At 44.7% G+C, this 254,329-nt stretch overlaps 4 protein-coding genes across 6 annotated transcripts; 2 read left to right on the top strand and 2 right to left on the bottom strand.

Moving 5' to 3' along the window:
- Window positions 1-109,504: 109,504 nt before the first annotated feature.
- LOC124482527 (teneurin-2-like) lies at window positions 109,505-228,445 on the top strand. Its single transcript, XM_047042882.1, is given in 35 exon segments — window positions 109,505-109,796; window positions 163,005-163,265; window positions 180,835-180,897; window positions 180,900-181,059; window positions 190,793-191,031; window positions 197,881-198,003; window positions 201,093-201,298; window positions 201,618-201,813; window positions 203,394-203,495; window positions 203,611-203,805; window positions 205,246-205,446; window positions 205,529-205,714; window positions 210,303-210,449; window positions 210,786-210,996; window positions 211,137-211,256; window positions 211,933-212,194; window positions 212,925-213,192; window positions 213,712-213,852; window positions 216,175-216,427; window positions 217,396-217,416; window positions 217,566-217,807; window positions 218,214-218,368; window positions 218,678-218,953; window positions 219,190-219,591; window positions 219,744-219,940; window positions 220,618-220,793; window positions 221,792-222,027; window positions 222,218-222,514; window positions 222,896-223,143; window positions 223,448-223,586; window positions 223,781-224,065; window positions 224,935-225,504; window positions 225,632-226,010; window positions 226,327-226,454; window positions 226,606-228,445. Coding segments are annotated over 35 exon segments (8,118 nt in total). The 3' UTR covers window positions 227,347-228,445.
- A 1,321-nt stretch (window positions 228,446-229,766) lies between these two features.
- Window positions 229,767-231,462, top strand: LOC124482526 (teneurin-2-like). The gene is made up of 4 exons (XM_047042881.1): window positions 229,767-230,130; window positions 230,447-230,574; window positions 230,722-231,279; window positions 231,394-231,462. The coding sequence occupies exons 1-4, from the start codon at window positions 229,767-229,769 to the stop codon at window positions 231,460-231,462; spliced, it is 1,119 nt and encodes a 372-aa protein (XP_046898837.1).
- A 3,396-nt stretch (window positions 231,463-234,858) lies between these two features.
- On the bottom strand, window positions 234,859-237,609 carry LOC124482703 (cysteine-rich and transmembrane domain-containing protein 1-like). Of its 2 annotated transcripts, none has more exons than XM_047043171.1 (3): window positions 237,161-237,609; window positions 235,892-236,219; window positions 234,859-235,507 (listed from the first exon to the last, which is right to left on the bottom strand). In XM_047043171.1, exons 2-3 carry the CDS (start codon window positions 236,217-236,219, stop codon window positions 235,392-235,394), a joined length of 444 nt encoding a protein of 147 aa, XP_046899127.1. In that variant the 5' UTR covers window positions 237,161-237,609; the 3' UTR covers window positions 234,859-235,391. The 2 variants fall into 2 exon arrangements, with proteins under 2 accessions (XP_046899127.1, XP_046899128.1); XM_047043172.1 differs by lacking the exon at window positions 237,161-237,609 and adding an exon at window positions 236,617-236,793.
- A 338-nt stretch (window positions 237,610-237,947) lies between these two features.
- mat2b (methionine adenosyltransferase II, beta) lies at window positions 237,948-247,678 on the bottom strand. 2 transcript variants are annotated; one of them, XM_047043258.1, is made up of 7 exons: window positions 247,531-247,678; window positions 245,873-246,067; window positions 245,556-245,670; window positions 244,961-245,116; window positions 239,517-239,710; window positions 239,220-239,333; window positions 237,948-239,088 (listed from the first exon to the last, which is right to left on the bottom strand). In XM_047043258.1, the coding sequence occupies exons 1-7, from the start codon at window positions 247,558-247,560 to the stop codon at window positions 238,912-238,914; spliced, it is 981 nt and encodes a 326-aa protein (XP_046899214.1). In that variant the 5' UTR covers window positions 247,561-247,678; the 3' UTR covers window positions 237,948-238,911. The 2 variants fall into 2 exon arrangements, with proteins under 2 accessions (XP_046899214.1, XP_046899213.1); XM_047043257.1 differs by lacking the exon at window positions 247,531-247,678 and adding an exon at window positions 247,109-247,302.
- Between the last annotated feature and the right edge of the window lie 6,651 nt (window positions 247,679-254,329).

Below are 254,329 nucleotides of genomic sequence, written 5' to 3'. Positions count from 1 at the left end.
TCGCGTAGGGCAGTGTGGGAAGGCGAGCGGGGCAGCGAAAGTTGGATTTTTCACAACTTTATGTAAATGAGGAGCGTGAAAACGCCAGCGATGGCCAATCGGGTTGGTTTCTTGTTTCTTGTAACGTTGGTCATGGTAAACATTTCTAGGTTTGACAATTTCAAGATGGAAGAGCAACTTATCGTGTGTGTCTTCATACCCAGTATTGTATGATACGTCTATGTTCGATTACAGAGTATAAAAGGCTGCAGTGTGAACGCACCGTAAGAACGCCCTACCTTCCCCCGTTCCCGGGTTGGGCGGTCACTGGGGTTCAGGTTGATTAGCGCTCCTGCCTACAATTAATGGCGTCATATGATCCGTGCCTTCAAATACGATTCTCTCCCTGTGTACTTCGTTCATGCTGTCAAGTGCGCAACCCTCCACCTCCCCGTTGCCATCCGGTTCCTTTCTCCATCTTCGGCTCGATTGTTCGTCGGCTGCCGCCACCGCCACCAGTGTCTGGACTCCGCGGGGATTCATCTTTGGGCGTTGGGCAGGCTCCCGTTGATTTATATAATTCCCCGCGGGGTCCAAGTTCCAAACACTGTTGTACATTTATTATTCTGTAATAAATATCGTTCACTTATCTCAGGTCTCTCTTGATTGTAATATGTTTGGTAATAAAAAGTTAAACTGGCAAAAACTATCGTTTTTTTTCGGGTGGGGGCCATCAGAAAGGAATTATGCTTATGGGACCAAAATGGCTAGCAGCGGCACTGGGTAGAAACGCAGAGTTTGGCATGGAAAAACTGCTAGCGAGCAGGTTCAAGGATTAAGTTATGTTAAGGAATGTGTAGCTGGGTAGTGGAGAATAATACAAGGTTAAATATCGGACCAGGTTACTTGTAGTTTAATGTAAGTAATGATGCAATCACAAGACACACAATGAAAACAACACACCAGGATGTTCGTAGTCTAACACAATGAATCAGATGATGCAACAGCAGTCTCACAGAAACAGTCTCAGAATAGAACAAACGAAGGCCCTTCGTTGAGAAAGTGGTCATGACAGAGATCAGAGAGAGTTCTGCCCATACCAAGTTCTGCCTCCCTGTCCTCGGGAGATGGATCTTGTACCCCCCAGAGAGGGAGTGCCTTTGATGGGTGATAGTCCAATTAAATGTCCAGGTTGTTGGGGTGGCACAAGGTGGGCAGTCCGAGGATCTGATGATTTTCGGACAGGGAGGGGGGCGAAGAAGACCCACAGGTCTACTCAGGGAGGGGGGCAGACAAGACCCACAGGTCTGAGGTAATCCAAGGGAGGGGGGGGGGCTCCAGGGAAGGGAGTAGATCGCCCCAAGGTCCTGATGGCGTACAGGGAGATGGGAGCTGCGCCTCCAAGGAAGGGGGGGGGGGTCTTGTCTCCAGGAGAAGGGGTGAGGCAGACCAGGCCAGGCCAGGGTCGATGATGTATGGGGAAAGGTGGAGCAGAGTCACCAAGGGAATGCAGGTGGGGCAGAGTCGATGATGCATGGAGGAAGGATGGGGGAAGGTGGGGTAGGGTCTCCAAAGGGAAGGGGGCCTCAGAACAGAATATATCCAAAGGTGGTCAGACCAGCCGTCCTTAAACAGAGAAGAGTTACAGTCCCAGCATCACCTTATCTCCCAAGTTGACACTTTTACTCCCAAGAGCTGGGCATCTCAAGCTTTCCTCCTGTCTGACCTTGGCATGTTTGCACACACCAGAGTTACACAGATTCGTCTCAGCCTGGCCTCACTTGCACAGAAGGCATCCTGTTGCATGATCTCATTAGTTCTTTATTAATTCAATTGATTATAATTGGATACATGTTTTAGTATTAAGCATTACGGTAACACTTTAGAATAATGGTCCGTTGTTAATGGGTAGCTATGCAGGAAGTAATAGGTAGTTCTACATTAACACTGAATTTAATACTATTAACTAATATGGAACCAAGATTAACTAAGCAGTAAGTAATAGCGAATTTAGTTCAAAGGTAGTTCCTTGGTAGGTATTTGTTTATTACTAAATAAATATATCCTCATTGAGAACTACTTGTGAACTATGACCAATTAAGAAAGAATAACCAATGAATTACTAATCACAAAAGTAAGGTCTAAATAGTGAACAATAGTGTTTTTTTTACTCTTAACATGGTCGTAACATTTCAGAAGCTTGTGCCCTGAAATGAATTCTTTGTGGAAACCAGTTTATGAATATTAACGTTGTAACACGCCCCTGTATGATTATGGGACACGTCCACCCCAATATTTGATCATACTGTATGATTATGGGACACGTCCTCCCCAACAGTTGATCATACTGTATGATTATGCGGGCAATTTCGATGTGTCTGCTATTAGGTCTTTCTGCAGCTCAGAAAATATCAAATCACGGCCGGTCCATTTTCCAAATCCAGTCGACTTGGCTTACCAAAACCTATTTGTCCTGAATCCAGGACATGTTTTCCCTAAAGCTATACTGGTGCAACCTCAATGAGTTAGGAGCGCAAAATCATTTGGCAGTGGCACATTTTTATGGATGGTAAATATCCAGGATTTGGCCAACATACGATAACAACCACTAGGTGAATTTCACTAGAATTTCGAATTGTATAATTAGTGCAAATTTCGAATGGTAGAATTAATGCGAATTTCGATTGCAATACTATACAGTTTGTATGAGGGACTTTTTACAAGCTAGCCGACAGCTAGCCTGGCTTTACAGCTAGCAACAACTGTAGCTAGCATTTTGGGCCATGTTCCTGTTCTCTGATTTGGGCTATCTAGCAAGTTATTTTACAGTCCTGCCATTTGTTCTTTCTTCCTTCATCATTTTTATTCCTTTGGAAGTGCGTTGCTGTTGTATTTCGCAGTAGTGGCCAATGCTAGAATCGTGAGTAGTGAATAGGCCTATACCTTGATTTGGGTTAGGGTTAGCCATGTACTTACTTATTAATTATTTAGCCATTATGTTTGACTCAGTTTATCATCACAGTTTGTTGAATGTGTTGAATGTTTCATTCCAAAATACAGAATGTTTTGTTTAAATGCTAGGTTTCATCATTGTGCCAAACAAAGAATGTTTTATTCAGACATATAAAAATAAAATGCTTTTTTCTTGCATGCCCATGTGCATTTTTGCATTATCTAGGATTTTCTTATACGATTTCATGGAAATCTTCCAGTGCCTATAGTTAAAAAAATATATTATCCAATCACTGCAGTTGTTTTATGTTGTAAATCTTGTGAGGTGACATGTTCGGGAGGGGTTAACATGTTTTTCACTTTGAAATAATGGTCCAGATTACAGTTACTGCGGGATGACAAGGTAACTCTTGAGTAATTAGTGAAGAGTTAACATGTTTGTCACTTTAAAATAATGGTCCACATCACAAGTAGTTACTGCAGGATTACAAGGTAACACTTGAGTAACTAGTGAGGAGTTAACATGTTTGTCACTTTAAAATAATGGTCCACATCACAAGTAGTTCCTGCAGGATGACAATGTAACACTTGAGTACTTATTGAGGAGTTAACATGTTTTTCACTTTAAAATAATGGTCCACATCACAAGTAGTTCCTGCAGGATAACAAGGTAACTCTTGAGTAACTAGTGAGGAGTTAACATGTTTTTCACTTTAAAATAATGGTCCACATCACAAGTAGTTCCTGCAGGATGACAAGGTAACGCTCGAGTAATTAATGAGGAGTTATACTGGTTTTCACAAGTAATAGGCCTATAATAAGTCTAATTTTATATTTGACACATACGGTACAGGCATACATTTCTGTGAGGCACTAGTGATATTCGAACAAACATTGTAATCTGGAAGATTTGGTTTTGCGCTTATTGCAACATAAATGCAGGATGCAAATTGTTTTTTACAAGAGAACATCAATGTTTATATTCATATCCTAAAGAGAAGTCCTCCTCAGGCGGCTACTGTAACATAAAGGTAGGTCTTTGGAGTCTGAGACATTGAACTGACGCTCAAGAACTCATAGTAAACTAATCCAATCATTTGAGTGTCAGCATCACTTCCTAATTATTAAAAATGTTAAACAAATTATTATTTGTATTATACCTTTTTTAAGTTTGAAATAAACAGAGAACATACATCCATTCTTTGGTAAGAGTAGTCAAAATCTCAACCTGTAGTTAACATATTAGGGGGAATGTAATATTTATAAACTGGTTTCCACAAAGAACCCATTTGAGGCACAAGCTTCTGAAAAGTTATGACCATGTTAATAGTGAAACAACCAAATTGTTCACTTTTTAGACATGTTACTTTGTGATTAGTAAATAATTGGTTATTCTTTCTTAATTGGTGATAGTTCACAAGTAGTTCTCAAGAGGATACATGTATTTAGTAATAACCAAATACCTACCAAGGAACTACCTTTGTTGTAAATTAGCTATTACTTACTGCTTAGTTAATCTTGGTTCCATATTAGTTAATAGTATTAAATTCGGTGTTAATGTAGAACTACCTATTACTTCCTGCATAGCTACTTGTTAACAGCGGACCATTATTCTAAAGTGTTACCAGCATTACATGACATATGGATATACATACATATACAAGGTAGTGATTGGTATAACAGCATTAATTAGCAGTATGTTATCATTCCTTCACAGTTACCATGGAAACTTACCAAAAGGTTTTGTTACCTCTCTTTCTGAAACAGAATCCTTGGAGTATGCCCCTTTTCAGGGTTAAACAACTCAAGTTTTAACTAAACTCGCTACCTGGAATACCCCCCTGACCTAAAATGTTTGTTTATTTCTTGTATGTTGTTCTATATTTCTATTAACAAGTTGTGAGCACTCTCCCTCTTACTTGCTCTCTTTCTGTTTCTCAGGTCCTTACTGGAAAACAGCGGAAAGGTTTGGGAATCATAAAGTCATGCAAAGTCTGTTTGTAACCCTTCACCTCAGGGAAAGCTGTGGTCTATATACAGTATCTCCCTCCAGCGGTACCTGTAGGAGCCAGGAATGATTTCATTGTATTATTGTATATTATTGTGTGATCGCGGTGTGATTGAGTCACGTGGATATGGGCGGTGACACTCTCAATTAGTGTTAAGCTCCTGTAACGGTGTGGAAACTGTTCACTCCTAAGGTATGTAGCAGGCCACCCGCGTCAACGAAGAGCTAGCTTTTCGTTGGCGTTGTTGGTAGTGGTCGCGCTTGGCAAGTCAGAGGTCGAGCGTTCCAACCTAGCGAGTGGCGAACGATACCTTGAATGATGGAGCGTGGCCACGTCTGTTACATACCATCACACTCCTGTACACCTATGCACTTGCGAGCTTGTATGGAGGAAGAGGGGGTGAATGGGCTGCCTTAGGCTACTTTTTGTTGACCGCATACATTTTAATCACAACATTTTTTCAAATCGGTGTAATTACTTTTGACTACAATTTGTGAACGTTCTACTTCAATACTTTTATTAATAAAGTTACCACAATGCATTTTTTGGATCTCGAATCTTTTCTTTTTTGAGACTGTGTCGCACAACGAAGCAAGCCCCAACCTCAGCCTCTCAGTGACTTTTAGGGTGTCCTAATGTAGTCGGCACATTTTGATAACAAAAAATGAACATTTACAAGGAACATCACCAAAAGGCGCACGGCATCAACGATCAATTTGAAGATTATGAAAGTAAGCAATTGATCGGAGGTGAATCACAAAAGTAAGAGCTGTTTAGTAACGGAAGGAATGCGGCTTGCATATTCACTGCTGTTCATTTATTGGGGATGATTGCCCGACTCCTTCCTGATCTACCTCCATGCTGTTAGATTGAAAATTTCCGCTGTGCCCAGAGGCGGCTGGTGAAAATGATTCTAGGTGGGGCTGTGAAATATTCAGTCAATTCGGTAACCATCCTAATACAATTGAACACAAACTGCATGATATGAGTTCTCTGTGAAATTGTAATTTTGTTATTAATGCACACAGCTATAGGCAAATGTCCACATTTGTGGACTATAAATATCATTACACTCAGTTCAGAAATATTGAAAACCACGGACTTCTGGGCACTTGAGCCACTCTCCCTGGTATTATTAGGAAACACAACACAAATATTACTGTAAAACTAAATATCAATGGCATGGCTAGCTTGATTGTATTCTCCATGTGTGCCTTTGTGCACTTGTTTTGTTTTTTCTCAGATAAAAGTTTAATGTCCTTAGCTAACTCCTGTAACAGTCCATGCTGTATCTGTTCCGAATGTTATAAAAACCATGCACGGGAAGCAAAAAAAGGCATTGACATGACTGCATCCAGCTAGCCAGGCCTTTCTGTTGTAGCTTACCAAGCGTGGGAGAAACCTCTGTGTATGATTTTTTCGCTCGCCTGTCGTGTAATTTTGAGGTCAGGTTGGGCAAACTCTTTTATTTTTATTTTCTCCACTAAAGTTCTCTTCTCAAAAGGATTTTGGACAGGATATCTGACAGAATTTGAGAAATGAGAACGAATTAAGTCCGGTCCAGAGTCATTTATTTTCAATAACGTTAAGTAGGCCTTACAGTCGCAAAATCACTTCTATACTGTAACTCTGCTTTTGGCATGCTTTTTGAAAACGCTGATTTGCTAAATATGTCTTTATTGTTGGCAACGGTCAGCAATTTACCTATTGCAAGTAGGTTGGTAGGCGTTTCGATGGGCGCTTTTTCTAGCGCCCCAGGCGTCCAGCATGAAGTCAATTTATCCCAAAACAGATTTTTTATATATATATACACAACACTTTATTGTGTATTTTTAACATAGTCGTGCTTAAAATGAGTAGTTATTGTTTAGAAAATATATTACATGAAAAACTAAAATCTAAAACACTTTTCACCAGGGAGGGCGGTGCCCTAGCGCTTTCTATTGACCAGCCGCCACTGGCTGTGCCTCATGGAAGTTGTTCCCGCTCGCTGTAATTACTTTTGAGTATAATTTGTGAAGGTTCAGATACTTCAATACTTTTCATTAATAAAGTAACATCAACGCATTTAGGGGATCTAGAATCTTTTCTTTTTTGATAGCGGGTCGGACTACGAAGCAAGCCCAACCTCAGCCTCTCAGCGACTTTTAGGTTGTCTCAATGTACTCCCCACAGTACCATTAAACAGCAGTAGATGGCATACTCACCTCACTCGGCAACAGCATAGCAGCAACATTTTCTCTTCATTTTCTCAACATGAGTTCATAGCTCACTACATCCTTTCTTCCTTCCCTATCTTCATAACCAGTGCTTGTATGCCTGCGTGCATGTAAATGTGTGTGATCAGTCTGAAGTTTAGAACCCTGCTGTGAGAGCTAAATGTCCTGGTGACACTATGGATCCAGGCTGAATCCTTACAGAACAGGAAAGCTGCTGTGGTCTTAGCTCACTCTAGAGCACAGATGAGTACAAAATGAGATTTTAGTGAAATGGACGTTGAACTGTCCCGATGCAGATGGCAACAATTACATAAATTCTTCATTAAAATTGAACATAATTTGTAATTTAATAGTGAAAACACAATTGTTTCAATTTAATTATACATTTTTTATTTTTCAGTTAAGAGGATTAGCAGTTATGTTTAAATAGTTTTTTTCTTTTAAATGAACATGTAGAAAACTCCTTGGCGTTAATTTTTTAAGGCCAGACCATTCTTCTAATATAATTTCAGATTTTTTAAATAACATAGGATAGGTAAACTATCTATGATGGTAGTCTGCATATGATAATCTGCATTTATCATCTTGGTGCGACCAGTGTGACCTCACCTTACAGTGTCACTTCCTGCTCCAGCCTCACACTTGTTGTAATCATCACTGTCTGTTTATCAATCTGAAGAACACTAACAACGTACTTGTGTTCTTGAGAAGAATGTTCTTGACGAGAATGGTTTAGGTTGCGAGGATGGAGAATGCAATAACCTGTGGGAAATCAGATCTTGCTGACCAAGTCACCAACTCATGCATCCTGGATAAAAAGGGCACATCCGGGCATTTTAAGCATTCTCGGTCAATTATGTTGTTAGGGATGAACAGTACTTGACTATGAAAGATGACGTCAAACAAGTTCACAAGAACACAATAACAAGAACATTTTACAGGTTATAGGTTTTATAGGTTTTACAAGAATAGGTTTTATGTGCAGGTAGTAGATAGTGTATTATTTATTGTTATCTGTATATGTAGGAAGTTTTAGTATTAGGGTTAGTATAGTCGATTATTTATTGCTATCTGTATATTTAGGAAGTTTCACTTATTCAAGCTCAGCATAGATGTAAATATGTTCTGTGTACTTATATGTTATGCCAGGTGCCTGCGTTGTAACCCTAACCCGTTGTCTTAAGAATTTCAGTGCCCAGTCTGACCTTGTGTTGTTCTGTGTACCTGACAAATAAAAGACTTTGACTTGAACTTGAATTGATAAATGACCACTGATTAGTGCTCATACAACTTCCTGTTACATGTGGGTCATCCCCAGGATTCTTTTAAAAAGAGCATAGACAATATTTGGGAAACCAGGATCTTCTAGGACCTGAGATGTTGATAATGAAATATAAAAAATGTATCCTAACCACCCGATAATGACAGTCCTTTGTTAGTAAAACATTATCCACCCAGGCAGACAGAGAGACAGGTTAGAGCCTGCTAATGACTCTCCTGTGAAGACAGATGGTTTCAGCCTGTGATCTGGTGATCTTACAACTAATTATCTCTCTCTGTCTCTCTCTTTCATGCTCTCTTTCTTTCTCTTTCTGTCTCTCTCGCGGTTCTTGTTTCTCTCTCTGTCTGTTTCTCTCTCTGCCTTTTTTGCCTGACATCTGACATCTTTGTCCTTCTTTCTCTGCCATTGCAGGCAGGGCTCCAGACTGCGACCAAATGGTCGCATTTTGCGACCAGTTTTTGAGACAGTGCGAACAACATATTTAAAAAAACATATATTTTTAGGGGTGCTGAGATTAAATTTAGGGGTGCTTAAGCACTCCTAGGGTCTAAAATTGCCACTGAATTGTACCCTTTCTAGTTACATTAATAAATGCATTGCAGGTCAATATAAGGTGTGCCCCTACATTTTCTGCTTGCGCTCCTAAAACTTTCAGTCAGGGGCTACCGTGCTCCTAGTAAAAAAGGTTAGTCTGGAGGCCTCAGTTACACAGAGAGCTGGTCTTGACTCTGATTGGCTGTATTGCCACCCTCCTCCTCAAAGCCTAACTGGTGGTAATGAGTCAGCCTGGCCACCTATTAGAGGCAGCGGATCCGTCCCTGTCGGAAGGAAAGAGTGGACAGGAGGAAAAGAGAGGAGCAGAGTAGGGCAAAAAGGAGGTGAGGACAGTGGAGGTGAAGAGAGGAGGGTAGAGAGGAGAAGAGGAGGGCAGTGAGGAGGGCCTGGTATGGCAGCTTGAAAAGCCACTATATCTGAGGACAATGCACATCACCACCCTGTTCTACAAACAGCATAATCACAGATAATAGGGAACAACAAGCTACACTCATCAATTATAGTAATGTCTATGTCTATCTCTTCGTCTCTGTCCCTCCCACTCTCCCTTTATGTCTCTTTCCATTCCCCCTCTCTCTTTCTCTCCATCTCTCTGTCCCTCTCTCTTTCCCCCTCCCCTCTCTCTTCTCTTGTCCATACGTCTCTCTTTATTTAGCCGGTCTCTCTTAGGCCTTTTAAGAGACTGGGCACAGTGACACACAGCAGTAAATTAAATTAATGTTAGCCTTTTTCTCAATCATTTATCATTGCTATAAAATGATTAGAGCGGTTGTAAGTACATCGTTAAAAGCGCACAGTATAATAGAGCCATTAAAAAGTCATTAAGTCCAGCCTAGCATGAAGGACTGACAGGAGAGAGATGGAAAAAGGGGGGGTAAAAAAGGAAAATGTCAACTATTACCGCAGAGGTTGAAAGGATGTCCAAGAGCACGTTCACGATGAAAACAAAATAAATAAGGTAGGTCATATTTACCCTCTGGTCAGTCATATTTAGTCATTCACACTGCTGACCTAGTATAGAGTGATGTGTGGTTGGGATCAGTTTGATGGCTTAAAGAGCTTAAGACTGGAACCAAAACCACTTTATATATTTTTTAAACGATACGTTTACAAATTGTCAACTGCAATTGTCAGCCTCCACCTGTCCATTAGATGGTGCTAGAGTGTAGAGTGGATTGTGAAGCTAGAGACTGGTGACCAGTAGCCTGGCTGCCAGCCCAACTTAGCCCCGCCCACAAACAAATTGGGTCGGGAAGTTGGGTCTGGAGTAGCTCAGTTGCGGAATAGCTATACCCGAACACGAGCTGTTCAGACCAATGAAATTGTCAGGGTGGGCTTTATACGATGATGGACAGATGATCAACAGTAACGACACCAAAAAGCGCTTGGGTTGAATTTGTTTTCAACAAACAACATATTACGTTGCTCTGATTGGTTGTAGGTCTATCCAACAAAGAGGCATTTGTTTTACGAGTTCGGTTGAAACACGCCCCTTACTCACAGCCCAACAGAGAGTTATCAGACTCATATTCTGACTAGAATTATGAGTATGACAACGTCAGGCTAGGTGACCAACAAATATGTGCCAGAATAAAATGGAAATCAAAGCATGAACAGCTTGCTAACTGGCTTTACACTTTTGCGAACCGGACAGACCTGCCCACACTGGGAGTATTTTGTCGTTTAGTTAGGATCGGTGATTTACTGCAAACTTCGAAGCAGTGCGCCGGCTGTTTCAACGTGCATGTTCAGAAATTCACAAATGTTAGTCAATTAATAGTAGGATTCACATTACATATAAAGTATGACCAATGTAAAAATGTGGTGGTTAACAGTTGAAACATTTTATAATCGGTATATGGAAGTTGAAAGGAAAGTGCGGGTAGTAGATTTGGCGGGATAGCCCTAGCAGTGTAGCCTGGTCCTAACCAAACTCTCGTACATTTTATTTGTACAGAGAGTCTGGCCTCACTCCATTGACAAGCGTTGACTTCCTTGTAGGCGGGTACTCTGTTGAAGTTTAAAACTATTGGATCTGCCCAGAGCCACTCTGATCTGCCATAACCAATCGCTAGCGTTCGCCTTAGCCAATTCCTTCACCACTACTGTAACAGAGCTAGCTGCCGTAGCTGGAAAATTAAACTGTTCCCGAACCCTGTGGGGAGGAGGGCCACAACATCATGGCCACCAACAAAACTCAGCAAAACTTGTTCTTGCTCCGGCTTTAGTTTATTCGGCAGTGTTGCCACAACGGACCAAATGGCTTCGCTCGCATCTTTTTCCGCCGCCATTACGGAACTACAACACAAACTAGCGCACAACATCAATGTCATCGTTCTCAGCCACTTCCTCCGTTCGCTTATGCGCAGGTAGAAAATCAACCTGCAAAATCGAACTTACGTACCGAATGGCCAGACCTAGTACAGAAGCCAAATCCAAATTGAGCGGAAGTACGTAGGAGGGCAGAGCCAGGCTACTAGCAGTGGGCGTCCTTGCTAGATTTAGTCTTAACGAGAGTCTAAGGCTACTTGCAACTGTACTTTTGTCTTTTGTGTTTGATGCCTTTTCCAATAGCAGTTATAATGCTATTGTATTTCTGAATAGATTAATTGTCATTTAAAATGTGTGTGTGTGTGTATATATGCGTAGGTGTCCCTATTTGCTACATTGTTGTACAATAGGACTATGCGTAAAGAATCATTTAAATTTATGTAATGGTATTTGTGGCTAGAATAAAATGAAAATCAAAGCATGCACAGCTTGCTGACTGTCTTTACACTTTTACTCTCTATTCTATTATCTTTTCTTCCACCACAGTTTTATAGATCTATGGATTGGCTCAGGTACCACTAGACCTGAGGCCGGTAACATAAGATATTGATAATTTGTATAAACAGCTTCACAGTCCTGATTCCAATTATTAAAAGCTTCACACACGAGTGTGTCTCTTGTTTATTAGGGCAATATTCGATTAACATGATTAGTATTGACTAGTTACGTAGCACATCATAGCTAACACAACATTCAGCCATCAAAACAGTCTTAACAGTCAGCCAGACTAGCGCGCTAGTGGACATAACATTCTTGAACCCTGGACTAATCTTATAGTACAGTAGCAATCAGTCAAACACATTATTTAGCCATCAGACAAGCCTTTAACAGTCGCTAGCTAGCTAACTTAACTGTCAGGTTGTCAGCTAGGGTGAGATTTAGTCGGCTAGCTCATCGGTCATTCAGTAAACTAGCTAGCATAACAAACAGCCAGTCAGTCATCAGGCTATTTAGCTAGCATAGCAGTCAGTCAGTCATCAAGATATCTAGCTAACAGTCAGAGAATCAGACAGTTAGTCAGCTCTAAGAGTCAGGCAGCCAAACAAACAGACAAGCCATCCCCTGAAGGCGATTGTCCAGGTCCTACATAATTGACTGCTTTTCCTAATGGGAAAACTTGCTTAAGCCAACAAAAAAAGAATCATTATGTGATTGTATCTTAAGTTCCTAAGTTCGTTAATAAACAATTAGGAGAGCAGTGGAGTGGGTAATTTGATGAAGAGGTGATAAACACTTTCACTGGTTAGTCCCTCTCTTCTCAGAGCCCGTGTGTTTGGAGAGAGAGCGGCTTTAAACAGACGAAGACTCTGGGGATTTTTTCGCATCAATCATAGCCTAAGCCTCACACACGCACACACACACTCCGTATGGCTAAACTGGTTAATTGGTAGACCATTGTTTTCAGTGTTGAGTGTGGTAGGAGCTATTTATATACGATTTGGCTGCAGTTGTAGTACATTTGTCTGTGTATGAGGCCAAACAGTATCATAGTATTTACATGTATTCATTTAGCAGATGCTTTTATCCGAAGCGACTTCCAACAGAGAGCTTTACAAAAGTGCATAGGTCAATGATCATAAACAAAAACATTGCGGGTAGCCAAAACATGAAGCGTACACTGAAAAGCAAATAAGTGTCAATGGGAAGAAACATAAGAGCATGTAGTTAAACAAATTACAAATTAAACAACATGAACCTCAAAAGTGCAAGAGTGTAGACCTGTAGTTCAGTCAATCAGCGCTGGCTCAGCTTCTCGAGCGCCGGCTGAGCTTCTCGAGCGCCGGCTCAGCTTCTCGAGCGCCGGCTCAGCTTCTCGAGCGCCGGCTCAGCTTCTCGAGCGCCGGCTCAGCTTCTCGAGTGCCGGCTCAGCTTCTCGAGCGCCGGCTCAGCTTCTCAGCCTAAAGTAGATAGTCACTGAGAGTTATCCAATGCAAGCCTCTTGTGTACTAGCTGCAAGCATCGTCCAACACACAGTCACGGTCTCTGTTCTCAAGCGCTCATGAGTTCTGTGCTTCCATGACGTCCAGCGCGGACGTGGACACCAGAAGCAGCCGCCCTGATCCGGAAGGAATACGACGTATACAGCTCCGGGGACAGGCCATAGCACTCGCGCAGAACTCAGTGGCGTTGCGTGAGCCACGATCTGGTCGTGACCTTGCCGGCTGCGTTACTGGTAAACAGGGCTCATCAGGTGTCGTCTGGGGGCAGTACAGCAGATACCGGCCCAAGAAGGAGAGGGGACAAAAGGTAGTTAGTTTGGACCATCACTGTGGGGGTGCCTTTACACATCACATCAGTTTGAAGTAGGCCCTACTCCGCATGAAATCGGACATGCATGGTGAGGTCGCAAGATGGATGGAAAGTAGTGTATCTACAGGGGCATGTAGACGTATTCACCGTACTGCAGAAACCCGTGAGAAACACTATCGAGCAGGATGTCGACTTAGCACGAAGCACCCCTGTCTCAAAGCGGACACTACAGTAGTTTGTGCAGTAAAAGGGGGGTGTCAGATAGACGTTTGTCTGCTTTCAGCCCGCTGCTCCGTGCACCGCTCATGACAAGATGGATAGACGAGCTCCCCAGAAGGCTGCATGATGAAGGATCTGCACGCCGAACGTACAACTGGACACCTGCCACTAATGCTTTGATGGACACAGCTTGCGGGACTCGAAACGGTGCACCCTGCAAAGGGCACAGCACAGACATGTTTACAGGCAGAGGGCTCATAGAGAACGCACCACGGTATGTATAAGAATACTGAAGCCAGGCAGGAGTTGACGGTATTCACTTGCCCTTTGACGAGGGCACAGATCGGGGAAGCATCCCTGCAGGCTACCTGAAGCTCAACGCTCCAATTTGAAAATGTTCCTCTTATGATGTCACAAGACAACATGCGTGCAAAGGACCAAAGATAGACCAGATGGGCTGCATTATTAGGGGACCGCTAAAGCCGGTAAAAGCATCCAAAACAGCATGTCATGGGACCTTGAGTATTGATGTCTCTTAATGTAAGAGACATGACACATGAAATATCAGGAGAATTAGCATCATAGATTCATTCCTTCACAGGACACATCCCTGCTAGAGATGTTCATGAATTATCATTGATCAATTTGCTGTTCAGGATTGATCCGGTTAAGTGTAAGCTATTAACCGACAACGTTTGCTGTCTCCATTGTTAGGCTACTTCAAACGTCACTAGGACGATGTGCTTCCACTGTATTCATCATACTGCTGCTTCGGAATTGAATGAAACGCCATCAAATGCGAGCGAGTGTATCACGATTAGATTGGATCTGGTCCACGATTCTAATAACCAATTTCAATGGCGCGAATACAGCAAGCACTTCTGTTCGGCTCGGTTAAGCAGTGACAAACAGGGCAGCTTTTAGTAACAGTAACACTACTACTGGCTAAAGTAGGCTACCTAGCAAACTCTGCTGCTTCTTCAAATGTGGGTTTGTGCAGCAATGCATCTCATAACGCTCCTATTATTGTTGACTGCTAGTAGACTGAGAAGGCATGCACACTGCATTTGTCCTTGCTACAATTAACCAACATGTGCAACAAGTCCCTCAATAAGTGTCATTGTGTTCCTGGAGGAAATAAACTAACATCTGATCCAACAAATCTTTCATAAGTACCGTTGTACTCCCGGAACAAGTGCGTCTTTAACCTTTTCTTGAAGGTGGGGAGACAGTCAGTCTCCCCACCTTCAGTCATATCTGATGGAGGTGGGGAGGTGATTCCACTATTGGGGGCCCAGACAGGAGAAGACCTTGGCTTGGGAGCGGCCACTCTTGAGAGGTGGGACCACCAGACGGTGAGGAGCAAGTTGCAATGCTGGGTGGAATGCTCGGACAGGTATCTCCTGGTCTTCCAGATGTTGTATAGGGTGAATGTACACGAACGGGAGACTGCAGCAATGTGGGCCGTGAGGGAGACCTTGTCATCCATGGTAACCCTGAGGTTCCTGGCAGAGGATGAAGGGGTCAACGTCGTGGATCCCAAGGTGATTGAGAGATTATGGGAGATGGAGGGTTTGGCCAGGATGATGAGAAGTTATGTATTGTTTTTGCGAGGTTCAGCTGGAGGTAATGCTTGGCTTATTAATAGGTTGTCCAACGGCTTGATCACAGTGCTTTATATCCATTAGCCCAGCTGGTGGCTGGAACCCAGCACATGCTGCTGGCTGACTGGGCTTTGGGACACGCAGGGCTGCTCCGTGATGTTAGCATGTTGAAGTGAGAGCACACGCCTGTCATCTGTGATCCTGCATATCTGTCTGTCTGATTAACTGGCTTGCCAGACCTGGATATGTGCTCCATAAATGTGTGGGTGTGTCTGTGTGTAGGTGTGTGTGGTTGCATGTGAGTGTCTGCATGTGTCTGTATCGCTCTGTGTGTGTGTGTGTGTGTGTGTGAGCATCTGTATAAGTGTGTGCCTGTGTGTGTGGGGTACACCAGGAGCCTCTGTGACAGCTCTCTCTGTCTCCCAGTCCACATGGCCTAGTTAGTGTGAGAGACTGACTGGTGTCCAGCAGGAATATTAATCTGACCTGTACACCGAAGGCTGGACTTCTCTGTCCTGTCCACCCCCCATTTATTTCTCACTCACTGTTCTTCCTCTCTTTACCTCTCTCACACTCTCTCTCCCCCCTCTCTCTACCTCTCTCCAACTTTCTTCCTATCTCTCTATTTCTCTCTCCCCCCCTTTTCTTTCTCTCTCCCATTATCTCTTTCCCTTTTTCCTTTGCCTCACTTCCTGTCTCTCTCCCTCACCATCACTCTTTCTCTCCCTGACTTTTTCTCTCACTTTTTGCTCTATCTCCCTCTCCTCTCCCCACTTCTTCCTACTCTCCACTCCTCTTCCTTTCTCCCCCTCTCCTCTCCCCTTCTCCCCTCTGATTCTCTCTCACCTCACCTCCTCTTCTCTTTCCCTCCTCTCCTCTTCACTCATCTCTTGCAGAAACAGTTTGAGTAGTGAAGGCTAGCAGAGAGCACATGGTACACACACACACACATCCACTTCGTAGACGGGACATCCCAGAAGTCTGCCTGTCATTCTTGGGGTCCTCAGCATGACCAGCCAAGCACACAGAGGGAGCCAACTCCCCTGCCTGTCTAAAAAGCCTTTATACATCACTCTGTCACTCAGAACTCTCTCCCCCCCCCCCTCTTCTCGATCTGTCTTTCATTGGGTTTTCGGTCTATGACAGACTGTCCTGTGTGACCAGGTCTTCCTCTAGGTGGCAACACAGCACCAAGGGCCTTTGTTGGTTTTAGAGGTCATAGAGCCATTAGAATGTAAGATCAGTCAGACAGGATAGACCTGGATCAAAAGCAGCTATGTGGTCCAGTAGAGTAGCAACACCAGGTACTCCCCTCTGGATGAAGGTGAGAGGAGTGGAGAGGGGGGGAGAGAGGAGGGTAGGGTAGGAAAGAGGAGAGGAGGGACTGTAGAGGGGAGAATGGGAGTAGAGAAATTCAGACACATACACTTGCAGTAGGGTCTAGGTCTGTTAGTTTAACACTCACTGCTGTATAATTTAGACCTCCTGGGTTTAGACCTCCTGGTAAATGGTCCCAGTAAAGCAAACACTTCCTCTATCTTTCTCTCTCTCATACTCCTCTCTCTCTCACACACACATACTCCCTCTCTCTCTCACACACACATTCTCACACACACATACTCCCCCTGATTGGACTCCCGGTACACATATAGTCTTTGTCCTTGCCTCTGCCTGAGTCTCATTGTGCACACATGCTGCATGTGTGTGTGTGTATGGACCAGGTCTGGTGTGAATGGTTAAATGACCCACACAGCATAGTCTCAGTCCCAGCTCCACACAAGCACTATACACACATGACACATCTAACCTGCCCCAGTCTAACCTGCCCCAGTCAAATTCAGGGGTGTGTTCAGGGAGGAGCCTGGGGTGGCATGTGATCCTGAGGGCAGAGCTAGCCAGTCAGAGGATCATGAGAGCAGTGCTAGCCAGACACGGGATCATGAGAGCAGTGCCTGCCAGTCAGAGGATCATGAGAGCATTACTAGCCAGTCAGAGGATCATGAGAGCAGTGCTAGCCAGACACGGGATCATGAGAGCAGTGCCTGCCAGTCAGAGGATCATGAGAGCAGTGCTAGCCAATCAGAGGATCCTGTGAGCAGTGCTAGCCAGTCAGGGGATCATGAGAGCAGTGCTAGTCAGTCAGAGGATCATGACAGCAGTGCTAGCCAGTCAGGGGATATGGACAGCAGTGCTAGCCAGTCAGGGGATCATGAGAGTAGTGCTAGCCAGTCAGGGGCTCAATATAGCAGTGCTAGCCAGTCAGGGGCTCATTATAGCAGTGCTAGCCAGTCAGGGGATCATGAGAGCCATCTTGACACTGGAAGGGATGTACAGCAGGAGCCTCCAGCTGTTTCTGTAAACATGGAAATGTCAGATCCTAAAAGTTCCAGATTTCTCTTTAGTCGGTACTTTACCTTGTTAATATTAATGACATTATGGTTAATTGCTATAATTGACATGACATTGAAACAAAAGTTAAAACAAGGCAATTATAATGTAAAAGTGCAATACCTATTTAGTTTTAATCATACTGGTTGGGTAACATATCACTTAGCATACTTAGACTAAGGCGGATTTTATTATCATTCTGACGACAACCTTTTGAATATGTTTTGTTTTTTGTTGTATGTAGCCTACTATTAGAAATACAATTTATTAAAATAAAGTATGGTATATTACATTTGTATTGTGCAACTCTGTTGTGTTGTTATTGGTAGGTCTATATCTTTTAACAGATAATAAATAATAATAAACTAGAATGAAGACATTGTTATGTTTGTAATTAGAGTAGATATGGGTAATGGAGACAACTAATAATTTAATGCTATATGTGTGCATTCTTTATGCCACCCCTGCATAAGTCAGTGACCAGACCTGCACAAGTCAGTGACCAGTGACCAGACTTGGGCCACCCAGGTCAAACATGTCTGGACACGCTACTGGTCTAACTCTATCCCAGTTTAACCTACCCCAGTCTAACCTACCCCAGTCTAACTCTGCCCCAGTCTAACTCTGCCCCAGTCCAACCTGCTGCAGTCTAACCCTACCCCAGTCTAATCTGCCCCAGCCCAATCTGCCCCAGCCCCAAATCCAACACCCCACACCCAACAGCACCTCTCATTACAGCTGCTGTCTGCTGTACTCCATCACCAACACTCTGGTGGACATGATAAACCTGCTGGGTTTGGGGTGGCACAGAAACCTTAACCCTACCCCAGTCTAACCTACCCCAGCCTAACCTGCCCCAGCCCAACCTGCCCCAGTCTAACCTAACCCAGTCCAATCTGCCCCTGTTTAACCTGCCCAAGTCTAACCTGTGCCTGCGTCTTCACATGCGTGTGTATATGTGTGTGTGTGTAAGTGGAATCTATGAGGGGCCGTGAGGGACATTATTCAGAATACCCTCTCACACACACAACTGAAATGCTCTCACACACATTACTGAAATGCTCTCACACACACTACTGAAAAACTGTACGCTCACACACACTACTGAAAAACTGTACGCTCACACACACTACTGAAAAGCTCTCACACACACTACTGAAATGCTCTCACACACACTACTGAAAAACTATACGCTCACACACACTACTGAAATGCTCTCACACACACTACTGAAATGGTCTCACACACACTACTGAAAAACTGTACGCTCACACACACTACTGAAATGCTCTCACACACACTACTGAAATGCTCTCACACACACTACTGAAAAACTATACGCTCACACACACTACTGAAATGCTCTCACACACACTACTGAAATGCTCTCACACAGACTACTTAAAAACGATACGCTCACACACACTACTGAAATGCTCTCACACATGATCCAACAGGCATTTTGACGGCAACCACAAGCTGATTAGATGGCGGATGGTCTTTCATGGCTATGTTGATGGCTTCAGCTGGACCATTATATACTTACGTTGCTTATCTAACAACAGAGCCTCAAGTGTCTTGTCATTATTTTTGGGAGTAGTAGAGAACTTTGGTTTGTCCTTATGGGTCAGATGTGATCAGGGTATGGAAAATATACGTAATGCCCATTTTATGTTGGAAAGAAGAGGACTTAACGGTCGTAGTGGCGATTTCTTTAAGACGGCAAGGGAAGCTCAGCTTCCCCTAACATTTCCAAAAATTCATGATCAAATATTTACTATTGTGTTAACATATTAAATTCTTTACAACACGTTCAAAAACAAGTTCGTTCAGAATCAGCTACATATTTTAGCAGGTCGACTGACTGATTTCCTTCTCATACGTTCCCGTAGCGCCACAGTGCATTTCCCCGTTGAAGCTCAGCTTCCATGGACTTCAATGGGGCTGCTTTGAGCAGTTTTTTGCAGTGCTTCGAAACTATACGGTCATTGGATAAATGCTGCGATTATGTCCCGCCCTGGACGCTCAGCGTCTCTGGGGGTGAATGGAGGAGTGGGCTGGCCTAGACGCTGGGCTTCCACGAGGAAGATTGGAGGGTCTGTCAAAAGACAACTCCTTTTTATTGACAGCGATTTTGTACTATAAAAAGGCGAGCTCAGTCCCTCTGCGGATTTTGCAAGTGTAGTCGAAAGACAAACTGCTGCAAGCTATTTCTTGGTATTTGCTTGGCGAAATTACTAGCCAGTTATTATCATACATTTCATACAATTATACACCACATTCCTTGTTTCAGTTTAACCTAATTCCCACATTTCCTCCTTCGAGTTTAATATTGTTTCGTTAGATCGTTCGTTCATTCATTCGTACAGTAGGCTATGCTAGTATCGTAGGGGTGAACTAGCCAGTGAACTAGCCAAATAAATTGAAACATTGTATGATGTAGGCCAAAATGAGCTTCCCCTCCATGAAAGACCATTTCGCTTTCGTGCCGTTCGCAAGCTGTTTAGAGCTGCCGGCGGTGAAGATAGGCTGGTGGGGTGACTGATAGCTAAGGCGGGGAAATAGGAGCATTGGCTGCTTCTCAGTAAGAGGTTTCTCGCTGACGTTACTCGCGGGGACCTACGAGCGCTGGATCGGTGGCTGTTGTCTCTCCCCTTACCGGCCAGTGCCCAAGCCCAGACCCCGGGGGAGGGTCTTGCCATTCGGGCGAGTTAAGTTTTTAACCTTACCTCGGTGTGGGTGCGTGTGTGTGTGTGTTTTTACCGAACGGCAGAACCAGTTTGTGATCCGGGGTGGGACGGTGAACGAGGGACGGTGGCTTCGGGTGTAGCCTGGGGGGCGTCTCGTGTGCCTAGTGCAGTGCTGTGAGGGTGTGCGGTGCCCTACGGGGGTGGTTGTGTGGAACCTTATTTGTTGCAGTGGTTTGCAGTGTTGTGTGACCTGCCCGAGTTCAACGGGGCCTTGGGGGTAGTCGCTTAGTTGGGTGGCATATTGAAGCTTGCTGGGGCCTTTAGTAGTCTCACCTTATCCGGCAAAACTGGTAGTAGACGCATGAATTTAAATACTGATGTAACCCATAATAAAGACTGAACCTTTCCAAGTCCGTGGTGCAGCTGCAGCTTTGTTTTGTATGCATTCTCCTTCCTGAAATAATCTGGCTTCATTCTATTACACTATTATGGATCAGAAGGCTGCTGTTTTCGACGTGTCTAAGTAACCCATCCTTCGCGCAGGCTAACTGCATTAAAATTGAATGCCTTTGAACCTATACATTAGTACGAAAAGCCATGTGAAATACTTAGGAACCTGCTACACAAAATACATTTCCTTTGGTGCTGTCCAGTGTATAGAGGGTTTTCACCGACGTCACGTTCTGGGCGGTAACCCGGATAAGCGGCCATTGTGGAGGCACTCGGTGTAAAAAAACTGAACGGAGTGCAATGGAGTATTGTGCTCTTTGGATACTTTAAGTGAATGTAGCCATGTCTAAACAACCGAAAAGCTCATCAAAACGCGTCCAAGATGCAAAGGCATAGAGGGAAGGATTTGAACCACAAGAAAAGGCACAATATTTTGAGAAATTACGATTTATTGGCGGTGCAGATCCCTACGAGTTAGCTCCCTCTTCTTGGATCCGTGACGACCCGGTGATTCTTCCTTCAGTTGCATATCCCGATATAGTCAACAATATGGTTTTCTCGCCGAGCCCATACACAGCGGAAGACCTTAAATCCTACAAAGGTTTGGAGGCCTATAACCAGATGGTGTGTGGATGGGTGAGGGAGACGCAGTAACAAGTTATCAACTACCGTTGTGTTGTGAAAGCCAAAGTAAGTAATGCAATAACGTCTTTAACCGACCTGACCTTAACTGTATGATATCATTGCGATACTCAAGGTGTAGCCAAGTGACTCTCAAACGTGTTTTTTCCCTCGTAGATCTTAGTTGAGCATTGCCAACCACAAGTACCTCCTTTCCTTTGATAATCTCTGGCATTCCTCTCCCTGGTTTTTAATAACTTTTGGATGTCGATAATATTCCAAATGTTTTTCTCGATCTGTCCTATTGGTACAACCTGAAACACGGCAATAATTAACCATTTTCCTTGACGACGTTCGGTATATACTTCAGTGCCTGTGCTTTGTTGTGATGCGGAGTGCCTCCAATATGGCGACTTCCGGTCTGATGACGCGTCGTGAAAACCCTCTATACACACATAGAGCTGCTGCAACAATCCGGCTGCTGCCGAACAGTTGAGGCATTAGACAGATTGTCTCCGCTGAGGCCAATTTGTTGATCAGTAACGCCGTTGCTTGGGCTAAATTGCTTGAGGGCTCAACAGCACATGGTTGAGGTGACATCCTTGTCCACCTTCCGTTTGATCTGAAACACTTTCCGTTTCCACTGAAACACCTTCCGTTTCAACTGAAATTGTCATGTGTATGAGAGCTTTTCATATGTGTGAGAGCTTTTTATTTTTGTGTATGAGAGCTTTTCAGTAGTGTGTGTGAGAGCTTTTCATATATATGTGAGAGCTTTTCATTTTTGTGTATGAGAGCTTTTCAGTAGTGTGTGTGAGAGCTTTTCAGTATTGTGTGTGAAAGCATTTCAGTAGTGTGTGTGTTAGCATTTCAGTTGTGTGTTAGAGGTTATTCTGAATAATGTCCCTCACGGCCCCTCATAGGAATCTGCACCTGTGTGTAGCTGTGTGTGGTCACCTTAGTAATTTAGCAGACGCTCGTGTCCAGAGCGACTTACAGTAAGTACAGGGACAATCCCCCCAAAGCAAGTAGGGTGAAGTGCCTTGCCCAAGGACACAACGTCATTTGGCACAACCTTTTAGCCCGATTCCCAAACCACTCAGCCATCTGATCCCCACATGTGTAAGAGAGTGTGTTCTGCAAGCTCACGGACTAGCCGGCAGGACATTTTCTCTTATTTTCTCATGTTCTGGCTGAGATCCAAGGTTGTTTAAATTAGAGATATCTCCTCACCAGACTAGGTTCTCCTACACACTCTCACAGACACACACACACAGGAGCACACACAAACACGACACATATACACACACCTACACCGTCGCACACACACACACGCGCAAAACCTAAGCGCATACACAAACACACACACACACAGTTGCATAAAAACACACTTGAGCACACGTAATTAAAGATCCCATGCTGTACACATGAACAGTTGTAAACACCCCACACACACACATACACACACACACACACACAGGCACACTTAATTAAAGATCCCATGCTGTTGTATCTGTGGAGCATCTCCACTTCTGGGGTAGACAGAGAACTTAGCCAACGTAGGACCTGGACACCATGTTACACTAACCAGGGGGATTGAACCCTGGTCCCGTCTAGGCCTTAGCATCTACCACCAGTCCAAGAGGGCTGACTCCCAGCCATCTGGCATGGTTCCTCAGCTTATGCACTCAAATATCAGTTATAATATTAACACTGCAGTTAGCTGCATGGGGGGAGGAGGCCTGTGTTGGTGTAAGGAGAGAGGAGGGGTATGTGTGTGTGTGGAGAAGAGGGGCGTGTGTGGAGACTAAGAGTAAGTGTGTGTGTGTGTATGCGTATGTGTTCGTCCCTGGCTCTGCCTGACTGTCCACCACCAAAGGAATGCATGGGTGTAATTGATACTGTGCTTTAGAAGTAGATTTCACTCAGAGTGTAAGTGTAAGAGTGTATGTGTGTGTGTGTGTGTGTCAAGTTTGCATCAGACTGAGGTGTAATTAGCGCACATCCTGTTCTCCCATCTGCCACTTCCTGTGTCCCTGTTCACATCCTTCTCTCCCTCTTCTCTATTTTCCATCTCTTCCTCTTTCTTATTTTCCCGTTTCCCCGTCTCCCTCCCTTTCTCTCTCCTCCCTCTTACTCCCCCTCTCTCTCTTCCCCTCTTTCACTCCAACTTCTGTTCGGTTCAGTCAAGGAAAAACTGTGTTGGCAGACAACAGACTAAGTGACAAATCATACCTTCTTAAACCAGGAAGCTGGACCAAGGGGCTTGTTCCGGGGTTGGGTGGCTGTCAAACGTCATTCTGCAGATGCATAGATTTATTATATTAATTAAGATGAATAATATTATTGTATTAATATTCATGCTGTCATAAATGTGTGGTCTTAGTTTTTTGACCCTCTCTGATCATCTCCTACGTAATGGAGGAACACACACCTTCACACTGGGGTGTGTAAGAGTGTGTGTCCTGCTGAGTTCGGGCCTGAAGTACGCACACACTCACACACACACTCGCACATTCCAACACACACACATACACTGACACACACATGCTGACACACTCAGTGTGTGTGCCCTGCTCTGTCACAGCCTAAGGACCATGTAGTGTGTGTGAGGTAGAGCCTGCTGTCGCTTCTCTACGTGCTGCTCTCTCTGCTAATGAAGTGTCTGAACCCTGGTGGTCTTCTCTTCTCCTCTGTTCCTCGTCTCTCCCCTATTCCGACCATCTTCCTACCTCTCCTCTCCCCCTCCTTTTTATTCTCCTTCCTTCCTTTCTCCTTCCTCTCTCCTCCCCTGGTGGATCTCTCTCTTCTCCCCACTTCTCTCTTCCCTTTTCCTCCTCTCCTCTTCCCTTCTTCCCTCTGCAATCCTCCTTTTCTTCTCTCCCTCCTCTCCTCACTTATCTTCTCTCCTTTCAATTTTACTCCTTTCTGCTCCTCTCTTCTTCCTCCCTCATCTCCTTCATCTCTCCTCCCTTCTCACAATCTCTTCTCTGCCTCCTTCCTGCCTCTCTCCTTTCACCTCTTCCCTCTATACCTCCTGGGTAGTGTGAACTGTCTCAAGTCTGGATATCAGATTCAGTGATAGTTGCTGTGGTTACTTTCCAAACAGATGGTCAATCAACCTCCAAACTCTCACTCCAGAACAACATGTGTGTGTGTGTGTGTGCGCTCGTGCTTCTGTGTGGGTGTGTGACAACTCACAAGTCACAAATGCCACCTCAACAGGACTATCAGTGCCTACAGACTAAACCAAACAGATTACATTTATACACACATACTGTTCTGGAGAGTTACTTATCTCCAGAGTTCAGATTCCGCATTTAAGTTATGTCAGAGGCAGCAGGCATCAACATCTGAGTCATGATATTGAAGAGGAGGATGAAAAAAGACAGGAAAGGAGATGAAGAAAGAGAGGAGGATGGAGAGAGTGGGGAGAAGAGGATGGAGAGAAAGGGGAGGATAGAGTGGAGTGGATGATGAAAGAGAGGAGCAGATAGAGGGGAGGAAAAGGCACCTCCAGGCAGAGCATCCACAGCATCCTGCAACTGTCCCTGTCGTCTCCCCCAGCCCCCGCCCCCAAGTTGCCACAGATCCAGCCAGTTTGGTAAGGCCTCCTCCACTCCAGAGACCACCCTGAGGGGGCCGGCTGAGAGGACTGACTCCAGCTGTAATCTTGGGTTGTGAACAATCTGTTCCTCCCACTCCCCTGGCCTCACCTCTCTGCCCCACCAGCAGCCAGGCACTGTGCCAGCACCAAAATCTCAGGACAGCAGCATAAAGTCAGGGGAGGAGGAGAGGAAAAAACGGAAGGAGGGAGGCAGGGAAAGAGAGGGACTGAAGCCAAGCACTATCCCTCTCATCTACAATCTGTTTTCTCTTTATCACTCTTCTTGTCCCAAGTCCTGATGCTCTCCTCCCGATTCGGTCTCTTCTCTTCCACCTCTCTCTCATCTCTCCTCTCTCTCCTCCCTTTTCTGTTTCTTCACTTCCTCCTCTCTCCTCTCTCCTCTCGCCTCTCTGTCTCTCCTCTCTTCCAACTCTCTCTCCTCTCCTCCCTTTTCTGTCTCTTCTCTCCCTCCTTCCTCTTCTCTCTTCCCTCCATCTTTTCTGCTCCTTTATCCTCTCCCCACTATTTTTTTCTTCTCTCCCTCCTCTGTCTCTCCTCCCTCCTTCTTCTATATATACTGTGGTATGTTGTATGTGCATTGTGTGTAAGTACCATATTTCTTTGATTAAACGCCGCCCTCAAATAAATGCTGCCCTCAAATAAACGCTGCATCAAAAATGAACATTGTGTAATAAACGCCGCCCCAGAAATGTGGTAGTAGCAGCTTGTCATTTTAATGAACATTCTCTTGTGTTGCACTAGGGGCCCACTGCTAGTTAAATACATTTCAAATATCACATCAACATACCTTACTTAGCAAATAACTCTAGCTAGCTAGAGACTAGCTGTTAGTCGGCATTAGAAGGGAAGCTTACGAAAACATTTGTGTGTGTACTGTGTCTCCTCTTCTCTTCTACCCCTTTTCTCTCCTCTCTCCTCCTCACCTCTCCCTCTTCTCTGCTTTTCTCATTTCCCTCCTCTTCTCCACTCCTCTCCTTCCTTATCTTCTCCTCTCCTCCCATCTATTCTACTTTCCTTTCTTCTTCTCTCCAGTCTCCTCACTTTCATTTAAGTAGTTCTTCAGAACTCATGTCTGTGCGTGGAGACTGTTGATTTGAAACGCTGCAGTTCAAACTGAATGAGAGTCTTCAAATGGAATCAATTAAAGCAAACTACATAGTTAAATCAACAGCATGATATATCCAAGACATTAACACAACATTGCAAGTATGAAGGAGGCTCAATCCCCCTCTCCTCTTTCCTCCTTCCACCCTTGTCCTCCCTCTCCTTCCTCTCCTCTTCTTACTCACTCTGTCCTCTCCCTTCATCTTTCCCTCTGATAATAAGTAGAGCTCTTTGAGCTACCTGAATCAACAGACACACAGACCTCTTTCACAGCTGTGTGTGTACTGTGTGTGTGTATACTGCATGTGTGTTGCAGCTCCATGTACATGTTTCCTGTGTGAGAAATAGGTTGAGCCGTGGCGATACCGCAGTAGCAGCCTGCTCCTCTGATTGTCGGATGGCTGCTTTGTAATCCCCTCTGCCTTTAGTCATGAAAGGAACGGCGGACTCCCTCTGATGACTCTTAGAGAGGACGCGTCTGCCGACTCCACACACTCCTTATTGGAGGGGCCGGGTCAAACAAACAAGACTTGTTTATTTGTTTCCTAGTTCTAAAGGTCCATTTCACGATGGGACCACACAATTCGGAACTTCCTTTGATTCTCTGTACCTCACCTGTTTGTCTGTTACTCTCTCTAACCTGTCTACCTGCCTGTCACTCTCTCTAACCTGTCTACCTGCTTGTCACTCTCTCTAACCTGTCTGCCTGACTGTTCTTGTTTTGGCTACCCGCAATGCTTTGGGGCTATGTTGTTGTTATTATCAGTGACCTATGCACTTTGTAAAGCTCTCTCTTGGAAGTCGCTTTGGGTAAAAGCGTCTGCTAAATTAATAAATGTAAATGTCAATATCATTGCGATGCTCAAGGTGTAGCCAAGTGACTGAATCGTGTTTTTTCCTTCGTAGATAGTGGTTGAGCATTGCCAACCACAAGCGCCTCCTTTCCTTTGATAATCTCTGGCATTCCTCTCCCTGGTTTTTAATAACTTGGAAGTCGATAATATTTCAAATGTTCTTCTTGATCTGTCCTATTGGTACAACCTCAAACACGGCAATAATTAACCATTTTCCTTGACGACGTTCGGTATATACTTCAGTGCCTGTGCTTTCTTGTGATGCGGAGTGCCTCCAATATGGCGACTTCCGGTCTGATGACGCGTCGTGAAAACCCTCTATGTTACGGGTGAGCGAGTTGACGGTAACAAGAAGGTCGCCATGAGCGGACATTCAAATCCGTTGGCCGGCAACGCAGACAAGACATCTAGCCTTTATATACATCTATGTGCTTGCCTAACTGGGGCCCGATCTCCATACATCGCTAGCTAACGGTGCGTTCACACTGCAGCATTTTTTAACGCTTTGCACCACCGGCCTTCCCACAGTGCACCTTGCTCAGGGGCATGTTAGAAAAGTTAATACAGAGTTGTAGTTCTCTAAGGTCACTGTTGTTTGTGTAAAACGGTGTCATGGACAAGTGTGCACACTTGGGTTCATGTACTTACAATATCGATCACTAGATGTTGCATGATCTTGTCAACAAGGCTATAGTACAGAACTTCATACATTTTTCCATTAACATTCGCTAGGTTATGGCCACTACACATTTACTGTATGGCTAGCGAGTGACTGCCAACCAGCATTTCAATGTTGAATGTCAATCGTGTGCCGGGTGAACTAGACTAGCTAGACTACTGTAGTATGCAGCTAGCACAGACGAAAGTTAGAGCTACGTAGGTAGCTAATGTGATGAGACTGAATTTAACACACCAGGGACACCGACAACCTCGGCAACCCTGCGCCAGGTATATATTTTTTGTTAACGTCTCTTTAATTGTACAGAGGCGTATAAAACAAGACTGGGTGAGTTTGTTAGTTTGTTGGATGTTAGTTTCCTCCAGGATCACAAAGACTCTTATTGAGTGACTTGTTGCTATTGTAGGTTAGTTATAACGAATTTAAGTCTTGTACTCGCTGTGAAATATTTTACCGTTGATTGTTCTTCTACAGATACAGTCCTGCACTTTTTGTGGTTCATGTTGTTTTAATTTGTAACTTGTATAACTGCATGTTCTTATGGGTCTTCCCTTTGGGCACTTGCTTCATGTTTTGGCTGCTTGCAATGTTCGGGACTACCTCGTTGTTGTGATCAGTGACCTCTGCTCTTTTGTAAAGCTCTCTCTTGGAAGTTGCTTTGGATAAAAGCGTCTGCTAAATGCATGAATGTAAATGTTAATGAGTAGACACATACGATAGCTAAGTTTCTCCTACATCTTGAAACCTAAAAATGTTTACCATTACCAGATTTTTTTAAATAGACAAGGCCTTTTTGTTGTGTCTAATGTTTTGTTTCAGACAAGAAAGAGTTCTACAAACCAAACCAGGGGGTGACAAAGTCATGCAGGAATATGACTAAATGTCCTTAATTGTCATACTTTTGATGTGTTTTCCAAGAGCATTTCAATGCCATTGTGAGTGTTAATGATTACTTTGCCTGGAGACTGAAGACTACTCAGAGGAAAACCGCTGAAGACTGGGATAAGCAGTCTCAACCACTTAAAGGTCATTTTAAACAGCCGTTGCTGTGAGTAAAAAAAATATTGATGAAGTGAAGCACATTCTTTTCAAAGAGGGTGGGCCTACATCCAAGGGAGAGCCCGTGTCTAGCAATGAGCCTCTGAGTGAAGATCAGTGTCAAGAAAACATTGCTGTCATGAAGTATACTTCAGATGAATCTGGAAAACATGAAGACCACTTTATTTACGGCCAGAAGATGATTCATGATTCCTTGATATACCAGGCCTGGTGAGTGAGTGTAGCTTATAATTTGCTTAACTTTGAAAGTTTTCTCAAATGAAAGGAGCTAATATTGACATGTTTGTTCCATGTGATTTGCAGATAGAGCAAGACTTGAACCTTTCATAATTTTACACTACACTCTTAGTATTTTGTGTAAGTGTGCATACTTCAATTCAACTTTATTTCGCCATGTACACAATACTAGGAATTTGATTTGGTATTCTCCATGCAGGTTATAACATCACAAATAGAACAACAAGACAAAACAGAAAATCAATACAAGGACAGATAGTACCAGTAACAATAAAAAAAATAAGAGTGGAGGTAGTGCAACAATAGTAATGTAAAATAAAGTTAAATGAACTGCCAAGAAGTTTAAACTAAATTAAACGTATTTAAAATATGCATAAATATCAGTAAAGTACACCCATGGACATTTTCAAAATGTTTGGATGTTTGATATTAGTTTAAACAATACGTTTGGAGGCAGCACAGTAAAACAAAAAATTGGAAAAAAACTGCCCCAGATGCAACCGAAGCAAGCACACCTCCCAATTTCCCCAGAAATTGTACCCTCTTTCAAATTTTACGTTCTTGACACATCGTAAAAACAAGTCCTAGTTGGGAATGTAATGTTTTACAGAAAGTATTCTCAAAATGCTGATGAAACCAATGTTGAAACCAATGTGGAAAGAAACCACTTTGAGCACTGAATTGAGAGTCTTGCTGTTGTGCAGTGTCCTTGGAGAAACATAAATTGTTCAAAGTATTCGACCCTCAGATTCCTGCCAACGAGCGGCCTGACAACTTCTTCATCATGTTCTTAAAAGCAAAGGTATCTTTAAGGTATTTTTCTGAGATGGTGGAAGCTGCCCTGATCATTCCAACAACAGGAAGATTGTTTAAGTCCGAGGTTTCGTCTTTGTTCTCCGATAAAAGGTTGATTAGAACAGTGCCCTGCATTGCAGTTATATGCCGCTGAATGTGTTCATCCAGGGGAAACATGGCTTTCAATGATTAGATCACAGACCTTTAGCCTGGAAAGGTATATGTTTTTTTCTTTACAAAGAGTACCCACGCACATACACTCAAAGTTACAAACATACAGATACACACATACTCAAGCACACATTGATACACCCAATATACACGCACAGCCCTTAAAACATGCAATCACACACACACTATTATCACAATGAAACTTGGTAGCTAGCAAGGACAGCAACATATTGTCTGTCAATCTCTGTTACATACTAGCAGTGTACTGCTCTCCATAATGGCTTGTATTCCTGTTGAATTCTGTCACTTTCAGAAACCAAGCTGTACTCAACCTGAACTCAAGCAGAACTAGTTTTTCAGATTCTTGGAGAACCAGACAGTAAGTTATTGTTGGAAGAAAATTGTATTAATATTGGCTTTCCTCCATTGTTACTTTTACTCCAACATTGAACCTAGAGATGTTCATTTGTGCTTGGCAGTCCTTGGCAAGACATGCATGCTTTGCGTTTCTAGGAGCCAGCTACAGGAAGCTTCTTTGTGATGTTAGACAAAGAGGGTCTGGTGGAGACCTTATCAAAGGTTCTCCCCATTCAAGCCCACATCCCTCCATCTCTACTGTCTTGGCGACGAGCTCATCAAGGTCTCAAAACACACCTCTTCAAGCTCCACCTGGCCACTGAAAGCAGCACTTAGCAGAACATTGCTTCTGTATTTCGTGCAATTTTTTTTTCTGCATGTTGTATTTGAGATCCTGTTATTCCACTGTCTCGTAACAGTTGGAACAAATTAGCTTTCACTTTAAATATGATGTTTTTGGATGTACTGAACTATGTAATACCGTAGTGAAGATTATTCCACAATTGTTGAGATATTGTTATTGTTGTACCGTGCTTGCATGGTAGCTGAGAGGTGGTTGCTTTACACTGTGCCTGGTAAATACAGACCATTCCTTGACTGACCACAATAATACCCCTAGAAGTATCAGTATCAGCACATCTAATCCTTGATTTTCTGCTGGACATTCTTCATGCACAATGTACAGTATGTAGGATAAGAGGGTAACATTTCTGGGGAATTGTAGGGTGTGCTTGCTTGCGTTGGTTGCAGGTCGGTCCGCCCCTTAAGTTTTTCTGTTCTAGTGACATTTTTCAAGCATTGAGCTTACTCATACTGCATAAGTCATTGTCATTAACCCCCTTTGAAACAAGCTACTGTAACAACGTTGTCACCGGCAGATGATGATCGGTATTTCAGATGGAATCGCAATTCAAACAGTACCATCTGCTAACTAAAAAATGTGCCCCCCAAAACGTAAATAAACTTTACATCTATTTAGGGATAAAATGGCAAATTCAAAAGAAGTTTGCTACGAGCAAGCTTGTTGCGGTGGCTAGCCAAACTTCACTGAGTGAGAGGATTGTTTGAAAGCGCCGGAAACGAGAACGTTTCTTTTGACATAAACTTTAGGCTGTGGCACTGAAGCCAGCGATGCACCACACAAGCTTGAGTTTAAATACTTTCTTTAAAGTGACATTGCTTACTATACACAAGTCTTGATTTGCTTAAATGTACATGTATGATGCTAGTACACCATGTCACGATACGATACTCGCTGTGCAACAGCACATTTATGCACGTTGTATCCATGCGTCGTTGCTAACGTGTGCTGACGTGTCACTTTGGCACTGGGTACACTTTGTTGACACAAGGCACTTTTTGCCACAAAAACTTGTTCAGCCTAAACCATGCATTGGAACGTAAATAAAAATACAAGCAACTCAATCTCTACCAAAATGAAACTTTTGACACCGATGATGTCCATGTAGTCCAAATATTGACAGATCCTTAGGGGGGCAAAAATAATAATAACTAGAAAAGGCTGTTCCTGCGAAACAGCAGTGAGAATGCTGAAAACCTGAATGGGGATAGCTACCCATGCTAAAAATGCTGAAAATAGTGAAAATGTAGTAGAAAGTTATAAGCTGAACCTTCAAAGTGCCCGAAAGGTATTTTTGAAAGGGGCTGGAGCTGGACGAAGGCATACAACTACAGAAAAATGCAAAAAGATAAATAATTCCGAAGAATTTGAAAATGTAGTAGAAAGTCATTTGCTCAGGTTTAAAAAGGCCTGAAATGTTTGTTAGAAAGGACCTGCAGCGAGATGAAGGCAGAAAAGTACAGAAAAGAGAAGAAAATGCTAAACAAAAAGTGAAAAACATCTAAAAGAGGAGAAACAATCATAAAAATTCAAACATTTAGCAGAAAATTATTTGCATGAGTTTCAAAAGGACTGAAATGTATGTTAGAAAGGACCTGCAGCAAGATGAAGGCAAAAAAGTACAGAAAAAGAGTAAAAATGCAAAACTACTTGCAGTTGGAAGGTACTGCTGTGAAAGGTATTTTTGAAAGGACCTGGAGCAAGGTAAAGGCAGAAAACAGAAGAAAAGAAAAAGAAAAATGCAAAACAAAAAGGGGAAAAAGTCAGAAAGATGAGCTGCAGGAAAATGTGAAAATTGAGCAGAAAACCAGTTGCTGAAGTCTGGGTTGAACGAATTTGAAGGTAAAAGGTAGCCTGACGTTAGCCTGGTCCTAACCAGACCGTCGTACATTTCATTTGTACAGAGGGTCTGGGATCTCTTGATTGACAAACGTTAACTTCCTTGAAGGCGGGTCCTCTGTTGAAGTTTAAAACTATTGGATCCGCCCAGAGCCACTCTGATTTGCCATAACCAATCGCAAGCGTTCGCCTTAGCCAATTCCTTCACCACTACTGTAACGGAGCTAGCTGCCGTAGCTGGAAAATCAAACTTTTCCCGAACCCCGCATTTCTAAATATCCACCTGTTTCTCCAGCAACCAATGAGTGCTGAACTACTTCCGCTTTCCGTTTTTGTGTTTCCTGTTCAGCGGCTATCCTCTACTAGCATACCAAGATCTTGGCTGTGTCTACTACCGCGCACTTTACATAGTACACTGCAATACAGTGCACTGCAAAACAGTGCACTTACATATTCAGTGCACTCCGTCGCTGAGAAGTGCTGTTTCAAATGAAACACTTACGCTAAACACTTGGTGGAAGTGACGGACGCAAATCTGCTCGCGACACCCGCAAAACTTGCCAAAATGAACGCGCTTCTCCACTCAAGTGGAAAAAGCTGCCGAAAGGGCTCCTCCTTTTCCGCTACGTAGCCAAGATGGCACCCGTTTAGGGCGAGTAGTGTCCATCGTTGTACACTGTTTTTTTGGACCGTTTGCAGTGCGCCATCCGGATACTTTCAGTGCAGTGAATTCTGCAGGTTTTGTGAGTGAAGCGCCCTAAGCACTGAAAGTCAGTGCTCTAAGTGCACAAGTGCTTGGTAGTAGACACAACTATTGACAGAAAAGGCAACATTACATTGATTACAATAAGTTGTGTTTAATTAAATGTTGTTAACATGAGCTCAGGTTCAACTTGTGCCGTTGTTGGTTGCCATAACAATTCAAGAAAATTGAAGATTTGGGCGAAAACATTGCTTCAAACATTAACAACTTGGAAGAAATTGTCCATGTCCATCGCCCTATGCTTTGCACTCCATGCCAAGGAATGAGGAACGCAAAACAGCGTGGCTTGCAGCTTTGAAACTGAAACACCCTCCAAAGAAAGTGTATGTTTGCTCTTTCCATTTCTTAAAAAAAAAAGCCAACTGAACTGTATCCTGATCCGTAGCTTTATCTGGGCTATGCAATAAGGCAATAATGGCATCATTATCAATATTGCTATTATCAATGTTAATAGTAGGTGGATAAATAAAGACGTAAGCATGAGCATATTAATTTACAAGTGTAAAAGTACATTTTGTGCTGTGCATATGTAATATTATATTTTTACTAGTGCTGTCAGTTTAACGCGTTATTAACGGCGTTAACGCAAACCCAAATTAACGGCGTACATTTTTTTATCGCGCGATTAACGCTCTTTTTGACCTTGCAAACTTTGTAGTTTTTTTTACATTCTGTTGAACAACCACTGACGTTAGAAAAACTACAATACCACACCGGATCTAGCTAGACCGGAAACAAAACAACAGGCACGTCACACACACTTGTTTGGGCTTGCGAGCCGGCTAACAGTCGTAGCAGAGCCCGTTTACGGATATTAGACATTCTCTGGTAGGAGGCTAACGTTATGTTTTGAGTTGATTGCCAGCGCCAGACGCCGAAATGGATGCCAATAAGATTCTGAATGGAAAGTTTACTTTTAAAAGGTTGCCAAATGGTTCCATTGACAAGACCAAAGTGATCAGTGTGTTCTGTCGTTGTGAACTGAGCCGGAGGGAATGAGCTATCATCGCAGCACGTCATGGAGTCGAAAATAGAATTTTGATGGCACACAGCTGATGCGAATTCTCCGCCTGCTCGTCAAAGCCAGGCGATTGCAATGTTGTTTTCAATAAAAAAAAAACATTTGCACGAAGCAATCCGAACCACTTTTCCATGTCGATAAGAGCATTACAATTTGAAAAAAGAATGAATGAAAAAGAAATCAAGGGACATTTAAAATAGATACAAATGTGCGATTAATTGAGATTAATCGCGAGTTAACTATGACATTAATGCGATTAATCGCGATTAAATATTTTAATCGTTTGACAGCTCTAATTTTTACCCGCTGCTGCATGGCTACATGACTTTGCACATGTTATCATGCGTGCCTGCACACCCAGTCCTGTTCAGACACTTAATTTAAGATGACATTAAAATAATAATCCATAGTGCAGGGTTTCTGATGTTGTCGTTGTCCCTGGGGAGTTTATTATTATCGGTTATTATTCACCATAGGCTTGAATAATAACCGAAGGCGTGAAGCTAGAGAGAGGATGCAATGGAAGATTTCCTACGTAAGATATATACTACTTCAAATTGAAAACGGAGAAGATATTTAGAGTAGAGACAAGTTACTTAACATCTGTGTTCAATATGGTCAATTTAAAGTAAAAGCTTTCCAGTTACAAAGCGTTTGTTCGTAGGATTAACGCCAGCTGCTGCAAACTCTTACCCCAGTCGAGCCTCGATTTTTGTAGATTTCTGTAAAACTTGCTAAAATAAAAACGAGCTAGCTAGATTATGTACACTTTAAGATCAATGTACAAACCTTGTTTGTGTCGATTGTGGAAAAAAAGTCGAACCGTTTTTAGTTATGGAGAGCCATCGCGCTAGCTCGATTATGAGAAATGTATCTAGAATCCACACCTCAAACAAGTTAACCTAGACGCAAAACTGTACGTCCAATCCCCAAAAAAAAGGATATTTTCCGAGACCCAAGACTCGGCCGAACCCATTGATATCCTTTATGTGTCTGTGCGGCCAGAAATACAACTCTTTTGGCAGTTTCCAAAACGTTACCCAATTCTGCTTTCATGGTGCGTATCTGTTTGGTTGCCACGGTGATGGCGCAGCTGTGATCGCTAACGAGCTGGGCAGAGAGAATAACAAATTTAGCTGGAATCCACACCTCAAACAGGTTAACCTAGACGCAAAACTATATGTCCAATCCCAAAAAATGAGGATATTTTCCGAGACCCAAGACTCTGCCGAAACCAGAGATGTCCTTTATATGTCTGTGCGGTCAGAAATACGACTCTACCGGCAGTTTAAAAACACGTCTACTTTCGAAATTCTCTGACGAATTTTACCCACCTCTCCATTAAAGTTAGTGAGAGAATTTGAAAGGCTGCTCTCGCTTCAAGGCTCAAAGCTGAAAATCTGTAAATGTGAGCTCTTTAGTAGTTAAATTGGCTGAAAGAGGACAAGTTTTCCTACATTTTAAGGTCAAACTTGTTTCTGTAAGTTAAACTATATGAACGTCAGAGGAATTTGTTTGACAATTTAGTTGAATATCAGAAAAAGAGCAGGCTGCTCAATCATAAAAATCAAGGAGCTACATTTTTCATGTATTTCAAACTGTCACGATTCTTGAAAATTGGCTGAATATTTGAAAAAGCTGAATAATTTAGGAATAGCTGAATGTCTTGTGAACATTTTAAAGTTTGAATGGTGTCTCTAGCTGAAAGTATGCTGAAGCAGTTAAGTTTGAAAGAGGAGGAAGCTTTTTAATGATTTGAAAGGATTTACCATTACTTTTAATGGGACAATAATTTGCACAAAAACCTTAATTCTTTAAAAAGTATAAAAGTGAGAAATACCAGAAGTCATAGCCATCATCTCCTGAAGGAGCTGAACGTTTTGATACAAAAATTTTAGGAATCGGTGAAAGTATGCAGGACTAGTTAAAGTCCAAAAACCGGCGGAAGAACTAAGAAGCTGGAACTAGAACATGCATTTCCTGCTGAAAATGCGTTGGAATGCTGAAATCTGAAATATTTTTTTTTAAATGGCTAAAAATATAGAAATAAGAAAATACCCGCAAGCTGAAATTAATTTTAAAAATGTATGATTCACACAAAAGAGGGAGTGTGGAAGCTGAACTGCATCATCTAACAAAGCTAAGTGCTTGAATACAATGCGCGAGAATACATTTGAACGTTGTGAAGCAATCGAAGAAATAGTTGAATTTCAAGAGGCAGTGTGGAAGATGAACTGCATCAACAAAGCTAAGAGCTTAAATAGCCTACAATGCGGAAGAAGCTAAAAGCTGAACTGTTAAACAGAAGAAGTAGGCTAGTTAGTCGTAACAAGAATATTATAGTTTTAACAGCTGAAATTATAGTTGGGATAGTAATATCAGTAGCAGATGTAGCCTATCATTGAGTGCATTTACTCAGCTTTCTTAGTAGGATTCAATGTGTTGATTGAATGAAACATACAGTAGTAGGGCCGATACAGGAAGACACGGCGACACTGTTGCAGAAGGATGATGGTGCAAGTTTTGTCCGTGGAGCATACAACGATTAATAAAAAGAATCATGTAGACGTGTTTGAGTAATCATACAACTAATTACACATGTGAACAGAGTAATCGTATTATTGGCATAAACCAACATTGCTATCAGGTTTCTAATGGTCAAGTGAACGCACTCAGTGGCGTAGTAGAACAAAACAGTTCCATTAGCATAGTAGTTGGTAAAAGAGATATTTGCAGCATCTGCAGAATTAGTAGTTGTAGTAGTGGCATAAGATATAGCAGTATCAATAGTGGTAGTAATTGTGTTGTGGTGCTCTTATTCTTTGAATGAGACGAGTTGACTGAATAGCTTGTCTTGTGTCTCCACTAATCAGCTAATACCAATCACCTGTGTAAGAGACTGGCGCGTGTTTGTGTGGTTGCCACGGTGATGGTGCAGCTATGATTGCTAACGTTCTAAGGGGAGAGAATACCAGAAATTTAGCTAGAATCCACACCTCAAACAAGTTAACCTAGACGCAAAACTATACGTCCAATCCAAAAAACAAAGATATTTTCCGAGACCCAAGACTCTGCCAAAACCAGAGGTGTCCTTTGTCTGTGCGTTCAGAAATACGACTCTAACGGCAGTTTATAAATCTTGTTATTTTTTGTTTTCTGTGACGAATTTGTCACCAGATTTAAATTGGACTCTATGGGGCGAGAGGTGGACTTTGTCTTGCTTTTGTGGGGCTCTGAACAAATGTGTAAGTCTTTTAGATTCCACAGACAACTGTCCACAACCAGCACAAAATTAGCTATCTTTTGATCCAAAAACGAAGCATGAAGAGCGAAAATTGTGGCAATGGTGGCAAACTAGAAATATGTTTTCAACGACATCCGAAGCTCCCCTCCGCTCTAAGCGATTCAGTCTGAACTCAGGGCTTTCTCGTAAACACCCATGTAAATCTCAGGAACGGTTTGAAAAAGTCACGAAACATAATCAGTGATATAAAAAAAAAGTTGAATAGATATCAAAGAGCTGAATTATGTAAAAATAGTTTAGTGTTTTGTCAACGTTTTAAAGTTTAAATGGTGGCTCTAGCTGAAAGATTGAGGAAGAAGGAGGATTTGGAAGTTGAAGAAGTTTTAAGAAGTTTGAAAGGATTTGAAAGAAAACTCCATTGGAAACCCATGTTAAAAATATTATGAATATTGATTTATATTAATTCTTAACAGCATTCTCACAATAAGATATATGTGAGAGAACAAAGGTTGTGCTCTCGCCAAAGGCTTGAGCATACCCAATTAAGTGCTTTAGTGAACTTTCCCCAAATCTCTGCAGTATAAAAAATTTAAGTGGTACCAATACCGGGTTAAGTATTGTTCCGGGTGGGGCGATAATTGAGGTTGCACACATTCAGACTTCCCTCATGTGGAAGTTTAGATGGGTAACCAGTTTTTTTTTTCATCCTCTGTAAACAAATTAAATTTATATTGCATATTTTGTTTTCAAATATACGTTTTCAATGACATGTATTTTTTCTCTGACCAGAGTGCCAATTCTGAAAGTGAACTGATCACAGAGTTGTTGCAAGTTGCTGGAGTAAAGAAGTCTAGGACCATGGCATACCATCTGATGGGAAACAGGAACGTTGAGCGGTTCAACAGAACCTTGGGCAGTATGATCAGAACCCTCCCTCCAAGAGCAAAAAAGAAATGGCCGCAGATGTTACAGACTCTGGCGTTTGCATACAATTGCACTGCACATGAGTCAACGGGGTATGCTTCTATTTAATGTATGGAAGAGTACCACATCTACCTGTTGACGTTATGTTCCAGGGTGCTGACAGAGACTTTGACCTTGCAGACTATGATCAGTATGTTGTTAGGATGAGGCAAGATCTCAAGGAGGCTATGGCTACTGCACAATCCAATGCTCTCACTAGCCAAGAACGTCAAGCTGAACTGTACAGCAGGAAGATGAAAGGCAACGTCATTGTGGAAGGTGACCGGGTGTTGTTGGCAAACAAAGGGGAGCGTGGACACAGAAAAACTAGCAAATGGGTGGGTGTCGACCCCCTATGTCGTAGTCTCTGCTGACCCCAGTTGCCATACTTTTCGTGTCAGGAACACTTCCAATGGACCGGACCGTTTTGGTTCTTCCCACTTTCGACTGACAATGAGGTTGATTAATCATTTATAAGTGAAATTGACAGGACAGTCTGGACTGCCAGTTAGGTGGCAGAGGCCTCTGCCTCCATTGAGCTGTTGGACAGTTCTGATACACAGGGAATTGACTTGGGGGTGCAGTTGAACCCAGGAGAAGCTGGTGAGCAAAGCAATCTCCTATCAGAACTCAGTGTGCCTGCCAGTCATAGTGCCGATCAGAGATCTCAAATCTCCATGCAGTTTTCCACTGACAGTAGTTTCCCTGGTAGTAGGATGAGTGTTGTCAACCCAGGGTGGGGAGAATAGTTAGACCAGTGAATCGGCTGATTCAGAACATGACATTGCAACACAACACAAACTGTTCAGTTCATAGTTTAGTTAGAGCACTGATGTCATGAATACCTACACTGACACACTACCCAGAGAGTGGGTGATCATAATTTATCTATATTTTATTTTATTTTTTTCTTCCATGCCAAGTCAGGTATCAGTAGTCATTCTGAGATGTAATGGGTAGTGTGCAAGGCACACCTGTAAAAGGGCAGCTATAGGGGGTCTGCGCAACTCTCTCTGGTCGCTTTCCCTTTGAGTTGGGTGACATATATGTTGCAGTATACTTTGAAGTGTACTTTGTCCAGTGGTAATGACGCAGGTCTTTTAGGCCGAATTCCAATTCTGTGTCCTACCCCTAACCCTTAGATTACCCCAGCCATTGTCCCTTGAAAGGGGGGTAAGGGCTAGGGGTGAAAACATATCCCTATGAAATTAGACACTTCAAGGCTCGTCAGAGAAATGTGGGACTGTTGTGCAAATCAGCAATGTAACGTTAGCGTAGCAAACTAGCAATTTTTTTTGTTTCAATTAAGAACATGGTTGCAAATATATATGTACAGGACTGTGTAGAGCACAAAACAAGATTATCATAATTTTTTAATCAATTATTTAAGCCGAAAATATTACATTTATGGGAATCTCTGGATGATCTGGAACTCCAATACTAGGATCCACCATGGCACCCGGCAAAAAAAGACTTGTCATACTTCACCATACTTCAGATAGAAGTGTTAATCCGTGTTTGTGGTGAATCTGAGCACACATTCCGCCAAAAAGCAACACGGCTATAGCAGCGTAGAGACAATTGGTGTGGGAGACAATTGCTGGCCGACTCAATGCATACATTTAAAGTTCAACCCCCCTATTTTGACGATCTGAAACGGAAGTATCAAAACGCAAAGCGCAAGTAACTTTGTGAGCGGGACTCCGCCACTGTTGCTTTTATACCGGCGGGATAGATGACTGCACCTGGCGTAAATCTAAAATGGGTTGGTCTGATGGAGTTACATTACTAGTTCAAGTTCAAGTCTTTTATTTGTCAGGTGCACAGAGCAACACAAGGTTAGACTGGGCACTGAAATTCTTAAGACAAGACAACGCAAGCACCTGGCATAACATAACATATAAGTACACAGAACAAATTTACATCTATGCTGAGCTTAGATAAGTGAACTTCCTAAATATACAGATAGCAATAAATAAACGACTATACTAACCCCAACACTAAAACTTCCTAAATTACAGATAACAATTAATAGTACGCTATACTAACCCTAATACACACACACAAAAAAAAAAACCTGTTACAACCCTATAACCTAATCTAACCTAAATGGAGTACAGTGCAGTAGTGCAGATTTGCAGATCAGTGACTATGTCAATGACCAAACAGGAGCCTGGTGGCGAGGTACAGTAGTGCAATGTTACTGAAAGAGCAACCAGTAGCTGAAAGTGACAGTGTATAAGTGACTAGTGTGCAGTAAAAATGTCCATATCATTGTCCAATGAGAAGCCTGATGACACTTGGGTAGAAACTGTTGTCCAGTCTGCGTGTGCGCGACCGGATGCTGCGGTAACGCCTGCCAGAAGGCAACGGGGTAAAGAGACTGAAGGATGGGTGGGAACAGTATCTTAGAATCCTGCTGGCTTTCCTTAGGCAACGTGTGTGGTAGGTGTCCTGTAGGGCTGGGAGCTTCCTGCCGATGATGAACTCAGCAGAACGGACCACACTTCGTAGGGCCTTGCGGTCCCGGTCTGTGCAGCTCCCATACCACACTGTGATACAACCAGTCAGAATGCTTTCTATAGTGCGTCTGTAAAAGTTAGTAAGGATGACTGAGTCCATACCAAACTTCTTCAGTCTCCTCAGGAAGAAGAGGCGCTTCTTCCTGGGTGTGGCTTGGGTGTGGTTTGGGCGTAGCGTGCAATAAACCAATCTGTCATCTCACATTCCCTTTAAGAGCCGCGCTTGTTCCATGGCGGATTTGCCAGGCGCACGCCAGGAGCGGTTCACAGCCAAGGAGACCGACGTTCTTGTCAGGGCCGTAAAAGATAGAGAAATTACATTGTATGAGAAAGGCAGAGCAGTTTCCTCATTGCACTAAATTGCCCGCTCATGCTGCTCATTCAAACTCTTATTTTTATATATTTTTTATTTTTTTAATTGTTATATTTTAAATTGTTTAGTTCTTAGAATTTGTTTAACTATTGTACTTTTTTACTTAATTTAAGACCGGTAGACCCTATATGGTTATTATTTGCACCTTCCTGCCACAGTAAATTCCATGTTTGTGTAACATAGGCTACATGGCGAATAAACCAAATTCTGATCTTGATGGAGATGGGAGAAGAAATCCACCCAAATTAGCTTCGGTTAAACAGGCGTGGGAGGAATTGCCACAATTGTTACAAATCAAGTAATCATCATCAATTCACATACATAGAGATTTCTCTGGCCTCGCCAGAGCGCACGGACCAAGCTTGCGCCCTTAAAATAGCATCTGAATAATACACCATTGACTTTAGGCCACGTTTTTCCTGGTCAATAGCGGAATTGTTTTTCGGAAGCTGCAAAATAGCACCAGGGAACGTTTGCGCCAGAACACGCCTCCTTTTTCGCTGAACCGCCCACGGGAGCGCAAAGTCATTTCGACTTGCGTCTGTGGAGGCAAAAGTTGGCTTTGCGTTGAGTGCAAACTAGGAATGACACTTGCGTCGTTGACTAAGTCAATTGCGCTGGGTGCAAGATAGGGCCCCAAGTCTTTTATTGTCAGATGCACAGAACAACACAGGGTCAGACTGGGCACTGAAATTCTTACGACAAGACAACGCAAAGCAACCTGGCATAACAAATAAGTACACAGAACATAGATCACATCTATGATAAGCTAAAATATAGTACACCTAATATACAAATAATATACAATATTATATACAGTATACTAAACCTCTAAAGTCACATAATAACCTATACTAACCTAATAAACCTATACTAACTTAAGACAAATGGGAGTCAGATGGCTGAGCGGTGAGGGAGTCGGGCTAGTAATCAGAAGGTTGCCGGCTCAATTCCCCGCCGTGCCATATGATGTGTCCTTCACCCTACTTGCCTCGGGGGGAATGTCCCTGTACTTACTGTAAGTCGCTCTGGATAAGACAGGGTATGGTCAGGTCATTCCACTCCTGCGGTCGAAATTGAAGAAATAAATCCCAAAACCTAAAACTGGCAACATGGAATGTAAGAACTCTCCTGGACTCCTATGGCAGGACCGAAAGACCTCACAGAAGAACAGCACCGATTGCGGATGAGCTGAAGCATTACAACATCGATATCCCTGCGCTTAGCAAAACCAAGCTCCTTGATGAAGGGTCGCTAATAGAGGAAGGGTCCGGTTACACCTTATTCTGGAAAGGCTACGGTGTGGGACTAGCCATCAGGAACACACTGCTACCAAGACTCACTGGAACACCTGTTGGCATCAGTGAAAGACTAATGACCCTCCATATCCCCCTGGCGAAGAACCGCTTTGCTACACTTCTTAGCGCCAACCCTGCCATCCGACACTGAGGTTAAAGACTCATTCTATCAGTCACTGGATGAGGTTCTCCACCGGATCCCCAAGACCAACAAGATCCTCTTCAATGCTCGTGTGGGGCAGTGACAGGATATGGAAAGGAGAGTTTGGCAGGCATGGTATTGGTTAGGCCAACTCAAATGACATGAGATTACTTACTCTCTGCTCTGAGCACAACCTGACCATAACCAACACCATCTTCCAGAAAAAAGACCAAATATAAAACTTAATGGATGCACCCACGCTCTAAACATTGGCACCTGATTGACCATGTCATCGTGAGACGTTGCGACATCAAAGACGTTCACATGTGCCGGGCCGGGCCATGCCATGGCCGCATGAGAGGTGCAGAATGCTGGACAGACCACCGGATGATCATGGCCAAAGTCCACATGAGCGTACGCCCCCCCCCCCCCCCACGCGGAAACATGGGTCCAGTGGGAGACGCTTAGACTGCGCCAGTCTAGAAGATACCAGCACAAGAAATCAGAATCAGAAGGGATTTTATTCGCCATGAATGTTTGCTCAAACAAGGAATTTACTTTGGCAGGGAGGTGCATACATTAAACATATAGGAATATTGAAACTTAAGTATGTGTACTAACTATACAAAAGGAGCAAAGTCTAGCTAATACTAAGGGGGGTCTAGCTAATACTAAGGGGAATAAAAAATATATATATATATATAAGTAGCCATAATTTACAATCTAACCAAAAAATACAGATGTGCAAGAGAACGATACAAAAGTGCAAATTGCAATGTGCAGGGTGTCATTGTGCAGATTGTGATTTAAAGTCAGTGTGAGTCCTTGGCCTTGTTTAAGTGGCCAACAGCGGATGGGAAGAAACTGTTCTTGTGGCGTGAGGTTTTGGTCTTGATGGACCACAGCCTTCTGCCAGAGGGGAGTAACTGGAACATGGAGTGTCCAGGGTGGAAGTGGTCGGCCACAATGTTCCTCGCTCGCCTTAGGGACCTCGAGGTGTGCAGATCCTCTAGGGAAGGCAGATTGCAGCCGATCCCATTCTCAGCAGTGCGGATGATACGCTGTCAGTTCTCTGCTAACGACTCTGCTTCTGTCTGGAGAGGGCTCAGGCAGATCACCAACTACAAGCCCAGAGTCCCCCCACTCCTCCCACCCCCCACTGTTTAATGTATGCACCTCCCTGCCAAAGTAAATTCCTTGTTTGTGCATTCTGATTCAGTTTCTCAGAGTACAGTCATTTAGCCTGTCTCACCGCCTTGCTAAACCTGTTCTTCGACTCCTTGAATCTGTCTCTATCCTCACTCCTAAAAGCTTCCTCCTTCTCTGACCTCAACCTTCTCAGCTCTGCTCAGAACCAGGGCTTGTCGTTGTTGAACCTCACCCTGGTGCGTGTTGGTATACAGCAGTCCTCACAGAAGCTAATGTATGATGTCACAGCCTCAGTGAGTTCATCCAGACTATTGGTAGCAGTCGTGAACATATCCCAGTCAGTACAGTCCAAGCATGCCCGCAGATCTTCCATAGCCTCACTGGTCCACTGTTTTTATGTCCTCACAACAGGTTTACAGAGTTTTAATTTCTGCCTGTATGCAGGAATCAGATGGACCATGGTATGGTCAGAGTGGCCCAGTGCTGCACGAGGGACGGCGTGGGAGGCTCTACTGACTGTAGTGTAGCAGTGATCCAGAGTGTTCCCTTCTCTGGTTGGGCATTTGATGAATTGTCTGTATTTAGGGAGTTCGTGGGAGATTACCTTTGTTAAAGTTGCCGAGTACAATAACAAGGGAATCCGGGTTTGCTCGCTCTACACTCAGAATGATTCGAGATCCGGAGAACAATGTTGCAGAATCACTGTCACATCTACACACCAGCCACTGTTGATGTAGAAACAAATACCACCGCCTTTGGTTTTGCCAGAGAGTCAGTGTCCCGATCAGCTCTCATGAGTTGAAAGCCTGCCAGATGTAAGGTGGTGTCCCGGATCAAATCACACAGCCATGTCTCAAACAAAACTTCACAAAACTGAAGATGAAAGAAAGTCTCTGTTTTTCACCATCAGTAGCTGAAGTTCGTCCATTTTATTGCACAGTGAACGTACGTTGGAGAGGAAAAAACTTGGAAGCACTGTTCGGATTCCACGTCTGCGTAGCCGAACTAGCGCTCCCACTCGCTTTCCCCTTCTACGGCGTTTCACTGCATGAGCAAAGCCTAGCACGGCACTGGCTAGAATTCCCACTAAATCTGCCGCTGGAAGCAGAAAAGTGGGAAATAAGTCCACAGGAGTTGTGGTCCTTGTTAGAGAACCCCGGAAATCTTGGCAGAACACTGAATTAACAGACAAAACGAGACAAAACAGAGCGCACCTAGCAACCACGGCAGCCCTCACCGGCGCCATCTTTCTTCTGGTGAGTTTTAGTTTTGATGCTCCCTGGCTGAAAAAACTTTAAAAGTTAAAGCTCTTTTTACTGGAGAAAATGCCATAGACCAGCAGTGGACCACTATGAGCTTAGCTCTTCATGAAGCAGCAGCCAGCTCAATCGGCTATAAGACCAAGAGCTACCAGGACTAATTTGACAATAACTCAGACACCATCCGTCCGAGCACCGCCAGAAAGCAATGGCAGAGAGCGAGACTCTGAGTTTTTTCTGAGTATTATTTCTATGGGCCACGGATGTAGCGGTACTAGCATCTCACTGCTCCGGCGTTACATTTGTGAATCACGAAATACATTTGTGAATCGTGTTACGTTTGTTTGTTTAAATTGTGTTACGTTTGTTTGAATTGTGTTATGTTTGTTTGATTGAATTATGAAGCTAATCTAACTCCATAACAAACCCCTACCCTGCCCTGTTTTTGGGAAGGCTGATCACACCTCCATTCTTCTCCTCCCCACATATAGACAAAAGCTAAAACAGGTCAGATCAGTTGCAACGTACGTTCACCTATGGAGTGACGAGAGTGTGGTGACCCCAAGACTGCTTCGATACCACTGACTGGCTGATGTTTAGAGGGGCAGCAGATAGGGACAGTAATGAATACACGGACACTGTTTCTAGCTACATTCAACACTGCATCGATGACGTTGTCCCCAAGAAGGCTTTCCGGTCTTTCCACAATCAGAAGCCCTGGGTTGATGACGTGGTCCGGGCTGTTATGTCCGCGGCCTGATCCGGGCCAGGTTTTCTGTTTTTCACAGGTGTTGGCTTCAGGCTCCAGGTTTCCTGCCACATACTCCATCCCTCCTGTGAAATTGACACACCTGCAACTCATCCCGTCATCAGCACCACAGTATTTCAACCCCGGTTTTCCAGTCACTCATCGCCAGTTCAACGCTTCTCCTACGTTGTTAGTACCGGCTCATATGCTTTGTATAAATAACTTACTACACTCCTAATATTTGTGTTTTCTTTCTGACCGTGCCACATCCTCCTCTTCATCTGCCTGCCTGCCACACCTGCCTGCCCCACCGGATCTCCTTCGTTCTCCTTGACCTTTTTTCAACAAACCAGTCAACCGTGCCTTCTGTGGAGTTGTGCATTTGGGTCCACCAGCCAGTTCTTTCTAAAGCCACACTGTGATTCTGGGAGCACTCTGTGATGTTGTTGAGTAGCCTCTGCAGCAACACCTTGGCCAGGAGTGATATATCCCTGTGGTTGCCACATAGGGTCTTGTCACATTTGTTCTTGTAAATTGTGACAATTTTGGCATCTCTCCATTGCTGTAGGATGTTTTCATCAGCCCATACTTGATGATACTTGACTCAATGATGTGTTGATGTTGCGCTTTTGTACAGAGGTAACTACCCTGTTTAGCAGTTCTGCAGGGATATTGTCAATGCCCGGAGACTTGTTGTTCTTCAGGGAGCGGACGGCTGACAGAACCTCCAGGAAGGTCGGGGGCTGGTTAAGGTTGTCAATCGGTGGAGGTTCAGGCAGTTGATCCAGGATGGTGTGATCTGCTTCAAAGTCCTGATTAAGCAGGGTATTAAAATGTTCAGCCCACCTCTCCAGTACACTGCTTTGATCTTTTAGGACTCTGAGCCCATCTGCTGTTTTCAAGGGTGTAATGCAGTGGTTTGTTGGGCCATAGATAGATTTGACTGCATTGTAAAAGTTATGCATATCATTTCAATCAGCGAAAGAATGGATTTCCTGTGCCTTCTCTGTCCACCACTTGCTTTTCATTGTCCGCAGGATCTTTTGCACTTCACGTCTCGCTCTCTGCCATTGCTTTCTGGCGGTGCTCGGACGGATGGTGTCTGAGTTATTGTCAAATCAGTCCTGGTAGCTCTTGGTCTTATAGCCGATTGAGCTGGCTGCTGCTTCATGAAGAGCTAAGCTCATAGTGGTCCACTGCTGGTCTATGGCATTTTCTCCAGTAAAAAGAGCTTTAACTTTTAAAGTTTTTTCAGCCAGGGAGCATCAAAACTAAAACTCACCAGAAGAAAGATGGCGCCGGTGAGGGCTGCCGTGGTTGCTAGGTGCGCTCTGTTTTGTCTCGTTTTGTCTGTTAATTCAGTGTTCTGCCAAGATTTCCGGGGTTCTCTAACAAGGACCACAACTCCTGTGGACTTATTTCCCACTTTTCTGCTTCCAGCGGCAGATTTAGTGGGAATTCTAGCCAGTGCCGTGCTAGGCTTTGCTCATGCAGTGAAACGCCGTAGAAGGGGAAAGCGAGCGGGAGCGCTAGTTCGGCTACGCAGACGTGGAATCCGAACAGTGCTTCCAAGTTTTTTCCTCTCCAACGTACGTTCACTGTGCAATAAAATGGACGAACTTCAGCTACTGATGGTAAATCAGTAGCTGTAAATATAAATTATATATATAATAATAAATTAAATACTCAGATAAAGACTAGAGTTAAAAGAAAAATTATAAACGCTTTATATGATGCTCAGGACTGTTTTTGTAATCTTTAGTTTAAGCATGATTTAAATTTCTAGATTTTACATATAGTTTGGAAAAAGTTGTAGATATTTACATTTCAGAAGACGATTTCAATGTAATCTTAAAATGTTTACATTTTCTACAATACCAGCAAGAACAAAGCACTGGAAGAATGTTTTTATTTTTTTATTATTAATATAATTAACGTTTTGCAAAGTTAAGGCAGTTCAGTGTCAATTTCTTGCCTAGGTAACACAAGAAACTACAGTGAAGTAAAATGAATACATAAACAAATTACATTTTGTGTCAAAAGAAAATACCGTCTTTGCAATGCGAAGACAAATGGTGTTTATTATTTTACAGGCAACAAAATGTAACACTTGATTTAAAGTAGAATTGAACAAAGTACAAGAAACTATGTAAAGAAAACAGAGCAAGTAGGCTCCTTCAGTTTGTATCATTGCTCTAGTGTAGTCTAAATGTAGTTTTCCTGCCAGGGAACCTGGCCTGCAGGGCTAACAAAGTAGCTCTTCAATTTGTCTCTAATTTGTTTGGCAGCCATGGAGCTGTTACAAGGTCTTCCTGGTTGTAGTGGGAGCATGGCTCCCAGACCATCCTTTCTCCAGGTACCCTCTACGAGTCTGTGGTCTGGATCTTCTGTATTAGCTAGGGCTGGGAGTGTGTAGGTGTCAGTGCGAACTTCACACAAATAGTTGTGGAGACACACAAGATTAGTCTATCTTCTGCACCTTGTCTAGGTTGAGCATAATTGTGCTGCGGAACACTCTCCACCTGTTGGCAAGTATACCAAACCCATTTTCCACCACTCTGCGTCCTTGAGAAAGTCTGTAGTTAAACACTCTCTGCTCATGAACTGGCAAAAGGGGAAAGGCTTCATGAGTCCAGTGCGCAAAGGATATGCATCATCTCTAAGCAACATAAAGGCGACTTCTATATTAGAGCCTGGCAGATGTTTCGCTTCAGGGTTATTAAGGAGACCTCTGTCAAGAGCTTGCTTGAAGTCTGACTCTGAGAAAACTCCAGCATCTGATGCTCTGCCCTGTGCTCCTACACTGACATACCGAAACTGGTACTTGGCATCAACAACTGCCATCATCAGCACAGAGAATCGTCCTTTGGAATTGTGGAAGGTGCTTCCACTATGTGCTGGTGGCTGAATGTTTAAATGTTTCCCATCAATTGCGCCAATGCAGTGGGGACCCTGCTACTTTCTATAGAAGTCTTCTGCAATTTCCAGCCATTCCTCTTCTGTACTGGGAGTCTGAAATAGTTACATAACAATGAAGACATTATATCAAACACTTCCCAGATTCCAGCCAAATGCATCACCAAAAGTAATGAATGGGAGACAAAGTAAATATTATTTACATAGAATGGTCCGTTGTTAACAAGTAGCTATGCAGGAAGTAATATGTAGTTCTACATTAACACCGAATTTAATACTTTTAACTAATATGGAATCAAGATTAACTAAGCAGTAAGTAATAGCTTATTCACAACAAAGGTAGTTCCTTGGTAGGTATTTGGTTATTACTAAATAAATGTATCCTCTTAAGAACTACTTGTGAACTATGACCAATTAAGAAAGAATAACCAATTAATTACTAATCACAAAAGTAACATGTCTAAAAAGTAAACAATTTGGTTGTTTTACTCATAACATGGTCATAACTTTTCAGAAGCTTGTGCCTCAAATGGGTTATTTGTGGAAACCAGTTTATGAATATTATATCCCCCCAAATACATTAACTACAGGTTGAGATGTTTCCTACTCTTACCAAAGGATGGATGAATGTTCTCTGTTTATTTCAAACTTAAACATGGTATAATACAAATATCATAATTTGTTTAACATTTTTTATTATTAGGAAGTGATGCTGACGCTCATGTTTGGATTAGTTTACTATTATGAGCTCTTGAGTGTCAGTTCAATGTCTAAGACTCCAAATACCTACCTTTATGTTACAGTACCGCCTGAGGAGGACTTCTCTTTAGTATGTGAATATAAACATAGATGTTCTCTTTTCAAAAACAATTTGCATCCTGCATTTATGTTGCGATAAGCGCAAAACCACATCTTCCAGATTACAATGTTTGTTAGAATATCGCTAGTGCCTCACAGAAATGTATGCCTGTACCGCAGCGATTCCTAAAATGGTGGGCCGCGAAGGTACTGCATGTGGGCGCGAGAGGTCATTACAATAAATAAATAAAATGTAATTTTCAATTTTGAAAAGTTGGAAATTAATATAAAAATATTTATGATTTAAATTACGTGTTATTCTTTTATCTGACCTATTTTTGATCCGTGACGTGTCTTGTATCTCGTCAATGGCGGGAAATCTTGGTTGACACAATAAGCTACCTCAAAATTGGTGTGGAAAATTGTACAATGGAGCGGTGGGAAAAGGAAAGCTGATGAATCAAACGCAACAAGCGAGTCCTCAGATAATGAATCCCTGAAAACAAAAAAAAAGGTTCGTAGAAAGTACTCAACGGAGTACCTATCACTGGGATTTACCAGTTTAGGACCAGAAAACAATCCCTTTCCCGTCTGTGTGCTTTGCTTGGAGGTGCTAGCAAACGAGGCACTGAAACCATGCAAGCTGCGCCGCCATCTAGAAACCAAACATGGCCAATATTCATCCCAAAATTTTGAAAACAAGCTAAAATAGTATATGAGCCGTAAGAAAACCACTGAATCCACATGTGTCACTGGGAGTGACTGAAGATGTGTTGAAGCAGCTAGCAAGCAGAATACGAGCAAGCCGTTTTTATGCTCTCCAGATTGATGAATCGACAGACATTTCAAGCTTGGCAAATTTGCTTGCGTTTGTCAGATATGAACATGATGGAAAAATACATGAAGATGTTCTGTTTTGCAAACATTTACCCTCACATACTACAGCGGAAACCATTTTTGAAACTCTGAATGGATTCATGGTTTCCAATGAAATAGACTGGTGCCATGGTGGGGAGGCTCACTGAAGTTGTGAAAAGGGTTAAAGACGCGGCTCCACTAGTTACAGCTGTCCACTGCAGTATCCACAGAGAGGCACTGGCAACAAAGACGGATTTAAAAGCGGTTTTGGATGAAGCAGTGAGAACAGTACATTTAATCAAAAGTCGTCCACTGCAATCACGCCTGTTTGCCATATTAGAGATGGGAAGCGCCCACCGGCAGCTTCTCCTGCACACCGGCTTTCACGTGGTAAGGTGCTCACCCGACTTTTTGAACTGCATGACAAAGTCAGGAAATTTTTTGTGAACTTCCGGTTTGAACTGTCAGACCAATTCAGTGACTTCAAGTGGCTTTGTAAGTTGGCGTATTTGGCCGACATTTTCGGGTACTTAAATGGACTCAATCTATCCCTCCAAGGAAAAGCAGTGACCATGTTTCATGTCCACAGTAAGATAGAAGCCACAATAAAGAAGATCGAGGTGTGGGACAGAAGAGTAGTTCAGAACAGCTATGAGTCCTTTGACAATCTTTGTGAATTCCTCAATAAAGAGGAGAGGCAGATCCCGACCTCCGTGGCAGGTGCCATCAGAGAGCACCTGCAAACTCTGAAGAGGCAGCTCCGGGAATACTTCCCTGTGCTCAGCGAGCAACACATCTGGATACAGAATCCATTTGCCCCCCATAATGAGGATGCCATCGCAGGTCTCAGTTCCAGGGAGCAGGACAGCCTTGTGGAGTTATCTTGTGATACTGCTTTGAAACTGATCTTCACACAGAAGCACTTGGCACATTTCTGGATGCATGTTTACTCGGAATATATGGATCTGTCTAACAAGGCATTGATATTTCTGATCCCTTTTGCTACCACTAATCTGTGTGAAAATGGATTTTCAGCACTTGTGGCTTTAAAGACAAAGTACAGGAACAAACTCGATGTTGAGCCTGATCTCCGCCTAAAGCTGACGTCCATTCAGCCAGACATCAAGGCTTTGACAGCTGCTATGCAGCAACATCACCCTTCTTATTAGGTAAGTTGTAGGTGACGCAATTCCCTATTGGCACTTAATTTCTTACGTTTGTTTCTTTACAAATTGTTATGTGGATGGATTATTAATTTGCACTGCATTGCTGTAGGCCCACGTTCACATTGAATTGTTCAATTTATATTAGGTGTTACGAACCTAAACGTAATTGTGTGTTCTGTGTTTGTTTTGCATCTCCTGTGTGTGTGTGTGTAGGTGTGTCACTCTCGTCTCCCTGAACCTCCGTCTCCATGGAAAATAATTGGATGCCCTGCCTCCCACACACCATTGGATCAAGCCCGCGCTCCACGTCCTTTTTAGCCGTTGCCGACACTCAACCCGGCAGACCATTGCTCTCGCTTTGTCTCGTGTTACTTGTGTGTACGGTTGTGTGTTTGACCATTTTGCTATTCCGGCCTTGATTTTTGCCCTTTTGCATCTGTTTGCTGTGTATATAGTTGTACATTAAACCTATTTGTAACACTTGTATAAATTGTGCAGGGAAGTAGGGAGTTTGACGACATCTTCTTTCTTTTTGTCTTCTGTTTTTGTTAGATAGGGAGTTAGGGAAGAACGGTGTATATTGATTTTTTTTTTAATTTGCTTAGGTTAGTTAGTTTCCTTTTAAAAGTAAGAGGTGTTTTTATTTTTTTTATGTTGGCCTTGTCGGCTCCTGAAGCTGTTCTCCCAGCCCCAAATAAATACTAAAAAAAAAAACGCCAAGTTGGATAGTGGTCTCGCTCTTTCCTGTTGCGTCTAAGACCAGGTCCTAACATTAGGGTTGCAAACTTCTGTATTTTACTTAAAACGATTTATAAGATACAAAACGTACATCTTTTTCTCAGTTTAAGTGTTATTTGAACAATTCTAGCGGCACATTAGTTATGTGAAACATTAATTGATGAACCACAAACAATTTAAACGAACAGATTAATAAAACAATAAGGCTCTCGCTCGAAACGGCTGCTCTTCTCCGCCTGTCGTTATTCAACAAAAGGCGCCGCCAAACAAAACAATGCCAAATGGGGCGCCCTCTTGTAGTATTAAAGTAAATATATATGAGCTCCGGAGAAAATGGTATACAAAACATACATTGTCGGTTAATACATTTTTTATCGGTTACATTCTTAAGGTCATTTAATCATCCCTAGTTTATGTTTTGATCAGAGTTGTGATTAAAGGTTTGGGTGGGCCGCAGAAGATTTTCAGATTTCAAATTGGGCCGTGGCATTCTTGAGTTTGGGAGCCGCTGCTGTAATTTATGTGTCAAACATAAAATCAGACTTATTATAGGCCTATTACTTGTGAAAACCAGTATAACTCCTCACTAATTACTCAAGCGTTACCTTGTCATCCTGCAGGAACTACTTGTGATGTGGACCATTATTTTAAAGTGAAAAACATTAACTCCTCACTAATTACTCAAGCGTTACCTTGGTATCCTGCAGGAACTACTTGTGATGTTGAACATTATTTTAAAGTTAAAAACATGTTAACTCCTCACTAATTACTCAAGCGTTACCTTCTAATCCTGCAGGAACTACTTGTGATGTGGACCCTTATTTTAAAGTGACAAACATGTTAACTCTTCACTAATTACTCAGGAGTTACCTTGTCATCCCGCAGTAACTGTAATCTGGACCATTATTTCAAAGTGAAAAACATGTTAACACCTCACTAACATGTCACCTCACAAGATCTACAACATAAAACAACTGCGGTGATTGGATTAAAAAAAAAAAATTATGTGCACTGGAAGATTTTCATGAAATCGTAAAAGAAAATCCTACATAATGCAAAAATGCACATGGGCATGCAAGAATAAAGCATTTTGTAAAATATGTCTTAATTAAACATTCTTTGTTTTGCACAATGATGATAGTGGCAAGTACATTATGAAATGATTTAAATTTTGAGGTAAACTACCCCATTAAATATTATTAATATTATGAAATGTTTTGTTGTACTGTACCTTTGGACATTAAATAAGCTTACCTTCAGACATTCATTGGCAAGAATGTGGTGCAGGGCTTTACATGTTTCACTCACAATCTTAGAAATTGTGGCCTTCCAACCCTGAACTGGTAACTTAAGGATGCAAATGATTCTCCTAAAGGCAAAAAAGGAACAATGGTTAATTAAGTAAAATTAAACATGATTGACACAACAGCCTTCAATATGAACAACAACCTATTGCTAAAAATCTGAGTGTTACTGCCAATCTCTCCTTGGCAGTAATGGCCAATCTCCATTTGGTGTCATGTCGGGTTATTAGTGGGGTCACTTTATTGAGAATAAATTCCAACTCCTCGGCATTCATTCGAAGCAGTTCCTTGAAACCCGCTCTGTCAAAATGAAGTCAAAGGAGTTATAGACAAGTATTCTAATTATATGTATACTCTGTTCACTGATAGGCTGTTACGCTCCGGCTACAGTATCAACAGTTGTATGTAATTCCAACATATTTTCAAACATTCTCTGACATCAATTATTCATGAACTGTAAGAAACTCAGAATATAAAAACAATTATTTAAAACAAATGTAATAAGGCAATTTCAAAGAGAATAAGATCTCTTTTCCAAGAGAGACTTGAGAATAACAAATATTTAAAAAAAACATAGCTGTGTGATTTTCTGACGATTGCCCACCTCCAGCTCACATTGTCACATGTACAGACCACGTTCCCGGCATCTCGACGACTTCACCCAAATCCTTTTCTTTTTTTCCGTGATTTTTCTGTTAAAATCATTCCAAACACCATCGCAATTTCCTCCAGAATATCGTCCGCCATGCTTATTCTGAAGTCTCGAGAGATTTCGCAAGATTTCTTGTGTTAACAGTCGGGATACTGGTTGGAAATCTGTTTGTGTGTGGTGTGCTGTCTTTGTCAAATCATGGCGCACCACACACTTTAGTAGCAAAACAGCTAAATCTAGGATTTTTTGTCCTCATGTTTGTGGTCTATCACAGTTTGAAAATCTTACAAGATTAAAACAAATCGTTTTGTGTTACCCCAGCATAAGTTGCTTCTGGTAGTTCTCTCCCCATGTACTTTTATTTACAGGGTTTGGTGGAATTGTCAGTTACACTGACACATTCTGATCCTGTTGAACCGCGCATACATGCTGTACACTGTGAGATGTTAATTTAATGGCAGGGTCTGCATTCTGCATGAGGAACTGGGGAATTTAATATAATGTATTCCCAGTTACCTGTAAAGGAGTTGTACAAACTGCATCTCAAGAAGCAAGTGCCAAAAACTGACCAAGAGATGGTGTACTTAGGGCAGAAGAATAAAGGCTGATCTTCTCAACTTGATGGCTCTCACCACTCATTGTGTAACTTACTGTAGCATTGCTAGTCATATGTTGATAAGTATGGGTCAAGATTGTGGTGTGATTGGTTGTTCTTGGATTTTATGAGGAATTGTGAAGCATTGTTCTGTGGATTCTTGATCTCCTGAGACCTTCTCCTCAGCTCTGGCTTGTCCTACTCCTTCCACACCTCTTGCTTTCTATCTCTGGTTTACAATAATCATGGAAGAGTAGGTAAAAGTTAACCTTCATTTTGTAACATGTTTGCCTTGATTTTGTTCATTTGGAATATTAATACATTTTTATTTTATTTAACAATACTTCAATTATTGCTCTGATTTAACCCATAGAGTCAAATAACTGTAATTGGTTCATGTTAATACACTGTTCCGTTTACTATCTTCCTTCAAACCATGGGGGAATTAGTTTTGGTTGTTTGGACAATATTATCCCCTACAATCTTGAAATTGATTTGCTGGGACACCAGTAACAGGAGGGTACATGGTCACAGGTGAATAATGTTAATTGTAGGAACAGTAGCATATATAAATACTCATTGTTGGATTTTGTATTTGTAGCCAATGACAAAAAACAAATAAAATGTAAATGATTTGTCTTTATTTCAGTGCCAAAAAGCATTTGGTCGGTTCTTAGTGCACGTCCACGGTGTGTAACATTAGCAATGTAAGGGCTGAGAATGTTGCTAAATTAAACTAGGGAGTGTCACGGGAAACGGTAATATTAACTTAGGTATTCATCAGGGAATTAAAGCACATCGAATCAGTCTTAAAATCTTCTCCCGGCGTATAACTAAGCAAATAAAATGTTGTTCGAGATCGATCGGCTGAATCAGGAAAGGACTAGCCTGGTCCTACCAGACTCTCGTACATTTCATTTGTACAGAAAGGCTGGGCACTCCCCATTGACAAGCGTTAACTTCCTTGAAGGCGGGTACTCTGTTGAAGTTTAAAACTATTGGTTCTGCTCAGAGCCACTCTGGATCTGCCATAACCAATTGCTAACGTTCGCCTTAGCCAACTACTTCACCACTAACAGAGTGAGCTGGAAAATCAAACCCGTTTCCCGAACCCTGTGGGGAGGAGGGCCACAACATCATGGCCACCAACAAAACTCAGCAAAGATTGTTCTTGGTCCGGCTTTAACTTCTGGATATTCGGCAGCGTTGCCACAACGTACCGAATGGATTCGCTCGCATCTTTCTCCGCCGCCATTACTGAACTACGACTCAAACTAACGCACACCTCAATGTCATCGTTCTCAGCCACTTTCTCTGTTTGCTGATTGGACAAGTAAAAATTGGCTGGAGAAAAACAGCGAATATACCGCAAACCCAGACGGACGTACTGAATGAAAATAAATATATATTGAGCGGAAGTACGTAGGAGGGCAGAGCCGGGCTAGGAAAGGACACCCCATGTCTGCCAACTGTTTCAGGCTCATAAAGTGTGAGGGGATAGGTAGAAATGCAGAGTTTGTCATGGAAAACCTGCTAGCGAGTAGGTTAGGTTCACAGAGTAAGTAACCATGGACAAACGGAATTTGCCTGATTTTAGGGTTTACCAATTCAGGGTTTTCACTAAATCCGCTTGCTGGAATACACCCCCGGTTGATGAATGGGTGGATTGATCTGCAGGGGGCACAAATATGGTTATATCTAAGTGAACCCAAACAGTAGAATTTTCACCCAGGAAGGAAGGGGTTTCAGACAGCACATATTTACATTTAGTCATTTAGCAGACGCTCCTATCCAGAACGACTTGCAGTAATTACAGGGACATTCCCCCGAGGCAAGTGGGGTGAGTGTCTCACCCAAGGACACAACGTCATTGGGCACGGAGGGGAATGATTACTAGCCCGATTCCCTAACCGCTCAGCCACCTGACTCCCATATGCAGCAGAGATATGCTGTAGAACCCAACACACTGATGGCCGATGTTTGACACCCGCAAACACGTCCGCATGCTACCGCCACGCTAACCCTGTGGAACACCGCTTGATTGGATGGTTTTGATGTGATGTGCCAGGATGGCGGTTCAAAGATGATTTAGCTGAACGGAGCACTACAAACTGATTCTACTGGAGCCCGACTGTGGTTGTAATATTGATCTCTCTGAAGTTGCAGCTTGTCAGATATATATCTGTGTAATCTGGTGATGACTTTGTATCTCTAAGGACAAAGAGACAGTGGGTCTACAAACAGATAAACACACACAGAGGCGGAGAGAGAGATCAGATTAGGAGATCTGTGGTTCATTTTGTTGTGTGACTAATTTTGTCATTTAAATTCCTGCGAGGGCTTCTGTTTTCGTTAGTGTTAGAGTGTATGCTGGAACTGTAACAGAATCCAAAATTAAACATAAAAAACATCAAGTTAAGGAGCTTTAATGAGCTCAGTGTGGAATCTTAAGAAGCTCTGGATGGGTTCTATCTGGAAGGGTTCCATACAGAAAGGGGTTCTATCCAGACAGGTTCTATCTCGAAGGGGTTCTATCTGGGTTCTCTGTGGAATCGTTTACGGGGTTCTAGAGAGCATGATTAGACACCCCCTTCCCCGCCACCCCCCACATCTCAACAGAATCTCAATGATACCTCTTAGACAAGCTCTGATTGGCTAACAGCCCCTGAGCCCCTTGGCTTGAGACTGGTCTAATTGAAAAGAAAACAAGCTCACCCAGACTCTCTGTGTTCATTGTCACCACTTTAATTAGAGGCTGGGATGACTGCACACTTACCGGAGCGAGCCAGACACTGGGAGGCAGGGCCCACTAATGACGCGCATGCTGCTAGCTGTCTGAGTGCATGTCCAAACCCAGCACCACCAAAACAAACCCTCTCTCACACATATACGCTCTCACGCACACACTCACACACTTTTCTCACACACTCTCACACATTCTCTGTCACACACACACTATCACACACACAGACACTTCTCCCATGAAAGGAGAGGTGAAGAAAAGCGCGTACAGGAGAGGAGGAAAAAAAAAGAGGAGGATGGGAAGGGAGATTATTTATGAATCCATGGTGTCTGCCAGGGATTCTCCCTCCTCTCCTCTCTTAAGAATCCCCTTAAATCAATACCAGTTGAATGCTTCTGTTCCATCTCTGATATCTGATCCACCCAGGGCTATGGCTGTTGTCTCATGGATCTTCTGTACGCTGCAGCAACTCAATAAAACATTTCTATCATGTCCAGTATCATGGGGGACTGTCCTCCCAGAGTGGAGACCAGGAACACTCTATCATGATAACGCTGTAGGACAGCACTGTCACTGTGCTTCTGTGTGCTGCTGGGCTGCAAACACTACAGGATGTTCTTGATTTAATGATTGATTTTAATATTTGTGATCAAAAAGGTGTTCTGATAGAAGGTTTTCTATTGCCGTAGAAAGAGCCATTTAGGTTCCAATATGTTGTCCATGTAATCTGGAATGTCAATTCTACAGTACTTGGAACCTCAGAGTTCTACCTAGAACCACAGGGGGTATGTCTGAACTTTTCTTAAAGATTCTCCTTGTTTAACAGATGGAGTGTCTGGGTAACTCTAATGGGAAGTGGCTTCAAATATTAACAGTACTGATACATTTACAGTACAGACAAGTACAGTCCATACTGTTTCCTGGTTTGACACCTCCATGAGGCAATGTTATTTGCAGCACACTCCTTCTGGGTTCTTTCTGCAGTTCGTCATGCCAGCGCTGAAAAAAAAGACTTAAAACGATGAGTTTGCCTATTAGGCCTATTGATTATGCCCATAGCACATAATCACTCTTACAAAACCTCAGAAAACTGTTCTCATTAGCTGCCAAACGACCGATGAGAGGTTATCTATTGGAGAAATACGGGAAAGAGTTCGGGTTATGTGCCGTCTTATGTTTTAAATTGTTCTCTCTTTGTCTCGTTCTCTTTTCCTCACCCTCTGTGTCTAGGTTCGGTTTCCTACATTTCTCTCTGTCTTTCTATCCCCCCTCTCTCTCCCTCTCTCTCTCTCTTTCTCTCTCTCTCTCTCTCTCTGTCTCTCTTTCTCTCCTTCTCTCTCTCTCTTTCTCTCTCTCTCTGGATTGCTAGAAGCGTGTTTCGGTCAATAATCCCCTCCCTCACTGCAGCTGGTAGAATCCGTGCTGCTCTGCGCGAGCGTGCTGTGTGGAATCCTAAACACAACTCTCCGACTCTCGAGCGTCTGTTTACATGCACGAGAGGGGTATTCGAGTGTGCTCAATCTACACTCTTCTATCTCCTGTCACCTTGTTACAGTTGAATCCGGTTTTGGCCTAATTTAACACTGTACGTACTATTACTAGATTGCTTTATTAACTCTCGCGAAAGCTGTTTTGGACTGCAGACTGCGAGGGAAGAAGAACGAAGGTAACTAGATTCAAAGTGGATGGTAAACTTCATCAGATACTTGCGAGGATGATGATGTAAATCACTTTCAAGATACGGTAAGAATATATTCGATAACGTCACTAGACTTCAGAAGTGGTCAAGGCGAGCAAAGTTAGCTCTGGATCACAAGTGCCTCTTTTTACGTGACTATTGCAGTGCTGTTTGTTAGTGTCAGAGATGTAGTACCGGAATGCGCTGTACAGGCTGCCTACCGGCATTGGCTGACTGGTGCTGATGATGCAGCGCCGGTGAAACCGCCTGTGTAACTCTACAGAAATGCCGCACTACTTGTTACATTTACCGGATACTAATGTACCTTCATAAACCGCCTAGATCAATGCATTCACGCATTCCGTTAGGCGTGATTTTTTTTCATGCTTGGTCGGGACTTAATCCTGAGCGGAGACACAGACAGTTATTGTTTCGGGGGCTCGAGCGTCCTCATGACCCTCCCGCGTGTTTGTAATTCATGATGTGATCTTGCAGCACGAATCACGGAGCCCCTCGATCATCAATCATCTCACAAGGTCGCTTGGCGTGGTGTACTCCTCGCCGTGTTTCTGCTCAGTGCGAACGCTGTCTGCTAGCCAGTGTGCGTGGTTGGGTTAGAGTTTTCAGTTAAACAATACACCATGGGTATTATTGTCTCGGTCCAACGACATCGTCTATAATCCCTCTGCAGTCTTTCACTAGTTGTCTCTCTCTCATTCAATGTTTTTGTTGAAATAATTCCCTGTCTCTCTCTATCTTTCTCTCTCTCTCTTGCCATCCACCCTCCACTCACACTTGCAGATCCACACACATAAACACACCTGTAAACGCACACATATGTACATACACACACACCTATACACATGCACACACACAAAAGCACACAAATACATGCATGCACTACGCCAATGATGTTCATGTGCCAAAACATGTAATTTCAGATTAAGATGGCACGTTTGGCAACAGACAACAGAAATTGCCATCTTAATACAGTCATTTTAAATGTCTTAATACGTTTACAATCGGGTGCTACCACTTCATTTGTTTCTGAGGGGAAACTGATCATTCAAGTTGTTCTCCCCCACATACATTGACTGTCCATATACTAAATCACATGTGCATGTAAGAAACATAATAGCTACGTAAGAACCCACATGACACTATGTCAAAAAGGGGGTGGGTATGTTGACGCCAACCAATAGCATGGAAGTATAGATGGTCCAAACGTTTTAAGACGTTCAAAACGGCAGTGTTACAATGGCAATTTCTGACGTCTTAAGACGTCCAAAAGTATATGCGAACGCTAAATTACATGTTTTGGCACATGGCATTCCATAGTGCACACACATGCATGGCACACACACTTAAACATATGTACACACACCTACAGGCACGCACACATGCACACACCTAATACACACCTATACACACACACCTCCCCCAGCCCGTATGTTCTTGTTAGCAACTCTCAGACAGCTTCCACACACACACAGCTCCCTCGGGTGACACACATGCACACAAAAATACACAGAAACACACACAATTCCTTCAAGTGCCCCCCCTCACACAAACAGCACTCAAGTGGTTCCTACACACACTAGAGGCCAGCAATCTGTCTATAGTTGAATATCTGATATATCAGAAGTACAGATGGATTGTAGCTTGTGTGTTCCATACTGTTTCTACCCTAGTCTAACCTGGAGGGGTCTCATTTGCAGAAGTGCTCAGAGGAGGTTGTAGGGATGAAAGGGGGTGGGGCTGGGGTGTGTGGGTGGGGGGGTTAGGATTAGGCTCCCCCCCATTCCTCTTAATCCTCTTGTGTTTCTGGAGAGGCTGAAGGAGCATGTGTGACGTGTGTAGCAGAGGGATGGTCAGCATCCGTAACACACACAGGACTGAGCCTGTTGCCCCACTGTGGCTCCAACCACACCCACACACACTCACATCCCCACACACACTCACACTTGCACACACACTCACATCCTCACACATGAATACCTGCACACACATACATTACACACGCTCACTCACACACATGCTCCCACACACATACACACACACATATTCACACACACATATCCTCACACTCACATATAGATTCCAGCTGACCCCACACACACCTACCCGACGCACCTTGCGTGGCAAATCCACATGTATGACAGTAGAGTATCCTGCGCAGCTGGGCTGAATGGGGTGTTGTGTGTGTCTGTCTGTGTGTGTAAATGTATGTGTGTGTTTGTGTGTGTGTGGCCCAGTCATCCTAGTCTTTCACCAGCTCCCGGCTGACTAGATTACAGGATTAAGAGATGTAGAGGTTTGTGTAATATCTTTAATGCATCGCCAGCACACACACACGCGCACACACACTCCAGTCACCACTATCTCTACTCTCTCTCTCTCCTTCTGCCTCTGTCATTCCTCTCTCATCATCAAACTCTGTCTCTTTCTCTGTCTCTCTCTATACCTGTTATCTCTGTCTTTCTCTGTTATCTCTCTTTCTCTCCCCTTTCTCCCTCTCTCTCCCAGCCCTATCTCTATCTCGCCTCCTCTCTCCCCCCTCCTCTCTCTCTCCTCCCTCCATCACATCTGTTCTACTGGCCCATATAAGAGCGCCACACGTTCCAAATGTTCCAAACGTTCCAGCCTGCTCCAGTTGTTCCAGCCCAGCTAACAGATCTATGTCTGGAAGAGCCCTCCTCTCTGGAACATAGTGTCAACATCGTTCAACCTCTGCTCACTCACAGGGATGGACGGAAGGAGGGGGGGTGGAGGGAGAGAGTGAGGAGAGGGAGGCAGAGAGAGGGGAAGAGGGAAGAGGACAGGGAGGGAGAGAGAATGAAAGCGAGAAGGAGATCAGCACCATGGACAGCTCTGTCATTCGACAGACAGAGGAATCAGGACCCTGGACAGATACCAACATGCAGATGAGAGGAGGTTGAGTATGGAGAGAAGACAGGGATGGAAGGGTGGAAATAGGTGGGGAAGGGGAGAGAGGTGGGGGAGAATGGAGAGAGATGGGGGGAGAGAGATGGGGCAGGTAGGGGAGGCAAAAGAGAGGAATGGGTGGAGAGGTGGGGGAGGAAGAGAGAGGAAGGGGTGGAGACGGGTGGGGGAGGGGGGAGAAAAGGAGGGAGGGAGAGAGGTGGGGGAGGGAGTAGAGAGGGGGGAGAGAGGAGAGGGTAGGAAAGGGAGAGATAATGCATGTGTATCAACTTGGTATCAAGTTTGACTTACATTTCTACAACTTTGGAGCATGTGTGTGTGTGGGGGGTGTTTGTATAACTAGCAATGCTACAGTAAGTTACACAATGATGTGTGAGAGCCATCAAGTTCAGACTCCATCCAGTAACTCCATATTTTACCATATGAGAGGTGGGGGCAGGTTGATAGCCTTACAAGATCAGCTTACAAGATCAGCCTTTATGATTCTTCCCTAACGGGAATCAGATGGGTGAGCGGTGAGGGAGTCAGGCTAGTAATCAAAAGGTTGCTGGATCGATTCCCCGCCATGCCAAATGACGTTGTGTCCTTGGGCAAGGCACTTCACCCTACTTTCCTCGGGGGGAATGTCCCTGTGCTTACTTTAAGTCGTCTGCTAAATGACTAAATGTAAATACACCATCGCTTGGTCAAAAAAGAAATTCAGAAAAGTCAACAATTAATATTCATATAGGTTATTGTTCCTACCATTAACATCATCTATGACCATGCATCCTCTTGTAACTGGTGTTCCATTAAATATTTTTCAAGATTGGCCTTTATTCTTCTGCCCTAAGTAGGCCTACACAATCTCTTGGTCAGTTTTTGGCACTTCCTTCATGAGATACAGTTTGTACAAATCATTTACTGGTAACTGGGAATACATGAGATTACATTAAATTGCACATTTCCACATGCAGAATGCACTTGCCAATGAACATCTCACAGCATACAGCATCCATGCGCTGTTCAACAGGATCAGAATGTACAAATCGTTGATCTATTCATTATTCTCAGTGTTACCACAAAAGCCTGTAAATAAAAGTACATGGGGAAAGTAAGTGGGTAACTACCAATAGCTACTATACAGAGGCTTCTCTGCATCCATTTCTGCGGCAGCAGTCAATGTCTCTTCTTCTCTCCTCTTCTCATCTTAATCATCATCATCATCCTGTGATGAAAAGCATTCTGTTGGGGGTTACTGCTACTACACTTTGAAATAGGCACCAACTGATATTTACTTTGTATCATGTCAAATATGATTAAAACCAAGTTGACGTATAGGCTACAATCACAAACTTATAGGCCTAATCAAAATATGTCTTACCTGTTCATAACATGTTTTTATATTTCATATTACATTAAAATATTTAATACAACTTTTTGACCTGTAATATTATCGGACAGTGTGGTTGAATGTTCAATGTATGGACTGGCCACTGCATTCAAATGTATGCTTTGACTCGGCGAGCTATTGTCTCTACGCTGCTACAGCCGTATTGCTTTTTTCTGGAATATGTGCTCAGATTCACCATAAACACATATTGACACTTCTATCTGAAGTGTAGTGAATCAGCTTTTCTGGAACCAAAAAATTGGAGTTTCCCATTTTAGGGAAAAATCAGTTCAAGGTTAGGTTCACAGTTTGTTGAATACGCTTTCTGGAATACCCCCCTGTGCTACTTGTCACACAGAGACAGCAACAGGAAAACAGCAACAGGGACCATGATTTGGTCCCAGTGTACTTAGAGGGATGGTGATCTGCTACATGAGATAGCCAGCTGTTGTAGTCTGTTCTTATTTCACAGTCTAACTACTCTTACCATCATCATGCTGATGTTTGTGTGTGTTTGTTTGTGTGTGCATTTGTGTGTATATGAGTGTGTGTGTGCATATTTGTGTGAATGTGTGTATAGGCGTGTGTGTGTGTGTGACATTAGAGCCAGCATGATTGAACAGCTCCAGTTTGCTGTAGGCTTCAACATGAGTCACTCTGAAGAATGCCAAACAGCTGCTATGGATGAACATAACAAATATAACATGACAGAGATAACATGACTGAAACAGGCAGAGATAACATGAGAGATAACATGACTGAAACACACAGAGATAACATGAGAGATAACATGACTGAAACACACAGAGATAACATGACTGAAACACACAGATAACATGACTGGGATAACACGATAGAGATACACAGACATAACATGACAGATAATTAATGTCTGCGACAACAGGGCTAAGAAACACAAGGTAACACAACTGAGATACACAGAGATAACATAACTGAGATACACAAGAGATAACATGACAGATACACAGATATGACTGTAAATTGTAGTTTGTGTGTGTAGTGGTTGAAGTGTGTGTATGTAGTGGATTGTAGTTTATTTGTGTAGTTGCTGATGTAGACTTTAGCTCGAGAATCACATTGATCTCATCTCATTCATTGGAAGTCCACAGATTGGATCAGGATTTAGTATGTGTATGCGTGTGTGTGTGACCCACGTCTGCTCCACTCATTGTATTCAATTCAATGTGATAATCGGGCTTTGCTATCTTTAGAACACAGAAAATATGACAGGTGGATTAAAACACTTCAATATTTGCTTCTAAATCCCACGTTTAATCTCACCCGCCTGCCCAGGCCAGATTAATCTGGACGCAGGAAACATGGCAAACATGGCATAAACAGACTGTTTAGCCTTATTCTTCCAGCTGCATGTGTCATGGCCACAGCCGTGCCCCCCTGGTTTCAGTTTTTTGCCCTGCCCTAGGGTTTCCCTGTCATTGTCTTTACCTGTGTCTCGTTCTTGTCATTGTGTCCTCCTGTGTGTCGTTTGGTTCTGTATTTAGGGTTCTGTTTTGTGTCCAGTCTTTGTCTTGTCCTTACTACCCGTTGTCCCTGCGAGTACCCTGTTTGTTTCCAGTTTTTCTGAGTAATAAACCCTTTTGTTCCACCACGCCTGCCGATTCTCGTGCATTTGGGTCCTACCCCACCTCTCGCCATAACAGAAGGACAAGACCAAAGTAGGACCCAGCAGGGAGTTTTAGCAACCCTTTTCTAGGGACCCTCCTTGCGTTGGGTGGACCCAGGAGTGTACAGAGGAAGGCCCACCCCAAGTCCTGGTTCCTACCTCGGCTTCAGCCCTAGCCCGAACCCCGACTCCAGCCTCGGTCCTGCCCTGGGCCCCTGCCTCAATCCTGCCCTGTGCCCCTGCCTCATCCTGAGGTTGTGCCGCCCAGAGCTCGGACAACCAAGCTTGTGCCGCCCAGCACCCAAACCACCGAGGCTGTTCCTGCCGGGGAGTCTCAGCCGCCTGCCGCCGGTACCCCGCCCCGTTCTTGCACTGTGCCCCAGCCTCGTTCTTGCCCTGTGCCCCAGCCCCGGTCCTGCCCTGTGCCCCAGCCTCGTTCTTGCCCTGTGCCCCAGCCTTGGTCGTGCCCTGTGCCCCAGCTTCGGTCCTGCCCTGTACCCCAGCCTCGGTCGTGCGCTGTGCCCCAGTCTCGGTCTTGCCCTGTGCCCCAGCCCCGGTCCTGCCCTGTGCCCCAGCCTCGTTCTTGCCCTGTGCCCCAGCCTTGGTCGTGCCCTGTGCCCCAGCTTCGGTCCTGCCCTGTACCCCAGCCTCGGTCGTGCGCTGTGCCCCAGTCTCGGTCTTGCCTTGTGCCCCAGCCTCGGTCCTGCCCTGAGGTCTGGCCACCGCCTCCTTCGCTGGAGGAATATGTCCTCCTCCGCCCGAGGAGTCCTGGCCGCCGTCGGGTGACGTCCCTTGAGAGGGGGGGTACTGTCAAGGCCACAGCTGTGCCCCACTGGTTTAAGTTTTTTGCCCTGCCCTACTGTTTCCCTGTCATTGTCTTCACCTGTGTCTCGTTCCATCAGCGTCATTGGTGGTCCAGTCCCCTGCCTCTGGACGTAGAGTAACGGGGAGAACAGCGTCTCCTACCTCATCATCCATGTGGCTGCTCCCCAGCCCCCTTCATGCTCCCAGGATTAGAAATCACTTTCAGTGGGGGTTTCAGAAAGCAGGCTTGGTGAAAGTGTAGTTAGTCAACTCAGAGTTGATGAAAACTCTGGGTTTATGGTTTCAAAGAGCCAGTTCATTGTTTCAGAGTCAGTTACCACGGCAATATACTCTGCAAAGCTAACCTAATGTTTTATTCAACTAACCCTGAGTTTGTCCAACTCTATAACTGAAACCTGCCATCTGAATGTGTTAGACATGGTGTGTCCTTTCCTCAAAGGGCCCTTGAAGCACAAATACTCTGCAGAAATCACAGTCGGAGGAGGGTGACAGAATCCGATTAGATTTCTTATCATTCCCTGTTAAATATATTTTTGAACGTTACCGTTTTTTCATTAATCTGAATAACAATGATTAACAATATTCTCAGCCTTTTTCCAATGGTCTATAATGGATGTAAAATGTGAATAAGATCAGTAAGCACACATTTTGAGACTTGGATGTATAAAAGCATACTTTCAAATGGACAAAAGTAAAAAGGAAATACTGGCAGTGTGGAGATGGCTTACAATTATTAAGGTTTTTTTATCAGAAAATGTTGCCACTGAATGCTGTTTAATGAAGCTCAGCAACATCACAATTGCCTGGAATGCAATTATACCTTACCGGTTTGAAGTATGTATTTAATCTTCAGTTGCTGGCTACCAAGTGTTGTTGGTGCCTGTAGGGTTGCACCTAAATAGATATAAAAATATACTCAGACGCACATAACTGAATAAGTAGAACACTCAATAAAACCTAAATTTTTTCCTAATTATATGCACTTATTGATTTGGTCGGCAATTTTCTGCCACGCCAACATTTGTTCTCTTGCTGCTGCTGTGGTATTTTCTTTTTTTCTTAAATGTCGGTTTGTATTCGGCCGAAGCAGTCATTTGGTGTGCTTGACTTTGACAAGGCTCATATGTAGCTCTAGCTAAGTATTGATATGCTTGATATGCTAATGCTGATACATTTTTGTCAGTGTTAGAGCTAGTGAAAAGTACCACTAGCACTCACACAGCTCTATAACTGTAAAATACAAATGGGTCCCCTTTGTTCTTCTGGTGAGCATTCTCACACACGTCATACTATTATTACTACTCGTAGTTAGCTGACTCTCTACCTACCCCCGGTATGGAGCGGAGCGCTATGATTAGCCTATATTCTGCCTCATCCAGGTGAGCATGAATAATAGTACATTCGAACTGGTTAGCTGCTTCTGCAATTCCACACAGCGGATGTACAACTTACTGATCCCTTGGTCGGGTCTGAAACTAGGAACAAAACGGAGCACAGCTGGCTTCTCCAGGTCAGTGAAATGGTACATTATGACTGCTAGGGTGTGCTCTTCTGTAGAAGATAATCCAGTTCTCCGATAGCGATAGGCAGGGGCGGAGCCAGACGTAATTTGGGCCCAAACCTATGTCCTAATATTGGTTAGATTTGAATATAGATAGGGACTTCAACAAGTAACGCAAGCACACGTTGCACGAGGTACAATGTTTCGCATTAATTTGAGCAAAATCGTTTTGGGAGCTATGGGCAACACTTTGTTTGTCAGATTAGTTTTCCCTGTATTTGCTCTGTCGAGCTGGTATTGTGGTGGGACTTATTATATATATAGATTATTAAAGCAATTAACCCTCGTGGTTATCAAATGATGATCACAAGTCCTCTGGAGCAATCGATGCCATTCAATATCCAAACGATTGGAGTGTATAAGCGAGAGGCAGTTTTCCCTACTTACAGTGCGGATAGCTGGTCACACGACCCCCTAGTTTTCAGACAGTTAGGTTAACTTACATTAGGTGTAAATTTATGGTGGGACATGTCCCCACCAATGTTAGGTAACATGTAATTGTTCCCACCAATAATTGCGAGTCTAAACATATTTTTTTCATTCTTTTAAATTGTTCTGCTTCACAATTGGTTAACTCTCTCAAGGTCAGTGTTGCTCCTAATTGGCATGAGAGCGCTGATCACAATGTGTACCAGCCTGTCAGCTAACAGTGGTCAGGAGAGCGTCAAAGGGGACTGTGAGATTTTTCGATAACATCGAATTAAATTACACTCCTGTATATTATTGTTGATGTATAGTATTCCTAACGTTAACAATCCTTTGCTAGCTCTGGAACACAACTACGGAATTTAATGAAAACGTAGTAGTTGCGGTCGAAGCTATGCTAGCTAGTACCTGCAAACTTGTAAAAGGATTTAAGGATTTTGTAAAACTGTCCCCACCAATGTTCAAACCAAACCTATGCCCTATGACATTGTTACTGACACATAATGATCACTTCTAGTAAACTTGTTATTGAATCGCGATTCCAGCTAAGATACTGCCAGTGACAACGTTGTTAGAATCAGCTTGTTTCAAAGGGGGTTATTTATTAATGAAATGGAATATGAGCAAATGTTTAAAAAAAATATCAATGGAAGAAAAAAACTTGAGGGGAAGTTTAAGTCATAATATAGGTTAGGACCATTTTTCATTTTGATGCAACTGTGAGGCTACCACATAGCCTATCACCATTCCCTCTTGCAAGGGAAACAATAAATGAAGCCTATTTCATTCTACACTTCACTCTCAGTATTTTGACGTGTAAATGAGTAGCAACAACTGTGTTTTTTTGCAATCTTCCTACTTCCTAAGTAAAAAACGAACCCATCTGCTATCAACGAAAGCACACCTTACAATTTTCCCAAAAATTGTACCCTCTCTCGTTAATATTTCTGATTCCACTGGGGAAAAGTAGGCAGTTCAAGTCTTTCTCCTGTTGCCATGAAGAACAGTGTTATCTGTGTATCATTGATGATCGCTTTTTTTTATCTGTGTGCAAGCTTTTCTCAGGGTTAATTAGACTCGAGTTGACTGAACACAGTTTTATCACCTGTTTCGAAACTGTCAACTCAGAGTTTGACCGCACAGTCAGTCAATCCAGAGTTGTGGTCTGAACTGAGATGTTAACCCTGCTCTCTGAAACCCCCCAGGTGTGCCCCTCATCAGGGCCAGCCAGCTGCATCCTGTTGAGACTGGTGCTGTCCCTGAATCCCTGGCGTTGTGCTGAGTGCAGCTCCCTATCCGGCCAGTGTGCATGTGAGTGGGGGTGTGTACTGTATGTGCAGACACGATAGCAGGTATTTTAGGGACTGGGATGTGTTTTATATCTAGTTGTTATGTTATCCAGTCATACGTATGTGGTCTACATGGGACATGAGGCTCGAGGTAGCTATAAAAATATCCAGAAGACTCAACACTTTACTCAGAATCCTCACCCCCCCTCGCACACACACTCACTATTTCTCATACATAGACACTCAACTCTGCTCTCTCATACACACACACACTCTTACTCTCCTTCTGTTTTCTCTGATACACATACAGACAAACTAACATACATGTACACACCCACACGCACTCACACAAACATACATGCAAATGCACACAAAAACACACACTGTTTGACCCTGGAGGGTTAGAAGATCCAATTAACAGTCTGCGTCTCTCTCTGAGGTGATGGAGTCACTCTCTCGGCGGTTGGAGGCTACACTGCCCCCTGCAGCCCCCCCCCCCCCGCAGCCCCCCGGTCTTCCCCTGTCCTCCCCTCCTCATCCTTCCCAGGCTGATAAAGCTTTTGCTTTACAGCAGAGTGGTGCCGCCAAGCTCTGATTGCTGAGTAAATGGAGTCTTGTAAATTAGTTTCTTCCTATGGTGCTGTGCATCACCTAGAAGGTATATCTCGCCTTCCCTTCTTCGCCTTCCTTCCTCCTCCTTCTCTCTCTCATCTCCCTTCCTTCATCTCCTCTCCCTCCCTCTTTTCTCTCCTTCTTCTCCTCTTCTCTCCTTCTCTCTTTTGAGCTCTTCCTTCCATCTCTCACCTCCTTTTCTCCACTCTGCCCTCCTCTCCCTACCTCCCTCCCTCCTCTCCGCCTTGTCTCTTTTCTCCTCTCCTCTTCTCTCCTCAAGATATGGGAGGTACAGAGATAGAAGCATAAAACAAGCTCACTGAAGTGATTAATCAATATACTCAGTAATGAAGAAACACCTGTTGGGAGCTTGGATGCTAACACATATACACACTCACTTTTACACAAGCACACCCACACACACACACGTACACACACAGACACACATACAGATTAACAGCTGTTATCTTTATCGCTGTGCAGAGGAGCAAGCAGCCAGTCTTAATGAGAGAGTTATGGAGGGACTGGCTAAGGACATGAGGGTCCGATGTTTGAGGCAGAAACACGTGTCAGAAAACACTTGTCCTTGGAAATCATGGAGACCAGCCAGACAAGTCTGTGTGTGTTTATGTGTATGCGCATGATTGTTTGTGTGTGTATGGTCTTATTAAATTTCTAATGTTTGGACCAGAAGTCACAGGCCCCATAACTTCTGGGGGGGGGGGTGTTAGGGTTGGAATTAGTGGTAGATTTTGATGAAAGGTTAGTGCTAGGAGTTATGAGTTAGTGGTTAGAGAAAACTCTTTTGAATGGGAGTGAATGGTTGGCCCCTACTTGGATAGAAAAACAACCCTGTGTGAGAGTGTATGTGTGGACATGTGTTTGTATGTGGGGGTATATCTGTGTGTATGGACGTGTGTGTGCGTGTATGTATGTGTGGGTTGGTCCGTGTGCGTGTGTGTGTGTGTGTGTGTGTGTGTGTGTGTGTGTGTGTAAGAGAAATCAGGTGCTCCTGATGATTGTGTTCTGATACCCTTAACCTGACTTCCAGTGGAGACCTGTCAATCACATGATCATCTTCTGGAAATTTGAGGAGAGAGCAGGGCAGGGCAGGGGAGATGTGGAAGAAGAGAGGAGAAGCAAAGGAGGAGATATGGAAGAAGAGAGGAATGGAGGGAGGCTAAGATGAACAGTATGCTCTATTTGAAGTTGTTATCTATAAGGTCCTGTGTGTGCTCAGGTCTGTTGACCTGGCAACCTGTGACACTTTCCATACCCAAATGACACCTGGATAGTTTTGCACATAAATGGCTAGCGACATAAATAGCTAAAATTGATAAGGAATCTTAAATATGTTACATAGATAAGACCTTGATGTTTTTCCACATAAATGGATAAGGGACCTTGAAAGCTACAAGTTCTTGTTGAACAAGAACTTGATGGGATTGGATTTTAATGGAGCAGTTCCAGAATGTGATGTTAAAAGGGATGTGGGAATCTCTGAGAGGTTGAATGAATGATCAGTCATCAGAACTATTCACTCCCCCTCTCTCTCCCTCTTTCTCCCTCTCTCTGTCCTCTTGTCCTCTCAGAATTTTTCCCTCTTTCTCTGTCCCTCTCCCTCTCTCTTTTTCTCTCTCCCTCTCTCCCTTTCTCTCCCCTGCTCTCTCTTTCTTTCTCCCCATCTTTCACACTTCCTCTCCCTCTTTCTCTTCATCTGTCACTCTCGATAGCTCCCTCTCTGAAACAATCTGTGATTGGAGGAACAGTAACTCTGATTACAGATATATAGATCTGACATAGGGAGGCAGGTTTCTATATCTCCCTCAAAGTCCTTCCCCTTTTACTCCTGTCCCCCTTCTCTCCTCTTCACCATTTTTCTTTCAGTAGTGTTTGTGTTAAAGTAGAGTGTGAACATTGATTTGATGAGAAAGTACAGCTGAACATCAAGTACATAGTCCAGTATATATAAGTGTTTCGGTGGTAAGAGTCAAGGAATGGTTACGAGGCACAGTGCAAAAAGTCAACAAGTGCAAATATTCGATACCAGCGGTTCTTTATAGTAATGAATATCCCACTGCTTCTCTGTCAAAAGACATGTTGTGTTGTGCTGTTTGTGGGTGTGTTGCTGTCGACCTGAACGACCTGAACAACCACTAGCTAGCTGGATGAAGAGTCTGTTTGATAACTGACTGACCTGAAGAGTTCTTCAGCTTGTTTATCTTGTTTATTTAGGATGAGTTCCATTGAGATCTTGGAGACCTGCCTCAGCCCTGATCCTAACTTCCAGGGAAAGGTTGACTCATTCGTTTTATATAATTCAGTGAGGCTGTATTTGAGAAATCTGTAATCATAAGATTGTTCCAGATCTCATTGTGATTTCATCCAGTAATCATTGTAGAGCTGAAGATAACAGCAGGAGCATTTGTCTTTCATTCCGATACAAATTGCTCTAGCAAAAAGCTTACTTCTGCCTGCCTGCCTACATGTTTGTCTCTCAGCCTGTCTGTCTCTCAGCCTGTCAGTCAGCCTGTCTGTCTGTGTAGTGCAGTAAGAAGCTGTTCTGCCACCAAGGTCTTCATTAGAGTGTGTGGAGTTCCGCTGTGCCTGCAGCTGTCATCTGATTGGCCATTTGGTCTGCACTGTATTTCTCAGAACTCTATTACGGCGTTACACTAATCTGTTTCCCTGGCGACGACAAGAGAATGATTAGACAGCAGGTCAGCTGGCTCTCAAGACATTGTCATGGTGACTGCCCTGTCGTTTTATTGTGGAGTTAATGTGTCTCCAGATGAGACACGGTGCTTGTTCCCATCCTGGTGAGACTTGGATGCTTCACGCTGGGCTGGAATTGGAGAGCTAGACATCTGAGCGCTAGCTGGCTCACCTATCTTCCTGTCTTTCTCCTCCTCTCCACTCGTCCTCCTCTTCCTCCTCCATTCCTCTCCTCCCTTCCTGTCAACCATAATCTGAGCTGCCATGACGACAGGAAATACAATGATCTAAATCCATCATGCTGCTTGCACTGAGCCTAGCTCAGACCCCCCACACACACACACATTTAAGCACATACACACACATTCTTACACACACACTCACCCAAACCCCCTGCCTGGCTTCAACCTCCTGTTGGGTAGGAGTGGTGGGGGTCTAGTGTTGAATGATTTTACTGACTGGATTATCCTGTTCTGGGTAAAGTGCTTATGAAGCACCCCCCACTGTGCTGTTCAGCTCCATAAACACTAACACACTCTACTGTTCATCTTAACACACTAACACACTCTACTGTTCAGCTCCATAAACACTAAAGCACTCTACTGTTCAGCTCCATACACACTAACACACTACTGCTCAGCTCCATAAACACTAACACACTATGCTGTTCATGTTAACACACTAACAGACTATTAACACGGTTACATCCAAACGCACTACACTCCAACACACCATTACGCTACACACCATTACGCTACACACCAATATACACACCAACACACCAACATGCTACACACCAATACACTACACACCAACACACTACAGTGTTTCCCCTTCAAATAAATGGGCCTGATAACGACCCATTAATTTGAATCAGGTGTGTTTGAGGAGGGAAACATCTAAAACGTGCAGGGCAGGGAGTCCCAAGGACCAAGATTGAGAACCACTGCGTAGCCTACTACTACACACTGCCGGTGTGTAGTACTGGTTCTCAATCCTGGTCCTCGGGACCCCCTGCCCTGCACGTTTTAGATGTTTCCCTCCTCAAACACACCTGATTCAAATTAATGGGTCGTTATCAGGCCCATTTATTTGAATCAGGTGTGTTGGAGCAGGGAAATATCGAGCCGAGTCTGTGACTCTGAGGCTAACGTCAAAACAAGACGCGGTTTCACTCAAATTCCAAGTTTTACACTAATCACAAAAATATGCTGACCCGCTGGCTGTCTTTTCAATCGCCATATCTTGAAAACACTGCTGTCCATTTTGATGTAGAATTGACCCTGGAACGAAATTAAGAAAATACTCATCAGATGCAGATCGATAACAGCTGCTGCAATCGTCCATGGAGGCTGACGGGGCTCTCACGAAGCAAACAAATCAAAGTTTTTACAGCAACCTACATTAAAGTCTCACCACCTGGCTGTCTTCACAATAGTCATGTCGTAATAACATTTCCCTCTTTCTGTTTTTTTGTGTAAAATTGAACTATAAAATTACAAAAATACTACTATGACGCTTTCTAGCATGGCTGCCGCCTAAAAGACTAGGTGGTCTCACGAGCGACCCGCACTCGCTCAAATTACAAAGACTTTCATGACCTTAATCAAATTCCGAGATTGCAGTTCCACTCGAAATCGCTTTCTCAACAAAGTCCAATGGTTGGGAATTTTTGGGGGTGGTATTTTTCATTTGCGTGCTAGAACGTCTCTATCACCTTTCAGTACGACCGGCAGACACTTCTGGACATTAAGTTGTCACTTGGCAAGGATTATTTTACGCACCTATTCCACTTTTCGGAGTGCAAGCTCGGACTGCAGCTGGCCCTTTGTTGTTTCGCCGCTCTGTTTACCCACAAGACGGAGAAAGAAGAAACGTGGCCGGCGTGCTGGAGTCCTCGTTCGGATTCGGAAACTGTGCTTCAAAGCTGCTTTACCAACCATCTTACTAGCTTACGTTCAGTCCATCGACAACAAAATGGATGAACTTAACGCTCGTGTCAAATTCCAACGGGACATCAGAAACTGCTGTGTACTGGCGTTCGTCGAGACCTGGCTGTCTCCGGAGATCTCCGACGTAGCGGTTACACCTTTGGGATTCACCATATATATCGCCAGGACAGAACAGCTGACTCAGGGAAGTGCAGGGGCGGAGGGGTCTGTGTTATGGTTAACTCTCTCTGGGCTACGGATGTAGCGGTATTAGCATCTCACTGCTCTCCGGTCCTTGAGCTGCTAACTGTAAAAATCAGACCCTTCTATCTACCTCGGGAATTCACTGCGGTCGTCATGAGTGCAGTCTACATCTCCCCCAGGTAGACAAGGCCGCTGCTTTGGACGAACTGTATGGGATTATCAATGGTCTGGAAAATGTGCACCCAGAGGCAGCCTTCATTGTTGTTGGTGATTTCAACAGAGCTAACATGAAGAAATTCCTGCCCAAGTACTATCAGCACATTGACTTCTTCACACGTGGAGACCAGATCCTTGACCATTGTTATACAACATTCAAGGGCAGTCACAAACCCCTCCCCCGCCCTGCCTTTGGGAAGGCTGATCACACCCCCATTCTTCTCCTCCCCGCATATGAACAGAAGCTTAAACAGGTCAGACCAGTTGAGAGGTCAGTTCACCTATGGAGTGACAAGTGTGTGACGACCCTCCAGGACTGCTTTGACACCACTGACTGGCTAAAGTTCAGGGAGGCAGCTGATGGGGACATTAATGAATACTCAGACACTGTCTCCAGCTACATCTAGCACTGCATTGACAACGTTGTCCCCAAGACGGTTGTCCGGTCTTTCCCAAATCAGAAGCCCTGGGTTGATGCCGCGGTCCGGGCCAAGCTGAGAGCCCGCACTGTCGCCTTTAACTCTGGGGACCCTGATGAGTACAGGAAGGCCAGATACGACCTTCTGAAGGCCATCAAAGCAGCGAAAAGGGCTTACAGGACCAAGGTGGAGTCCAGCTACCATGGCTCTGACCTCAGGCGCATGTGGAGTGGACTTAAAGCCATTACAGACTACAAAGGGAGAGGCTACAATGAGACCCTGTCCTCTGTCCTACTGCCAGACGAGCTGAACTTCTTCTACGCTCGTTTTGAGAGAGACAGTGACCCCCCTGCAGTGGAGCTACCTGAAGGCCAAGCCAGTGGTGTGCCTACACTAACTGTAGCTGAGGTGAGGCTGTGCTTTAAGAAGATCAACCCTCACAAGGCACCTGGCCCAGACGGCATATAAGGTAGGGCCCTCAGGGGCTGCGCTGACCAGCTGGCAGGGGTCTTCAGTGACATCTTCAACCTCTCCCTTAACCTGTCTGTACTCCCCACCTGCTTCAAGAGGACCACCATTATCCCTGTGCCCAAGAACACCAAGGTCACATGTCTGAACGACTATCGCCCAATAGCACTGACCTCTGTCATCATGAAGTGCTTTGAGCGGCTAGTCAAATCATTCATCTGCTCCTCGCTGCCCCCCACACTGGACCCTATGCAGTTTGCATACCGGTCCAACAGGTCTACAGACGATGCCATCGCTCTAACTATGCACACCGCTCTCTCCCCCCTGGACAAGGGGAATACATATGTGAGGATGCTGTTCATTGACTACAGCTCTGCATTCAACACCATCATCCCCTCCAGACTGGTCTCCAAGCTTGTGGACCTGGGACTGAGCACCTCCCTCTGCAAGTGGATCTTCCACTTCCTGACGGGGCGGCCACAGGTGGTGAGAATCGGTGACCGCACCTCATCCGTTCTGATCACCAACACAGGCACCCCCCAGGGCTGTGTGCTCAGCCCTCTCCTGTTCTCCTTGTTCACCCACGACTGTGCGGCAACGCGCAGCTCCAACCTCCTTGTCAAGTTTGCTGACGACACAACCATCGTGGGCCTCATCTCTGACAGTGACGAGTCAGCCTAGAGAGAGGAGGTTGACACCCTGACATCATGGTGTCAGGACAATAACCTCTCTCTTAACATCAGCAAGACCAAGGAGATGATTGTGGACTATAGGAGGCGGCAGGAGGAGGAGCATGCACCCCTACTCATCAATGGATCGGAAGTAAAGAAGGTCAGCTGCTTCAAGTTCCTCGGGGTGAACATCAGCAATGACCTCACCTGGTCTGTTCACACGGACAAGGTGGTCAAAGCGGCCCGTAAGCGCCTCTTCTTCCTGAGGAGACTGAAGAAGTTTGGTATGGACTCAGTCATCCTCACTAACTTTTACAGATGCACTATAGAGAGCATTCTGACTGGTTGTATTACAGTGTGGTATGGGAGCTGCACAGACCGGGACCGCAAGGCCCTACGAAGTGTGGTCCGTTCTGCTGAGTTCATCATCAGCAGGAAGCTCCCAGCCCTACAGGACACCTACCACACACGGCAGGATTCTAAGAGACTGTTCCCACCCATCCCTCAGTCTCTTTACCCCGTTGCCTTCTGGCAGGCGTTACCGCAGCATCGGGTCGCGCACACGCAGACTGGACAACAGTTTCTACCCAAGGGCCATCAGGCTTCTGAATGGACACTGATATGGACATTGTTTTTCTGCACACTAGTCACTTATACACTGTCACTTTCAGCTACTATTTGCTCTATCAGTAACTTGCACCACTGTACCTTACTGTACCTCGCCAACAGGCTACTGTATGGTCATTGACATTGCACTATTGTACTGTACTCCACTTAGGTTAGAATAGGTTATAGGGTTGGAACAGGTTCTTGTGCATTTAGGGTTAGTATAGTGTACTATCTATTGTTATCTGTAATTTAGGAAGTTTTAGTATTAGGGTTAGTATAGTCGATATTTATTGCTGTATCTGTATATGGAGGAAGTTCACTTATTTAAGCTCAGCATTGATGTAAGTTGTGTTCTGTGTACTTATACGTTATGTTATGCCAGGTGCTTGCGTTGTCTTGTCTTAAGAATTTCAGTGCCCAGTCTAACCTTGTGTTGTTCTGTGTACCTGACAATAAAAGACTTGAACTTGAACTTGAACCTTGTATCCATGTGTCGTTGCTAACGTGCCCTGACGTAGTGACGTAGGCTAGTGAGTACCCTTCGTTGACAGAATGCGCTTTTTTTGCCACAAAAACGTTGTAACCTCCTAAACTGTGCAACGGAACGTAAATCCGAATAGAAGCAACACAGTCTTGACCAAGACAAACATTTTGACACCGACGTTGTCTATGTAGTTCAAATATTGACTGAGCCTTAGGGGCGCAAAAATAAACAATAATAATAAATAATAAATATATATGTGAGATAATTGGGGTGTGCTTGCCTTCGGCAAGCACACCCCAATTATTATTATAGTTATTATATGGCCATAAATGTTGTGGGTTCAGAGAACCGGACCATGGCAGAAATTAAGAAGAAATGGTCCGATGTAAAACTTTAAATGAAGAAACGAGTGGTGGCGCATCATAACAGTATGGCAGCTAAAGGGTTAGCGTGACATGCATTTCCTGACTGATTTTTTTGTTTGTTTGACACCCTCAAGTTTAACAGAAGTTATTAAGCGGTGGCGGATTAAACAGAAGGATATAGCATTTCCCGTTTTGGGTTTTGGCGTTTTGATGTGATCATCCACATTAAGGATCAAACTTTAATTGTTACGTTTTTTGAATAGTCAACGTCATAAACGTAGTAGTGGAAACTTTATTTTGTAATGTTTGGTGACTTTCGGCACTTTTCAGTTAGAATTCACCGGTTACAGAGCCAGACAAGACTTTGCGGACGGTCCGCACATTTTCACATCTGCTCAAAACATTCCGTGACGGCCCGCACATTCTCACGTCAAGTAAATCTTTATACATCACAAAGGGTGCGTGAAAACCACCGTACATAAGCTTTTTGTGCGTACACAACGTTTATACATGAGGCCCCTGGTCTTATCTTCTTCTCCTGACTCACTGCACCACCTGTCTCTCGTTCCACCCAGCTGTTGTCTTTTGTGTAATCACCCTGCCCTCTATATATATTTGCTCCCTTTGTCAGTGCCTGTCGGTCGTTGTCAGTGTTAACATGAGGATCCTGCTGTGGTCCTGTCTTGTTTTGTAAATTCTTGATTCTTGTGATCCTGCTGTTCAGGGACTTGCACAGACATTTGGAGGGGCTATTGCTCTAACATGAGAAAAGTCCCCCCCCCCCCCCCACCGCAGTCACTTTCTTTCTAATACAAGCTCAAAAAAGAGATCCATTACTTCAAAAAGTCATGTGAAAGTGGAAGGGTTTTCCCTCACTTTCACTCGCAGTGCACCAGCAACACAATACAAACAATGTCATGTGACTGGGGGCAGAGAGCAACGCTGATGTTATAGTGGGAAAATAAATTAACACAGAACTGGATGCTATTGCAATTTTATTTTTTTTAACTTTGCTAATGATGGGTATATCATATTGATGCAGCCACCCTTTTTTTTTAATGTAGGCTCTTTCTCCAGAGGGGCAGATCAGACAATCAGGGCAAGCCCATACCTGTGCACATCCCTGCTGCTGTTGACTCCTTGCTTTAGGGTCCACCCCTGGAGTCACCATGACAACTACACACTTGCGTCGGTGTACAAAGACAATTTTGCTGGGTGCAAGATAGGGCCCTAACACACCACCACACTACACAGTAACATTATACTAACACACTAGCACACTATGCACTACACACTAACACTCAATAAACCTTCTTTCTTTTCGTCTCCTCTCTTACTCTCTGAAGAAAAATAAGTGTTATAATTAGTTCTTTATTTAACCTCCCTGACCTATGTGTTCTAACTAACCAAAACATACCTCTCTCTCTCATCTTGTAGCTGCTGATAATGGCTTTTCTGCGAGGAAGTGTTCTAGAAAGGTCATGGAGCAGAGCCTGGTGTGTGTGTGTGTGTGGAGAACAGGGCTGTTGTTGTGTGTGTAGAGAAGAGGGGTGATGTGTGTGTGTGTGTGGAGAAGAGGGGTTTGTGTGTGGCGAATGGGGGTGTGGTTTTGTGTGTGGAGAAGAGGGGTGATGTGTGTGTGTGTGTGTGGACTAGAGGGGTTTGTGTGTGGAGAATAGAGGTGTGGTTTTGTTTTTGGAGAAAAGGGGTGATGTGTGTGTGTGTATAGAGAAGAGGAGTGATGTGTGTGTGTGGAGAAGAGGGGTTTGGTTTTGTGTGTCAGTGTGTACTCTGACCAAGTGCTCAAGCACAGTCTAACCAGAGATGATATGTTAATATTGTGACTGAAATATTGGCGCTCCCAACGGTCAATGTGATTGGGTGATGGGCATACCAGATGATTTGATTGGTTGATGAGAGTTGTTAAATCTTACCCTCCATGTGCCCCAGACACACACATTTACATTCTATTTATTAATTTAGCAGATGCTTTTATCCAAAGCGACTTCCAAGAGAGAACTTTACAAAAGTGCATAGGCCACTGATCATAACAACGAGATAGCCCCAAAACATTGCGGGTAGCCAAAACATGAAGGATACATTGTGAAAAAACAAATAAGTGCCAAAGGGAAGAACCGTAAGAGAATGTAGTTAAACAAGTTACAATTAAACAACATGAACCTCAAAAGTGCAAGAGTGTAGGCCTACCTATAAAAAAGCAAGCAACAATAATATATTTCACAGCGTGTACAATCATTTTAAATCAGTTACAACTAACCAACAAGAGAAACAAGTCCCTCAAAAAGAGTCATTGGGCCCTATTTTGACGATCTGAAACGCAAGTATCAAAACGCAAAGCGCAAGTAACTTTGTGGGCGGGACTCCAGCTTGGTTGCTATTTTGCGGTGGGATAAATGACTTTGCGCATGGCTCAAATCTAAAAAGGGTTGGTCTGAAGTAGCTATATTACTAATGGGTGTGGTTTGGGCATAACGTGCAATAAACCAATCAGGGCGTCATCTCACATTCCCTTTAAGAGCAGCGCTTGTTCCATGGCGGATTGCTATTATAACGGCGGATTTGCCAGGCGCACGCCAGGAGCGGTTTACAGCCGAGGAGACCAACGTTCTCGTCAGGGCCGTAAAAGATAGAGAAATGACATTGTATGGGAAAGGTATTGCAGTTTTCTCACTGCACAAAATTTCCCGCTCATGCTGCTCATTCAAATTCTTATTTTTATATATATTTTATTTTTTTAATTGTTATATTTTCTTATTGTTTAGTTTTTAGAATTAGTTGAGCTATTGTACTTTTTTTACTTAATTTAAGAAACGGTAGGCCCTATATGTTTATTGTTTGCACCTTCCTGCCACTGTAAATTCCGTGTTTGTGTAACATAGGCTACATGGCGAATAAACCGAAATCTGATTCTGATGGAGATGGGAGAAGAAACCCACCCAAATTAGCTTTGGTTAAATAGGCGTGGGAGGAAATTGCCACAATTGTTACAAATCAAGTACACATACATGGACATTTCTCATGAAAAATGTTTTATAATCTTTGAAGAAAATGTAACATGCCATAAATCAAAACAATGTAAAGTAGCTTGCCAGAAAGAAGACCCTGGCCTCGCCAGCAGTGCGCATGGACCAAGATTGCGCCCTTAATAAAGCATCTAAATAATACGCCATTGAATTTAGACCACGTTTTTCCTTGTCAGTGACGGAATTGTTTTTTGGAAACTGCAAAATACCACCAGGTAACGTTTGCGCCGGAACATGCCTCCCTTTTCGCTGAACCGCCCATGGGAGCGCAAAGTCATTTCGTTGTGCATCTGTGGAGGGAAAAGTCGGCTTTGCGTCGAGTGCAAACTAGGAATGACACTTGCGTCGTTGACTAAGTCAATTGCGTTGGGTGCAAGATCGGGCCCATTGTGTTCCTGGAGGAAACTAACATCAGGTCCAGCAAATCATTTCTAAGTACTGTTGTACTTCCGGAACAAGTGCGTCTTGAGCCGTTTCTTGAAAGTGAGGATCAGGGCCTCATGTACGTACATTTGCAAACGTAGCGTTATTATCGCCATGGCCAACCCGCAAATTGCGCATGCTGTGATACTTCAGTTTATGTCGTATTTACAAAACCTGCAGGTCATCGGGTAATCAGCGCCTTTCTCCGCCCACTATACCAGACATTGCGAGCATTTAAACGCGAATTGAATGGGCAATGATCATGGATCAGCCACCAAAGTCAAAACAGCGATGACTTTTAAATTATCCTGATGCCAATATTTGTAATGTAGCGAGGAGTTTAACAACTGCTGGAATGGAATGTGAACGCCGAGTCGGAGATTCGATGTAATCTTTGATTTCTTCCAGTAACTGTAATATTGCACGGCTGCTTAATCTGTAACGCGTAATAATTTCGTGTTCACTCAACTCAAAAAGTGTGATCCTTGTGGCAAAAATCCTCTGGCCTTTGTCTTCGTCTTGCTCTGGTTACGGCTGCTATTTCACCAGGAGGCATATGCGCATCCTGGTTTACGCCTGCTTTTAACAGGTGGAGAATTTTCACCGCAAAATAGAGGTGCGCTTTCACAGGCGCTTTTTGAACACCCCGCGGACTACATAATTAGGCGCACTTTACGCATCCCCTCCCATCTCTTTATGGGAAACTCCCACTTTCCCCTTGACCCTCCCAATGCATATGCATGACACGGAAAAGCGCAATTTGCCATTTTCAGTTCCCGCGACATGCAGTCTGCGCTTTTCCCTCAGAGCGGCATGGTTGTACACACCTCGCCATGCTTTTACGCGCAAATTGCGAAACAAATGCGCCTGAAGTGGGAAAAAAGCGTTAGTACATGAGGCCCTCAGGGCCTCATTTATCAAACCGTTTGCGTTTCCAGGCGTTAATTGTTTGCAAAGACTGACTTAACGATGCAGGCTATTTTCAAACAGGGCGCACTTGGGTAAAATCGCAGATTGCCTGCCACATGAGCGAGAACAAGTTGCGCTTTCAATATGCGTTCGTGGGAAGGTCAGGGGAAAGTGTGAGGGTCGTGGGGAAAGTGGGAGTTCCACCCAAAAAGGTGTGAGGATATGCGTAAAGTGCGCCTAATTATATATTCCGCGGTATTTACAAAGACTGCCTGTAAGAGTGCGCCTCTATTCTGCAGGGGAAATTCTCCGCCTCTCAAAAGCAGGTCTTAACCAGGAGCTCATTGTCCTGTGTGTACAAATGTACCTTATTCATTGGCAGCAGTGAACCAAGCAAGGCGAAGACATAGGCCAATTTTTTCCGAGGGTGTAGATGTTCTTCATGTTCGTATGCTTCATGTTTTGGTTACCCGAAATGTTTTGGGGGTTATCTCGTTGTTTATGATCATTGATCTATGCATTTTAGTAAAGCTCTCTCTTGGAAGTCGCATTGGATAAAAGCGAAATAAATACATGTAAATGTAAATGTTCTGCCCTTGTAATATGTTCAGGTTTGCTGTTACTTCATGCACGTCACTACATTTAAGCTTGCGCTTTCTTTTTCCGTAGGAAGATCCATGATAGAAATATGCAAGGCCATTGTTCTTTTAGCGGCGCGCAAATTACGCTTGAGGGCGGAGTATGCGCTGATTGCCTGAAGGGTGTCAGGTTTGATAAATACTAAGCAAAATGAGGAAGCATAGCGGGCGCTATTACCAAACTTGCAAAAACAGACGCAGCATAAACTGCGCCATTGTTAGTAAATGAGGCCCTCAGTGTCTCTGATGGAGGTGGGGAGTTGATTCCACCATTGGGGGGCCAGACAGGAGAAGAGCTCTTGTTGGGACCGGGCGCTCTTGAGCGGATGGACCACAAGACGGTTGTCAGAAGAAGACCATAGGTGGCGGGTGGGGGTGTGGCTGGGGGAGAGACTTGATGTAGTTGGGTGCAGTCTCGTTCACTGCCCGAAAAGTCAGTACCAGGGTCTTGAATCTGATACGGGCCGTGATGGGAAGCCAGTGGAGGGAGATGAGGAGCGGGTTAACAAGGGAGCGTCTGGGTAGACTAAAGACCAGGCGGCTGCTGCGTTCTGAATCCTATGGAGAGGGCGGGTTGCGCATGCTGGGAGACTGGCGAGCAGCGAGTTGCAATAGTCCAACTTGGATAGGACAAGTGCTTGGACACGCACACACCTAAATTATGCATCCTCTTCACCCTCACCCCTTTCTGCACCATATAGATGTAGATAGGGGAGGTGATTAGAAAGAGGCACACACGCATAAACTCACACACACACGCACACAACCGCACACACAACTACACTCACTCACTCATTCACACACATACACACAAACCCACACACTTAACCACACACACACACACTCACACAAACACAAGAGGCCTGGATGAGAGACCACTCCAGACACTTGTCAGTTTAGTACAAGCTAATGGCTTTGGAGAGATACCCTGTTATCTACACTAGAGGGTCTGAAGGACCTGTGTGTGTGTGTGTATGTGTGTGTGATTGAGGGTTGTGTGTCGGGGGGGATGAAGTTGGCTACGAATTTGATCTGTGAAAGAAGATGGGTGTGGGTGGGCAAGTGGAGGAGGAGAGGGAAGTGGGGGAGTGAAGGAGGAGGGGGAGGTGGAGAGGAGAGAAGAGGAGGGGATAGAATAGGCTGTGATAGCAAAGGTGGAGTGGTAGACACAGGTAGAGGAAAGAAGGGGAGGGGAGAGGCTGTGATAGCGAGGGTGAAGTGGTAGACACAGGTAGAGGAGAGAAGGGGAGGGGAGAGGCTGTGATAGCGAAGGTGGAGTGGTAGACACAGGTAGAGGAGAGGAGGGGGGAGAATAGGCTGTGATAGCGAGGGTGAAGTGGTAGACACAGGTAGAGGAGAGAAGGGGAGGGGAGAGGCTGTGATAGCGAGGGTGGAGTGGTAGACACAGGTAGAGGAGACGAGGGGAGGGGAGAGGCTGTGGTAGCGAGGGTGAAGAGGTAGACACAGGTAAAGGAGAGGCTGTGATACAGAGGATGGAGTGGTAGACACAGGTAGAGGAAGCCTGGTCTCTGGAAATGTTCTTATTGGTGAGAGAAGGAGGAAGGTGAAATGGTTGTGAGGAAGTGTGGAGGGAGAGATTATAATCATTACTGGGGGTTATCTTCACTAAAGCACTAGAGGGTGGGCTGTTAGACCGTCAGGCAGTTTGAAATCTTGCAGCAGGTCTACTCCCTCTCTACTCCATCCTCCCTAATCCTTCCACCCCTCTCCCCTCCATCCTCAATCCTATCTCCATCCATCCACCAACACACCCCTCCTTCCCTCTATTATCCCTCCATCGATCCCTCTGTCCCCCTCCTCTGATACCCTTATCAAAAGCAGAGTAGGGGAGGAAAAGAGAAGGGAAAAGGGACTCAGAGAGCAGTCTTATACTTGGTATTCTAAGCAGTTTTAGAAAGATATTTTGCAATGTCCTGTTAGAAATGACAAATGTTCTTATCGTGTTTTACCCAAAGCTCAATTGAACTTGTCAGAACTTGTGCCAGGTTCACACACAACAAACATTTGTATACAATTTTGTGTTTGTGCGTGCCTGCATGCATCCATGCATGTGGGCATTTGTGCATGGGTGGGTGCTTGTGTGTGTGTTTTAGGCAGTTTAGTGTGTGTACATGAAGTGTGTGTGTGTGTGTGTGTTGGTCACATTTGGTTCTCCAGTCCAGCCAGTGCCTTTGTCCCAGGCCAGATTAGAGGAGTGAGGCTTGTCCTGCCAGCGGTGGATAACAGATTATCCATAATGGAGATAGTGGAGCTGTGTCCACGCTGATACAACACTACTGGCTCCGCAGTGGTGCTGGAGCTGTTCCATACACACAAACAAACACATTGTAACACACTTAGACACACACACACACTGACAAACACACACTTACACACAACAAAAACATGAACTCAGACAGTCAATCCACCATCCATGTCAGTCCACGCCTTCTTAATGAGTTTCTTATTGCCAGTCAAAAGAAGCAGAGTGCCTAACCACCTTATTTATGCCGGCGGATTGATTAGCTGGCCTGCCGTTCCTCCTCATATAAAAGCCTTCAAATAAATGTCCTCATTTAAGAGGATCGACCGGGCAGACCACGAGGAACAGAAAACAGTGTATTATAGTCTACATGTGTCTCCGTGTATCAAATCCTCTCCAGGGTTCACAGAGGACAGAACCACCCTCAACACATGCTGTGGTCAGGAGGAGAGGGAGGGCAAGAGGAGGAGGGGGCAGGAGGAGGAGGAGAGGGGGCAGGAGGAGGTGGTGGAGGAGGAGGAGGAAGAGTAAGAGGAGGGGGGCAGGAGGATATTGGGGAAGCAGAAATTGAGATTGAGAGCTGCCTAGAAAGAGAGATCTCACAGGTGTTGTGTGGGACGGTGTGTGTGTGTGAGAAAGAGAGAGAGAGAAAGAGACTGTGTCTGTGAGAGAGTGTGTGTGAGAGAGTACATGTCCGCATCCATCTGTGTATATGTGTGTGTGTGTATATATGTGTGCGCCTGTGTACACGTGCATGTGTGTGTGTAGTAGACCAACGTCTGTGCAGATCCACACTGAGTTAACATCACAGCAGCAAGTCTGGAACCTTCTCTCACTGGAACGACTAAACGACCAGACATGGATTTAAATGTTCATCTTAATGTAGTCAAGAAATGTTTTAGACTAAACATGGAAGCATTGAACGCATACTAAGCTGAAACCAATGCTGTTGTTTTTTGTTTGTGCATTTGAACTGTTGAACTGCGTCACACTCCTTTATTTTAGGTTTAATAGCTTCTCTTAAACTTTCCCACAGAAGTGCATGTACTTACAAACTCTCTCTCTCCCTCTCTCTCTCCTGTCTCTGATTCTCTCTTTCCCCTCTCTTTCTTTCTTTCTTTCCCTCTCTATCTCATTCTCCTCTCTCTCCCCCTCTCTCACCTTCTCCCCTTCCTTTGCTCTCTATCCCTCCCTCTCTCTCTCTCTCCTTGTCTGTCTCCTCTCTCCCTCTCACTCACTGTCTCTTGCCTCTCTCTACTTCTCTCTCGCTCTTGGCCCTTCTATCTTTCTTTTTTTTCTCTCTCTATCTATCTCACCCCCAGCCCCTCACTAGGCAACAGTGTCAACCTGTCCTCAACCAATCACAGCTAAGCGTCTCTCCTGATTGCCGTGGAGATGGACCTGAAGGACAGGCGCTCGCTGTCTCGCGGCAGCAGCGGCATGTACAGGAAGGAGTACCATCACCCCACTTCCTGTGTGGAACATGATGAGGAGGGTGTGTGTGGGGGTCAGATGTCGTACAGCACCAGTGAGACCCTGCGTGCCCTCGAGCGCCCCCACCCCGGCCCCTACCCAGGCCCCCACTCCCACACCGGCCCCCAGCCCCCCCTGAGATATGGAGGCTGCGTGGCTCAGCTGGTTCAACACCAGCATCAGGAGTACGTACGACAAGGTGAGATACACCCCCCTCCCCATTATCCTTTCTCCTGCTCAGACAGACAGACCGACAAGAAAGGCAGGCTGCATAATAACTGGTATATATATATATCTGTCAGTACGTGTTTGTGTGTGTGTGTGCTTTGGGCAGTCAGATCAAACAGGATGGAGTTGGGCTGAAGGACACGCTGTCAGATGGCTGCTGGCTTTATTAGTATCTGGGAGAGCAGAGATAAGCTGCATCATCATACACACACATTACACACACATAAAACACATACTCACACATTCTATGCTCTCACACACACACACTTGTCTGTCGACTACACACACACTCACACATCTCTGTCACTCACACACACATCACACACATTATTATTGTCTCTCTCACACACACACACACACACACAGATAACAAACTATGTAATAATATATTAAAATATGAATACCAGCCAGACTGCGGGTGATGATAAGAGTGTAGTGATCACAACCTTCCAGTCAAGATTAGACGTATCCTGTCTCTACCTGACCCAGTATTTCCCTGTAGAGTCTGGTGCTGTGGTGCTGGTGTGAACCAGTGACCACCAGTCTGTCAGCCTTCGTACCAAAGACCAGTTGAACAAAAGCTGTAGCAGCTGTTCCTCTGTCTCCATCTTGAAGGGCTTGGGGACTGGAGGACTGGAGAACTGAATGGCTGGGGCACTGGGGGACTGAATGGCTGGGGAACTGGAGTGCTGGGCGACTGGAAGGCTGGGAGACTGGGGTGCTGGGGAACTGAAGGGTTGGGGCACTGAAGGGCTGGGGGACTGGAAGTCTGGGGGACTGAAGACTGTGGCACTGGGTGACTGGAGGACTGAAGTGCTGGGGGACTGGGTGATTGAAGGGCTGGGGGACTGGAGGGCTGGGGGACTGAGTGACCGGAGGACTGGGTGAATGGACGGCTGGGGGACTGAAGGGCTGGGGGACAGGGTGGATGGAGGGCTGGGGGACTGGGGTACTGGAGGGCGGGGGACTGGAGGACTGGGGTGCTGGAGGACTGGAGGCTGGGGGACTGGATGACTGAAAGACTGGGGGACTAGAGGGCTTGAGGACAGCTCTGCTCCCAGTTTCCTCCATAGTTCTAAACTATGAGGACAGACCTCATGCTGTGAAATCGTTAAAACCCAAATGGAACCAAAATCTGAAACATTCAAACATAATGCTAACAATGTAGCTGTGTAAGTCGAAATTGTTCCTGGTGGGGGTTGGACGACTCGCCAGGGCTGCCCTTTGTCACCGATTCTGTTCATTACTTATATGGACAGAATTTCTAGACGCAGCCGGGGCGTTGAGGGGTTCCGGTTTGGTGACCTCAGGATTGGGTCGCTGCTTTTTGCAGATGATGTGGTCCTGCTGGCTTGATCGGGCCGCACCCTTCAGCTCTCACTGGAGCGGTTCGCAACCGAATGTGAAGCGGCTGGGATGCGAATCAGCACCTCCAAATCTGAGGTCATGGTAATCGACCGGAAAAGGGTGGAGTGCCATCTCCGGGTCGGGGAGGAGATCTTGTCCCAAGCGGAGGAGTTCAAGTATCTCGGGGTCTTGTTCACGAGTGAGGGAAGAATGGAGCGCGAGATCGACAGGCGGATCGGTGCGGCGTCCGCAGTGATGCATCGGTCCGTAGTGGTGAAGAAGGAGCTGAGTCGAAAGGCGAAGCTCTCTATTTACCAGTCGATCCACGTTCCTACCCTCACCTATGGTCACGAACTATGGGTAGTGACCGAAAGAACAAAATCGCGAATACAAGCGGCTGAAATTTGCTTTCTCCGCAGCTTTCTCCCTCAAAGATAGGGTGAGAAGCTCGGTAATCCGGGAGGGGCTCAGTGTAGAACCGCTGATCCTCCGCATTGAGAGGAGCCATCTGACGTGGCTTGGGCATCTGATAAGGATGCCTCCTGGACGCCTCACATAGTATTGTTAGGAGAGTGGTCTATCTCTCTTTATCCCTTTCATGCTCCCCCCCCCCAGTTACATGACTCATATTCTAGCAGATGAAGGGAATTATTTCTCTCTCTCACTCCCCCCCAAGTTTTATGACTCATGTTGAAGCAGATGAAGGGAATTATGTCTCCATTCACCCCCTCGCTCTGTGTCTGCCTCCCTCTCTCACACTCTCTCTCTCACTCTTTCTGTCTCCCTCTCTCATGTGAATCAGATTGTAGCATGTAGCAAATTCATGTTATTGTTATGTTGGAGTCTGAAGACTCAGGGCCTCATGTACTAGCGCTTTTGCGCCCACTTCAGGCATATTTGTTTCGCAATTTGCGAGTAAAAGCATGGCGAGGTATGTACAAACATGCCGCAATGAGGTAAAAGCGCAGACTGCCTGTCGCGGGAACTGAAAATGGCAAATTGCGCTTTTCTGTGTCATGCATATGCATTCACGGGAGGGTCAGGGAAAAGTGGGAGTTTCCCATAAAGATATGGGAGGGGATGCGCAAAGTGCGCCTAATTATGTATTCAGCGGTATGTACAAAAACCGCCTGTGAAAGTGCACCTCCATTTTGCGTTGGAAATTATCCGCCTTTTAAAAGCAGGCGTAAACCAGGAAGCGCATATGCCTCCTGGTGAAATGGCAATTGTAACCCGAGCAAGACGAAGACATAGGGCAAAGGATTTTTTTGCCACAAGGATCACACTTTTTGAGTTGAGTGAACACGAAAAGCTCTGATTACCTGATGACCTGCAAGTTTCGTAAATACGACGTAAACTGAAGTTTCACAGCGTGCACGATCTGCGGGTTGGCCATGGCGCTACTAACGCTACATCTGTGAATGTACATACATGAGGCCCTCAGTCTCAGTGATGTGACCAGCCTGTTCCTACTCTCAGCAAAGCACACTTTAGCAGGCTTACTTTTGATTCCTTCATTACTGGTGTTAGACACCAGCAAGTCTTTGTTGCATGTTTTGCAGTTGTTCCAAAAGGACATGATTGACCATACACTTTTTGGTGGCCAAGCAGCGAAGCAGCAGCAAAACTGCAGTGGCACCTATTGTTTTTGTTAGTTTTTTTATTGTTATTATTATACTTAGGACAAGGAGTCTATGGGAGCCCATAGAATCGATTGGTGCAAAGTTTTGAACTGATTTGGAACTCCTGATTATTGTCACCAAATTTCATGTCGATCCCTGAAGCACAATAGCGCCACCAAGGCGTCAAAGTTGGAGGTGTGTTTACGCCCATAACTTTTGAACCATGAGACAATTTTTCTTAAGTGAGGTATCATTGGATTCCTTAGATGCAGACAATTCGACTGAACCCTACCTACAACCCATTGTCGTCCCAAAGGTTTTTCCGTCTTTTGTATTTTAAGAAATGCCAACTTTTTCGAACTCCTCCTAGGCCGTAGCTCCGATTTTCATGAAAATCGTAACAGATCATCTTCAGACCATGCCGACAAAAAAATTATTAGAATTTTATTGATAAGTCAAACCGTTCACGAGTAATGCGCAAACGAAATTGACAAAGAGCACGCCAAAGCGGACGTGAGGCCTTGTCTCTGCGACGGTTTACCGTATGGAGACAAAACTTTGGAAATGTCATCACGAGCATGTCATCTAATCATCTTCCTACCACAATCACCTTTATGTCAAAATATGAGTGAATTACAGCTGTTCATACTTGGGTCAAATCTGAAAAGCTCGCCACGGGAGAAACGGCTTCCTTTTTTTAATAAAGTAACCGAACACAGCATTTCCCAGCAGCGAGAATAGCTCCATGGGATAAGATGGGCTCTTTTGAAACGCAAGGTCGTACGATCAAATCAAGCCACAGGCATCAATCATGTTGTGATACTGGATTATCTGTTTAGCCAGGTATGCCACAGTAGCTGTCTAGCAATATAATCATAATAGTTACGATAATGTTTCATTCTCAGGGGATTTATACTCAAGAAGAGTCAGATTTATTGTGCTTGTAGATATAACGCTGCTACATCTAGCAGATCTCTTGCATATAAATTCTGAACGGTTTGACCCCAAATCCCAACATTGGAGTCTTCCGATTCTTTGCGGCACGCAAAGTCGTAAAATATTACGCTTTCTATGCGTCTATGGCAGCCCCAAGAAACGCATGGTCAGAAGTTGTAAAATTTGGCACACTATTTGGGACCAGTCCCCTCATCAATTTCACGTTTCAGTTTCATGTCTCCCATTCCAACCATCTATCGCCACCAATGGGTCAAAGTTTAAGGTGTGTTTACACACGTTTCTTTTGAACCATATGCCTCATTTTCCAAAATGAGGGATTGTTGCATTCAGGGTCGGACTGGGACTGAAAAACAGCCCGGGACTGTGAAACACAGACCGGCCCGCCCCCCCCCCCTACACTTTCTCCCTCACTTTCTTTTTCCATACTTGTCTCTGTTTCTGCATCTGTTATTTGATGTTGCAAAAGAACAATAATAAGTTAACTATATTCAATAATGACAATCAATTCAACAAACGAATTTCCATATAAAAACCCGTTAACAGACTGACTCTTGTGTACAGTTGCAGAGCTGCACCTGTCATAGTCTCGCCACTGAACCCTGTCACCACAGCAGCTTCCATCTCTTTCCCTGTGTCACCTGTGCCTGCTTTATTACACAGAACAAAAAATCAAGACAATTGCATTTGAGCCACATAACACTTTATTATTTAAAGCCAAAAAACATGTTATGCATATTTAGATGAGTGCCTTTTTCTCTTGGCCATTTCTTTTACTTCATTTAAAATGTATAGCCTATATATTGGCTAACAGTAATGCTAAATATATTATATTTTTTGAAAAATGTAAACAATATGGTTTGGAATGATATTTGAATTTTCTAAATGTCGAAAATACAGCAGCTTACAGCTACTTGCACCTGGCGCCATTGGTACAGCCGCAACTTCGGGCTACAAACTCTCTCCGTCTTTTAACGGCGTAAACATGTAGGCTATTCTATACTTATACGTACTTTGTCCAGCATTTGCTTGCAGTGCCCGTTGTTTTTCTCCTTTTCTTTTCCTTTCCATTTCTTTGCTAAAGAAATAACGATGTTAGCTAAAATAAAACTGAGGTCATATCTTAGCCAACCTTTGATGCATTGACTCCAAACTTGGTGTATGGACTCAGGACCTTCTTATTAAGAGGTCTGAGACAGGTAATGTCATACGACCTCTCGGGTGCACTACAATAGGCAGGATTGTGTGTTAACCAATAACTGTTGATTTGTTTGTCTTATTTAAGTGATTCCTTTGTCTCGTGATATTTTAGTAGATCCCGTGTCTTACACGTTAACTTGTGATACCAGCTGAATTGATGTGGCTGCCATTTTGAATGCATATAACGTTTTTTTGCTACCTCTCATATAAAGTTGTCCATTCTTCACCAAATTTGGCACAGATCATCTTCAGACCAAGCCTCACAATATACATCACATGTTTTTTTGATTTTCTAAATCTTTTAACTCGAACAAAGTCGTCAGCCAAGCCACCATAAAAGAAGTGAGGTCATATCTCAGCATGTCTTTACTGCATTGACACCAAATTTGGTATAGGGTCTAGGGACCCTAATCTGAAGAGGTCCAAAATACATCATGCCATTTCACCTCTAGGTGGCACTGCAATAAGCAAAATTTGGCACCAATTATCTTCAGATCAAGCCTCACAAACATTTTCACATGGTTTTTGATTTTCAAAACAGTTTTTACGGTAAAGCTGATCAAAGTCGGCGATGGAGCCGCCAAAACAGGAAGTGAGATCATATGAGGAAATATTTGCTTAATTGACATCAAACATGGTACTGGTGCTCGGGACTAGGCCCCGAAGCCATTTGTTTTGAGAATAATGGCTGGCTGATGAAGTTATTGGCTGGCTAGCCAGCTCAGACAAAACCTAAATAGCTGCTGCAGCCGCCAAAATGTTAATAGCTACAAATGGCTGAAGCTGCCACTTCATGTCTACAGATGTATATGTTATTACTAGATCTCAATATTTCCAAGTTCTAAACAGTGTTTCCTCTAGGATTAGTATTTTCTTTTGCAGTGGGGGCAGGTCTGTCCGCCCTATCAACAGAGGTGCAATTTACTGTAGCTAGCAAGGGAAGAATACAAACAACGAAAATCACCAGTTAATTTAATTTAAATTAAAAGTAACTATAGACTAATACAATAACAGGCTTAAATAAACTGACAACGTCGGTTATACGATTTACACTTCTTAAGGACGCACACACGCCATCTCAACATGAGGAAACACTGCTAAAAGAGTTGCCTACAAAAATATCGATAACTAGTCCTGACACAAAGACAAACGGCATTGTAGTCCTGACAAAACGGCATTCATACTTCCAAAAACTGAAGATCTAACAAAAGTCTGAGTATCCAACGTAGAAATTAGGAAAGTATGTGAAAACAACACAATTACAGTTTCTAGTTGTTTCCGCCATTTCAGCTCAGCATGAGAGAAAAATGCATTCTTTCTTTTACTGTCTATGTGTCTATGATCATCACTATAGGAAAACGCGCAATTTTAATTAGTCATCAAGTCCTGTGTATCATAGCAACGAGCACGATAATGTGGCGAATCCGGTGTGCAACATTGATTTAGTTTATCATCTATTTTTCGTGTGTGTATGTCTCTATGTGATAGATAGAATTATTGTTTGATGCAAATAATTTCAGCTGGCTCAGCCAAAAAATATCAGATGGCGGCTCAATTTGGCTGACAAAATTATTAGCTGGCTTTGGCTGAAACTTAAATGGCGCCGCTTATCGGCGCTTGGCAGCGGCTTCGGGGTCTACTCGGGACCCTGTTCCAAAGAGGTCCACAAAAGGTTGTGACATCTAACCGCTAATGGGCGATCCCGTGTCTGACACATGTTAAATTGTGATAACAGCTGAATTGATGTGGCCGCCATTTTTAATGAATGAATAAAACGTTATTGGTGAATATCACATATTCACCAATACGAGCTTGTCATGAGTCTGATTCTTTGTTTAGCGAGACTGTAAGCCACTGCAAAGGAAGCCAGGTACACCGTAGATGCTAGCTACCTGTAGTCAAGCTGTATATAGTCAATGCAATCCTCACACAAACTCATCAATCAAAGTGATCTTAGATTTTTGAAACCACCAAACTTGATGCATGTACTCGGAACCCTCTTCTGAGGATGTCGAAAGTTTCTTCTGGATCATCTGACCTGCTTGGCCACCCCATTGCTGCTTGCAGCTATATTTTTTATTTGTCTTTGTGTCTTTAACTGTAAATTCTGAAAAATTTGCATTAGCTGGGAGAATACAAGGATGTTTTAGCTTAAAGGGACTTAATGCTTTGATTTTCAATGGTTTGCTAATTTCTTCTCCCTTCGTTATTTGCTCTATTTCATGGAAGAAGTGTTGAACTTGGGTTACTTGTATCCAGTATAATTCAGAAGCACGGATTTCCTCAGTTGACAATGCTGGTTGTGTATTCAGGAAGTTTTCCCTTACTTCATGGTTCACATTATTTAATTTCAGTTTCATCCTTGACGTCTATTAGCAGTGGCAATTGTGGACCAGTCTACCCCATGAATTAGAATTCAAATCATAGTTTGCACGTGACGTCACGTTCCAAGGGGCACGCCCCCTTGGAGGGCAAAAAAGACTTTTTGCTGCCCGCCACCCATTATAAAGTCATACATTTTCTTTGAGTCTGTTGCTTTTGTGTTACCAAAATGCCGGATAGTTGTCGTTCTGTCCAATGCAGTAATCAAAGACAAGCCTGGGCTGTGTTTCTTTAGAATTTAGTCTGGTATTTTTTGCCATAAAACACATCTTTATGTAATCGGTTTGACAGTTTATTGTGTATTGAGGCGACCAACTGCTGTGGTCGTAGTGAGTTAAAGTTAACTAGTAAGCTAAATAGTTGGGTTGTTGTGTTAGACACAACTAAACTCAAAATGCATTTGGAATTAAATTATTTGGAAATCCCTTTACACCAAAACTCAACTGAATGTAAAACAAAGACAATGTGTGAGGCTTGTGTCAAGACTGATTGAGGAAGTAATAAGTAAAAACTTAAAGGAAAAGTTGACTTTCCGTGAATAGTACAGTAATGATAGCACAGTCATCACATATATAAAAACCTTGCGGTTTTTAGGGGCAGAAATACGGCAGCGGGTGCTGTATATGGATCACTTTAGCTAAGAGGTAATCCAAAGAAACGTATGAAGGTAAATTTGGCGGCTTTTGCAGTGTGAGCTGATGTCACGTGACTGAAAACTATGAATTGACTGACATGAAGTCATCTTGTACTAGTCTTTGCCACTGCAATGTCTCCAAAGTGAGGGTTTAATTAATGTTTCTCACAGAATGTCTTCAGAATCTCCCAACTCGATTCTGAACAAAGGGTTTCCACTGTTGGACTTTACTTTTAATGCAGAGAATTGTTATCATTGAGTCACTCCACATACAGTATATACCTGTGTATTTTCTGTTATAACGTGCCTGACCACGTACGCAGCGAGTCTTGCTCCTATAAGAACTCCTAAAAACTCGAATCTGGGCAAGGTGATTTTTTGGAAGAGGCCACTCTTGTCTTTGATGCTACAAGACTAACTTCACACACACCATCTGCCGAGATAATAAGCATGTAGACATACTGCTAGGGCTGGGAGATAAATCGATAAAAATAACTATCGAAGTAATGACTTCCCTCGATAAAGATATCGTAACATTAATTCATTTTCAATAATATCGATAATGTCGATAGAGAATAATTAGGAACAGCAGTTCATTTTCTATGATGCAGTAGGAAGTTGCGGAGATATGGTAGCCTACGCCCACTAAAGTATACTGAGCACCTCGAGTGGAGTAGCTAATGTTAACTGCGGGAAATTTGTCTTATTGCCGAAAACAGTGGCAGCGATAGCCATGGCGAGGGAGCAACTTCCAATGAAGAAATTATTGATAAAAAGGGTTCGTCTTCTTCAGTTATTTGGAAGTTGTTTGGCTTTTTGAAATCCGACAAAGAGCAGAGCAATGTTCTGTGCAAATTGGTGTAGTAAACAAACAGGTGGCTACCAAGTCTGGTAATACGACAAACTGCAAATGTGGACTTCTTGTTGGCCTCGACCTACGGTCTTGGTTAACAAACGTTTTAACAAATCTCTGCTTACAAAGGTGTTGGTAGATCTGTCGAAAGTCCATATTAGTTTTTTTATATTTAAATTTATGCAATTAGCAGATATAATATATATATTATATATTATAATATATTATATAACAACACGTAGGAAAATCCCAAATCAAACACGACGAATCTGGAGTAGACACCATGTTGTCAACATCTCCAAGGCAACCGCTTGCTAGGTCCGTACATCGTTTTTTGCACGTTCTTAGCACGTCTCTGGACCAATAAGAACAGTGTATTGGTCCAATTATAATACTAATATATAAGAAACCTTTTTTACCACCTGAAGCAAAATCACTTGTTGGAACATGCAGAACGTGTGAGTTTGCGCCAAGGTATTGATAGGTAGGCTATTGATAAAAAGCAAGGTTTTAAAAAGCTTAAGTTACTTGACCCCAGGTACGTGTTCCCTGGCCGCAAACATTTCTCTCACACTGCTCTGCCTAAACTTTATGCTGAGTGTAGGGAAAAAGTTGAGGAGGAGACTTATTTAGCTACTACTACAGATCTGTGGTCTATCGTTTAATTATCGTTATCGAATGTAAATATAAATATCTAAATCGAAAATGTTTTACCCATATCGCCCAGCCTTACATACTTCGTTATTGCTGGCGTCTGTGAATACATGAAGTTCTGTTGTTACGCCCTCTGTACCAATTGCGAAGTCATATTTTATGTGTATTGACGGTGTTCTGATGCTTGGCAGCCATTGCTTGTACACACCATTGCTGCCATTGACCGTGTAGATTGTCTGGTAGCTCCTCGTCCCATTCTAATCCATGTCCCCTTATTCATTGGAAGGATTTCGTATTTGACCTGAGTAATCTACTTGAATTCTTCCTGGTAAAAAAAAAGACGAGAAAATACAAGCTCGAGAAACTACAAGCTGCTGATTGCAACACGCTCCTTTACGTCTTTTTTTTTCCCAGGAAGAATTCAAGTAGATTACTCAAATAAGAAATCCTCTGGCTCAGTTCGCCACAACAGTCCAAGACCTTTGAGAACAGTGTTTTGATTCTTTATTTCAACATTAACAGCTTCTGTGTTTTACATATCGCTTTCGTCTTCATGGTTTTTTTCTGGACGTTTACTGCTGATTGTGCATTCTGTGTACCGCATATCAGGTCATCTACGTACAGGCACTCATTCAGAGTATATGTAACTTCTGGATACTTCAAATTTTTTTAGATGCTTACGAATATTAGCTGCCAAAAGGAAGGAACTTGAAGCTGCGACGGGGACTCTGGTCATCCGCATAGTGAATAACTTTGGCTCTTGGTTGGACCTGGGAACTTCATCTATCCATAGAAGCCTAACATCTTATCCTTTTCTGTTATAGAAATCTGTTAAAAAGCTTTTGTAATATTATCCATGATTGCCACTTTATGTTTTATAAACATTAGCAAAATGCTTAACAAATCAGGATTCAAGTTAAGACCAGTGTTTCCTCTCAAATTTATTTTTGCAGTGGGGCCAACTCACATCCTTCTTCTCTCCAACTGACCTCATGTCTTCTTGCTTCGTACAACATACTCGTCAGTTTGCTTTCCTTCTCACTCCACACCTATGGATTCCATTTCCCAGAACGACCGTAGTTGGTCAGACAGGGTTTGTGTCTCTCCGAGGCGTACGTGCAGCGCTCTTATTTCAGTTGGTTCAGCGTCCACGATCACGTTCATTGCTGATTCTGTTCCTTGTATCAGCCATCCGACTGCACTTTCCAGTGCAATGAGTGACCCACTCGGGGCCTCATGTACTAACACTTTTGCACCCACTTCAGGCATATTTGTTTCGCAATTTGCACTTAAAGCATGGTGAAGTATGTACAAACATGCCGCACTGAGGTAAAAGCTCAGACTGCCTGTCAGGGGAACAGAAAATGCGCTGTTCCGTGTCATGCACATGCATTCACGGGAGGGTCAAGGGGAAAGTGGGAGTTTCCCATAAAGAGATGGGAGGGGAAGTATAAAGTGTGCCTAATTATGTATTCCACAGGATGTACAAAAACCGCCTGTGAAAGTGCGCCTCTATTTTGCGGGGAAAATTCTGCGCCTCATAAAAGCAGGTGTAAACCTGGATGCACGCGGGTTGCCACACATATGCCTCCTGGTGAAATTACAGCAGTAATCCGAGCATGACGAAGACATAGGCCAAGGAGACGATCTGAAAGGATTTTTGAAGGATCACAAGGATTTAAAGGATCACAATTTTTCAGTTGAGTGAACACAAAATCATTACGCGTTACAGATTAAGCCTGTTATGCAATATTACAGTTACTGGAATTTTTTTTTTCGGTCCAGATAGCATTTGTTTGTGTCGGTGCGGAATTCCGGCCTTGTATAGTATTTTAATTTGCTGTTACCTCATGAACAAGCACATACATTTCGTTATCACTAAGGGTGCTTTCACACCTGACATGTTTGATCCGTTTAAATCGGACCATGGTCCGTTTTCTCTGAAAGTCCGGTTCGTTTGGATAGGTGAGAACACGCATTCGAACTCTGGTACGTACCAAACAACCAAACCATGGTCCCCCCTCGGTCCGGTTCCAAGTGAACCAGGGTTCGGTTCGCTTTAGGTGTGAACATAATCGGACATATTATAGACCTATTCCAGGAAGCAAACCAAAATGTAGTGCATTGTGGGTTGAAAAAGGATGTTGACACTTGACAGAGACAGCCGTGCCGCCACTCATTAGCAGCAAAATTAGTTGAGGGAAAACGTGGGGAACTGATAAAGTGAAAGCTCGTCGAATATGATCATATTGCAGAGATACTTGTGGAGACACAAGAATAGCGAGGTATTTAAATTGTTTTGTGATATACTGAAATAAAGGGTTATTATTGCACAGTGGACCAACGTCGTTTGAAAGTTAAAAAACGTAGGCAGCAATACAGAAAAGTGTGTGATTTTCTATGGAAAAGTGGTAGCTCGTCGGACGAGAAAAAATTATTCCCATGGTTTGATGACCTGGATATAATCCTGAGTTAAAGACCAACGAGCAAGCCAAGAAACGTGGTCATAACAATTAAAGATAGATTGCAATCTCAATTCGCTGCTGTTGCTCCATTGTTGTTCGTGACAAGGAAGTGATTTTCCCTCAATCATTTTCTGTCCAATAGATTAACAACCTGTATGACCGTGTGTCATTGTTTTTTACTAACGTCATTGTATTTTTACAAATGTTGGTTCGCTTAAAACAGGACCGTGTGAACACAAACCGGACCTAATGAAAAATGCAACAAAGTAGCAAATCATCCACTGATTCGGACCAAGCAAACGGACTTATAGGTGTGAAAGCACCCTAAATCTTAGTTTTTGCTGTTTTGACTTGGGTGGCTGATCCTTGATAGAAAGAGAGAAGGAGGCCCATTCAATTGCGCGTTTAAATGCTCGCAATTTATGGTATAATGGGCAGAGAAAGGCGCTGATTACCCGTTGCAAATGTACGTACTTAAGGCCCTCAGTCCCTCTAATTTCCCTGGAACAACTTTCCAGTAATGGTCGCTTCTGATGAGGATTCCCAGCTCTTGAACTTCGATGCCATTCACGGCTGTATCTGCCTGTTGCAGGCCTTTGCCTTCCAGATCTCGACACAGGTCTTCCCCTGCCATTCTCATAACAGAAGTCCATACCTGTGAAGTTTCCAATCTTAATCTTAATCTAAAACCTTAAAATTTGTATATTACTTCTTATGAAATAATTCATTTAGATCAATCAGAGCCAAAGGTAATTAATTTAATTGTCTCTTGTCCCAGTTTAGGTAGATGATGACGCATGATAAATCGTTTCTAACAATGCTACATTGGCCCTCTAACAAGTAGCCTGTTAACTGTCTTTTAACATGGTCTCAATCCAGACTGTGGCTGTCTGTGACAAAACGGTCCATCTTTTTGAGCTACATGGAGTCACTGATATCACTGTGTCTGAAGGTGACTCTGATCCTACTTTGAACTTGCTCTCATACTCACAAATCGTAAGAAAATCAGCAGTCTTTTCTGTTCGAGACTGGGGGAGTGTGTCGCCTGAAGGAGCTGAAGCTCGGCCTCCTCTCTCAAGTAAGCTATCTAGCCGATTTGTTAGCCGAACAAAACAGTATAGAATTAGAAAGTATTTGTTCAAGAGTGAAACATACAGATGCATTTAAATGAAATGTTCCCCTGAGCTGTAACACAGGAGTAAACATTTACACCAGAGACAGCACAGACAGTGAGCTCTTCAACTAGGTACTTCTAGCACATTAGCTACCATTTCACCAAAATACCATAATTCTACACCGAGTACCCTAATATCAAGTTAACGGTTTGCACTAACTCAAAGCAGAGATACCTCTGGAAAAGCTATCTAGTATAATTATAACAAGCACACAGAACTGAGTGATGAACTGAACTGCTGGCGGCGGATGGTCCAGGTGCGACTGGAAGATGAACGGCCGGAGGAGCGATGCTCAGTACGGCTCCGCGCTGCAAGAAAAGCCGTGTGTTGGTGAACCCTGTCTGTGTCTGGTCCATGTTAAAACTGTCCGCTGTGATATGGTCAGTGCAGAGGTGGCTGTTGGAGTTTATCCAAAGCTTTCCATGAGCGTGGCTCTTCACAAAATCTATCCACCTTTTTTTCTTTTCATTATCAATAGGGAACATAAATGGTCTTGCAGCGCAGCTGGAGTTTACATTTACATTACATTTACATTTATTCATTTAGCAGACGCTTTTATCCAAAGCGACTTCCAAGAGAGAGCTTACAAAAGAGCATAGGTCACTGATCGTAACAACGGGATAGTCCCAAACATTGCAAGTAGCCAAAACATGAAGCATACATTGTGAAAAGCTAAACAAGTGCCGAAGGGAAGACCCATAAGAGCATGCAGTTATACAAGTTACAAATTAAACAACATGAACCACAAAAGTGCAGGACTGTACCTGTAGAAGAACAATCAACAGTAAAATATTTCACAGCGAGTACAAAACTTAACTTAATTATATCTAACCTAAAAGAGCAACAAGTCACTCAATAAGAGTCATTGTGATCCTGGAGGAAACTAACTAACAAGTCCAGCCAAGCATTCTTAAGTGCCGTTGTACTCCCGGAACAAGTGCGTCTTGAGCCTTTTCTTGAAGGTGGGGAGACAGTCAGTGTCCCTGATGGAGGTGGGCAGCTGGTTCCACCATTGGGGGGCCAGGCAGGAGAAGAGCTTGTGTTGGGACCGGGCAGTCTTGAGCGGTGGGACCACCAGGCGGTTGTCTGAAGAAGACCGTAGGTGACGGGTGGGGGTGTAAGGTTGCAGGAGAGACTTGATGTAGACGGGTGCAGTCCCGTTCACTGCTCGGAAGGTCAGTACCAGGGTCTTGAATCTGATACGGGCGTTGATGGGTAGCCAGTTCTTGCATCCAGGGAAGATGCGGGTGGTGGGAGACATCCTGAAGCTAGCTAGCTAGCTGATGTAAGCTACAATAGCAGTACAGCAGGAGGTGCCATTCAGTGATCTGACGTAGATGGGGAGGAATTATGTAGATGGGGAGTTTTTTGGCTTTGCCCATTAAAACCTGATCTGAAAACAGAAGAGAAACTGTTCTTTAGTCTACATCCACATTTCAGTGCAAAAAAGTTTAAAAACTTTGCACATGCTTTCAGGAACTCATTTCACACGTATATAATGTACTTAGAACCAAAACATGGAATTTACTTTGCAGGATCTTTAATGGTCAAATCCATACAATCTTTGGATCTGTGATCAGTTTTGTTGAAGGAAAAACATTGTCCATCCTTTTGACTTGCAAGATGGGAGTCAGATGGCTGAGCTGTTATGGAATCGGGCTATTAATAAGAAGGTTGCTGGTTCGATTCCCGGCTGTGCCAAATGATGTTGTGTTCTTGGGTAAGGCACTTCACCCTACTTGCCTGTGGGGAATGTCCTTGTACTTACTGTAAGTCAATCTGGATAAGAGTGTCTGCTAATTGACTAAATGTAAATGTAAGATAGAGAGTGGCAGCTAACGGCATACTGGCCTTTCCTCTGCGCAGTGCTGATATGCTATGCTTTGGTGCGTTCTTTAGCGCTCTCCTTGGCCCTTGTACTGGCAATGCACTCGCTGCAGTCTGCTTACTTTTGGATGTAAGTCATCAAGTCCTCCACTTTACAGACATCGTCTTCTTCCATTTGTTTACTAAACTCTTGCATCTTCTCATCAGGAACCAAGGTGTCAGATACCACTCCCATGGAGGCCAAGCTGTCATCTAAGTTGTCTGAGTGCCCTGATGTCAATAGTGCTGCTTACAGGGTGGAAATTCAACAATTTGATCATGTGGGCATTTATGTCTGAATCCTTACGGCCAAAACACATCTGGAGCAACTCGATGGCAGTTATTGTTTTTTAAATCCAGTTTGGCAAGTTCTTCCTCCAGCTTTTGAAGAATCTTTGTTACTGATGTGCACACTGTACCTTGTTTCCTTCTAAAGCTTGGTTTATGCTTCTCTGGGTCTGCCTTCTTAATATCACGTGCAGGTGTGCGGGGATGTGCTCAGAAATTATAGTTGTGCATCTTTGTTGTGTAGATAAGCATTTTTTTGCACTATGCGGCGCAATCGTGCAAAATGGTGGTTTGTTTTCTTGTAGCACAGGAAAACCTTACAGAAGAAGTTACTTTGGTTTGTTAAACAAAATAATATTTTTTGCATCATCCCCAATATAGCTAGGTAATCTAATATCTAAGGTATATAGGTAAGGCTATCTAATATCTATAGCTACCTAGCTGTATGAGGAAAGACGCAAAGAAACCTTCTGGTATGACGCGTCTGACAGAACCAGTGAAACTGTATGAGGAGGAGATGGACAATGAGTTGGAAGCATTTGCTTAAATTTAATTAGAAACAGGAACAGAAGACGCAACGAGGCTTTTGAATATGGCTCGAGCAGATAAGGGAGAATACAGTGTACTTGTTCGGCAGATGCAAACATGGATGAAGAGATGCATTTAAAATGTTGCTGGAAATATTAACTCTGTGATCATGCGATCCTCCTGGATCGTCCAATGGGTTGGTATCCAGGGTGTGGCTCTACAGTGGTTCCACTCTTATTTGGAAGATCAAACCTTTTCTGTTAATATTGGAAATATTTCCTCCTCTTCTGCAGCGATAACATGTGGAGTACCTCAAGGTTCAATCCCGGGTCCAATTTTATTTTCTTTGTATATGCTCCCTCTGGGCTCTATTTGCCGTAAACATAATATACCATATCACTGTTATGCTGATGATACACGGTTATACTTACCGTTAAAACCAGGTGATACCAACTCTCTGCTGTCCTTTTTTGATTGCCTTAAAGATATCAATTGCTGGATGGCTAAAAACTTATTGAGAGTAAGACGGAAGTGATTCTATTTTGTACCCCCAGATCAATTGATGATTTATCAAAGAAAATGGGGCCCTTGTCCACCAGTGTGCACTCCCATGCCAGAAATGTGGGTGTAAAAAAAGTAATTCTGTTGTCAAAGGTAGTTTCTTTCATTTAAGGACTATTGCAAAACTAAAATCTTCCCTCTCTTTCAAGGACTTGGAAATTGTTATTCATGCTCTTATATCGTCTCTAATTGATTATTGTAATTCTCTGTATTATGCATTTGTCAATCATCATTATCACGCCTGAAGCTTGTCCAGAATGCGGCTGCTAGAATGTTGACAGGTACCTGGAAAAGGGACCATATCTCCCCAATATTGGCCTCTCTCTACTGCCAGTAAATTATAGAATTGTTTTTAAGTTGTTGTTACTTGTTTTTAAAGCTTTGCATGGATTGGCTCCATTGTATATTTCAGATCTTCTTATGAAGCTTAGCGCAAGTTCAGTCAGGCAAGACCGACTCCTGCACTTTGGCATACTCGATAATATTTCACTACTTACTCCCCCCGCTAAGAACGCTCTACTTTCTTTCTTCCTATGTTAGGCTGTCATATGGGTTTCAGGTCGATTAGCGTTTATCAATCAACGCTGTCAAATCTTCCTCGTTGATGTCAGCCTATGACAATGATCCCGTGCCACAGGAACGATTCTCTCCCTATGTAGTTTATCCATGCTATCAAGTGCGCAACCCTCCACCTCCCTGTCCCCTCCCGGGCCTTGTCTCTGTTCTTCGACTCCTTGGCTGGGTCGTCGGCTACCGCCACCAGTGTCCGGATTCCGTGGGGGATTCTTCATCGGATGTTGGGCAGGTGCCCTTTGTTCATTAATTCCCCATGGAGTCTAAGCTCCAAACACTGTAGTACATTCATCATCCTGTAATAAACATCACTTACTCTTCCCAGGTTTCTCCTGATGTCTCCTGAGATGCTGTATCACACTTCCAGGCCCCTTAGATCAACAAACCAATTCCTTTTAGCCATTCCACAGACTCGGATGAAAACAAAAGGTGATCGTGCCTTTTCAGTTGTAGCCCCTACTCTGTGGAATAAACGGAACTGTGACTGTGAATAAACGGACTGTGGCATTTAAGTCTCGGCTTATATCACATTCGTATTCTTTGGCTTTCAAGTCAGTTTAGGGTCACTCGTGCTTATTAGGATTCCTCCGGAAACCTATTGTTATTGTTAGTTTTATTATTATTATTATTATTGTACCATTGGAGTCAATGGCAGTCCCTAGAACCATATGGTAACTTTTTGTTAAATTTGGCACAGTCATTCAGGACAGTCCCTTCTTTATTCACACCAAGTTTTATGTCTCCCATTAGACCACTCTAGCGCCACCAACGGGTCAAAGTTGGACTTGTGTTTACACACGGAACTTTTGAATCGTATGACCGATTTTCCAAAATGAGGTACCATTGGATTCCCTGGATCAGGACGAGTTCATCACACCCTCTGGCATATGGCAATTTTTGTCACATCTTCTTCAAAATGTCCAGATATGCTCTTCAGACCAAGCCTCGCAAAACACATAGAAAACTATTTTGATCCTCACAACCGTTTGTCCCGTACAGCCAATCAAAATCTGCAACAAACCAACCAAACAGGAAGTTGGATCAAAGCTCATCAAATCTCTGAGATATCAACACCAAACTTGGTATATCGGTGGAAGACACTACGACATGTTACCATGTGAAAAGGCAACTTCATATCTCCAGAAATGATTAATATAAAGCAAATCTAATTTATTGCTAACTCTAAAATAATGCTTTACACATCCGCCGGTCAAACTTGTGGTTCAATCACAAGTTCATACGAAGAAGTTGACTGTAACATGAAAAGTAGATTTTTTGTGAATATTTCAAATATGCATGCTTGACTAATTGCTAGGGATATTTCCAATGAAATGTCTCCCCTTGCTCCTCAGCGCGCGCGCTCTACATTCTCACACACACACAGCCTTTCCCTTTACACACACGCGAGCTTGGCGAGACGCACACACAACATTTCAGGAGATTGTGGGCTGACCAAGCCCCCACTCATTCCTTGGCTTGAAGCAAAGGCCCTTGTGGATCTTGATGGTGTTGCATTTCAGATTTGGTATGCTGTGCAACCTTACTGTGTGACCTTGCTGTGCGACCTTGCTGTGCGGCTCTCTGTGGCGTCCACGAACCCCACGCAAACGAGTTTGACATCGAAGTATAAACCAGGCTTAAGATGTGCCAGTATCTCCATCGTCTTCTTTGTTCTTGCAAACTTTCAATAACATTCCCCTTTCACGTCCATGTAAACGGTTCCGTTATCCCTGGTTTTGGCACCAATATTTGTAGTTCTTTCTATAGGACAGGAACGACCAGACACTTCTCTTTGCGTCACCTTTCTCCCAGATAGGAAGTATACAGCTCAGGTTCGTTTTACCAAATATTCTAAAGAAAACCCACAAATCCCTCTGAAAGTAAGTCATTAATATAATTCAGGTGCGGTCTGATGTCACAGCTCCAGTGCGCCATTACATGTGTTAGATTTCATTTTGACTGCGCACCAGCTTTCCAGCTTGGCTGTCACAAACATACAACATAATGAAAGATGTGTAACCCATGTATATGCGCTGTAACACATGTGAGTCCTGCTTTAATATTTCTAAACATACCCTTTACCTTCCTCTCCCCCTCTTCTCTCTCCTCCCTCCTTTAATTTGATCTCATCCTCTGTTCTTCTTTTCTCCTCTTCTTCTTTTTGCTCTTCTAATCACCTCCCCTCAACTTTTCTGCTCCCCTTCTTGCCTTCCCTTTTCTCTCCTTCCTCTCCTTGTCTCCTTGTCTCCCCTCCTCTCATTTTCTCCCCTCCTCTCATTTTCCGTCCTTTCTCTTCTCCTTTTCCCTCTTCTCTTCCCTTCTACTGTCCTCCTACACTCTCCTCCTCTATGGTTTTATCCCCTCTCCCACCTTCTCCTCTGCAATGTGAAAGAAACACAAGGAGAGAGCAGAGATAATTATCCATGAAGGGGAGAGTTTGTAAGAGACAAATGGTTTGGTCCAGGTAGAAATGAAAGGGAACGCAGTAGAACATAAACCTGTGCCTGACACGCCCCAGCTGCTGGGCTATCGAGCTTTTTTTTTGCGGGGGCAAAACTTGTTTCAAACTCTAGCCCTGCACTGCAGTGTGGCTACTCCCTGGTCAGTGATGTAGGTAATGTCTCAGTGAGATGGATGAGGACATAAAGCTGTCAACATGTACTATCTTACCTGCTCCGGACTGCTCGTGTGTGTGTGTGTTTGTGTGTGTGTGTGAGAGGACCATATGGTAGGTAATCTAAGGGGAACCAGGAAGAAATGTAACGACCCTGGCTGATGGGAAATGATGCTCAGTGCACACACAGATACACACACGCATACACACACACACATGCATGAACACACATACACGTTCACACACACATACACACACACACTCGCACACACACACTTGACACACACACACATTGCAGAACACCCCCTAGGGTCCCTCCCTTGCTCCCAGCAACAGCTGCGGCTCCACTCCTACACCCCAGGTCAGCCCCAGAGCCCACCATTACCAAAGAGTGTGTGTGTGTGTGAGTGTTTGTGTATGTGCTCCACAAGTTTTTAGTCATTTTAACAGGGTCAGCAGACTTTAAGATCTGAACTGTAATCTGTAGTGTGAGACACACACCCAAGCTATTTAATAGACGCATTTTAAACCACAGTCTTGCAAAGTAAACATTTGTGTGTGTGTGAGTGTGCAGGCAGAGCGGCTACCAGGAGGATGTAATATTGATGCTGCTGGGGTTGGAACTCTGTCTCTGTGTGTGTCGCTCTCTCTGTCTCTCTCTCTCTGTCTCTATATATATATATGTATATATAATCTGTGTCTCTGTGTGTTGCGTGTGTGTGTGTTTGCTGGGGCTGGAGATGGGCTCTGTCTGGGTCGACTGATGGAATATGGATGAGCAGGAGGGGAGAAGGATAACAGGAAGTGTGGAAAAGAGAAGGGTTGGAGAGAATGGGGGGAGAGACAATTAACCAGTCAAACAGCCTGCCAGCCAGTCAGTTACCCAGTCAACCAGTCAATAAACCAGTCCAACAGCCAGTTAACCAGCCATTCAACCAGTCACTCAACCTGCCAGTCAAACAGATAAAGAGACACATGCATATATAGAGAGGAATGAGAGAGAGAGGATACAGGGAGAGACAAAGCAGTGTTCTCATGAATAAAATACTTTCAGACAGATGTTCCTCCATCAGACCAGCATCCTGGTTTCACACTAGAATATGACACTAATGGGACACCGTCCCAGGACACACACTTGCTCACACACACAGTACGGAGTGGAGAGGGAAGGGATTGGGATTAGCCTCATCCCCCTCCAATGTCAGAATCTCAAAACCTCAGAACCTCAGGTCTTTCAAAGCTTTCAGAACCATTTGGAACCTCCACCTCAGAACCCCAGAACCCTAAGAGCATCATGTCAACTCTGACAACTCAAACCCAGAAACCCAGCACATTCAGAACTTTAGAAACTTCTGAATCTTCAGCACCTAAAAGAAACTTCAGAACCTTCACAACCTCAGAACTGTCAGGTCTTCAGATCAGTCATCCCCAGAACTTTCTAAACTTTCAGGGCTATCACAACCTGTGGCAAGTGTAGACATGTGTGTGTTCTGCTTCCCCAGCCTATGTGGAGCTGGCTCCTGTTGGTATCAGCTACTTCCTGTCTGGCATGCACTGTGCAGGTACGTCACTGTGACCCCTGACCCCCCTGTTCAGACCTGCTTAGAGACCTGACCTGCTCACACCTCAGGTGTACCCCTCCCCCATCTGCCCATACAGGTGTACTCCCCCCTCTCCTACCTGTCCATACAGATGACCCCCCCCCCCCCCCCCTTTCTCCTACCTGTCCTTAGAGGTGTACCCCCCATCTCTTACCTGTCCATACAGTTGTACCCCCCCTCCCTCTCCTACCAGGAGTTCCCAACATATAGGTAATCACCATCCTCCTAATGTGACCTTTGACCTGTCTGGTTTGACCTCCCCTCTCATGACTCCAGGACAGAACCCTGTTTCCTGCTTCCCATTCTGAGAGGAGTGTGTTCCCCTCATGAAGAATGTTCTAGAACTGGGTTGTTGTTTTGTTTGGCATAGAGAACATGCCAGTGCTCTGGTAATTCCTGCTCAACACTCACTGGTTCTACAGCTGCTTTCTCTTAATTCATTAACTTTGATCTAATTAAATTTGTGCCAATCTGTTCATTTATACATCAATTAATTATCTGATTTCGTCAGCTGATGCTGGTGGACAGATTATATCCCAGAAGTAGTTTTAATCAGAAGAGGAAACCGATTGGCTGATTAAACTTTCCTGCTGAAAGCTAATTGGTCTCGGTTGTTTTATTGAAAATCTGAGATTCAGACTGTAATTTCCGGTGTCTGTGTTTGAAAGGGAGTGGATATCTGCACACACACACGCACACAAACTACACATGCAACAGACACACACACACCTCACACACATTTTCGCACAAACTACACACACCACACTCACACACACACACACTTCAGACACACACACTTTCGCACACACGCCACAGATACACACTCACAGACACACGTACACACCTTCATCCACAACACAAGTATACACACACACACTCACCCAGACTGGTATGGTGTTTTGTGTGTCAGGGAGCTTCATGCTGGCAGAGCTGGGTATGGGGGAGTCCCCAGGCCTGCAGGGGGACCTGAGCCTGCTGCAGCACAGCTTCGCCCTCAGCAACGCCTCTGACCAGGACCCAGACTCCGACCCCGAGGGGGTCATGACCCCGGAGCGGGCCGTCCAGCTGTGGGCGGGGGGTCACGGGCTCAAATCCCGGCTCAGCTCCAGCCTGTCGTCCAGGGCTAACTCTGCCCTCACGCTGACGGACTCGGATAACGAGCACAAGACTGACGACGAATCAGGTAGGAGAGAAGTTCTGCTGTGTCCTGGTTCTGGTGTGTCCTGCTGTGTCCTTGTGTCTTGTGCTGTGTCCTGGTGTGTTCTGCTGTGTCCTGGTGTGTCCTGGTGTGTCCTTATGTGTTCTGCTGTGTCCTGGTGTGTTCTGTTGTGTCCTGGTGTGTCCTGGTATCTTCTGTGTTCTGCTGTGTTCTAGTGTGGTGATGTGTTTTAGAGTACACTAGTGGTGTTCTAGTGGGTTCTAGAGTATTCATGTGGAGTTGTGTGTTCAGAGTGTTCTGGAGTCGTCTAGAGTGTTTTTGCTGCTGTTTTCCTCTGCTATCTCACCCATTACATTGTGCCCACCAGGGGCGCCGCCAGGAATTTTGGGCCCTATGAAAAAGAAAATATATGTTTATATTTTTTGATAATTTCTATTTGTTTTTCTATTTTTTGGGGCCCTTAGAATCGTCCTAGCTTCCCCCCCCCCATACGGCGCCCTTGTGCCCAGGCCAAAAACACCTTTCCAGAGGAAATTTTGCCATTTAAAGTTTTAAGCATTATTGTATTTTGAGACATTTTGCTTACTGCTAGTAGCCTACCTTGTTATTAGGGCTGCAACAAAGAATCGATTAAATCGATCAAATTATTAAAAGCGTCGGCAACAAATTTCCTTATTGATTGTTGTGTCGCGCAACTATTACGCCACTCAATAAGTCGCGGATGTTTGAGTATTAAAAAAAAAGTTTTGTTGAGCGCAGAGCGGAGGTAGCCTGGCTCTGCCCTCCTACGTACTTCCGCTCAATTTGGATTTTGCTTCTGTACTAGGTCTGGGAGTTTGACTTAGAAGTCGGTTTTCAGAAACACATTTTTTGTAGTTCCAATCAGCGAACAGAGGGAGTGGCTGAGAACGATGACGTTAATGTTGTGCACTAGTTTGATTAGTTCAGTGATGGCGGCGGAGAAAGATGCGAGCGAAGCTATTCTGCGGTTGTGGCAACGCTGCCGAATATCCATAGGTTAAAGCCGGAGTAAGAACATTCCTTGCTAAGTTTTGTTGGTGGCCATGATGCTCTGGGCAGATCCAATAGTTTTAAACTTCAACAGAGGACCCGCCTTCAAGGAAGTCAACGTTTGTCAATGGAGCGATCCCAGACCCTCTGTACAAATGAAATGTGCGAGGGTCTGGTTAGGACCAGGCTAGAGCGGAGGTAGAGGAAAGACGATTGGAGAGACGTTGTTGAGTGACGTTGTTCTGAAACACATGGCGGAGGCAGAGAAATCAGTACGACCTAAGTCATCCAAGGTGTGGGAGCATTTCACACTAAATACATCGAAAAAGAGTGTTAATTAACCGAGGTGAAGTCAGTTTCATATTCGACATTTGTCTCACATTCGGTAGACACTACTTTGCAGTGTTGCATTAGGGACCGGATGAAAACTACCCATACCATTTAGAAAAATTTTGAAATGATAATATTTTTGGGAATGTAAAACCTCAAACAGACACCAGAGTATTTTAACAATGTCTGGTATACTTCCACAGCCACACAATTTTGAAATCAGAATGTTGCCGGATCGATTCCCCGCAGTGTCAAATGATTTTGTGTCCTTGGGCAAGGCACTTCACCCTACTTGCCTCGGGGGGAATGTCCCTGTACTTACTGTAAGTCGCTCTGGATAAGAGCGTCTGCTAAATGACTAAATGTAAATGTAAATAAATTGATAGAAAATCCCTAATCTTTGAAAATCTTGCAAATCTTAACTTTTTTCAAAATTGTGCACAAAAATCTCAAATACAGTAGATTATTCTAATCAAGTCTGGCCTACTTCCACAACCTTTCAATTTTCAAGAACGTTTTAAACAAAACTCAAATAAATTGTTCATTTCTGAAAATAGCATTAAATACACGCTAATATTAATAACTTTATAAACATTGTGTGCCTGTTTGTGCACATTCTGAAGATGTTTTGCACTGTGAATTTGCACTGAAATTAATGCTTTTTAAAATCGAATTAATCGATGAATCAAAAAAAATAATCGTCAGATTAATCGATTATTAAAATAATCGTTAGTTGCAGCCCTACTTGTTATGCTTGACAACTTTTAGGTTGATGTTCACAACTTTTTTTCAGTTTTGTGGTGTTAAAAAGCATAAAAGAAAGATCTTGTGTATGTCCTCATTACAATAACAATTTGAGTTGATTTGGGCATATATATTGTAGGCCTACATATATTGTTATTTGGCAAGTGCATCTCAGGTGATGTTACGAAGTAATCCAAAAGTAATGTAACTAGTGATGTATAATCACTGCTACCAGCTACAACACTACCAGCTACACCAACAAAAAGCTAGCGATCCTCTGGCATGGGTGGTCTGTATACATACTTGAGGAGTGAGTTTAGCCAATACACACATACACACCACACACACATAAATACACACGCACATACCCAGACTCTCCACACACGAACATGTACACACGCACACTCACACTTCTCTTACATCCATATACAGTATTAGTTATGAAAAGATCCAGAGCTTATCCATAATAAATGCCATGCTGTAATCCATCAAGACGTGCCTTCTGTGTGTGTGCGTATGTGTGCCTGCCTGTGTGCCTGCCTGTGTGTGTGTATTTGTGTGCCTGTGTGTGTGTGTTGAGTGAATTAAAGACGGGCTCAGCAGAGCTTCAGACACTAATGCATTCTCACCGTGGGAGCTGATTAATAAGGACAGAACTGAGGGTGTGTGTATGTGTGTGTGCACATGTGTGTGTGTTTGTATGTGTGTGTATATGTGTGTTTATGTGTGTGTCGAGGGCAGTCCTGTCCCATCTCATTACCACCTCGTTGTATTTCCAAGTAGTTCTGAGGTCACAGATGGGCTACACACAAACACTCATTAACACACACACGCTCTCTCTGACTCACAATCTCACATTCCCACACATTTTCACTGTCGTTATTTCTCTCTCACCTCTTTCAGTCTTTGTCTGTTAGGGAGAGAGAGAGAGAGACACACATGCACACAACCTCCCAGCGCAGACGCAACCTGTCACCATCCCAGTGTTGGTTCATCCGTGCTGCCACTCAGTCACACACATCTGAGCCTCCATGCTCTCCATGGCAACCTCCCATGGCCTTCTGGGAGCTCGCTGTCTGATAGAGAGCAGCACTCCCCCCCCTAACACACACACACATATGCATATATACACTCACACGTATCTATACACACATGAACACACGCCAATTCATGTACACACACAATGCCACAATGGTGTAGAATAACAAAAGAGATATTAGCATTCAGAAGCCCTCATTAGATCAGGAGCATTTGACTGGAGGTGTCAGAATGGTTTGTGTGCGTGTGCATGTGTGTGTGTACGTACTATATCTGTACTGGCTGCTTCTTTACTCATTGTGTGCGTGTGTACCTTTATCAAGCTCAACAATTGTGGCGCACACACGAGCAGGAAGCAACGGATCACACACGCGCCAGAAAGTCTGGCGCCCTTTTCTCTATCCATGTTGTCCTCCCAGGGCAGCCAGGGGCAGTGGGCAGTCATAGCAATGGTACTCTGGGACCAATTCCAAGCGCTCAAGCCCATGTCTTGGTCAGGGACAGGACCGGAGAGAGATCTGCTCTGGTTGTCTTTCTAGTGGGGTTCTTTGCTGAGGAAACCCAAGTAACCACAGGGAGAACATGCACGAGACACTGTGCATTTGTATACTGACAGTGCAAGTACTGGGTATGTGTTTTGACCGTGTTCTGACTGTATGTGTGTGTGTGTGTGTGTTTATGACAATGTGTACTAAAGGGCAGAAACAAAGCTCTTTTTTTCTTAATCTTTTGGATTCAACTGTATAAATGGGTCAATAAGTTTGTTTTCCAGTCATCAACTAACAGTAACAAGTTGTTCCGTTGTGTGTGTCAATATCAGAATCTGAATGGGTTTTATTCGCCATGAAAGTTTGCACAGACAAGCAATTTGCTTTGGCAGGAAGGTGCAAACATTGTCAAAAATGTACATATGCTAACTATACTAAGGGTGCATAACTAGCAATACTACGTGGAATTATTATTAAAATACAATACAATAAAAAATAAAATAAAAGTTGCAGTAATTTATAATATAAAAATACAAAAAATACAAATATTACAAAAAATACAAATGGTACAAGATTGTGTAGTGCAGTGCAAAAAAACTGTGTGTTTAAGGATATTGAGTCATGAAGTCAGTGTGAACCCTTGGCCTTGTTGAAGAGGCCAACAGCGGAATAGGAAGAAACAGTTTTTGTGGAGTGTGGTATTGATCCTGATGGACCGCAGCCTTCTGCCGGAGGGGAGTGACTGAAACAGGGAGTGACCAGGGTGGGAGGGGTCAGCCACAATCTTCCTCACTCGCGTCAGGGTCCTCGAGGTGTGCAGGTCCTCGAGGGTAGGCAGATTGCAGCCAATCACCTTCGCAGCAGTGCAGATGATACGCTGCAGCCTGCTCTTGTCCTTGGCAGTGGCAGCAGCTTACCAGATGGTGATGGAGGAGGTGAAGATGGACTCAATGATTGGCTTTGTAGAAGAGCACCATCATTGTCTTTGGCAGGTTGAATTTCTTCAGCTGCCGTGGGAAGTACATCCTCTGTTGTGCTTTCTTGGTGAGAGAGCTGATGTGCAGTTCCCACTTGAGGTCTTGGGAGAGGATAGTGCCTAGGAAGCGGAAGGACTCCACAGTGTTGACTGGGGAGTCACACAGGGTGATGGGGGTGAGTGGGGCTGTATTCTTCCTGAAGTCCATAACTATCTCCACTGTCTTAAGCTCTAGGTTTTTCTGGCTGCACCAGGTCACCAGGTTGGCCGCTTCCCACCTATAATCAGACTCGTCTCCACCAGAGATGAGCCCAATGAGGGTGGTGTTGTCCGCAAACTTCAGGAGTTTGACGGACGGATGACTGAAGGTTCAGCTGTTGGTGTACATGCTGGTTGTAGTTGGTTCAAATGGAATGTGGAGTTGACAGCCCAGAGAGAAGCTGTGTGAGTGAGAGGATGGAGAGGTGGGCTTCTCAGACTAGATACAGCCCTGTCTCTAGAGGACGATTGTTGCCGCATGGTTGCCAAGACAACCATTTTACCCCGAGAGATTTGGCAAAACCCTGGTTGTGTGTGTGTGTGTGTGAGTGTGTGTGTGTGTGTATAAAACTCCAGGAGAGAGTTTCCTGAGTTCATGTTCACCACCATGACAGGAACAGGAAAAGGAAGCCGGAGACTAGTGATGCGTTTCCTGTCCACAGGTGTGACAGTTGTTAATGATTCTGCTAATGGCTTCCTTTTCCTCCACAGTCCTCTGCTCCCCCTCTCCCCTTCCTCTCTCTCTTTCTTATTCTCTCTTTTCTCTCTATGGGCCCTATTTTAACGATCTGAAACGCAAGTATAAAAACGGAAAGGGCAAGTAACTTTGTGGGCGGGACTCCGGCGCGGTTGCTATTTTCCCGGCAGGATAAATGACTTGGTCCAAAGTAGCTACATTACTAATGGGTGTGGTTTGGGTGTAACGTGCAATAAACCAATCAGATCATCATCTCACATTCCCTTTAAGAGCAGCGCTTGTTCCGTGGCGGATTGCTATTATTACGACGGATTTGCCAGGTACATGCCAGGAGCGGTTCACAGCCGAGGAGACCGACGTTCTAGTCAGGGCCGTAACAGATAGAGAAGTGACATTGTATGGGAAAGGCAGAGCAGTTTTCTCATTGCACTAAATTGCCCGCTCATGCAGCTCATTCAAATTCTTACTCTTATATATATTTTATTATTGAACATTTTTATATTTTTTAATTGTTATATTTTTTTATTGTTTCGTTCTTAGAATTGGTTTAACTATTGTACTTTTTTACGTAATTTAAGACCCGTATATGTTTATTGTTTGCACCTTCCTGCCACAGTAAATTCCGTGTTTGTGTTACATAGGCTACATGGCGAATAAACCAAATTCTGATTTTGATTCGGATGGAGATGGGAGAAGAAATCCATCCAAATTAGCTTCGGTTAAACAGGCGTGGGAGGAAATTGCCACAATTGTTACAAATCAAGTTCACATAGGCCTACATAGAGATTTCTCATGAAAATCTTTTTACAATCATTAAAGAAATGTAACACGCCATAAATCAAAACAATGTAACGTAGCTTCGCAGAAAGAAGACCCTGGCCTCGCCAGCAGTGCGCACGGACCAAGCTTGTTAGAATGGAAAATTACATCCTGAAAATACTGGTGCTAGCATTCCTTGCCAGCAGAGAACCCCCTCTTCACATGACTTATAGATGACACTAACGGTGTGTGTACACTACAGCGGAGTGGACCGTAGCGGTGCGGAGCGTCGGTTTCCAATACATTTTCAATGAAATCGGGCGTTGACGCTCGCGAACGCTCCCACAATGCCCTCACGAGCGTCAACGATCGGTTTAATTGAAAATGAATAGGAATCCGACACCCACTTGCCGCCCGCCCCGCTGTAATGGACACGCACCGTAAGCCTACGTAAACTAAATGACCAAGGCTGATCATTATCATATTAGAGGTGCAATAAATAATTATATGGTCAAGTCTCTCTGGGATATATCATATTGACAGCTGGTATGCAGAGCAGGAAATTTCTTCCCATAAAAGGGTCTTACATGATAATTTGTGAACCAGTCAAACTTTGTATTGCGATCAGACTTTGTCTCCTTGCTGGCAAGCATTTAACTATTGTACTTTCTTTGAATCCGACGACTCTGTGCATTACTTGATAAATTAATTATCTTAACAGTCTTTGACCAAGTCAATTGCGCTGGGTGGAAGATAGGGCCCATGTTTCTTTCTCTAAATCTTTCTCTCTATCTCTCTCCTACTCCCACTCTGCTTCTCCCACTTTCTCCGCCCGTCTCTTTCTCTCAGTCTCTCTCTTTCTGTCCCTCTGTCTCTCTCTCTCTCTGTCTCTCTCTCTTTGTCTCTGTGTGTCTTTCTCTCTCTCACTCTCTCTCTCTCTGTGTCTCTCTCTCTGTGCGTCTCTGTCTCTCTATCTCTGTGTCTCTCTCTGTCTTTGTGTGTGTCTCTCTCTCTGTGTGTGTGTCTGGGTTGTTGTTATCTCATCATTGTTTACAGGCCATTACCTATGGCTTTGTGGTTGATTAGTCTCTAGAAAGACACACACAAATGCCCATTCCCACACACACATACTCACACACCCAGTGCAGCGCGGTGGGATGTCACTGTGACGGTGCAGAATGTTTATTTAACGTGTCGCCAGGCTCGGCAGTGATGGTAATGGAGAAATTGATTCAGCAATAATGACTTTCCATACATGTGTGTGCAGGATGTGTGTGTTTAGTTGTATCTGTGTTCACTCGCGTGTGTGTGTGTGTGCGCAATTGTTTTTGTACTTACGTTTCTAAAAAAGGTTGATGTTCATCGCATTTGTCATTGTTAGCCTTTTGTCAGACCATTTTGTTGGAGTTAGAAATAGTCTTCAAGTCATCTTAAGATGTTGCAATGTTGTTCTTTTATGTGTTTAGAATGATTCAAACATTTTGGTGTTTTTGGAATGGAATGTAATAGAAAAAAAAATCTCCTGACATTTTATGAATGCCAAATATGGCTAAATATGTCTGTGGATGTGTTTTTAATTTTTGTGTCTGTGTGAGTGTGTGTGTCTGTGTGTGTGTGTGCGTGTGTGTGTGTCAGGTCTCCATGTGAAAAGACATCCATTTGTCCTATTTATTTCTTATTTCACATTTTATGTCTCAGCCTGCTTTGACGATGATGATGTTGATCTGTACAGCTGTCCTCGCTGCAGTAAGTGATGTCCTTGTTATAGCCATGTGGATGCGTGTGTGCGTTGCTGTGTGTAGGTTGCGTGTGTGTTTTGTTGTGTGTGTAGGTGTTGTTTGTTAGTGTGTGTGTGCCTGTGTTCGACATGGTCATACCTCTCTCTTCATAAATCTCTCATTAGCAACTGCAATAATCACTGTTCACACACACACTCGCACACAGACGTTTATCCAGTTTTGCACTCAATCAACCAAATCACCAAATGCCTGCCCCCACCCTCCTGTCTGACATGTCTGTATTGTTGGTATGATGGTGCTCAGCGGCATCAGTCTCCCTGTGTGTGTGTGTATGTGTATGTATGTGTGTGTGTCGGTGCCCTCCACTTACCCAGCACAAATAACTCAACGCATTTGAGTTTTAGGAGTATACTAGAGAAATATAGTGATCTTAGACAGGGTTATGATTGGGTGTGAGTTTGTGTGTATGTATGCATGTGTGTGTGTGTTTCTCTCTTGAGAGTGTCAGTTGAAGTTTCTGTCTCCATTCAGGACTGGGTCTGTAGAGACACAATGAAGATGTGGTGCTGACCAGTGTCATGTGACTAACTCCATACAGGCTCCATACAGACTAACTTGTTTATCTCTCAAGGATACGTTTGTCTTATGTTCGTGATCCATCCCTCCATTTTTCATTCCTTCCGACCATCCATCCTGTCATTTCACTTTTCATCCTTTCAATCTCTCTCCTAGTTCTTGCGATCAATAATTTATAGAATCATGAATTCAGACATGACAGAGAAACACTGCAATCATAAATCAAACTGGAACACAATTCATTTAATCATAGAAGAGAACATGCCATTATTTCCATTTCTTTCTCTCCTGTCTCTCTGTCTTTATTTTCTCTCTCTTGCTCCCTCTTTTATCTCCCTTACCTCTTTTCCTTCTCTCTTATTCCCTCTCTCTCTCCATCTCTTCCTTTTATTCTCCATGCCACTTCTCCCCCTCTCAATTTTTTGTGTGTCTCTCTCTCTCTTTCTCTATCCATCCATCTCTCTCTGTGTAGTGTGATAAGGCACTAAAACAGTTTTACCAGACCTCCCTGGTGTATGGTATTTATACCAGTGATAAGAGAGGAGTGTGTGTGGAGTGTGCTTGTGTGGTTTCACCATTCCCCATGCCAGGTAAATGAACACAAACACATAACGCAGCATCGTCCTGGGTTACCATGGCACCCATGTGTAAGTGTGTAGTTGGTTGTGGGGTCCGCAGGCACAGTGAGGGCCTCTCCAGGCTGCTCTCAGCTGGAACCCCCTCAAGGGGTCACTCCACAGCAGCACACTTCCAGAAGCACTACACAGATACAGCATCAAACAATCTTCCACTACTGCCTTTTGCTGCGTTTCTAACATACACAGTACAGCTGTGAAAGTAAACAAGCGCACATATGATTGCCAATTGGTCCAGTCAACAGCTGCGTGCTAATTTAGCTCCCTCTCTCTCCCTCTCTTTCTCTCCCTCTCTCCCCCTCTCTCTTCCTCTCTCTCTCTCCCTTTCTATTGCATCTTTCTTGTTCTTTTCTGTTTTCCTCTCCCACTTTTCACCTCTCTCTCTTTCTCTCTAAATGTGTCTAATAATCCTGCCAAAAGACAACTGTCTTTCAGTCGTGTAACAGGTGGAGAGGGAGGAGGTGGAGAGGTGTAAAAAGGTGAGGGGAGAGCTGGTAAGATGGAGAGGGATGGTGGAGGAGGAAATGGAGAGAAGGAACACACACACCAGGAGTGTTTTCAACAGATGTAATTAATGACAGGGCTGAAGTTGAAGTCAGCTAGAGTCAGGCAACAACAAACCTTGCTATCTGTTTAACTCGATCCAGCCTTTACTGTGATCTGTCTTTCCCTTTCTTTTTCTACCCCCTCACTTTCTCTCACTCTTCTCCTCTCTCTCTTTCTCTACACCTTCTATTTCTCTCTCTTCCCTCTCTCTTTCTATAACCCCCTTTGTCTTTCTCTCTGCATCACCCATTCTCTTACCCACTCTCTTCCTCTCTCTTTCTCTTTCCCTCCCCCCCACTCACTTTCGTTTTCTCCTCTCGTTCTTCCTTTAAACCTCTCTCCTCTCTCTCCCCCCTCATTCTTTCTCTATCCCTCTTACCTCCCTCTCTCTTTCCCCCTCACTCTCTCTGCCACCCATCTTGCTCATTCTCGCCCCCCCTTTCTCTCTCTGTTTCGCTATCTCTCACTCTTCTCCTCTCTCTTTATCTCTCAATCTTCTCTCACTCCTCTCTTTCTTTCTCTCTCCTACATCAAACCATTCTCCATCATGTCTCTCTACCAAACAGTGTTGGTTGACTCAGTGTCCCTCTGCAGTGTTTGAGTGCCAGGACTGAGCGCTGCATGTTTACACCCAGCTCAGACCATAATAACCACCCTGCAGGTAAGAGGCGCGCTGCCCACCGCCACCTGGCACAGGAAGCGCTGTGTGAGTCAACCGGTTGCCATGGATACCATCATGAATTGGCCTGATTTGTGTCCACGTGCGTCCGATAAAAGAGACATTACACCCGAATCATTCAGAGGTTAGGGCGTTTTTCAACCTGGAACACAGGATATGATAGGGAAAATTTCAACTAAATAGTTTGCCTTGTCGGAATGTGTGTGTGTGTGCGTGCGTATGTGTGCGTGTGCGTTCGTGTGCACGCTGATGTGCTCTTCGTGTCAAAATGCAGAACTGTGACTGTCACTCACCAGTCTTAGAGAGCAAACTCTCACACGCATCATTACACACAGGCGCAGGCCCACAAACAAATACACACTGCCAGCTCACAAACAGCACACAGAAATACACACGCACCCCACACACACAGGCAAATGCACATAAATACACACCAGTACACACACACACAAACAAATACACACATACACACTGCCAGCTAACCTTGACAACAGGAAATAACATTGTCACCTATAAATTATAGATTTTTTCTGCAAGGCTTCTCTCTTTATCTTTTTCTCCCTCCATCCCTCCATCATCCTGGGATCTTGTAAGGTACTGCACCCCCAGGGGAGGAGAGGAGAAGAGAGGACAGTATAGTGAAAAAGGAGAGAAGAGGAGAGAAGGGAGGACAGGGTAGGAACAGATAAGGGGAAAGGAAAGGAGAGAAGGAGAGGACAGTATAGGAAGAGAGGAGAGTAGTGAAACTCACCCTTAGCACCCCCAACAAGAGGATGGTCAGATATTAGCAACCAACTATGTTGGCCTTGCTAATGAGAGAAGAATAGTGCTGTGTGACAAACAGATTGTTATACTGCCCCTCTGTCTTACATGGCTGTAATCACACACACGTCTCTCGCCCTCTCATCTCTCTCTCGCCATCTCATCTCTCTCTCTCTTTCATCTCTCTCTCTCTCCTTCTCATCTCTCTTTATCCCTCCTTTCCTCTCTTCCCTTTCATCTCTCTCTAATATCTCTCATTTATCTCTTCCTCCCTTCCGATATTTATTTATTACTCCTCAATACCTCTCTCCTCCATCCCCCTCTCACTCGCCTTCTTCCTCCTCTCTCCCTCCTGTCTCTCTCCTCTTAGCCTCCACTTCATCCCCTCTCTCCCCCTTCCTCCTTTCTTTCCCTCTCCTCTCACCTTCTATCACAGCTTACCCACATCCTCCCTCTTTTCTCCGTCTCTCTCCCCCTTTCAGTGTATAAGAGAGACAGTGCTGAGCTGGGATGCTAGTGTGGAGCCAGCCATGCCTGCTCCCCTCCCTCCATCTCCCCTCCTCTTCCCCCACATGTCAGATGCTAATTAGCAACCATCTAATTAGTGTCTGAAGATTAATCACTCTGGGGATAGAGAATGAGGAGGGAGGGAGAAGAGGAGAGAGGGAGGGAAGGAGGGTGGGTGGGTGAGGGGACTCATCTAGCTTAAAAACCCCTTCCTCACTGTGCCCCTGCTCCCACCCTCACCCCCCCCCCCCCTCACCCACCCCCACCCCAGTCTACCACCCCCCACACACAGACAGAGATGACATGTGGTAGCAAGAACGGAACAGCTGACTCTGTTTGCGACCGAATGCTCGTGTATGTATCTATGTGTATGTCTGTGTAGTGTGTGTGTGTGAAAAGGCACTGTGGTATGTGATTGCACCCACTTATCGCCACACTCTGAACTGTGACGCACAGAGCAATGAATGTACTGTTTAGTTTTGGAAAGAATCTGGATGATACAGTACAAGCCTGCTTGACCACAGTAAGACACCACACCATGAATCTGCTTGCATGTTTGCTTTTGTTAATACTACCTCTACACTCTCACCTTTGTAGTGCATGTGTAACAAACGTGGCCTTGCTCCATCAGAGGTACACTCGTCCGAAGTTTGCCCCTCACTGGGATTGAATCCGCCACCTCTGACATTCCAAACGCGACCACTACCAGCTACGCCAACAAAACTTACCTAATAGCTACCTAGCTAGCTATTCGCTGGCGCGGGTGGCCTGTTACATACCTAAGGAGTGAGTTTAACCGATCACCACCGGCTACAATCACCCCTCTAAACTCACTCCACACACCGTTTGGTCAGCTGCAGCTAACCTAATGATCCGGGTCATGGCACCAGCTTATGTAATAGACTCTAACCAGCCCATTACAATAATTTTAACTAAAATGTATTTTGGTGGTCAGCTGAATGTGCAATGGAGTCGTGGAGTTGTGGACTAAAGCTGTCATCAGGTTTATTTCTGCAACACAGGAATAGTGGAGCGATTACACATAGTACCAGGGCAGAACAACGCTGACATCCCTTGTCACAAACTTCTACACAAGCGAAAAATAACAAATAGCTGTTTGTAGGCAAGGGGCGTAGCCATTATAATATTTTTCGGCAGTCCTAGAAAAATATGGATAGGCATATTTTCAGTTTTCTTTCTTATTTACTTTACGATGTGCACCCGGTGCATAATTTTTCGGATATATTTTTTTGGGGGTAGGCCTTAGAACAACGCCCCTGGCGTAGGCTACAATGGGCTACCCTTACATTAGCACATTACAGCCTACTAGCTACAACACTTGCAGCAAGACACTTAGAAAAAGAGCGAATTAATAAAGTACATGACAGGTAAAGTATTTTAACACACTCAGGCAAAACATACCTGAAACACAGGAATAGTGGAGGGATCACACATAGTACCAGGGCAGAACAACGCTGACATCCGACAACAATGTAATTAGCCAGTTAGCACCTACTTAACGGCTAAACAAACATTCGACAACTTACATAATTTAATACATTTACATTTAGTCATTTAGTAGACGCTGTTATCCAGAACGACTTACAGTAAATACAGGGACATTCCCCCAAGGCAAGTAGGGTGAAGTGCCTTGCCCAAGGACACAACGTCATTTGGCATGGCCGGGAATCGAACTGGGAATCAAACTGGCGACCTTCAGACTACTAGCCCAATTCCCTAACCGCTCAGCCACCTGACTCCCTATTAGGCTCATTTGCATATTTAACACAATACAAATTATAGGGAGTAAGTTAAAATAACAAAACATGTAATTATCACTAAACAAATCCATTCTGTTTCCTCTTCTGAGCCTATGCAGATCACGTGAAAAATGATCCAAAGTAGGGCTGCAACTAACGATCATTTTAGTAATCAATTAATCGGACTATTCTTTTTTCGATTAATCGATGAATCGGATTAAAAATCAAAAAACAAAAAAGCATTAATTTCCAACCCTTTATTCAAAAACAAAACTGACAGTGCAAATTCACAGTGCAAAACATCTTAAAAATGTGCACAAACAGGCACACAATTTTGAAAAAGTTATTAATATTAGCGTGGATTTAAAGCTATTTTCAGAGATAAGCAATTTATATGAGTTTTGTTTAAAACATTTTTGAAATTGAAAGGTTGTGGAAGTAGGCCAGACTTGATTAGAATAATCTGGTGTATATGTATGATTTTTGACACAATTTTGAAAAAAGTTGAGTAGAGTGTTATGAATCCCTGTAGAGTGTTACGAATCCCTGGTGGGCAGAATCCCTGGTGGGCAGGGAAAGGTAACGGGCCACTGCAAACGATGAACCAGGGGAAAATGGGGGAAGAGGAAATGGACACAGAACAACCGTGGTATCAGAAAGAAGGGGAGTTTATTTTCTCCATGTATATGTATATGTACATATATACGTGTATAAGTATGATTTTTGACACAATTTGAATAAAGTTACGCTTTGCGAGGATTAAGCTATTTTCAAAGATTAGTGATTTTCTATACATTTATTTGAAACCTAATTGGTAGTAAAGGCTGTGGAAGTATACCAGACATTGTTAAGATATTCTGGTGTCTGTCTGAGGTTTTATAATCATAAAAATATTATAAAAGTCTACATTTTTCAAAATGGAATGGGTAGTTTTCATCCGGTCATGCTGCAATGTACCGTCTTCCTAATGTGAGACGAATGTCGAAAATGAAACTAACTTCACCTCGGTCAATTAACACACCTTTTTGACGTATTTAGTGTGAAATACTTCCACACCTTGGATGACTTAGGTCGTACTGATTTCTCCGCCATGTGTTTCAGAACAACATTACTCAACAACGTCTCTCAAATGGTCTTTCCTCTACCTCCGCGCTCAACTAAACTTTTTTTTTTATACTCAAACATCTCTGCGACTTATTGAATGGTGTAATAATCACACGACACAAAGAATCGATAATAAAATTTGTTGCCAACGCTTTATCGACTCGTTCTTGCAGCCCTAATCCAAAGACTCGTAGCCTACCCGAAGACATGGTCGGGAAATAAACTAATCCTATCGACTTCCTCTACCAGTAGGCTACTGAGCCTATGCAGGTCACGTGAAAAATTATCCAAAGACTTGTACCCGAAGACACGGTTGGCAGATGAACGAATCATTGACCTGAAGACACGGTTGGCAAAAGAACGAATCAATGACCCAAAGACACGGTCAGCCGATGAACTCATCTTTTACCCGAAGACACAGTCGGGAGGGGAACAATTCGTTCCTTCTTTCTGGTACGAGTCTTTGGATCATTTTTCACGTGACCTTCATAGGCTCAATAGTGGGTAGAGGAAACCGAAACCAAGAGAAACCATGACTGTCTCCGGATACGAGTCTTTGGATCATTTTTCACGTGATCTGAATACAAACACACCGAAAAGAAAACAGAGAGGATTTGTTTTCGTTATTCACTTTCACGTGACTGCTAGGTTTAGCAGTAATATGTGAATGATGTTCGTTTTTTGATTACAGGTTACATCGATTTTTGATTTGATTAATTACAGGTTTTGTTATTTAGGTAATTTTTGCTTTTTTTTTTTACTTTACTTACAGTTTAGTGCGGTGTAATTGTGTGCCTTTACTGTGCTCTGTCTCTCTTTATCCACCCCCTCACTTTCTCTCACTCTTCTCCTCTGTCTTTCTCTACATCATCACTTTCTCTCTCTTCCCTCTCTCTCTTTCTATAACCCCCCTTGTCTTTCTCTCTGCCTCAACCATTCTCTCACTCACTCTTTCCCCCTCTCTTTCTCTTTCCCTCCCCCACTCACTCTTTAATTTTCTCCTCTCACTCTTTCTCTAAACCTCTCTCCTCTCTCCCCCCCCCCCCTTATTTATCCCCCCCCTGCCCCCACTAAATAATTTGTTCTTGCTAAAATGATCCGAACTTCCCATCACTACCTGTCACAAACTTCAACCTCATTTAACGCCCCTTCCGGAACAATACTTAACCCAGTATTGGGTACATTGTTACACATGTACATAGCTGTGAGGAGAGGTGAGGGGAGGAGAAAATGGACAGAACAGACTTTCCATGACCAGGAGTGTCTGTCTGTACAAATATTCGATTCCTAAAAGACACAGACAGGCCAACTCTCCTTGGTATGCAGTATGAGGCGAGGGAGTGTGTGTGTGTGGAGGTGGAGGGTTATAATTGGCTTGCACTGTCTCCTCAAGCTCTGTCTTTGATTGGCTGACATGACCCCCTCCCCCTATAGGCATGCTGTCTCATCTACACACCTGTGTGTGTGTGTGTGTGTGTGTGTGCATGTGTGCAAAGAATACACTCCAATCACAAGGGACCCCTGTTGGTTCCTTGCATTGGTAAAAGCTGTGTGGCAAACAATTGTTAATGCAGCTGTGTGTGTGTGTGGGTGTTTGTGTGTAGGGGAGGGCAGGGCAGAGCTTTGAAGATTTGTGTAAATCAGCTGTGTGTGTATTGTTATGTACATGTTATGATGGATACATGTGGATGCTGTCTCGATGGATAGATAGATGATTACCTGTCAGTGTTGGCTAATCAGATTAGTCATTTACTCTATCAGGAAGCCTCATCTTAGCTGCTGCTGCTTTTTGTTTTCCTTCCTCATTTTCAAATCAGAATCAGAAGGGATTTTATTCGCCATGAATGTTTGCACAAACAAGGAATTTACTTTGGAAGGGAGGTGCATACATTAAACATAAAGGAATATTGAAACTTAAATATGTGGACTAACTATACAAAAGGAGCAAAGTCTAGCTAATACTAAGGGGGGTCTAGCTAATACTAAGGGGAATAAAAAAAATTGTCAGCTTCCTCTCCCCCTCGCTCTCGCCCTCTCTCTACCTCTCTCTCTCTTCCTGTCTCTTGCTAAGTGTCTTGTAGAGTGTTACGAATCCCTGGTGGGCAGGGAAAGGTAACGGGCCACTGCAAACGATGAACCAGGGTGAGAAAATGGGGGAAGAGGAAATGGACACAGAACATCCGTGGTAACAGAAAGAAGGGGAGTTTATTTTCTCCATAACAATAATAATAATGATGACGGGAGAAAGGGGCTGAGCAGGACCAAAACAAAGAAATCAAATATGTAACATCTCCACCCCTAACCCATCATAACCTCCTATCACAACACCCTTAGATTAATCTGGCACACGAAAGGTGGTGCCCGAAAACTAAACAAAAATACAAGGGGTGGTCCGCCCAGTTTCTTGCCTAGGGTGTATAGACAGAAGTTTTCCTACGGGTAGGAAGTAAGCCCATGGGCGTCTTAACTACATGCACACCCCATGTGCATCCCCCTTTCCCCAGGGTTAAACAAATGGTGAAACACCGATAGTACACACTGAGGAACAAAATATACACTGAGGAACAAAATATAAACCATACATCACCCAATCAATGCAGCAATAGCAAACACCCCCCCTTCTAACACAAGGGAACTTAAATAACAGTGTGAACTGTAGAATAAAACAGGGTTGTCTTATTTCCCTTAGTGAAAGAAGGGGTGGTGATAGTCTGTGGCAGCCTCACGTATAAACAGTTGCTTCAAAACGACTGTTATGACTTAAACTTCCCCTCAGGTTTTTTCTTACTAGTGATATTTTTAAGCATTTGCTCATATTGCATTTCATTAATAAAGAAACCCCTTTGAAACAAGCTTCTAACAACGTTGTCACTGGCAGTATCTTAGCTGGAATAGCGAATCTGAAAATATGGCCAAAAAACTTAAATACCTAAAAAAAAATGTGGGAAAAACTGGCTAATATAACAAGTTTACTGGAAGCAATCATTGTCAATAACCTGCATGTCCACTACAACAATGCGATGCGAGCGACACAAAACACACATAAAAGTAAAAGAAGTTCCTAATGATCCTATTTCAACAAACACTCAAGCGCTTTTATCCAAAGCGACTTCCAAGAGAGAGCTTTACAAAAGAGCATAGGTCACTGATCATAACAACGAGGTAGCCCCAAACATGAAGCCAAAACATGAAGCATACATTCTGAAACCCAAGTGCCAAAGGGAAGAACCATAAGAGCATGCAGTTAAACAAGTTACAATTAAACAACATGAAACTCAAAAAAGTTAAAGTACAATTAAACAGCATGAAACTCAAAAAGTGCAAGAGTGTACCTGTAGAAGAACAATCAACAGTAAAATATTAGTAGTAAAAAAAGTTTAAATCCGTTAGAACAAGCCATGTGGGCAGTGAGAGAAAGCTCGCCCCAAGGTTCCTGGCCGAGGATGAAGGCGTCACTGTAGCCGATCCCAGGGTAATTGAGAGATTGTGGGAGATGGAGGGTTTGGCCGGGATGATGAGGAGTTCTGCTTTGGCGAGGTTCAGCTGGAGGTTGTGCTTGGTCATCCAGGCGGAGATGTCTGTGAGGCAGGCCTCGATCCTAGCTGAGATCCCCGGATCAGTTGGGGGGAACGACAGGTACAGCTGCGTGTCATCAGCGTAGCAGTGGTAGGAGAAGCCATGGGAGGTGATGATTGGTCCAAGCGAGGTGGTGTACAGGGAGAACAGGAGAGGTCCAAGGACGGAGCCTTGTGAGACACCAGTAGAGAGCTGGCGGGGGGCCGACACTTTGCCTCCCCAGGAGACCTGGGAGGATCTTCCTGACGGGTAGGATGAGATCCACTGAAGTGCAGTGCCAGTGATGCCCATCTCAGAAAGACTGGCGAGTAGGATATGATGGTTAACCGTATCAAAAGCTGCAGAAAGGTCCAGCAGAATATTGACGGATGACCTCGAAGCCGCTCTGGCAGACTGGAGGGCAGTGGTGACTGACAGGAGGGCAGTTTCCGTGGGGTGGCCAGTCTTGAAGCCCGATTGGTTGGGGTTAAGCAGGTTGTTCTGAGAGAGAAAGTTTGACAGTTGGTTAGATACAGCACGTTCAATTGTTTTAGAAAAGAAGGGTAGCAGTGATACCGGTCTGTAGTTCTGGAGGACGGCTGGGTTAAGGGAGGGTTTTTGGAGTAGAGGGCTAACTCTGGCCTGTTTGAAGGCAGAGGGGAAAGTGCCGGAAGTAAGAGAAGAGTTAAGGACATGGAGCAGAAAAGTTAAGATGGAGGGAGAGATGGTTTGAAAGAGAGGGGAGGGGACTAGATTAAGGGGACAGGAGGTTGGGCGATGAGAGAGAATGAGGTCAGAGAGAAAGAGTTAAGACATTTAGCGGGGTCAGTCATAGAGGGTGAGGGGGTAGGAAAGGAGGGTTTAGGGAACCGACTGCTAATGTTTGCAACTTTTTCCTCAAAGAAGAAGGAGAAGTGATCTGCTGTTAGGGTGGAGGGAGGGGGTGGGGGAGGTGGGTTAAGAAGGGAGGAGAAGGTAGAGAAAAGTTTGTGGGGGTTTGAGGCAGAGTTCATTTTGTTCAGGAAGTAGTGGGTTTTAGCACCAGTTATGTGAGCAGAGAAGGATTTAAGGAGGGAGTGATACTTATCAAGGTCCAGACCATCTTTGGACTTGGCGCCATCTCCTCTCAGCTGCCCGAAGGGTGGACCGTTCTTCACGAATAACATCCTTGAGCCACGGGCAGGAGGGGGAAGAACGTGCAGGCTTGGTTGACAGGGGACAGAGAGAGTCAAGTGATGCAGTTAATGCGGATAACAGGGTGTAAGTGGCAGTGTCGGTGGGGTGGGACATTAACTCGTCAATGAGAGGGAAGATGTTACAATGGAGGAGAAATGGGAGGGGGATAGGGAGCGGAGGTTGCGGCGGAAAGTTACGAGGGTAGGGGAGGTAGTAAGGGTTGGAGGGAGAGAGACAGAGAATTGGATGAAGGAGTTATCAGAAATGTGTAGTTGGGTTATATAGGTTAAGTCAGTGATACAGTTACGTGTCAGGATGAGCTCAAGCTGTTTTCCTGCCTTGTGGGTCGCTGGTGTGTTCAGCAGCTTCAGGTCGAAGGAAGTCAGAAGAGACTTGAAGTCAACGGCCTACGGTCCTTCGAGGTGGATGTTGAAGTCCCCAAGGAGTATCAGTGGTGTTCCATCATCCGGAAGGACGCTGAGGAGCATGTCCAGCTCCTCCACAAAGTCAGCTAGCGGCCCTGGTGGGCGATAGAGGACAACTAAGAATGCTTTGATAGGATTGGTTAACATCACATAAATGTGTTCAAAAGACTTGGCAGTAACAGATAGTGGGGTGGATGTGTATTTAATATGTGGGGAAAGAAGCAAACCTGTCCCACCACCTCGCCCGGTTGAGCGAGGTGAGTGACAGAACGAGTGGTTGACGGAGAGAGCAGCCGGATTTGCAGTGATCTCTGGGCTCATGTCCCTGAGAGAGGGCAGGTGGAGAAGATCTGGAGAGGTAGGTAAGTTTAGAAGTGGAACGTATATATTTTGTGACATATCTACGTCTACGTCTGCGAGTGTTGTAATGAGCGGGAATGCTGAAGAAACACTAGCTAGCTAGCTATGAATTTGTATGGATTGGAATACAAATAGGTTGATACTTATCCATCCATTTCGAGAGAGAGAGAGAGAGAGAGAGAGAGAGAGAGAGAGAGAGAGAGAGAGTGAGAGAGAGAGAGAGAGAGAGAGAGAGAGAGAGAGAGGCATGAGCAGGTGGAACAGTAAGCAGAACATGAACATCATTGGATCAGAAGAATGGGCGCAACCTAGACAACCACGCCTGGAATCTCAATGATTACACGAGCACACACGCACATACTTACTCACACACACACTCACTTACTCCCACACAGACTCGCTCACTCAGCCACACTTCTAAGAGAGATAGATAGAGGGAGAGAGGAAATGTGTCTGGTCAAATTTGTATGAATTTGTATATGTGCTCACAAGGATGAATACCCCCTTTCCACCAAAGTGAACCAGGAGCTAGTTCGGAGCTGGTGCTAGAGCCAGTTCGGAGCTGGTTCAAGAACGGAGCTTACTAAGAACCGGTTTGCTTTTCCACGGGCGAGAGCCGCCACGTCATTATGTCACTGTATACGTCTCATATTTCCCAGCAACGCTAGCGCGGTAGCGCCAAACACAACATCAACAATGGCGAAGGTTTCGTTGGAGTCGTAGTAAGTCGGAGCAAATTTACAAATTAGCAGTTTCATCAATAAAGTAAGCACATTTTCAGCAACTACACTGCCCACTTCTTGATACATTTTCATTCAGATTCTGATTTATAAGTACCGTTTAGCTGAAATATGAATTGTAAAAACTTAGAGCAATGGTTTTGTTGGTCACGGTAACCACGCCCCAAGTGGTTCTTTATTGGTTCGTAAACTAGACCAGCTCCGAAGTGGTGCTCCTTGCGAACCACATACGAACCACGTACGAACCACTTTTCCGGTTCCCAGTCTGTCGAAAGAGAAAGAACTGGTTCGCGATTAGGCACCGGACCGCACCATTGTATGAAATGTATGATGAAAATTGGCTAGCTATTTTGCCAAGCAAATACCAAGAAATAGGTTGCTGCTGTCTGTCTTTCGACCAGTTCCCATAACGCACACTACGCGCTGTGCGCATGGCATGAGTCCTGAGGGGGCACCAAAAAATTGCCAACTGAAAGATCATCATAGTTCTAATAATTATAATGCTGTATTTTTACTCCCAGTCCGTCCCTGCCAAGCCCTGATCAACCACCCTCAACCAGCTGTTTAGGGCCACAGCAAAGAACCACCACCTCTGAATAGGTGTTACATTGTGATGCTGCTGTTGTGTTATTGGTATTAAGTTATATGTTTGGTAATAAATCGTTAAACTGGAACTTTTCGGGGTGGGGGGGCATCATAAAGGAATTATGTTTAGGGCACCAAAATGGTTAACAGCTGCACTGCTTTCGACTACACTAGCAAAATCCGCGAAGTGACTGAGCTTGAATAGCTTCAGCGACTTTTTATAGTACAAAATCGCTGTCAATCAAAAGGAGATGCAGTCTTTCGACAGACCCTCCGATCACGCAGAATCCCAGCGTCCAGGCAAGCCCACTCCTCCATTCACCCCCAGAGAAGCTGAGCGTCCGTTGGCCGGACATAATTGCAGCATTTATCCAATGGCCATATAGTTTCGAAGCACTGAAAAAAACTGTTCAAAGCAGCCCCATTGAAGTCCATGGAAGCTGGGCTTTAACAGGGAAATGCACTGTGACGTTACGGGAATGTATGAGAAAGAAATCAGTCAGTCGACCTGCTAATATATGTAGCTGATTCTGAACAAACTTGTCTTCGATATGAACGTGTTCTAACGCATTTACAATGTTAACACAAAATTACATTTTTGACCATTTTAGGGGCCCTTGCAGTCTTAAAGAAATTAACACTGTTCTGAACACAACCCACTCTCCAGCCTGTCCAAAATCTCCAGATTGTGGCATTAGATAAAGAACCATGAACCCCTGAATAGGATACGTTGGCCTCCAAAATAAATCCCAGCATCCTTTGCCCTCATTGTGGCCCTGCCCCTGCTGGAGCAGTAAGTCAGACAGGTGGGAGAGCAGGGTGAACAGGAAGCGACCTGTGGTTGCTTGGCACCCTGTTTCCCCACTAACAGGGGTAGGAGGAGACAGCTTGTGGCTTCATGGGAAGGCTGCTGGTTTTAGACTCTTAGGTCAGGACCGTGATTACACCAGCCACTGCTGTTTCCATGGACACACTGTAGGCTATAACCACCCTTTAAACTACACACACTCACACACACACTGGCAGAGGTGAGTGACAGGACTGGTGTTTTTTTAAAGCGTCCCCCCCCTCTCTGTCCCCCTCCCCACAGTGCCACAAGTCACAAGTTTATGTGGACAAGCTGCTGGGGACGGGGGAGGGGGGCGGGCAGAAAGAGTGCTGAAAGTCAAATTTCAGGTAATTTGTTCACTATTTAGTCTACATCTTGAGCAGCAGCAATGTGACACAGCTGTGATCAATGCAGTCTTCCCTGAAGTTATTTTTAGAGATGTATTGTACATGATTTTAAAATTAGCTTTACAATGTTCACAATTGACTTAATCTGACATGCAAGACATTCACACTATCACTCTTAAACTCTCTCCCTCCCTCACCTTATCTCTCTCACACACAGAGTACAAACACACTCATACATAAACACATACACTTAACACCCCCCCCCCCCCCCCCCCCCCCCCCCCCCCCGTTTCCAGTTGGTAGTTCGTGTAGCGCAGAGCCTTGATGAGACGAGGCGGTTAGGATGTTTGCTCTGCTCCCATCCACACTCCAACACGGAGCCCGAAAACGTCTCTCTCTCTTTCCCTCCCTCCTGCTCTGTCTCTCTCCCTCTCTCACTCCCTCTCTCTCTCTTTCTATATAGCGCCCATCCCATTTAGCCCTTTTTATTTTCCTCACAGCTCGCTCACTCTCCCTCACATTTTTCTTGTCTAACATTAACGCGAACAATCTTTTGTGCCTAGAAGGCGGGAGAGTAGCGACATTACATCACTCCTTTCTGCCGTGGTCAACTTCTGGTTGACACAAAATCATTTGATCAATCAACTGACCCATTCATTGGAGACTTCTTGGCTTCAAAATATATTTATATCTTGGCGTCGGAAAGAGTGGATTGATAGGGACGTGAGCAGACATGCAGGGAGCGGCGCACCACTCTGGCACACAGCGATCTAAACGGCTGCTGCACGAGCAAGGTAAGGGAGAAAGCGGAATCTGCGCTAGGCGCTGTCCTTTAAGCACCACTGTGGCGGAAAGAGCATGCGGCTGAAACGACAAGGTGTGAATGGGAATTAATGAATGGTGATCTTAGCGCTGCCGAACTAAGTGGCTAACATAAAATTGGGTATATTCAAAGAGGTCTGTGGGTTACTGTAATTGGACAGTCATCCTTTCTGCAGCAATTGATGTCTCGCAAGCCACGGAATCACAGATTAAAAAGTAATTGGACTTCTGTGCTCAGCTGTCAGCCCGTGACACATTACTCATGGCATAAAGTGTGGAGGAGCTCCTATTTTCTCTCAACATTCAGCCATGAGTTTCATGAGCATGAGGTTCATAGTTATTTCAATGTGCCGGGGGGACGTTACTACAGATTAATGATAGGAGAGAACCCTCTTTTAGGTGGGTCTCGGCATGCCCGAGATGTGAGGAGTAGGCTAACAATTTGTTTACAATCTATAAATATTTTGTTATTTTTGGTCAAGATTGATTAAACCTGTCTCATAGTTTGTGTTAGACACTGATCTTCTATGGATCTACCCAAATAAAGACATTTAAGCCCACTCTGTTCCCATCCATTCCATGGATTTGGGCTTTCTTATGAGAGAAAGAGAACGATATAAAGATATATATATTTATTTATCAGGTCATAGTATACCAATAGAACAAATTTAATAATAATAATCATGCTATCGACAACATGCAAGGCAAATACACATTGTTTCCAAAAACACTGCCAGCAATGTCTCCCCGAACGTATTTTCAAATTTATATCATAGCCACAAAACTTATGTCGAATTTAAAGTACATTGTAAAGGTTAGTTTGCTAGCTCATAGCATCTGTTCCTGCCAGTCTCACATAAAACTGGTTGGCAAAGCTTCCCCTCTCAGGGTTAGGATTATTATTTGGGTTATTTTAAATACCTTATACCTGAAACAAAATATTGTTATTTGTATTATTATTTTATTAATCAAAATAATATTTTACTATGTTAAATACATTATAGTTGTTTTGTATATATTTTTTTAGAAAATGGGACTTGAGTCAAGCATCTTTTTTTCCACTGAACAGCCATGTTCTAGGGCTAAACCATATATTTATGTGACACTGAGAGCTGTGGCACACATCTCCATATGAGGCTAGGGCTGTGGCATTCCTCCACATCAAACACTTCTAATAAAACATGAGGAGGGCTGGACGGGAGGGGAAAGGAGAGGTGAGAGAGGAGATGAGATAGGGGAAGAGAGGGAGGGGTAGAGATGGAAAAGTGAGAGAAGAGAGGAAATGGAATTGTGTTGAAAATATTTTGGCCATTTTGGAGAAGAGGAGAAGAAAGAAGGGGAGGGTAGCTGCATGCATGGAGTGTAAGTCCAGAGCTTGATCAGTGTCTTCACATTAGTCCTGGAAGAAGCAATATATCAGCCGTGGACCATAACCCACTAACTGACAGGAGAGAGGGATGGAAGGAGAGAGATGAGAGGGAAGGAGGAGTGATAAAGAGGGCTGTGGATGGAGGGGAAAAAAGGGGTGGATGGGGTTGGAGATGGAGGGAGGGCAAGGCGGAGAAGGGGTTTGTGTAAAGAGAGGTGCTATGATTGAAAGCCCTTCCAAAGCAAAAGACAGACAGCTCTCCATCTCTCTCTGCCACTCTCTTTTTGCCCTCACTCTCTTGCTCGCTCTCTGTCTGTCTTTGTCTCATTTTCTGACCCTTCCCTTTCTCACCCCTGTCTTTCCCTCCCCCTGTCTCTCTCTCTCTCCTTCTCTCCATGTCTCCATCTCTCTCTCTCTCTTTCAGTCAGCAAGTTCAGATCAATTCTGGCAGATACACTTATTGCACAGTGGGGAAGGAAGGGGGAAGTAGGGGGGATGGAAAAGGCTGTATTACACCAACAATTCTGTCACTAGCCTTTGCAATTGTGTGCGTGTGTCTGTGTGTGATAAAACAGGTGAATGGTAGTGGGTGGACAGGGTTTACTGTCAATACTTTGAGAGCAACAGCTACTTACCTTGTTCTTAATGAGTTTCATTAAACACCTATTACTCAAGTGGTGTGTGTACCTCTGTGTGTGTACATGTGTGTACCTCTGACTGAGTGTGAACCTCTATGTGTGTAGACATGTGAGTGTTTGGATGTATGTGTGTGTTTTCTGGGTAGTAATGTGTATTCCATTAACCTGTGTAGTGGAAGTCTGGAGCTCATTAATGCCTGAGGGGACAGACAACACAGGAAACACTGTTATTGTTTTAATAAGCTGACAGACTGGTAATGGGCAGGGTCGGAACTGGTAATACCAAATTGTGTGTGTATGGAGGGGGGGAAACATGAGCTTGTACACACACACAGACGTAACTACAGTCTTCTGTGGGTGACAGCTGTGTGGGGCAATTGGCAAATGATGTCATGTCCCTAGTGACAAGGCCACAGGGCGGGGTCATGTGTATCTCATCTTTCGCCACGACAACCATCAACCTTGAACCCTCTGGCTTCCAGACATACTCAGTAGGCCAGAGGCTAGATTACTAGATTTATGTGTGTGTCTATAATACATGTGTCTTGTCTTGTGTCTGGTTCACACCACAAGTAGCACCACATAAATAGATTTCTGATGACCTGGATGACTGGTTCCAGCTCCCTCTGATGGTGAGCAGTGGAACCCCCTTGGACCCCACAGTGCAGCTCTGTCACAGGCCTAACGTGGGCCCCTCTGGGGAGCTCTATCACAGGCCTAACTTGGGCCCCACAGTGCAGCTCTGTCACAGGACCTCATGTGGGCCCCACAGTGCAGCTCTGTCACAGGCCTAATATGGACCCCACAGTGCAGGTCTGTCACAGACCTCACATGGGCCTTCTCTGAGACTTCTTTCTGTAATTGTTCCTCATCTGACCTGCAGACAACTGAGACTGGACTGGTTGTGTATCTGAGCCCTTGTGTGTGCCTTCAGCTGTGTGTGTGTGTGTGTTTGTGTGTTTGTCTGTTCATCCATGTGTGTGTGTGGGTCCTTGAGAGTGAGAGTTTACGTGTGTGTGCATGTGTGGGTCCCTGTGTGTGTGTGTGAGTGTGTGTGTGTGTGTGTGTGTGTGGGGGGGGTCCTTGTGCATGAGTGAGCGTGTGTGTGGGTCCTTGTGAGTGAGTATGTGTGTGTGTGTGGGGGGGAGGTTAAGCTGTGTTTTCTGCCATGGTTGGGGAGCTCTGACAAGCGTCAGAGACTGCCAAGCTCTCCTAGCAGCTCCAGTGATGTATGGCTTGATCTGTCGTTCAGACACATTGAGAGAGGACTGTTGATGTTTCTATGTGTGTGTGTGTGTGTGTGTGTGTGTGTGTGTGTACAGTATGCACATATTGAGTAGATACAGGATGGGGGGGACAATCCATGCTGTTATGTTTCCATGCCAACAAGCCTACAGCTCCACTCATTATCCAAAATGTTATGGGCCTGTTTTCATTACAACTGAACTGTCTGTTCCCTAAATGTGTGTGTATTTAAGTAGTTTAGTGCAGTGTTGAGTCATGTGTTGTGTACTTTATGGTTTTGTAAATGTGTGTGTGTTTATCTTAGTTTTGTTCAATCAACTGCTGTGCTGTTAGTTGGTAGTTCAGCCCCTTCGCCCACCCTGCTGTGTCCTCCACAGCCTTCATCGGTGTCCTGTAGTGTGCCGCAAGCGCCCCCTCCACACCCGCTGTGCCCCCACCCAGACCGGGAAGGGCAGTTCCGTGGGGCTTCGCAGACCCCACACCTTCACAAAGCATATAAAGCACACCCCTGAGGAGCAGCACTGCACCATCACACTGATCTGCATTTGACATGCAGGCAAGGGCACGTTTGATTCGCTTCACACAGGCTAATTTTCTGGAGGCCTCCCTGGGTGGAGCTTAGCGGCAGGGAGCTACCTTTGTGGTTACAGAGTGTCTGTCTGTCCTCTCTGCTCCCCTCTTTGGCCTCTCTTGTAGGACGGAAGGAGGAAGGGATGGAGGTAAGGAGAGAGAGGAGGTCGAGAGGGAGGTCGAGAGGGAGGTTGAGACAGAGAAATAATTAATGCCAGTCAAATCTGCCCTTTAAAAAGAATACATTCCCTAAAAATACATGAGTACATCAGATGAACAAACCTTTTAGACTTCACACCGTTTTCAAGCCCAGTATCTGAGATTCTGCCCCCCATGTTGCTGACCAGGGACAGGGTTCTGTCAGGTGAAGAGACATCACCTTCTCTTCCTCCTGCTTCTCCACCTCCTCCTCTTCTTCTTCCCTTCCTCCTCCTCCTCACTGGCACCCAGATACCCAAATAAAGGTCTCAAAAACTGGACATAGATAGATAGATGGATAGATGGATGGATAGATAGAGAAAAGTAAAGGGGAGGGAAGGAAGTGAGGGAAGGAGAGACAGAATAGAGGGGTGAATAGAGAAGGAGAGAGCAGAGAGGCGAGGAGGAGAAGAGGGTGAAAGGACAGTGTATCGATCCACTGTGACAGCTTGAATAGAGTTTTAATTATCTGAGAACTACCATCGGTGCTTCTCACACACAGGCACACACATACCCACACACCAACCAGAGCACACACACATGTACCCACACACACACACTCCCACACACACACACACACACATACACTGACCCCATGCACACACACACATAAACCCACCGGCAACACACACAACCAGTTTATGACTTGTAATCTCATGTGTGGAGAATGTGTGTGTGTGTGTGAAGGACAGTCATAGAGGACAGTCATGTCTGTGTGTGTACCAGGTATAGATCGATAGGTAATTACACGAAGTTAGCTCTCTGCGTGTTCAGAAGGAGCCATCATAAAGCAGATGAAGCCACAACGACAATCTGGGACCTTCCAGAACATTCCTGACGGCTTCTGGCTGGGAACAACCTTGAGTCCACAGCTGTTCATGGTCCAGCCAATTTCCAGCCAAAGCACAAACACCTGCAGTAAGGATATTTTGTGCAATGGAGGAAGTACCTCTAATACGACAAAGCATTTACTGCCTGAATCTGAAAGAATGTACTGTGTTCGAGATCATGTTGCGTTCTCCCAGCTGCAATAACGTCCCAGATACAGCTAACTTTAAACAATGACTCACACTCAGGTACTAAACTCGGTTGAGCTGACATTCGCCTTTTGTACAGAAGGAAAACAGGTAAAGCAATAAATGAAGAAAAAAGAAACCTTCCTGTCACAGTTGACAGTTTACTGATTAGAGCCTAAATGTGCTAGGAATAAAGGTAGGCTCATTTTGGTTCTTGAAATATTCATTCTTTTTTTCTCTCCAAAACATATTGGAATTGGAACAGAGATTTGGAACTGAGATTTTATAAGAACCGTACTTGACGAGCTGTAATGGAGGTGGAAGGAGTTTGAATCAGAACATTTAAACAATACCCAAACCTAGTCCAGCCAGCGTCTAGCCATGAATCACTTTCAGACTTCACTCATTGAGCCTGTTGCAGCGATGTCCCAGAAGCCATCTCTCTGCTGTCTTTTATTGTCTGGTGAAGGAAGGTGTACGTGTGTGAATGTATGTGTTGGTGTGAGCCTGCATGTAAGTGTTTGTGTACGTCTGTGTGTGGTGTGTGTATGTGTACATCTGTGTGTGGTGGGTGTATGTGTACACCTGTGTGTGTGTAATGGTGTTTGGACACTGTCCTGTCAGTTTGCTCTGTATTGATCTGTGGTCCAAGACCCCAGTCTGATGAGATAAACCACTTAACCACCTTTCTTCCTCTTCCCTCCATCATCCCTACATCATCCCTCTTCCCTGTAGCCCTTCTCCCTCTATCTCTCCGTCCTTTCAGTATCAGTATTTAACATCTTCTCTTCATTACAGTTAGTGGTTTTCCAGTAAACACTTTGTAATTATAGAACCCTGTTGTGTGTGAGAGAGAGAGAGAGAGAGAGAGAGAGAGAGAGAGAGAGGCATGAGCAGGTGTTATTGGAATGGGAAGCAGAACATGAACATCACTGGATCAGAAGAATGGGCGCAACCTAGACAACCACGCCTGGAATCTCAATGATCACACGAGCACACACTCACATACTTACTCACACACACACACTCACTCACTCCCACACAGACTCGCTCACTCAGCCACACTTCTAAGAGAGATAGATAGAGGGAGAGACCGACAGAGGGAGAGAAGAAATGTGTGTGGTCACATTTGTATGAATTTGTATATGTGCTCACAAGGATGAAATGCAAAAAGCCATTCTCAGCTGGAGGTTTTAGAGCTGTATGTAAATATGTTTGTGTGTGTGAATGTGTGTGTGTGCTTGGCATTGTTCTCCTCATGGCTCACTGCAAGTGAAAGACATGGTTATTATTCAAATCACACACACTTACACATATACCCACACACACACACATCCACGTGTGTTGACATCCAGCACATGGCTTTCAAAACTTGCTCTGTTCACAGCATGTGAACATGCAATTGGGTAGGCCTGTGTTCGGCTCTTAGCCACATTCAGATAGTCATTTGGTTTACGTGATTGATCACGGGTGCATGCCGGCCGGGTGGGGCTAATATGTTTGTTTAGCCAGGCGCTAGCCTCTAATGGCCTTGTTTGTCGCCTCATTGACCCCCAGGATTTGCATGCTAAGTTGTGCAGGGAAAACGACCATCTGTCTGCTGCTGCTGCAGACCCACTGGATAGCACAGCCTGCCTGTCAGCTACTAAACCTTCCTGTCTGCCTGCCTGTTGGCTACTAGACCTGCCTATCTGTCTGCCTGTCTGTCTGCCTGTCTGCCTGCCTGTCGGCTACTAGACCTGCCTGCCTGCCTGCCTGCCTGCTTGCCTGTCTGTCTGCCTGCAACTAGACATGCCCGTCTGTTACATTTCTTGTCTGTCTGTCTATTTGTCTTCCTTGAGTGGAGTGAAGAATGTGAAGATAAGAAAAGTGAAGTGGGGAGGGCAGGAGAGGAGGGGAGGGATGAGTGGAAGACAGGAGAGGAGGTCTCTCTGGGGTCCCAGAGGGTCTCCTGTATCTCTGTGTTCTGATGCGTGAAGCGGAGAGAAGACGCTGTAATGGCAAAGGGATGTTCCCTAGTGACACTGCTAGCTAGCTCTACCCTGCCTGACAGAGAGAGAGAGAGGGGGGGGAACAAAGATGAAAGTGGAAAGACAAGAGGGAAAAACACCAAAGAAGAGGTAGAGGGAGAATACTGGAAGTAAGAAAGTGGAAGTACAAAAAATACAGGGTTTAAACTAGCTTTGGCTGGAACCCATCCTGTCCATGGTGTCTCTGGGTGGAGGTCTCACTTATTGATGAACACGTGAAGGTAACTGTTCACTCCTTTGTCTATCATCCAGGAACCACCTCCCACATGTTCAGATGTACAAGCCAACACACACACAAACACACACACTTACACAACATGAAAGCAGAGATGGATGGATGCTTAGATGGTGTGAAGACCAATCTCTAAGTTCAAAAACATGAAAGAGTAAAGAGGGGCAGCAGCTTTATTTGATGTGGAGATGATTGTGATGATGGTGATGAAGATGATGATGATGATGGTGGTGATGATGATGATGGTGATGATGATGGTGATGATGATGATGGTGGTGGTGGTGATGATGGTGATGAGGATGATGATGATGGTGGTGGTGATGATGATGATGGTGGTGGTGGTGATGATGGTGATGAGGATGATGATGATGGTGGTGGTGATGATGATGATGGTGGTGGTGGTGGCGATGATGATGATGAAGATGATGGTTAACGGTGGTGATGGTGATGATCTCTCTCATAAACACAAACACATGTCTATCCCCTCCTTCCCCCTGCACACACACACACACACAAAAACACTCTCTTAAACACACACACACCCCTGATAAACTTATTTAGATGCAACCACATGCTCATCTTTAACCAATTATAGTTTTTTTTTTTACCTGTTATTGACATGCATCACTGCAAGTGTAAATAGAGATTCTCCCTGCCTCTATATATCTTTCTCATTGGATAATTTTGTATCCTGCTCGATGGATGTCCATGCAAATGCCAGCCTCCAATATAACTAATGTAAACATTCTAACCTTGTCAGAAACTACTAATACATATAGGTAGTGCCGAACAAAACCATTAGCTGACCTCTCAAATGATGCGTGCTTCATCTTCACCCGAGGCAAATTATGACTAAAACATTGCCTAAAATTAGACTAAAATTAAGTCTGAGCACCTCTGACAAAAAACTTAAATGTTTTGATTAAACCAAGCAACCAAGACTAAAGCTAAGATTCAAATTCTTGACAAAAGTAACACAGTTTGCGTGTTTATGTGTGTGTGTTTGTATGTGTGCGTGCAGGTATTTGTGGTTGTGTGCGTGCGTGTGGTTGTGTGTATGTGTGCGTGCTCGTGTGTGTGTGTGTGTGTGTGAATGTGTTGCTTTGTGTGTGGCTTTGTGTGTGTCGTCATATGTATGTGTGTAGGTGTGTGTGCGTGGTTCTGTGTATTACGTGTGTGTATGTATGTGTTTTGTGTCCGAGTGTGTTTGTGTGTATGTGTGTGGTTAATATGTGTGAGTGTGTGGTTGGACCCCCCATCCAGCTCACCTTGTCCAGGTGAGTAGAGGAGAGAGCATCACTGGAAGGTCTCATTAAGTCCTCCTGCCAAACACCAGAAACACTCTAATTGCCAAGCAGCACTTCATAGAGCTACTCTCTCCTGGCCTACGGCGCTGTGTGTGTGTGTGGGGGGAGGGGAGGGGGGGGGAGAAGGGGTGTGGGAGGGAGGTGAAATCATTTGATGATAGGCTATGGGGGCTGTCAGAGTATAGGCTTTTGATGGAGCTAGAGGTTACCAGTGAATGAGTGTGTGTGTGCGTGTGTGAGTATGTATTTGGTAAGACTACTCCTCTCTCATCTTCCCAAGACTCTGTCTCATTTAAAGTTCAATCCAACAAAACTTTATTCATTCCTTATTAACATAGCGGTCATCACCTTGTCAGCAAGCAGATAACCTGCCTTCCTTCCCCTCTCTCTCTATCTCTCTCTCTTTCTCTCTGTATGGTACTGGGATGGGAAAGGGAAGTGTTCATATTACCCAAAGGAGAGAATTACAGTGCCCTCCAAAAGTATTGGAACAGTGAGGCGAATTCCTTTATTTTTGCTGTAGACTGAAAACATTTGGGCTTGACATCAAATAATGAACGTGAGACCAGAGATCAACGTTTCAGCTTTTATTTCCAGGTATTTACATCAGGATCTGATGCACAACTAAGAAAATATCGCATTTTGTTTGAATCCACCCATTTGTCATGTGAGCAAAAGTATTGGAACAGATATACTTAAAACATATTTAAGTGAATAAGACTTAATATTTAGTTGCAAATCCTTTGCTTTCAATAACTGCAGCAAGTCTGTGACCCATTGACGTCACCAAACTTTTGCATTCTTCCTTTTTGATGCTTTCCCAGGCTTTCACTGCAGCCTCTTTCAGTTGTTGTTTGTTTTGTGGGGTTCCTCCCTTCAGTCTCCTCTTAAGCAGGTAAAATGCATGCTCTATAGGGTTTAAGTCTGGAGATTGACTTGGCCAGTCTAAGACCTTCCATTTCTTGCCCCTGATGAACTCCTTTGTTGTTTTGGCAGTGTGTTTTGGGTCATTATCTTGCTGCATGATGAAGGCTCTGCCAATCAGTTTGGTTGCATCTTTCCTTAAATTGGCAGACAAAATGTTTCTGTAGACTTCCGAGGTCATTTTGCTGCTGCCATCATGTGTTACATCCTCAATGAAGATTAATGAGCCCGTCCCAGAAGAAGCCATGCAAGCCCAAGCCATGACATTACCTCCACCGTGTTTCACAGATGAGCTTGTGTGTTTGGGATCATGAGCAGTTCCTTTCTTTCTCCAAACTTTAGCCTTTCCATCACTTTGGTAAAAGTTAATCTTTGTCTCATCAGTCCATAAAACTTTGTCCCAGAATTTTTGAGGTTCATCTCTGTACTTTTTGGCAATTTCCAGCCTGGCCTTCCTATTCTTCTTGCTAATGAGTGGTTTGCATCTTCTGGTGTAGCCCTTGTACTTTTGTTCATGAAGTCTTCTGCGAACAGTAGATAGTGATACCTTCACTCCTGCCATCTGGAGGTTGTTGCTGATCTCACTAACAGTTGTTTTAGGGTCTTTCTTTACAGCTCTCACAATGTTTCTGTCATCAACTGCTGATGTTTTCCTTGGTCTACCTGTTCGACGTCTGTTACTTAGTACACCAGTAGTTTTCTTCTTCTTCAGGACATTCCAAATGGTTGTACTGGCTATGGCCAATGTTTCTGCAATGGCTCTGATTGATTTTCCATCTTCTCTAAGACTCACAATTGCTTGTTTTTCACCCAAAGACAGCGCTCTGGTTTTCATGTTGTTTTCACCTCTGAATACAGTCTGCATAGACAAAACCTATCTTACCCAATCTGAACCTGAGTGTAGACATTCAGTGGTATTTATTGATTGAATAATGTATGTAATAGGACACACCTGGGCAACAAAACACACCTGTCAGTCACATGTTCCAATACTTTTGCTCACGTGACAAATGGGTGGGTTCGAACAAAAAGGTGATATTTTCTAATTTGTGCATCAGATCCTGATGTAAATACCTGGAAATAAAAGCTGAAACGTTGATCTCTGGTTTCACATTCATCGTTTGATGTCAAGCCCAAATGTTTTCAGTCTACAGCAAAAATAAAGGAATTGGCCTCACTGTTCCAATACTTTTGGAGGGCACTGTATATATTAGTGTATGTAGCTGTGTTTATCTGCTGTCACACACACACACCAAGTGGACACGCACACATTCACCAGGGTAACACACACTGCTGCAGTGATTTCGGATTGCATAGATAGCCCAGTAGCATTAACCTACCTCTGGAGAACATCACTTTAACACACACACACATGGATTGAGATAACTTATTCATGTCATTAAACCTATGAGTTTCCATTTCATGTAGATATAATATACATCTATTCTCTTCTCACCTCTCTCCTCGCTCTGGGTCCCTATGACCACAGCTGTTTAGAAAACCAGGATGAGGTTGGGATGAGGATGAGGTTGGCATGAGAGTCAGGTTTAAAACTAGCGCTAAGCATGGGTCATTTGACCCCAGTGAAAAGAATTTCAGGAACCTGCTTTCTTGACTTTTCATAGATGTGTTTTATCACCCAGTATTTAAATTTGTTCAAAATCACACCGGGAAAATCTGATTTATGGCTATTTTAATCATGTTTTGGTTTAATTGCGCATTTGGCAATTTTGCCTTCCCTTGCACAAGTCTGTCATTCAGACAAAGTTATACAGCCTAAAGAAGATCTATCTTAGAAAATATGTATTATTTTTTAATATAATCTATAATTAAGTGCAAAATGATGACAAAAATCTAAGTGTATTAGCTTCACATGGGTGTTTATCATGATAGCGGGAACAATAATTACAATCGTAAAAGGCTAAGATGTTTTGTAAAGCGGATAAACATAACTAATAAGGGCGTTTTGCATTTTCATAAATAGCATTTTGCAACCTCTTTCATGGAATGGTGGGTAAATGGATTTGAGTTGACAACGTTGAAAGGAACTCAATGCATTGAGACACAGGTACACTATTGATACACAGTTGATCTTTAGAAGGGGGATGGGATCATTCAAACAGCCTGAAAGATGTATTCATGATTTACCAGCTAAATAAGAAGAATAAATCCTGTGCACAAGGAAATGCCCGAGATTAACCTATTTATTATATTTAGTCCGTAGATGTAAACGGAATAAAACATAATCTAAATTATCTGTCAGGCTAGTTGTAGTAGAGAGGCAACTTACTTGATTTATCAAATGCAACTTTATTTTTACACATAGTGCGCTACTACTCTTATGAAACCCCCCACCCACACTTGGAGTGTTACAGTAGGCTAATCGCATACATAAAACCACTATAGACATTCTCAACCATTATGATATTATCCAATGTACATTTATACAATGCCTGTCTTGTCATTCTGAAAGTTGTTAAATTTAGTAGGCTAAGCTACAGCCACGTAATGAGAGCCACTCCGTTCACTCCACTGTTCTACACACACACACACACACACACACACACAATCAATAGGTTACTTCTCTCATTAGAACACCCACCCACACTGTCCTGGAAATTCCTCCATTCATCTTCCCTCTTGCTTTCTCTGTTTCTCTTTTTCCTTCCATCTCTAATTCTTTCCTTCTCTCTATTTTTCTGTCTCTCTCCCTCTCTCCTGCTGTCAGTTACATCAGTTGCCTTCCTGTACCTCTCCATGGAAAGTGTTTTAACGTACATTACAGTCTTTAATAAAACCCTTAATGGTAATGTTTTGTGTTTATGTGTAATATTTCCGGGCTGCTTGTCTGCATCCTGGTCCTTCTGTCTGCTTGGCTGGATGTATAGGTCTGGGGGAATGACATCACACATGCCTCGTTAAGACACTGAAGGAGGCCAATTAGCCCCTCCCCCTCGTTAGCTTTCTGGAGTTAGCCACAAGATGCTAGGTTGCTGCTCTGAGATGCACCTCTTACTGCCTCCTCCTCTCCTTCCTCTCCTCCCCTCCTCCTCCTCCCTCCCTCCCTCCCTCCCTCCCTCCCTCCCTCCCTCCCTCCCTCCCTCCCTCCCTTCCTCTCTCTCTTTTTCCCTTACCCATCTCTCTATCTCCTTTCTCTTCCCTTTCTCTATTCACCCCCTTCTCTCTCACCCCCCTCCTCTCTCACACTCCCCTCTCTGCCTGCCTCTATCTCCCTCTCTCTCTCAGGCTGCTGCAGGTTTTAATTAAACTCTCACAGCTGGCAAGGGCACATCATATCCTATCTCATCACCCCACTGCCCGGCTCCCCTCTGTGTCTCCCACACACACACACACACACACTCGCATACTCTAGACACACACGCACGCAAGCACACACACAAACACATACTGTAGACACACCCACCCTCACACACACGTGCACACTTACACACATACTGTAGACACACACACGCACGCGCACACACATACTGTAGACACAGACAAACTCACCCACGCACACACTGTAAAGACACATACACACTTTGTAGACACACACTGTAAATGTGTAGGCAGAATGCATTAGAAGGTGTCTGTAATGTTGCAGCTGTATGTTGTAGCCATCTCTAGAGTGATATCAACACATGGAGATATTCTATAGGCCCTAACAGTGCTATAGCCATTCCTGCTCACTGATTGGTCCGAATATCCCAGCTGGGGCAGGACCAACATGAGCTGGTTTATGTCTGATTGGTTAAAGATTTGCCTGTCGGTGTGTGGCCAGCCCTGACCCTAATTTGCATATATTTACATGAAAGAGAGTTGATTTACATAGTGTATCTGCGCTCGACTGGTAAACCTGGACAGCTGCTGGAGGGGGAGAGATTAGGGGAGAGTGGAGGCATTTGTCAGGCTGGATAGCTGATTTTGGCAGAGCTTGGGTTGGCCAGGTTTAATCTGGGTGTGATCAGATCAGGGAGATCTGCTGGTAAGACTGAATGTGTGTGTGTTTGTGTGTGTGTCTCACACTTCCACTCTCGCTCGCCACTCTCCATACAAACCCATAACCCTGGGGACAAGGCCTATGTCTATACTACTGTCACCACCTGGGACACAAACTCATGTAAATACATACACACACACACACACAGACATATATTTTGTGACATATCTGCGTCTACGTCTGCAAGTGTTGTAATGAGCGGGAATGCTGAAGAAACGGTAGCTAGCTAGCTATGAATATGTATGGTTTGGAATACAAATAGGTTGATACTTATCCATTCAGAGAGAGAGAGAGGGAGAGGGAGAGGGAGAGGGAGAGGGAGAGGGAGAGGGAGAGGGAGGGAGGGAGGGAGGGAGGGAGGGAGGGAGGGAGGGAGGGAGGGAGAGAGAGAGAGAGAGAGAGAGAGAGAGAGAGAGAGAGAGAGAGAGAGAGAGAGAGAGAGAGAGAGAGAGAGAGAGAGAGGGGAGGGTCAGGAAGAGAGGACTGGATGGAGAGAGATGGTGTGAGATAGGAACAGGGTGTGTGGGAGTGAGACAGGGAAGGTGAGAGAACAAGAGAGGAAAAGAGAGGGATGAATGAAACAAAATTGAGACAGAGAAAGAGAGACAGGGGACGTGTCCGGCAGGTGGGTTATTTGATATTGAGGTGGGATCCAGAACATTCTGTGGATGTTCCACACTGCTCCAGCTCCTAGCTGGTGGTGGGATTTTAATTGACTTTGAGGATTGAAGGCGGTCGTGTTTCTCACAGCGGTGCGATTCAGGAAAAGGGGCGATCTCTAGCATGTCACCAGACTGCCTCCCTGGGCCACAGCACGGCCCAGGGGACCCAGGGGATGGGTATAGCTCAAGGGGTAGAGACTATGTGAGAGAGAGAGAGAGAGAGAGAGAGAGAGAGAGAGAGAGAGAGAGAGAGAGAGAGAGAGAGAGAGAGAGAGAGAGGTAGAGAGGTGCCCTGAGGCTCCAGGGTTAAGTTTGTTCCAAATCCACACCAAGCCTCAAAACTTACCTTCAGACCAAGAGGGTTAGAGGGTCCCAGGGCTTGGATGGGAGGAGGGGCAGATAGATAGATAAAAGAAAGAGGAGAGAGAAGAGGAAGATAATGATAAAGAGAGTAAGGAGGAGTGGGAAATGAGAGAGCGAAATAAGGAGAGAGGTAGTGTGAGATAATGAAAGAGAAGGGGATAGAGTGAGAGAGAAAGTACAGAGAGAAAGAGGGACAGCAAGAGTAAGGAAGGGGAATAGAGAGAGGGGGAATAGAGAGATGGACTGTCAGATTGGGAGTCAGATGGCTGAGCGGTGAGGGAGTCGGGCTAGTAATCGGAAGGTTGCCGGATCGATTCCCCGCCCCGCCAAAATGACGTTGTGTCCTTGGGCAAGGCACTTCACCCTACTTGCCTCGGGGGGAATGTCCCTGTACTTACTGTAAGTCGCTCTGGATAAGAGCGTCTGCTAAATGACTAAATGTAAATGTAAATGTGACTGAAAGAAAGGGAAATAGAGAGAGGGACAAAAGGAGTCCCTCTAGAGAGAGGGAGGAATATAGAGAGAAAGGGACAGAGGGAAAGATGGAGAGGGATAAAGAGAGATAGATGGAGAGGGAGAGAGAGAGAGATGGAGATTGAGATGGAGAGGGATAGACAGAGTAAGGAGGAGTGGGAATAGGGACAGTGTGTGCTCCTAGTATCATATTCCACTAGATAGTAATAGAATTTAAATGGATTTTATGACAGTTTTGATAAATGGCCCTCTTGGGTGGCTGTGTCCATATCGGTAGGAGTGCATACACACACCTTCCTGGTGTGTATGTGTGTGTGTGGTTGGGTGTGTGGGTTACAGTCTAAAGGTTGAACTGTTTGTTGCTATTATGGAGCAAGCTATGACAGGTCAAGGTGAGAAAACAGAAAACACTGTGACACAGATGGGTGTCATTCATCACGCCTTTTGCGTGTGAGTATGCGAGTGAATGCGTGTGATTGTGAGTGTGCGTGAGTGTGTCTTGGTGTGTGTGTGTGTACTCCTGTCCAGTGTCATGGGCTGAAGCTGGTATTGTTTTGCTCTAGACTGCACATTTTCATCCATTTTCTTGTTTCTTATACTGTCAGGAAAACAACAAAGACTGAAGCTTCGCCTGCTTATCTCATCTCCCCTTACTCTGTCTGTCTGTCTGTCTGTCTGTCTGTCTGTCTGTCTGTCTGTCTGTCTGTCTGTCTGTCTGTCTGTCTGTCTGTCTGTCTGCCTCCCTTCCTTTCTTTCCTCTTCTCTCTCTTTCACTCATACACACATACTGTACACACACACACGCAAGTAGTCTCTCACACACACGCATACACAGCCTCTCACGCGTGCAGTCACTCACACACTCAATTTCTCTGACTTTCTCTGCACTTTTTCCTGCTTTTTTCTGTGTCCCTCTCTTTTCGTTTTCTTTTAAACTCCCTCGCCCTCTTTCACTGTCACCCCCCCCATGCTACCCCCCCCCCCCCCACCCCCGCCCCCCGTACTGCAGAGCCAGTCTGTTTGGCGTCAGTGCTGGTGTTGCTGGTGACGTACTGGCATACAGGACTGCCTGCTCTAATGAGCCTGGATGGAACCTCGCAGACAGCTTGGCACTTATCATCCTTCTCTCTCTCTCTCTCTCTCTCTCTCTCTCTCTCTCTCTCTCTCTCTCTCTTTCTCTCTCTCTCATTCTCCATTGCTCTGCTAGTCTCCCTCTTTCCTTTCTCTTCTGTCTCTGCTTCTGGGTATTTGCTCTCCATCTCTTGCTATCTCTTAGTTTCTGTCTCCCCTTTTCTCTACTAATTCTTGTTGTTCTTTCTCTCCCTTGTCTCTCCCTCCTTCCCTCTATCTGTAAAGCTAGTCTAGTAATGTAGAGTAAAAAAAGTTGGCATGGGTGGCAGAGACAGTTTCTGTAATGCTAATTAGATCACTTGTTCTTCTCTCTCCCTACTACTCCTCTTTTCCTTCTCTCCTTTCCTCCTCACTTTCCACCTCTCTCCTCTCTTTTCCTCTTTTCTGTCTCCTCCTATCCTCTCACTCCTCTCTTCTCTCCTTTCCTGTTTCTCTCACCTCACATCTCTTCATACTAGGAATGTGTGACAGTCAATGTTTAGAAGAACATTTGAAAAAGGGGGGTGTTTAACAGGCAAAGTGACTGATTATTGTGAGGTACTTTGGTTCGGTCGAGAAACTTTGAAATATCCCCATTGCCTTGTCTGGGCTTGATTGTTAATGTTTGACCCAGTGTGATAGGGATACTGTAATGTGTGTTTGGCTGGTGGTGAATATGTTAAATTGTTAATTGACGTTGATGGGTGCTGACGCCTATAGCCTACAGTCACTGGAATTGTGCAGTAGTAGCATTAAAACATCAGAACATGACCCACTTACACAAACACCTCTGGAGCCAGACCTTTTGCTGTTCTCTCAGCTGGTTGGCACTTGACAAGACATGGGTTCTGTTCCAAAGAGATAACGGTTAATTCTCGCGACATTTCTTAGACTTCTTGCCCATCATCTGTAGAAAGATATCATAGAGAACGAGAGAGGGGGGGGGGGGGGGCGAGAGAGAGTTTGCCTACTGGTAAAATATCCGCGCTACGTGTTGTCTTGACTTTCTTAACTTTTTAACCGATAAAGGGAAGATTTACTGATCACTCGATTTACCTCTCACAGGAACGAAATAAAATGAAAGAGGAGTTTTGGAGGAAAGTGGAGGAGAGCGGAGACAAGTGTGTAGCCCTATGACTCTATGAGCTCACCTTAGCGCAATGCCAACCCGCCCCTCTCCGTTTCTAATGCTGCATTCTCCTCCGTCAGTGCGCTAATTGTCTCACTGCCTCCCTCGCCTTTGTCCGTGAGGTCGCACTGTTTACCCCGTTACGCTGCCAGCCGTCACTGTTCGTGCAGACATAAGCCTACAGACTTGACAGACTAGATCGCTGTTTAGAAACCAATCGATATACCCTTCTAGCACCGTCAGCTGTGGCAGACACAAATCGTTGGCTCCCTGCCTCCGCCGCGAGCGCCTCAGGTTCCTCTCCTCCTCTCCTCACGCTGCGTTTCTCTGTCCACGAGCCGTGCGCGCGTGTAGCCTGGTCAGACAAACAGCGTTTGTGTCGGGGGGTTCTCCGGAGAAACAAGCTGCAATGCTGGAAACGTATTCAGCAGCCACGGATGAATAAGACGGAGACCTAAAACCCAGCATGGTGAAGAGTAAAGGTAAGCGTGGACCGTTTGTCTTTACGTGTCCGTTATAGGCTATACCGTGCCGTGGGCGCAACGAGGAATGTAATGTGAATGTGGTTCAAAACAGCCGGGGCGGTTTCTCGCGCTCCCTCTGACAACGGGTTTGCCTGCTAAAGTTGTCAGATAGGGTAGTGTGTTCTACGCACGCTCATTTTATTTCCCTCTTTTTGGGGGCTATATCAAAGACCGGGGTTTGACTATATAGTATATAGTGACAGCGCACCCCTCTCACCGGAGAGTAATAATGGCCAGACATCTGTTCTGATATTTCTCGGACAAGTGTCTAGAAATATTTTGAAGAGCTGAGAGAGAACCGAGATTAAAGAGCCTGCAGTCCTCACACTCCTTAAAAAAACACACAGCAAGTAAATGTTAAGTATGCAGCGTAATTATATAACATGTGTTGGGTATGATAGCGTTTGGGGCGCTTGTTTTCCCCGTCGTTGTGAAGCTCCATTCACTGGGCCTCGGGGATCCACGTGAAATCTATTGTCTGACAGTCTGCAGTACTGCAATAGAGATAACAATAACTTGATATCCCTTGATGAGCTGCTTTGCATAAAAACAAGAAACTAGTATTTGAGAAAATCTGACTCCTGTATGTGTTTGAGTATGTGTGTGTGTGTAAGATATTGGTGTTTCACAAACTCAACCAGATGTCTAGACACAAACTTTTCAGTGTGAATAATTTAGATTTATATTCTGGAGGTTTTGGCATTTCAATCCCTTCTGCCAACCCCCTGAACCTCCCTGATTGCAATCAAACTTGACTCTAAGTTTGACTTTAAAAAAAAATCTCATCAATTACAAACAAACCCACCTGTTACATATTCATGGAACACATCGATTTGTGTTCATGTTGATCGGTCTGTTTTTCGATGCCAACAAATATGAATTGTAGTGAAAACAGATTGTGTGTTTACCATGAGATGAGCTTGACTTTACAACATGGAGTGTCTTCTTGAAACACATTAGATAAAAATGTTAAGGAAAATATTTTTTGTATCACTCGCAGAGAATCAGACAAAATCTGTGTGTGTGTAGGACGTGGGTGGCTGTTTTGACTAACATTAACTTGTCTAACATTCTGATTTCTTATAGGAAGCATCAGTCTTTCCCTGACCTATATTCATAAATGTCTGGTAGGAGGTCTAGGAAAAATCTATATTTTCACTTCCTCGCTTTCCACTTTCCCTGTCGTTTCTCTGTCTGGCCCTTTTCTCTCCTCCCCTCCTCCTCTCATCACTCCTCTTTTCCTCCCCTCCTCCTTTCATCACTCCTCTCCTCATCTCACCCCCTCCTCCTCTCCTCGTTGCTGTGGTGATCAGTCAGTCATTTCTGATTGTTGCGGTGAAGCCCAACACTTCTCCATCACATCAGTGTGCTGAGACTGGCCCATCGCTTGCCTCAGAGCCATCGCTGCTCTCCCTGACAAGTCCTCCTGATAAACCTTAATGGAGGGAGGGGAGAGAGAGGGTGAAGAGAGAGGTAGAGAAAGAGGGGGGGATGGAGTGGGGATTGAGAGGGAGAGAGGGTGATTGAGAGGCAGAGAGAGAGATAGGGAGGGAGGGAGATAAAGAGAGAGTAGTAGGCCCAGTTGCAGCTATAAGATAAGACTTGTTTGTTGTGAGAATATATAGGCCACCACGGCAGAGACAGAAACATGTCTGCAGCACTCAGAGCTGTGAAGATCTGCAAGCTAGCAGCATGGTGTCCTGCCTGCCTGCCTGCCTGCCTGCCTGCCTGCCTGCCTGCCTGCCTGCCTGCCTGCCTGTCTGTCTGTCTGTCTGTCTGTCTGTCTGTCTGTCTGTCTGTCGGTCTGTCTACTTGCCATATCGTATATATCATAAAAAATGTACACATTTAAAACAAGCATTTTATTCCAATCTACTGAGCTGGATTACATTTTCTTGAATTAAAACGTTTTACTCAAAGCAGCATGCATGTTGCACACATGCTGCTTGCCTTTCAAAACAGCTCACCCAGTCAGTAAAAATACGCTATAGTGAGAACATCGAGATAAATCACAGCAACTTGCATTTAAAAACATAACAAGATCAAAGGTAACACTACTCACTATATGTGATCAATACTTCTGATGTCTGGTTAATATAGTAGTGAACATATACTGAAGGTTAAATTAGTTTATTTGGAAAGGTGACAGTTTACAGTTTGAAATAACTTAATGTGCTGTAAGAAACAGTTTGTTTACTTTCTTTACACTCTGTGTATGGCATATTATCACGTTATTATATAGTTATCCTCTTGACAGTAACATAGATTGGGATTGATTCAGGCTCACATTGCCCAGCCCCACAATCTGTCTGTCTGCCTGCTTGTCTGTCTGTGAACGTTCATGTAATTCCATGTGTCTCACATCAAGGAATGCCCTTGTATAACCTGTATATTTGAATCTGTACAGGTGTTTGTATGCATGCTTATGTCTGTGTGTTTATGTGTGTGTTTGTGTGTGTATATGTAAGGCTTGCATCAGTGCTATAGGGTATTAGTCTAGTCACAGTGGGCCTCAGCTTAAGTAGCAGGTACTGACACACACACACACACCTGCTCCTCGGGGCCAGATGATGCAAAGACTTGCAGCCCTTACATCAGCAAGTTGAACTCTGATTAATGCATGCACATGCACATACACACACACACACCAGTTTTAAGGGCTATACACAGCCTGTATGCGGTGATAAGACCAAACTCAATGATTTTTATTTGTTGGTGCTGAGACTCTGCTGGACTATATTATACTTTACCAAAATATATTGTGCTATACCAGTGGCGACTGCTGGTCTTTCAAAGAGGGGAACCTCATTTTCGGCCTTCATCTTAAAAACGTTCCATTTATTTGGCTAGTTCACTGGCTAGTTCACCCCTACGACACTAGCCTAATCTACTGAATGAATTAATGAATGAACGAACGATCTAACAAAACAATATTAATCTCGATGGAGGAAATGTGGAAATTAGGTTAGACCAGGGGCGGACTGGCCATTGGGGATACCAGGGGAATCCCCGGTGGGCCGACGGGGTTGGGATGGTCCAAAATACCGGCCATCTTCCATCACTTACCGGCCCTCCCTCTGAAATCACCGGCACTTCAACAATTTTCCATTTTACACAGCCTGAACACATATCATTTACTCTAAGACCGTCTGAAACCACTGTCTGAGTTTTATACTACTCGCGATCTGTATTCACACTCATGGTGCCTATTTTTCAAAAGTTTTCTGAAGTGTCTGCTGAAATGTGTTCTTACAGACTTTGTTCAACGTAAGAAATTATATATATGATGTAATTTCTTGGTAATCATCCAAAATAATGTTAAGTGTATGGGTATTTTTCCAAGTAGGCCACTGATTGGTCGATACGTGCGATGCGCGGGCATTGAGTGGGCAACTTGCCGTGTACTGAATGGGCCGCGCGCCGTGTATTGAGTGGGCCGGTCTGACAGTAACTCCCGGGCCACTTTTTTCCCCAGTCCGCCCCTGGGTTAAACTGAAACAAGGAACGTGGTGTATAATTGTATGAAATGTATGATAAAAATTAGTTAGCAATTTCGCCAAGCAAATACCAAGAAATAGGTTGCTGCAGTTTGTCTTTCAACTAGTTTTTATAGTACAAAATTACTGTAAATCAAAAGGAGATGCAGTCTATCGACAGACCCTCCAATCATCACGCGGAAGCCCAGCGTCCAGGCCAGCCCACTCCTCCATTCACCCCCAGAGATGCTGAGCATCCAGGGCGAAACATAATCGCAGTATTTATTCAATGACCGTATAGTTTCGAAGCACTGAAAGAAACTGTTCAAAGCAGCCTCATTGAAGTCCATGGAAGCTGAGCTTCAACAGGAAAATGCACTGTGGCAGTAGGGGCATGTATGAGAAGGAAATCAGTCAGTCGACCTGCTAATATATGTAGCTGATTCTGAACGAACTCGTCTTCGATATGAACGTGTTCTAATGCATTTAAAATGTTTCGAAATCGCCACTGTGCTATACTATTCTATACAGTTCTAAACGATACCATACTACTCAGTGCTATACTATACCATACTATAGAATATGATACTATACAGTTTTATCCTACACCATACTATACGTTGTACCATACTCTGTATTGTTGTTAGGCAGTGTTGATAGACAACATAATAATACATTTTATTTGGAGGCGCCTTCAAGTCACCCAAGGTCACCTACATGAGCAAGTAGTAATGCGCAGGGTATCATAATATATAGTAATTTGTCCTGCATGCTTTAATCTGCCCCAGCCTCTGTCTGCTGATGACCACAGACTAGCCCCAGGGTCATACACAAAGGGTCACACACAGGGACACTCACACACAGGGACACACTCACGCTGATGCCCGTGGATGTCATGCAAGTGGCAGGTGACTGACAGGAGTTTACCTCCCAGCATGCATTCTGTCTGCCCCCTGGGTGCCAGCTAAAGCAAGCTGACAGTTATGGCATTAGAGAGCTAAGGAGGGGTAGGGAGAGTGTGTGTGTGTCCAGGGGTATGTCACTACTGTGTCTCAAATTACACATTGGCTCTCTGCACGCTGTCATTTAAACTAAGGAGAAGCAATGATGGAGACTTTGCGATCGAGGAGATGCATTCTGGCCGGTGTGTGGTTTAGCGGCGTCGTGGGGGAGACAACATGCCTGGCACCTGTGTATCTCCCCAACTTCAAAGGCTGATGTTCACCACATCTGGGGATTAATAGTGATGTGGGAGAGAACGCTTCAGAGTGATCCTCTGTCCTTCACTCCAGATGGAGAGAGAGAGGGGGAGAGAGAGACTGACTGAGAGAGAGGAAGACAGAAACACAGAGAGAGAGGGAGAGAGAGACAGAGAGGGGGAGTGGAAAAGGGGGAGAGATATATGGAAAGAGTAAGAGCAAGAGCAAGAGCAATGGAGAATGTGAAGGGAGAGATAGAGAAATGTAGAGAAATAGAGTGGGAGAGAGAGACAGAGAAATACAGAAAGTGAGAATGATAGATAGATGGAGATAAAGGGCAAGAAAGAGAGATAGACAAGATGCTCGCCGATTCGACGGTCCCGAGAACACAAACCAACCAACCAATAAGGGAGGTGATCGGAGGCGGAACGAGTTGTGAAGATCAGAGAAACTGTGCTCTCATTGGTTTGTAAGAAGCTTGTTTTTCACAGCTTTGATCTTTGGAGAGGCCAATAACTTCTTAAGAATTTGAAATAAAAAAAAAAGAAAGGGAGTTTGAGAGAGAAGGAAAGAGAGATGGAGTGCCTGTATAGGGGGTGTAGTGGACAGAACCCAAACAGTATGTGTGTGTGTGGGGGGGGGGGGTTAGAAAAAAAGTAGGCCAGTTTTGATACATATTGCCGACCGAGATATAAATAGTGTGTGTGTGTGTGTAGCCTACTCTACTTCAAAGGCAGTGGAATGGAACGTAATGTGATAAGTAATTTATACTCCACATATATTACAGAGAACAGACTGCTGATGGAAAGGCAGGATTGGTCTGTGCTCTGAGACGATGGGCCGAGAGAAGGACGGAAGAAGGGTGAGGTGGAGGGAGGGGAAGAGATGGAGGGAAGGAGGGAGAGGTGGAAGAAGGGGGAGGGATGGAGAAGGAGGGAGTGAGGATGAAGAGGTGGAAGGAGCGAGAGAGATGGAGGGAAGATGGGAGGATGTACAGGTGGGGGGAGAAAATGGAGAGAAGTAAGGAGGATAAAGAGAAGAAGAGACATGGAGAGAAGGGAGAGATGGAAAGAAGGAGAGGAGGGGCAGATATGGAGGAGAAGGAGAGGAGGAAGAGGGGGATGGCGAGGTGTCAGGAAGGATGGAGGAAGGGCTAGAGACACTAATGAACCCTGAGGTTGTGTCTCCTCCAGACCCTGTCTCCTAATGAGGCTGACAGATTGATACTGCAGGTGCTGTACCTCTCTGTGGAACCTGCTGCCCCAATGTAGCCTCTCTGCTGCTCCCCTACTTCCCCCTGCTACCCCCCTGCTGCCCCCTGCTGACCCCCCCTTCCCCACCCTTCTTCCTTCATGGTGCCCCCCTGCACCATCCCCTGCCCCACCACCCTACTGCCACCGACTGCCCCACTGCTGCCCCCCCTGACCCATCCTGCTGCTCCCCCTTACCCGCCCTGCTGCTCCCCCTGACCCGCCCTGCTGCCCCCTTACTGATCATGGTGTGTTTTGCGCTTTGGTGTTGCGTTGCAGATGCAGGTTCAGCTGCAGGTGGCTACATGCACCGCAAGGGGTAAAGACATAGTAAGAGGCTTGTTAGATCCAAGTCTACCATCCTCCCTCCACCTGTATTAAGCTCTCTAGGTGGCCTTGTTACTGTGTGTGTGGGTTTCATGAAGTGGCTGGGGGCTTGTTGGTGCTGGGAGGAGGTATAAATCATTCTCTCCCCCAGCTTCTCTGTCCTCCTTGTTAGACGGAGGCGAGGCACTTGTTTTAAAGCCTCGCACAGCCCCGACTCAGGGGTGTTGTTTGAAAGACGAGGTCAAACTCCTTTGACTCTGCTGCACTGTCCAGTCATCGATCAACATAGCGCACACTCACAGATACACCCAGACACACTCACACTCACAGGCTTGTTACCAGACCAGCTTTTAGACAACTGCCCCCCCAACACATACACACACATTCACACGCAACTCACACACACAGAGACAACTGCCTCCACAGGGATAAATGTGGAATGCTGACAGTATTGCTGGGGTACAATTTGCAGGAACAGCGATTTTGTGTGTGTGTGCGTGTGTGTGTGTGATTCAATTTGTGTGTGATTTGTTGTGATGACTCTAAATGTCACTGTTAGAACCTGCTGGGTTTAGAGAGACTGCACAGTGACCCCACATGGAGGAAGAGGAGGTGAAGGAGGAGAGGATATTACAGTTTTTCACAATCGCAAGGACTTATTTTTCAATACTTAGGTCATATTGTCAAAACTCTTGATACAATGAGCACAACAGCAATCTATGTTGGCTAAACTGTGGATCATTGTTCATTGCTTTGGCACAAAAGACATACACAACATTTTTTTCAATGTTTTTTGTCTGAGAGATTTTCTCTCTCAGACACAACCACCACTAAAACTGTATGTACCTACATTTGCCAAGCTCATTTGCACGTTTACATACTCAAAACTGAAAAACTCACATTCTAAACCTAACATAAGACAAAATTGAATAGACAGGAATTTACTACATTTCTACAGTAATATGGAAATATATTCCAAATCAAGAACATTAAATACTATCAAAACAAAGGCCAATTTGCTCCCTCCTGGTAGCAATGGAAGCTGGTTTCCTGGACATGTCAGCAGAAGATAGTCAGGGATGGACCAGGCATGCCTTCTCAGGGGGTGAAATGGAGTAGAGGAGGAGGAGACGGGAGAGTGGGGGAAGGAGAAAGGTTTGGGGTGAGGAAGGCTTCTCATTCCTCTATCCCATCCACCTCATTCACTGTCCCCGTGGCGACGAGCTGAGGATGATGGCTGTATGTGAAGGGTAACTATGGAGATGAGATGGAGACTGTTTGAGCTGGAGGGTAAAATGGATCCCTGTCCATTGTAATATACAGCATATATATGATTATATTCTAGACACATGCAGTGTGATACTGTAGCCCAGACTAAGGTAACTGACTCTGATACACCAGTCTGACCTGCTCTTCAAACCTAACCCTCCCCCTGTCCCAAGATCGCACCCCCTCCCCATGCAGAGTGTGTGTGTGTGCGTGGGTGTGTGTGTGTGTGGAGGAGTGTGTGTTTGTGCAGGGGTGTGTGCGTGAGTGTTGAGGGGTGTGTGTGTGTTTGTGTAGGGGTGTGTGTGTGTGTGTTTGTGTGTGTGTGTGCGTGTGTGTGTGGAGGGATGTGTGTGTCTGTAGAGGGGTGTGTGTGAGTGAGTGTGTAGGGGTGTTTGTGTGTGGAAGGGTGTTCGTGTCTGTGGAGGGGTGTGTGTGTGGAGGAGTATTTCTGTGAGTGTGTGTATGTGTGTAGGGGGCATGTAATGTTCTGTCTCAGTGTTTCTGTTGACTCAGATCACTTGTGTATGAACTGTCCCCAGTGGGGATTGAACCGTGTCACCACTCCTTGAACCAAGTTGTTAATCATTAGGCCAAAAGCACATCTGGACAACCGGAGGGTGACATTACTGTGTTGTGGGTGTGTGACGTGTACACACTCTCAGGAGTGTGTTCCCTCTCCTTCTCGCCTCCTTTCCTTCTCGTCTCCTCTCTTCCTCTCCTCATATCCTTCTCTCATTGTTTCCTTGTCTCCTCTCCAACCCTCCTCCTCTCCTCTCCTCTCCTCTCCTCCCTATTTTCTCCTCCTTTGTACTGACGCCACTCCCGTTGCTAACCGATTCTAGGCGACGCGCTTCATGTGACAAAAGGCAAATCCCCGTCTGATGTTTTTCGTTGCATTTTGGATGTTGGGTGTTGGGTGGGTGTGCAGGGAGCCTTGTTGGTACGCGGGTCTCAGCTGGATTAGACCCAGAGACCGCAGAGCACGGGATGAGATGAGATTCAGTCAAAGCTGAAAGGAGGAATTTAATAGTTTAAAATGTCAAGCATAAAGAGTGACACCACGCCCTGCTTCCCCCGCCTGCTTCCCCCGCCATCCTCTCTCCCATCCCCTCTATTGTCCCCTCTCTTTCTCTTTCAAGTCTTTGTGGTTAATTCAGTGTGGCCAATCTTCTGGGCTTCTGCGTGGCTCCTCCCATACAGCAGCCACTTCCTGTTTCACCCTCTACGTTCTCACAACATCAAACGTCCCGTCCCAGAACCAGCTGCACTTACGTCTCTCCTGCCCCTCTTCCTGGTCCTCACGTTGCTCTCTCTCACCACCCCACACACCATCCACCATGCTCCGTCACTTACTGGCCTTGACCTAACAGTTGAAATGTCTGAAAGGAAATCTTTAATCTTTAATTTATTTTTTACATGTGGTTTAAAAAGCCAGTCTCACGGCCCCACAGAATCTCACTTGAGAGGAAGGGATGTATGTGCAATTTCTTTTTAGGAATAAACGGATGTTGCAGTTTTAGCTGTTACTCTATTTGGTTGCTTGAGGCCATGCAGGTTTATTTACAGCAAATCATTTTGTGAAACTCCCATAAACCGCATTTGAGGCTCAAAACATGTCTCCCTCATATGCAATACAGTCGACACTTGTTGTTTTGGCCTCGCACTCCAACTTCTTGCATTTGAAATTTTGTCTGAAACGATTTGTATTTCAGTTGTCAACTAGTCGTTTGAAATCATTTGACCTATTTTAAGGGCCTGCAATAACGCAATTTGATCAGAGCGGCACTTTAGCGCTAGACTGTAATGCTAAAGAATGTCGGACTGCAAACGAAGCCAAACTAGCAGACCTTTGCTATGCATACATGCAGGGCGGAACATGTCTTTCATAGGAGCACAATGTGCATGTTGGAGCATTTAAAGTGGAAACATCCCGGCATGAGAGTACACATACAACTAGCCAGGACAGCTGCTGTTTGCGACACCAGTTGATAACACGGGCTGGTTTCCTCTCTTATTTCACGCATAGGCCTTTTAACACCTTGGTGTGACGACAATCAAACCTGCCCTGACTCGTAAGCTAGATCGCTTGCAAAACATCCCATTACTGCAATAATGTTTTTTTTTTTTTTTTTTTTTTCGCTCTTATTCCGTTCACTTATAAAAAGGATTTAACACTAGGTGTGTTCCAGTTGTACTGGAAGTCTAATTTCCGAGTGTCATTAAAATGGTTGTGCGCTACTGTCTGCTGTCTGTGGACATTTTGCTACGGTATGAGAGAAATGTTGTGAAATGTTGTGAGTTTATCCCAAAATGTAATGTCTTATCACTCACCCTGGTTTGGTTTCATATGACATACAAAAGGATATACAGTATAAGGTAAAGTACTGCATCTGTCAATAGGTTAATTGTTAATACAGTAAATAGTGAATGACATGGGTAAATGTCTCTCAACAATTAGTCGATACATCGTTCTAATAATCATTAGATTAGTCGATTATCAAAATAATCGTTTGTTGCAGCCCTATTTGAAATTGAACTGCTAGTCTGCTGCTTCATCCCAACTGGCAACTGTTGAAATATCTGACAGGAAATCTCTTTTGTTTTCCTGCGGTTTAAAAAGCAGTCGGTTAGATTGCTGTAGATCTGTAGGAGGATATAGTCGGCAATTTAGTTTCAAAAGATTTTTAGAAGCATTTCTGTTGAGCCAAGAGCCAAGTTACTGTCACTGACTGTGAAAGCTTATTTTGTATATTTTGTAATTAAGTTAAAATGGGTAAAACAAAAATTGCTGAGTTTATCACCAACAAGTATTACATTAGAAATGGATCATTGATTGTAAAAAAAAAAAAAACATTCCCAAATTAATATTACATGATAAATCTGTCTATAGGGAGAGTCAGATGGCTGAGCGGTGAGGGAGTTGGGATAGTAATCAGAAGGTCGATTCCCCGCCGTGTCAAATGACGTTGTGTCCTTGGGCAAGGCACATCACCCTACTTGCCTCGGGGAATGTCCCTGTACTTGCTGTAAGTCGCTCTGGATAAGAGCGTCTGCTAAATGTACATGTAAATGTCTATACATTTATGAAGTCAGTTGGCTTTCAGTTGGTAGAGTCTGTACAACTTCTTATAACCTGGGCTAGATGACTATAGAATATGTTGGTTGTTGTCAGCCATTTTGCTGAACCTGTATTAGACTGTCGACTTATCCAAAAATAACATGTATAATTGAACTAAGTGTGCTAGACTGGGATCGGAGTAAAAACTTACAGAAAGGCCTTCTGAGTTAGGTCATACATTCTGAGTAAGTCAACAAACTCTGGTGGTAAAAATAAATATACTCCGGTACAAACTCAAAAGTATGTAAGTGGAAATGTCCCCTGGCTTGTAGCTCTGTGTTCCTCAAGGTCACCGTCAAACGTTTCATTTCCTCTTTTCCACCATAAATAAAAGAGCTTACATGATGGTTAATTTAAAAGGCTGCTAGACATCAAAGCCGTCCTGCTTTCAGTTGATCTGCTGTGAAAGAGCCAGGTTTATCAGAGGGAGTGGATGCACTTCAGAGCCAAGTCTCTGCCTGTCTCTCTATTCTCTCTGCCTGTCTCTCTAGTCTCTCTGCCTGTCTCTATATTCTCTCACTGACTGTCTCTATATTCTCACACTACCTGTCTCTCTCGATTCTGTCTCTCTATGCTTGTCTCTGTCTCTTTCTTCTTGTCTCTCTATTCTCTCTACCGGTTTCTCTGTCTGTCTCTCAGCCTTTCTGTCTTTCTCTGTCTCTCTCTACCTCTTTCTCTCTCTCACTCTGCCTGTCTCTCTATTCAATTCAATAATGCTTTATTGGCATGAATGAGTGAGCATTGTTGCCAAAGCCATATATGATTGAACAAAAATATGAATTATGATGCAATTACATTTATAAAAATAAATACAAATAATACATCTCTAAGCAAAATGCTTTTAGTTCCAAAGCAAACATTATGTACAGTATACATGTCATTACATAGTGTGAATAAAACAGAGGAATTGGGATTAAAATAGAATACAAAGAGAGTACAGCCTCTCCTCCCTGTGAGCAGAGAGAGCAAAGGCTCTCCTCCCTGAGTAGCAGGTCAGCCTGTGACGGCCTGTTTCTACAGCCGGGCTGGGCTCACTGAATCTGTCACTATCTTATGTAAGTAACGTTTTCCTTAGATTTTGACCAGACACAGTGGTCAGGTAGTCTCCAAATGTGTACTGTCTGTTCAGATCCAAATTGCATTCTAGTCTAAATAGCAAATAGCTTTCTTTATTTCTGCTTCTCTCTCTTCTACTTTTTCCCTCTGTCTGTCTCTCCATACTCTCTCTTTCCCTCTCTGCCTGTCTCTCCATACTCTCTCTCTCTATGCCCTTGTCCTCTGGTGCTCCTCCCTCAAGGATTTTTATGGTTCAACTCAGACACACAAACACATATTTAAACTGTTCTCTTGTATCAATGGATGTCCAATTGTTGTTCCACTCAGTATACTTCAGTTTAGACTCTACAGTAGTGTGCCCATCTAGTGTGTATACCAAACCCTCCTAGTGTGTATATACACAACCCTCCTAGTGTGCACATACAAACCCCATCCAATGTGCCAAGATGAATCCTATCTAGTGTGCTTGGATTGAATCATTCATCGTGAATGAAATCTACCTCTCCCCCCTCTCCAGGTCGTCCCCTACCTCCCACACCCTCCTCCAGCCTCCTCCCCCCCGCTCCCCCTCCGCCCCCCAGCCTCCTCCCTCCCGCATCCTCTTCCTCTGGCAGCCAGCCCCCCCCTGCCCCCCTGGCCATACGAGAGTGCCAAGTTCCCCTGCTGGACAGTGGCCCCCCCCACGCCATGCTGGAGCCCCCCTCGGACGACGAGTTCTCTCCCAATTCTTACTTCCTCCACGCCTACGCCCCTCCATCCCAGCCCCCCTCTTCCTCTGGTAAGACCCACTGTCCTGGAAATATTCCACACCAGTGTAATATACCACACTACTGACCAGGAAATATACCACACCACTGTAATATGCCACACCACTGTAAAATACCACACCACTGTAAGATACCACACCACTGTCCTGGAAATATACCACACAACTGTAATAAACCACACAACTGTCTAAAATATCATTCTAATATAATATTTGTAATAAATGCAAAATATGTGTTTTATATATACAATTTATGTATTATTTATTTAGAAAGTACTTGTATGAATGTGTTCAGCTACACATATTTTTTTAACAATTCTCATTTGATAACGTGTATCAGTAATTTGACACAATAGGTATTTGTAATAGGCCTTATCCTGTTTTAATATGTAAAAGATCCTAACATTCAATACATTCGTTTGGCAGGATTATAATGGGTATTTGTCATTTGAAAATGGAAATTCCATACTCTTTTCCCATCGTGTCACTAAAATTACCACCATCTCCAAAGAGGTAATTTTAATCATGAGTATGTATTACCATATTTTTAAGTTCCACTTCAAATCAGACATTAAAACACATTTGAATGGACCTGAATGATCTGGAGTTGCAGCAACACTCACAGCGCTGGAGCTCCTAGGTACTCCGGGGGCTGTTGTGTTGCCCATTTTAACTGGGATGAAACGGGTTTTAAACAGTGATTAATCATGGTTGTATTATTCAACAGCAGGTTTAAATAAACCTGTAAATAAAATACATAATCCACTGTATGTCAGTTGTTCTTTTATCTTTTCATTATAATTAAATTCTTTGTGTATTCTTAAAACCCTTAAAGAAACAGTACTAAATATGCCACAGGTACTTTGAGGTAAGATTGAAAGAAATCACAACAGGAAAAATGGATAAAATATTTTTCTACAATTGGGGTAAAATGAAGGCACTACTACACAATGCTGTGGAATAGAGAACTCTGGTGAAATGGGAAATTTAAGGCAGTTTGCTGAGAGGAGAAACACAATGTAGTCTGACTCAGTAAGACCCTGACTGTGGCTACAACATGGCACTTGCCAGTCAAAAAGCAGATTTCAAACCGTAATTAAAAATTAATATTTTCCTCAAATGATTTTGGGGAAAGTAGTCTGTTTATTCGATTGTTCTCCCAGACTGTAGTAGCGAAAAGGGAACAAACCTCGACCTGTGTGTGTTTGAGTGTGTCAGTGTGTGTGTGCGTGCGTGCATGTCTGTGTGTGACACCACACAGTGTACGGTTACATGGGTGTAAAGGCAGCTATGTGGATAATGAGACAAGCCTTCACAAGGGACTGTACATAAGCTAGAGTAATTCCAGGCTGGGTTAGGTTAGTTCTAGACTGAGCTAATGTTACAGGGGTAGTTGCTGCTCCCATCAGTATGGCTTCCTCTCAAAACAGGATTTGAATTTGGGACCACAGGTACTACCAAACACCTACTAAACCCTCTGTAAATACTGTAGGTAAACTAGCTACGCCATCAAAAATGCCAGCTCTTTGATGGAATGGGTGGGCAGTGTTTATGCTGATGAGGGAGTTTAACCAATTTAATTTGGTTGGTTGCCACTAGGTTTGTTGTGGGCTAGGCTGGGCTAGCTTAGTTGTGGGCTAGGCTGGGCTAGTGTAATTCTAGGTTTGCTGGTGCTTAGCTGGTCGGTGCTGGGCACAGTGGGAGAGGAGCGAGTGAGGAAGGGATTGAAGATGATTACCTGGATGTCACACTGAGCCTCAGCTTGAGGCAGAACAGGACAAGAAGAAGCCTTTGTCTTGGTTTCCTTTTTCTTTCTTTTTCTTTCTCTCGCTCTTTCTCTGTCCTCTCTTACTCTCTCTTTCCCTTGTTAATGGCATGAAACAGCGGGAACATAGAATGGAATCTTTCGAAACAAAATTTGATATGAAATTAAAAGAAATATTTCAAAATCTAATTTATATCGATTTTTTTGTGTGTTTTGTTTTATTATTTATTAAGAAGACAATATACAATGATATAGGGAGTTATTTAAAAACATATTTCTGTTAGACCCCGTTAAAGCTCCTCTACGTGCCATACCATCATCAAATCATTCTGTGGATTTGAACCATTAACATCTCACTATATTGTTGTATATAGTTCACCAAATGATGATTCAAAATTGGCGTGCTACATGGAGGAGATGATAGACAACCTTGTGTCACTAGAGCAGTTGTTCTCAAAGTGTGGTCCATGGACCACTGGTGGTCCGCCACTGCCCCCGTAGTGGTCTGCGACGGTCACAAGTAAATTATTGCGATATTTTTTACAAACAACCTCAGAACGAAGAAAACACAGTCAGTAGTAGGCTATTAAAATGGGCTCCACACGTTACACATTCTGACTTTGCAGCCTCTGCATGGGTTGTACCAGAGCCTCTCGTGAGGGAGTTCTCCCCTCCCAAATAGTTGGTTGGGTCCATAGCCCGTCTTTTCAAAAAAGTTTTCTCAGATAGGCCACTGATTACTGGGCCGGGCAGCCCAACCGTAACGATACGCGTCAGGGAGGATGGATGGGAGCAGGACCGGAGTGATGGCATCACTAGACAAGGTTTTACCAAATGAAAAACGGCTGTTTATTTTACATAAATCTCCCAAAACTATTTTGCGCTCAAATAATGGCCAAACATTTTGTGTGGAAATCCCTATCTGCATCACATCAAACCCATATATCCAAGGTTTGGGCAAGAATATTTACAACGTCTGGCATTGACGTCGTGCTTGATTAACACTCGGATCATTAAGCAGTCTCAAAACTTTTTTTCTTAGTGGAAATTATAATTAGCAGAAGGGCCTACATTATCCGTTAGAAAATCATGTGCCGCTAACAATTGTATGGTGCCAGGTCTGGAGGCCTGTTGTTCCGGGGATATAGCCTACTATTTAGTTAGATGGTCCGTGAGTTTTTATTTATTGGCCAAGTGGTCCTTGGTCTGAAAAAGTTTGAGAAACACTGCACTAGAACATTCCTTTTAACATACACAACCTTATTTAATTCTGATACCTGCCACACTTCCTCCATTTAAACAGAAGAATTTCTAATTAAAATTGTCGTCACGTTAAGCGATGGTGGCACAATAATTGTTTTGTATGTGTGCTTCAGCCGGGGTTTGGGTTTGTCTGTCAGGATGACGGCTCCTCTTGAAGCGGACCTATCTTCTCTCGGGGGCCCTCCTTGCTCTGCCTGACAACAACTTTGAAGTTACCGTGCCGAAGGCTCCCATTGTTCAGGGGTCAGGGGTTGGCTTGCTGTGAAAGGGATTGGAGTGCCGCCTGGCTGGGTCTCGGTCTTGTCTCTCCGTGTCTGGGTCTATGTTCTTCCTCCTCAGTAATGGTACTCGTGGAAGTGGGCTTAGTCACTCTACTGGGAATAAGCAGCCATCATGGGGTTCTGCTGCTTCTGGTCGATCTGGAACAGAGGAGATCTCCCAGTGGAAGACTCCCTCAGAACCATCTCTCCTCTTCTTCTCTCCCTCTTTCCTTCTTTCCTGCTCTCTTTTATGTGCTCGTCTTTTTCTCTCCGTCTCTTTCACGTCTCTTTTTCTCTTCTTTTTCCTTCTCTCCTGGACCGATCCAAATTGGTGAGTGATCAACATAATAAAGCAGGAGGAGGAACTTAGATGTATTTGTTTATAAAAAAAAAATCTTGTTTGTGTGAACTAATGCTAGAGTTAGGGCGCTGTGGGCTGAGGTGTTAATGAGATTGACTTTGACTCCAATCAGTCATGAGTAGTGGTTATGACCGTCGGTGTAGCTCTGCTAATTCTGCACCAACATGATTACTGCCCAATCTGGAGCGACTTTGCATCCGGCCCCAAATTGGTTTACCTGTCACAGGAGAAGGCATCCATCATCCGCTAACGGATGAGCTGACGAGGTTGTAGCTCTCCTTCAGTCTCCTGCGTCTGACATGGTGATAAACACCGCCGGGAGATCTGCGGTGGGAGAGGCGGGCCTGCTAAAACCCTGCCGTTTTATCTGTTGGTGTAAGCAGAGACTTTCACAAGGGAGGGCAGGTGGGTCAGGGTCATACAGGCTCATATATGTGTATGGCAACGTAGCGAAAAACACTAACACACGGGTTGGTTTGTGGATGACAGCAAGGGGTGTGTAACTCTCGGGTTGGTGTGTGGATTACAGCAAGGGGTGTGTAACTCTCGGGTTGGTGTGTGGATTACAGCAAGGGGTGTGTAACTCTAGGGTTGGTGTGTGGATGACAGCAAGGGGTGTGTAACTCTCGGGTTGGTGTTGATGAGTACAGGTTTTGTAACTCTCGGGTTGGTATGTAGATAACTTGGCTTCCATCCCTGGACTGTCATTTGTGAATGAAATCGGGCATGCAGCAGGAGTCTAATTAAACAAAATTGTACATTGAAATTATTCAAATGTTAAAATGTATTAAATAGCAATGAAGAATTGTTCAATATATATATATTTTCAAACGTGTCAGTTCATGTCATGTAGGTTAAAAACAGTGTGTTACAGACTGGAACCGTTTATGTAGTTATCATTCTTGTAGAAACACAAGATACTGATAAAACTGTTATTAAATGAAAACAACATAAAAAACACACTACTTAGAACAGTCCTTCAGAAATACAATTCCTGCAAAGTTCTGAAATGAATTGTTCCTCATTTTAAAGAGACTTTATAAAAAGATTATATGATCAAATTATTCATATTATCAAATACATTTTACAAACATTTAGTTTATTTTAATTCTGAAAGAGACTTATTCTCAAAGCTCAGCTTAATGGTGACACTTAATAAATTTCTCTTCTTATTTGCTTTATGCACAAAATTGTACATACATTTTTAATTAATAATAATTATTGTAATCTTTAAAATGATTATCTATTAAATTAACAGAAGCTTTGTTTGTGCATTGTTTGATCACTTTTTGTTTCTTTCTATTTTATTAAAATAAACTCAAGAGAAATATCCATAATAATTATTAAATAACTATGACTTACATTTTAACAATGTGCAATATTTTTTTTCGTAGCATGATTTATGATTCATTTTAATAACCATTTGTTCGAGGACCCCAAAGAAGCAGGGTCATGGAAGTGAATAAAGGGATTTATTCATTCAGGCAACGTGTTGGTCACCTTCAGCAGATGCTCAGTGTGTGTAATACAGAGTAATACTATGACATGCCTATGTTGTTTCTGTCCAGTTAATTCAAAACAAACTCTGATATGAGCACGCACACACACACACATATACACCAAACGCACACACATTTATTCAGAATCAGACTTTGTGCCATGACTGCAGACAGTTAACCTACATTGTCAGACAGATATGAGGCAGGCTGTTTTCCTCAGAAAGCGAGCCCAGCGCCTCCTCCGAGACTCTCTCTTTCTGCTCTCTTTTTTCTCTCTATCTCTTCTGCTTTCTTTTCTCTTTCATTCTCCTGCTATTTTTCTCTCAATCTCTCCTCCTTCTCTATCCCTCTCACCATTCCTCTTTCTTTCCATCCCTCCATCTTTCTCCTCTCTTCCCTCTCTCCCTTTCCCCCTCTTTCTCCATCTCTATATCCCTCCCTCTACCTCTCTCCCTCCTCTGTCTCCTCCCTCTCTTTCTCCCCCTCTCTTTCCTCGGTCTCTCTCTCACTGCTGCAGTATTTTTAGCAGTGAGGAAAGAGAAAGGCCGATCTGAGGAGAGCGCTGCCTTCTTCTCCTTGACAACTCCATTGAGGCTTCACACCCGTTTCTCATCCTCCGTCTCGCTCCTTCCTTCTTTCTTTCTTTGTTTCTTTCTTTGTTTCCTTCTTTGTTTCTTTCTTTCCTCTCCTTTATCTTCATCTTCTGTTCCCTCCTCAGAAGGCAGGAGGGTGTTTTAATTGGGCTTGGGTGTTTCTCTTGTTGGCTGAGGTAGAGCCGGATGAGCAGAGAGCAGGAGAAGGTGAGGGAGGAGGAGAACATGAGTGAGCAGGAAGCATGGATGACAGTACGCTAGGGAACGGCAGCCAACTGCAGAAACAAATGTGGAGAAAAGAAAATAGTCAAAACTTTGATGTTGTACTATTGTGTACTGAGGAAAGTTTTGGCCGACATACATGGTTGCGGTGGTTACAGCTCACAGTTAATTTTGTTTCTATTTAAATAATAATTGGAATTGTAGTCTTATTCAAGTTTTTTTATTTTTTTTTATTTGTTTGTGTGGACTAGTGCAAGAGTTAGGGTGCTGTGGGCTGGGGTCTTGATGACATTGACTTTGACTCCAATCAGTCATGAGTAGTGGTTATGACCATCGGTGTAGCTCTGTTAATTATATTCACCTCTATTCTATTCAAGGCACAAAATTCAAATGTTGACTATGTCAAGCCTTGAATATATTTATGGTCGTTCTAAATTAGATTTCTAATCTAATTTCAGTCTTTCGTTCAAACAGGATTTGACTTTGTACAGTGTGACCGAGCTTATTTGAAATTTCTGTGTCTCCACACAATGTACAATGGTTATTATCACTAGATTAATCTGCATTATTACTACATTATTCTACATTATTACTATATTATTCAGCAATATTTCCAGATTGTTCTGTATTATTATTAAGATTATACTACTTTAGTAGTAGATTATTGTGCTTTGTCAATTGATTGTTCTGAGTTATTACTAGATGATTCTGCATTATTAGCAGGTTCTTCCGCAGTATGACAACCTCAATCGACATTATTACTAGATTACTCCACATCATTAATACATTATTCTGCATTATTGCTAGTTTAGTCTGAATTATACTTAGATTTCAACATTATTACTAGATTATTCCTCATCATCACTACATTATTCTAAATTTGTATTAGATTATTCTTCATTATTGACTAAATAATTCTCTGTTAAATTAATTAATCCAGGCTACTTTGAGATGCAACTAGTAAACACAGATTATTCCTTGACTCAGACCACTGAAATACTGTAGAAATATACACTTCTGATCCTTGATCTTCTGCTGTACATTCTGCTGCACTGTTTGTAAATTCGCTTTGGATAAAAAGATACAAAAATTGGTAAATGTAAACCCATCTTTTTGTTGTTGGTTACTCTGCATTTTAACTATATTTTCCCTGACTAGGAGGGTTTTGCAGCCCATTGAATTGATTTTTAATGTTAAATATTTGATTGATTTTGACTGTGGATGAGGGTGTGTTGTCGGCAGTTACGCCCAGAGACGCCTGGATATCGACTCTCCTCTCTGACAAGGAACTCAGACGGCTGCCGAGCCAATCAGACAAAATACAGAATCAATTCATAGAATGAAACTCATATGGCTTTCTTATCATTTCATTTCAGCACGCATTCAGCATGACGTGTGTGATCACTCATGTCACGGTGTGAGGGCCTGTCGTTTTTAAGGCCCATGCTGAAGGTATACAATACTACTACTGATAATAATAATAATGTGTTCATTATTATTTCATCCAAAGTGACATAAACAGCGGAATTTGTTTCTGTAATCTCTTGATCTGATGTCAAATGTTCTACCAGTCATCTGGTTCATATCTCTCATATTTCTTATACGAAATGAGGGAGGAAACATGGCTGACTTCTCCTGCCTTTGTTGCTCTTAGACAAATACACACACACGTGCTCACACACACACACACACATACATACAGCACAGGTATTCGAGTTGAAAAATGAACCTGAAGCCTTTGTTCTTGTCTAAATTGTTAGTGTATAATATGTGTATTATTCAGTGTGAATATTTATGTTTCAAATTCTGTGGAAAACATGACCACCAGGTAGACTAGAGTTGAAGGTAAAGCTTGTGTGCCAGAGCGGATCTGTGTGTGTGTGCTCTGTCACCTAATCTGTGTGTATGTAGTAATGTCAGGAAACATTGTTCCCCAGCAACTGAACAGAAATTTTATTTATTTATTTTGCGTGTACCTTCCCCTAAGAAAGTTTTTTTTGTTTTTGCTGGATGTGTATGTTCTTGTGTGTGTATCTCCTATATGAGCAACAGCAGACAGTCACTGTTCCTAGAAAGAAGTGAGCAAACGATGGGAGAGGAGAGGAGTACTGGAGAAAAGGGTATGGGAGAGACGTATGAGAGAGGAGAGAAGGAGAGGAGGAGAGAAGGAGAGATGGAGGAGCGAGGGGATGGGATATACGTATGAGAGAGGAGAGAAGGAGAGGAGGAGTAAGGTGGATGGGATAGACGTATGAGAGAGGAGAGGAAGGCTCTTAGCACACTAATGCGGCCACTGAATTATTTATCTGTTCTTCTTCCTCTACCTCTCTTTCCCTCTGCTTCCCTATCCCTCTCTGTCCACTCTCTCCCTCCCTTTCCCCTCTAAATCTCTCGATCCCTCCCTCCCTTTCCCCTCCATCCCTCCCTCCCTTTCCCCCTCTCTCTCTCATCATCATCTTCTCTCCCCCTCTCCCTCCATCTCTCCCTATCTCAGTGCTATCTCTGGTGTCTTAGAAAACACATTCTATCAGGCAAAGAGCATGCAGATTTGTACTCACACACCCACACACAATCACACACACTGTGTGCCTGGAGTGTAGCCCCACTCACATTAACTCCTGCTACAGAAATAAATATGAATATGTTGCATTATAAAGTGTTTGGAGTATAGATGGTCCTGTCACTGCGGAGCTCAGTTTGAAGGCGGTTAGTGAGTAGTGCAATGTCTGAAAGCACACACACACAGTCAACCACACACACACAAACACACACACAAACACATGTATACACACACAGTTACCCACAAACAGTCACTCACTCACCCACATGCAAACACACACACTCACCCACACACAAACACACACTCATGCAGGCGCTTGTTTCCAAGCTGAAGTTGCAACCGATGGATAGGTCATTAGAGGAGGAATGAGACCCGACTTAGAATGTGGTCCAAATATTTATCTTGTCCCCCTCTATATCCCTCTCAGCCCCCCTCCTCTTCTCCTCTCTTCCTCTGTTCCCCTCCTCTCATCATCTAGAGAGCGATGGGGGAGAGAAGAAAGGGCAGGAAAATGCTCCACTCTCCAAATTCTAACGTATTCATCTAAGCTGGCTATCACACTAGACACTACCCTGGCTCCCCCCTCCTCCTCCTCCTTCTTCCTCCCCTGTCTCCCTCTTCCCCAGTCTCCCCCTCTCCCTCCATTTATTTCCACCACCCGCCTCCACACCTCATCTCTCCTGCCCTCCCCCCTTCCCCCTGTCCTTTCCTCCCCCCTCTCTTGCCTCCCTCTCCCTCATCTCCCCTGCATGTGCTAGATTGAGTCCTTTATCATTCTAAATTGACGTTTATGCTTTTACTCGTATTGTTTCTCCAAGGTTCCCAGCGTTCATGTAGGGCTATTTATTCTAATCCTTGTCACCCTGCCCCAGCAAGCTGCTCTGCCTCCACGATCCACTAAACACAGCTAACACAGCCAGCTAGCTACCCCTCCTGTTCTCCTCCTCTTCCCCCCCTCTTCCCAACTCTCTTCCTCTACTCCCCTTTTCTCCTCCACTTCTGGACTCTGTTCTCTCTGCTCCTCTCCTCCTTCCTCCCTTTCTCACTTCTCTCTCTCCTCCACCTCTCCTCTTCCCTTCTTTTTCATCCTCTCTTTCTCTTCCCTCTCTCTCCTCCACCTCCCATCTCTCCTCCCTCTCTCTCCATCTCTCCTCCAATCTGTCTCTTCCTTCTCTCTCCTTCACCTCCCCTATCTCCTTGTCTTCTCCCTCCTTCTCTTTGTCTCTATTGACTCTCTGTCCTACTTCTTCTCCTCCCCCTCCTCTTCTCCTCTCCTCCTGTTCAACCCTAAACACATACAGAGCCTAGCATCCATGTGAAGCTACATGCTTGATTTCAAATTCCAGTGTTCTATTTATGACACATGCTTCTGGTTGTCAATATTAATACAGGGCTAACATGCAGAGAGTCTGTCCAAACAGACAGCCTGTCTCTGTGTCACATACAGGGGGGTTTGTACAGGAAATAAGAAATCCATTATTGAGCAGCCCTGTTCAGACATGGTGGAGGAGACAAGGGGGACAGACAGGGGAGAAAGAAAGGAAAACAGACAGACAGACAGGGGAGGAAGAGAGGAAGACAGACAGACAGGGGAGGAAGAGAGAAAGACAGACAGACAGACAGACAGACAGACAGACAGACAGGAGAGGAAAAGAGGAAGACAGACAGACAGACAGACAGACAGACAGACAGACAGACAGACAGACAGACAGACAGACAGACAGGGGAGGAAGAGAGGAAGACAGACAGACAGACAGGGGAGGAAGAGAGGAAGATAGACAGACAGATGGGAGGAAGAGAGAAAGACAGACAGACAGACAGGAGAGGAAGAGAGGAAGACAGACAGACAGACAGGGGAGGAAGACATACAGACAGACAGGGGAGGAAGAGAGGAAGACAGACAGACAGACAGACAGACAGACAGACAGACAGACAGACAGGAGAGGAAGAGAGGAAGACACATAGACAGGGGAGGAAGAGAGAAAGACAGACAGACAGAGAGACAGGAGAAGAAGAGAGGAAGACAGGCAGGGGAGGAAGAGAGGAAGACAGACAGACAGACAGACAGACAGACAGACAGACAGACAGACAGACAGACAGACAGACAGACAGAGGAGGAAGAGAGGAAGGCAGACAGACAGGGGAGGAAGAGAGGAAGACACACAGACATGGGAGGACGAGAGGAAGACAGACAGACAGACAGACAGACAGACAGACAGGGGAGGAAGAGAAGAACACAGACAGACAGGGAAGTAAGAGAGGAAGACAGACAAACAGACAGAAAGGAGAGGACGAGAGGAAGACAGACAGAAGAGGAGAGAATAGGTGTTGATCTAAGAGGAAGAAGAGAAGAAAGACTGGGTAAGATTTTCCTCAGAGAAGGTGACAGGTAATACCACACAGAGAATGTTGCTGTGATTACACTGCTGTAACGCCCTAGAGATTTAGAGGGAAATTATTGTTATTATTTTTATCATTGTTCATAAAAATTAGCTTTTTCCTGCCAATAATTGAGAATTGTTGGTGCCCATTGTTTCCAGACCTGTATTTGTAATTGGAGATTGATGCAAGTGTTTCATACAGAGACAAAAAAGATGACAGTCTAAGCCTCCCCCTCCTACCCCGCTTCTCTCTTTACCCAGCTGCCTCTCAGACACAGAAGCAATTAACCTTTACGTTAAGTTTCCTTCTTTCAGTGGGTAGTCCTTGGTTTTTTACCAAGATGGCCGCCTCATATTGAGTATGAGTCATAAGTTGATCATGTGGAGCTGGCCATCCCCTCTTCCTGCTCCTCTTCCTCCTTCTATTCTTTCTCCTGCTCCTCCTCATTCCCCTGCTCCTCCTTCCACCTGCTCCTCTCTTGCGCCTGCTTTGACCTCCTCCTTCCATCTTCTTCTGCTCCTGCTCCTTCTCCTCCTCTTCCTCCACCCCCTCCTCCTCGTACAACCACAGTGTTTTGGTTCTGGGATCATTGTTCTGCTCGCTCGTAAAGCAGACCTGCTCAGGGACTGTGTGAGTGTGTGTGTGAGTGTGTCGTACAAGAGGTAAATCTCCATATCATCCACTCTGAGAAAAACTGTTCTCTCTACTGGAGCAGCTAAGCAACCCTTCTTCCACCCTCCATCCATCCCTCCCTTATTCCATCCATCCTTCCATCTTCATCCCACCATCCCTCCTTCTTTCCCTCGATCCCTCCTTCTCTTTCTCACCCTCTCTCGTATCATTCATCCCTCCTTCCTTCCTTCCTTCCATTCTTCTTTCCATCCATCCATCCATGCCTCCACATAGCTCATCAAAGTCTTAAAGATCAAGTGTGTTGTCTGAATAGACATTACTTGATTTAGAGCATAAATTATGTTTGTGTGTTTATATATATATGTGTGTGTGTGGCTTTAACTCACATGATGCTGCTTACACATACTTTGTCTCTCCGCAAACCCACACACACATACACACACACCACTGGAGTGTACACACACACGCAAACACACCCCCACACACCAACTGGAGATCGCACACACACACAGCTGAGGACAGAGACAGAGTGCTGGACTCCTCTACTGTACTGGTCTATAAAGACAACATGCTGGTTTCAGCTGTAATCTCAGTATTACTGCTCTCACTCTGTCTACCCCCCTACACTCACCTCAGCTCTGATCTCTGATCAGGAAGCTTTACACACACACGCACAGACACATAGACACAAACATAGGCACAAACACGCAGGGACGCGCTAAAGAACACACACACAACACACACTGGAGAGAGTGAGCATGCTTAGTCAGAGCCACAGGAGTCGAGTGTCGCCGTGGCGATGTCAAGTCCGATCTGGCTCGGAGCTGAGCAGGGTAAACATGCTCCACAGTTGTCACGGCGATTAGAGGGTTTAACCATGGGCCTGAAAGAGAGAAGAATGGAGAGTGGATGGAGAGAAAATGAGAGGGGAGGGAAGCGAAGGGAGGGAGGGAAAAGGATTGAAGGGCTATGGAGGAGGAGTTGAGAAGAGGAGTAGGGAGCATGGAGAGGAGAGCAGGAGGGGAGGGAGAGGATAGGGCAGAAGGGTGGGGAAGAGGGAGGGGAGAAGAAGGGGAGGGGAGCTTTACTGTTGGAAAGCAACAGAGAGACTGGCTATTGTTGTTTAGCAGGACTGTGAAGAGCAGAGGCTTAGATGGACACTTCAAGACCAGTAATCCTCTTTCTCCTTCCTTTTCTCTCCCTCTTTTTCTTTCCCTCTCTCTCTTTCACCCTTTCTCACTTTAGCTCTGTCCCACCCACCCCCCCCCCCTTGCCTCGGAATCCCACCTGCTCCGGCCTCTTCCCAGCCCCTGGTTGGCTGGCTGGCTGACTTTCTGGTTGACTGGTAGGCTGGCTGACTGGCTGGTTGTTCAGAGTCAGTGTGTGGGGGAAGATTACATGATCTGGCCCTCTTATCCATAGCAGCACCTCTAACTGTCTGTCCTTCGCTCTCTCTCCTTCCCTCCCTCTGTCTCTCTCTCTCCCTAGCTCTCCCTGTCTTTCTCTCTCTTTCTCTCAATCTCTCTCGTCGGAGAATACTGGCGGTGGTTAGAATAATTTTTTCCTTTCTCAGCCTCAGTCGGTCTGTCTCGTATTTTTTGATGAATCTGGGTCACTAAGTACTGTCTGTGGATGCTTGTGTGTGTGTGTGTGTGTGTGTGTGTGTGTGTGTGTGTGTGTGTGTGTGTGTGTGTGTGTGTGTGTGTGTGTGTGTGTGTGGTGCGTGCACCAGTGAGCTCTCTGTGTATTTTTATTTCAGTGAAAGCAGATAATAATGAGTCTGTCAAAACAAGATAAAAAAAATATAATTTCTTCTTTTTCTCTCTGTAAAAAGCTGTCCACTGTTTCATCTGTCATGTTGACAATCTAAGAAAAAAAAAGTGTTTAGGAGAATTTGTAAGGAATTGAATTATGATATTAAATACAGTGCCCTCCAAAAGTATTGGAACAGTGAGGCGAATTCCTTTATTTTTGCTGTAGACTGAAAACATTTGGGCTTGACATCAAATAATGAACGTGAGACCAGAGATCAACGTTTCAGCTTTTATTTCCAGGTATTTACATCAGGATCTGATGCACAACTAAGAAAATATCGCATTTTGTTTGAATCCACCCATTTGTCATGTGAGCAAAAGTATTGGAACAGATATACTTAAAACATATTTAAGTGAATAAGACTTAATATTTAGTTGCAAATCCTTTGCTTTCAATAACTGCAGCAAGTCTGTGACCCATTGACGTCACCAAACTTTTGCATTCTTCCTTTTTGATGCTTTCCCAGGCTTTCACTGCAGCCTCTTTCAGTTGTTGTTTGTTTTGTGGGGTTCCTCCCTTCAGTCTCCTCTTAAGCAGGTAAAATGCATGCTCTATAGGGTTTAAGTCTGGAGATTGACTTGGCCAGTCTAATACCTTCCATTTCTTGCCCCTGATGAACTCCTTTGTTGTTTTGGCAGTGTGTTTTGGGTCATTATCTTGCTGCATGATGAAGGCTCTGCCAATCAGTTTGGTTGCATCTTTCCTTAAATTGGCAGACAAAATGTTTCTGTAGACTTCCGAGGTCATTTTGCTGCTGCCATCATGTGTTACATCCTCAATGAAGATTAATGAGCCCGTCCCAGAAGAAGCCATGCAAGCCCAAGCCATGACATTACCTCCACCGTGTTTCACAGATGAGCTTGTGTGTTTGGGATCATGAGCAGTTCCTTTCTTTCTCCAAACTTTAGCCTTTCCATCACTTTGGTAAAAGTTAATCTTTGTCTCATCAGTCCATAAAACTTTGTCCCAGAATTTTTGAGGTTCATCTCTGTACTTTTTGGCAATTTCCAGCCTGGCCTTCCTATTCTTCTTGCTAATGAGTGGTTTGCATCTTCTGGTGTAGCCCTTGTACTTTTGTTCATGAAGTCTTCTGCGAACAGTAGATAGTGATACCTTCACTCCTGCCATCTGGAGGTTGTTGCTGATCTCACTAACAGTTGTTTTAGGGTCTTTCTTTACAGCTCTCACAATGTTTCTGTCATCAACTGCTGATGTTTTCCTTGGTCTACCTGTTCGACGTCTGTTACTTAGTACACCAGTAGTTTTCTTCTTCTTCAGGACATTCCAAATGGTTGTACTGGCTATGGCCAATGTTTCTGCAATGGCTCTGATTGATTTTCCATCTTCTCTAAGACTCACAATTGCTTGTTTTTCACCCAAAGACAGCGCTCTGGTTTTCATGTTGTTTTCACCTCTGAATACAGTCTGCATAGACAAAACCTATCTTACCCAATCTGAACCTGAGTGTAGACATTCAGTGGTATTTATTGATTGAATAATGTATGTAATAGGACACACCTGGGCAACAAAACACACCTGTCAGTCACATGTTCCAATACTTTTGCTCACGTGACAAATGGGTGGGTTCGAACAAAAAGGTGATATTTTCTAATTTGTGCATCAGATCCTGATGTAAATACCTGGAAATAAAAGCTGAAACGTTGATCTCTGGTTTCACATTCATCGTTTGATGTCAAGCCCAAATGTTTTCAGTCTACAGCAAAAATAAAGGAATTGGCCTCACTGTTCCAATACTTTTAGAGGGCACTGTATATATTAGTGTATGTAGCTGTGTTTATCTGCTGTCACACACACACACCAAGTGGACACGCACACATTCACCAGGGTAACACACACTGCTGCAGTGATTTCGGATTGCATAGATAGCCCAGTAGCATTAACCTACCTCTGGAGAACATCACTTTAACACACACACACATGGATTGAGATAACTTATTCATGTCATTAAACCTATGAGTTTCCATTTCATGTAGATATAATATACATCTATTCTCTTCTCACCTCTCTCCTCGCTCTGGGTCCCTATGACCACAGCTGTTTAGAAAACCAGGATGAGGTTGGGATGAGGATGAGGTTGGCATGAGAGTCAGGTTTAAAACTAGCGCTAAGCATGGGTCATTTGACCCCAGTGAAAAGAATTTCAGGAACCTGCTTTCTTGACTTTTCATAGATGTGTTTTATCACCCAGTATTTAAATTTGTTCAAAATCACACCGGGAAAAAAAAAGGAATTCGCCTCACTGTTCCAATACTTTTGGAGGGCACTGTATATTTTAGTCAATTAAATGGTTTTTGTACATTATATTCTATTATTGATGCTATTATTTGCAGAAAGTGAAGTTTAAGTTCAATGAATGTGTCTAGTGTCTCCATAATAACAATTAATTTAGATAAAACATAATTTACTGGAAAGTACATAATTTACCTAAACTATTTAATCTTTTAACTGGAGGATAAAATCCACGGCTGCTACAAATATGCAGATACAAAAATATGGTTAATTACATCATTTGATATAAGGATTAACCGGTGAGAAAATATTAAGATTGGATCATTTTGATAATTTGCCTGTGATTACAACTTTTACTTTCATCCATAACAAGCAATTTAAAGTTCTACTTTTCTAATAGTCTTAACCTAGCATTTGGATTTAGCTGTTGTCTGTATTTACTGCAGGCTTAACCTTGCAAGGCTACGCTAGTGTGTGGCTAAGCAATATCAAATATAACATATCACATAGAACATACTGTAAATACCTGACACAATAATAAGCAACGCAGAACGTCAAAACCATAGTATTTTATTAAATATGTCTAAATGGTGTATGTGTGTTTAAATTGCTTATTTTTTATATATAAAACATGATTTCAGAATTGCATAGACGAGTATGTGCTACATTTGCTACATTATATGATTAGTATAATATAACTTGGACCATATCTATATGACACATTGTAGTCGTATTATTAACATTCAAGTAAACAGATTATCAAGTTAACAGGTTTAGGGTTAGGGTTACGGGTTCATTGAGGATTTTACTCTTTGGTTTGCTTTGTTAGAACTATTGAACCTGGAATTAGATGTAATGGTTGTTATATTGGCCAAAGAACCAAAACTATAACCTAGATCTAATGGAAGAGGGGTAAACTGGACAGTGTTTTAATATTAACCAAATGTGCTGAAATTGCAGTTATTTGAAAAGAATGGTCACAAAGTTAAGAATGGTCACAAAGTTAAATGACAAAACACATTCAATCAATGAAAAGGCAAACTTGTTTACAAAATTAAGATCTTACCTACTCTATCATGATTATAGTAAATCAGAGAAAGCAAGAGGTGATGAAGGAGAAGGAGTAGCTTCAATGCATCACAATTCCCTTTATACACAAGAACAACCAATCACACCACATCTTGACCCTTACTTATCAACATATGACTAGCAATGCGACAGTCACTCAAGAGAACCGTCATTCAAATGAAACTCCAGTCTTTAACACATGAGAGGTGGAAATAGGATATCTTACACCATACAGAGCTTGAAAAAAACATTTAAATACGTATTTAGTTATTATATTATGATTTGAAATTACTATTTCAATTATTAACAAAAAACATTTTTTTACCGATATTACATATTGTTTGTAATGTTATGTAAAAAACTTTTTCAGTACAAGTTATTAATTCAATCTTGTGATTTTTCATTTAAAATTTCTCTGAACAGGGGTTTTGGATCAGAGTTTTTCACGTAGTAAACAAAAAATAGCATGAACTTTGTATGCGTCTATGTGTGTTAGTATGTACATTAGCATAGTGTGCAAATGTCTTTGGCACAATTATTTTTTTAATAACAGGAAAAATAAAACGCTTTAGGAATAAATGTAATAAAAGCACAAAACATTTTCTCAACATTGCACTTTTAAACTACCGCACATGTAAAGCTTAGCACAAGTAACTTCTCGCGCACTCTCCTCTTTTCCTCTACCTCAATACCTGGGCTGTTGTCAGGGTTTCTACGTTCGATAAGCTGCTCCCTTCTATACAATTAGCACAGTGACTTGCCTCCTCCACTAGCCTATCCTACTGCTGTCATGCCTTTAAATATGTTTATCTCCCTGCTTAGTTTGTCCCCGTCGCCGCACGGTGGCTTTGTGTCTTCTGCTTCCTCGGCTCATCTGTCTGGCTGTCTAACTTCCTGTGGTCTCTTTCAGGTCCTCCCAACCACCAAAGCCAGACCAGCCTACGCCCCCCTCTCCCGCCCACCCTCAACCACCACAGTCCTCAGCCAATAGCCTCAACCGGAACACCCTGGCGAGCCGGCGCAACCTCGCCCATGCCCCGTCCGGCCCCGCCCCTGGGGAGGGCCCGTCCACTCCAGAGTCGGTCCAGCTCCAGGACAGCTGGGCCCTGAACAGCAGTGTTCCCCTGGAGACCAGGTTAGACACACACACACATAGGAGTCACGCACACACATAATCACCCATGTACACACTCACAGGAGTCACACACACACACAAACAGACTCACACACGCTTGCAGGAGTCACTCACCCACCCACACACTCACACATAGTTGTCACACACACAAACAGACTCACCCACACACCAACAGACACACACACTCCCTCCTCTCCCTCCTCCTCTACCTCCTCTCCCTCCCTCTTCTTCTCCCTCCTCCTCTTCCTCCTCATCCTTCTCTCCCTCCTCTTCCTCCTCCTTTGCCTTTTCCTGCTCTACCTCCTCATCCTCTCCCTCCCCCTCCTCCAGTCCCTCCCTCCCTCCTCCTCTTTTTCCATATCCTCCTCTCCTTCTTCCTAGGGATGTGGGAAGTGATGGCCACCCTCTGCTTTTTCCCTATTGTTTAGCTGCAATGGTTAAAAGTATACATATGTTTTACAAATATTGGTAACACTTTAGAATAATGGTCCGTTGTTAACGAGTAGCTATGCAGGAAGTAATGGGTAGTACTACATTAACAACGAACTTAATACTATTAACTAATATGGAACCACGATTAACTAAGCAGTAAGTAATAGCAAATTTTGTACAAAGGTAGTTCCTTGGAAGTTATTTGATGATTACTAAATATATCCTCATTAAGAACAACTTGTGAACTATGACCAATTAAGAAAGAATAACCAATTACTTACTAATCACAAAAGTAACATGTCTAAAAAGTGAACAATTGTGTTTTTTTTACTCTTAACATGGTCAACAAGGGGGTGTTCGTTACACAGATTTTTTTTAAATATATATTTGTATAATGTTGGATGCTATCCTTTTCTCCTACTCTTTCTGGTTGAAGCCTGAAAATATTGTAAACAATTTCTGCATGCAGGTAGCAACGCTAGTGTTAAAAACCTATTTAGCTGGTCGGCTCCATGACGCCGGGTAAGTAGAGCTTGTGAGACAGCTCACCAAAAGAACAATGGGGAACCCACTTGTCTAGCAGATTCAGACATGTTCGTAGCTACCTAGCGAAAAGTAACCTCAACTTTCCTAGACTTTTTCCTACGGTACTACATTTGCATTTACATTTAGTCATTTACCAGACGCTCTTATCCAGAGCGACCTACAGTAAGTACAAGGACATTCTCCCCGAGGCAAGTAGGGTGAAGTGCCTTGCCCAAGGACACAACATCATGTGCAGCGGCCGGGAATCGGACTGGCAACCTTCAGATTACTAGCCCGATACTCTACAGCCACCTGACTTAATGTTGAAGGCTCGCTGATATTGCATACTGTCATTGCTAACGTGTGCTGACGTTGTGACTGTGTGTGTGTGTGTGTGTGCGTGTGTGTGTGTGTGTGAGAGACGCATGAGTGACAAAGAGATGGAGCAGGGACAGGAAATGCAGCTGAACGAATATGCAGCATTTTTTTAATATTGTTAAAAAAATAATTATAACAAAACGCAATATGTGGTGGCCGGTGTTGATTCTGTGGCACAAATCAGTCTGTGTGGGAAACACTGGAGTTCTTTGTGGAAACCAGTTTATGAATATTAACATTATAACACGTCCCCCCCAATATTTGAATCAGAATCAGAAAGGGTTTTAATCGCCATGAAAGTTTGCACAGACAAGAAATGTAGGCTACTTTGACAGGAAGGTGCATACATTAAACATATAGGAATCTTAAAAACTTAAATATGTTGTCTAACTATATTAAAGGTATATAAAAGCAAATACTAAGGGGATTTAGAATTAAAATAAAATATGCAAATATAGCTGCACGCAGCAATGAGGTGGCCAAGCAGTCAAATGACCCATAAAACATTTTATACATCCTCAGAAGAGGGTCACGAGTACACGTGTGACGGGTATGTAACAGCTGTAGCCACGCTCCGTCACGCCAACGCTCGTTCACCACTCACTGGGCTTGAGCGCACGACCTCCGACTTGCCAAGCGTGACCACTACCAGCTACGCCAAAGAAAAGCTAGCTCTTCGTTGACACGGGTGGCCTGTTAAATACATGAGGAGCGAGTTTCACGGTTCTAACTCCGTTACACACGAAGCAAGTTTGGTGTGAATCCATCAATAGATACGACCCAACTTGCTGAGATACGACCCAACTTCCTGTTTGCTGGCTTAATTGCACATTTTGATTGGCTGTACCGGGCAAACGGTTTAAAAAATAAAAAAAACATGTGATGGCTTTTACGAGTCTGTAGATAATATCTGGCAAATATGGTGAAGATTGGACACACTTTCGTTATTTTAGTAATTCAAAATGGCGGCCGCATCAATGTCTCTTTTAGACATGTTACTTTTGTGATTAGTAATTAGTTGGTTATTCTTTCTTAATTGGTCATAGTTCACAAGTAATTCTCAATGAGGACATATTTATTTAGTAATAATCAAATACCTACCAAGGAACAAGGGACCATTATTCGAAAGTGTTACCCAAATATTTGTTATACTGGAATGTAGTGCCGCATATTTCTGACCAAAGCCAAATATGAGTGGGATTCTAACCGAGCCCAACCTGACCCCAACCCAGTTAATGTAAGCTGAAGCATTGAACCATCTTTATCATTACTATATTTTCTCTAAACAGAAGTCGAAGCACCATGTCAAGTAGGCCTGCTCTGCCGACATGACCAAACTCAAACACCATCTCCAACATTCCTATTTTCAAGATGATGCGTTCCTTTTGTCCCATTGGGCTTGGGTCAGGAAGCCCTCCCTTCTATGCCCCCTCCCCTCACCACCCCTGCCTCATCCTCTCCCCCCCTCCCCTCTCCTGTCTGGTCCCACCAGGCAGATTAATCAAGCTTCTGTCAGGGCATATGGACCTGACCTAACATACACATACACATGCAGTACACACGAACACGTGCATAATCAAACACACGCACATACTCTCTCAAACACACACCCACACACACATACCTCACAGACCTGCATTCTTAAAAACACACACATACTCATGCACAAACACACACATACTCAAGTACACAGACTCACATATTCACACACATAATCACACACACACATGCTCACACACTCACAAACACGTACTGCATTTCTTTGTTTTTCACCTGGTGCTGGAAGAAGCATGTTGCAGTGACAGCACTATACTGTACTGCCCTGGGCTTTCTCATCCCCTTCTCCTCACTCATCTCTTCTCTTTCCGTCTCCACCTCTGGGTCCTCAAAACAGTACAGTTTCAACAATCCTGTTTTAATCCTGATACCAGCTTCAAAACAAACACTCACACACACAAATACCCACACACAACCACATACACACCCACAAACACATAAACACTATCACACTGTTCTCTGCCCTGGCATATTCACAGTATTAATGGATTCAGACTGTCTGGGGTCTCTTGTGTCAGTTGAATGTCCATTTCTTGGTTAATTGCTCTGGCTTCATCTGCTTCTCCCTGCGGAGGGCTTTAGTGTTAAGCACAGAGCTCTCTGCTTTAACTATTCACCTGCTTAGCTTTGTGTTTGTGAGTGTGTGTGTGTCTGGCTGTGTGTGTTTCTGTGGTCTGTGTTTGTGTGGTGTATCTGTGTGTGGTGTGTGTGTCACTAGGATTGAGAGGTGAGGCCTCAATCTTGTCTGCCCCCTCACACACACGCATGTACTAACCACATGCCCTCACACACACGCATGCACTAACCACACGTCCGTGTGCTTGGTAAGAAGCAAGATCACCGTACATGATCACTAGTTAAATTATAGCCTACTGCATTCATGTGGTGTCAGAATAATTAGAAAAATAATTTCCCGATTGAGAATATTCAAGTGAATGCAAGTTTTCTTTCAATAAAAAAGCTGTTCTTTAATGTCATCCAATGTTGTTTTGTGGCTCTTTTTTTCTGGGTCAGGCATCGTTTGGGTACCGGAAACGTTTTTAAAGTATTGATTTGGCACCGGTGTTGTATAAACCCAAACGATACCCAACCTTAATAACCATACACCCTCAAACACACACAGCCTTGAACATCAGGCAGTGGACCGCCCCCCCCCCCCCCCTCCCTGCTGGACACAATCCTGTTTATCACACCAGAGGACAGAGAACTAGCTAACTCACTTCAAACAGTCCCTTTGATGCTATCCCTTTGATGTCCTTACCTCTGACTCTGTGTGTGTGTGTGTGTTTGTGTGTGTGTGTGTGTGTGTGTGATGGTATGCTTCGGTATGTGTTATCACATATGATTGAATGATAGCTGTTCACTCCAGTACTAATCACTCACCGTTTCAACACAACACAGGTGTATGTATGTGTGCATTTGTAAGTGTATCGAGTGTATGGAGTGGGGGGTCCATGTTTGTATGTGTCAGATTGAGTGTTCAGACTTGCAGTTTTTACACAGGTTCAGGAATTGTAAAAAAAAAAATCAATGGTTTTAGCTTGCAGAGTATACAGTAGCACAGTGCATAGCAGCAAGGAGGGCAGAAGCCAAGAAGTGAAGTCTCCTCCATGTTACAACAGTTCATGACACAGTTTTGACATCCTTAATAGTCCCTCAATAGGGACTGGTTTAACTCAGTCTGTTTGGCCGAACATTCTCACAATCACAGGACCCTAGTGCTGACACTGTTCTGTCTGCAGAATAACTTCCACATCTGGCTTTATATCACGTTGTATTCCTCGTGAGTGAAACGGCCTAGTTGTTCTACAGTTCTTTCACCCCAGTTGTGCTATGTAGTTCATAAAGGGCCTAACAGACCACACATCGGGCCCGGTTCTAAGGGGGGGCTGAGGGGGGCCCTGCCCCCTACCAAAATGAAGGATGCTACATTTTTTTTTGTAGCATGGTTTGCACGGTTAAGATTAGCAATACTTAATTTATAATAAAGTATCTAGTACTTGGGGGCACCACCTCTGATTTATTTAAGAGACCGAGGAAATCTTATTGAATAATATTAAATAATAGCACTCGTAATAATCAGTCTAATCTTAAGTTGTGAATTCCATGAAAGTAGAGCAGATCAGATAACGTGAGGGATAACGCGAGTATTATAAACAATGATTTATTTAAGAAAATGTAATTATGATGAACAAATACCAGAGAAGTTATAGGCTAGTTAAGAGTGAGTTGAGTTAAACATTATACAGTAGGTCCTAAACTATGATGAGAGCGGAATACTATGGTGGGTTGAGAGCGCGTGGGGAGGGGAAGAGAGAGAGAGATAGGCTTCAGGAGAACAATGGAGGGAGTCTATGTTAACGAATCCTAACGAAAGTTAGGTTAAATCATTTGCAAACTAAAAATCTAACGTAACAAATTAAATCACAGTATGCCAATGTTCACAAGTAAGAAATGTAGAAGAAGAATCAAAGTTCCGTTCGTCGTTGTCAAACAGTTAGAGCAAAGGAATCTTTCGTTAAAGTTCCTGGTGGTCCAGTGAGTTGCTGATTGAGAAGGATAGGTCAGATGTGTCGCGAACATATCCGGTGAATCCTTGTTTAAAAGCAAGGTTTGCTTGTGCGTCAGGGTTTTATAATCCTTGCGAAAGGGGGGTATCCTTTTGGAGGTGAACTCTTTGGTTAGTTACTCCCACCTGGGCGTCCATCCTGAGATTGACGTATGGGTGTGAAGTAGTTGATAACTTTTCAGAGTTCAGCTATTTCAAATGTCCATGTATTTCTTAAACTTCAAAATATAACAATACAACATTAATAAGTGGTTTAGTTTGTAGATTAAAATCATTTTGATATCAAGATTAACTGATTTATCAAAACAGGAAAGGAAGTTACATTAAAACATAAAATTATATCAACACAGCATAAAAGGGAAAGCATGAGCCATGTAGTGCTTTAAAATATGTTTGTAAATCCAGAAAAGTTAGTCTTTCCTTAAAATCCTTTGTCTCCATACTGTAAGGCCATTTTGATCTACCTTCTGACCCCATGCTGGGCCATAAACTTTGAAGCTCCTGCTCTGGAGATAAGGACAAGGGGGAAACCACCTTTCTCCTTGTCGGGGCTAGAGGAAAGGTGTGATGGTACGTGGTTTGTCTGTTGGCTCTGCTACAGTTTCCTTCTTTTCGTTTTTTCTCCAATGTATTTTGTCTATTTTGGTTCAGCCATTCATAAAAGCAGAAGCAATTTGCTTCTGTATTACATCTGGCTAACGCACACAGATGCAGTTAGCCTGCACTCGTGTCAGGTTCGCTAGCTTGCTCTGTTCACCTTGCTGGTTTTAGACATGCATAGGTTTTGATTCGTCCTCGACCCAAAAAGTGGAAGCACCAGTGAGTCTGATAGTGGTTGTGGTATTTCGAGTCTGGGGGCAATCTCACCAGTGTCACACTTGCGGGTGGCTAAGCACACGCCCAGCCCAGTTATCCCCAATGCCGCTGCCAGCTCAGACACAGCTCCCAGGTCGCAACCATCCCGCTCCAGTTCAAACCCTCCATGTTCTGCTACCACTGTGGCGCAAGCCGCTCAGAACAAAAGGCCTGGCAGACTAACCATACAAAGATCAATGAAATTGTACTAAAAGTTTCTCTCAGATTGCACCAAATTGAAGCTTTAAGCTGCAAAAAAAAAACCATTTCATTGCCCCCACAAAATGTCTCATTGCCCCCCCTACTAAAGTGGGCTAGAACCGGGCCTGGCACACATGTAATTGTGTGCCAGTAATTGTGCAAATCAGTCCTGACTCCATATCATCTCGTTCTTTTATACCAATTAACACAGCAAATGTATTTTTCATAGTGTTTATGAATATGTTTTTCCTGAAAAAGCACAATTGCTACCAAACATGTGATTATGTATTACACACACACGCTTTGGCCTTGGGTTTTAGTATGTTTCTATGATCAACCTATTACTTCAATCTGCTCCCTCTCATCCCTTCTTTATCCCCTCTTTATAATTTCTGCATCCCATCTGTTTCTATTGTTCTCTCTCCTCAATCTATCCTGCCATCAACATCTGATTTATTTTCCATCTGAATTTATCTGAGCTGACTGAAGCTCTCTCTCACACACACACACACACACACACACACAAACACACATGCACACACACACGGGCACAGGCCCACACACACACAAAGGTACACACACAGACATACACACACATACACACACACAGACTTATAGAGACACACTTATAGACACTCACAAACACATACATAGAGACATACTCATACACACACACACACACACACACACACATAGACCAACCTGTGATTGAGAGTTGACAGGAAGATTGACAGTCAAATATGCTCCTGTCTTCTCTCCCTCCTTCCCTCTATCTATCCATCTCTCCCTCTACTCCTGACTTCCCTTACCTTTCCCCTCTACACCTGACGTCCCCTGCCTCTCTCCTCTTCTCCTGACTTCTCCTGCGTCCCTCCTCTGCTCCTGACCTCCCCTGCCTCTCCCCTCTACTCCTGACTTACCCTCTATACCTGACTTACCCTGCATCCCTCCTCTACTCTTGACTTCCTCCGCTTCCCCCCTTTACTCCTGACTTCCCCTGTCTCTCCCCTCTACTTCAGACTTCCCCTGCCTCTCCCCTCTACACTTGACTTCCCCTGCCTTTCTCCTCTACTCCTGACTTCCCCTGCCTCCCTTATCTCCACATTCCCGATCCATCTCATAATCCGTGGAAACAGATACAGACAGACACAAACAGATAGACAGATACAGGCAGGCAGGCAGACACTGACAGACACAGGCACCGACAGACAGACAGACAGACAGTCCTCTGTCAGTTCTCTCTTGTTATTGGTTGTTTAGACTCCAGGAATACCCTCAGGAGTGCAGCTCAATTGGTCATCACCCACCATTCACCTTCTGATTTGGTCTGCTGCTCCTGAGAGAGAGAGAGAGAGAGAGAGAGAGAGAGAGAGAGAGAGAGAGAGAGAGAGAGAGAGAGAGAAAGAGAAAGAGAGAGAAAGAGAGAGAGAGAGGCAAACAGAGAATATTACTTTACCTACTTTACCAAGCCTCGAATGCATCTACAGAGAGAGAGAGAGAGAGAGAGAGAGAGAGAGAGAGAGAAAGAGAGAGAGAGAGAGAGGAGACAAACAGAGAAAATCAGTGAGAGAGGGAGAGTGAAAGAGAGGTGTTGAAAAAGGACAAAAGAGAGGTCAGTCAGGGCATGTTAGAGCTTGACTCCTGAGGGACTGGGTGGCAGAGGAGAGAATTGGGAGTTTGAGTGTGTTAGTGTGTGTCAGTGTGTGCCAGTGTGTGTGTGTGTGTGTGTGTGTGTGAGAGTGTGTGTTGGACCTGATCGTCAGGGCAGCAGTGATGGACAGAGATCTGAGGGGAGCAGGGGTTTCTGGGTAATGGCGTGCAGGGAGGCAGCTTGTGAGCTCGTCTGACAGCATCAAAGCTTCACCACACGCTCAACTGTCATCTGTCCATGCCTTCTGCCCCCCTTACTCCCCCTGCTCTTCCATCTGCCCCCTGGTCCTCCTCTCATGCTGCCTCCCCCTTGCCCATCCCCTCCTCCCCCTGCTCTTCCATCTGCCCTCTGGCACTGGGACAGGGAGGGCAGGTCAGGACACAGGGGTTACTATATAGACTTTTCCAAGAGGGAGACAGAGAGAGCAACATAGAGGGAGATGGAGACAGAATGTTGCACCTTTATGCCGCCTTGCAGTTCTGTATAAAAGGTACGGACACGGAATGGGTGGTGATTGTTGCACCGGCATTAAGGTAGTCACAGGAAGGTAGACACTGGCATTACACCTCTGACTGCCGGCAGTAAACACAGGGGCATTATGCTGCCTTTGTTTGGTTCAGTGTACAGTAAATACACAAAGCTATAAAAACCGCTATAAAGAGGGATCTTCTTTACGACAATGTTGCAGAATCTCTGTGTAAAAAGGCTTAGAGAGAGAGAAAGAGAGAGACAGAGAGAGACAGAGAGAGAGAGGGAGAGACAGAGAGAGAGAGAGCAACATAGAGGCAGGAAAAGACAAACACAGAGAGAGAACGAAAGAGACTGAGAGACAGAGACAGACATGTATACAGTACATATATATAGAGGGAGAGAAAGGGGGTGAGAGCAAGACAGGCAGAGATAGAGAGAGGAAAATTACTTTACCAAGCCTCGAATGCATCTACAGAGAGAGAAAGACAGAGAGAGAGAGAGAGAGAGAGAGAGAGAGAGAGAGAGAGAGAGGAGAGAGAGAGAGAGAGAGAGACAGAGAGAGGAGACAAACAGAGAAAATCAGTGATAGAGGGAGAGTGAGAGAGAGAGAGAGAGAGAGAGAGAGAGAGAGAGAGAGAGAGAGAGAGAGGAGAGAGAGAGAGAGAGAGAGAGAGGAGACAAACAGAGAAAATCAGTGATAGAGGGAGAGAGAGAGAGAGAGAGAGAGAGAGAGAGAGAGAGAGAGAGAGAGAGAGAGAGAGAGAGAGAGAGAGAGAGCAACATAGAGGCAGGAAAAGACAAACACAGAGAGAGAACGAAAGAGACAGAGAGACATCTTCTGCTCTCTGTCTATGTCTCTCTCTCTCCAACCCTCTCTGTTAATCTGCACTTGCAACTCTGGGAAGGAATGAAGTTTTGTGAGAGAGAGAGAGAGAGAGAGAGAGAGAGAGAGAGAGAGAGAGAGAGAGAGAGAGAGAATGTGTGAGTGTGTGTGATTTGGAATATTTATGTTCTTAACTTAAAGATCTCTTTCTGTATCTTGGTCTCTCTCCCTCTCTCTATCCTTCTCTCGCTCTCCCTTTCTCTCTCTCCAGGCACTTCCTGTTCAAAACTCCGTCCGGCTCCACACCCCTGTTCAGCAGTGCATCCCCAGGGTACCCGTTAGCCCCCGGTACGGTGTATTCCCCCCCTCCGCGCCTCCTCCCCAGGAGCACCTTTTCCAGGGGCTCCTTCAAGCTGAACAAGCCCTCCAAGTACTGCAGCTGGAAGTGTGCTGCTGTGTCTGCCATCACTGCCGCTCTGCTGCTGGGGCTGCTGCTGGCCTACTTCATAGGTATTCACCTCATATTGGATCACATGTATACACACTGAATATACCATGAACACACATTATATACACACTGTATACACACTAAATACACTATAGAGCCATTATATACATATTGTATAAACGCAGAATACACTAAAGACAGACTATATACAAAATATATACAGTACATCACAGTCCATACTCAATACTAAATACACTATGGGCAAATTTCTTTTGACGCTTTTGTCTATTGCAACTGTCAAATTAGTTATGAGCCGAACAATTGATATTTTTAATACCGCCTTTTGCGTTGATTCCGCAAAACATGCGATGTAGTGGACATCTAAAATTTAGGGTGGCGAGGCTGTGTCTGGAGGAAGTGTAGGGTGGAAAGGGTGTGTCTGGAGGAAGTGTAGCATTTGATTAAAGGCCATCAGCCATGTAAATCTTAAGGGCTCCCGTTGCGTAAATGTTCAGGTTGTTTGCGACACAAGAGGTTAAATCATTGTGTACTGTATTACCGTATTTCTTCAAATTAACGCCACCCTCGAATAAATGCCATACCAAAAAATCTGAAAACGGTTATTTAATTGGTTAAATTCAACCCCAGTATTGGGGTTATATATATACATATATATATATATATATATATATATATATATGTACATAACTTTTCTGCACAGCTTTCTGTTTGAAAGCTAACGTGTATGAACGTTTCGGCATGCTGCCTCAGATTTCTACGCAATGTAGAACACTTGTATTTTATACTACCAATGCACAGCTAATTGATAGCCAATGAGAAAGGGAGTTGCCGCACTCATAGACAAACAAAGAATAGCCAAGGAGGTCAGCGGTAGTAAATGAAACCTACGTTTTTAGCTGCATGATTCATTTGTCACAATGCCAGCAACAAAGTTGTCTATGGCTGCACTGCAGCTACAATTCACAAAATCTGTCTTACTAATTGTTCAAAGAAATATGGTACCTTGGATCAGCACAGGATTCATTTATGTTATGAAAGTCAAAATTCACCAGAGCGAACCTCTGGAGGGGTGCTGATAGGAGACCTGGCGCATCACACTGTACTGTACACAGTCCCCTCTGACACAATACGCATTCAATCAACGCTGTCAACGTCCCAAGTTGTCATATTGGGAATATTTGGCTGCTTGAAAATACCTTTCCTATTGGGGATCACTACATCGGCTAACTTCTATCTTGGCCTTGTGAATTTAGGTTGTCTTAAATCCCTGCATAGTTAGCCTACTAATTACATTTACATGTATTCATTTAGCAGACGCGTTTATCCAAAGTGACTTACAAGACAGAGCTTTACAAAAAGTGCATAGGTCAATGATCATACACAACGAGATAGCCCCAAAAACATTGTGGGTAGTGTTAGAAATATTTCTATGTGCGTGTTATGCAAGCTAAAAGAATACTGTTGTACAATATATTTTAGAGTGCAGAAAGATCCCCCTAAATGAAGTTAGACATGCTGACCATTAGTTAAACAGACTGACTGTTACCTTTACTTAGCATGCAAAGATTTCTCACTTAGCAAGTAAGCTAAACAGATGTCAAACTCTATATTGTGTTGGAAACAGGGTCAAACTCCACATTGTACTTTCCACTCCAAACTGAAGTAGTTTTCCACTGTTAAGACACACGCAAGCACACATAAACACACGCGCGTGATCTATAGCCAATGAAAGAAGAGACATGGGACAGTTGCATGATTGAGTATGGACCAATGACTATTGAGAGCTGTGTGGTACAAAAAGTATTGGAGACAAGATAGCAGACACTTTGTACCACTATTACTCCTTGCTTCATGAGCAAGTAATAAACTGCCTTGACGTCAGCGACTCTGTGCACTATTGAGAAAAGATTTTCATGACAGGTAGCCAGAACATGAAGCATACATTGTGAAAAGCAAATAAGTGCCAATGGGTAGAACCAGAAGAGCATGTAGTTAAACAAATTACATTTAAACAACATGCGAAAAACGAAAGTGCTAGAGTGTACCTGGAAGAAAGCAAGCAACAATAATATAATTCACAGCTAGTATAAGCAGTTAAATCAGTTACAACTAATCAACAAGTGCAACAAGTCCCTCACATGGTTTCACACAACCCCACGCTTTATACTGTCGGACAACTGCTTGGTTGTAGGCACCAGCCACTCATTTATGAAAATGTTCCACCCACATGATGGAGCTGGTCTCACCGAATTCCATGGTTTTGCGAGAGCAAAATAATAAATTATTGTAATTTTGTGAGGGTTACATCAGTGCTTTAGCATTAGAATCTGAATCTGAATCTGGTTTATTGCCAAGTAAGTTTAGGCAACTCGCATATGAGGAATTTGCTTTGATAGGTAGGTGCATAAACATAGTAAGTAGACATATTTATACAAGACAAAACAAGCACTGTAAAGAAAAGGCATAATATAAAATAGAAACATTGACAATAAGATACACAAGAAAAATAATGAAGAATTCTAACAAATGTGTACAATGTCACTGTTATTTAAATAAATGATGCATAGTACCGTTTGTGCAGGGATATGCACAAAGTCACAGTATGAGGTTGAAAGAAGAAGCAATGTTCAAGATAGTAACTAGAAGAAGTGTGTTAATTTAACACATTAGACAAGTCTATTGATTTCACGTGACCATAACGTTATGTCAGTATCAGCGGGTGTCCTGGCCTTACGAGGACAGCTGTGGCGTGAGGTTTTAGTCATGACAGCTTGTACCCCAGACCCTTAGCTGGTACTGTGGTGCTCACTCCCTCTGCATACTATATACAGTAGTATATACACACTGAACACACACTATACACACTGAATACACTATAGACAAACTATAGACTCTGTATACACAATGAATACACTATAAAACACACTATCTGCACTGTATTCCCTGCTTCCCTCTCATGGTCCTCATACTGAAGTAAGAGCTTGTTCGATATATAATATATAGAGTGTGAATCAGACATGAACTTGCTTATAAATGTTTGTTCACCTGGTCTGTGGGTTTGGGTCTGGGTTGAGCAGGCTGAGGGGTGTTGTGGTCACAGGTAGAAGCCCCGCCCCCAGTAGCTATGCCTTGGGAGACACTGCTACCAGCACACATCTACATGCCTTTGATAAGCTCACACGCTCCTACACACACATGCTAAGATTTTCTGACAATCTGTGTGTGAAAGACTCCTCTCCCTCCTTTTCCTTTCACCTCCCCTTCAGTCCTCTCCTAACCCCTCCTCTCCCATCCCCTCCTCTTCTCTCCTCTCTCACTTCTCCTCTTTTCTCACCCCCATCTGTTCGTTTACTTCAGTCATCCTGGAGCAGCCTGGGGCTGGGGGGAAGTCGTTGCTAGGACACCACTGCACTAAGCAGTCCTGATGCAAGAGAAGCCAGGGTGGCATCATAATGATGTGATGAAGAGAGGAGAGGAGTGAAGAAAGACAAAAAGTGAGAGGAAAAGAACGAAGGAGAGACAGAGGGAGAGAGAGGTTAGAGGAGAGGAGAGGAGGAGGGCAGAGGAGAATGTGGGAGCAAGGGAGGAGAGGACGGGAGAGTGGAAGAGCAGAGGAGAGGGAAGGAGAAGAGAAAGAGGTGGTAGAGAAGATTGGGGAGGAAAGGTCCAAGGAGAAGGGGAGGGGCAAGAAGGGGAAAGGAGAGGAGAGCAGAGGTGAACTGCTTCATAAAGAGTCATGTCCAAGGGTTGTAAAAGGAACATTTTCTCTTTTTAAACTTGTATGCGTGCGTGTGTGTGAATGTCTGGGTCTGTGTGTGTGTGCACGTGTGTTGAACAGAACATCAGTGTTTGCACAGGCGCCTGGTCCCTGGGGGGTATTAAATGGCACAGAGAGACAGGGGGGGTTGTTCCACCTGTTGTCTGACTGTTGCAATCTTGGCCTGAGATTGGTGTGAAGAGAAGCAGACTTGCATCAGTCTGCAAGGACACAGGAGATTCCCTGTGGAGCACACACACACACAGCTTGTTTTCTCTCTCCAGGTGATGTGGAGTGGGTGCTTCCACCTGATGACTAATTAGCTGTTAGAGGCTGCATCCCTGTCTCATCCCGCCCTCATTCTAGCCCCAGCCTCATCCCAGCCGTGTCACAGCCTCATAGCAGCCTCATTCTAGCCCCAGCCTCACCCCAGCAGTATCCTAGCCTCATCCCAACCTCATTCCAGCCTCGTCCCAGCCTTTCCCCAGCCATATCCCAGCCTCATTCCAGCCTCGTCCCAGCCACACCCCAGCCGTGCCCAGCCTTGACCCAGTCGTATCCCACCCTCTTCCCAGCCTCTTTCTAGCCCCAACCTTACCCCAGCCATATCCCAGCCTTATCCCAGCCATATCCCAACCTCATCCCAGCTCCATTCTAGCCCCAGCCTCACCCTAGCCTCTAGTGTGGCCCCTGGCCTCACTGCCCCACCACACCCCTCTTTGCAGTTGAGCTTCAAAGCCTTCAGATGGAGGAGCTGTTGATATCTGGACAGTTCAGTCCCCCAACCTGCCCATCTACCCCCCCCCCCCACACACACACACACACCCATCCCCTCCCTCCCCACTTTCTCCATCCTGCAACTAGTCTGTTTTGTAGGTGAGGTAGTGTAGTGGTGTAAACCAGACATGGTTCTGTAGTTGAGCTAGGGTAGTGGTGTAACCAGACAGGGTTCTGTAGTTGAGCTAGGGTAGTGGTGTAAACCAGATGTTCTCTGCAGTAGACCTGTGGATCCTCGAGTCTCTATCTGCCTCCCATCCCCCCCCCCCTGTCCCTCACCACCCCTCCCCATCAATCTCCACTGCCCCCCTCCCCGCTCATAGATAACATTATACAGCAGTTTGAATAAGTGAATTATACATTCAGATTACATAAAGTGCTCATGAATTTCTCATCCAACGCATTTCCTTCTTAAATTATTCATACTTGTTGCGCCGGGCGGAGCGGTTTGCGGAAGATCTCTTCCTAATTTGATCAAGACATCAATGAGCTTGGGAGTGTCCGAGGCTGGTTAACCCCTGACCCTCTGGGCCTAGCGACATGCCAGGGCCCCTTCTGTTAAACCCTGCTGGTGTGGAACCCTGTCTAGAACATTCAGAACCCTGTCTAGAACCATCAGAACCTGCTAATGCTGGTGTGGGTGGTGTGGAACCCTGTCTAGAACCATCAGAACCCTGTTTAGAACCATAAGAACCTGTTGATACTGGGCTGGGTAGTGTGGAACCCTGTCTTGCTGGGGTGGGTGGTGTGGAACCCTGCCTAGAACCATCAGAACCCTGTCTAGAACCATCAGAACCCTGTTTAGAACCATCAGAACCTGCTGATGCTGGGGTTGGTGGTGTGGAACCCTATCTAGAACCAGCTGCTTGTGGCAGGTGGCTGGCACTGTGCAGAGGCTTCCTGACAGCTGTAACAGAGTTAATGAGCACACAGCTGTGCTGACCTCAGGAGCAGCAGCTACCCCGTGTTAGCCCTGGCCTCTAACCCTACCGCTGACTCTGAAAAATCCAGCAGAACACAGTTTTCAGTCACACTCACTCACAGCTGTTCTACAAGGTGATTTATGTTTGGGCTTTTCCCTCTGCTGCCTCCCAGCTGAAGCCAGGTAATGAATATAGTTAGTCTCTACTTTACCAGAAACGTTTGTTGGTCATTTGTAGGTGTCCTATTGGTTAGCTTCTAATCCCATATTGGTGATTACATGCTGTAGGGGATAATCAAGCAAATTGTACTACACCAGTGTGTATGTGATGGGTAAGGCTATTGACTTCATTGACTCATAGTCACCCTTCACAGGCTCCCCCCGGAGACGGAGCCTCATTGGTCAGAATCAATCAAGGGGCCCGTTTGGTTTTCATTCCTCCTGTCACCTAGCCTCATTGGGCAGCCTTTTTCACCAATCAGCAGTTGATAATCTGACTAGGCCTTGAGAGTCTACAGGGGAGAAAGAGGAGAGGGGGAGATATGTAGAGGGGGAGATGGAGAGGGGGATGAAGAGGAGAGGAGGAGATGTGTCGAGGGGGGAGGTGGAGATAGAGATGAAGAGGAGAGGGGAAGAGACGAGTAACAGAAGACAAGAAGACACCGAGGGAAGGAGTAGGAGAGGACAGATACGAAAGCAAAGCAGAGAGAGAGACACAGAGGGGAAAAAGAAGGGGGAGAGAGAGAGAAAGAGAGAGAGAGAGAGAGAGAGAGAGAGAGAGAGAGAGAGAGAGAGAGAGAGAGAGAGAGAGAGAGAGAGAGGAGAGAGAGTGAGAGAGAGAAGCAGGGGACTGAGAGACCATTGATTTTCTGGGTTGAGATTAAGGAGTCCTAGCAGCACATAGCACATCTTAGAGGAAGGGGACTGGCCACGTCTGTTGCTCTGTGTGTGCAAGTGTGTATGTGTGTGTGTGTGTGCATATGCATACTTTATGTGAGGACACATGGCAATGTCAGAGTGTGTGTGCTGGAGTGTATCCATGTGGAGTCAGCTATGAGTAACTGGGCAGAATATTAATATCCTACACATACACACACGTACACTCACAGACAGACATACACACTCTCAGACACTTGCACTCACACACACTCAATGCACAGTTAGTGCATCTAGAGCTTGTCCCTTAGATTTTGCTGTGCCTCTGAATAACTAAATACTGTTACTGCTGGGTCATTCTCTTTACCTTCTCTCTCTATTCCTTCTCATCTCCCTTTTTCTCTCTGGCTCCCTCCTACTCTCTCTCTCTGCCTCCCTTCTGCCGTCTCCCTTCTTCTCTCACTCTTTCTCCCTTCGCTACATCTTCTTCTCTCTCGCTCTCTTCCTCCCTTCTACCCTCTCTCTCTCTCTTCCTCTCTCATGCTCTCCCCCCCCCAGCTCTGAATGTGCTGGGGTTAACCTGGAAGCTCCGTCCAGCCGACAGCCACCTGGTCACCACGGCGCTGAGCACCGGTCTCCCTGTCAACAACGATGTGGCGACAGTGCCCTCAACAGGCAGAGGTAGGAACTGACAGCATACACAGTGAACATGACAGACTGGTTTGAAACTCCTGTCCCATCAAGAGATGTGCTGTGTGTAGCATCACATGACAATGCAGCTCAGCCCGTCTGGGGCTGGGGGCCGGCCTGATTTCTGTCACATCTGCTCAGATGTGGGGAGGTAGGGGAGGAGATAGGGAGTTAGGGGAGGATGTAGGGAGGTAGGGGAGGATTTAGGGAGTTAGGGGAGGATGTAAAGAGTTAAGGGAGGGTGTAGAGAGTTAGGGGAGAATGTAGGGAGGTAGGGGAGGGTGTAGAGAGTTAGGGGAGAATGTAGGGAGGTAGGGGAGGATGTAGAGAGTTAGCCCGAATCCCAATACTCCCCCTTACCCCTTACCCCTTCCCCTTAGTTTTGCGCGTTCCCGTGAGAGCTAGTGGTGTCCCAATACTCTTTTTGAGCTAGGGGTAGGGCTAAGACGAAGGGGTATACACCCCTTAAAACCTTACTTGAAACCTAGGGCTATGTGACCGGCAACAATGGCGGCCAGATCATCCAGAGAGTCAGATAAATGTAATATTTTCGGCTTAATTCAATGATAAAAAAATTAAGACAGTCTTGTTTTGTGGTATACAAAGTCCTGTACATATATATTTGCAACCATTGTCCTGATTGAAAAGTTTCAAAAAATCAGTACTTTGGTACACTAATGTTACAGTGCTGATTTGCACAACAATCCCGCATTTCTCTGAATAGCATGTCTACAATTTTAAGTAAACTCCATTAGCAGCGAATTTCGTTTAATATCAGTGCATAACACTACTTGCTTTGGAGATATCGATACGTGTTAGATGACCTACCCGTAACCAAGTGGGGTCCCATTTCTCAGGGATATATAGCCCTTACCCCTCAGTTTCGAGGGCCAAGGGCTAAAGGTAAACTAAGGGCTAAGGGTAAGGGGGAGTATTGGGATTCAGCCTTAGGGGAGGATGTAGGAAGGTAGGGGATGATGTTGGGGGGTAGGGGAGGATATAGGGAGGTAAGGGAGGTTCTAGGAAGTTAAGGGAGGATGTAGGGAGGTAGGGGAGGATGTAGGGAGTTAGGGGAGGATTTAGGGAAGTAGGGGAGGATGTAGGGAGTTAGGGAAGGATTTAGGGAGGTAGGGGAGGATGTAGGGATAATGTAGGGAGTTAGGGGAGGGTGTAGGAAGTTAGGGGGGAGTTAAAGGGGCATATAGGGAGGTAGGGATGTTTGGGAGGATGTACAGAGTTAAGGGAGGATGTGGGGAGGTAGGGGAGGATGTAGGGAGTAAGGGTGCCCAAGCGAACCACAGTAAACAAATTGTTCAACACACAAACCACGGTTCGGTTTTTATATGTAAGCCGCGGTTTTTCGGATCGAGAAAACACAACCTAACACCCTTTGTCCATCCCCTTTTCCGTAACCTTTCCCGGAGAGTACCTGTCCAATGAACTGTCGGTATATCAATGACGAGTCACGTACTGGAAGGAACTGGAGAGAGGCAAATTATACGAAGCTAGGCGAGATAAGAATGTGTGGAGAATGGAGATGGCATGTGGAGGCGAAAGGTTGGGGGGTAGGGGAGGATATAGGGAGGTAAGGGAGGTTCTAGAAAGTTAAGGGAGGATGTAGGGAGGTAGGGGAGGATGTAGGGAGTTAGGGGAGGATTTAGGGAAGTAGGGGAGGATGTAGGGAGTTAGGGAAGGATTTAGGGAGGTAGGGGAGGATGTAGGGATAATGTAGGGAGTTAGGGGAGGGTGTAGGAAGTTAGGGGGGAGTTAAAGGGGCATATAGGGAGGTAGGGATGTTTGGGAGGATGTACAGAGTTAAGGGAGGATGTGGGGAGGTAGGGGAGGATGTAGGGAGTAAGGGTGCCCAACCGAACCACAGTAAACAAATTGTTCAACACACAAACCACGGTTCGGTTTTTATATGTAAGCCGCGGTTTTTCGGATCGAGAAAACACAACCTAACACCCTTTGTCCATCCCCTTTTCCGTAACCTTTCCCGGAGAGTACCTGTCCAATGAACTGTCGGTATATCAATGACGAGTCACGTACTGGAAGGAACTGGAGAGAGGCAAATTATACGAAGCTAGGCGAGATAAGAATGTGTGGAGAATGGAGATGGCATGTGGAGGCGAAAGGTTAGCGTTTGAGGATGTACCATTGCCGCCCCTGTCAATATTGCCATGACAATACTACTTTTGAAACAAGTACTGCCTGGCAATACAACTTTTTCGCAGACCTTATGAGGTTTATTTACTTAAGAAGACTTAAGTAAACTGTAGACTTAAGTAATGTATTGAGGAATCTGAAGCGACACAAAAACATTTGACTTTTCGATAGGCTGTTACACGTTGCGTCTTACCCTGGCGAACAAGTCTTTTAAGTCACCTGTCAACAAATCCAACCGAAACCGAAACGCATAAACCGCAATACAAACCGAGCCGTGGGCTTGTTGAATTGTTGCACCCCTAGTAGGGAGGCAGGGGAGGATGTGGGAAGGTGGAGGAGGATGTGGGGAGGAGGATGTGGGGTGGTGGAAGAAGATGTGCATAGGTGGAGGAGGATGTGGGGAGAATGTGGGGAGGTGGGGGGTGGGTGGAAGGAGCAGGGATCTGGGATGTTGTCCTCTGAAGTGCTGTTCCAACAGCGCAACGTCTGTGATTTGGATCTTCGAGGAGGTGCTAACCTCTTCTCTATACACACACACACACAAACATAAACACATACACACACTCAGTCACAGACATACAGAGGCATGAACATGATAAATATTAACACCCACATGCTCAACTTGTCCAGGCTAAGACGGTTTACTATATTTAGACCATGAAATTAAGAAATTAAATGTTCTTGGCTTCTGATGATTTTAGATTTGGGAAGAATACAGGACTGAGTGTTGCTGTGGGATAAGTACTCTAATTACCCGCTCTTTCTTTCTCTTCACCCTCCTCCCCCTCACCCCCTCTTTCACCAACCCCTCCCTCATCTCACCTTCCCTCCCCCCTTTCCCCCAACCCTGCCTCCCTCCTTCCCCTCATCCCACCTTCCCTCCCTCCCCCACCCCCCCACCCCCACCCCCTCAGGGCCCTGGGTGTACAGGAACAGCAGTATTGTGTCTGGGGAGCTGGAGGTGGGGAGGAGGGTGGGTCAGGAAGTTCCCTCGGGGGTGTTCTGGAGGACCCTGCTGCACCTGCGCCAGCCCCTCTTCCTCAAGTTCAACATCTCCCTGGGGAAAGACGCCCTGTTTGGGGTCTACATACGCAAGGGCCTGCCCCCTTCACATGCACAGGTAACTAGGGATTGCCCCCCTCACACACATAGATAACTAGGGCCTATCCCTGTCACATGCACAGGTAACTAGGGGCTCTTGCTCACCCAGAATGACATCATATGTGATGGAGTACAGTAGTATAGTATGACATCATATGGGGTAGAGAGTAGTAGCATAGTATGACTTCATATGGGGTAGAGTACAGTAGTATAATATGACTTAATATGGGGTAGTGTGTAGTACTGTAGTATTACTTCATATGGGGTGGAGTGTAGTAGTAGACTATGACTTCATATGGGGTAGTGTCTAGTAGTATAATATGCTCTTGTTTTCCCAGTATGACTTCATGGAGCGTCTGGATGGGAAGGAGAAGTGGAGCGTGGTGGAGTCTCCCCGGGAGAGGAGGAGCATCCAGACGGTGGTTCTGAATGAGGCCGTGTTTGTCCAGTACCTGGACCCTGGCACCTGGCACCTGGCCTTCTACAACGACGGCAGGGAAAAAGAGACTGTCTCCTTCAGCACTGTGGTTCTGGGTGGGTCCTCTTTCTCTCTCTCTGTATATATATATTTAATGTATCTATCTATCTCTTTCACTGTGTCTATCTCTCTGGTTCTGTGTCTGGTTCTATCTCTCTCTCTGTCTCTCTGTCTCTCTGTCTCTCTGGCTCTCTGGCTCTCTGGCTCTCTCTCTCTGGTTTTTTCTCTACCTCTTTTTACATTTAAGTAAGTTTGTTTATCGTATGCACCTTCCTGCCACATAAAATTTGTGTTAAAGTTTTTATAGTTTTGTGAACTTAGGTTCAATTTCGGGGGAAATTGTGAGGTGTGCTTGCACCAGTTGCAGATGTGTGCTGTTTTTAACTGAAAAAGTAATATTTTGGTAATTTAAATAAATGCATACTTATTATTTATAAAAATTACATGGATTACATTTTAAAGTTTAAATTAGTTGCTGCTCATTTACACTTCAAAATAATAAGTGTGAAGTATATAATGAAAGTGTTCTCTTCTAATTTCCATGTGATTCTTCTCATAACCTGCAAGAGGGGATGGTCTATGTGGCCTCACATAGTTGGAACAGTTGCATGAAAACGTCAGATAGTTTCACCAATTGAAAAACTAATCTGGGACTTTTGATTTAAGTAAAGGGGGTGCCAAAAATTCTGTCCCCATTTGGCTTCCTAAAGTTTACGCTAAACCACGGTGGAATAGCTTTTCTTACCAAGTGAAGTGTCTCGCGTACAGCATTGCAGTAAGCTACAATGATTTTAAACCACAGGTAATGATACTTTCACTAACAAAACCTTTACTTGTATTCTAAATTTCTAATGTCATAATACATCCTAAAACAAACATTTATTTGTGAAGACATTTTTATTTTAACGATTGAAAACGTTAAAATAAACGTTTTCCTCTTCACTGTCGTATGTGTCGGGCAACAGAGGCTAATGTCATGATGCTAATGCCTCAGTGAAATAGCAGACTACTGTTTCTGAAAGTAAATGTACTACCTTAATAATATAAACGTATATCATATTGTACATTACATTTCACAATTGTGTTTTTATCACAATGTTAAATTAGTAAATAGTTATCACCCTGGCCTCTTTACCTGTGGTGTTTTCTGCAGCTGTCTTGCCATTTTAGGTAGTTAGCTATCTCCCAGAAGTTAACAAGCTGCTAAACTAATGTTCTTAGTTGGTCAGGCGTGTGTTCGTAATGTTAGTTAGTGAAGTTTGACTGTGGCTAGCTTGTAAGCAACCGTTAGCTTCACTTTTCTCCACAAAAACGTAAACTATACGTAAACAGTCAAATGGAAAGTTCGCAATCGGGACCAATAAGAACATTTTGACACCAACATTGTCTTTGTAGTGCAAGTATTCAGAAAAATAGGGGTTTATTATTTTAGTACAAATAATTAATAATACATATACTGTATATGAAAGAGACCAAAGGTTGCACCTTTCCAAAGGCAAGCACACCCATTAAAGCCCATTCTGATTCTGGTTCAGAAATTATCTCTCTGGTTCTTTCTGTCTTTCTTTCTCTAACTCTCTTCATGTCTCTGTTGATTGGATGACAGCCTGATCATGATTACTCCATGTGGTTGCAGATTCCGTTCAGGAGTGCCCACAGAATTGCCACAGCAACGGTGAGTGCACGTCTGGTGTGTGCCACTGTTTCCCAGGGTTCCACGGGATCGACTGCTCCAAAGGTACTTCGTACTTCCTGCTCCACCCGCCTCCTAAACAGGAAGTCACAGAGTATACCCAAATTGTAACTGTCTCTGTATTTCTACCCCCGCCCCCCCCAACGCCCTGCCCCCCCAGCGGCGTGTCCGGTGCTGTGTGGGGGAAACGGACAGTATGACAAGGGCACCTGTATCTGCTACAGCGGCTGGAAGGGGCCTGAATGTGACGTTCCTGTCGGCCAGTGCATCAACCCAGAATGCAACGGGCACGGGACCTGCTCCAAGGGCTCCTGCACATGCTCTGCGGGTTACCGCGGCAACAGCTGCGAGGAGGGTGAGACTGGTCAGGGATCACAGCTGATGTCCACGTACACACACATACAATCCTGTGCACACACACTCATACAAACGAGCACTCTTCTCTGTCTCTCACTCACTCGTTACCCCCTATCTCTTTTTAACAGAACTTATTGTTCTCACACACATTTACTTCTTCCTCTCTCACTCGTGCTTGTGAATATGTCTTCAGGGAGGATCTCAGCTTTCTCCTCCTGGGAGCCAGATTAATTTAGAGGAAGTGTGAGCCAGCCAGCCAGTCAGTCAATTAGCCAGCCAGCCAACCAGTCAGCCAGTTACCAAACCAGCCAGCTAGTCGGTTAGCCATCCAGTCAGCCAATCAGTTAGCCAGCCATTCAGCCAGCTAGTTAGTCAGTTCCCCAGCTAGCCAGCCAGTCAGTCAATTAGCCAGCCAGTCAGTCATCCAGCCAGTCAGTTATCCAGTAAATCAGTCAGTCAGTTAGCCGGCCAACTAGCCGGCCAGCCAGCCAGTTAGCAAACCAGCCAGCTAGTCAGTTAGCCACCAGTCAGCCAGTCAGTTTTGCCAGCATTCATCCAGCCAGTTAGTCAGTTCCCCAGCTAGCCAACCTGTCAGTCAGCCATTCATCCAGCCAGTCAGTCAGTTCCCCAGATATCCAGCCAGTCAGTCAGCCAGTCAGTTATCCAGTCATCCAAACAGTCATCCATCAGTACACACAGCATACAGCAGAAGTGATATTAAGGAGATGTAGAGGCAGTATTGATCTGCCAGTTAAAGAATAGCTCTGCAGCTAAATCATTCACTTACCTTCTTATACCCTCTACTCTGCTGGGAGGAAGGGATGGAGGGAGGAAAAGGAGGAGGAGAGACAAGAGGTGTCAATGGAGGGAAGAGGAGAGGGGTAGCAGGGATGGAGGGAGGAGAAGGAGGAGAGATGGGAGGCAGGGATGTAGGGAGTAAAGAGAGGGGAGGTGGGGGGAAGGAGAGGTGATGAGAGGAAGAACAGAGGATATAATGGACTTCATACTACCTCGTTTCTCTTATTTTATTCTGCCCTCTTACAAGGCTCTTATCCAATAGAACCCATTATCATCTGTTTGTGTGTGTGTGCGTCTGTGTGTGTATGTACGTGTGTGTGTGTGTGTGTTTGTGTATGCATCTGCATTGGTGTGTCCCAGTGCGTCTAACACATCCATGCACAAATGAGCATGTGCTAATCTGTCTCTCTCTGTTTGTGCCAGTGTGTTAATCTCTTTCCCACCCTTCAATCTCTCTATCTCTCCATTTCTCTCTCCATTTCTCTCTCCATTTCTATCTCCCTCTCTGTTTCTCTCTCTCTTTCTCTCTCCATTTCTATCTCTCTGTCACCCTCTCTCTTTCTTTCCCTCTCTTTCTGACTCTGTCTGTCGCCCTCTCTCTTTATGTCTTTCACTCCATTTCTATCTCTCCCCCCCTCAGTGGACTGTGTGGACCCGGGTTGTTCTGGCCATGGGACATGTGTGAGCGGGCAGTGCCACTGTAAGCCGGGCTGGGCAGGGCTGAAGTGTGAGCATGCGCGGGCCCAGTGCCCTGACCAGTGCCACGGTCATGGAGCCTACGTACCCGACACGGGCATTTGCAGCTGTGACCCCAACTGGACAGGCCCCGACTGCTCCATGGGTAGGTCACACACACACACACACTATACAGTGTACCCAGACGCTCATGCCTGTGTGTATGTGTGTCCTCCTTCTCTCCCCAGAGGTGTGTTCATCGGACTGCGGCGCCCACGGGATGTGTGTGGATGGAGTGTGTCGCTGCGAGGAGGGCTGGACGGGCACAGGCTGTGACCAGCGTGTGTGTAACCCTCTGTGTGTGCAGCACGGCACATGCCGCGACGGGAAGTGTCTCTGTCAGCAGGGTTGGAACGGAGAGCACTGCTCTATCGGTATGAACACACACACACACTGGGTTAACACATACACACACCGGGTTATCACACACACACACGCCCCGATACACATACAGTAGGCTAACAAGTAAACCCTCGCTTCAGCACACACACAGTGGGCTAATGCACACACACTGGGCTAACGCACACACACCTGGTTAAAACGCACACATCAGACAAATATACATACACACGCAGCAGGCTAACACACACGGACAGTGAGCCCCAGTTGTTAAGCCTCACGCATTCGCCGTGAGATGCATTTCAACCATTTCTTACGCAACACCTTGTATTTCTCACACTGAGAAGTACAATTAGACAATTAGTCATTTAGCAGACGCTCTTATCCAGAGCGACTTACAGTAAGTACAGGGACATTCCCCCCGAGACAAGTAGGGTGAAGTGCTTTGCCCAAGGACACAACGTCATTTGGCTCGGCCGGGAATCGAACTGGCGACCTTCAGATTACCAGCCCGATTCCCTCACCGTTCAGCCACCTAACTCCCCAGTAGTAAGGAATAACTTGTCCCGCTATATACAATTAATGGACGAGGCGCAGGCATACAGACGTAAGTTTTCTGCCGAGTTGAGAGCTGTATCGAGTTATAGAGAGTTAAATGCCACCTATCAGACAATCAGAAAAACCCCCCCTCCTGTCTCCAGGATTTTAGTACTCAAACGTTCACAGATATGGTAATCTCACGCCAAACTTTTGACAAAACTTGAGAGCCCTGGTGAGCTAACACACACACTGAGTTAACACGCACACACTGGACTAAAACACACACATAGACAGTGAGCTAACACACACACTTCATTGAGAGGCTCTTCACTCTACTAAACTGTCACTCAGCCTGTCAACCTGTCCATCTCCTCTGAGGCAAACCCACACACACACACACTCTCACACACACAATTAAAATCACACATACACCATCCCCACCCCCTCGTCATCCACGAGGGCTCTCTTCAGCTGAAGGGCTCCATCTTTTTCTTCTGCTCTGCGCCCATTCGTTGAGAGAGAATTTGCTTCCAACTTCCTTTTGTTCTTTCCAGGGCTCTGTATTACCCATCTTAACAAACACACACCCTCTCAGCATGCTCTGTGTTTGTGTGTTTACTGCAGACCACTGGGATAACCTTGAGCCAGGTAAACGTATTCCTCTCCCAGTAAAGCCCCCCTACGTTCTGTCTAAGCCACAACACTGGGCCATCTAGTGTTGTGGAAAGAGCATTAGTCATCTTTGTACTACATTGTAATGGGAACAGATTTCTCATTTGCTTTTAGTACTATTATTCATTATTAACACTCTTAGAATTGTTAGCTTTATGAACAGCATCACCATCGTCACTCGTAGCATTTGTAGAGTTGTTGGCAAACTTAGTGTTGTTTGCACTGTATAGCGCTGTTAGAGATTGGTAGCGTCTGTGCTAGTGTCAGCAGTCCATGTTGAAGTGTCTCCCTTTGACTTTACAAAGTCCGCCATGTGTAAATGTTTCCTCTCGTCAAAGCTAGCATAGCGTTGCACATCGTGTTGTCTGTCTATCTCTCTGTGTTTTCAGCAAGCTGCCTGCAAATGTGTGTCTGTGAGTGTGCGAGCATGAGTGTATGTGTGTTCCACCATGTTAAACAGGCCGAGATGAAGCGGGGAGTTTTAGTGGTGTGTATCTGACCCCTGAGGAATTTGAATGTCCCTGGCCTTTGAGAGGCTAGCCAGCTGGGCAGCATGCTAACTAACCAGAGCAGGCCACGATCGCACTGCTAATACACTCCCACTGACTCCCAGAATACTGATGAGACTGGGACACACTGCTGTGTGTGAGTGTGTGAGTTTGTGTGTGTGTCTCAGTGTGTGTATGTAAGTGTTTGTGTCAGTATGTCTGTGTGTGTCAGGGTGTGTATGTGTGTCAGTGTGTGTGAGACAGGGGTGTGCTGGTGTGTGAGTTAGCGGTCAGTTAGCAGTGTGTGTGTGTCAGTAAAGCTTGTTGGTGCGTGTGTGCGTCACCTCTCTGTGCTACCAACACCTTCTTCTGTCTTCATCTCAGAGTTGATCTCGTCAGGCTGGTAATTTCATCGACATCCTCTGATCCTATAGACCAATTATTTGTTTGTAAACAATCAGGATGCGTGCACAACGTGGCTGCAGAAAACTGGGAAAGGATAGCATTTTAAATGGCAAAAGGACCACACGGATAATACAAATAGTTAGATTTAAAAAGACCAAAAGCGTCGAGGAGGACATGCCTCTAGGAGAGAAAGTGATTACCTAATGATCTGTCGCAGATTGGGTCACAAAAGTCTTGAAATTTGAGTGAGAATGTCGCCCGGTACAGACCGCATAGTCGAGCGGCAACCATGTCTTCACGTCATGTCACAAAGTTCATAATCTTACACTTTTACAGTCAATTCTACATTTAAAAAGTCGGCAGGGCAGCTTTCAAGAGATATGGGAATTCTGCTTTTAGTCAGCTGGTCCGATTATTTTTCTGATTTGTTTAAACTGGCAATCTGAGTGAGACTACATCCCAGTCACACTGTTTTGACGTTAGCCTCAGTCAGACTCGCTCACTGGCAGTGTGCACAATGTTGTATTTCACTCCATTCTACACCAGAAACGTCAGGGAGGACTGCCTAATGTAGATATGAGTCTGGTGAAGATAGCCAGAATCTCAGATTTCTTTAACCTGTCTGTTTCATTCGTCATTTGTCTGAGAAAGCGACCTCCGTTAGCCAGGCTAGTTTTGCCCGATCACTTGGACAGGCTATTTGAGGGTATCGGGGTCAAGTGACTTTTGTGCATAGACAAGTGAACGTAAATGTATTTGTCCAAAGGCCAAGAGCCTCAAAAACTTAATATCAAGCCCTGCAATCCAGTGGCCAGAGATATATGATGACCTGAACGACACTTCAAGAGTAATAGAACGGGGAGAAGTTCGCACTTTTGCAACCCACATGCGCAGTTGAGACTGCTTGACAGTTGTGTGACGTAGGGTGATAATTGGTCTATACCCAAGGGAGCTCTAGACTAGCATTTCTCAACGCTATTTCAGCCATGGAACCATGTAAAAGTAGGCAAAGTCACAACAGTCAAAAATATATTAAAAAGGGTGCACTCTATACCCTTCAGATGGCCAACACACACACACTCATACGCACACACACATACACACACATACCATTAGTGGTTTATGAAAGAGAGGGGGGACAAATGTGACTTGTTAGCAATGGGAAACATGATCCTGGAACAATGCACACAACTGTCTTGTCAGGGATGTTGATGTAAGTTTGGCTCGAAAAACTCAGTTCCCACAAGTATGTTATAGAGAAGGCTAGCAGGATTGCGATGGTGCTACTCAAAACCATTGGGTTGTCCTTTTCCGATGATAATCAAAACCTGTCCAAAGCCATGTCTTGGAAGTTTTATTTTTAATGTATGATCTACTATGATGTATGCCAGTTGATCCCGAGCCAGCAGTGAAACAGGGATATTGAGCTTTCCAGTGCACAAGGACTGTCACAGACCCAGTCAAACTGTGCAAAATAACTCAGATTGAAAGTAGCGACTAAATCTGTCATTGAGAATGTTCACATGCGGAGAGATGTTTGCTGCTGTTTGAATGAAGGGAAACATCTCAAGCCTGCCCTGTTAGAGTGTGAGCTTGGGTCATGCAATATGTCAGACGAGGTGAGAAGATTTTCTAATTGACCTTGCATTTTAGCATTCAGTTCGTTGTGATGCACAAGCAGACACCTAAAAATGTCGGCCAAATACGCCGGTTTCATGTGCCTCCGATCAGGAACCTTTTGAGTTATTTTAGCTCTAATAATTGTCCCAAAATCTTCCACCTTGAAAGCGTGAGCAAGGCTTGAAAGCCTTGAAAATGTGTTGCCACAAGCTATGAGGTTCTGCTCCCATTTCCTCGATAGGATTATTTTTCTTCTTGCAGCATTTTTGTGTTTTTAACACAAACACACCAACAAGCTTTACTTACTCACGCTACACAAACTATACTTACACAGACACACACACTTACTGCTCAAACACCCCAGCCCCAGAAGGAACATCATCCAGCACTAATGAATTGTGTGAAATACATTATATCCACCCAAAAGTACTCTTTAACAGTGAGTGGATATAAATATTTTTATCGAACACTGTAACAGTGAGTGGATGTATGTTGTTTATTGAATACTCTTTCAAAGTGAGTGGATATTGAAGATAGCAGGCTGGTGTCCCAGAGGAGAGTTCTCCTGGATCTGTAGCCCACAGCAACAACTACAGCTCCACTGTAGAATCAATACTCTGCTCATTAGCATGGTTATTATGGGCTGTTAGAGAATACTCTACACAGGTTACTAAGACTGTTACTAAGGTTCATTGTATCCCACACCCTCGCTTCACGCTCATTAAAGACGTATCTATCTCTCTGTCTTCCTTCTCCTCATCTGTCTCTCCCACTCTCTACTTCCCTTGCCCACCTCCCCTCATCTCCTCCTTCTTGTCCTCTGAAAACCCTTCCTTCTCCACTCCCCTTGCCTTCCTGCCTCCCTCTCTTCTTCCTCCTCCCCTTGTCTCCCCCCCAGACGGGTGTCCAGGCTTGTGTAGTGGGAATGGCCAGTGCATTCTGGGACAGAACATGTGGCGCTGTGACTGTCACACAGGCTGGAGGGGATCTGGCTGTAGCGTCGCAATGGAGATCTCCTGCTCCGACAATAAGGACAACGAAGGAGGTTTGTTTCTGCATGTGTGTGTGTTTGTGTGGTCTTACTTAACTACCCCTGTGGGGATCAAATGTCCTCAGAAGTTTAGTGAAACATGAAAACATGACCTTGTGGGATATTTTGCTGTGCCCAGTAACTTTGTTTCACAGGGTTTTATGTGTTTGAATTATTAAAGGTTAAGGTTAGGGGTTAAGGGTTAATGTTAGACATAATTTTGAATGGAAGTGAAAGGTTGGGCCCCACTAGGATATAAAAACAAACTTGTGTGTGAATGTCTGCAAGTGTGTGTGCATGTTTGTGTGTGTGTCTGTGTATGTGTGTGCTAATAATGTCCTCCTCTCCCAGATGGCCTGACAGACTGCATGGACCCTGACTGCTGCACCCAGACCCCCTGTTTGACCAATCCACTGTGCCAAGGTGCCCGGGACCCCCTCCAGATCATCCAGCAGGGCCAATCAGGGGGCCAGAAAGTGAGGTCATTCTATGAACGTGTCGGGTCATTGGTGGGGAAGGACGCCACTCATATAATTCCTGGAAACAACCCCTTTAACGCCAGGTAACAGCTTGATTCTACTGGGCTCTGCTTTACTGTATTCTACTCTACTGTACTGTGTTCTGCTCTCCTGTATTCTACTATACTCTACACTCTACTATACTCTCCTCTACTCTACGCCCTCTACCCTGCCCTGCCCCCAGCCTGGTGTGTCTGATCCGAGGTCAGGTGGTGACATCAGATGGAACGCCCCTGGTGGGGGTCAACGTGACGTTCCTCCGATCCCCTCATTACGGATACACACTCACAAGGCCCGACGGCATGTATGTACACACACACCTGCACACGCACACACACACTTACACACATGCACACACACACACAAAGACACGGACACACCTGCTCACGCACAGACACACATGCACACTCTCACCTACACACATACAAACACACACACATGTGCACAGACACACAATGCTAACGATACTGTCGTCACATAAGAAAATAATCAATTATTAACATGAATTATGAGGAGCTCAATTGAAACAACTGATTTTGGAGGAGTTATTTACGTGCTAAACAGCTGATTACATCTGCTAATGATGACAGATGTTAACAAGCCCGTCAGCCTTTTCCTACTGCAGTCAACATGACAACACACAAACACTAACACCCACACACGGGTTTTTTCCATAAGTAGTCCCAAATCAACATGTCAGCACTCAGCTCATCACAGCGTTTGATTGAGCAGCCTTAATGAGCACAGCTGTATCTGATCTCAAAAGCAATGGATCCCAGAGAGATGCTGATGAGGATGGATGTTCCTGTTAGGACAGTGAAGAGCTGTTCCACTGGGATGCCATTACAACACCAGCCAGCTGTATCACTGGGGCCCAGCCTCAGTGTAGTTACAATGAGTCATGCTGATAGGCCCCATCAAGTTATCAATTAATCCAATCAGCCAATCAGAGGCTAACCCCAACCTCCTTATTTGTGCAGGTTTGACCTGGTAGCCAATGGCGGCATGTCTTTGACACTCCGCTTTGAGCGTGCTCCGTTCATCGGCCAGGAACGCACAATGTGGTTGCCGTGGAACCGGTTTGTCGCCGTGGAGACAGTGGTGCTGCGGACGGAGGAGACCAGCGTAACAGGATGTGACCTTAGCAGCTCCACCCGACCCGACCCCCTGGTGGTGACATCACCACTCTCCTCCTTCTTCAGCTCCAAGCCTGCATTGAGACACATCCTACCTGAGACCCAGGTAACACACACCTGAGACCCAGGTAACACACACCTGAGACTTAGGTAACACACACACCTGAGACCCAGGTAACACACACACCTGAGACCCAGGTAACACACACACGCCTGAGACTCAGGTAACACACACACACCTGAGACCCAGGTAACACACACACATGCCTGAGACTCAGGTAACACACACACACCTGAGACCCAGGTAACACACACACATCTGAGACCCAGGTAACACACACACCTGAGACCCAGGTAACACACACACACATGAGACTCAGGTAACACACACACACACCTGAGACTCACGTAACACACACACACACCTGAGACCCAGGTAACACACACACACCTGATCCCCAGGTAACACACACTCACCTGAAACCCAGGTAACACACACCTGAGACCCAGGTATCACACACACACACCTGAGACCCAGGTAACACACACCTGAGACTCAGGTAACACATCATACCTGAGACCCAGGTAACACACACACACCTGAGACTCAGGTAACACACACACACCTGAGACCCAGGTAACACACACACACCAGATCCCCAGTTAACACACACACCTGAGACCCAGGTGACACACACACCTGAGACCCAGGTAACACATACACACACCTGAGACCCAGGTAACACACACACACCTGAGACCCAAGTAACACACACACCTGAGACCCAGGTAACGCACACACACACAAACCTGAGATCCGTCTCTGTGTCCTCCAGGTGGTCCATGAGCAGCTGGATCTCCCAGGCTCCAGCCTGAAGCTGAGCTACCTGAGCTCTAGGACCCAGGGCTACCAGGCCCTGCTCCGGGTCACCCTGACCCCGGCCCAGGTGCCCCTCTCCCTGGCCAGGGTGCACCTGATGGTGGCTGTGGAGGGCCAGCTGCTCCAGAAGGGCTTCCACGCCTCGCCCAACTTGGCCTTCTCCTATGTCTGGGACAAAACTGACGCGTACCGCCAGAGGGTGTATGGGCTGACGGACGCTGTGGGTGAGTGGCAGCACAGAGGGGAGGGGTTCAGGGTGTAGCACAAATAAGAGGCAATTGGGGTGTAGCACAGAGGGGAGGTGTTAAGGGACAGCAGTGAGGGGATGTGTTAGGGGTATAGCACAGAGGGGAGGGGTTAAGAGGGAAGCACATAGGGGAGGGGTTAAGAGGGCAGCACAGAGAGGATGGGTTAGGAGGGCAGCACAGAGAGGAGGGGTTAAGAGGGCATCACAGAGGTGAGGGTTTAAGAGGGCAGCACAGAGGGGAGGGGTTTGTGGGCAGCACAGACAAGTGGGATTAAGAGAAAGAACAGAGGAGCTGGGTTAGGGGGGTTACAATGCATGACAATGTAGCATATATTTGATGCATTACTGGTGGGAATGTATGATAGATTAAATCTATCTGCACCCTGAGGTGGCTCACGTGTTTCTTTCTCACTCTTTCTCTCTCTCTGTCTCTCTTTCTTTAATAATGCCTCCTACTGGGACTGACATACTCTTCCTCCTCTCTCTTCCTCCTCAGTGTCGGTGGGGTACGAGTATGACGGTTGTCCCAGGGTGCTATGGGAGAGGAGGGTGGTGGTGCTGCAGGGGTATGAGCTCCTGCCCTCCAACCTGGGGGGCTGGTCCCTGGACAAACACCACGCCCTCAACACCCGCAGCGGTACGCACACACATTACACTCACACACACACGCACACTCACACCACAAGCAGCCTCACACACACACATACACAGTCCACACACACTTTCCTGTTCAACAGGTTGAGGGTTTACTAATACCCCTGGTAAAGCAGTGACAGACAGCTGCTGCACAGCAGTTAATAACACCACCACGCCGTTCCTATAGCAACAGGAGGAATAGCAGGATTGGATAACATAACAGTTCTGTGTCCCAGGGAGAGAGGGAGATAGAGAGAGGTAGCTAGAGAGAGTAAGGGAGAGATAGAGAAAGGGAGGGCGATCACTTATAACCAGTGAACATATTGATCATCTGTAGACAGTCATGATCATATTGATCATCTGTAGACGGTGATGATCATGTTGATCACCTGTAGACAGTGATGATCATGTTGATCACCTGTAGACATTGTTGATCATGTTGACCACCTGTATACAGTGATGATCATGTTGATCACCTGTAGACAGTGATGATCATGTTGATCACCTGTAGACAGTGTTGATCATGTTGACCACCTGTATACAGTGATGATCATGTTGATCACCTGTAGACAGTGATGATCATGTTGATCACCTGTAGACAGTGTTGATCATGTTGAACACCTGTGGGTATTCCTGAAACCAGGTTTAGTGAAAACCCTTGAGTTAAGTAATCGTAAAATAAGGGGAACTCTGGGTTTTCCGTTCCAGAAAGAAAGGTAACGAAAACATTTGGTAAGTTTCCATGGTAACTTACTCTGTGAACCTAACCTGCTTGCTAGCAGGATTTCTCTAACAAACTCTGCATTTCTACCTATCCCCTCCCACTTTCTGAGCCTGATATAGTTGGCAGACATGGGGTGTCCTTTCCTAGTTTGGCCCACCGATCTCGAACAACATTTTATTCATTTAGTTATACATCTAAAGAGGGTTATAAGACAATGATTCGATGTGCTTTAATTCCCTGATTAATACCCAAGTTAACGTTACCGTTTCCCATCACACTCCATAATTTATTTTAGCAACATTCTCAGCCCTTACATCGCTAATGTTACACACCGTGGACGTGCACTCAGTACAGACCAAATGCGTTTTGGCACTGAAATAAAGACAAATCATAGAATGTTATTTGGTCTTCTTCATTGCCTACAAATATAACTCCAACAATGAGTGTTTATATATGCTATTGTTCCTACAATTAACATTATTCACCTGTGACCATGCACCCTCCTGTGACTGGTGTTCCAGAAAATCAATTTAAAGATCAGCCTTTATTTTTCTGCCATAAATACACATCTCTTGGTCAGTTTTTGGCACTTGGGTTAGCTCCTTTCCTGGTAACTGGGAATACATGAAATTACAGCAAATTCCACAGTTCCTCATGCAGAATTCACCTGTCATTAAATGAGCATCTCACTATGTACAGCATCCATGCTCAATTCAACAGGATCAGAATGTGCAAATATTTTTTCTTCATAATTTCTGTGTGACAGAAAATTCCACACAAGAAGGTAAATAAAAGTACATGGGGAGATAACTACCAGTAGCTACCTTACATTCTCTGCATCCATCTCAGCGGCAGCAGTAAACGTATTTTCGTCATCTTAATCATCATCATCATCCTGTGATAAAAAGCATTCTGTGGGGGTTACTGCTACTACAAGTTGAAATAGGCACCAACTGATATTTACTTTGTCTCATGTCAAATATGATTAAAACCAAGATAGGCTACAATCACGAGCTAATAGGCCTAAACAAAATATGCCTTACCTGTTCGTAGTATGTTTTTATATTTACAGTAATAGGCCTATAACATTTAACATGATATTTTAAAGTCCACCACTATTTCACCTTTAATATTAACAGACAGTGTGGTTAAATGTTCAATGTATGAACTGCCTACTGAATTCAAATGTATGCATTGACTCAGCCAGCAATTGTCTCCCACGCCATACGCTGCTACAGCCGTATGGCGTTTTAGAGGAATATGTGCTCAGATTTGCCATAAACACTTATTAACACTTATTAAGCCAACATCCATAGATGTTGGCTTTTAATAGTTATCATGCTTAACTCAGGGTGGACGTACTCCAAATTGATTTAGCTTTTATGGAACCGAAAAATCGGGGTTTCCCATTTCAGAGTAAATCAACTCAGAGTTCAGTGTTAGGTTCACAGTTTGTTGAAACCGCTTTCTGGAATACCCCCCTGTAGACAGTGATAATCATGTTGATCACCTGTGGACAGTGTTGATCATATTGAACACCTGTAGACAGTGTTGATCTTGTTGAACACCTGTAGACAGTGACTGTGGTGTTCTCCTCAGGCATCCTTCATAAAGGAAGTGGAGAGAACATCTTCCTGTCCCAGCAGCCCCCGCTCATCAGCAGCATTATGGGCAATGGCCGGAGGCGGAGCATCTCCTGCCCCAGCTGCAGCGGCGTTGCCGAGGGCAACAAGCTGCTAGCGCCAGTGGCGTTGGCTTGCGGCGGCGACGGGAGTCTGTACGTGGGCGACCTGAACTTCGTACGACGCATCTACCCCACCATGAATAACACCTCCGCCATCCTGGAGCTGAGGTGTGTGTGTGTTTGTTTTTAACTACCCCTTCCTCCCCTCTCTCCCACAACCACTCTGCACCATCCTCCCCTCCCCCAGTTACTTGTCTCTGTTCACTGTTGTCCAGCTTTGTATTATCATATATATATATGTGTGTATGTTTATGTGTGTGTGTATTTGTAAACATATGGATAAATATGTGTATGTATGTATGTATGTATGTGTACGTATTTGTAAAGTATATAATATGGGTGTAATGATACACTCAGCTCACAATTTAATTCCAAACATCACACTGCTGGGTTCATGATACGATACGTATCTTGATATTTTGAACAAAATGAAAACATTTAACCAAAATTCAAATAACATCCAAAACATTAACAGCTTTCAATAACTTTCTTTTGGGGATGCACTGAAATTAAATGTTTTGGCCGAAACTGAAACCGAACAAAATGAAACACTTACCAGCCACTTATTAGCCAGTGTGTCCCAGGCCTTATGTTTGTTATATTTATAAATCGAGCGCCTCACTCCACACTGTGCTATTTGATTGGGTCATAAAAAATGTAGCCTAATTGTTTGGTAAAATGTATTCAGTCTCATTTGTTCGGATGAACATCGAAAGTGTTTTTCGATTTTGTATCTTTACTTTCTGTGTTGTACATACAACGTAGATATCTGTGAATGTGGTGAATGCACGCCGGATGCAGGTGCAGAGCATGTTGGTGGCTCAACTAATATGATACAATGGACATCGTATCATATTGCATTGCAATATATTGTACCGCGATATATTGTTGCACACTCCTAGTATATTGATATATTTATGTTATTATGGGTAATTTTTTGTTTATTTCACATATCAGATATTATTTTTTTTTTCCTTAAATAAATGTAATAACAACAAAGTTGTCCTCCCAAAAAAAATACTAATAATAATTTAAGTTTAACCTAAAACTCACAGCGTTGGATTTCTTTCTTTTAGGAACAAGGACCTAAGACATGGGTAGGTAACGTCATAATCTTCATCATCATCCTCATTGTCTTCATAAAAATCCTCATTATCATAAAAATCCTCATCACCATCATCCTCATCATGGACATTATGGTTTGCAAACTTGTAACCCCCCCTCCCCTCTCCTCCGGTCTCCGTAGCAACAATCCCAGCCATAAGTATTACCTGGCAGTGTGTCCAGTGACGGGGTACTTGCTGCTGTCTGACACCAACTCCCGGCAAATCTACCGCGTGGGCGCAGCGGGCGGGGCGGCGGGCGGTCGCCAGCGTCTGAAGGACGCCCCGGTGGTGGCAGGGACGGGCGAGCAGTGTGTGCCCTTCAACGACGCCCACTGTGGGGACGGGGGCCAGGCCACCCAGGCCGCCCTGATGAGCCCCCGGGGTGAGGGGGTAGGGGGGCAAGAGAACCAGGGTTAGAATGGGGGAAGGGTAAGAGTGGCGGGGGTGTTAGAAAGAAGGGGGGGTTAAGAGCAGGGGAAGGGGGTGAGAGGAGGAGAGGGTAAGAGAGGATGGGGTGAGGGGGAGGGGTAAGAGAGGAGGGGGTAAGAAAAGAGGGGCAGGGGGTAAGAGAGGAGGGGGAGGGTTAAGAGAGGAGGGGGAGGGGGTAAGACAGGAGGGGAAGGGGTAAGAGAGGGGGGGAGGGGTAAGAGAGGTTGGGGAGGGGTAAGAGAGAAAGGGGAGAGGTAAGAGAGGAGGCTTAGGCTAGGGTACTGTAGAGAGAGGAGAAATATAATCTGACATCTCCCTCCCTCTCTCCCTTCCTCCCTCCCTGTCCTCCTTGTGAGCAGGCGTAGCGGTGGACCAGGAGGGGCTGCTCTACTTTGTAGACGCAACCATGATCCGCAAGGTGGACCGGAATGGCATAATCTCCACAGTGATCAGGACCAACGACCTCACCGCAGTACGACCCCTCAGCTGTGACACCAGCATGGACGCCAGCCAGGTGGGGGGTGGGAGGGGTCGTCTTAAACATCTGAAGCCAGACCTGTTGTCAACCATGTGTTTGTATGTGTGTACCTCCCTGTGTATGTGCGCGACCTGTGTTTGTGTATATCTGTGTGTACTTGTGTGTATCTGTGTGCGGGTGTGTATGTGTGTGTTTACTTGTGTGTGTGTGTACACAGATGTGTGTTTGTGTACACCTGTGTGTCTGTCAGTGTGTGTTTATCTTTGTGTGTACCTGTGTGTGGGTGTGTATGTGTGTGTGTGTTAACTTGTGTGTCTGTGTGTGTGTGTGTGTGTGTGTGTGCAGGTGCGCCTGGAGTGGCCCACAGACCTGGCGGTGGACCCCAGTGACAGCTCCCTGTACGTGCTGGAGAACAACGTGGTCCTGAGGGTGAGCCAGACCCTGCAGGTCAGCATCGTGGCCGGCCGGCCCATGCACTGCCTGGTCCCAGGGATTGACTACTCCCTCAGCCCCCTCGCCATCCACGCTGCCCTGGAGGGCGCCACCGCCATCGCCCTCGACCACCACGGCACGCTGTTCATCGCCGAGACCGATGAGAAGAAGATCAACCGCGTGCGACAGGTAAGGGTCGGGTGCCGGGGGTCAGGACTGTCAGCCATCATGGATCCCTCAACAAAACTGTTAAAGAGGCAGCAGATAATCAATGTCATTAGTTGATTGAGTGATTGGTTTTGGATTGGATGATTGATTGACAAATTGATGGATCCATTGATGGATTGGTTGATTGGTTTGTTGATTAACTAATTTAATAACTTGATTGATAACAAAATTGATTGACTGGTGCCCTGATTCTCCAGGTGAGTGCGTTTGGAGAGATCTCTCTACTCGCCGGCGCCCCCTCCGACTGCGACTGCAAGAACGACGTCAACTGCAACTGTTACTATGGTGACGATGGCTATGCGGCCGACGCCCTCCTCAATGCCCCGTCCTCCCTCGCTACCTCGCCTGACGGCACGCTGTTCATCTCCGACCTCAACAACATCCGCGTGCGCGCCGTCCGACCCCAGCGGCCCCTGACGGCCGCGGGGGGCGGGTACGAGGCAGGGTCGCCGCGGGATCAGGAGCTTTACGTGTTCGACGGCGAGGGGCGTCACCGGCACACGGTCAGCCTCATCACCGGGGACACGCTGCTCAACTTCACATACGGACCTGACACTGAGTTGGCCTCCGTCACCGACAACTGTAACAACAGCCTGAGGGTGAGGAGGGGGGAGGGGAGGAGGGGGGCATGGAGGAGGACAGAGGAGGGGAAGATGGGGGATGAGTAAAGGGAAGGGATGGTTAGGTGATAGAGAAGAAAGTGTAAAGTGTGGTGTGTTCAGTGTAGACTGCGCTGTGTGCTCCGCTGAAGGTGCGCAGGGACGGTTCGGGCCAGGTGCGTCTGGTGGTTCTACCTGAGAACCAGGTGTTGTCTCTGGGGCTGGACCCTGCAGGCTGGCTCCGCTCTGTCTCAGCCCTCAACCAGCAGGTGGCGCTCATGAGTTACCACGCCTCTTCAGGCCTGCTGGCCTCCAAGGCTGACGAGACAGGCTGGACCAACTTCTACCAGTAAGTGTGTGTGTATGTATGTGTGTGTGTGTGTGTGTGTGTGAAAGAAAGAGAAGAGAGAGTGTGTGTGTGCTTGTGAAAAGAGAGAGAGAGAGAGAGAGAGAGAGAGAGAGAGAGAGAGAGAGAGAGAGAGAGAGAGAGAGAGAGAGAGAAAGAGAGAGTCTAAGAGATGACAGGTTGGAAACGAAGTGTGATTCTGGGTCATAAAGGAAAGAATGGTTAATGACTCATTCAGAATGAATGGAGGAATTACTCATTTTAGAGAGATGATAATATTCACGCTCCACTAACGCCCCTTAGGGTGTACTTAGTTACTGTCCCTCAAACATCCTGTAGCCTGCCAGTAATCATGGTATATCCAGCCAGTCAGTAGTATGTCTTACCATAACATAGCCTAACCCTGGAAACTAGTTAGTAACCAGCCAGTAATAACTAGTATACCCAGTCAGAAACCAGGGTATAACTCACAAGTAACCAGGGTATAACCAGTCAGGAACCAGTAAATAATCAGGGTATAACCAGCCAGTAACCAACCAGTAACCAGGGTATAACCAGTCAGTAACCAGGGTATAACCAGTCAGTAAACAGAGTTTATCCATCTTATAACCATGGTATAACCAGTTAGTAACCAGGGTATAAGCAGCCAGTAACCAGCCAGTAAATGTCCCTTCCCCCAGGTACGATGGCGAGGGGCGTGTGACCAATGTCTCCTACCCTACGGGCGTGGTCACCAGCCTGCGACGTCAGGTTGACACGGCAACCAGTATCGACATGGAGAGCTCGGGCCGCGACGACGATATCACGCTCATTACCAACCTCTCCTCCACCGAGTCTTCCTACACCCTGGTGCAAGGTAACTACGGTGGCCGTGTGATAGCCGTGACAACCACGCCCAACGGTGACTGGTCAAGAATGTGTCTGTAGCAACCACCCTCTGATCTGAAATACAGGGGAGGGGAGGGGAGGATGAAAAGCAGGAGAGGAGAGGATGAAAAGCAGTGGAGGATGTAGAATAGAGGATGGAGTGAAAGTGAATATTGGGTAGATTTATCTAGAAAGCTGCCCTGGGGTCTCCTGAATGAGCTTGGCTTGCTCCAAATGAGCACTTTATTTCCTCTAATGTGGGGGGTTTGACTCAGAAAGCCCCCCCCCCTATAAGTAAATCTGTCTGGCAGGACTGGGCTCTCCAGTTTCATACAGATAAACCAGTTTGAGAAACGTAGGAACGGGGAGCTGACTACTCCCCTCTTGTTAGATTTCTTCCGGAACCTTATACGGAGATTCAGATTGGTTGATTATTTGGTTGGGAGATACCTTTCTCCCTCAGAATGGAGTACCTGATCTCATTATGGGATGCTAATGTGATATGAAGTTCTTGTTCGGTGTTTAAAGCCCTCTAATTCTCCCAGTCTGTCCGAGGAAACTGGTACTGTCTCAAAATACATATATCCATCTCTTCTCGCCTAATGCACTGCTACATTCCATCAGGTCGAATGTTCAAATGTAATCTCTTTGTAGTTGTTCTCTTGTGTAGAAAACTGTCCAATATCGCTCTCCTTCTCTCTCCCCCTCCCTCTCCTTCCATCACTTTCATTCTCTATTTCTTTATTGATCTTGCTCTTAATCTCTCTTTATTACTCTGTGTTTATAATAATCTCTCCCGCACACTTTCACTTCCTTCTTATCTCATTCAATTTATTTCAATCTCTCTCTTCTCTCTTAATCTTTCTTTATTAATCTCCCTTTCTTTACCTATAACAATTTCTCCCATACACCTTATTTCTTCTCCTTTTTTACTATTTTGTTTTCCTCTTTCTCCCCTCTGCCTCCTATCACCCTCTCCCCCCCTAGACCAGGTGAGGAACACCTACCAGATGTTCTCTAACGGCAGCGTGCGTGTGTCGTACGCCAGTGGGATGGGTCTGAGCTTCCACATGGAGCCCCACGTGGTGGCAGGGCCGCTGGGCTCCAGTGTGGGCCGCCGGAACATCTCGCTGCCCACGGACAGTGGCCTCAACGCCCTGGAGTGGCGCACGCGGAAAGAGCTGGTCCAGAACAAGGTCACCGTGTTCGGACGCAAGCTCAGGGTGAGGCTGGGGGAAGGGGGGAGGATGGGTAGTGGGAAAGGGGGGAGGGGTTTAGAGGGGGAGGTGGGTGTATGGATGGATGGATGGAGGGAGGGATGGGATGGAGAGATATATAGACTAAGACTGTGCTCATCTGCAGTTTGTTAATCATTTCTGTCATTGCTACCCCTTTCCCATTCCTCCCCCCAAGGCCCATGGGAGGAACCTTCTGTCAGTGGACTTTGACCGGACCACCAGGACAGAGAAGCTCTACGACGATCACAGGAAGTTCACCCTCAGGATCATCTACGATGCCCAGGGGCGCCCCGTCACCTGGTTGCCTAGCAGCAGCCTGGCGGTGGTGAATGTGTCATACTCCTCTACAGGCCGTCTGATTGGTTTACAGCGCGGCAGTATGAGCCAAAGAAGCGAGTTTGATACGTTCGGACGCATCGTCTCACGCTCCTTCGTAGACGGCAAGGTCTGGAAATTCAGCTACCTGGACAAGGTGAGATAGAGTCTGTGACTGGTCGCCTCATCTGTCAATCAAACCCTGAACCACCTGGGGTCAAGAATGGAAATCCATCCTTTAGTCGTCAATTGTAGCTGAGATATTGTGTACTCTGCCTGGTAGCTGAGATGTGGTCATTCTGCACTGTGCCTAGTAAAAACAGACTGTTCCCTGACTCTGACCCCTGAACTACTTTTAGAACTAAGTTTTGATGTTTGATTATAAGCTGTACTATCTAAATGCACTATTGGTTTATGCTTTGGCTAAAATACGAAACAAATAAACTGTAATGTCCAGCAACGCCAGCTACAAACAATACCAAACACTGTGACAGAATGTATCTTTCTTTCTCTCCCCCTTTGCCCCCCCTCTCTCCAGTCCGTGGTCCTGCTCCTCCAGCAGAGTCAGAGGCAGTACGTGTTTGAGTTTGACCCGTTGGGGCGCGTCACCTCGGTAACCGTCCCCAGCATGGCGCGTCACACCATGTCCACACACGTGTCTCTGGGCTTCATCCGCAACACCTACAACCCCCCCGAGAGCAACGCCACCATCATCCATGACTTCATCCAGGATGGACGGCCTTGTGCCACCCTCTACCTGGGCACCGGTCGACGGGTCCTCTACAGGTGAGATGCTTGGATTATCTGGATGATAAAATCCATCCAATTATATTATTAAATTGTGTATGTATGACACTACATCTCCTCTCCTGTCCTGTTTTCCCCTCTCCTCAACTCCTCTTTTCCTCCTTATCTCCTCTCCCTCCTCCTCTCCTCAACTCCTCTTTTCCTCCTTATCTCCTATCCCTCCTCCTCTCCTTCACTCTTCTCCTCCCGTCCTCCCACCTTTCCTCATCCCTCCCCTCTCTTCTCCTCTCTTTTCCCTCCATCCTCTCCTATCTTCCTCTCATCTTCCTTTCCTGTCCTCCAGGTATGGCAAACTGTCGAAGCTTACAGAGATATTATATGATGGGACAGCGGTCACCCTTGGTTACGATGAGACGTCAGGCTTGCTAAAGATGGTCAACTTGCAGAGCGGGGGTTTCTCCTGCACCATCCGCTATCGTAAGGTACGTCACCATGGATACCCATCACCATGGATATCCCCCGTGGTTAACACACTGTTACTGTAGACACCACAAAGCTGGCTGGCTGGCTAGCTGGCTGTTTGGCTGTCTGTCTAGCTGCTGATTTTCAGTCTGGATGGCTGACTGGCTTGCTGGCTGGCTGGCCGACCACTAACAGGTCCTGCTCTCCTCGTCAGGTGGGTCCACTGGTGGACAAACAGATGTATCGCTTCTCAGAGGAGGGTATGGTGAACGCTCGTTTTGACTACACCTACCATGACAGCAGCTTCCGCGTGGCCAGCCTGAAGCCCGTCATTGGAGAGACCTCACTTCCTGTCGACCTCTATCGCTACGATGACATCTCCGGGAAAGTGGAGCACTTTGGGAAGTTCGGAATCATCTACTACGACGTCAATCAGATCATCACCACGGCCGTCATGACGCTGTCCAAACACTTTGACGCCCACGGGAGGATCAAGGAGGTGAGGGGAGAAGAAAAGTAGAGGAAGGACAGACATGGAGGAGAGGAAGGATAGACATGGAGGAGAAAAATTAGAAGAAGGATAGATATTTACATTACATTTACATTTAGTCATTTAGCAGATGCTCTTATCCAGAGCGACTTTCAGGAACAGGGACATCCCCCTGGGGCAAGTAGGGTAAAGTGCCTTGCCAAGGACACAACATCATTTTACATCTTCGGGAATCTAACCGGCAACCTTCTGATTAATAGCCCGATTCCCTAACCGCTCAGCCAGGAGAGAAATGAGCAGAAGGATAGATATGGAGGAAGGAAGGAATGATAGATATGGAGGAGAGAAGAAAAGAAGGATAGATATGGAGGAGAGGAAGGATAAACATGAATATGAAGAAGAAGGTGAAGAGGAAGGACAGACGTGGCTGGAGAGGAGGACAATATAAGACACTGTTACCATAGACATTTTTAGCGCTCCTTGTATTTGAAACTTTACATCATTGGCCACATGGTGTTGCTGTCCCTCTTGGTTTATATATGGTGTAATTATTGATAGACTCTCCCTTTAGATGGGAGCTTTACCACACGCCATGTGTTCTACAACTGCTGGTCTCAATGACAGATCAGTTCAATGTTCAATTAAATTCAGTTTATTAATCCAGAAGGAAATTAAAGATGACTGATAGACGAGTATGTAGGTAGCCTAGCAACCCATCCATGAATCAATAAATGTCAACCCCCACTGGAGAGTACAAAACAAAACAACAGTCTATACAAATAACAAATTAAATTTACTTCAGGCAAGAAAAAAATATCAAGGCCGGTTGCCTGGTTTGCTCTGTAACCCCTTCTGCATGGTCTCCTTCCTCGTTAAAGGTGCAGTACGAGATTTTCCGTTCTCTGATGTACTGGATGACGGTGCAGTACGACAGCATGGGCCGGGTCATCAAGAGGGAGCTGAAGATTGGCCCGTATGCCAACACCACACAGTACCGCTACGAGTACGACGGAGATGGACAGCTGGTCAGCGTCAAGGTCAACGATTGGTCCACCTGGCGCTACAGCTACGACCTCAACGGCAACCTGCACCTGCTCAACCCCGGCAACAGTGCCAGGCTCCTCCCCCTCCGCTACGACCTGCGTGACCGCATCACGCGGCTGGGCGACATCCAGTACCGATTGGATGAGGACGGCGTGCTGAGTCAACGTGGCGCAGACGTGTTTGAGTACAACTCTAACGGCCTGCTGGAGCGGGCATACAGTCGGGCAGCAGGGGGGTGGAGCGTCCGCTACCGCTACGATGGCCTTGGGAGGAGGGTGGCGCGGAGGACCGCAGACGGGGAGCACATGCAGTTCTTCTACGCCGACCTCAACTATCCTACATGCATCACTCACCTGTACAACCACTCTGGAGGGGAGATCACGGCCTTCTATTACGACTTGCAGGTAGGACAGGCTGGCTGGCTGGTTAGCTGGTTGGTTATTTATCTTCATTTCTCTCTCTCTCTCCCTCTCTCTCTCCATCCACCCATCCAGATGTATAAACTAACACGCTCACCCCCCCCCCCTCCAGGGTCACCTGTTTGCCATGGAGGTGACGGGTGGCGAGGAGTACTATATCGCCTCAGACAACACGGGCACGCCGCTCGCCATCTTCAGCAGTAACGGCCAGATGGTAAAGCAGCTGCAGTACACGGCATACGGGGAGCTGTTCCACGATTCCAACCCGGACTTCCCCCTGGTCATCGGTTTCCATGGCGGCCTGTACGACCCACTCACCAAGCTGGTCCACTTCTCCCACCGGGACTACGATGTGCTGGCGGGCCGCTGGACCGCCCCCGACCACGCCCTTCTGCCCAAGGTTGGCCGAGACCCTGCCCCCTTCAACCTGTACATGTTTAAGAACAACAACCCGCTCAGTGACCCAGCGGACATGCACAGCTACGTCACGGGTATGTTCTGTTTCCTGTTTCACAGCACTTCCTGTTTCCTGTTTCCCTTTTTCCTGTTTCCCAGCACTACTGTTTCGCAGCTCTTTTTGTTTCCTTTTTCGTAGCTCTTCCTGTTTCCTGTTGTGCCAGCCTTTTCCCGTTAACTGCTCTGTCAGTTACATGAGCTGGTTTAAACAGCAAATCAACATTATCAAATGTTGAAATGAAAAGCACATAAAGCATATAAAGCAAAAAGCAATATTGCATATCATCATCACATAGCTTGTCTGTGCATAGTTAATGTACATGATTTTGTGTGTGTGTTTGTGTGTTGCAGATGTGAAGAGCTGGCTGGTGATGTTCGGGTTTCAGCTGAGCAACATCATCCCAGGGTTCCCACGGCAACCGCTCTACTTCTCCGACCCTCCCTACGAGCTGCTGGCCACCCAGCATGAGACCATACAGGTAGGTCACACACACGCACACCACATACACACACATGCACACATACACATACACCACACACTCATACACACACCACACATACACACAACACACACGTCCCACACTCGTCTTGACCCGGGTGGTGTGTGTGTGTTTGTGTGTGTGTGTGCAGGCCCAGACGGGGGTCCAGTATGCTGCAGAGCGTCTCAACCAGGCCTTCATGGCGTTGGAGGGCCGTGTTCTGGAGAAGCAGCTCTCCTCCGGCAGAGACAAGCCTGGGTTCAGCTTCGGCTCCCGGGCCCCCGCCATCATAGGGCAGGGCCAGCAGCTGGCCATCCGAGAGGGTCACGTGAATGCGGCTGTGTCGGCACTGGCGGGGGAGGACGGCCGCAAGCTGGCGCAGGTGCTCAACGGCGCCCTCTACCTGCAAGGGCTACACTACACACTGGATGGACGTGACTGCCACCATTTGGTGAAGTTGGGCGCGTCAGAGGGAGACTTGCAAGCGCTGGGGCTGAGCGGCGGCCGCAAGACGCTGGACAATGGCGTCAACGTGACGGTGAGCGGCCGCTCCCGACGTGGCGTCACCGTGGAGATCCACACGCCGGCCATGTCACTAAGCGTGCGTTATGGGCTGGCAGGGGAGGTGCTGGAGAAGGAGCGTGCACGCCTCCTGGAGGCTGCCCACCAGAGGGCGCTGGCGGGGGCATGGGGGAGGGAGCAGACGCAGGCACGGGAGGGGAGGGAGGGGGGGAGGTTGTGGGAGGAGGGGGAGAGGCAGCAGCTGCTAGCCACAGGCAGGGTGCCGGGGTACGATGGCTACTACATCCTGCCGGTGGAACAGTACCCTGAGCTGGCAGACAGCAGCAGCAACATCCAGTTCCTCAGGCAGAACGAGATGGGCAGGAGGTAACAGGGCCAGGGCCCACAGCACCCCCTGAGGCCTGGCTGGCTCTGGGCTCAGCACTGGGACACCTGTAGGGGAATAGGGGATCCTGGGAGGGCTGAGCGTGTCAGAGACGTGATGTAATGTTGGACGACTATCCTGACAGATGGAAACTCTTTGGGGGGGGGGGGGGATTCCTCTGACTGAATTTACTAATAACTATATGACGATGATGTTTCATCAAAATTTCCAAATCATTTTTCACTCGTTTTTTCTGTTTTGTTCTGGAGGGATTATTCTGGAAAACGGTGAAAGTAAGTGCCACCCACCCTCCTAACTTAAACTTGGCGGCCCCCTCCCCTTCAAATCCAAATGACTTCAGAAAGAACCTTGGAAGGTTCTAGAACTCCTTTGGAGACCTGCTGGTGTCTGTCCAGGTGGGCGAAGGTGGGGATAGTATGTACATAATGTTCCTGCAGAAGACTACTTCAAACTCTGACTAATTAGAAGGAAGAAAAAAACGAATGAATGGACTCCAAGGTTATTGTAGTTGTTCTCTTAGTTTGCACTAAACGACAATCATGAACAGTTTGTATATAAGACGACTTTTCTTTTTGTAAAACACTCTCTTCTAAAAGTGATCTCAATGTTTTTTTTATTAACTTTAATTTACTGTACAGGTATTGAAAACCAATGTAAAACCAATGTAAGTCGTGCTTTCATTTTGTTTATATATTTCCTGGTCCTTTCAAGACCAAGTTCTAATGTGGGCTTCAACCTTCACCATACATAACTCAGAAACATGAAGCACTGTCTACAAATGTAAAACACTGTCCAATTTTCTCAAAAGATTCAACCTTTCTCCTGTGTGACCTGTGTGGTCCCAGGGCGTCTGTAATCAGGCACCCGCAACTGTCCACTCGTTCTTCACTCATTCATCACCTTGTGAAGGGGACGTTGTTTGATCCTCTTGCTCCCTCTAGCGGTGTATGAGTGTAACTGCTCATCTGTGTAAAAAGTCTGTCCAGTGTCCTCGGTCGGTCCATGCATCCACATGTACATTATGATAATGATGATGATACCTACTGTTGTCATGACGATTCTTCAGTCTAGGGTGAAGAGGACTTTGTGGGAAATTTATTCTGAATAAACCTTTTTTCCATGATGCTCTGGTTGTGTTTTTTTTCCACTGCCCTCTCTCCTCTTCTGCCCTCTACGCTTTCCTCCTCCCTCCACTCTTTCCTCCTCCCGATACTCTCCCCCTTGCCCTCTACTCTCTCCGCTTGCCCTCTCCTCTTTTGCCCTCTCCTCTCTCCTCCTGCCCTCTACTCTCTCCTCTATGCCCATGCCCTCCTCTCTCCTCCTGCCCTTTATTCTCTCCTCTCTCCTCCTGCCCTCTACTCTCTCCTCTCTCTTCCTGCTCTCTCTCCCCCTGCCCTCTCTTCTCTTTCTGCACTCTCCTCTCTCCTCTTGCCCTCTACTCTCTCCCCCTTCCCTCTCCTCTCTCCTCCTGCCCTCTCTCTTCTTTTCCTGCCCTCTACTCTCTCTTCCTGCCTTCTACTCTCTCCTCCTGCCCTCTACTCTCTCCTCTCGTCCTGCCCTATTCTCTCTCCCCCTGTCCTCTACTCTCTCACCCTGCTTTCTCTCTTCTTCTGCCCTCTACTCTCTTTGGCCCTCTACTATCTCCTCCTGCCCTCTCACCTCCTCTGCCCTCTACTCTCTTCTGCCTCTCTACTCTCTCCCCTGCCCTCTCTTCTCCTGCCCTCTCTCCTCTTCTGCCCTCTACTCTTTTGCCCTCTACTCTCTCCCCCTGCCCTCTCTCCTCCTGCCCTCTCTCCTCTCCTGTCCTCTACTCTCTTTTGCCCTCTACACTCTCCCCCTCCCTCTCTCCTCCTGCCCTCTCTCCTCTTCTGCCCTCTACTCTTTTGCCCTCTACTCTCTCCCCCTGCCCTCTCTCCTCTTCTGCCCTCTCTCCTCTTCTGCCCTCTACTCTTTTGCCCTCTACACTCTCCCCCTGCCCTCTCTCCTCCTGCCCTCTCTCCTCTTCTGCCCTCTACTCTTGTTTGCCATCTACTCTCTCCTCCTGCCCTCTCTCCTCTTCTGCCCTCTAGTCTCTCCTCTTTTGCCCTCTACTCTCTCCTCCTGCCCTCTCTCCTCCTGCCCTATACTCTATCCTCCTGCCCTCTACTCTCACCCTGCCCTCTACTCTATCATAACCTCTACTCTCTCCCTCCCCCCTGCAGCTGAAATATGAAACCGAACCACCTATGTAGCTAATGGGAATAATTGTTATTGTTATTTTGACCTAAACAAGTGGCTGGCTGGTTAGCTGGTTGGTTATTTATCTTCATTTCTCTCTCTCTCTCCCTCTCTCTCTCCATCCACCCATCCAGATGTATAAACTAACACACTCACCCCCCCCCCCCCTCCAGGGTCACCTGTTTGCCATGGAGGTGACGGGTGGCGAGGAGTACTATATCGCCTCAGACAACACGGGCACGCCGCTCGCCATCTTCAGCAGTAACGGCCAGATGGTAAAGCAGCTGCAGTACACGGCATACGGGGAGCTGTTCCACGATTCCAACCCGGACTTCCCCCTGGTCATCGGTTTCCATGGCGGCCTGTACGACCCACTCACCAAGCTGGTCCACTTCTCCCACCGGGACTACGATGTGCTGGCGGGCCGCTGGACCGCCCCCGACCACGCCCTTCTGCCCAAGGTTGGCCGAGACCCTGCCCCCTTCAACCTGTACATGTTTAAGAACAAAAACCCGCTCAGTGACCCAGCGGACATGCACAGCTACGTCACGGGTATGTTCTGTTTCCTGTTTCACAGCACTTCCTGTTTCCTGTTTCCCTTTTTCCTGTTTCCCAGCACTACTGTTTCGCAGCTCTTTTTGTTTCCTTTTTCGTAGCTCTTCCTGTTTCCTGTTGTGCCAGCCTTTTCCCGTTAACTGCTCTGTCAGTTACATGAGCTGGTTTAAACAGCAAATCAACATTATCAAATGTTGAAATGAAAAGCACATAAAGCATATAAAGCAAAAAGCAATATTGCATATCATCATCACATAGCTTGTCTGTGCATAGTTAATGTACATGATTTTGTGTGTGTGTTTGTGTGTTGCAGATGTGAAGAGCTGGCTGGTGATGTTCGGGTTTCAGCTGAGCAACATCATCCCAGGGTTCCCACGGCAACCGCTCTACTTCTCCGACCCTCCCTACGAGCTGCTGGCCACCCAGCATGAGACCATACAGGTAGGTCACACACACGCACACCACATACACACACATGCACACATACACCACACACTCATACACACACACCACACATACACACAACACACACGTCCCACACTCGTCTTGACCCGGGTGGTGTGTGTGTGTTTGTGTGTGTGTGTGCAGGCCCAGACGGGGGTCCAGTATGCTGCAGAGCGTCTCAACCAGGCCTTCATGGCGTTGGAGGGCCGTGTTCTGGAGAAGCAGCTCTCCTCCGGCAGAGACAAGCCTGGGTTCAGCTTCGGCTCCCGGGCCCCCGCCATCATAGGGCAGGGCCAGCAGCTGGCCATCCGAGAGGGTCACGTGAATGCGGCTGTGTCGGCACTGGCGGGGGAGGACGGCCGCAAGCTGGCGCAGGTGCTCAACGGCGCCCTCTACCTGCAAGGGCTACACTACACACTGGATGGACGTGACTGCCACCATTTGGTGAAGTTGGGCGCGTCAGAGGGAGACTTGCAAGCGCTGGGGCTGAGCGGCGGCCGCAAGACGCTGGACAATGGCGTCAACGTGACGGTGAGCGGCCGCTCCCGACGTGGCGTCACCGTGGAGATCCACACGCCGGCCATGTCACTAAGCGTGCGTTATGGGCTGGCAGGGGAGGTGCTGGAGAAGGAGCGTGCACGCCTCCTGGAGGCTGCCCACCAGAGGGCGCTGGCGGGGGCATGGGGGAGGGAGCAGACGCAGGCACGGGAGGGGAGGGAGGGGGGGAGGTTGTGGGAGGAGGGGGAGAGGCAGCAGCTGCTAGCCACAGGCAGGGTGCCGGGGTACGATGGCTACTACATCCTGCCGGTGGAACAGTACCCTGAGCTGGCAGACAGCAGCAGCAACATCCAGTTCCTCAGGCAGAACGAGATGGGCAGGAGGTAACAGGGCCAGGGCCCACAGCACCCCCTGAGGCCTGGCTGGCTCTGGGCTCAGCACTGGGACACCTGTAGGGGAATAGGGGATCCTGGGAGGGCTGAGCGTGTCAGAGACGTGATGTAATGTTGGACGACTATCCTGACAGATGGAAACTCTTTGGGGGGGGGGGGGGGATTCCTCTGACTGAATTTACTAATAACTATATGACGATGATGTTTCATCAAAATTTCCAAATCATTTTTCACTCGTTTTTTCTGTTTTGTTCTGGAGGGATTATTCTGGAAAACGGTGAAGGTAAGTGCCACCCACCCTCCTAACTTAAACTTGGCGGCCCCCTCCCCTTCAAATCCAAATGACTTCAGAAAGAACCTTGGAAGGTTCTAGAACTCCTTTGGAGACCTGCTGGTGTCTGTCCAGGTGGGCGAAGGTGGGGATAGTATGTACATAATGTTCCTGCAGAAGACTCCTAAAAACTCTGACTAATTAGAAGGAAGAAAAAAACGAATGAATGGACTCCAAGGTTATTGTAGTTGTTCTCTTAGTTTGCACTAAACGACAATCATGAACAGTTTGTATATAAGACGACTTTTCTTTTTGTAAAACACTCTCTTCTAAAAGTGATCTCAATGTTTTTTTTATTAACTTTAATTTACTGTACAGGTATTGAAAACCAATGTAAAACCAATGTAAGTCGTGCTTTCATTTTGTTTATATATTTCCTGGTCCTTTCAAGACCAAGTTCTAATGTGGGCTTCAACCTTCACCATACATAACTCAGAAACATGAAGCACTGTCTACAAATGTAAAACACTGTCCAATTTTCTCAAAAGATTCAACCTTTCTCCTGTGTGACCTGTGTGGTCCCAGGGCGTCTGTAATCAGGCACCCGCAACTGTCCACTCGTTCTTCACTCATTCATCACCTTGTGAAGGGGACGTTGTTTGATCCTCTTGCTCCCTCTAGTGGTGTATGAGTGTAACTGCTCATCTGTGTAAAAAGTCTGTCCAGTGTCCTCGGTCGGTCCATGCATCCATATGTACATTATGATAATGATGATGATACCTACTGTTGTCATGACAATTCTTCAGTCTAGGGTGAAGAGGACTTTGTGGGAAATTTATTCTGAATAAACCTTTTTTCCATGATGCTCTGGTTGTGTTTTTTTTCCACTGCCCTCTCTCCTCTTCTGCCCTCTACGCTTTCCTCCTCCCTCCACTCTTTCCTCCTCCCGATACTCTCCCCCTTGCCCTCTACTCTCTCCGCTTGCCCTCTCCTCTTTTGCCCTCTCCTCTCTCCTCTCTGCCCTCTACTCTCTCCTCTCTGCCCATGCCCTCCTCTCTCCTCCTGCCCTTTATTCTCTCCTTTCTCCTCCTGCCCTCTACTCTTTCCTCTCTCTTCCTGCTCTCTCTCCCCCTGCCCTCTCTTCTCTTTCTGCACTCTCCTCTCTCCTCTTGCCCTCTACTCTCTCCCCCTTCCCTCTCTTCTCTCCTCCTGCCCTCTCTCTTCTTTTCCTGCCCTCTACTCTCTCTTCCTGCCTTCTACTCTCTCCTCCTGCCCTCTACTCTCTCCTCTCGTCCTGCCCTATTCTCTCTCCCCCTGTCCTCTACTCTCTCACCCTGCTTTCTCTCTTCTTCTGCCCTCTACTCTCTTTGGCCCTCTACTATCTCCTCCTGCCCTCTCACCTCCTCTGCCCTCTACTCTCTTCTGCCTCTCTACTCTCTCCCCTGCCCTCTCTTCTCCTGCCCTCTCTCCTCTTCTGCCCTCTACTCTTTTGCCCTCTACTCTCTCCCCCTGCCCTCTCTCCTCCTGCCCTCTCTCCTCTCCTGTCCTCTACTCTCTTTTGCCCTCTACACTCTCCCCCTCCCTCTCTCCTCCTGCCCTCTCTCCTCTTCTGCCCTCTACTCTTTTGCCCTCTACTCTCTCCCCCTGCCCTCTCTCCTCTTCTGCCCTCTCTCCTCTTCTGCCCTCTACTCTTTTGCCCTCTACACTCTCCCCCTGCCCTCTCTCCTCCTGCCCTCTCTCCTCTTCTGCCCTCTACTCTTGTTTGCCATCTACTCTCTCCTCCTGCCCTCTCTCCTCTTCTGCCCTCTAGTCTCTCCTCTTTTGCCCTCTACTCTCTCCTCCTGCCCTCTCTCCTCCTGCCCTATACTCTCTCCTCCTGCCCTCTACTCTCACCCTGCCCTCTACTCTATCATAACCTCTACTCTCTCCCTCCCCCCTGCAGCTGAAATATGAAACCGAACCACCTATGTAGCTAATGGGAATAATTGTTATTGTTATTTTGACCTAAACAAGTGGTGATCGTGTTGCGGGTGGGCTTGAGAGACTGTGAGAGGTGCTGTCCTCTCTGCTCAGCGGATCCCAGCTGTGATAAATGCACTCGGTCGTCATGGCAGCCAGGTTTATTTTTACTAGCGTAATTAGCATCTGCTAGCGACATCTCTGACCTCCAACCCCTGTAGACACACGGCAGGCTGGGCAGCTATGACACCTGTTCCTCGGGGAGGTGTGAAGTGAGGCAGGGTAATAATATATTCATAATGTGTTCATTTAGCTTTTATCCAAAGAGACGTACAGAGGGAAATTTGAACGTACAACCTCTTGATCTGCAGTTAAATGTTCTAACACAGAACTGTACCCACCTAGGACCTTGAACCAGCCTGGATAACAAGGTCCAGGACTGGAGGAACATATTAGCATGTGTTTATCTGGTGTCAGTAGAAAAAGGGAGAGGAGGTGGAGAGGAAAAAGGTTCCTGTCTACCTGTTCTAGCAGCACAGGTCTCTTTCTACCTCTGTTCTTAGCAGGACCTGTATTTCTGTCTACCTGTCTCTACCTGTGTTAGACAGGTAGACAGACAGACATGTCTTGCTGTCTGCCTACCTGTGTGTGAGCAGGACCTGTGTTAGCAGAACCTGTGTCTACAGGACCTAACTGTCTACCTGTGTGTTGGCAGGGCTTGTCTCTGTCTACCTGTGTGTTTGTCTACCTGTCTGTCTGTCTGTCTGTCCAAACTTGTGTTAGCAGAGCCTGGTTGTCGGTATGGTAGAACAGCAGCTGTTTCCCACTAGTAGATCTGCTGCTGCTACACACATCTGACCTTTCAGAAATAGAAACCGGGCCCTCCCACCACCAAACACCCGAACTCCTACATTTAACTCCCCTATCCGCCCTTCTCTACCCCCCCCCCCCCCCCTCCCTGGGCCCCTCATGTGTAAGGCTCTGAGGGAGAGGAAGAGGGGGGCAGAATTTACAGACCAAAATTAGCTGTTGGACAAACTCAGCACAAACCTCCCAGTCTAACTGATATGCCTAATACACTGTTAGTACTGACCCCACTCTTTTAACATGCCTATGTACTGTTAAGTTCTCTATACTTACAACTGTAAACTAGATTCCATGGAGGGAGAAACAATGTTTTTTATTACCGGCAGAAAACCATAAAACATCTCAAACCATTATAATTCAAACACACTTCTAACATGAAAACAGAAATACATCAATATGAGGTGTTAATATCTAGATGGACAATTTGTTAACCTTATCGCATGTAAGATCTCACATGTTCAACAGGGCTGACAGGTCAACAGGTCTCTATGTGAATCACAATAAAAAGGAAAGAACGGACACTTGAGAACGGATGGCTTGTTGAGGGTTGGAGTCAGGGGTCAGGTTCATGGACCACTGAGGAAATCCATCTCGTAAACTCCTCAAGGTGCATGATGGTGCATCATGATGGTGTCAGGGTTCAAGGGTGATGGTTCGTGGATCAAGTCTAGGTTCAGGGGTCATGGTAGGGGCCAGGGTTCATGATAAGAGTCTAGGGTCTTGGTGGGGGTCAGGTCAGGGGTCATGGTAAAATCTTGGGGTCTTGGTGGGGGTCAGGTTTCAGGGGTCATGGTAGGGTCTTGTTGGGGGTCAGGGGTCGTGGTATCTCAGGTCATCATATCCCAGAGACAGCAGCAGCAGAGGGCTGTCCAGCAGGCGGTGAGACACGCCTCCCCTCCTCCTCCTCCTCTTCCCTCTGACCGCCTGTCCTCCACCACGTACACTGGGGAACACAAAGGAGGACAGGAATATTCTTCCGCTTCCTACCTCACACATCTGGTACTCCTCTCTTCCTCCTCTCCTCTCTCTTCCCTGGCTCCTGCTCTCTCTCTCTCTCTGCTGCCCTCTTTCCTGTTTACTTCTATCACTCCATCTCTCTCCTCTCTCCTCCCCTCTAATTTATTCTCTTCAGTACATCTTGTCCTCTCATTTGTTTGTCTCCCCAGCCCCTGGCTCAACTATCCCCTCCCTCTACCTGTTCCTCTCTCTGCCCTCCCTCCTCTCCCTCTCTCTACCCTGTCTTTTTTATTCCTAATACTCCATCTCTCTTTTTTCGCCATCTCTCTTCGCATCTGTTCATTCGTTCATCCTCCAGCATCCTGCTCACCTGTGTTCTTAGCAGGGTCTCCGTACATGGGAGCCCCAGGGGGGCCATCCTGCCAGCCGTACTGGGGGTGGGGGGGCCCTGGGGGGGGCACCTGGTACCCCTGGTACCCCGGCTGGGCCTGGTAGACTTCTGGGGGCCCGGGGGGAAAGGAGCCAGCTGGATAGGCCTGGGTCTGGTATCCCTGGGTGGGGTAGGCCTGTGGCTGGGGGGCGTAGGCTGGGTCTGGGTACCCTGGCTGGGTTTGGTAGGCTGGGGCCATGGGGCCAGGGTAGCCCGGGGCGGTGGGGGGCGGCACACCCCCGTAGGGGGGGGGCTGCTCGTAGTTCATCTGGGGAGGGAGAGATGTGGAGGAAGAGTAGTTGAAACAAGGGGGAATTTCTCAGCCTTCATTTATAAAACAGGCAGGTAAATATTTTGTTTGCATCCTTCACTCCCTCTTTCTCTGGCCCTCTTCTCTCTCTCTCTCATTCATGGAGTCACCGTCAGGAGTCTTGCATCAACATATTGTTCCAGGCACCAGAGATATGCAGACAGACAGGCAAGCAGGCATACAGACAGACAGCTGACATAAATGTGATGAGTCAAGGCACAGTGTCCATCATCTGTCGTGTGTCAGAAACACCATGAGACTGGAACACTGGTCACAACCAGGCCTTTAAATGGAATTACTCCATCTGGTGACAGAGATAACTACTGGAGCTTGACGGAATCTTCTATCTGCTCACCACAGTCGTTCAGGAGTGAATCTGTATGGTTTATTGTCACTAGGAGTCGTTGGGCTGGATGTGTATAAGCTGTACAGAGCGTCTGAGCGCCTGTGCTGACGGCTGCAAACGGTCTGAATGGACGCCTTGTAGAAGCCAAGACAGAGACTGCCTGCTCTGCCTTGTGACCAACACTGAGTGTATGTGTGAGAAAGGACAAGAGAGAGAGGAGAATGAACAGAACACATTCCTGCTTCTAATTTGACCGTTGGCAGAGAACATAGGCTACATGGAACATGTGTAAAATTACAACAGCGGCTCCGCTGGTAATTTAGCGTTTCAGTAGCTCTCCAATGGCATCTGGTTCTCATGTTCACTGCCATAAATTAGAATTTATCATTATGGATGGAGATTGCCTATTACTTTAACCCCATTTCCCAATTGTTAAAACACCACACAAAACCAAACACATAGCCTACACGGCCGATAGGTTGGAAACAACTTAGTTTAGTTGTTTGGAAAACTACATAGGCCTAATGCATTAAATAAATAAATCACAATTTACCTTTTGGGGCTGGAAAAGTGAATTGGGGTGTCCCCTCGTTCCGACTGAAGACAACCTTTTTTACTCTTCTTGATTTGAATTATATAAAAATTTCCATGGACAGCTGACTGACTGCGTTTCTAATCCCAGTCGCTCAGGGGAGTTCCGTTGCCGTAACTTGCTGATCGGTAACTCGACGACGGAGAGACAGCTGATCCGCGGCGGTGGGAAAGAAGTTTCTTCCGCTGCTCTTTCCGTTTCAACCGGTCAGGTGTAAATTATAGCTCAGCCTACTGGTCTACAGTAACAGTTAAGTTTATCTTTTAATTAAACAAACGATAATGAGGACTAGCTCAACTCAACGGAAGAGAAAACCGAAGTGAATGTACTGGACGCCGTGGTTCTGTCACCTGACTGTTTTAAATGTGCACCTCGTGGCCCTCTGACTCCCGTTAGCCTACCTCACGCCCTCATCCTTCACGAATGATTAAACCATATGTAAGCAGATTGATGTTATTGTTAATCGTTTCATAATTAGTGGTTAAATCCCTTTTTAAGGTTAAATGCCTATCTTTGCGTGAGGAAAAACGCAATGTTTTGTAAAAATGTATGTTTTGTAACAAAATAACGCAGCGTTCCAGATCATTTCCCGGTCTGTAGGACGTAGACAAAGAATAACTAATGCAGATCAGCAGCAGCATTAACTTCATTGGAAGGTTTTCCGTCGCTACAACACGTTCTTAGTAATAAAGTTGAGTTACTACAACATCACAATGTCACATGAGGAATCACATAAAATGTTTCAAAGTTTTCCAGAGGGATAGGAGACCAGAGGTTTTATTTAAGTGCAGTTGCAAAGTGCAGTTGCAGACTAGTTTACGGCATTCAATCTTCTTCTAACTTTACAGTCACTGATTAACATGTCCAACATTGTTATGCCAGCAATACTTTCATTGATTTTCACAAAAGTAACTAGGTAAAACAGATAATCAAAAAAAATACTTTACAACAGTCTCTATAGGCCTATAGTGCAGGTTTTAATTCTGGATAATTTATGTAAATTGTTGAATTAGGTGCTTCTTAATTTATCTTTCATATGCATAAAAGGTTTAAGTTCCCAAATGAGCACACATAGGCCTACCTAACCTATAAACAAATTTTCCTGTGCTTTCAGTAGTAGAGTAATTGAAATACCAGGAAAAAATATTTATCTTATTAATTACTTTTATCACAATCAAATTCAATTTCTTACACAATCATTTCAGACAGAAATAAATGGGAATTCCCTCCTCTGTGGACACAGTCCAGAGAAAAAGAGGTCAAATGAAGTTTACATGTTCCGGACTGAAATTAAATGATGCAATTTTGCTGTCATGGCAACCTCACTCACTGTCATAGCAATCAGACTACTGGACTACTAATCTTACCACTGAAACAGCAGAACAGGGGAATGTTAGAAGGAAATAACCAGAAGTTGATGTGGCAAGCAATAACAATTTTTGCACACAGAAGCCACCAAGACAAAACAATTAACTCGCCATCTTCCAGAAGATGGTCTAGTAGGTGACACGACACAGATTATTCCAGATGACATGGAATGTGATGTTCAGAACACAGGTGTATTTGTATGTTGTTTTTACAGCTAGGTCAGTGGTGTGGGTGTGGTTAGGTACGATCAGGGGTGTGTTCACTGGTATGGGGTGTGTGGCATGGCTGGGATCAGGGGGCGTGGTCACTGGTGTGGGGTGCTTGGTTGGGTTCAGGGGGCGTGATCAGTGGAAGACAGTCTGCCTCCAGCGCTTGTCGTACAGGAAAGGCCAGAGGCAGTCTCGGACGGCCATCTTGAAGGGGTGGGGCTCGGTGCTGAGGCCTAATAGCTCCAGACGAGAGCAATCCAGCTGAGCATTCTGGGGCCTCTGGGCCCCCGAACCTGCAGGCTGCTCTGTTAGCTGGAGAGGAGGGGGGGGGGGGGGGGGGAGGAGAGAAATGACGGAGGGGAAGGAAGAAAGAAGAAAGTTAGGTTGAGTTGGGAGGCAAAGGGAAGTGTCAGACTGTGTGACAACGTGTCATGTGAACCCACCGGGATGAGGTGTCCACTTGGCAGGATGAAGGCCTCAGCGATGGAACACGCCATCTCATACTTGGTCATCTGTTCCTTGGCTGAGTAGTGGAAGATCCCTCGTATGGACGGGTCCTGGGGAAGAACATGACAACAGAATAGGACAGAACGGATTTAGACCAAGACCAAGGCCACAACACAACAGAATAGGACTACACAACAGTTCAGCACAAATATATTATTGTTTTTTTCATTTCAATGGATGGCATCATTCTCCTATGCTCCAAACCCAACACACACCTCCACACACACACACACCTGCATCCTCCTCTCGGCCATGTTTCTGCAGACGCGGGCCACGTCGTTAACATATGTGGGGTAGCGCTGCTGGCAGTGGTCCAGGGTGCAGCTCTCCGCCCCCTCCTGGACCTTGTCCCACAGCACCGTCACAGCACTCTCGTCCACGCGCTCCACCTCCCCAAACAAGATGGGCACACGCAGGATTGCAGCGTCTGGGGGGGTGGGGTGATCACTAGTGTTGTTTTCGTCAACAAAAATTTGGACTAAACGAACTGTCAACAAACCTTTATCACGTGACAAATGAGATGAGACGCAACATATGCTGGTCATGTGACGATGACTATAACTAAATGTATAATGAAATATTGTTGACGAATAAAAACGAGACTAAATGTGATTTACACAATAAAAACAATGCTAAAATGTCTTCATTTTCGTTGACCAAAACGAGACGAGATGAAATGTTATAACGTTATTTCATCTTGTTTAGTCGCGTTATTATTATTAGCCAACTCATGAGGCTGTGGTTAATGTGTCTCATTTTAACGTTAGCTTTAGACGTTAGTTTAAACATTAGCCACTGGAGTTAAAAAAGACTGAGACAAACGTGTGTGACTAGCGTGTGTGTATATTTGTTTGTGAGAGTGTAAAGTGGGTTAACATGTGTGACGTGTATTGTGTGTGTGTGTATTTGTTTGTGTGAGAGAGTGTAAAGTGGGTTCTTAGTTTCTACCTGACTATGTGTACTAAGCATCCCATGTTCGCCAAATACTGTAGCTACTTTTGTTATTCACATAGCAATCACACTGAACTGAATTTGGCATCAACAACATGACTTTGAATACCTTATTCTAGACCAATACATACATTTAAACACATGGTACGCTATTGGCATTAACATGCCTCCCAAGACCACTGCTTAGACTACTTCTGTTTTGATTAAAAAGAGACTAAAATAAAATTGTCATTGAATAAAACTTGACTAAATGTCATCAGTTTTCATTGACTAAAACTAGACAAAAATAGTCATGGATAATTATGCCACTGCCAAGGACAAGAGTAGACTGCAGCGTATCATACGCACTGCTGAAAAGGTGATTGGCTGTAATCTGCATACCCTCGAGGACCCTGGAGCGAGCAAGGAAGATTGTGGCTGCCGACTCCCACCCTGGACACACTGTTCCAGCCACTCCCCAAATTTACATTTAGTCATTAAGCAGTCACTCTTATCCAGGGCAACTTACAGTAAAAGTACAGGGACATTCCCCCCCAAGACAAGTAGTGTAATGTGCCTTGCCCAAGGACAAAATGCTATTTTTCACGGCCAGGAATCGAACCAGCAACCTTCTGATTAATAGCCCAATTCCCTAACCGCTCAGCCATCTGACTTTATATTAATTTTATTGTACATACCTGTCCCCTTAGTATTAGTTAATTATATTTTGCACCTTTTGTATAGTATAGTTAGACGTGTTTTATAACTACACCACTTATTTAAGATTTACTCCTATATGTTGAATGTATGCACCCTCCTGCCAAAGTCTGTGCAAACTTTCATGGCGTTAAAACCCTTTCTGATTCTGATGACTACATAAGACAAATGCACAGACTTTTAGTCTACTGAGACTTGACTAGACTAAAAAGAGACTGCACGCGTGTGTTGTGTGCAACGCGTGACAACTCGTTTCTCTAAAACAAACAAAACAACTAAGGGTATGCTATCTTAACAGATCAATCCGTTTATTTTCATTTGTTTTTATCAGGCTAACCACATGGAAAGGCCGTTCGTTACCAACATTGTGTAGTTGGGTTTTACAGAGTGAATATTGTACGTAGGCCTCCAAAGTATTACAAAAATAATTATAAAGTCTACCACTTTACAAATGTTTACCGTAATCTACAACTAATGTAGTTAAATCTTAACATGGTTTTTTATTCAAATATATCACCTAATATGGTGTATTTTATCATCCTGCAGCCGTTTTCTCAGACGCCTTGCAAAAAATTCGATCAGCTGCCGAAACGATCGCTGCAGATCGCATGCAATCGCAGGCGCTTCGCAGCCAGTGTGGTCGGTCTCATTTGATAACATGGGAGCCGAAAAAAAAAGGCGGCGCTTCCAGGCGCTTCGCAGCAGATCGCTGCCAGTGTGTCCCTAGGGTAAAGGCCGTTTAAAGGCCGATTAATATTACTCCGACTCCGTTACGAACGGACGGACGGAGTCAGACGGATTTGTTGAATTTATAGTAGCCTACTCCAAAGGCTGTGGGTGCTGAAAACAATTCACTGCCAGAAGAGTAGGTAGCGCTGCACTGCCATGCTAGCTAGGTTGGTCACGGCAACCCCGACCCTGATGCAAGCGGTTCTTAATACGGACCAATCACAGACAAGGGGTATCCATAAAATGACGGACAGACAGTCAGAAAAATCAGCCAATAGTATGAACCTGCAGAGCCGGAGAGCTGCAGTTTCAGGACCGCAGTTTCAGGACTGCGGTTCAAGGACCCCATCAACTACTCTTGAGAGAAACATTTTGAAGGACTTTTGATGGCAAAGTTGAAGTTAGCTAGCTACCGTTAACTTTATTGTCCAATTCAAGACACCAGAATCGTTTTATACATAACCACGTGATTCAAATGTACTAATTACACTCCGATTGTCGTCCATCTCGTTATGAAACAAGCTAGTCTACATTACTCCCTCCTTTTTATAATTTAATGTCGAGCCGTAACCTACATTCACTACTGCAGGAAAATATTGATTATCTTGTTCCGGTCCATGGTTATCCAATTCAGTAGGTGGCGCTGTCAGAAAAAAATCGAGGGTTCTAGAACTGCGGACCTGAAACTGCGGTCCTGAAAGTGCCTAGCTGGTTACCACGCTAACTGGTTCCCCAGCTGTGCGTTCAAGTATCAGTCTTCCTTCATCACCAGATTGGTCACAAATTCACAAACACAAACATATTACTGGCGATTTTCAAGTCAGATCTCATATTTGCTGCGGCGAATATGAAAGTATGAAAGTATAGGCTACGTGCGCACTACATTACATCCATTCACAACAAAATAAATGGAGACAAATAAAACTTTTACAGGCTCGCATGAAGTGGGATTCGATCGCACTAGAGCAAAAACACGTTTACAAAAGTCCATCGCTTTATTCCGTCCGAGCTATTCTGGCTCATGAAAAAATAGCTAAATTGTTAACGTATTTATGTACTACGTTTGCCTTCAGGTAACATCTTGTTTTGGCTTCTTCTAAAACAACTGGTTCCCATAGAAACTATCGGATGTAGGCTACTAATCACGTATTTGGGGTTGTTTCGAGGCAATAGTCGTATTTTCCACGATATAACAGCTCCTTCTGGCACCACATATTAAAAATTCATAATAAGAACGTCGCTGCTAACCCAGACAATACGATCAAAATAGCCTACATGTGTCTGATCGTTTCCTATGCGATTTTGTGTATGGCTGAGTTTCTTTGCTGTATATTTTGAAATCAATTCATTTCATAGTTGTATATGTAGCGAGCACTACATTACAGCCATTTACCACAACAAAATAAATGGAAGCTAATAAAATAAAAGATTCGAGTGGGATTCGATCCCACAAGCAAAAAACATCCATCATTGAAGTCCTTTGCATTACACCGCGAGCTACTGAAGCAGATGAGAGTTTGAAGTATTCAGTCACAAATGTATCAACTACGATGGACTTCAGGCAACATTTTGTTTTGGCTTTTTCTGAAACAACTTGTTACCGTTGACACTGTTACCTGAAGACAAACGTAGTAAATAAATACGTAACGATTGAGCCATTTTTCATTAGCCAGAATAGATCGCAGTGTAAAGCAATGGACTTTCGTGTAAATGTGTTTCTGCTCTAGGGCGATCGAATCCCACTTCATGCGAGCCTGCAAATGTTTTATTTTGTCTCCATTTATTTTGTTGTGAATGGATGTAATGTAGTGCGCACGTAGCCTATACTTTCATATTCGCAGCAGGAAATATGCGATCCGAATTGAAAATCGCTAGTAATATGTTTTTGAATTTGTGACGAATCTGGTGATGGAGGAACACTGATACGTGAACGCACAGCAGGGGAACCAGTTAGCGTGTTAACCAGTTAGGCGACAACACCGGCCCCCCTTTCCCACAGGACGGTTGGTCTATTCCAAATAAGTGGTGTCGTTCGTGAACGATTCGTTCATTTTGAACGAATCCTTATAAGGACTCGGGAGTAACGAGTCCTCTCAACGAGTGATTCGTTCATTTGCCAACTCAGTCTTTCTACGAGTCTTTGGATCATTTTTTTCACGTGACCTGCATAGGCTCTGCACTGGTAGCTAGAGGAAACGAACGATTCGTTCATTTCCCGACTCGGTCTTTCTATGAGTCTTTGGATCATTTTTCACGTGACCTGCATAGGCTCTCTAGCTAGAGGAAACGAACGATTCGTTTCCTCTAGCTAGAGAGCAAGTAGGGTGAAGTCACATGTGACTTCCCCCCAACATCATGTGGCTTCTGATTACTAGCCCGACTCCCTCACCGCTCAGCCATCTGACTCGCCTCCAATTTAAGTTTGTCATCCACCTTGTCTACTTTAAATTATGTACGTATCCCTCCATTCATTGCATTATGAAGTCCCTTTTGACGGCTAAAACTCTTTTCAGCTGCGATAGCTTGTACGAGTTAGCAACAGTAACTAAGGGGGGCTTAGCGATGGGTCAATTAGCCAACGCCAGCGTTTAACGCTCCTCACTCGCCTTCCCACAATGCCCTACGCGAGCGTCAACGCCTGGTTTCATTGAAAATGAATTCAAAGCCGACGCGCTGCCCGCTCCGCTGCAGTGTGAACGCACCGTAACTAGCATCACATCAGGCACAGAATTTGCATGCATTAGCAGGGAGCTTGCTGAGTTCCCTTCTGTCCTACAGCAAGCCATGCTGAAAACCAAGAGTGCAGTTGCGACCTTACATGAAAACCGGCGCAAATACAACATAAAATCTACATTTCCCATTAATGAGAAGTTTGAATCCATCCACCACAGAGGACCTCAATCGGATCAGTACAGAGGCGCCCTCCACGGAAATTTTGATGCCTGTTAATGTGTTGAAAACTGTCAGCTGGGAGAAAAAAATATAGACTCCCATGCTACAATGCTTGGCCATGCCATTCCGGTTGACACAATGTTACAATGAATAGAAAAAAGTAATAAATGAATATTATTGAATTAATAAGTAACCTCTCCCATTTCCAGTCAATTTTGTGTAATTCGTTCAATAGTCTAATAATGATGCAATGTTTAAAGTTTTTAAGAACAGAAACTGACTGTGCCCCTACATTTTGGTTTGTGCCCCTAAAGTTTTTCACTTGGGGTCACATGTGCTCCAGCAAAAAAAAGTTAGCATAGAGCCCTGCCTGGGTACAGGTAGGTACAGGTGTGTGTGTGTGTGTTACCTGGGTTGTGTCGGAGAACCTCCCTCTCTCCCTCCAGCTTGGACCTGCCGTACAGGTTGAGAGGGTTAGGGGTGTCGTTCTCTCCGTAGGGGGGGTTCCTCCCATCAAACACATAGTCTGTGCTGATGTAGATCAGGAAGATGCCCTGGTTGGATGCTATTCACGCACACACACATACACACTAAGTATTGACGCAAACTTGCACAGTTCCCATAGACAGCATTTCACATTTTGAGTCAGTCTTACTGTAAAACACACAACTACCACTAAATGTAGTTGTAGTAACCTTGGAGCTTGTACCTGCAACATCTCCATCTTCACCAGTGTACCTGCAACATCTCCCTGTCTTCACCAGAGTGTACCTGTAACATCTCCCTGTCTTCACCAGACTGTACCTGTAACATCTCCCTGTCTTCACCAGAGTGTACCTGTAACATCTCCCTGTCTTCACCAGGGTACCTGTACATCTCCCTGTCTTCACCAGAGTGTACCTGTAACATCTCCCTGTCTTCACCAGAGTGTACCTGTAACATCTCCCTGTCTTCACCAGAGTGTATCACTGTAACATCTCCCTGTCTTCACCCGAGTGAGTCACCTGCTTCCTTGGCCAAGTTCCCCGTGGCGTGGACATTGAGGTTGATTGCCGCCTCCGTGTGTCTCTCCACCACGTCTGGTCGCCGCTCCGCTGCACAGTGAACTATCACATCAGGCTGAGGGAGAGAGAACTATCACATCAGACTGTGATGGGGGGGAGACCCATCACATCAGACTAGGGGAGAGAGACCCATCACATCAAGCTGGGGAGAGACCCATCACATCAGACTGGGGAGAGACATCACATCAGGCTGGGGAGAGACAGCAGATCTGCCACAGATCCAGTACATGGCTCCCTAGACATGCCTGCACCCCCACCTGAAAGTCCAGTATGACGGTCCTGACGGCGTCCTCGTCCAGCAGGTTGCATCGGAGGAAGCGAGGAAGGGCGCGGTTGTAGCCACAGCCCAGCGCCTGCCACGCATTCTTCTGGAACTCTCTATACACGGCCCGGCCCAGCAGGCCTGTGGCGCCTGTCACCAGAACACGCCGGTTGGGGATGGACACATCCTCCTGGGGGAACAGCCCAACATACCTGGCAATCAATTCATCTCTCACTCTGTAGATCAGTTGATTACTGTTCCACCATGCCTGGTAGCTGAGATTATATTTTGAACACTGCCTTGTATAGACTGTTCCTAGACTCTGACCAGTGAAATAAGGTTAGAACTATGCACCTGTGATCCGTGATCTTCTGCTCTTTTCTATTTGCACATATTGTATGTCACTTTTGATAAAAGCATCTGCTAAATTAACAAATGTAGATCACTCTATGAACCTGTCGATCAATACATCTATCAAGGGGAGGGTCTGGGGTACTGAAAGCTGAGAAGAGAAACTTGCAGTAAAGTTGGACAAGGTTATTGTCCCCTTATCATTTCATATTCTGTTCCCCATCAACAAATTCAGTTCCTCCTCATTCTGATCACTTCCTTCTCGGAAGTCTCCTCCTCCTGACCGGAAATTCACAACAGCCACATCAGAAAATGACGAGTAGACCATGTTAGATGATTGAACACCATCTTCAACCGATTCCAGCAACACTGCATGCCTTGTGGCGTGCATTCATCCCAACACACACCTGTCAAATCCAGGTCAATGTAAGAACTGTAGTTAGTTATGTAATCCTACCATCATACGTGCTAAATGTAATCCTACCAACGCAAAGAGGTTAGGAAACACAAGTATTCTGTCGTCTACATGCATTGCGCTACTTTTTTAACGTGTTCCATGAATCATTTTGTTCAATATGCAACATCTGCGTCAATCACATTGTTATAATCGTATTTTAAACACGGCGGTCGGGCATATACGTGATAACGACCAAAGACAAAATGGGTGTCGATAACGCGAGCCTAAACCGCTTACAGCAAAGGTACTCAACTAGTTATCGTCCAAATACACATTAACTATACACATTACAGGTGTTAGTCATCCAACTATACTCGAATTTACTTATATTGTGTATTTACTTAAATTGTTAGTCGCTAAATGTCTAGCAAATGATGTTTTCAGTCATTGAAAATGTCTCGTTCCTTAAGTTCCTTAAGTTACCTCCACCAGCTCCACGTGTCCTGGGGTGAAATTGATTTTAAATTCTTTTTCCCTATAGGTCATTTCTACGTCAATGTAGATTATGCGTCGAATATGCTCATTCTGTCCCTGCAACTGTCGATCTAGATGCGCAACTTCTGTTTGTTCTTCATTAGCAGATGGTTCCTGCAGCCTTGCCGTACAGCATGCACAATTGTCGCACAATGAAACATCGTTACAGCGCTAATTAATTGGATCAAAGCTAAATCATGCACTAGGAGAACACAAATGTCTACCATCTTAGTTTCCAAAATACATATATAATGCCATCTCATTCCCGAACGATATGCGGCAAGAATCAGAAGACTTAGGCTACTACTTCAATGGACTTCGTACAGACTCAATGAATTACATTATCTAATTTGACAAGCTAGATATCTTACCTCATAATCGCCATAGTCAAATCCTGGCATCCTCTTTAGGAATTAACTAACGTTAAAATAAATACAATTGTCTGTTAGTTTGCTGACCACCACAATAACCACCAGGGGCAACTAGCCAGCTAATTCTGAAAGAGACTTTATTTGAATATTTGTCCGGCAAATCAACAAGATACATTCTTAAAGGGGAGGTTGTTGCCTTACTGAGCTACTTCAAACCTATAAAACATTGCCACTAGATGGCGCCAGTGCCCAAGCTATGATGAACCAGAACGCTTCGATCAATCAAGAGCTTTATGGCCCGGTTTGCAAGACATGGATAAACGCAGGTAAAAAAAATGGTATGCTGAAGCACACTTAATTTAAGTATACCTATTATACTAAAGTGTACTATTGTCGCTGTTCTAACAATGTACTTAATATACTAATCATATATCATTAGTAGCCTTTTACTAATGACAAACTTAAATACACTTAAATATACTTGACTGTACTATTTGGAGACACCATTAGAAGCACCTGAATATAATAAAGTAGTTTTTTTTTTACTAATGCTTCACTTTATAAAAATATACTTTTCTACGATTTAAAGTATATTTCCAGAGGGTTTTCATATTACTGTAAATACATTTATAAGAAATGTATTAATAATTTCATCAAACGTGTAAAAAAAAAAACATTGTAAATGTTATTCCAATATAATTACTCAGGGGGAAAAGTATGCTGAAGTACACTTAATCCAAGTATACTTTGTACATAGTTCCATACTACTTTCGATGTACTAATTTATATGTATAACTGTGAGACCCAAACACACAACACGCACACACGTCTGATCATGGGCTGAAGCCCCTTTTATTGGTGAGAAAGAGGGTGGTTAAGGTAGTGTCTTCTGGTTGATGGGTACCGGTATCAGAGAAACAGATGTTAGGGAGCGTTGAACAGCAGGCAGATGGTGACAAGCGTTAGTACACACGTAACAGGAAACTAGGAATACAAGAGCCAAGATCACGAACGTGAGGTTGTGATTCAACAAACTGCTGATGAGTGGATGACAGTCCGGGATTTAAATGCTGTGGTGCTGATGTGGGAATGAGCCACTGGTGAGTCAAGTTAACGGGAGGGAGTGAAGACACAGAATGAAGAACCAGGGACGTAACACCAATATGCTAATGATATATCATTAGTGCTACTTAAAACATACTTAAATACAATCATAGAACTTTATAAGTGCATGAATGGTACACTGTAAATATACTTTATAAGAGCATAAAAAATACATTGTAAATATACTTTGTATTTTCTTATAAATAAGTGTACTGTTATCTAAAATACATTTAGAATTAAACATTCACAAGTAAAAAAAATAAAAAGTACAGCATCAGTAAAATGTTAATAAGTATATTGAAGTGTAACTTAATGTTGTCTCAAAATAGTAGGGTGAAGTTGATTTAAATGTGTCATTTGTAGCACTAATAATATACCATTAGTATAACTTGTGTATAGTTGGTCAATTAAAATAGCACACTTTTAGTACATTGCTCATGTGTTAGCATGGAACTATACTTAAATTAAATGTACTTCAGCATACATTTCCTGGGTATAATAAATACATTTCAAAAGTACACTAAATTACCTCTGTAATTTAGTGTACTTAATCTAAGTACATTGAAGTACAGCATGAATTGAACCAGTTTAAAGGGTACTGTTCATTTACATTTAGTAGACAGTTTTATCCAGAGCGACTTACAGTAAGTACAGGGACATTTCCTGAGGAAAGTAGGGTGAAGTGCCTTGCCCAAGGACACAACCATTTTGCATGGCCCGGGAATCAAACTGGCAACCTTCAGATTACTAGCCCGATTCCCTAACGGCTCTGCCATCTGACTCCCACTGTAATTATACTCAAACATAAAAAAGTACACATTTAATAAGTACCACTTAGAGTATTGCAGAATTCGTATATTAATTTTTAGTCAATTGAAGTTGAACATATTTACATATATTTTGAAGTACACTTTTTAAAAGTACATTTCTAATACAATGAATAAAGTATATAACTTTTTACCTGGGAAGCCTAGTCCTAGACTAAAAACTGGGAGATCTTCATTGAATTAGTCTCTTACTTTAGGACCAGGCTTCATCCATGTCAGGGAAACTGGGCCTAAATGTTTACAGTTAGAATAAAACTGAATGAAACATCTTTTGGCATGTCTGATAAGACGATATCAAAAGGCTGTGTGTGTCAACTGAGCTGGGTGTGAGACCGTGAGAGCTGACAGCAGGTAGATGACTCCCTACACTACTGAAGTCAGTGGTGTAGAGGGTCAGTAGTGTGGGGAGTCAGTAGTGTAGGGAGTCAGTAGTGTGCGGAGTCAGTAGTGTAGGGAGGTCAGTAGTGTGGGGAGTCAGTATTGTGGGGAGTCAGTAGTGTAGGGAGGTCAGTAGTGTGGGGAGTCAGTAGTGTGGGAAGTCAGAAGTGTAGAGATCAGTAGTGGGAAGTCAGTGGTGTGGGGAGTCAGTAGTGTGGGGAGTCAGTAATGTAGGGAGTCTGTAATGTGTGGATTCAGTAGGGAGTTCAGTAGTGTGGGGAGTCAAAAGTGTGGGGAGTCAGTAGTGTAGGGAGGTCAGTAGTGTGGGGAGTCGGTAGTGTGGGGAGTCAGTAGTGCAGGGAGGTCAGTAGTGTGGGGAGTCAGTAGTGTGGGGAGATAGTAGCTGCATCGGAGAAACAGCCTCTACTTTTGGGAAACAGACAGCAAGAGTCTGGAACAATGGCCAACTCTCAGCTGTACATAATCATGTATGGAAATGATGCTGGACTCCACATCAAGAGCGGATCAGGCTCGGGGGGAGATTCCTCCTGTGCTGCCTGACAGTGTTGTGCCTGAACACGTTCATTGAACGAAAGTTCATTAACTCGTTCATAATTTTGGTGAACGTGAACTGAACGTACTGTATTAGTGCCTGATGAACGACACTGTGAACGCGTTCATTCTGGAGTCTGTGAACGGCATGTTCACTCTTTTTTAATTTCGTTCAATAAGGTGCCAGATTTCTAGACTTCCAGGAGAAAAACACACCGTTGACAGTCCTGTATGCAGGGTTGCCCAACCAGTTAATCGCCCCGTGTGCTTTAATCTACTGTCCATTCCTGGCAAGTGTGAGAGCGCCGAAGTTGCGTAGAGGCCGAGAGCGGTATTGCAGACAGATAGAGATTTCAATCTGGCAACGGCAGCCACCAGTGTCGTGTCGCACCCTAACTCTATAGTCGCACCGCCGCAGCGTCTGTGGTTCTACATCGGCTGTGGAAATCATTTAGAAAAATTATAGCCCATAACACGTTGAAAAAACAAGGAACTGAACTAGTTAATTTTTGGGACCTGTGAACTTGGATAAAAAATTTAGAATTATGAACTAAACTAGTTAATTTTGATAGTTGTGAAGTATGAACTGAACTAGTTCATGTAGAAAGTGAACTTTCCCAACACTGCTGCCTGAGGCCTGTTGGGCATCACCAGTAGGGACAAGATTCCCACACAGACGCCCGGGACAGACCACAGCTTCCCAGGGTGTACTCTCTTCTGGGCCATGTTTGGCAGATGAACGACAGACAACTCAATACGGACCTTCTCTACGCGGGAACAAGAGGCCAACTGGTCTCTCACAGCTAAGGTTAGCTGCAAGACATCAACATTCAACAACAACCCTGTCACCTGGGAAAATATCACAGGCCCACCACAAACAGAGTTACAGGTATATCCACAAACACAGTCACAGAAATCTATAACCACAGGCACCGTCACAGACAGGTATATCCACAGACACATCACAGACAGCTATAACCACAGACAATGTCACAGCTATAACCACAGGCACAGGCGGGTATATCCACAGACAGAGTTACAGACCAGAATCAGAATAACGTTTAATAGTAGTTTCTACGACAAGGAATTTACTTTGGTGGGCAGGTGCATACAGAATCTTAAAAATATTAAAGTGATCCTTAAATATATATAAAAGTAAGAAATTAAACAAATTTACAGCAAAACACTAACAGTACTATAAAATATAAAACAAAATATGAAGTAAAAGAGTGCAGTAAGGCTATGTGCCAGAGGAGCGTTAATGTAACGCTCAATACTTTATGCGTGAGTAAGTGACAGAAAACCTGCGGTGCCATCTTGGATCATCAGGTATATACACAGACACAGACATGGATATATCCACAGACAGGGATATATACACAGACATGGATGTATACATAGACATGGACATATACTGAGGCAACCCAGGGGTGCATCACCATAGACCGCGTCACCGGAAAGCCCTGGGTCAGGTGATCGGAGGCATGTATGTCCAGGTGCCGCTCCCAAGGGAGACAACGAGCTGCCCAGGTGTGGCTCATAAGTGAATTGGAGGGTGGCCAGTGGCCACACCATAAAAGGCGGGCTAGCCCTGCCGGAGGATGGATATCGCTAGACGCGAGTAGGAGCTGGACCCCAACATATGCTGACGGCCTTAGTCTAACCAACTCCTACTGTGTGTGGTTTTTCAGCGAGGAGTGGGGATCCAAACAGCTCAGCCGGACCAGTCCAGACCGTTCCCTCAACCGAGGAAGAACCACATTTCTTTTGTGTTTTTTTGGTCGTTTATTTTAATAATAGTCTGCTATTTAGTACAACAACCGTGCTTTTGCGTGGTGCTGTGCTGTTCGCCCCTGTCCACGTCTCTTGGTTGCCACAATACACAGTCATGAATATATAGACAGACACGGACATGGATATATACACAGACAGGAATAAATACACAGACAGACATACATACACAGACAGAATTATATACACAGACAGGGATATTTACACAGACAGTAATGGACAGGCAAAGTACTGAGGGGCCACTAGAGGTTGTGTAACAACCAGCTCTCTGAATCAAGCCATGGGGTTCACATAAACATTGTACATGTGGTATGACTGGAAGTCAGAATTATATAACTTAATATATAGCAGTCATTAAGGTAAGGTCTGTGTAGCAGATTTAGGGTCTGGGGTTGGTTCACAGATTTGATGCACCAAGTTTTTTCTGATACCTAGTGGATCATTGACTATTATAACTGGAGAGGAGCAGTATTCTAGATAACTAGAATACTGGAAAACTAGCAGTATACTGTTTACTAGAGAGGAGAGATATTCTATATAACTAGCGAGGGGCCGTTTTCTATATAACTAGAGAGGGGTTGTATTCTATATAACTAGAGAGGGGTTTTATTGTAGATAACTAGAGAGAGGCAGTATTGTAGATAACTATAGAGGAGCAGTTTTCTAGATAACTAGAGAGGAGAGGGACAAGCCATCCAGGAGTCAGGTGATGTGATACATCCTGCTGCTGGACTTTAGTTCTCAGAAACAGACAGGGATTGGTTTGTTAGAACAGAAGTCCCACTCTGCCAAACTTTCTTCCTCTCTCTGCTCCTGCGTTTCTATTGAATAGGCCAGAGGGTCCACCTCTTCCAGAATAGGTCAGGGGGAGGGTTGAGTGACAGTTTAGAGTACCAATCCTGATGTTGTGTCTCTCCTATCAGTTAGAGTTCAGTAAGCCAGCATGTGGAATTCGTAACTATGATTATTAAGCAGAAAATACTTGTTCATTTCCTGTCCTGGTTTCAATGATGAGTGCCCCGCTAATCTATGACAATGTAACCTAACGATAATTCCACACAGACAAGTAACAATACACCTGAATATTCTTAAAGCAATCGTAAGAGGCTCACCGGGTAGAGCACATACCACAAAGGCTAAATAACTTAGATTTTGATGAAACATGAATTAAATGCCTCGGTTCGTCAGACTACATCTAGCAATACGCTAGCAATACGCTAGGAAGGCAGTGCGCATCCACGCGTAGGGGAGTGGGATTCTGCGGGGGAGTGAGAATTCGGTCCAACACGCCCACCGCCAGACGCCTCGAACACTAAGTAGTGTCAGAACAGCAGTGCATACACAAACAGGGATTTGATTCAGGAAGAAACAACTTCTCCCCAGACGTGGGGTCCATACTACGAAGCCAGATTTAGGGTTTGTGAGGTAACTTCAGGTTTAATTCTGGATTTTCAGTGTCACATGAGAGCATGTAATTAAACAAGTTACAATTAAACAACATGAACCTCAAAAGTGCAAGAGTGTACCTGTAGGAAAGCAAGCAACAAAAATTTAATTCACAGCGAGTACAAGAAGTTAAATCAGTTACAACTAACCAACAAGAGCAACAAGTCCCTCAATAAGAATCATTGTTTTACTGGAGGAAACTAACATCAGGTCCAGCAAATCATTCTTAAGTAGCGTTGTACTCCCGTATACAGTTTGAAATGTTCTGAATATAATAAACAATGTTTGATCTATACCTTGCTATATTAAGCTCATGAACTGTCATTATAATGTTTTCTTATGCCTGCCGAGTCATAAGTTAGTTATTTGTAAGGTGCGACTAGGAAACCTGTCACTAATGTAAGTCAGAGGTCACAATATTGCCAAAGTGTATAATGCCAACCAACTTAGGAGGAAAATAGAAGGAGTGACAAGGCCATATCTAGTAGCCCTATCTAAAGAGCTAAACACAAGCTATTTAGCATACAGTGTCCTTTTTCAGTGCATGCAAAGGCTATTCTAATCATCTTGTAGCCTCCCATATTGGGATACCATACACTCCCTTGATTTCCTGTATTCATTGTCCAGTCTTCTGTGGTACTCCACTTGAGTGTCACAGACACCTGTGCCTTACATATGTGTAATAAATACGTTGATTTGGT

Source organism: Hypomesus transpacificus, chromosome 20, assembly GCF_021917145.1.
Source record: "Hypomesus transpacificus isolate Combined female chromosome 20, fHypTra1, whole genome shotgun sequence".
Taxonomy (NCBI): Eukaryota; Metazoa; Chordata; class Actinopteri; order Osmeriformes; family Osmeridae; genus Hypomesus; species Hypomesus transpacificus.
This window is presented reverse-complemented; position numbering and strand designations above follow the sequence as displayed.

Excerpts from the sequence above, each read along its gene's own strand:
- LOC124482526 (XM_047042881.1), top strand. The coding sequence starts at position 229,767 with ATGGAGGTGACGGGTGGCGAGGAGTACTATATCGCCTCAGACAACACG. Across the intron at positions 230,575-230,721 it reads CCCAGCATGAGACCATACAG|GCCCAGACGGGGGTCCAGTA; the intron begins GTAGGTCACACA and ends GTGTGTGTGCAG. Across the intron at positions 231,280-231,393 it reads GGGGGAGGGAGCAGACGCAG|TACCCTGAGCTGGCAGACAG; the intron begins GCACGGGAGGGG and ends CCGGTGGAACAG.
- LOC124482703 (XM_047043171.1), bottom strand. The coding sequence starts at position 236,219 with ATGAACTACGAGCAGCCCCCCCCCTACGGGGGTGTGCCGCCCCCCACC. Across the intron at positions 235,508-235,891 it reads AGACCCTGCTAAGAACACAG|TGTACGTGGTGGAGGACAGG; the intron begins GTGAGCAGGATG and ends TGTGTTCCCCAG.
- mat2b (XM_047043257.1), bottom strand. The coding sequence starts at position 247,171 with ATGACCTATAGGGAAAAAGAATTTAAAATCAATTTCACCCCAGGACAC. Across the intron at positions 245,117-245,555 it reads GAACTTGGCCAAGGAAGCAG|CATCCAACCAGGGCATCTTC; the intron begins GTGACTCACTCG and ends GTGCGTGAATAG. Across the intron at positions 239,711-244,960 it reads GGTTCTCCGACACAACCCAG|ACGCTGCAATCCTGCGTGTG; the intron begins GTAACACACACA and ends CCACCCCCCCAG.